We start from the raw sequence: 277375 nt of genomic DNA on the forward strand, positions 1-277375 counted from the left end.
CTCAGGCCATCCAAGACGTAACCTAACTGACTTTTTTCTTTAGTAGAACAGTAAAGACTACTTTTAGCTAAAACTCTGGTCCTTGGTGAGTCAGCAGCTGCCTGTTAATAACCATGGCTCCTGACCATACATGAAGTGAAATAATTGGAAATGTTAATGTTTTAGATTAGAGATCACACGGGCACAATAATTAAATTAATGATGTGCATTGAAAAATTCAATTTCAAGTTTATTAGTATAGTGCTTTTCACAATACTTGTTTCAAAGCTGCTTCACAGAAAATGCATGTTTCAGTGTTACAATCATGACGTATGCTGTTATCAGCCAGAGATGAGTATATAAAAGTAATGTCCATACGGTAGTACTATACAGCTATAAGATAATACGTTATATATGGTCAGTAAACATCATGTGGATTCCATTAAACTGACATAATAAATATTAGGCAATGATTACAAAGATAATATTCGACAGTGGTATGTAAATCCAAAGTTGAGGTTATTTGAAGTCTTATCAAGTGATCAAGTCAACATAAATCATTTATAATAGTTTTTATAAAAGTTTTCCATTCTGATCTTATGGTGACTTTAAACGTACAAAGCCATATAAATAGTAACAATTCCCAGTAGGTTTGTGTGAACCAGTCATTTGAAAGTTACTGGTTGTGTTTTTTATTAGGCTAAGACTTCCACAAGCACAAATACTTTCAACATAAATTTCAAAAGTTCTTTTACCAAATTTAGATGCTGCCTTTATGATCTCACACAAAGTCTCTGTATCTTTTTAGACACTGCTTCAGGACTTGAAATCACAGAGTAGGCTAATCCTGTGGTTTGCTTAAGCTCTTATTAAAGTTCTATGCAAAGCAATTGGGTAAATACAGGTCATTGTGGTCACCACAAGTTCCTTATATCTACTGAAGGAATTGAATATAATTAACTCTGTCCAGCTGGGCTGAATATGAAGAGTTTAATGTTAAGTTTATAATGCATAGATAATCGCAATCGCACTGACAATCTAATGTTCTGCCCTCCCAGACAAACTGAAGCCCATTTAGTATGATATAACACAGTTCATCTCATCAGACAGATCCTCCTCAAAGCGTCCGATCGGTTGTCCTGGCCTTCCTCGACTTAGAAGATCAGTTGCAGCGCTCTCCATTTCATCAATAGTCATGTGACAGGCGTCTGCGATTTCCCGCTTTGCAAAGTCAACAAACTTGGGGTCTCTGGCATATAGACCCAAACCTTCAGAGATCAAGATCTAAAAAAATAAAAGTAGAATGAAGTTATGGACACTGGGTAAGATGGTTATTTGATACACCAATCTAAAAGCGTATTTACCGACTCCACGAGGCTATCAGCGCTTCCCTTCTCTATGTATCCGGGGCTGTTTTGGGAGGGCACTCTGAGAGTGGTGTACGCCCGAGGCTGCTGGGCCACGCCTGCCATTCCACTGCCAATCCACCCGGGTCGGGCCGATGCCGGCAGGCTGGCGCTGCCATTGGTGTCGCCCCACATTGCCTGAGTGCCCCCCACCTCGTTCACCAGGATGAGGGGGGCGTAGAGGAGACGGCCTCGCCTGGCCTGGTTGTTTGCCCAAGAGGCTGAAGAAACCCCAGATGAAATGCTGCTCCGCCGTGAGTCATAGCTGTTGTTTGTCTGTTGAAGCAGGTGCATACATTATATATTATTTTACCTTTTGTGAGGAAAATTTAATCTAAAATGTCATTTAATTTAATATACATATATTTTTGCACAATGTTGATTTTGTATTTATAGTAACCCTAGTTTAAAAAAAAACCTATGCAATAACTTATTTAAAATACATTAATTTCATACTAAGTGTACTTTAAATCCATTAACATTTATGCCTTAAGATTTACTACTATGAAATTATAATTAAATTTTATTTGGTGTCTTTCTTTATTGCACAATGCACATTTCTTAAAGGAGAAGTTCACTTCCAGAACAACAATTTACAAATAATTTACTCACCCCCTTGTCATGCAAGATGTTCATGTCTTTCTGTCTTCAGTCGTGAAGAAATTATTTTTTTGAGGAAAGGATTTCAGCATTTTTCTCCATAAAATGGACTTCACTGGTGCCCAAAATGTAGTTTAAATGCAGCTTCAAAGGGCTCTAAATGATCCCAGCTGAGGATGAAGGCTCTTATCTAGTGAAACGATCTGTCTTTTTTTTTTAAAAATAAAAATTTATATGCTTTTTAAGCACAAAAGCTCATGTAGCGCTAGCTCTGGGATGCACGTCCACGACACTACGAATCACATGTAGGTTCATCATCTGTGTACTGAGTATGGCGAAAAACTCCATCTCATTTTCTCCTACAACTTCAGAATCGTCCGATATCGTTGTACCTTTTTGTTTGTAATCAGCATTTGACTTACTTGCACTTTCTTAGTCTTTGCGCGTTCGCTTTGTAAACACTGGGTCTGTAGTTCTGCCTACGTTTCCTGTGACCTTTCGACATGACGTTGTGGACACACAAGCCAGAGGTAGTGCTACATGAGCTTTTGTGCTTAAAAAGTAAACAAATGTTTATTTTCCTAAAAAAATGTTTGATTGTTTCGCTAGATAAGACGCTTCTTCCTCGGTTGGGATCGTCTAGAGCCCTTTGAAGCTGCATTTAAACTATATTTTGGAAGTTCAAAATCAGGTCACCAATGAAGTCCATTATATGGAGAAAAATCCTGAAATGTTTTCCTCAAAAAACATAATTTCTTCACGACTGAAGAAAGAAAGACATGAACATCTTGGATGACAAGGGGGTGAGTAAATTATTTGTAAATTGTTGTTCTGAAAGTGGACCACATTTAGGTAAATTTTACAGGAATGCTAAGAGGGTTAATAATGATTGTATGATCTCTGTATAATATCAGTCTTTAAATGCAAGATATTTAAAGTGTACTAGTGTAAAGTGTAAATGTAAAGTGTATTAATTACGTTTAATTTTCTGTATTTTGTTTAACTGAACAGATTGAACCTTTATATGTGTTTATTATTTTAAAAATTCCAAATATATTTATAGTAATTTATAGTAATTTATTGACAACAGTGTTTTTTTTTCCATTTACAATCTATGAAACCTATTTTGCTATGCGTTTTAAGTGTCATCAGTGACAAGATAAGTATATTGCAAATATATATGTAAAAATGTTTATTAAATGTAATCTAAATTATATTAACATGAATAATAATCATAATAATGTAAATTAAAATTAATTTGTAGCAACAATATCATTTTAGCAAAAATTCAGTAATCAAGAAGTTAGAGCAGGCTGCATTTATAAATAAATAATGTATATATAAATATACATAAAATCTGTATCATAATATATAAAAGCTCCTACTCAAATATCAAGTTTTGTATATAATTCAATATAATTAATTTAAAATAATGAATAAATGATTTTTAGTATGGCAGGCGTAATATATCACGAAACTAATTACAATGATGACAAATAAATATAAGGCAAATGCCTGCTATATATATTTATACAACAGGCCTTTCTGGTCCTCGAATATGATTGGCTGACAAGAGCACAATATTGTAGTGATATCAGAGCTCCATAACCGTTTAACTGTTTGTATCACTCAGCTTGCAGTTTTTTGCACAGCAAGTGTTATGGCGAACGCCCAATTCCACCATCATTTAAAAAAAAAAATGTTTATGTCACAGAATATAGCTTTAAGAGTTTCTTAGATGAGAATGTACTTGTTTAGACTTGAAATATGGGGTTTGTTAATAAATTTGCTTATTTGAAAATTTGCTTCAATGTTTTCGGAGATGTGAGCTCCAGGGTTCAGTGCTCATGAACCCGCCAAGAGCAGCCTTACCTCAGCCAGATCTTCTGGAATTTGCAGCTGGCCCTGATGTCTCTATAGTGGTTAAACATGAGATATAATTTGTTTTGGGTAAATCTAACATTTTATTGTGAATATGAGTTTGATCTGAAGAATGATTGCTTTATCAGATGCAGGTAATGACACTCGCTCAGTCCATCTCTCTCTCTCATAATACTCGACTCTGTGTAATACAGTGAGCTTTTACTACAGTAATACAATAAGCTTTCATAAAGCAACTCAACGTTCCTTCGTTACTAGTTCTAAAGCAACGTTTTCGAATTAGTAACAGAGGCTTGGGCTCAGCTGTTCAAAACTGAGATTTGAATCTGTGGCAAAAGGAAGTATTTCTGCACAAAAGAGGGTTTTTAAACACACTCCTTTGTTGTTTCTTATGCATTTTTGTATAAACACAATGTCACACTCATACCATGCATTAGGGCTGTATATTGGCACGCTATGATCACCTACGGCCAAATCACAGCCGTGCCGATATACAGCGATAACGCACTGCTACTCATGTGATATTGCTCATGTCTACAGTATATTCAGCGTTTTTTAATTTAAATATTTTTAAATATTAAGTATAACTTGCTTAAATCCACAAAATATTCATTTTGAAATATCAAGTTCTTCTTACTATTCTTTCAAATCAGCAAAGATTACTCTATAAAAAGATGCATTTTTAAATAATTTTTTTGTCATTTTATATATTAAATGTCCTTCTGCTTCCTGAAGTTCATATATAATCTGTCAGGAGACAGAAGACAGGTAGATTATCTACAAAAGAGGTTGGATGTTGTTGGAGGATGTGTACCTGTGCTCGTGCCCTGCAGGGTGGGGAGTTTTGATGGTAAGTGCCTGGAATGGGCAGATCTTCATTACTGGTCTGCCTTCTCAAACACTGGATATTAAAGTTGGGCTTTCGGCCTGACACATACAGAAAAAGAAGAATATTAGCTTACTGAAAAGCTGAACATGTTATATTTTGTGCAGTGGAGAAATGGTTCAGTGGTGCAGTGGTTTTACCTAAGGGAGTCGGGGGAAGCATGCGCCGTCGTGCAGAGAACCCATTGCCATTGTATTCATTACCGTTGTATCCATTACTTTGGTAACCATTACCACTGTATCCATTGCTGCTGTAGCCGTTACTGGAATAACGGTTGCCTGGATAACCAGTCCCATTGGTAACATTGACACTGTAGCCATTTACAGGGTATCCATTGCCCTGGTAGCCACCAGCATCTTGGCTGTTGCCTTGATAACTGTTGTTGTTGATGTTATTGGGCTGAACTGGCGCCACACTTTCACTGCTCCCATTAAGTGCTGGTGTTTGTGCTGGAGGAACTTCAGGAAACCACTGTCTGTTGAAACAACAAAACAAACTCAGATTCATTTGTGAGCAAAGGAAACGGTACCACTGATGAGGAGCTTCAGTAGAACATCAATGAACTGCGGTCAGATGGGATGTTGCCTGATTATATATCAGTAAAAATGAATCTTCCTGTCTTGTACCCATCTATACTGTACTAGTAGTGAGTGCACACACAAATATGGTAGCGTGCTGTATTAGGCTATAGCCTATTAAAGCTGTATCATATTAAAACCAAAATAAAACTACGAATACATGTAAGTGTTTATTATTTAAGAGTCACATTTAAAGCAGTGTCAGATCCGCTTCAAGTTCAGCAGCTGCAGCTTTTAAAGTAACAGCGGCCAAAATATCCTAATAACCAGCTGCTGTGATGTCTGTTAATCAAAGAACAAAATTATAAACTATAAATTATAAAGAGGAAATCAATAACTTCTGTAGTTGTAAGCTTTATCTTTTATTTAATTTCGATTTTAGTGTTTGATAACTTTATTAAATTTGGTTATATTTTCTTGCTAAAGGGTACAGGTAGCTATGTTATTATAATGGGTTTATGTGTGATTGTTTTAAGTTCACTTAAATTACAAGTCTAATAAATGTTAAATGGAAAGCTCTCAATTACACTGTATTGAATGGCTATAGTCAATGGTTAAATATTAGGAAAAATTCATAGAGACATCAGTTGGTATCAGTGATACTTGCCTTCAGTCATAAAAAGATTGCATTAAACAAATATAAAAAATACACTTCCTTTTTTTTTTTTAATCGATTGACACCACTAATACATATCAATGCATGACAGTGCTTGTTTTGATGCATTATGGGTAGCCAAACAGTCGTCCTCACCTATCATTTGAGACAACACTCGGAGGCTCCTCCTTGCTGACACTGCTTTGCTCTGTAGGATACGGCATATCTGTGACTCCTCCTCCTACTGTCACTCCTTCACTTCCTGTTGTGACTTCTCCTGTCACTGCTCCTCCATCTCCTCCTGGAGTGATCACAACTCCTTCGGTGACTCCACCATTTTGCATTCCTCCATCCGGGGATGGGGAAGGAATATAGTCACAAGGCCTGGTTGTGTCAGTCCTGAATATGAAAATACATTAAGATTATATACAAAAAAACCTTGAGTTCAACCTGTCAATTTACAGAATTTCCTTAAATTTCTTCAAATGCCTTTTGAAAGTATGAGTAGATAAACAAATGAGAGAACATTCCTGTCACCTAACTGCAATAAGGCAAATTTACAATAGGTACATTTAGGTAAACAGGCTCCGGTTCAGGACAGTTAGGGTATGTCGAAAAACTCCCATCTCATGTTCTCCCTCAACTTCGAAACTGTCCTATATCACTGTTTTACCTTTTTTGTTAAGGGTGTTTGATCTTCTTTGCATGTTCACGTTGCAAAGACTGTGTCGGTACTTCTGCAGTGATGTAGGATGATTTTGAAAGGATTTTTGAAGTTGAGGAAGAAAATACATTTGGAGATTTTCAACATACCCTAACTGCCTTGAACCAGAATACACAGAGTTCAGGGAGAGAAAGGAAAGACGAGCATTTGATATTAAAAAGTATTTAGATTGGATTTTTTAAAATGAAAATAGCCGATCGTTTCACTAGATAAGACCCTTCTTCCTCGGCTGGGATCGTTTACAACCGCATTTGGGATCGTTTGAAGCCGCATTTAAACTGCATTTTGGAAGTTCAAAATCAGGGCACCATATCAGTCCATTATATGGAGAAAAATGCAGAAATGTTTTCCTTAAAAAAAATATAATTTCTTGACAAGGGGGTGAGTACATTATCTGTGAATCTTTTTTTGGAAGTGGACTTCTCCTTTAACTATGTGTCAATGGCAGACTATATAGCAGAGTTTTAGCCTCTGAGTTAAAGGGAGCATAAAAAAACACTAGAAGTCATCAAAGCTTAAAAAAAAAAAATTGACAAAATGACTGACAAATTGGGAGTGTGTTTTACTTCCATTATGGCATTCCATGAGAATGAACACATCAGTTTTATTGTTACTTTGCTGCTTTGCTCTTGGTGTGAATAGGCCTTAAAGTGACAGTTCACCCATAAATGAAAAATTCTTTCATTATTTACTCATACCTAATGACGTTCCAAATCTAAGATTTTCAAATAATTTACATTATCGTTCAATAGTTTTGGGGTTGGTGCTTTCTGTTTGAATATATTTTAAAATGTAATTTATTTCTTGTGATGTTAAAGCTGAATTTGTAGTATTATTACTCCAGTTTTCAGTGTCACATGATTCTTCAGAAATCATTCCAATATGATGATTTGCTGTTCAAGAAACATTTCTCATTATCAATGTTGAAAACATTTGTTTTGGTTAAAAAACGCTGAGATGTTTTTCACAATATTTTTCTTTCCCAAAATTTATTTTGTGTAGAAAGTACCATACTGGATGGATGGACATTTTTGGGTGATAAATCCCTTTAAAGAGCAGGTCATATGGGTTTTTGAGAAATATCTTTTTTGCAGTTTGTAATGTAGCTATCCTTCAATGTGAACAGTCTGCAAAGTTGTTAATATAAAAAGTACATTATACATAAAAATATTGTCTCTCAAAAAAGAGTCGATCTACGTCATTTAGTAACACATTAGAATAATCCCAGTCTGCCCGCAAAATATGAACATGACCTGACCAGCTGTTAGTTAGTGTGTTTACATCATGTCGAGAAGATGCTATATTCTGCACTGTGAAAGCTTGTTTTGTTTTCATTGGCAAAAGATGACAGTATAAAGAATCTGGGGTTAAAATTCATTTTTTTCCATGATACCACAGCAATACAATTTCAACCTTTTGTTGTGTGCTCATATTTTACAGAGGACTGCTTCTCTACAATTTTATCTTCTTTGGCTTCTAATCTTCTTTATTTGGATCAAAAAGCATTTCCAAAACACAACCTTTAAGTATGATTGATAAGTTATGTGTACATTTTTATGTGAGTGCTCACAATATCTGTTTTTTGTGCTATTATATGATGTATACCTAGTGCAGCTTTAGGTTTCAAATCACAATATTACTGTCATACTGAAATACTTCTAATAATTCACTGTGAACCCACTATTTCCTAAGATTGTGTTGATTAATGCAGACTTTTGTTGTTCTAATTACTTTGTGTAATAATAAAGAATGTAACAAACTTTGGTTTACAATCAGTGTTGTTTCATCACTTAGTCACATGAGCACTTGGCTAATGTATCCACCATTAGCTGTGGGCATGATTTGCTTGCAAAATGTTTTTATGTCATTATTTTAAGAACGGATTGGAGCACTATATTATTGTTTTACGTAAAGGTGCATGCTAGGGTTGCCAGGTTTTCACAACAAAACACGCCCAATTGCTACTCAGAACTAGCCCAATCGCATTCCGGGGTGTAAATTACACACTTTCTGTTGGGGTTTCCCTGGAAAATTTGCATTCCAGGGGGTAAATATGGCGATTGGGGTATTCGCTTCAACACACAGACATGAAAAACAACTGCAGACTTGGCAGCACTCGCTAACTTGCTCAAGTACTCCTCTCTGTACCAATCACAACAGACTTGGCCAGCTGACCAATCAGAGCAGAGTAGGCTTATAGAAGGGAGGGGTTTACAGACATTTCGCTCAGAACTGCTTGAATGAACCATTTTAAATTATTGACAAATGTATATTCTGAGAAAATTACAGTGTTTTCTGACCATAGATGCATTTCAATCTGTTGTAGGGGACTCCAACATCCAACAATATTAGGACAAATACTTTAAAAAAAACATATGACCTGCTCTTTAAGATGTTACTTGTTTGTGATACTTCATAGTGCCAGGGTTTTCAACCAGGGGTCCCTTTAGGGTTAAATGAATTTAGTGTTAAATTCTCTAATTTGGCATTAGCCTCTGTTTATGCGGGTATGCTTCTATTCTTTTGTCTCTTATCTTAGTGTGCTCCTTACCTTTGGTTGCTATTCATTATCCACAATGGGGTGAGTTTGTTGTGACCGGAGGTCCACCTGCTGGGCAGGGGAGACAACCTCTGAGGCTGTTCACTTATCACTGTGTTTTCGGATAGCACGGAGGCAGGGCGGGAGTCCACCAGCGCCTCTTCCAGCATAAAGCTCCCACTGGATACTCGAGGAGGAAGCTCAATGTTTACTGTGGTCTCGTCCAAATGGGGCGGCATAGGGGTGCTTCTGGGAGTCGACATGGCCGGTGTGTGAGTAGCATCACTGAAGACACTGTCACTCTGCCGTTAAAGGAAACCCAATTAACTGTGGTTGCAGTGAGACTGATTACAAATGTCACATGGTAACACTTTAACTAAAGGTGTGATTTTTACAGTAAAATTAGTATTAAGTAATACTAATTAATACCATGTACTTACTATAGGGATAGGATTAGGGTTTAGTTGCATGAAATTATGCACAATTTAATTTTAATAGGTAAGTGCACTACTTGTCAAAAGTTTGGTATAATATACTAACAGTCAAAAGTTTTTAAATGTTTTTTAAAGAAATCTCTTCTGCTTACCAAGCCAGTATTTAATTGATCCAAAATACAGCAAAAGCAGTAACATTTTGAAATATTTTTACTATTCAAAATAACCATTTTCTATTTGAATATATTTTAAAAAGTAATTTATTCCTGTGATTTCAAAGCTGAATTTAAGCATCATTACTCCAGTCACATGATCCTTCAGAAATCATTCTAATATTCTGATTTGCTGCTCAAAAACATTTATTATTATTATGTAGAAAACAGCTGAGTAGAAGAAGAGTAGGATCAAAGTAGAACATAAGTAGAATTTTTTCAGATTTCTTTGATAAATAGAAAGTTATATATATACTGACTTCAAGCTTTTGAATGATATAGTGTATAATGTTACAAAAGCTTTTTATTTCAGATAAACGCTGATTTTTGGATCTTTCTATTCATCAAAGAATCTGAAAAACAATTACTCAACCGTTGATGATAATAATAATAATAATAATAAATGAACAGCAAGTCAGCATATTAGAATGATTTCTGAATGATCATGTGACACTGAAGACTGGAGTAACGATGCTGAAAATTCAGCTTTGAAATTACAGGAATAAATTACATTTTCAAATATATTCAAAGAGAAAACAGTTATTTTAAATAATAAAAATATTTTACAATATTACTGCTTTTGCTGCATTTTGGATGAAATACATACAGTATTGGTGAGCAGAAGATACTTCTTTAAAGAAACATAAAAAAAACTTACTGTTCAAAACCTTTTGGCTGGTAGTGTATATATTTATGTTTTTGACTTACCAAGCCTCACCAAGGATACTTTTGGTCGAAAATAAGTAAAAATAGTAATACTGTGAAATACTTTTATAATTTAAATTGTTTTCAATTTTAATGTATTTTAAAATCTAAATTATTCCTGTGATGCAAAGCTGATCATTTAGAAATCATTATAAGATGCTGATTAGCTACTCAAGAAACATTTCTTATTATTATCAACAATTATAGAGTTTTTTCTTCTTAATATTATTCAATTTAATATTAATATATCAAAAGTGACAGTAAATACATTTATAATTTAAAAGAAAATCTTTCATATAAATACTGTTCATTTGAACTCTAAAAACAGCAAAAACTGTTTAAATTTATTAATAATAAGAAATATTTCTTGAGGAGCAAATCAGCATATTAGAATGACTTCTGAAGCATCATGTGACACTGAAGACTGGAGTAATGATGCTGAAAATTCAGCTTTGCTTTATAGGAATAAATTACTTTTTTAATATTTAATTAGAAAACAACTGTTAATTGTAATAATCTTTTCCAATTTTACTGTATTTTTGATCAAATAAACACAGTACTGAAAATACCTCATGAATTTTTTTATTTATTTTTTTTTTACATTTTTGGCCCACAGTGTACATGTAACAAGGACACTAAAAATACAATTTTTGCATTTGATATACACAATATAAGTTACAATATGAGTTGGGTTTTTTTGATACTGTCGGTTATCTTACAGCACACTGATTTTACTATTCCTACTGGATTTTTAATGTTAGATACTGGGTGTTCTTACCCTGAAGAACTCCTCTTCTTCCATCATCTCCCCCTCCAGCCCTTCCTCATCCTCCATCGCAATAGCCAGACGCATCTCTGGGGCCAGATCCTGTAGTGTGCGTAACCCGGCCTGGACCACACGAGATGAGAGTTTGTTTAGAAGATGTGTTGTGTGTTTTTGTTGAGTATCATATTTGACACATCAGGTTTTAATGGCTCAAACAGTATGATATAGACACAATATGGAGCTCATGAGGAGGAAAAAACATGCAAATCTGTGCAGTTGCTGATTTTTATATAGGCAAAAACAATGGAATTTTGATAGATTGTAATGTAAATCAAAGACATTTTTATAGCATAAAATAGCATTATTTGCATAAAATGCATGTAAGCATCAGCTGGCACTCTAAAGTAAAATGATAAGACATGCACATCATTGTAACATGTAAGTAACATACCAAGCTTGAGTTACACTGAAGAAAAAAATGCACTTGAAACCTTATCCTCCCCAATTCAACTCTCTGTCCTAATTAATTTCACTGTTATTTTCTTGCTCCAATATATTGTTTTTCATCTGAAATTGTTAATTCTAATGCATGCAAAAATGGCCATTTGAATGGCAAAACAACACACTCAGACAACTGTCATATTTCTTTACCTGGAGAGAGGCTGATTTGTCCTTGCCTTTCTTCTTCCTCTCTTTCTCCTTACGTTTGCGAAACTTTTTAAAGTAGTCCTGAATCAGGAAGCTGGCATAGAACTTTCCTGCAGTCACTTCATTCCCTAAAACGCAGAGAGATGATTCTTAGAAAATGCTTAAAAACAAAGAAGGAGTAAAGTTTTATATGTCATTGGTAGTCCATATTAAGCACATAAAGCCTATGAGAAGATCTCATAACATACTGTACCTGAAGGCGGAGGTATAACTTCCTCTAGAAGCTTGGGTTTGGTGCGTTTCCAGATCTTCTTAATGATAGCTCTCAGCTCCTCGTTCTGCTGATCAATGGGGCCTGTGTTGAATGGAAAGGTTCTGCATTACTGTATTTAAGATAGACAGACACTTCAGTTTTTGCTGTAGAGTGTGTCAAATAACAGAGTCTTGAATTCTACAGTTGAAGTCAAATGTTTACATACACCTTGCAGAATCTGTTAAATATTATTTTACCCAAATAAGAGGGATCATGCAAAATGCATGTTATTTTTTATTTACTACTGACCTGAATAAGATATTTCACATTAAAGATGTTTACATATAGTCCAACAGAGAAAATAAGGCCTAATAGTTGAATTTATAAAAATGACCCCATACAAAAGTTTATATATGCTTGATTCTTAATATTATGTTGTTACCTGAATGATCCACAGCTGTGTTTATTTTTTAAGTGATGGTTGTTCATGAGTCCCTTGTTTGTCCTAAACAGTTAAAATTCTTTGGTTTTCCAGCATTTTTGTGTTTTTGAACCTTTTCCAACAATGACTGTTTGATTTTGAGATCCATCTTTTCACACTGAGGACAACTGAGGGACTCAGTTGCAACTATTACAGAGGCTTCAAACACTCACTGATGCTTCAGAAGGAAAAACAATGCATTAAGAGCAGAGGGTGTAAACTTTTGAACAGAATCCAGATGTGTACATTTTTCTTATTTTTACATTTTTTTCACTTAGTACTGCCCTTCAGAAGCTACAAAAGATACTGACATGTTTCCCAGAAGACAAAATAAGTATGCATCTTAATGCATTGTTTTTCCTTCTGGAGCATCAGTGAGTGTTTGAATCTTCTATAATAGTTGCATATGAGTCCCTCAGTTGTCCTCAAAATCATACAGCCATTATTGGAAAGGGTTCAAAAACACAAAAATGCTGGAAAACCAAAGAATTTGTGGGGCCTGAAGGATTTTTCTCAAGAACAGCAGGCAGTTGAACTATTCAGGACAAACAAGGGACTCATGAACAACCATCACTAAACAAAAAAGATCAGCTGTGAATCATTCAGCTAACAACACAGCATTAAGAATCAAGTGCATGTAAACTTTTGAATAGGGTCATTTTTATAAATTCAACTATTATTTTCTCTTGTTGACTATATGTAAACATCTTTTCTGTGAAATATCTTATTCAGGTCAGTACTAAATAAAAAATAACATGCATTTTGTATGAGCCCTCTTATTTTGGTAAAATTATTAACATTTTGCAGATTCTGCAAGGTCTATGTAAACTTTTGACCTCAACTGTATAAGTATCATTCTTTTCATATAGAAGTTTACTTATAAAAATAATCGCTAACATGCTCACTTGTAAACATCAGAAGTAAGTGTATTAATAGTGTGTATGCTAGTGAGTGTGTGTAGAATTTTAACCGTCTGTTTTAATCTTGAGTGATGTTCTGACGAGAGCAAACAAAGTGGCGTTAAAGGACACGGTGCCGTCAGGATGGAGAGGCACATTCATGGCAACCAGTCTCTGCCGATGAAAAAGACAGAGACAAACAGGAAGATGTAGACATTAGTGGCTGTAAGGATATTGCTATGTGGAGCATGTTAAAATGAGGCTGCTTGCGTTGTTTACAGGGCCTCACAGGACTCTGATATTTTGGTCTATTTTAAAATAAATGTATACTTTTATACAGTAACAACATATTAAATTGATCAAAAGTGACAGTAAAGACATTTATAATGTTACTACAGCTTTCTATTTCAAATAAATGCTTTTCAAAAATGTTTGAACAATAGTCTATGGCTCATGTTCCTCTTAAATGTTAGTGTTACAGTTTTTTCACCCATTTCTTAGTCAGCCAGTGACTGCGAAAAACCAAATCATGCTTACCCTACAGGCTACTCGATGTGGACAGAGCTTCCCAAAGCCCAGTGGAGGCTGTATTCTGCGCAACAGGGTGACTACATCTAGATGTTTAATCCTTCCCCTAATGCAAAAACATACAATATTAGTTATGCTCTCATAAGACACAAAGCATACTGTTTGTGGATGTGTGATGATATCACTTACGTGGCCTCTGGGTCGTAATCGGACCAGACTCGTTTAAACTCATCCAGGTGATGAGTGCCCAACACAGTCCAGTCTCTGGTCAGATACTCAAAGTTATCCATGATGACAGCAATGAACAAGTTAATGATCTGAGAAAACAAAGATTGTTTTAATTTGATTTGATTATTATTTTCAGAGATGGGTTTTTGAAAGTTTGCATTTTCCCGCAAAAGCACTGAAATTTAGTTTTTCCTCCTACCTCATGATTTCCATTATCAGTATTGCATTCACTCTCAACATAAAAACATTTGTGAGAACAACACATTTTGTGAAAAAACTGAAAACTTTTTCCAAAAGTTTTGTGAGAGGAATGCAAACGTTTCTCAGAGGAGTGCAATTTGTCTGTGAGTTGATGAAAAACTTAAAGGAACAAAAATTTTTAAGATAAAATGCAACATTTTTGTAAGTAGAACTCAAGACTTTTGCAAGGGAACACAGCATTTATCAGAAAAGGCACAAGTCTGGTGAACGGAAAAACAGTCATAAGGGTCATTTTTTTTAAATTGAGATGTATACATCATCTGAAAGCTGAATAAATAATGCATTGTTGTTTGTTAGGATAGGACAATATTTGGCAGAGATACAACTATTTGAAAATCTGTAATCTGAGGGTAAAAAAAAATCAAAATATTGAGAAAATTGGCTGTAAAGTCGTCCAAATGAAGTTCTTAGCAATGCATATTACTAAAATCAAATTAATCAAATTACGTAATATTGTGATGATTTTTGGCATAAAAGAACAATTCTGACCCATACAATGGCCATTTCGGCCATTGCTACAAATATACCAGTGCTACTTAAGACTGGTTTTGTGAGTGAACACAAAATTTTTGAGAATGCAAAAGCTTGTGCAAGAAAATGGATAATGTTTGTGAATGGAATGCAAAGTTTCTCAGGAACGCAAATTTTTGGTGAGTTATGTAAAACTTAAACTTATAAGTCAACTTAAAACCAGAACACACAGTTTCTTGCGGTAATGCAACTGTTTTTCAAGCGAATGTTGCATATGTTATCTCTTACCAGGAAGGCACAGAGTGCAAAGAAACTGATGAAATAGAGGTACGCCAGGTTGCTTCCACAGCTGTACTCCTCTCCTGGCTCATAATCAGACTCTGGGTCACATCGACGTCCTGGCAGTGCCGCAAGCATGATCTGCTGCCACTGTTCACCTGTTGCACACCTGGGTTTGAAGTAGAACAAAAATAAAAGATTAAGACATGCTATAAACCTATATGTAAAAACCATTTACTAACCAGACAATAGCAAATCTTAATCCAAACTCAAGTCAAAGATTAACCAGATGGCTAACGCTGGTGTACGCCCACCTGAAGAGCAACAGTACAGCCATGAAAAAGGTTTGGAAATTGTTGTTTCGATTGAGCTCTGTGCTGTCATCTATAGCTATTTTCCCAAATGTCTGGGAAAAAAACAGAAAAGAGAGTTCAAATTTCCCAATCTGTAAAGTTCCTCATGTAAGGAGAGAGAGGAACACAGACAAATGAATAAAGATGAACTCACCTGCATCCCAATTACACCATAGATGAAAAAGATCATGGCAATGAGTAGGCCAACATATGGCAATGCCTGAAGGTAGGCAGAGAGACAGGAAGAAATGATGTGAATAAGGGAATTTAGAATTACAGAGTTTACTGATAATGTTTGGTTCCTAAATTACTCACCTGTAGAGATTTGACAAAGGTCCAAAGGAGGGTTCGAATGCCTTCACCCTTACTGAGCAGCTTGACCAATCGCATCACTCGGAAAAGACGGAAGAAAGTGATGGACACTTTGGCACTCTCCCCTTCTTTCCCCTTTTGAATTGGAAAAACAGACCAAATATTAAAGGGGACCATTTATGCAAAAATCACTTTTATAACTTGTTTGAATCCAGTTGTGTGGCCGCAGTGTGTGAAAACAACCAGCCTATAATAGTAAAAATCCACCCACTCATTTTTTATAATCCCAGTAAAGCATAAACAGTCTCTCTGAAAACACGATTCCAGATTTCTCCCTACGATGACGTCAACATAGGAAGAAATCCCGCCAATTTGTGACAATCTCTACCATGACACTTTCAGTGCATTTTGGTTCATACTCTAAAAGTGGCCATTTTAACAAGATATAAAAAAATGATCTGTCTGGTATTTTTAGCTAAAATTTACATACACACTCTGGGGACATCAAGACTTATTTTATATCTTGTAAAAAGGGGCATAATAATCACCTTTAATGTCCAGTTAACAAAGAGTTAGAGTTACACAACATGAACTGTTTTGTGAAGCCTTCACAATATAATGCAGGTCTGCTAAGAAAGTCTCAGTGAAAACTACATTAGACTTGACAGCAAACCTGCAACCTGTTAAAATCAAAAAGAGGTCATTTAAAGGTCCAGTAGGAAAAAATGTAAGGGTCAAAAATGTGCAAAATAGCCAAGAAAAATTTAAAACAATAAAATGGTTAAACTATTTTAACCTTCTATTTGTCGTCACATAAACAAAGTTTCTTTCTGCAGCCTGCTGGAGTGATAAAACACTACAGTGTCCTAAGGGAAAATCAATCAAAATGTTCACAGATTGTCTTATTTAGGGGTGTGTTAATTAAAAATTATGGAAGCAAATTGGCAATGAAGACTTAATTATTAAGGTTTTACTCATAATTAAGGTTTCTTTGAATTTTGCATACAGTTCAGCATGTATTGTGTGTACTATTGATGACCAATAGCTATAAGCTCGCAAGATATAAATACTTATTTAGCTGACTTATGAGGTGACAAAACTGCATTTCTTTCATTCATACTGTTCTCTGTGGCATATTCTTACCTCACCGTGGCCTCCTCCACCCTAAGCAAGTGACAGGACCATCCAAATGCACACAGAAGAGCAGGAAACAAAATAGATGATAGAAACTGATAAGTGTGTGTGTCTAAGATAAAAGATATAGTACTTTAATCACTGTAGACTTGGATATGCATGGGAATTTCTCATAGATCAGATATGGTTACATACACTGAACTCTGCAATCATGATGTCCACCAAACTGCCCACCACTATCAGCGCATCGAAAGAGTTCCAGGCATCTATAAAATAGTGCTGTGTAGTCCAAAACACAAAGAGAAAGAGAAGAAAAGGCACAAACGTAAAGGCACTAACACGTATGGATCAAGACTGCATATCAAACCACTGGAGCAAAGTAATAAGTGAAAGAGGCAAGAAAGTGTGCAGCAGGTCTCACGTAAGGTCTCAGAGCCATGAGTTTGATGATCATCTCAACAGTAAAGAGCGTAGTGAAGATCATGTTTAAGATGTCCATCACAAAGTTGAAGAGTTTGGACTGCTCATAGTGCTGTGGATCACAGTAATATACAGTAATCTCATCAGTGCTCTACAATACACCTGACTAACTACACATTTAAGAAAAACTTCACCCAGATAAGCAATAACTTTACACTGAAATATGATGCACTGCCGGATCTCTTAGTTTTTCCTTTTCTAATAATACATATAAATAATATTTCAGTGTTACAAAGGTCATCAGAAGTCTGTATTACCAATGTGTTGTTTAAATTAGTTCAAAATTTGATCCTTTGATTTTTTAATAATTTGAATCTTAATACTGTGTTGTTACCTGAATGATCCACAGCGTGGATCCACAGTGTTTTTTTGTTTAGTGATAGTTGTTCAAAAGTCCCTTATTTGTCCTAAACAGTTAAACTGCCCGCTGTTCCTCAGAAAAATCCTTCAGGTCCCACAAATTTTAGTTTTTTCAGTATTTCTGGGTATTTGAACCTTTTCCAACAATGACTGTATGATTTTGAGATCCATCTTTTCACACTGAGGACAACTGAGGGACTCATATGCAACTATTACAGAAGATTCAAATACTCACTGATGCTCCAGAAGGAAAAACAATGCATTAAGAGGTGGGGGGTGAAAACTTTTTAAATTTGAAGATCAGGGTAAATTTAACTTATTTTGTCTTCTGGAAAACATGCAAGTATCTTATTTTGCTTCTGAAGGGCAGTGCTAAATGAAAAAAATATGGTATATAGGCAAAATAAGATAATGCACACATCTTAATTCTGTTCAAAAGTTTACACCCCCCGGCATTAGTGAGCATTTGAACCTTCTGTAATAGTTGCATATGAGTTCCTCAGTTGTCCTCAGTGTGAAAAGATGCATCTCAAAATCATATGGTCATTGTTAGAAAGGGTTCAAATACACAACAATGTTGAAAAGCCAAAGAATCTGTGGAGATTTTTCTCAAGAACAGCAGGCAGTTTAACTATTCAGGACAAACAAGGGACTCATGAACAACTATCACTAAACAAAAAATCATTCCGGTATCAACACAGTATTAAGAATCAAGTGTATGTAAACTTTTGAATGGGGTTAATTTTATAAATTCAACTATTAGTTGATTTTATGTAAACCATTTATGTAAATGTTATTTATGTTAAATATTATTCAGGTCAGCACTAAATAACATGCATTTTGTATGATCCCTCTTATTTTGGTAAAATAATTAACATTTAGCAGATTATGCAAGGGGTATGTAAACTTTTGACTTCAACCGTAGGTACGCTTACAGTATAACTAGCTGTATATAAAAACAATAAAGGTCTATGGAATGTCTCCATTTAGATATCTACGTGAACTTGTGCATGCATTTGTATCGGTGTACCTGTACGGCCAGTGTGAGCGTGTTGAGCAGAATGAGCAAAAACATGATGTACTCAAACTGAGAGGAGTTGATGATTCTCCAGAATTTGAGTTGAGATGGGTTTTTGGGGATGTAAATCTTTATGGGCTGTGCTTTCAATGCATAATACACGCACTGCCGCTGTGAGCAAAGGAGAGAGACACCTCAGACAGGCAAAAAAAAGCAACAAAAGAATCAACTGATGACCAAAAATGTATACTAACCTGATTCTTATTTAGTTCACAGTTTTTAAACTCAGCCTCTCCTTGCTCACGGAAGGTGATGATGACAAAACCCACGAAGATGTTCATCATAAAGAAGGCGATGATGATGATGTAGATGACAAAGAAGATGGAAATTTCAACGCGGTAGTTATAAATGGGTCCTCTGTTCTCTGCATTAGCATCGATGGCTTTGTACAACAGCCTGTGGAAATACAAGAAAGACAATGAAAGTCTGGAGGTTTCAATATCTGTGTTGTAGTTGAGTGATTGTCTCACTCACTGTGGCCAGCCCTCAAATGTAGAGACGGTGAAGAGCGCCAGCATCCCCATCAGCACGTTGTCGAAGTTAAAGTCACTGTTCTCCCAAACTCTCTCCCTCACCATTGGATGGTTCATATCACCATCTTTGAACACCACAAACGTGCCCCTGAAACAATCACACACACGTCTCAGAAAACAACCCAGTGAGTCACTGTGAGTGCAAATTGAACGACTAATGTATGACCAAACAACATACTTGCACTCTTCAGGTGTATGCTTCGCCTCATCCGTGCATCTGTAGAACCGGCCCTGCAAGAGGGATGTTAATCAGCATTAAAATACTGGTCAAACTAATGAAAAATAGCTGTTTAGCTACTAGTTAACAATAACTAGTAGTTGCACAGCATAGGTGATGTCAACCTAAAAGGAATGTCCTCTCAGAAGTGCATTAAGTTATTTACATTTTGATGCATTAAGAAATGGCATCATTTTTTATTTCAGGTTAACTTTATGTACCTTGAATAGCTGCACACCAATACAAGCGAACATGAACTGGAGGAGAGTGGTGACGATGAGGATGTTGCCAATAGTCCGGATGGCCACGAACACACACTGAATCACACTCTGAAGACACAAACAGCAACATCACTGAAGGTTATGAATGAATGAACATAACTGGAAATAATGAATATAATGGTATTAAAAAAACTGATATTGCAATATTTTCTTTTTCTGCTACACATATACTGTGATATGAAAATATATTTTAATAATTTGTAAATAAATAAATCTAGAATGACTGGGCTGATCTTGTAAGGGGAGTAAGATAACTTCTAATTTATATAAAATATTTTTTAAATAATTTAATTATAAAATCATTAAATTCTACAATTATAAAATAATGTTAAAAATATTTAGCAAAATGAGAAATACTGTAAAATAAAAAGGCAAAAGAAGCTTATTTCATAGTACAACTGTAAAATTACAATACTAATATTTATGTCCTAATTTCTTAATTTTCAAGTGTTAAACCATCAAGCTTTTATTTTGTCATAAAGATGTTTGCCAGTTTTCATGTACATGTGTGCAACTCATAATGACCAATAAAAATAATAATGATTTGAATTTTGATTATCATTAAGTAAAAATATAAAACAAAAGTATATTTATTGTAATATTATTATTATACTGTAAAATTAAAAATGAGTTATGAAAAATGTATTTTTTATTTTATAGTAAAACTGTCCTAACTGTCCTACACACGCTAATTTATTTATTTTCAAATGTTAAAGCTTTTATTTTGGCAGATAACACTTGACTGTGCCTTTTACATGTGTGTAGCTCGGTTCACACTACCGTAGCGCATATATACACTACCAGTCTAACGTTTTTGCAACGTTTTTAAAGAAGTCTCTTCTGCTCACCAAGCCTGCATTTATTTGATCCAAAGTACAGCAAAAACAGCAAAATACTGAAATATCTTTGCTATTTTAAATAACAGTTTTCTACTGGAGTATATTTTAAAATGTAATTTATTCTTGTGATTTCAAAGCTGAATTTTTAGCATCGTTACTCTAGTCACATGATGCTTCAGAAAATCATTCTAATATTCTAAGTTGTTACTTAAAAAACATTTATTATTATTATGTTGAAAACAGTTGAGTAGAATTTTTTCAGGTTTCTTTGATGAATAGAAAGTTCAGAAAAACAGCATCTGAAACATTATAAATGTTTTTATCATTACTTTTAATCAATTATTTTAAAGCATCCGTGCTAAATAAAAGTATTTTCTATAATTACTTTCCAAGCTTTTAAATGGTATAGTGTATAATGTTACAAAAGCTTTTTATTTCAGATAAATCTTTAAATCTCTCTATTCATCAATGAATCTTGAAAAAATGTACTGTTTTAAATATTGATGATAATAATAAATGTTTCTTGAACAGCAAATCAGAATATTAGAATGATTTCTGAAGGATCAAGTGACACTAAAGACTGGAGTAATGATGCTGAAAATTCAGCTTTGATCACAGGAATAAATCACATTTTAAAATATATTCAAATACAAAGCAGTTATTTTAAACAGTTAAAATATTTCACAATATTACTGCTTTTGCTGTGTTTTAGATCAAATAGATGCAGGTTTGGTGAGCTGAAGAGAATTCTTTAAAAACAAAAAACTTTTGACTGGTAGTGTATATAGTACATTAAATCATAGAATTTTGATTTAATAATCGCAGTAATGCCATATTGCAATATCAATTTTAATATATCACACAGGTCTAGTGGTATAGGATGATGTATCAGTAAATCTGCTGGAGACTGTGGATGTTAGCATGGAGAAATGCATCGTGATCTTGTACCTTAAGTCCCTTTGCTCTGTTGATGGCTCGAAGAGGCCTGAGCACTCGCAATACTCGAAGAATCTTCACCACAGAAATGGCACTCGAACTAAATGCAGAAATGACAACAAATAAGTGAATGAATCAACGAATATTTAAAATCAGAGATAGATGGACACTTACTGCAAGAAGAAAGAGGTGAGGGACACGCTGACGACCAGAAGGTCCAGAAGGTTGAAGGCGTTTCTGCAGAAGGAACCTTGATGCAGGAAAGCTCCATACACAGTCATCTGAGCAACACACCGCCACACATTTTCATTAATATACACATTCAAAAACTCAATGTTCACAAACATCTGATAATTTTGCACATGACCATTCCCTTGTCAGAGCTCAAAAGTGAAGTGTTACTTCAGTATATTTTTATGCTATTAAAGTTTTATCGATATTGTATTTTGAATTAGCTAATTTTCAGCTTTCTTTTTCAATTTAGTTTAATTTTTAGTCTTTTTTTTTTTCATTTTAGTTTTAGCTAGCAATTTTTAACCTAAACTAACTTTGGTTAGCTGCCAACACAACACAACATTTCTACTTTCTTGTTTATTGTAAGTTTTCCATATAATAATTTTATTTCATTTAACTTTTTTCAATTTACAAAAAATGTTATTAAATAATTTTTGCTTTTAGTTTTAGTTAACGATAATAACGCTTCCCTTTAGTAGACATGAAAAAAAATCAGTTTGAAGCTTAAGACCGACTTTTTTGTTGTGTGCAGGTGGATCACATTTACCTTCAGCATGATCTCAATAGTGAAGACGGTGGTAAAGACATAATCAGCATAGCCAAGCATCTATCATAAGACATAAAGACCGCAATTAAGAGTACAGTCATTACAACAAGAGTACAGCACCTGGTCAGTCTCATGATTTTAATTTCATATTTCACCCCCCAAAAATAAAATACTTTGTATGAAAAAAAAACTATTTTTAGGATCATTAAGATGAAAAATACATATTATTTAAATTAAAATTTAAAAATACAATTGTAAACATACAGTCATGGCCGAAGTTACTGGCACCCTTGCAATTCTGTCAGAAAATGCAACCCTCAGAAAACTGTTGCAGTTGCAAATGTTTTGGTACTCACATGTTTATTTTTTTTGTTAAATCTGATACAATTCCACACAGAACCCAAAAATGCACTGGAGAAAATGATTGGCACCTTTAACTTAATATTTGCACCCCCTTCGGAAAAAATAACTGAAATTAGTTGCTTCCTGTAACCATGAATGATTTTCTTACACCTCTCTACTGGAATTTTAGACCACTCTTCTTTTGCAAACTGCTCCAGGTCATTCAGATTTGAAGATCTTCTCCCAACTGCTGTTTTGTGGTCTCTCCACAGGTGTTCTGTGGGATTCAGATCTGGACTCATTGCTGGCGGTTTCAGAGCTCTCCAGCGCTTTGTTTGTAACCATTTCTTGCTTTTTGAAGTGTGTTTCGGGTCATTGTCCTGCTGGAAGACCCATGACCTCTGGTGGAGATGCAGCTTTCTGCAGTCAAGGCATCCAGTGCCAGAAGCAGCAAAGCAACCCCAAAACATCTTTGAACCTCCACCATGTTTGACTGTAGGGACTGTGTTCTCTTCTTTGAAGGCCTCATTTCTTTTTCTGTAAACAGTGCCATGATGTCCTTCACCCAAAAGCTCTACTTTTGTCTCATCTGTCCACAGTACGTTCTCCCAGAAGGATTGTGGTTTTGTCACAAACTCCATTCTTGCTTTTTTATGCCTTTGTGTCCTCCTGGGTCTTCTACCATAGCGCCCCTTTTCATCAGATGGCGATGGATAGTGTGAGCTGACACTGTTGTACCCTGTGTCTGCAGATCAGCTTGAATTCCTTTGGAAGTTAATCTGGGTTCTTTATCCATCATTCGAACAATCCTTCGTTGTAATTTTTTAATTAATTTTGCTCTTCCGTCCACGTCCAGGGAGGTCAGCTACAGTGCCATGGACTGTAAACCTCTTGATGATATTGCGCACAGTGGACACAGAAACATTAAGATCTCTGGAGATGGACTTGTAGCCTTAAGATTGTCCATGTTTTTCCACAATTTTTTCTCTCAAATCCAGACAACTCTTTATACTTCTTTCTTTTCTCCATGCTCAGGAGAAAACACAAAGGTTGAGTCAACTTTTCTCCATTTTAACTGGTTGCAAGTGTGATTACTATATTGCCCACACCTACTACTTGCCACAGATGTGTCTAAATACAAATTACAGGAGCATCACATGCTTGAAAAGCAATTATTTCTTACAATTTAGACAAGGTGCCAACCTTTGTCCAGTCCATTTTTGAGTTCTGTGTGAAATTTTATCAAGTTTGACTTTTCTTCTCTGTTTTTTTTTTGTGTTGTTGCAATGCAAACAAAAACAATAAGCATGTGAATACCAAAAAAATGCAATTGGAACAATTTTCTGAGAGAAGTGTTGCAAGGGTGCCGATATTTTTGGCCATGACTGTACTTCATGATAATATTTGCTGAAGAAAATACAGCTATTAAGTTGAATATTTAAATTATATGCTGTTATTATGTTAAAAAATGATTTTGCATTAAAGTAATAAATGGGAATAATAAATTTGTGCTGAGATACATTAATATAATCTCACAATGTAAAAAAGAAAAAAAAAAACCATTTTCTTAATGTAAAATATAACTGACTTTGGCGTGAAATATGAAAGTCTTCATGGGATTCAAACACATCTCTGGTTGTAGCCTTTTTTAAACTAGAAATTGTACTTTAAGACTAATCTCTATGGGGCATAAGGGATGGAGTTTGGGAATCATGGGAACCACGGTCCTGTTGAGAAAAATCATTCACCAGGGACATCTATCACTATTTTGAGACCATCAAATGCTAATTTTGCAGGGCCAGTTAGTGTGCCTAACCACAGTTTGTTCACATATTTTTTAACCATGTAAAAACTGAAAGATCTGCACACAGATTGGCCCTCAAGCACTCTGGGTCTAGTCCTTTATTCTAGAGGTGTGTGAACTTACAACATTCCTGACAGAATGAGTTTTGATTGGGTCTTCAGCTGCCAATGAAAAACTACTGAATATGATGAAGATGAGGATGAAGTTGGTGAAGTATTGATGATGAATGAGGTTGTGGCAGGCAACTCTGAGACTAAGTGAACATTGGCACGGTCAGTTTCAGGTTGAAAAAATTAAAAAACATTATCAACCATCATTTGTACCATTTTTAAACATACCAGTTTTTCTTTCCAAGGATGAAAAAGGAACTTCCATCAGGAATAGGCACAATTTTCTCTTTGGGTTGAAAACTTTCGACTTTCATGGGAGTGCCTATACCTTTAAACAACATGAAAACAGTTCTTAAATAAATTCACATAGATTTATAATGAATGTGAATATAAATAGTCGGACTGGAGAGAATTTACCCTCAAGTCCTTCAATTGCTCTCAACTCTTCATTCTCTTCCCAATCGTCCATATCATTCTAAAGAAATTAAGAACAAGAAAAACATAAAAAATAATATGACAAGAAGAATCATAGAAATTCTACAAGTTGATAATTGAAATAAATTATAATCAACAGATAATATAGAAACCTTCAGTCAAATGGAAATTGTTCAATAAAGGTATTTGATCATTAATGTTAAATCAAAAATATATTTGATATATAAAACCATAATTTTTCATTTATCAAAATGTGAAAACTTTTCTTTTTTCCACTGCAAAAAAAATAAAATAAAAATTAATATTAACCAATGAAATACTGACAGGTAAACTCGAATGTTGCTCCACATTATTTCCTGCTAAATAGTCTGTTATACTTTGAAAAACATCACATTTTTAAGGTTAAAGGCATAGTTCATCCCAAAATTGAAAATTTACTGAAACATTCAAGATGTAGATAGTTTGTTTTTTCACCAGAATGGATTTGGAGAAATTCAGCATTACATCACCAATGGTTCCTCTGCAGCAACAGGTGCCGTCAGAATGAGTGTCCAAACAGCTGATAAAAGCATCACGATAATCCACAAGTAATCCACACCACCTCCAGTAGTGTGGAAAAAAGCTGACAAAAAGCTGTCGTTGTAAGAAACAAACTCATCATCAAGATATTTTTACCTTCAAAGATAAAGCACTGTTTAATAAGCAAAAACAGTCCAAAACAATTCTGAACAAACATATCAGTGGATTTTGATGTGTGCAGACAACAGAAGATGGATTTTTTCACTTAAGTAAGCATTATTATGGATTATAGACTAATATTTTGGCCAGAAGTGACACTTCAAAATTAAAATGCCTTAATCCTTAAAGACCTAGAACATTTTCAGGGTACCTGACATGCCTGCACTTTTCTTTGCTTTTTCCGACCTATTCTAGCAGTCAACATCAAGTGCTATATATCACTGTAAACAGGAGAACTTGAAGTTTCAGTCTAGCTAATTTAAAGTCCCAATTTTTTCTTTTGTCTTCTCTAAGAATTAATGTTTTTCCAAAATTTTAAGAAAATCGCGAGCAACAATTGGAGATTTCTTTTACTGTGTACTCAAACAGAAACAGGATTTTTTGAAGAAAGTTGTATATGGGTGTTTTACACGTCCAAATAAAATTTTGTCAACATATAACTCCATGCTTTTCAGTGAAAAATAGGTATATTTAGTTTACTGACAATATAGACGTGTTCAAAAATGTTTAGGAAGTAAATGGAAACAGTGTTATAATAGTAACAAAACAGTTTTTTTCTGAGAAATATAATTTTCAATCAGAGTATGAACAACAAACACAAACACGGCAGCAAGTAGTGAAAACAACTGCACACAAACTACACACAAACTACACACAAAACGAGAGAAAAATATACAGAGTGCAACAAAAAAATAGTGCAAATGATCTTTATAAACTATATAAGAATAATTCACATAATTGCTGTATTCCGTGTTTTACTGGGACAGCACGTAGTCACGTGAAAACATAAATTCCAGTGCTTTATCCGATATGTACCACTGTTTCATCCTTGTTTTTGGTTTGTTTTATGTCAAAGTGCTCTGTCGTGTGGTTTTCTGTGCTTTTTCATGCAAACGTATTATTTTGTGTTTGTTTTCATGCACACACAACGCATTTTACCTTCACTTCGAGTTTGTTCGAATTTTCAAAGAAACATGCTAATTGGTGATTCAAAAGTCCAAAACCTATGTTAACTGGTTGAATAGATAGACAATCTGGGCACGGGGGTGGGACTAAGCGTCAACAATCGTTCCTGTTTGCCTCAGAGGAACGAAATGCATTGGTTTCTTCTGAGGAATCAATGAGATCAAAACGTGATGATGTAATCACGTTCACTACGGAGCCTCTGAATATCAAAACAAGACAAAAGTGATATGAAAAAAGCAGAGAATCTCTACTTTTCAAAGCATTCAGATTGGTTCAGAAGTTTGAAAAAATATTTAAGAACAATAGTTCTTTTTAGCTGCGGGCAGCTGTCTCGGTCTTTGAGGGTTAATAATGGGATTTTTTTTTACGAACATGCAGCTTTTCACTTCACAAGACATTAATTGATGGACTGGTGTTCTGTGAATTACTTTACTGTGATGTTTTTATCAGCAGTTTGGACTTTCATTCTGACGCCACCTATTCACTGCAGAGGATCCATTGATGAGCAAGTGATGTAATGCTACATTTCTCCAAATCTGTGCTGATAAATAAACAAACTCATCTACATCTTGCATGGCCTGGTGGAAGTACATTTTCATTTTTGGTTGAACTATTTCTTTCAATGTGTCTCAAATGCCTTTAGCAGACAGAAAGAAAGAGCAGGGTTCTTACTCCAGCTTCGTCTTCCTCTCTTTCTTCATCATCCTCCCATTCCTCCTCCTCTTCTTTTTTCTCTCTTTAAAACAGAACAAATAGATTGAGCTCTGTGCCTGTGAATGCATGACAATAACAAGGATGTTCACATTTTGCTTCTGTCCTGTGTGTGTGTGTGTGTGTTGCCTACTCTTTTTTCTTTTTGCCACCGTCTCCAGCTAAGTTGTCCACAGCGATAGCCAAGAAGACATTCAGCAAGATGTCTGGATGACAAAGTCAAGGGCCAGAAGCAAGACTCCAGATGCAAGAATAGCCATTTGGAAAGGTTAATATGAAAATATGTAGCTTATAGATTGAATGTATACATATTTCACACTGAAAAGATACAGTTACCACAGACGAAAAGAATGACAAAGTAAATAGAGACAATCATGTTGGGAAACACTGGTCCACCATAAGCCATGATGCCATCATACATGACAGAGTTCCAGTCCTCTCCTGTTAGGATCTACATAAGAAAGAGCTTCAGTTTACATCTCCCAATTCAGTGCAGAAACTACTTCTGAATCTTTTCTCAATCTAATATAATTTGTATAGTAATAAAGACATATAATTAAAGTAATTGCTAATAAAACAATCATTGTCTTGGTACGATGACACAAAAGCTACTTCCTACACATTCTGTAGATGCACAAAAGCCTATATTCCCTTGGGAGTGAATATTATATATATGTACACCTTTATTTTCCACAACTTTTAGGAGGTTAGATGAGGATGTCATTTACAAAAACACTGTTACAAAAATGACTGCTTAGTAACAAAGGCAAGTTACCTGGAAACAGGTGAGCAGTGCAGATGGAAAAGAGTCAAAGGTGCTTCTTTTCATTTGAGTCTCATCAAAGTTGAACTTTCCACCAAAGAGCTGCATGCCCAGGAGAGCGAAGATGATGAGGAAAAGGAAAAGCAGCAGCAGCAGGGAGCAAATGGCCTTCATAGAGTTCAGCAAAGAGCTCACCAAGTCTGACAAGGCAGACCAGTGTCTGAAGAGAGATGTCAACAAATATAACGTATTCAAAGTCAAAGTTCAATGACTCCTAAAAATCAGCAAATCACTTACTGAGTCTTATTAACTTATTAATTTAATAATAATTTTGTAGGTTTTTTTTTTTTATAAAATCTAAAATGCATTACAGGGTAACTATAGTTAAAGGAGAAGTTCACTTCCAGAACAAAAATTTGCATATAATGTACTCACCCCCTTGTCATCCAAGATGTTCATGTCTTTCTTTCTTCAGTCGTCAAAAAATTATGTTTTTTGAGGAAAACATTTCAGGATTTTTCTCCATATAATGGACTGATGTGGTGCCTCCGAGTTTGAACTTCCAAAATGCAGTTTAAATGCGGCTTCAAATGATCCCAAATGCAATCCCAGCTGAGGAAGAAGGGTCTTATCTAGCAAAAAGGTCGGTTATTTTCATAAAAATAATACAATTTATATACTTTTTAATGTCAAATGCTCGTCTTGTCTTGCTCTGCCTGAACTCTGTGTATTCTGGCTCAAGACAGTTAGGTATGTCGAAAAATTCTGATCGTATTTCTCCCTCAACTTCAAAAATCATTTCAAAATCATCCTACATCGCTGCAGAAGTTCTGACACAGTCTTTGCAAAGTGAACATGCAAAGAAGATCAAACACTCTTAACCAAAAAGGTAAAACAGCGATATAGGACAATTTTGAAGTTGAGGGAGAACATGAGATGGGAGTTTTTCGACATACCCTAACTGTCATGAACCGGAAAAAAACAGTCCAGGTAGAGTAAGAAAAGACAAGTGTTTGACATCAAAAAGTATATAAATTGTATTATTTTTATGAAAATAACCAATCGTTACGCTAGACAAGACCCTTCTTTCTCTGCCACATTTGTGATCGTTTGAATCTGCATTTAAACTGCATTTTGGAAGTTCAAACTCGGGGCATCATATCAGTCCATTATATGGAGAAAAATCCTGAAATGTTTTCCTCAAAAAATATAATTTCTTTACAACCGAAGAAATAAAAACATGAACATCTTGGATGACAAGGGGGTGAGTTCATTATATGTAAAATTTTGTTTTGGAAGTGGACTTCTCCTTTAAATTCAAATGATACAGCCAAATCATTCATTTCACAATGAACATTTCACAATGAGCTGGAAACACTTATGAGCCGAATCACCTTGTGACTTTGAAGATACGGAGCAGACGGACGCAGCGCAGCACAGAGATCCCGATGGGTGGGATCACGTCCATTTCCACCAGCACCGTCTCCAGGATCCCACCACACACCACAAAACAATCGAAACGGTTGAAGAGCGCCATGAAGTAGATCTGAAAGCCGAAGCTGTAGATCTTCATCAGCATCTCCAGTGTAAACAGGGCTAGAAGGATCTTGTTTGCTCGTTCTGGGACGTTAAAGAGAGTGTATTTAAGACAGGGTCAGTTCATATCATTAAAGGCAAACTTTGGCAACATTTTACTTCGCTCAAACACCTTGTATGTCGGTGAGCCACTGCGGTTGGCTGTAGTGCTCAGAGGCGCTGGCAGCCGTGTTGAGAAACACCAGCAGCAGCACCAGCCAGTAGAAATTGGTGGATTTGACAGCCACACGGCAGTTCTTTCTGATGACCAGATTCAAGTGGTACAGCTGCTCACTGAGAAAAAGAAGAACCAGCAAATATTAAAGGAGTCCAGTTCCAGAACAAAAATTTACAGATAATGTACTCACCCCCTTGTCATCCAAGATGTTCATGTCTTTCTTTCTTCAGTTGTAAAGAAATTGTGTTTTTTGAGGAAAACATTTCAGGATTTTTCTCCATATAATGGACTGAAATGGTGCCCCGATATTGAACTTCCAAAATGCAGTTTAAATGTGGCTTCAAACGATCCCAAATGCGGTTGTAAACGATCCCAGCTGAGGACGGAGGGTCTTATCTAGCAAAACGATTGGTTATTTTCATTTAAAAAGTACAATTTAAACACTTTTTAATCTCAAATGCTCGTCTTGTCTCGCTCTCCCTGAACTCTGATTCTGGTTCAAGACAGTTAGGGTATGTTGAAAAACCCCAATCGTATTTTCTCCCTCAACTTCAAAAATCATTTCAAAATCATCCTACATCACTGCAGAAGTTACGACCCAGTCTTTGCAAAGTGAACATGCAAAGAAGATCAAACACCCTTAACAAAAAAGGTAAAACAGCGATATACGGCGATTTTGAAGTTGAGGGAGAACATAAGATGGGAATTTTTCGACATACCCTAACTGTCATGAAACGGAAAAAAAGTTCAGGCAGAGTAAGACAAGATGAGCGTTTGGCATTAAAAAGTATATAAATTGTATTATTTGTATGAAAATATCCAATCATTTTGCTAGATAAGACCCTTCTTCCTCGGCTGGGGTCATTTACAACTGCATTTGGGATCATTTGAAGACGCATTTAAACTGCATTTTGGAAGTTCAAACTCGGGGCACCATTTCAGTCCATTATATGGAGAAAAATCCTGAAATGTTTTCCTCAAATAACATAATTTCTTTACGACTGAAGAAAGAAAGACATGAGTACATTATCTTCTCCTTTAATGAACTTTAAATATGAATCACTTTTTAAAAAAGCAAAATATGTCAGAAAAGAAGTGAAGAAATGTTGGGGTTCTGGTAAACATTATTCAACAAATAAACACCTACCAGAAACTTATAGCCATCAGTCGTGCCCTAAGGAAAATGAGAGAATTTAGATTAATCAAAGTTTTGGTGTTTAATATACTATGATAGATGGGAGCAGCAATATAAATTGTTATACTTACTGTATAGATGCACAGCAGCCGTTGTCGTCATCCAGGAATGCTTCAAACTCAGAGTCTGAATCTGATTCTGTATAAAAGCAAAAAGGGCTGAATGTGCAATTCAAAAATAAAATCAGATGTCTGTTATGTAGTTCTGTAGGTTAATATGCAATACATTTCAAAATCTGAGTGAAACTGTGCTCAGTACCTCCATCTTCACTGTGTTTGTACCAGCCATATTTCTTCATCATCTTTTTCTTAGCCACCACAGCACCTGCCATTTACACCACAACCAATCAAAATGTTCACATAAAAATGTTCTTCACTGACTGAAAAAAAAGTGCTGTAAGTGTACTTATAGAGAGTCACTTTTTTAGTACTTATTAAGTAAACATTTGAAAATTAAAAGTTTGAGCAAAGCATGCTGTTCTGTCATTGGCTGCACAGATGAGCACACAACACTGTTTAGAGTCCCAGCCTCAGAGGAGACAAGAGAGTTGTGGATTTATTGATTTACTGTATATTACACTGCTGCCACACAGATCTAATATAAACCTTCACAGATATAACTGACTGTTTTTGTAACTCATGAGTGTTTGTAACAAACTTGTGTGTATTTGACAGTTTAAGCACAATAAGACATAAAAGAGAACTTAGTTTAGTACTCACATGCCGTGTGACAGTGTGTGCTTCGGATGTGTGCACTCAGAAAACCCTATGTCAGAAGTTTAAACTAATATATCTCTAATATATCTAACATTAACTAATACTAATATAAGCTAATATATCAGCAGCTCATTTGCATTTAAAGAGACATGCATGAAAACAATGTGTTTCTGCTTACACTCAAAATGGGCATTTTTTAAAAAAAATAAATAAATCTGTGGGGCATTTTGAGCCATTCACAGACACATTCTGAGGACACCTAAGATATATGCCTATACACCTAAGACTATGTTTCCATCACCCTGTTTTAATGAGCATTTTTAAGTATTGCATCAGAAACGATGGATGGAAACGCAAAAATGTTTTTACGCTCGCTTGAGGTGGTTTTTGACTTGTGCAAAAAAGGGTTAATGTGAATAATGGAAGATGGAAATGTATTTGCTGAATAAATTTCTCTATCCACATCAAAAAAGTCATGTGACTTTGCGCTATGGAACGGCAAAAACCTGACTAACCAGAAGACCGATCTCATTCCACAGAATCTGAAATATTGTTATGGTCATTCTGAAATGCCCGAGCAAAGTCTGTAATCAAAGTATTTCTGTATAATTGTCTCCCAGAACTGTCTTATATGACTACATTCCCAAATAGCACACATTCACTTCAGAAAGCAATGACTGCATTTATTTTGTTTTGTCTGCTTGCTCTGAGGCACAAGTAATGTATTAGATATAAAAATGACTATATTCAGTGTCTTCTCCTACTTTTTTTAGTGATTTCGTGCCAGGTTATCAGGAAGTGACGATTTTGTTGTCTTTGACTCGTTGGATGAAAACAGCGCTTGTTCGCAAATGTTTTATGCGATATTCCAATTTTCCGAATAAGTTAAATTCGCAACTTTGGATGGAAACCTGGTTACACAATTAGACTTTACATCTTGTAAAAAAGGGCTCTTTAAAAGTATGCAAAAAATGTACCATTTTTTCGCAAGAGTTGGCAATTAATCATCAATCATATGACATTCTGTCATTTTCATTGGGTAGTTTATTGTTTATTTGTAATTTCTGTGCTGCTCACTGACTGTTTTCATAGTGTGATTATAATATTTATTTAGTTGGCTACTAAATAAAGCATGTATTACGTTTATTTCCGTCCTCATCCATGTCCTCTGCTTCAATAAGCCAGTCCATGTAGCCAATCATGTCCTCCTCCATCTGCTGTTTCTCCTGAGCCTTCTGCAGCTCACCACGACACACGGCCTTCTCTCTCTCTTTAGAGAACTCACTGAGATGTGAAAGAGACACACATTACAGTTTAAACAATAAATGTCATCACAAAGTCTGCTTTACCTCATTTTATGCCTTATTTATTTACATATGCAGTAGAGGGTGGGGCTTTTCTTTTTTACAATTAGTCTACATTAAAAACAATTTACCATACTACACTAGACTATTATAAAGACATTCATATATATGAGTTCAAAGGCTTAGCGATCAATGGCTAGAGTCACTTACCCGCTCAACACACCCAACACAAGATTGAGGACAAAGAAAGATCCAAAAATGACCAGAGACACAAAATAAATCCAAGGCAGCTCGAACCCAATGGAATCATTCATCTGAGAGAAACAATGCAGATAAGAGACAGAGAGAGAGGGGGGTTATAAAGCTGCATATATGTCACCAAGTGTTTTTTGAATGGCATAGGTTGGATATATACATATATATATAACTATATACAGTCAAGGTTAGTAATAATTCTATGTAATGTTGTTATTGTTACCTAAAACTAAAATCTGGAATACAAAATCAGAATTACAGTAAAATAACATAAATATTAAAATTAGTCGACAAAAAATGGAATTGAAAAATGCTGCTTTGGCAACTAACTGATATAACATTTATTTAAGAAGTACTACAATGATAAAAAATGAAACTGAAATAAAAACAAAGCTAAATCGAAATATGAAAAAATGAATGAAAAAAAATGAATGAAATAATATATCACATAACAAATTACTATAACTTTATCCTAAAATTAAATAAAAACTGAAAAAAAAATTAAAAGCTAATTAAAAATATTATTAAATTTAATACAATTATAATTAAGACAAATTGTATAAAAATAGTAAAACAACAACGATTGTATCACATCAATTATAATTAAGATAAATTGTATAAAAATAGTAAAACAACAACGATTGTATCACATTAGTCATATGTTAACGTATATTATACTTAACAAGTATAATATTTCAATACGTAGGCTATAAACAGTACAAAACATTTTCTATTTTCTGCTTTCTGTCAATTTTTTAGCTGATTTATTATCACATACGTTTTCAATGGGAACACTGCATTTTTTAAATGCCAGGATCACGACGAAGCACTGACCCCTTTTTTTTTTTTTTTTTTTTTTTTTTTGCGCCAAGAGTTGAAGAATATTCAACTTTGGGTAAAATGCAGCACTCATCACTGTCACCTTTTACCCAGCCGTCCAATCACAGACGAGGAGGGGCGGGATTAATACCACACTGACCAACCGTAACAACTGCTTGTACGACTGAACAACAATGGAGAAGTTAACATTGCTTGTCTTCAAGTATTCATTTCTTTACCGGATGAAAAATTAACATTCCTTAAATGAACATTCCTTAACCCTTGTGCGTCAATAAAAAAAAGTTACAAATTGGTCCTTAATGGACAAAAATGTCCATGTCCAAAAAACGTCATAAAACGTGGTTGGATTTTTATTTTGCAGTAGAATTTTTCTCTCAGTAGAATTTTTCTCTCTCAAATATTACAAGCACACATTTTTTTTATGACACACAAACCACACTCTGATATCCATACCAACACACCAACACAACTATAGCTGCATTATTTATCCAATTGGCTCTATAATACACAGAAACAGAAAACAGAAATAAAGCGAATATTTGCTTTATTGGCCATATCTGAAAAAATGGCACCATCTGGTAAAAAAATGGTAAAAAAAATAATTTTGAAGCCTTGCCAACAGAATGAAAGTCTATTAACAAAAACTACTTAATTTTACAGTTGCCATTTTAAATGGCACTGTGATTAAAAATAGCAGTTTTAATGGGTTTCAGTGGGGATATTTTTGTCCTTAAGGTCCTGAGAGGAACATTTAATTGTACCTAGTGCAAAACAGATTTATTAAAGGAAATGGGAGTGAAATAGTAAAATTCCATTAAAAATACACACCTGTGCCAAAATGTATGCAGCTGGCAATAACACAGGCACAATGATCAAAAAAACTAAACTGAAAAGGATAAAAATGTCCAAAAGGTCGCACAAGGGTTAAACTCACATATTTAACTTAGAAAGAAGGAACATCTCAAACGCTCTTCTATTTTAATTCCAATAATTTATCCCATTTGTGTAACATTAGTAACTATAGCTTAAAAAAATCAAGGGTGAAATATGAAGGACAGGTCATACCCAGTAGAGCACATCAGTCCAGCCCTCCATAGTAATGCACTGGAACACAGTCAGCATGGCGAAGAAGATGTTGTCAAAGTTGGTGATGCCTCCATTTGGTCCCTCCCATCCTCCCCGACACAAGGTGTTGTTCCCCACACAGAAACGACCATTACCAGCAAAAGCACATGGTGTTGGATCATCGTCCACCATTAGCTCTTTTCACATGAAAACAAACACGATTTAGTATGCTTTACACTATTAACAATGAACAACACATTTAAAGGGACAATTCACCCTCATGTTTGGATTTCTCACCTGTTCCTACATAGTAGCAGGTTTTGTGCATCCTGCCTATGAAGAGCTCCAGTCCAATGATGGCGTAAATGATGATGACAAACATGACCAGTAGACCAATGTGGAGCAGAGGCACCATAGCCTTCATGATGGAGTTCAACACGATCTGCAGACCTGCACACATCACAGTCCCAATCACAATCAAGACGTAGGAATTTGACTGTGTGTACAAATGTCCGAAGAACACGTGCACACACACACACTTACTCGGCACACCGGACACCAGGCGCAGGGGTCGCAGAACTCTGAAAGCTCTCAGGGCTTTGACATCCAGACCACCTGGTTTACCTGCTGCATGATGGGCCTCTCCTGGTTTGTGCTCTCCCATCTCAGCTATCACACTGAAAAGACTGCAAATGGAGCACATAAATCTGGTGAGATACCTTCTGCCGTTTGAAACAGTGTGTATTGTGAAAAGCACTATACAAATAAATTTAACCTGACTTGAATCTGAAAGCAGATTTTACATGAAATCCTAACACATACCCGACAATCACAATGACAAAATCCAGCAAGTTCCAGCCGCTGCGGATGTAGGCGCTGGGATGCATGACCAGACCATATGCGAGAATCTTCGTGAATGTTTCAATAGTAAAAATGACCAGAAACACATACTCCACTTGTTCCTAGGAACAGTTAAGAAACAGAATATCTAACTGTGCTGAAATCAACAGTTTTACTACTTTTTAACTGACTTAAACTTAAATTTCTTTAAACTGCTATATACCGTTGGGGTCAAAAGTTTACATCCCCCTTTTAGAATCTGCAAAATGTTAATTATTTTACCAAAATAAGAGGGATCATACAAAATGCATTGTTTATTTAGTATTGACCTGAATTAAGATATTTCACATTAAAAATGTTTACATTTAGTCCACGATAGAAAATAATCGTTGAATTTATAAAAATGACCCTGTTCAAAAGTTTACATACACTTGACTCTTAATACTGTGTTTTTACCTGAATGATTCACAGCTGATCTTTTTTGTTTAGTGATGGTTGTTCATGAGTCCCTTGTTTGTCCTGAACAGTTAAACTGTCTGCTGTTCTTCAGGAAAATCCTTCAGGTCCCACAAATTCTTTGGTTTTCCAGCATTTTTGTGTATTTGAACTCTTTCCAACAATGACTGTATGATTTTGAGATCCAGTTTTTCACACTGAGGACAACTGAGGGACTCATATGCAACTATTACAGAAGGTTCAAAGACTCACTGATGGTCCAGACGAAAAACCCATGCATTAAGAGGAAGGGGGTGAAAACTTTTTGAATTTAAAGATCAGGGTAAATTTAACTTATTTTGTCTTCTGGGAAACATGTAAGTATCTTCTGTAGCCTCTGAGGGGAAGTACTAAATGAAAAAATATGATATTTAGGCAAAATAAGAAAAATGTACATATCTCCTTTCTGTTCTAAAGTTTTCACCCCCCCCAGCTCTTAATGCAACAATTACATGCATTTTGTATGATCCCTCTTATTCCTAAAGAAATTCTTAAAATCATATATATATCCACGCACACGTTTGTTTTTGTGAATTGTGGGGACTTTCCATTTGTGTGGACTTTTATTGTTTTTATACTGTACAAACCATATTTTCTATCGCCCTACACCAACCCTACACCTAAACCTAGCCTCACAGGAATCTGAATGTCCTCATAATTCACCTTCTCCTTGTAATACCTATGTCATACCCATGTCATTATACAAATTTGTGTCCTGATATGTCACAAAAACACGCACACACCTGCACACATTATGTGACTCTGAACCACAAAACCAGTCATAAGTAGCAAGGGTATATTTGTACCAATAGCCAACAATACATTGTATTGTTCAAAATGATAGATTTTTCTTTTATACCAAAAATCATTAGGATATTAAGTAAAGATCATGTTCCATGAAGATATTTTGTAAATTTTCTACCATAAATATATCAAAACTTTTTGATTATTTTTGATTAGTAATATGCATTGCTAGGAACGTCATTTGGATGTCTTTAAAGGCTTTAAAGGTTTTTTGCACCCTCATTTCCAGATTTAGTTGTTGTTACTCAAATAGTTGTATCTTGGCCAAATATTGTCCTATCCTAACATACCATACATCAATGCTTATTTATTCAGCTTTCAGATGATGTATGAATCTTATTTTTTTAAAAATGTACCGTTATGGCTAGTTTTGTGGTCCAGGGTCACATATATGCTTATATATCAGATAAACACACACACATACGCACACACAATCACTCTCCCTTTCACGTGCTTTCCCTTAACACACTTTGCTGAGCTCATTAGCTTTCTGCCCTCTTGACCCACTCAGCTAAGCTAAAGCTAAAGGCTGAAGGTGCTCTAGGTATCCCACACATTAACGCCAGCTAATCATCCATACTCTGCAGACACTACTGACTCAACGGACATCAATGCAACGCCATAGTTAACCTGGAAATGACAGTATGAGCAAACTGTAAGAGTTCTACATAGAGCGTAGCTTAAATTCAGACAGATGGTGTGATGATAGAAAAATAACAAACAGACAGAAAAAAGAGAAACAGAAGATCGCAAGCAATCTAAAAACAACAAGGTTCACGATTTGTTGGAATCATTCATTTCTATTTTAAATATGCAGTCTGAGAGTAGATAACATGTAAGGACAATGGGCGAGCAGCCATAGAGAGAGAACAGATGGTCAACACTCTTATCCTGTTTGGCATTCAGAGCTGTCAGTCAAACTTCAAGCCTAATGCAATTATGGTGTTGCACTGAACACTGCAGCCCTAAAGAACTTCTTTTTATTGAATGCCCTCAGTTTCACAGGCAGACCATTAAAATAAAACTATCACAGCCATGTTGTTCAGCCAGGGTTCAGATATAAACCTGTAAGTACTTTTCATAACAACACTGTGACAACCACTGGACAACAAGCAGTTATGTGGAGCAAAATTATGAACCAATGAGATTTCACAGTGGGAGCGAGTAACTAGCAAGACAAAGCAGTAGTCGAAACCAAGTACTCAATAAAATGTCCTGTCTCTAGTCATGGTTTAAGCCTTTGTGTTAAAGTTACCATATGCACAAATGGCAGAATTGGTGTACATGCAAAACATTACATATTAAAGGAGAAGTCCATTTCCAGAACAACAATTTACAGATAATGTAATGAAAGTCGTAATGAAATTATGTTTTTTGAGGAAACCATTTCAGGATTTTTCTCCATATAATGGACTGATATGGTGCCCCGAGTTTGAACTTCCAAAATGCAGTTTAAATGTGGCTTCAAACGATCCCAAATGTGGTTGTAAATGATCCCAGCCAAAGAAGAAGGGTCTTATCTAGCGAAACGGTTATTTTCATAAAAATAATAAAATGTATATACTTTTTAATGTCAAACGCTCATCTTGTCTTGCTCTCCCCAACCTGTATTTTTGCAGTTCATGACAGTTAGGGTATGTCGAAAAACTCCTATCTCATGTTCTCCCTCAACTTCAAAATCGTCCTATATCACTATATTTCCAACTGTTTTGAGCCAGAATACACAGAGTTCAGAGAGAGCAAGACAAGACGAGCGTTTGAGATTAAAAAGTATTTAAATTGTATTTTTTTTTTTTTTTTTTAGTGAAAATAACCGATCGTTTTGCTAGATAAGACCCTTCTTCCTCGACTGGGATCGTTTGAAGCTGCATTTAAACTGCATTTTGGAAGTTCAAACTCGGGGCACCATATCAGTCCATTATATGGAGAAAAATCCTGAAATGTTCCTCAAAAAACAATTTCTTTATGAATGAAGATTGAAAAACATGAACACTGGACCACAAAACCAGTCATAAGGGTCAATTTTTTGAAATTCTGAAAGCTGAATAAATAAGCTTTTCATTAATGTCTGGTTTGTTAGGATATTTGGTCGAGATACAAATATTTGAAAATGTGGGATCTAAGGGGTGCAAAAAAATCTAAATACTGAGAAAATCATCTTTAATGTTGTCCAAATGAAGTTCTTAGCAATGCACATTACAAATCAAAAATCAAATCAAAGTTTTGATTACGGTAAGGATATTGACAAAATATCTTTACGCAACATTATCTTTGCTTAATATCCTAATGATTTTTGGCATAACAGAAAAATCGGTCACTTTGACCCACACAATGTATTGTTGGCTATTGCTACAAATATACCCGTGCAACTTATGACTGATTTTGTGGTCCAGGGTCACATATATAATGTATTTCAATGCTATGGCTGAATTTAGGCATTACAACATCGATCATATAAATCCAAATATATTTTCTCTCAATATTATTCTCTTCTCTCTTTCCCTCTCTATCTATGTCAATAGCTGAATGTGCTTGGGTGGAGCACAGAGTTATATTACATGGTTTGATGTATTTTTGCTGAAGCAATCAGTTTTCACTCACTGTGGCAGATCATGGTAATGTTGGCAATGCACACTCACCAGATTGTGGTTGGTGGCATTGGAATCGTCTTCAGGAAATGGTTTGGACACACCAAGGGCCACACAGTTGGCAAAGATGGCCAGCAAAATGAATATATCAAAGGGCTTAAAGCTCTAAGGTCAAGGAAACAACTGTCTAGACAAACAAGAGAATGCACAAGGTTTGCATATACACACACACTGGGCAAAAGGATATTTCCACTCCACTAGAGCCAGTGCTGCCATGCGTATGGGGTTGCTGAGAGTGAGGCAGCACAGTGCTCTAGGTGCACGAAGGGCTGATTTGTTAGCTTGTGTGTGCTTCTTGGCTCCTCCAGCTCTCCTTTGTCCTGCAGAACCTGTGGAGTTCAGTGTGTCCGTCTTGCTGGGGTCAGCCAGACCGGCCCCATCTGAAATAGAGAGGTTTCCAATTAAAACGATGTGTTGAACAAATGATCTAAGAAAATCTCTCATGTCATTCCAAACCCACATGACTTTCTGTCTTCTGTAGAGCAAAAAATATCCTCACTATAAACAAAGCATTTACGTAATAATCCACAGAAAATGGCTCGTTTTGTGATGTTACCCAGTCGTTTGCATAAACACTGCCTCCAGAGAAAAGATATCGTCTTCTCCTCACCAAAGGCCTTGCCTACTGCCGTTTAGTCAATTAATGACTGACATTTTGATTACACTGAATGCAAGTACCAGGTCGCATCAAAAGCAAATATAAAATGTAGCTGCAAGCACCAATTACCGGGGTTCAATCGCTTTAAGGTATGTAAGCACATATAAAAAAAAGCATTACATAGTATTTAGCAAGCCTGTAATCACCTAAATCAATGATTTAAAAAAAAAAAAAAATTGGCAAATACAGGTAATTTGCCATAGAAATATAATGTTTTTTTAACATTTATGACTGTTATAGTGACAACTGTGGTCCAACGTCCCTAAAACTTTTTTAGTTTTCGTTTAGGCTTTATAGGCTTTTGGGTATATTTGGACAGGCCCCTTTTCTAAACAACCCTATTATAGCTTCCTAAAGGGTAAAGTTCAACATTTTTTGATAATTATTGACCTAGAGAGTTCAGAGAATTGTGTGAATGAGAACTGAGATTGAGCGAAAAACCTAGTTCGCAGTGGTTCTTGAGGCAAAGTCAGTCAGAATGAGGAGGTCTATAACATGATACAAATATTGTGTGTATGTGTGAAAAACCGTGCCATATACAATTGTTTATGGCCTTAAAAAATGCAATATCGCCCCCAGTGGCTGATTTCTTTCAAATTTCTCACAGAACTTTAGGGTCGTGAGTCAAACAGGTCTATTGGACTACAGCAACCATGTTTTTTGAGATATGAAAATGACCTTATTGCCAATTGTGGCACGTTGGACAAAGACTATGCATACCGATTTTCATGTCGATAGGACAAACAGTTGTGTAGTTTGGCCGTTTTTATGGTTTTTTTCCTTTTATAGCACCACCAAGTGGCCAAGCTCCATGATTTTTTCATGTGACCTCAGATTCAGATTCGCTCTTACATAAGCGTGGCAAGTTTGGTGAAGATATCACATTCCATTCAAGAGTTATATCTATTTTAGTAAAGGCAGCCCTGCCCCTTTCAAACGTCTTGGCATCCCTTTGCGACAGAGGTCAAAAGTTTACATTTTTTGATAATTATAGATATTCACTCTCCAGAAAATCTTCCTGCACTGGTTTGGTTCCGATCGGGCGAAAAACCTAGGACTAGTTCACAAAAGTAGGTTTTTCAAAATACAGTATACAGATGTGAGTTCACTTTCAGACACAGTCCACGCACTTGAGTCTGTCTTCAATAGGACAAATGGAGTGAAAGAACGTTAGCTTTGATGCATTTGGTTCTTGTCGGAGCATTTTGTTTTGCTGAAGCGATACTAGGTCTGACTGCAGCTGCTTCACAAACGGTAAGTAAATGATTTCATAAAGTTTTGTGTGGAAATGAGCGTTTTTTCTTGATCATGTTTTCTAAACACTCACATGCAATAGTGAGGGGGCGGGGCATTAATACTGTTGATAACAGTAGCCAATTACTGACAAGCCTTAAAGGGCACGCCCCTTAAAAACGGGTCGTTTTAGACAGAGGGTCAGAATGAGGGTTGAAAATAATCATTTTCCCACATATTTATTTATTGCGCAAAAAAACATTAATAACATTGTAAGTAAACCTCAAGGAACATATTAAAACAATACAAAAATCCATGTCATGAGTCTTCTGGCAAACTCTTTAAAACCAGTAAGTTGCATTTGACCCATATCGCATACTAGTTACTCATACGAGTCTTAAAGGAGAAGTTCACTTCCAGAACAAAGATTTACAGATAATTTACTCACATTCTTGTCATCCATGATGTTTGTGTCTTTCTTTCTTTAGTCATAAAGAAATTATGTTTCTTGAGGAAAACATTTCAGGAATGTTCTCTATATAGTGGGCTTCTATGGTGCCTGTGAATTTGAACTTCCAAAATACAGTTTAAATGCAGCTTCAAAGGGCTCTAAATGATCCCAGTTGAGGAATAAGGGACTTAGCAAAACAACAGGTTATTTTTTAAAAAAGCACAATTTATATACTTTTAACCTTTAAATTCTCGTCTTGTCTAGCTCTGAGATGCGCATGTGAATTCTGTGTAATCCGGGTCAATACAGTTAGAGTATGTCGAAAAAATCCCATCTCATTTTCTCCTCCAACTTCAGAATTGTCCTACATAGCTGTTTTACCTATTTTTTGTAAAGCTTTGAAGCTGCATTTAATCTGCATTTTGGAAGTTCAAACTCACAGGCATTATAGAAGTCTACTATATGGAGAGAAATATTGAGATGTTTTCCTCAGGAAACATAATCTTGGATGACAAGGGGGAGAGCAAATTATCTGTAAATTTTTGTTCTGGAAGTGAACTTCTCCTTTAAATCTAACATTCCCTATTCAGCAGAACCTTATAAAAACGTTTAAAGTAAAATAAAGAGGACAGATGTGGCAAACAGACACTGAAGTACTTATAAGAAGCCTTATAAGGGATCGGACAGAAGTGACCTAGTTCTAAGAGAAAAGAACAGCTAGTATTTGACACTACAAGAACACAATGATAAACACCTTACATTTGCAATATTATTAAAACATATATAGGTTATTTAGCTAGCTAGCTTTGTATCTAGCTATCTATTGCAAGTGTAAAAAGTGTAAAAACATTTTATTGTCTACTGTACTGAGTGTTTTAGTGCAGGTGTTTGTCAGCTCACTCACCTTTCGGTACCGCATCCATGTCCACGACTTCTTCAGCACCGTCAGCTGCTTATTCCCACGAACTCACATGAAATAATAACTTATAACACTCTTTATATCCACCTGCTTTATCTACCGGTTTGAACCGCGTCGTGAGCAAACAGGTGAAACAGGTGTCCCGCGCATCTGAAACAGCTCAAGCGCGCGGCACTGAGGTCACGCAACTCCAAAGACCTAATTTAAAAGCTACCTCCAAAAACCAAAACATTTTTTGAATATATTTACATTGATAAAAACACGGGGATAGTTTGATATGTAACACTCATTAAAGAAAACAAAAGTATAATGTATCCTCGTGTTACCGAAGGGCCCGGGTGTAGTAAGCCGTGAATTCAGGATTAACTCATGTGAGCCGGTTAACGGGGATGATGGTGCTGAAACCTTTCAAAAGGGAGGTGGAGACACGAGGAAAATTCTGGAGGCCTTTAAGCATTATAAACAAATATTTCTAAAGTTACTTTAAGTAACCTACAACTCATTTTAATCGGAGGAAAAGAAAAAATGAAACGAAACTTTGTTACAAGTCACATCGCTATATTATACATTCATTTTAACGATCATAGCGCCTCTATGCGGTACAAGAAGAAAAAACAAGGACTGCACATTTATGAAAGTTTATTTATTATAACCACTGCAATGGACGAGCATTTCCTGAAAATACAAGAAGGCAGCTGATGTTGTAAACATTAGGTATGCAGGAAATAATGACTTTATTTTTTAAAAGAATGAACACTTGACCTTTAAATCATATTAAATGAATGTGCATATGTAGTATTACATTTCTCAGAAAGTTTAATCACCCAAATCTATGATATATCCCTGTTTATTAGAACATTTCTGTCTATGGCTACAGTTTGTATCTCTCCTTAAAATGAGATCAGACATTTTCTGCAACAATGCCAATTTGTGATGCAAATGGAAACATAATGAATATTCTTGGTCGCTATTTTATGTTGCAATAACTGAGAAGTATTTACCTTGGCACTTGTGCAAACACAGCTTATGGCATAGCACAACTTCGTTGTAAATAAATCAGAACAATCAGTAAAAATAATATTTGGTCATGTAACGAATAGGCAAATAAGACACTCTCTTCAGATATCCTTCAAACACAATTCACAAAATGAAGCGTTCCTCACAGAAAACACATTTAGGGATGGAATAAAAGTGCAGGCACAATTAAATGGAGTAATAATGGACTGTTACTCAAATAAAAAAGTCAACTGAATAACACTACATCCTATTTACAAAGCATTATATTGCTGTTTTTATATTTGGACACCTAATAGTTATACACACCTGATTCTGTAATCTCTCTTTTTACTTCGGCAATCTTTCATATACTGCATTGTAAAATTTTATCCTGTCCACTGTGCCCTTCCTGCATTTTTGAAAGGCTTTAGCAATATGCCATACATGTTTTGCCAATATCTGTTTTCATATACATTTTAGACATGTAAGAAGCTCCTAGAATAGAAGGGGTGAGCGACAGCACAGTTAGGCAATAGTAAACACAGCTATGATCCAGCCTCTTGTTCCTGTCCCAGTGCTTCCAGCAGCAGGCCCATAGGAGTCCTCTTCAATCCTATACTCTCCAACTTATTCTCCAGTTTATTCTTAAGGCTTCGGAGTCTCACTGAAGCATGGATAAGGATCACTGCGAGAAGAAAGAGTCAGGACTGTTATAGCCTTTTAATAAACATTGCTTAAGTTATCAGTTAATTTATGTGTGCAGTACATGCAAAATAGTATCAAAACAACAAAGACACATGAGAAAGAATACTAACTTAAAATGGGGAAGGCAATGCCAAAGAGGAAAACAGCTACCCCTCCTAAAACAGACAGAAGAAGGTAGCTGGAGCCCAAAATTGCAGCCAGGGAGAGCGATGGATGGTTCCTCCGGAATCGTCGGATTACGGCCTTGTTTTCAGCCGCCCAGACAAACCCAAAAAACAGCAGGATCACAACTGTTGCCCCAAGGATCAGCTGGAGCGGTTGGAAATACCTATGACACATTTACACACACACAAAAAAAAATAGAAGTAAAATAAAGAAATGCATGACAATCAGCATAATCACAAGAAAAAAATAAAATGTACAATAATTAAAAACAATTTATACAAAAATTAAAACAATTATATAGTTTTTATTAATATTTCATTAATGGTTTAATCATTTTTGTGTGTTTTAAATTGTGTATAAGCAAAGATAAATTACATATATATAAACATATATATAATATATGATTACCAACAAAACAACGTCTTTTTTATACCTATCAAAGCCATTTAAATACATTACACTATCACTGCATTATCACTTAACACCGAAAGTCAAAACTATGTTTGTAATGCAACAATGGCCTAAATATTTTTCCCCATTAAGCCACATTATAAATTATTTCTGAGGCCATTTAAAACTGAATGAAATACCGAGAACAAAACAAATGTTGTTACCCGTCTGGTTAACAGAAGAACAGTGATTTGGTCTGAATGAACGAACACGTCACTGGTGTTTCCTTACCCGACTATAACCAGAAATGCCACGGCGGAGGCAAAATAGTTCGACTGGTAATACAGCAGGTTGTTAATGATCCGGTTATTCCACCGATCTAAGTTACGGACATCAGGCACTGAGAATCGGGCCGAACCCAGAAGAAAATCGTCCAGGGTTCGGAAAGGCGGAGGCTGAACATCCACCATTTTTGACGCTTCTGGTGACTACATTTACCAGCATGCATTGCGAAACCACGGCACTGAAAATAATGGAAAAGCAGTCAAATACAAAACGCCTGGAATAATCAACTTATGAAATAAAGACATAAACAGATATAATTTTCTTAACGTGGCTGTTTGTGATTAAGGAGCCATGTAACGTTTTTGACTTCTATAAATATTTTTAAAACGATACAAATGATGATAATAATAATAATAATAACAACATAAAGAAAAGTCCAATAATAACAATAATAATAAACTCATAAAAACATCTTATGTGATCATGAGATACACTACCAGTCAAAAGTTTTTGAACAGTAAGATTGTTAATGTTTCTGCACACCAAGCTTGCTTCTTCTTCTTTCTTTTTTTTTAATTCCAAATAGTGCAAAAGCAGTAATATTGTGAAATACTTTTACTATTTCAAATAAGTGTTTTCTATTTTAATGTACTTTAAAATGTAATTTATACCTGTGATCAAAGCTACATTTTCAGCATCATTACTCCAGTCTTCAGTGTCACATGATCCTTCAGAAATCATTCTAATATGCTGATTTGCTGTTCAGGAAACATTTATTATTATTATCATTATTATTATTATGATCAACATTTAAAACAGTTGAGTAAACTTTTTCAGGATTCTTTGATAAACAGAAAGATCACAATATCAGCATTTATCTGAAATGAAAAGCTTTTGTAACATTATACACTATATTCAAAATTGATCAAAAGTGATGATGAAGACATTTATAATGTTACAAAAAATCTATTTCAGATAAATAAACTTTTAATTCATCAAAGAAACCTGAAAAAAATATTCCCAGCTATTTAAAACATAATAATAATAATAATAATAATAATAATAATAATAAATGTTTGTTTTTTTTGAGCAGCAAATCAGAATATTAGAATGATTTCTGAAGCATCATGTGACTGGAGTAATGATTCTAAAAATTCAGCTTTGAAATCACAGAAATAAATTACATTTTAAAATATATTCAAATAGAAAACAGTTATTTTAAATAATACACATATTTCAAAATGTTACTGTTTTTGCTGTACTTTGGATCAAATAAATGCAGGGTTAGTGAGCAGAAGAGACTTAAAAACATTAAAAATCTTTTGGCTGGTATATATATATAAAATCACACATTTCATAATATTTTAAAACAAAACACCACATATAAAATGCGTATACCTTATTGTTCCTGGCCATTTAAAATGGGTGCATTAAATTATCAAAATATTACTGTTTTTGCTGTATTTTGCATCAAATAAAGGCAGGCTTGGTGAGCAAAAAAGGCTTCTTTAAAATCTTAAAATATCTTACTGTTCATAAACTTTTGACTGGCAGCGTACAATACATAGTGTACATTTAAATTTAGTTGAACTGCATGTCATTAAATGTCAGTACCAAGTGAGTATGTATGTATCATTTGCAGCATGCATTTAAAAGGACTTTTTATATATTTTTTATTTCTATAGTAAATAAATGTGGCCTTCTAACCTTTAAAACTGTGTTTTTGTACGAAGGGTTGTGTTTAAACTCTAGTAAGCAATAATTTGTAGAACTGAAACTACAAATAAGTACCAGGAATTTCCTTTCACCAATTTCTTTATGCAATTATTAAAACCATCATGAGTTATGAAGTAAAATGCAAACCTACATATTATAGTACAACCTAGTGTCTAAAGAGTTTGTGGGGTGCCTGAGTGGTGGGGCATTTGGGAGTATACCACCAAATTTGGGACTTTCAGACATTTTTAGTGCATAATAAACTGATACAAATACAACAGAGTTGCAGCCCAATTATTAATACAGAATAACATCTCTAAAGCAATATACATCTAAGCATCAACCATAAAATACTTTATTGAGACAGGCTACTTATACATACATATCCTCTTATTGTCTCTATAGTGCTCCAAAAATAAATAATCCATCAAAAAAAAAAAAAAAAAAAAAAACACCTACAAGACATTACACAAAGATTCTGATAAAGAAAGAGTAGGAAAATAATCAGTACCAAACTGGCGAGATTGAAAATATGGAGAGAATGAATGACTTTTGTAATGCATTTACTTGTAATTTTCTTTGGCAGAGAAACATTAAAGTTGAATATTATCTTCAACAATGGTGTCTCTCCTGAAATTAATTTGATTTTCTCAGTAAAAAATGGAAGACAAGCTACGTAGCTTGAATGGAAACGATCCAAAGTCTCTGAAAGATCTCAATTATAATAATTTAAGAAGACCTAAATCAAAATCTAAAATAGATCAGTCAGGTTTAGGTCATGTATTAGATTAAGATAAACTTTATATAAAAAGTACTGCAGGTTTGCATTGCTCATTTTCATAACACTGCATCAGTGATGTAAAAATCAAAATTAGAACTATTTTTAAAATGAACTTTCATAGGAATCATTATTCATGTCTTGTTGAAAGTAATTACATACTCAGAATATCTCTGCATGATCTAGTTAATTATACAGTATGTTTGTTTTAATATGAGGTGTTCAAATAGGCCTGTATGAACTATAAAAATATGTAGATTGAGTTCTGCCTTAGTATGCTTGATGAAAATCTTTGGATGACAATATTCCCTTCTCAACAGGACAAAATACAAGTGTATATTGCAATTCATACATAACACAAATGACATACTGCTTGCCCCTGAGTGGCCATCTAATAGAGGACGAGAAGTTCAGGACGTTCCCATGTCTATAAGGGGGACTGTAAACTATAATGAGGGTCCTAAACTTCTAACAATCCTCTCTTTTTTCACAGTCTATAATACTGCAGTCACCACTGCAACAGTGATTTTATTGATACTGTCCATAACCGCGTGTCTCTTGGCCTTCTTTTGGGGGAAGCTGACTCGGGTCCTCCACAAAAGGATTCGCTGTAGAGGAAGACAAGATGCAGGTAGTGAACACCACTGAAGCAGCGTCAACAAAACAAACAAGTGCAAAAGAAAACAATGTTCAAGACAGTGTTTTAAACTACTATTTATTGTCACAGTGTACTAATTCATTTTCTTGTTTTAGGCGAATTGTAAACTTAGATGTGTTGTACTTAATTGTTTTCTCGTTTTTGCTAAACTGTTACCACATTGTACTAACTCATTTTTTCATTTTTTGTAAATTGTTGCCACACTGTACTAATTAGTTTTCTCATTTTCGGTAAATTTTTCCCATACTGTAGTAATTTGTTTTCTTGTTTTTGGTAATTCATGGCCAAATTGTACTAACTTGTTTTTCGTTTTAGGTAAATCCTGACTATGTTATACCAATTAGTGTTCTTATTTTAGTTAAGCTGTAAACTTGCCCACATTGTACTGGTTTGTTTTCTTATTTTTGGTAATTGTTGCCACAGTACACTAATTAATTTTCTTGTTTTAGATAAACTGTAAACTTGGCCATGCTGTACTTAATTGTTTTCTTGTTTTCCGTAAATTGTTGCCAGATTGTATTCATTCATATTTTCTTTTTTGGTAAACTGTTGCCACATTGTACTAATTTGTTTTCTCATTTTTGGCAAATTGTTGACACATTGTGCTAATTAATTTTCTCATTTTTGGTAAATTGTTGCGATACTGTACTAATTTGTTTTCTTGTTTTAGATAAATTGTTGCTACATTGTACTTTGTTATTTTTTCTTTTTAGGTAAATTGTTGACACATTGTACTCATTAATTTTTCTTTTTTTGGTAAACTGTTGCCACATTGCACTTATTTGTTTTCTCATTTCTGGTAAATTGATGCCATACTGTACTAATTTGTTTCCTCATTAGATGAATGGACCTTTATCTCACTTCCTATATCCGGTAAGCGAAGCAGTGTATCCCCACTTCCGGTCCCATTGCAACGGGAGAATCCTCTCTTTCCTTTCATTCGCCGGTGTTACTGCAGTGTACCTGGCTGCTTTTATTCTAAACAATGACACACTGCCTCAGTTTTCATGATTTCCTGACACAACACGGATAAGATGCGTGGGATGAATTAAGGTCCTTCTAAAATATTACGCGGGAGCACGTTCGCGTGGAGTATGCATTTCAAAACTGAGGATGTTTAGGCCTACATCTCATATCACCTGCTGAAATGCTTCCATTAATATATTTCTCTTCCAAATGTGCATTCTGAATAATAAATAAATTTAACCTGCTGCAGTCAATTTCGTCTTCTCATTAACAATGTCTTTCTCATCATATTTTATACCTGTTTACATTAAAATACATTTTAAATAAACACCCTTACAAAATTAACCATGGATTTACTATAGTAAATGTAGTAACCATGTTATATTTTATTTTTTCCGCGGACTGATTTCCAATTGTATTGCCATAGTTTTACTACACATACCATGGTTAATTTTCGAAAGAGCGGTATTAAAATAGATGAATGAATGCGCGGGCGTTGCCTTAAAGAAATAACAATGTTGAACATTTTAGCTACTTAATCCAGACAATGTAACGCGTTGACAGCGTGATTTGAGTATTATTTAAGAATTTTGGCATAAACGTGAATTACATACAGTGAAATGACTGTGAATGAAAAATGACAGAATAAAGACTAAAATTTAATACAAATAAATGAATAAATATGTTGATTCTGATCTTATTCATCAGGTCTCACACACACTGCAGCACTGACTCAGTGTGGTGAAATCACGCATGTTTATGAGCCATGGGTTTCTCAGATCGGTACGTTGGATTAAAACTACAAGTTCCATTCGGTTTGGAAAATTATGTGCACAGTAATCATCAGAACTCTTCGCCTGTCTCTGAAAATGTCCGGATTTTGAAATCAACCTGCAGATGCTCATTTTAACAGGCTTTTATTCAACTAGTGATTACAGCATATTGAAAAATATACATAACCGGAAGAATTGATACACTGCTTCGACAAGCGCTTCCACTGTTCAATTCCGATGCGATAAAGGTCCATTGGTTTCACATTGGACTCATTAATTTTTTTCTTTTTTGGTAAACTGTTGCCACATTGTACTAATTAGTTTTCTCAGTTTTGGTAAATTGTTGCCACATTGTATTGTTCTCTCGTTTTTGGTCATTTGTTTTCTTGTATTTGGTGAATTGTTGCCACATTGGACTTATTCATTTTTTTTTTTTTTTTTTTTTTTTTGGTAAACCGTTGTCGCATTGTACTACTTAGTTTTTGCATTTTTGGTAAATTGTTGCCACATTGAATTTTTCTCTCGTTTTTGGTGAATTGTTGGCACACTGAACCTATTCATTTTTTCTTTTTTGTTAAACTGCTGCCAGATTGTACTAATTAATTTTCTCATTTTGGTAAATTGTTGCGATACTGTACTAATTTGTTTTCTTGTTTTAGATAAATTGTTTCTACATTGTATTTTTTTTGTTTTTTGCTAAACTGTTGCCACATTGTACTAATTAGTTTTAATTAATTTTTTGGTAAATTGCTGCAACACTGTACTAATTTGTTTTCTCTTTTTTGGTAAATTGTTGCCACATTGAACTTATTCGTTTTCTTGTTTTTTGTTAAACTGTTGCCACATTGTACTAATTTGTTTTCTCATTTTTGGTAAATTGTTGCCACATTGTACTTATTTATTTTTTCTTTTTTGGTAAACTGTTGCTATGTTGTACTAATTCATTTTCTTGGCTTTGGTAAATTGTTGCCACACTGTATTAATTAATCTTCTCTTTTTTGGTAAACTGTTGCCACATTGTACTAATTTGTTCTCTCAATTTTGGTAAACTGTTGCCATACTATACTATGTTTATATGTACTATACTATGTTTTCTAATTTCTGGTAAACTGTTGGCACACTGTACCACTTTGTTTTTTTAATTTCTGGTAAACTGTTGCCACACTGTACTAATTTGTTTTATTGTTTTTGGTAAACTGTTGCCACACTCTACTAATTTGTGTTCTCTCGCTCTCTTTTTTTTTTTTTTGGTGAATTATTGCCACATTGTACTAATTCATTTTCTAGTTTTAAACCACATTGTATTTATTTTCTGGATTTTGGCAAATTGGCAAGATGACTGTATGTTTAATATTATGGAATAATACTGATAAAAGAAAAACAACTATCATGCTAAACGTACTGCGTGCTGCCAGTATAGCTCCAGTCATGGCTCCACTGGTGATTGTCATGCTGTAATAATTATTTTCCTTGTTTTATGTAAATCATGGCCACGTTGTACTAGTTAATTCACGGCCACAACATCTATTTATTCTTCTGCATGTCATTCGTAGCTAGTTCACTCAAAAGTAAAAACATCTTTTTATATTGTTTGAAACTTAAGAAATTAAATCATTTTTGTCAAAGAAAACAGTAATGAGTTTTAGACATACTTTGTATTTCTTAAAAAAGAAAATTTGAAACAAAACAAACTTGCATTGTTGTGTGAACAGTTTCTTTGAAGTTAATAAACTCTCTGAATCATCCAAACCTATTGTGACAAGTATAACTCACGATTCTGAAACTGCTGTGCTGTGTATCTTGTAAGAAGTATCCCGAATCCCTCGATTAGGGCAAGCAGAATCCCGCCCATCATTGCAGAGCCCACCATGGCTAGCGGTCCACCTGAAATACAAGCAAACACACTTCCAGAGGTCATTTCAAGACAAGAGATTAATGCTGTATGTATATACTATTGCATAACACTACAGATCATCAGATGACTACTTCCAGTAGGTTGTTTTATCTTCAGTTTCTGAAGAATGGAATACACTACATGTACTTTTCATAAATTTTTGGCCCAATTTGTAGTCTGGACAAGTCAATGCTACAGTAGCTGCTGAAAGTCATACTGCAGATTTTCAGAAGGGAATAGACAACATTTTTTTAGTTTAGGCTATGATTTTATCCAGCTGGAGAACATCAAATATGTTTAATATTCTGAGACGATTTTGGAACGCATTGCATATTGTTTCACATGTTTCTGCTTGAGTTTGTTGTGAAATTCTGTTATAGTGTGTAATCTTTTTTCTCTGTAACTATTTACAAAGTCGACAAGATGACTGTATGTTTAATATTATGGAATAATACTGACAGAAGAAAAACAACTATCATGCTAAACGTACTGCGTGCTGCCAGTATAGCTCCAGTCATGGCTCCACTGGTGATGGAGTTCCAAGGATCTTCCTTACCCCGCAAACGCACAAGACCACAGTCTATGGTGGAAAAGAGTCCACCCCATACAGCAAAACTACCTGCAGGAGAAACAGACCCATGCCACATACATACAAAATGCTAAAACTACTCATGTATGGCAACTTTACAGCACATGATACATAAAAACAAAAAAAGATTCTGCAATATCACCTCCAATTTGTGGTGCTCTTACTCTCACAGCATTTGCGCTCCCTCTTAGCCTGTGTCGAACACCCTGTAGTAACAAAGTGTGTTTATTAATAGTAAACATATAGTAATGTGTATTAGTAGTAGTAATAAATCAGTTGTTTTGTTGGTGACAGCGAAGCTTACCACAGGTGCGTTTCGAAAGCCTTTAACAGATTGGAAAACCCCCCCTCCAATGGCCCCCATGGTAAATGCACCGCCGCAGTCATCAATTATCCTCCACGGACTAAAAAAATATGAAATAAAAGAGTTTCAGTTAAGGTCAATAGTTTACATACACCTTGCAGAATCTGCAAAATGTGAATTATTTTACCAAAATAAGAGTGATCATGCAAAATGCATGTTAATTTTTATTTAGTACTGACCTGAAAAAGATATTTCACTTTGAAAACATTTACATATAGTCCACAAAGAAAATAATAATTGAATTTATTAAAATGACTGTTCAAAAGTTTACACTTGAAAAGTTTAAACTTGATTCTAAATACTGTGTTGTTACCTGAATGATCCACAGCTGTGTTTTTTTGTTTAGTGATAGTTGTTCATGAGTCCCTTGTTTGTCCTGAACAGTTAAACTGCCTGCTGTACTTCAGAAAAATCCTTCAGTTCCCACAAATTATTTGTTTTTTCAGCATTTCTGTGTTTGAACCCTTTCCAACGATGACTGTATGATTTTGAGATCCATCTTTTCACACTGAGGACAACTGAGGGACTCATATGCAACTATTACAGAAGGTTCAAATGCTCACTGATGCTTCAGAAGGAAAAAACGATGCATTAAAAGCCAGGGGGTGTAAACTTTTGAACAGAATGAAGATGTGTTCATTTTTTTTATTTTACCTAAATATCACATTTTTATCATTTAGCACTGCCCTTCAGAAGATACTTACATGTTTCACAGAAGATAAAATAAGTGTAATTTACCCTGATATTACATATGAGTTCCTCAGTTGTCCTCAGTGTGAAAAAATGGATCTTAAAATCATACAGTCGTTGTTGGAAAGGGTTCAAACACATAAACATGTTGAAAAACCAAAGAATTTGTGAGCCCTGAAGAATTTTTCTTAAGAACAGTGGACAGTTTACCTGTTCACGTCAAACAAGAACAACTATAACAAAAAAAAACCCACACAGATGTGGATCATTCAGGAAACAACACAGTATTAAAAATCAAGTGTATGTAAACTTTTGAATGGGCTCATTTTTTTTTTTTATAAATTCAACTATTATTTATTGTCTATATGTACATATTTTTATGTGAAATATCTTATTCAGATCAATACTATATAATAAAAAATAACATGCATTTTGTATGATCCCTCTTATTTTGGTAAATTAATTCATATTTTGCAGATTCTACAAGGTATGTACACTTTTGACCACACCTGTATATGTTTAAGGTTTAAGTCATTATCCTTGTATAGCCTATCATATCTGATGTATTGCTTCTAAATTATCAAAATGATCAAAACTTTGCTAAAAAAAATTGTTGTACACAATCTATTACATGTCTTTTACATGCCTTATTACTAAAAGTTCATACTGACTTTGCAAGTAACAGGCCTTTTACTTTTTACTTTTAATACAATTTTACAATTTACTTGTAAAAACATCCACCATTTGATCATGGTTCACATGTGTTTTTGTAGTGAAACACAAAAATAACTTAAATAATAGCAACAAATAAATAATAACAAGATAAACACTTACCGGACTTAGGTTTACTTGATTACTTAATTATTCTTACAAAATCATGTCACAATTTATCTAGTAAATCTGATCCATCTGGCTTTTGAATTAAATTTCAATTAAATTAAATTAATTTTCAATTAAAACTACATATATATATATACACATTTGCAGACATTTTTAAAGATTGTCTTTTATATTTCCTCTAATTGTACAATAAACCGTTTTATTTAAAAAAAACAAACAAACAAAAAAGTATGTTTTTCAGACTATTATGTCATATGTCAAGCTTTACTGGGAAAATTCTTTTAAACCTGTCAACCTGATACTAAACAAGCAGTTAAAGCTGCCAGTGAAGTGAAACAGCAAGTTTATTATGCCCCTTCACGTCTAAGCACTGAAACGAGACGAGATCCCACATGATAACATGTTTATCAAACGCAGTGTAAAATGTCAACAGTGAGTGAACTGTGACAGCAGCTACTTTAGAGAGTGACAGCGGAGAAATACATCGACAACAACACCAAAGCAAACGACAACAAAAACTGCTTCAAACAGCAGCTGTCTGCTGTCATGACCTGAAGTGCGGAGCGGTCAGAAGTGAAGAGAGCTTGTACTTTACCAGGGTTCACGGGCATATTCCTCCATGATAACCTGCTGACGTCAGAGCGCTTACGCAATTTTTCCGTGACAGGAAGTAGAGTTTACAACCAATTAGCTGAAGTTGAGTGGTTTTGTTTTGCTGGATACATTTGTCTTAAAAGATATATTTGTTGCAAAGATGAAAGCCACTTTCTCGCAATTAGATAAAAAATATGTCCGATTTCAGTCGGATTTTTTTTTTTTCTTTTTTACAGAAATCTGTTATGTTTTCGATCAGTTTTTAAACAGTAAGATTGTTAATATTTTTAAGGAATTCTCTTCTGCCGACTAAGCCTGCATTTATTTAAAATACAGCAAAGGCTGTAATATTGTTAAATATTTTTACTATTTAAAATAACTGCTTTCTATCTATATTTTAAAATGTAATTTATTTTTGTGATCAAATGTCAAAAATCTGTTTATTATTATTATTATTACCAATATGTAAAAGAGCTAAGTACATTTTAAAGGATTCTTTAATAAATAAAGGGTCCAAAGATCAGCATTTATCTGAAATAAAAAGCTTTTGTAACATTATACACTACTTTTTATTTATTTATTTATTTACATTTTTGGGTGGATGTGGGTAGAAAATAATACTCTTAGCAAGATGCTAAGAGTAATGATAAAGACATTTATAATGTTATAAAAGATTTCTATTTCAGATAAATACCGCTCTTCTGAACTCTCTATTCATCAAAGAAACCTGAAAAAATTCTACTCAGCCGTTTTCAACATAATAATAATAATAATAATAATGGTTTTTGAAATCACGGGAACAACAAACAGAACACCGTTATTTATATATATTTACACACACATAATCACACATTTCATAATATTTACAAACGAAACACCACATATAAATGCATACACCTTTTTTTCCTGTCCAATTACAATGGGTGCATTAAATGACAAGTTAATAATTTCATAGACCCGCTATATCGAAGTTGAAAAGTCATGTATTGGCAGTCGCTTAGCGATGACGTTGCGAACGTCCAAATAGGCCGACAGATGGCAATGTTTATTTGTTTTATTTGGTCCGTTGGACCACTCTACATTTGAACTGATGAACAACGGTTAATAAATAAATTAGACATAGAAGTTATCGTTGCATGTTACAAATGTTTTTATGTATAAATATTGTATAGCTATACATTAAATTTTCTTTATTTTGCGCCTTGCGCACTAAGGTGCAAGTCATTCAGGGGCAAAATAAGCTAGTAGCTGTAGTTGTCAATGTTATCCGAGCGAGGGCGAAGGTGTACGACCCGTGTTATAACTTGTCAAGAAAGTTTTGGTCGCCCTTGTAGCGCATAATGTTGGGGAGATCCTGTTCTTCAGCTGTCAGTTGAATTCTCCGGGATTATTTGCGTAAAATCATGCTGTGCGTCTTGACCAGAACTGCGGTAAGTGATGATTATCATACTGTACAATACTGACAGTAACGCAAACGCAGTGACTTTATCAGTTAATTAAACGCCTGCCTAGTTATATGAACCAATAGTAACCGTAACGCCCCATGAATAGCTTTTGATGTCCTGATAGTTTTTTTCATTCTTTGCTACCTGATCTGAAACATTGTGTTTGTTGTGCATCTTTTCTGTCTAAAAACAACGATTGAATTATGACGTGCTGACATGACCCACATTAGAGGACAAACCAGCAACAAACATGTCTAAAAACACGGATGCCACTGTGTTCAACTTTGACAACAAGACAGATCGCTGATCGATATTAACATGTCGTGCAACAGACCAAACAAGTTCAGTTAAAAGTTTGAAAACAGTGCTGGAAGGTCGTAGAGAAAGATCACAGGTTTCAGAAACACAGCAAAAAGAAGCAAATTTGTACCTACAATGTTAGAAAAAAAAATATTTTATTATATATGACCGGAGGATATTTACATATAAAACGCACCGTGCATTTATATAAGATAATTAAACTGAATTAGTAAATTGAATAAATTACTTTACTATTTGTAATTACTATACTATTGAAATAAATTATTATAACATATTTTGGACACATGACACCAAGCCTGCAGATTATTAAAAACTATACCTAGATTATTATTGCTGTTGTTATTATGTAAAATAATAATCTTTTTTTTTTAATCTGTTTCATTTTCATATATATATAGGATCGGCTAGGTTATTATATTCCATGTCCTGTAATAATAAATGTTTATAAACTGTTCTCTGTATTCTTAGACAAGGACGGGCCTGGTGAAGCCCTGCCGTCTTTTGAGTCCATTGCCGGTTGTCCAAATTTCTGAGCGGCCGCTGGTCCATCAGGAGAGTCTGCCAAAGCTGCCCGTTCCGCCGCTGAAGCAGACATGCGCACGCTATTTGGCCTCGCTCGAACCGCTGATCAGCGAGGAGGAGATGACGCACACACGCGAGCTCATGGACGAATTCCTGCGGCCCGGTGGCGTTGGAGAGAGACTGCAGAAGAGCCTTGAGCGCCGGGCACGCAAAACCGAAAACTGGGTGCGTAAGAAGCGCTGTGTGTGAGGGCAAGGGGTGTCAGCGGTTTCCTGTTCTTGTGCCATAAATCATTGTATTTCATCACTTTTATTTTAACCATTCACTACTAAAATGTACTTTTACAAACTTTTGAATTATATTTTAAAAACACGCACAAAATAGCCCTACTTTCCGATTGATATAACTGAAATAAGTGTGTTGAAAGATCACAGGCAACTAAAATCTGTAAACAACAAAAGAAAAAAAATCACCGTGCCTACACATGCTAGCCAATCAGATAACGCAGAGGCGTGTCAATCATTTTGCATGTAATGTCTGTGGAGGCGGGGCTTTGGAGAGAGGACTTGTGGTAAAAATGGGATGCTGTACCAATTCCAATTTTTTTTTTAACTACACAGTACTTTGTTTTGCATGTGTATTACACTTGTAACTACTCCAAGTATTTCAATTGTGTGATGCAGCTGTCTGACTGGTGGATGCAGTCGGCCTACTTGGACTCTCGAATGCCTGTGGCGATGTACACAAGCCCAGGGGTCGTTTTACCCAAAATGCACTTCCAAGACTGTCAGGGACAAATGAGGTGGGTGACAGTGGTTTCTTTTACTTTGGCAATAAGATATAACTGAACTAATTTAAGTGTTAAAGACAATGTGTGTGTGAAATATGTAACTGTTTAAATGTGTTTTAAATACACTACCGTTGTACACAAGTTAGTCAGTGAAATAAGAATAAATTAATACTTAATTCAGCAATGATACATTAAACTGATCAAATATGGTAGTACAGAATTTAACAATGTACCATAAAATTTATATTTCAAATAAATTCTGTTCTTTTGAACTTTCTATTCATCATAAGTCCTGAAAAATGTATTACAGTTTCTACAAAAAATGTTAAGCACCACATTTTCAATGTTGATAAAAATGTTTTTTAAAGGGGTGATTGGATGCAAACTTCACTTTTTTATGTTGTTTGAACATTAATGTGTGTTGGCAGTGTATGTACAAATCTACCCTATAATGATAAAAATCCATGCGGTGGTTTTTAATTAATCTGTAAAAATAATACTCCCTTTTTCAAATCGAGCCGTTCTCAGATGCCTGTCGGTGTTGCGTCACACCCACAGAGGCCGCTCCCATGATAGTTGATTGACATGAACGTCTTACCTCAGACCCGCCTTAAATCAGCAGGAACAGTCCAACCTCTATTGTTTCGATGCCGGGATGTAATTTAGACAAGAATTGAGCGACTGAGGTGTTGTGTTGCTGGATGTAATAATGAACATAGTGGTCGTCATTTACTCCCGACATCTGAGCCGCTGAAGATGCACTGAATTACGTTTGTTTGTGAAGGGAATGTACCTCCCGATCTACATATATCCATCTATGTTCACACGAATCATCAATCATGATCGCACAAATCATGATCCAGCTTCACCTACAGCAGAAGTGAGTTAGGGTTTTTTTTATAAATCTTTGCGATCGCCTTTCCTAATAATGTGCTAGTTAGCAAGTTTAGCGGCTAAACACAGCTAAATGTGGCTAAAGTAAACAGGCTCATCACTCTACAGAGAGAAGAGAGGGGCGGGGCGAGCAGAGCTCATTAACATTTAAAGCAACATTAACCAGAACAGGCTGATTTTTGCAGAGCTGATTTTGACAAGGTAAAAAAGGTGTTTTTTACACTACTATTGAGAAATTTTAACCAAAGCATGTTATAGACTTTTCATTAAGACCCTAAAGAATCATATCAACTTGTGGAAAATGGAGAGGGGTATTTAACTGCAGCCTGGAGATCTCCTGATGGGGGCGGGAACTCCAAAATGGGGTGGGTGCTCCAAAATAGGGCGTGGCTTTCTCCCTTTGACAGATAGGGACATGACACGCATGCGCAATTTTTCCCCCCAATCCGCTTAAACGCAAACTCCGCCCCACAGCTGATTTGAAAGATTTTAGGGATTGGATGTGTCAATCACAGTGTTGATTTTCTACACTATACTACACAAATGCTAACCCCTAAACCTAACCCACACCTTACCCTAACCTTAACCAGTGAAATTTACTGCACGGCAGGATTGGCACTGAATACCGTGGTGGATAAACAGTTGATAAGATTATGCAATATGAGATTGCTGGGCCATTCTGTAACTGGACCTCACCAGAAAAATTGACCTTTTTAGTTACATCCAACGTCACTACCCCCTCCTACCCTGCGAATTTCAAGCCCTGTGATGCCCCCGTTGCTTAAAACAAAGCCATAGAGTAAAATCTTTCCCCTGCGCTTCGTGGGAGAGCTCGTGGGTGATTCCCGTTTATATCATTAACCACTGCCCACAAGCTTTGGGGCTCTGCTCTCACTGAGCATATTTATTTATATAAATAGTTTATTTAGCATAGTTTATTTTATTTGAGATCAACTACAAACAATGTTTAATTTATAATGTTTAGTTTTGAAATGTAAGTCAATAACAATAGGCTGAAGCCAGAGCCAATAGGAGGAGTCTTTGTGCGACCAGACCCCGCCCCATTTTGGAGGTTCTGCCCACTTTTGGAGTTCCCACCCCATTTTGGAGATCTTCGGTCTGCAGTTATATATACTTGGGAAAATGGGCATCCAATGACCCCTTTAAAAGAACTGTTTGCAAGCATACAATATACCTGAAACATATTAATCACTGCAATAATGATTCAGTCCTAGAGTCTTAAGTATTTGCTTATTTTTAATCCATTTTTTTTATTTGGCCAGGCAGTGCATGTTTGTGGCTTTATTCTTGAAAAGCAAAGAGTATTGACTTATTTCCAGACTCATTTTGGAGAGGTCTTCAGATTAGGAGTTTTAAGTTTCACATCGACCTTTACACAGAGTTCTCACTTTGCTTGGCTATTTTTGGCCTATGTGTTAGTCATGGCATTGCACTGTTTTTTCAAAGGGATGTGCGCTTGAGATTCGGCCCTGTTTTTAGATTTGCCCTTATCAACACCTGTAGTTTATCTGCTGATACATAGAGATTTCTTGTCTAGTTAGATACATTATTATGTAGTATGTTTACTACATACATAGGGTGGTATTACCACCAACCACCATGAAATATAGACATTTATATGTTTACATATTCATGTTGTTCTCTGCTACTTGATATCTATAGTCTGCCCTTTTCAGCCACAGGTTACCAGTATTTTTATCGCTGACAGTCCTTAGTGTGAATGAAAACAATTGTTATATAAAATGACTCAGAAATCTTTTTTTTTTCAACCTGTGTGCTTATTTTTCCACCAGTGACATAATATGTTTTCATAGGCTGTTCAGATTTAGCATTCCCAGCATTCTCTTGATTATAGGTTTGCTGCTAAACTCATTGCTGGGGTTTTGGATTTCAAAAGAATGATTGATAGGTGAGTTATTTTATAGTTTTCCGAAGCATTTGGAAAGTATACAGATGTATCAGTTTGTTTTAATGGACTTTCTTTACTGTGGTATAGTGGAACATTGCCTGTGGAATATCTGGGTGGCAAGCCTTTGTGCATGGACCAGTATTACCAGGTGCTGACTTCATGTCGGATCCCTGGACCCAAAAGAGACGCTGTGCTGAACTACGCGATTGGAATGACCCCTTCTACACACATCACAGTGGTCCACAACTTTCAGGTGCTTCTTGTAATAATATTTCACAATATTACTGTTTTGCTGAAAATGTTTGCATGATAAGCATAAGAGACTTTTAAAAATATTACAAAAATCTCATGACCCCAAAACTGTATGGCCTGGTTTCACCTTCAGGGCTTAGACTAAGCCAGGATTAGTCCATAGTTCAATTAGGACATTTTACAAACAATACAGGTGTGCATTTTGAGACAAAACAAAAGCACTGACATTTTAAAGGGGTCATCGGATGCAAAGTTCACTTTTTCATGTTGTTTGAACATGAATGTGTGTTGGCAGTGTATGTACAAATCTACCCTATAATCATAAAAATCCATGCAGTGGTTTTTAATTCATCTGTAAAAATAATTTCCCCTTTTTCAAATCGAGCCATTCTCAGATGCCTGTAGGTGTGGTGTCACACCAACAGAGGCCGCTTCCAAGTTGATTGGCATGAGCGTCTTACCTCAGACCAGCTGTCACAGTCTAGTAACCTCCATGGTTTCGATGCTGGAGCAGGGATGTAAGTTAGACAAGAATATCTCCGATTGAGCAATTGAAGTGTTGTGTTGCTGGATGTAATAATGAACATAGTGGTCGTCATTTACTCCCGACATCTGAGCTGCTGAAGATGCAGTGGATTACATATGTTTGTGAAGGGAATGCGGTTCCCGATCTACATTTATCTGTCTATGTTCGCGCAAATCATTCGTGATCCAGCTTCACTTACAGCAGAAGTGAGTATAAGGGTTTTTTAATGAATCTTTGCGATCGCCTTTCCTTATAACATGGTAGTTAAGAAGTTTAGCGGCTAAACATGGCTAAATGTGGCTAAAGTAAACAGGCTCGTCACTCCACAGAGAGAAGACAGGGGTGGGGCAAACAGAGCCTGTTTGCATTTAAAGGAACAACCCCTTAGAATGAGATGATTTTTGCAGAGCTGATTTTGGCAAGGTAAAAAGGGTGTAGTTTTACACAACCATTGAGAATTTTTAACCAAAGTGTTTATAGACTTTTCATTAGGACCCTAAAGAATCATATCAACTTGTGGAAAATGGGCATCCGATGATCCCTTTAAGATCAGTCAGTGCAAGTTTCTTTCAGTTAAAACAGCTCAACGTTTTCGGTTTTGACAGTTTAATCAGTTTTTAAATGACTATTACAGTATCTACTTTATTTTGAAAAGCTGTTTTCTATGAATGTGTAAGAATTCCAATTCATTAGCAGCTGTAGGTGAAGAACTAAAGGAATAGCAGTGCAGTAAACAGTAAAACTATTTGCACTGCAAGCTAGTGTGTTTATAATTAGGACAATACATTTAAAATAATATCAGGCAAAATATGAGATGTTTTGTGACCCAGCTTTTGCATTAAAAGATGGATATATTTGAGATTTGGGTTTGATGCTTTAGTATTTGCCAGTGCTGAAGTTGATTTTTTTAGTTGGTGATGTGCAGTAAGATAAAATGAATAAAGATGAATATATACAGTAAATACCTGTTTTCTCTCTGTATTCCTCAGTTCTTTGTTCTGGATGTGTTCAACAGCGATGGTTCACCACTGACTGTAGATCAGATCTATGTTCAGCTGGAGAAGATCTGGAACTCTTCCCTTCAGACCAATAAAGAGCCGGTTGGCATCTTGACCTCCAACCACCGTAACACCTGGGGCAAGGCCTATAACAACCTTATCAAGGGTGAGTTGACTGAAAAATAGTATGCTGTGGGTTTGATCAAGTCAACAGAATCAGAATAGGCAGAAGACACATATTTCTTAGGCCTTATTCAGACTCTTTGTCCAATTAAATTATTTGTGTGTCTGATTGGAATCTGGTTTAAATGATTTCATTCACATTTGAATGTAGCTTGAAACGTTTTTGTAGAAATTGGATTTTATGTAATTTTTTTTTTAATGTGATATATATATATTAAATATAAAAAATGATACTTTAAGTCCTTTAATCGAGCTCCTTTCTCTGGAGTAAAGGTCTAAGTCAAAGATTCATATTTGGTGACTTTTTGTGTGATATAAATAATATTTTGACTGAAATATGTAAATTTGTGATTCATAAAAAAAAAAAAAATGGATGAAGTTTGGGTGTCATCCAGTGGTATTTGGCTATTGCCTAAACAATATGGATATTACAAATTTGGATCATAGGTTAATTAGACATATGGCTTTTATTTTATAGCAATTTTATTTTATTTGTTTATTTTCAATGAACTTCTGTAACTTTACTTTTACTTTTTTTATATATATACATATATTTAATCTTAAAGGGATAGTTCACCCAAAAAGGAAATTCTGTCATAAATTACTCAGCCTCAAATCGTTCCAAACCCGTTAGACCTTTGTTCATCTTTGGAACACAAATTAAGATATTTTTGATGAAATCCGAGAGCTTTCTGACCCTGCGTAGACAGCAGCACAACTACAATGTGATATAATCTGATATTTATTTGAACATATATACATATTTTCAAATTTGCATAAATTGCATAATTTCAAATTCTGATAAAGGATTGTGCAGCTCTGCATAACCTATGAACCCTGCTTAACTTTTCCACTCTAGAGCTTGCATGAATTATTCAGTACTGGGCATTGTGTTGGTGGACATGGTGTTTATTTTCCTTTGCATGCCTGTGCTATTCATCTTTATGCTGTTCCAGACAAGACAAATAAGGAGTCGGTGAGGGCAATCCAGAAGAGCATCTTCACAGTGTGTCTTGACGCACCAATGCCACGCGTGTCAGATGAGATGTACTTTAACAAGGTGGCTGCTCAAATGCTCCATGGCGGAGGCAGTCGCTGGAACAGTGGGAACCGATGGTTTGACAAAACACTGCAGGTTATTATCATGCATTTATAGACGTACATATATGATCATTGAATCCAGCGTATGTTCACAGGGTGGATAGGAATCCAGATATGTAGAGATATTCCATTTCTGTATCTCACAGTTCATAGTTGGGGAGGACGGATCTTGTGGACTCACTTATGAACATGCTCCAGCTGAGGGACCTCCCATTGTTTTCCTGGTGGATCATGTTGTTGACTATATGTAAGGATATGACAGTTTAATTCTTAATGAAATTTTTATAAGGAATTTTCAGCCAAAATAAAAAAGTGCACATTAAAATTTTTGGAATGGTAAGATTTTTTAATGTTTTGTCTCTTATGCTCACCAAGGTTAAAATTATTTGATCAAAAATACAGTAAAACAGCAATATTATGAAATATTATTACAATAAAGAACTGTTTTCTATTTTAATATATTTTAATATGTAATTTGATCCTATGATGCAATTTTTAGCATCATTACTCCAGTCTTCAGTGTTTCTTGCAGCTCAAGAAACATTTATTATTAGTATCAATGTTAAAAACAGTTGTGCTAATTAATATTTTTGAGGAAACCATTTCTTCAGGATTCTTTGATAAATAAAACATTTTTGTAACATTTTAAATGTCTTTACTGCCAATTTTTTGATCAATTTAATTTTTGATTTAAAAAAAACAGAAATTTAGATTTTCCAAAAATTGGTAAACAGTAGTATAAATGTATTCATTTACAGGTATGAACCGATACTGATAAGCCGATAATCATTTTTGTCATGGCATATGACAGATAAATGTATGGTATTTAAATTTTGCACTGTTTTGTCTAAATGCATTAGTAAAAACTCAAAAATAAAAAAGAACTCAAAAATAAAGTTAATTGTCTTAAATGCTTTTAAATGCTAGTTTTAATGGTATCATAACATTGTAACAGTATTAAAATGGATATTCATTTTGAGATTTGCTGAAGATTTAACAGTGTTATGAAATTGTTTTTCTTAAAAATTAACTTTATGTGACGTTATGTGATGGTAATCTAAATCTAAATAATCTGAATGCACAATCAAACACCAAACCATAAATTTAAACGAAAACGATATGATACTGATATAATGTGGCTCCCTAAACACAAGGCCCCGAATAGGTTTGATAATGTAAAGTTTTGCTTTTTTGTGAAAGTATTGTTGTTTAGAAAGCTTATAGATAATATATTATGCAACATGTTTGCAATAGGAAGAGAACTGAGATGGTACGAACTCCCATGATTCCACTTCCTATGCCGCAAAAGCTTCGATTCAACATCACGCCGGAAATCAAGAAGGACATTGAGAAAGCCAAGCAGAACATGAACATGTAAGCACATTTCAAACTGTTATAATTGTGTTTATTCACCTGCAATAGATGAATATTTCATTATGCACAGGTACTTGTAATCTTCTTATATGTGTAGAATGGTGCATGAACTGGACGTTCGAGTGCTCAACTTCACACACTATGGAAGAAAATTCCCAAAGTCTCATAAAATGAGTCCAGACGCATTTATCCAGATGGCTATTCAGTTGGCATACTACAGGTAAGTTTGACGTCCTAGTGCTGAAAAAGGCACTAAAATCTCTAATCATCTCTGCCTCTAAAATCCCTAGTCCTTCAGATAGCATGTTTTCATATCCCAACGGCTTCTCTCACTTCGTTTCCTAGGTTGCATGCATGCCATTTATGCCACATTTCTTCTTGTCAACATCTTTAAAGGTCAAGTATGTAATTTTTATGTTAAAATACTTTTTCTGACTTAGCGAAGAGTGATATAAGTAAGCCATTCGTACATTGACTTTCTCAAAGAGTATAAATACTGTAGCTCTGTTTGTTTGAGTAGTGCAACAAATCATATTCTGGCTCAACCAGTGACGTGAATCTGGGGCAGCACTATTTGCATAGGTAACTACATAGCCAAAGAAGGTTTGAAAACAGTTCTGTTTAGTAAAATCAATTCAGTTTAGAGCCACTAGTGGTGTAAAAATTACATACTTCACCTTTAAAACATGTAATTCATTCAGGAAGTGGAGAATTGCAGAACATTGTCAAAGGTGATACAAAATAAGGTTTCCAAGTGGTGGTTTTTACTAACATTACTGATCTGTCTAATTACTAGTAGATTACTAATTGTCAGAAAGTAGAAAAGTTGCATGTGGACAAAATAAAATACTCGTAATTAGCAAACTTGTATTATGTACATGTTTTTAATTAAAGTGTGGCAAGGTATGGGTCTTTTTTGTCATTGTGCTCTTCAGTACTCACAGATTGTTATGTGTTTACATACTTATATGTATCTATAACCATCCCAGTCCACTTACGATTGGTCTTGTTCCGGTTTTAGGATGTATCAGACGTGCTGTCCGACCTACGAAAGCGCCTCTTTACGCATGTTTAAACTGGGCAGAACTGAAGCCATTCGATCCACCACCACAGAATCGCTCCAGTTCACACAAGCCATGGATGATCCATCAAAACAAGTACAAGTTTATAATTTTAGTTAAGCAAACCTGTTTGAGTAAGTTTTGTGAATTTTCCATGTTATTTATTCCCAAATTGTTTTAATTTCACATTTACAGAATAGTGAGAAAGCAGCACTTCTCGAAAAGGCCACCAAAGTCCACAGAGAGCACACACACATGGTGAGCATTAAATGTGACCCTGGACCACAAAACCAGTCTTAAGTTGCTGGGGTGTATTTGTAGCAATAGCCAAAAATACATTGTATGGGTCAAAATTATTGATTTTTTTTTTATGCCAAAAAACATGGCATAAATGATCATGTTCCATGGAGATATTTAGTAAAATTCCTACTGTAAATATATCAAAACTTAATTTTTGATTACTAATATACATTGCTAAGAACTTCATTTGGAAACTTTAAAGGTGATTTTCTCAGTATTTAGATTTTTTTGCACCATCAAATTCCATTTATTCAAATAGTTGTATCTCAGCCAAATATTGTCCTATTGTCAAGAGTAGTTCACTTCCAGAACAAATATTTACAGATAATGTACTCACCCCCTTGTCATCCAAGATGTTTATGTCATTCTTTCTTCAGTTGTTTTTTGAGGAAAACATTTCAGGATTTCTCTCCAAATAATGGATATGTATGGTGCCCCTGAGTTTGAACTTCCAACTTACGATTGTAAGATGCAGTTTAACTGCGGCTTCAAAGAGCTCTAAATGACCCCAGCTGGGGAAGAATGGTCTTATCTAGCAAAATAATCGGTTATTTTCTAAAAAAACAAACATTTTGTACTTTATAACTGCAAACAGTCATCTTGTTTATGACAGTTAGGGTATGTCAAAAAACTACAATCTTAATTTCTCCTCCAACTTCAAAATCGTCCTACATCGCTGCAGAAATACTGACTGTGTTTACAAAGTGAACATGCAAAGAAGATCAAATACCCTTTACAAAAAAAGGTAAAACAGCAGTGTAGGGAGATTTTGAAGTTGGAGATGAAAAGAGATGGGAGTTTTTCGACATTCCTTAACTGGCATAAACAGGAATACACACAGTTCACACAGAGCTAGACCAAAGTCCTACCAAAGAGTTTTGATTCTTATCACCTGATGTCTGCGATTTGTCTTGCATCAATTCTGACGGGACTAACGTGCATTGCGTATAGTCAGATTGATTACACATAGTATAAACACAGTTTTACTACAAATACCATGGTGAATCTGTATGGCTAGTATAGCAAAAAAGTGGTTAATGTGTGGTTACTTTAGTTTAACTATTTTATTTATTTTTATTTATTTGTAGTAAAACAATGTTTAATTTATAATATTCATAAATGTACATATGTAATTAAAACATTATGTAACATTAATGAGTGCAGAAATGAATGTGAGTGATTTTACCTGACGCTGATATTACAGTAGTTAATGTGATCTGGCTCTTGATTTTATTATTGTTATTTTTTATTTCTTTGCTGGGAGGCAAACATATCAAAAATGCACACGTTAAGAGTATCTATGGTAATTCACGTTGGCCAAAACGCAAAAGGAAACGTGTTGTGAAAAAAATATCATCTGCAATCACAGACATTCGCATTCGGACGGGATTAGTTTTCTCAGAGGGTCACTGAGTTTGCCGAAAAACAGTAGGTAGTTTCCTCTGGAATTATTACAGAGGTTGTGTGAGAAAAACACAGACGTGGCAGATGCGGACAGGATTAAAATCTTTGAAACACAAATTTCTGTAACAACCACCTGTAAAACTAGTCCTGTCCAAATAGTGCTCAAGAGGAGCGTTTGCATTTAAAAAGTATATAAATTGTCTTTTTTTTTTTTTTTTTTTTTTTTAAATAACTGAGGCTGGAATCACTCAGAGCCCTTTGAATCTGCATTTAAACAGCATTTTAGATGTTCAAACTCGGGGGCACCATACATATCCATTATATGGAGACAAATCCTGAAATGTTCCTTAAAAAAACATAATTTCTTTACAACTCCACAAAGAAAGACATGAACATCTTGGATGACAAGGGGGGGAGTAAATTATATGTAAATTTTTGTTCTGAAAGTGAACTTTAATTTTAAAGGGGACATCGGATGCCTATTTTTCACAAATTGGTACGATTCTTTAGGGTGTTCATGAAATGTCTGAAAAATTGATTCCTCAATGGTTGTGTAATAAAACACCCTTTTTACCTTGTCAAAAACAGCTCTGTTCACAGCAACTCATTTCAGTGCATGTCTCTTTAAATGATAATGAGCTACTGCTCACTCCACCCCTTTCAGCAGTCATGGGCGGGGCTTGTGCAGTGTGACGTCATACTGCTCAAAAAATCAAAACGGCTTGATAATTGAGACCGTTTAGTTTTTTTGGGGATTAAAAAAATAAGTGACTGGATTTTTATCATTGTAGGGTGGTTGTGTCCACACTGCTAAGACACACTCATATGCATACACCATGTAAAAGTGAATTTTTCATCCGATGTCCCCTTTATTTTATGGATCCTGTGTCTTTTTGCCTCCTCCTGATCTTAGTTTTTGTTTCCTTGTAATCAGGCCATCCATGGACAAGGTGTAGAGAGGCACATGCTGGGGCTAAAGATGATAGCCATTGAGGATCTGACTTCTTTACCTGAGATCTTCATGGACACCTCGTTCGCTGTGGCTTCACATTTTAATCTCTACACAAGTCAGGTTTGTAAACTCGGTTCTCGATGGCTTCTTAAGGCCACGAACACACCATATTTAAATACGGTTGCTGCTTCCTTCTGGGCGCTTAATAAATATAAACAGAACATGGTAATTCTTGGAAATTAGCTGGTATTGATTCACTCTAATGCCATCTTATATTGGACTTTCTTCTGCTTTTTAAATAATAATGAATATAATGAAAGTGAGTGGGCACTGGGTTTGTCAAGCTCAAAAATGACAAAAAAAAACATCATGAAGTAACCATAAGATCACTTACATCAATAGTTAAGGTTGCTTTCTCCAAAAACAGTTTTACAAGGCCATGTCCACCAGTCAAAGTGCCCCTATTATGGATTTTTGAAAATTACCTTTCATGCAGTGTGTAAAACAGCTCTAAACATCCTGCAAAGTTTTAAATCTGAAAGTGCACCATGTATAAAGGTATTGCCTCCCAGAAGAAAGTGTCGTTTCGGAATCATTTAAACAAGTTGTTTTTAAAACGAATCCCAAGCTGTTTCATGTTGATGTCAGCTTGAAACATTAGCATATTGCCCGCCCACTTGTTTCGCGCACAGACCCGGGATAACTTGAAAAATCAAACACCATAGTGGATTCCTGTGGGTGGCATCATGTGGAGAAGATGCTGTGCTCTGCACTGTGAGGTTAAATCTGTTAGGGGACAGTTACGGTATGTCAAAAAACTCCCATCTCATTTTCTTCTTCAACTTCAGAATCATCCTACATTGCTGCAGAAGTACCGACCCAGTGTTTACAAAGTGAACATGCAACGAGGGTCAAACACCCTTTACAAAAAAAGTTAAAACAGCGATGTAGTGCGATTTTAAAGTTGGAGGAGAAAATGAGATGGGAGTTTTTTGACATACCCTAACTGTCTTGAACAGGAGTACACAGAGTATGCATGCGAATTGCAGAGCTAGACAAGATGAGCATTTGTGGTTAAAGAGTGTATTAATATTTTTTTAAGAAAATGACCAATTGTTTTGCTAGATAAGACCCTTATTTCTCAGCTGGCATTGTTTAGAGCCCTTTGAAGCTGCATTGAAACTACTTTTTTAACTTTTTTAAGTTCTATGGAGAAAAATCCTTGTATGTTTTCCTCAAAAACATGAATATCTTGGATGACATGGGGGTGAGTTAATTATCAGCAATTTTTTATTCTGAAAGTGGAGTAATCTTTTAAAAATTGTTGCTCTCATGTACTCTGTAGCATGCAAAATATGTATTTAGTTGTGTGTTGTGTTCGCTCCGCGCAGCTTGTAGGTCTCTGGCTAACCGGCTAACAGCAATATCCATTCGCTCGCAATTGTCTAGAAATGTGTCGATGAGTAATGAATGTTTGTCGTTGTTATTACTTGGAGTTCTGATAACGAATAGAGCAATATGTTGGTGTACAAACTACAGTGCTTTATCAATTTATTTCTGCATTGGGCTAACACATATACCATGGCTGTTTTGGTGTTTAACGTAATGGTGATGGGCGTTGCACGCAGTAGACCAATCATAACAGACTGGGTTATGTGTGGTGTGTGGTGTGTATCTTTAGGCATAAAAAAGGTCTACAAAGTTACAAATCTCAAAGTCCACTCCAAAAGAATATATTTTTGTTTTTAAAAAATCCCTTTTCAAGAACTACAACGAACGGCTCCTTTGGACTACAGCGTTTGTTTTCCGCATACAATGATGTCACAACATGGCCCATTAGAATATCATTAAAATAAATCCCGCCCACAGAAATTCACATTGTTGGAGGGAGGGTAGGGAGGAGGTGGGGGATTAGCCTAACTTTAGCGATGCAGCGCAGAGAACCGCTTAAACGAGCCGCAGCGTGGCAGGTATAAACACAAGCATTGACTAGAGTGGCCGCTTCAGAGCTGTAACGCACCGCAGATATGTGCAGTACAGGGGGTCGAAACACGTGCCGAAGCCGCAATCTACTCCGGTTGCCGCATTGGAGCCGTAACACGCCGCAGACGTGTGCAGTGTGTGGTAAGAGATTTATATTCTTTGATAATGTTAAGCTATGACTTCCTTCTTTCAGACAAATGCAATCGGAGTTATATTAATATTTAACCTGGCCCTCCCAAGCCCTCCGGGTTGTTAATAAAGGCCTCCTGTAGCGCATCAATGCGTTTTTGTAAGAAAAATATCCATATTTAAAACGTAACAATCACTTTAATCTAGCTTGCGCTAACAGTTGTACACGGAACTAGCTTCTTTGACAAGAGGCGTGGCAGTACTGAAACACTGTCTAAGCTGTTCGCCAGTTGCAATGCAGTGGGACAGCTAACCAATCACAACACATTTTGTTTTTATATATAAGGCGGGCCATCATTAAACCCGGAACTAATCAAGCCTTATGTGCCAGGCTGGGAGAGATGTACTGTAATGTAAATTATGTTAAGCATGAAAGCATTTTATAGTACACCCCAAAACAAAATAAAAACTTTGTAAAAGAGCACAATAAACCTGTTTTGCATTTTCGCTACTGTACCTGTAAGACGTCTACATGTAAATGACCTCTGTTATTATTAGCTAGGCTCTCTGCATGTGAAATGAGTTGTAGTGCTTTCTTACATCTTGTGGGTTTGCATAGTTGGCCTGCTTTGCATTGTGTCAGGTTCACCAAACAAATGCTCAAACGGTTTAGGCTGAAGTGATGAGATAAGGGACCTTGCTACAAATAGACTTAAGCTGCTCATAACATTGAGATCCTTCAGAAAGGTTATTGTGCACTAGCATAACAGCTAACCCTCAGCCAATAACAGCACAATGTTTGCTAGAATCTCAAAATCAAGATACAAACAAATAATAGTACCTTCTAGTACATCTATCCTAATTAGGCGTTGATAATGAGGTTTGTCCTGGTGGTTACGATTGATCTTGAGTGTCTCACTGACATGTAATACTTTCCAAGTCATACTGCCCTTTGATATACTTTACACTACAAATACATAAACAGCAGTGCAACCGACATGTTCAAGGCCCAGAAAGGTAAAAGGACATCGATAAAATAGTCCATGTGACATCAGTGGTTCAACCCTAATTTTAAGAACCTATGAGAATATTTTTCAAAGACAACAAAACTTACAAGCAGAGGAATGCTCATGCATGTGTCATGTACTCTTGTGAACGTGCATCTAAGACTGACATGGAAGATAAAAATGCAGCACTTTTATGTAAGCTCTTTGTTTTCAGGTTGGATCAAAGACAGACTGTGTTATGTGTTTCGGACCCATGGTTCCTGATGGTTACGGTGTCTGCTACAACCCCATGGATGACCATATCAACTTTGCTGTGACCGCCTTCAATAGCTGCGAAGAAACAAACGCCACAAAACTGTCACAGTTTTTAGAGAACTCGCTTCTGGACATGAAGACTCTCCTGGAGCAGGTGTCTAAGACCCAATGAGTGATGAAACCTCATGAATAGCAAAAGAAACTCTCACAGAAGCCCTGAAATCCTTTCAGACTGGAGGCTTTTACCACTTTGTGTGTCATTATCCTGACATATTGGTTTTCTATCGGTATTCCATATCTTAACGCTGACGTGTGATTTTTTTTTTTTTTTTTTTTTTTTTTTTTTCTTTTTTTTCTTTCATTGTGCAGAGACTACAGTTGAGTTCAAAAGTTTATATCCTCCTTTTTAGAATTATTAAAAATATTAATTATTTTACCAAAATAAGAGGGATCATACAAAATGCATGTTATTGTTTAATTTAGTACTGACCTGAATAAGATATTTCACATAAAAAATGTTTACATATAGTCCACAAGAGAAAATAATTGTTGAATTTATAAAAAATGACCCGGTTCAAAAGTTTACATAGGCTTGATTCTTAATACTGTGTTGTTACCTGAATGACCCACAGCTGTGTTTTCTCCTGCGAGTCCCTTGTTTGTCCTGAACAGTTAAACTGCCTGCTGTTCTTCAGAAAAATCCTTCAGGTCCCACAAATTCTTTGGTTTTCCAGCATTTTTGTGTATTTGAACCATTTTCAGTAATGACTGTATGATGTTGAGATCCATCTTTGCACACTGAAGACAACTGTGGGACTCATATGCAACTATTACAGAAGGTTCAAACACTCACTGATGCTCCAGAATGAAACACAATGCATTAAGAGCTGGGGATGAAAAGTTTTGGAATTTGAATATTAGGGTATATTTAACTTATTTTGTATTTTGGGAAACATGTGACTGTCTTCTGTAGCCTCTGAAGGGCAGTACTAAATGAAAAAAAAAATATGATATTTGGTCAAAATAAGAAAAATTCCCTTCTCCATTCTGTTCAAAAGTTTTCACCCCCAGCTCTTAACACATGGTTTTCCCTTCTGAAGCATCAGTGAGCATTTGAACTTTCTGTAATAGTTGCATATGAGTCCCTCAGTTGTCCTCAGTGTGAAAAGATGCATCTCAAAATCATACAGTCATTATTGGAAAGCGTTCAAATACACAAAAATGCTGGAAAACCAAAGAATTTGTGGGACCTTTTTGTGGGAATTTTATAAATTCAACTATTATTTTCTCTTGTGGACTATATGTAAACATCTATTATGTGAAACCTTTTTATTCAGGTCAGTACTAAATAAACAATAACATGCATTTTGTGTGATCCCTCTAATTTTGGTAAAATAATTAACATTTTTAATGATTCTGAAAGGGGGATGCAGACTTTTGACCTCAACACCATTCTTAGGTTGATTCCCTTGCAAAGTGTAAACATTGTGACTATGTGGTGCTTTTAAAACCTATTTGTTTGTTTGAGCAACCTGACAAGCCTGACACAGTGACTCAATAGCGCAAGTTTATGCCTGGACTATTTCCAACCACTGAACAACAGAAAACCAGTTTAAAAACAGTCATTATTTTCACACTGGATTTAGTGGCACAAAAATTACACACTTCACCTTTCAGGAAAGTGACTATGGGCTAAGAGGCTGCTACAGACATAAACTAGGACAGGCAGAAACACTCATTCTGTTCTTAGTTTCAACTGTACAAATGGTAAGTGTGAGAAGGCTCTTGATATTACTCGGTGCCATATCATGTTAAACCCAAAGTGTACTTCAGTTTTTTACGGATATGCTATGCATACAGAGTTTGAAAGTCTGTCGATAACGTATGCGTAAAAATGAAGTATACTTATTTGAGTTTCACAAATGGTAAATAGGACTGTTATGTTAAACTCAGAGCCATACTGACTTTTTCTAAATCACTCTGTAAAATATAAGAAAACAAATTATGATTGTTATTTATTTTGTGCTGATAGCTTAGCAGTAGACTTGACACACATTATTGTCAGTTTACATAGATTAACTTATATTCATTACAATAAATATACAGAAGCACTTATATATAAACAGCAAATTGTATGATTTATGAACTATATGAACAAAAATATATGATTATATGATATATTTGATATAAAGTTAATAAAACCTATCTTCAGTTGTGATTCTGTCGTGCTAAACTGGCTAAATTATACCTAGGATGATTTTTAAATGCTCCATGGCTCTTTGTGGACTCGAAGCTCTTTTACAGACTACACTGGTTGTTCTTCAGAAGGGTTTATGTATGAATACTCAGCCCTGAACATGCCTTTGATTTGCTGATACTCCCCATGGAATTCCACTTCAGCCCTGTTTCCTGAGGAGCTCCAGAGGAAGAGCTGAGACCCTCTGAAAATGGTCGTCTTCAAGGCATCCACATCCCGAATCTGGGTAGGGGAAAGAAAACATTAGAGATTCACAACATAAACATGTGTTTATGTTTAACCCATGGGGCATCATTTACAACCACAATGTGTACCAAATTTAGCACTTGCACAATTGCTTATTTTTACTAGATGCTTGCTGAATTTCTACCTAATGCAAATGACTCTCAGAAAATCATCTTACTGACCCCAAACTTTTGAACGATAGTGTTTGTTTATATAAAGGATGAATAGTGACTTACCAGTATGTATGTGAAGTTTGTATCAGTGTTGTTGAGCACAGAAAGCGCTCTGATCTGAATCCTGAAAGCAGGTGGAGCATCGATGAACACGCGACAGTTCTGAGTGTTGGAGGCGGCTGCGCTCTTGATTGGATTCTCAATGACTCCAGAAGGAGAGAACAGCTGAACGTCACATTCTTGGAGAAAGATATATGCTGTGTTACATACTTTTAGATGATTATTTCACTTTGGCTAACTGCACCCTATAATGAAAACCCTTGTCATCATTTGCTCACCTATGGGTCTTGTCAAACCCATATGACTTTCTTTGTTCTGTTGAAGAACTTTTGTTTTATATAAAAGAGCAACTTGAAGATTCTACCAGATAAACTATCGGTCGATTTTAGAAAGTCTTCTGCTCACCAAGGCTGCATTTATTTGATCAAAAATACAGTAAAAACAGTAATATTGCGAAATATTATTATAATTCAAAATAACTGATTTCTAATTTAAAGGAGAAGTCCACTTCCAAAACAAAAATTTACAGATAATGTACTCACCCCCTTGTCATCTAAGATGTTCATGTCTTTCTTTCTTCTGTCGTGGTTTAAGACAGTTAGGGTATGTCAAAAAACTCTGACCGTATTTTCTCCCTCAACTTCAAAAATCATTTCAAAATCATCCTACATTGCTGCAGAAGTACTGACACAGTCTTGGCAAAGTGAACATGCAAAGAAGATCAAACACCCTTAACAAAAGGTAAAACAGCGATATAGGACGATTTTGAAGTTGAGGGAGAACATGAGATGGGAGTTTTTTGACATACCCTAACTGTCATGAACCGGAACAAAAACAGTCCAGGCAGCAAGACAAGATACACGTTTGGCATTATATAAATATAAATTATTATTAAAATAACTGATCGTTTTGCTAGATAAGACCCTTCTTTCTCAGCTGGGATTGTTTGAAGCCGCATTTAAACTGCATTTTGGAAGTTCAAAAAAGGGGCACCATATCGGTCCATTATATGGAGAAAAATGCTAAAAAGTTTTCCTCAAAAAACAATGTCTTTACAACTGAAGAAAGAAAGACATGAATATCGTGGATGACAAGGGGGTGAGTAAATTATTTGTAAATTGTTGTTTTGGAAGTGGACTTCTCCTTTAATATATTTTAAAATGTAATTAAATTCATGTGATGTAAAGCTGAATTTTCAGCATCATTACTCCAGTCTTCAGTGTCACATGATCCTTCAGAAATCATTCTAATATGCTGATCTGCTGCTCATTTCTTATCATTATCAATTTTGAAAACAACCATTCATAGATTTTTACTGTCAATTTTAATTGGTTTAATGAGTCCTTGCTGAATAAAAGTATTACTTTCTATATATAAAAGTGTACTGCATTTGTGTGCCACACAGGAAAGAAAGTCAGGTTTGGTATGACATAAAGGTGAGTAAATTATACAATTTATAGATTTTTGGATGAACTATCCCTTTACAATACAATCTATATTACCCTGGATGAAGTATGCAATATAGAGGTCATCGGATGCCAATTTTCCACAAGTTGATATGATTCTTTAGGGTTTTAATGAAAAGTCTATAACCTACTTTGGTTAAAAATTCTCAGTGGTAGTGTAAAACAACACCCTTTTTATCTTGTCAAAAACAGCTCTTTTCACAGCAACCTGTTTCAGTGCATGTCTCTTTAAATGCTAATGAGCTCTGCTCAGCCCTCTTCTGTGGGGTGACGAGTCGTACTTTGAGGCTATAAACTTTAGCCGCAGAACTTGCTAACTAGCACATTATTAGGAAAAGGCAATTTGCAAAGATTAATAAAAACCCTTATAATAACTACTTCTATAGTTGTTTCTTGTAGGTGAAGCTGGATCATGAATGATTCATGAGAACATAGATGCATTTATGTAGATTGGGAGGCGCATTCCCTTCAAAAACGACTGCTATGTTCATTATTACATTGAACAATAGAACACCTCAGTCGCTTAGGAGCCATTCTTGTCTCCTCCAGCATCAAAACAATGCCAGACTGTTTACAGTTCACTCAGGGCGGGTCTAAGGTAAAACGCCAGTGTCAATCAACAATCATGGGAAGGGCCTTGGTCTGTGTGACATCACACAACCAAGAATCAGAGAATGGCCTTTATAGGCATTTAAAATCCACTGGGTGTATTTTTATTATTATAGGGTGGATGTGTACACACACTGCCATCACACATTTCTGTTCAAACATGTAAAAGTGAATTTTGCATCCGATGACCTCTTTAAAAGGGGGTATGTTTAATGCCGTGTTTGTCATAACACACCTCCATGATGGCTTTTTTTGTTCTTCGTGCTCTGATAAAACAGCAGCACTCCGTTGCCGGGGGTCAGGAGGCTCTGACGCACCAGTAGGACATTTGATCGAGATTTTAGTGTTTTACCCGTCATCCTCTCACAGAGACGCATCAGGATGCGTCTGTCGTACAAGGCGATGTTCTCCTCTGAAGATTACACACAATTCACCATGTTAGTACTGCATCAGATTCCTGTCTGTCAGAAATGTAAGCTTAGTACTTACTCTGCTGGCATTTAAGAGTGCTGGATATGATTTTGATCTGAATAACCTCATCAAGAGGTCGACCGATAGCAAATATACACCTCATCTGAGTCACGTTACGCAGATCAATAGTTCCTGAGTCTTGAAGCAGGAGTTGCCCACAGATACCTGAAACCAGAGTGGATTACTTATTCCTCACAGCTTTTTTCCATTTATCCCTTTATTCATCCATCTAGTCATAGAATAGAAATGAAATACTATGTTTATAGAAGTTATATATAATATAAATGATGGTAACTGTAAGAAAATATATAAATATATTTGGAAGACTGTTTCTGCCACTAAATTAAAAAAGGTAAATGCGACTTTTTATCTCACAATTTTTATCTCACATTTTTTTTGGTGCAATTGTGAGTTTCTTTCTTTTTTATCTTGCAGTTCTTTTATTCTCTAAATTTTGTGATACAAACTAGCAGTTCTGACTTTTTTTTCTCAGAATTGTGATAGAAACTAGATAGGAAAAAAAAAGTCACAATTGCGAGACAAAAACAATTCTGAAAAATAAAGTCGTAATCTTGAGAAATAAAGTCAGAATTATGATATAAACTCACAATTCTTTTTTCTCAGAATTGCAAGTCTATATCTCTTAATTGCAACCTTTTTTTTAAATTGCAACTTGTGACATTTTTACTCAGAATTGTGAGTTTATATTAATTCTGACTTCATTACATGCAATTGCGAGATATAAACTCGCAATTATGAGATATGAGCCTCATATGCAACTGTTACATAAGATTTAAACATTCACTGATGCTCCAGAAGGAAACACAATGTATTAAGAGCCAGGGGGTAAAAACTTTTGGAATTTAAAAATCAGGGTAAATTTAGCTTATTTTGTCTTCTGGGAAACATGTAAATATCTTCTATAGACTCTGAAGGGCAGTACTAAATGAAAAAATATTATATTTAGGCAAAATAACAAAAATGAACTACTATCACTAAACAAACAAACAAAAAAAAAAAAAAACAGCTGTGGATCATTCAAGTAACAACAGAGTATTAAGAATCAAGGGGATGTAAACTTTTGAATGGGGTAATTTTTATATTTTTTTTATATTTTATATTTTATAATTTATATTTTTATATTTATATACTATTTTCTCTTGTGAACTATATAGAAACATCTTTTATGTGAAATATCTTATTCAGGTCAGTACTAAATAAAAAATAAAATGCATTTTGTATGATCCCTCTTATTTTGGTATGAGGGGGATGTAAACTTTTGACCTCAACTGTATATTCACAATTTTAACCTGGGTTAATACAGTTAACCAAGACTAAAACCATTAGAAATATTATTTAAAATCTTAAAACTGAAATAAAACATAAAAACACTGGTTCTATATGTATCTGTATCAGATTCGTATCTATATATTTAGAATTATAACTATATATTTATATTTATATGTATATAAATAACATTTTGTATGATACTTTTCAGTTTGGTTCTTCATAATGTTAATAATAATAATAATAATATCTTTACTAAAATATATAAACTTTCGTAAAATATATAAATTATGCTGACATTTTTTTACACGTAACACTTTCCAGATTAAAGGGATTTCAGAATAAAATGCTACAAAATTGTAGAATATGCCCTCTCAAAAAATGTTATTAAGGCTGACAGTCTTATATGGAGCTAGCAGACACTTGCCACCTAACTGGTCTGTGGTGGTTCTTTTGTCGTAGTACTAATGGTGCTTTTTATCACATCTGCTGTAGGCGCAATGGCTGAGAAACTCTTCCACATCTTCATTCTGACAGCTGGAGCTGGAGCTGGTGTGGTCCTCTGTGTTCCCTCTCCCCTCCGGGGCTCTGACTGGATGTGAGTGCTCTTGGGCTCTGGTGTGGAGGTCTGAGCTGAGGAACAGTCAGGACTATAGCAGGCCTGGATGGTGATGGGTTTTGGTAAGTGGAGGCAAAGAAAGGGACTGACAGGAAGAGGGCTGGACGGGCCCATGCAGGACACAGTCCGAGACTGGATCCCATCACCACATGAGACTGAACACTATGTTAGAGAACATAGAGACAATGAGGAATGGAAAAGTATTGACTTCCTGGAATATATACCCATAAAATGGTTGTTTGGGATATGTTGTTAGCATATGTAGTTTGGATCATGGATGTGTTGGCACATTACCTCACTCCACTCATGCACGTCCCAGTGGAAAGAACACACGTGTGTGAAACATGGTGCTGTGATGGGAGGCTTGTTTACTGGGTCACACCTGTCCTCCTCCACGACCCTCTCTATACCTCCCTCATACTGAACACACTGCACACTCCTCACAGTTACACCCATCCCGCATGACACCGAACAGTCGCCCAGCTCTCCAGCCTGCCACCTACACAATCATTTCATCAGTTTAGACACCCTTACTCTAATAATGTAATATAACATGTTACAATATAAATCAATTGGTTTTGGTTCAAGACAATATGCATTAAAGGGATAGTTCACCCAGAAATGAAAATTCTGTCATTACTCACCCTCATGTCATTCCAAACCTGTAAGACATTCATTCATAAGACATTCTCCAGAACACAAATTAAGATATTTTTGATGAAATCCGAGAGCTTTCTAACCCTGCATAGACAGCAACGCAACTGACACATTCAAGGCCCAGAAAGGTAGTAAGGACATCATTAAAATAGTCCATGTAACATCAGTGGATCAACCATAATTTTATGAAGGTACGAGAATACTTTTTTGTGCAAAGAAAACTAAAATAACTTTATTCAACAACAACTTCTCTTCTGCGTCAGTCTCCGCACTGTTCACAAAAGTATCACAACGTGTAGTTGCGTTGCTGTCTATGCAGGGTCAAAAAGGTCTCAGATTTCATCAAAATATCTTAATTTGTGTTCGGAAAATGTACGAAAGTCCTATGGGTTTGGAGCAACATGAGGGTGAGTAATTAATGACAGAATTTTCATTTTTAGGTGAACTATCCCTTTAAAGTGGCATTGGACATTAAGTGGTGACCCAACCAGGGGTGCGTTTCTCATACAACGACGTAACTCGCTGATTAACCTCCATAGTACGATGCATTGTTGTGGAAACAAACTAGCTAGTCACGACGGTTTCCAGAACACGGTCGCATCTCCGTTGTTTGAACCACATTAGTTCAACAATGTAGGGCCGTTGTGACGTCACTTATGTTATTTAACTTATTAGAGATCTCTAAAATGCAACTATATTGAACATGGCACCTGATGACTAATTTACTATTTTTTGTTCCCTGTCATTTCGCTTTATTTGATGTTTGATTCATCACGGGTTCTCTTACGTCATACTCTGGGGTGTCCTTCATTTATGTGCATGTGCACTATTCAAAAACTGAGCTTACAGAGCAAGCTTGAAAATACATAGATTAAAATGCATTTATAATTAGATCGAGAGAAAGATGTAGATTGTACTGCATGTTAGCTTGCTTATTGTGCCCAAGAGCATAATCTATTGAGCCCATATGTCTTACTAACAAGGAACTATGCTTCTAACCACAGGTCGAGAGCTGTAGTTCCAACCACGTAAGTTTGTGAGGCTGTTTGCGAATGTTCGTTTGAACTATGGTTTCGGGAAACACCGAATCGTTGAACTATGTTGGTAACGATGGAACTTGCGACCATAGTTGGCTAATGATGCTTTTGGGTATTATTGTTAACTAAAACTAAAATGTTAAATAATAATAATAATAATAATAATAATTACTTAAAATAAACATTAGGCTTATTTTATTTCAGCTAGTTTCTACTTTCATTTCTCATTTTCGTTTGGTTTGAATTAAGGTACTGAAATAACTAGAACTTAATAAAAACTATACAGACATATTAAAAAAAAAAAAACTAAGAAAAATGACAATAGCAATAAAATTACTAAGTAGTAAAACTACTTTTAAGTACAATTAAAATGAAAACTAAAGCGAAAAAAATCTAAAAATAGTAACAAAAACTATAACAGTATTCACATTATATTAAAAATAACACTGGGCCAAACATAATAGTAAATAGCTTTACTGTACAAAATTGTCATAAATGAACAAAACGGGACATTAAACAACTTCCTAAACACTGAATTTTACTAGTGGTTCTCAACCACACTTTCATGGGACTTTAAGATGACTTCAAATTATTTAAAATAAGAAAAATGCAGTGAAAATCTTATTTAAGCTCGGAAAAGTCATAGAAATTAACAACAACAAAAATCCTAAGAAATAACAAAAGTCTCTATCCACCTTGTTTTTCAACACGGAAGTAAGCTTATGGACGAGACTTCCGGTTCATTTGCCACTGTAAGGAAATAACGAGAAGAATAACAACGTGCAGTAAACGGTAAAACTGTTTGCACTACAAACCAGTGTGTTCATAATTAAGATAATACATTAAAATAATACGGTAAGACACTAATTTGCAATATCAAGCAGCAAAACAAGCTGTTTTGAGCAGCTAAAGCTGGACGCGGATGAGCCCGGAAGCTAGACCCATAAAATGTACAAATGGATGCGCAAACTCTTACGGCAAGAAAAGGTGGATAGTGAACGTAATTCAGTGGAGCTCTAAATAAAAAAAAAGGATATTTTGAAAATTACTGTATGCACGATTATTGTTGTGTAGTTTATGGTTAGTTGCACTCTATTACAAATTCTTCCAAGTAGGGTCGTGATGATAAATCGATGCATCATGAATCGAGAAATGATTCTGCAAAAATTCTGATATTTTCCAAATGCATCGTGATTCTGTCTTGAATCGATTCTGAGCTTAGTTTTTAACAGCAGATGGCACTACATGCTTTACAAACAGCCGTACTCTACTTGCTTCCAATTCCTTACACACATTTTTTATTTTATTTTATTTTTTATCACATTTTACATTAATCTTGTGTCATTAAAGCATTCTGAGTCGAGGTGCAATTACATGAATTAAGTGATACTCTTCAGTAAGCATTTGAGTGTGTATTTAAAGGAGAAGTCCTACATTCACATAATGTACGGTGAGTACATTGTCATCCAAGATGCTTGTGTCTTTCTTTCTATAGTCGTAAAGAAATTATGTTTTTTTGAGGAAAACATTTCAGGATTTTTCTCCATACAATGGACTGATATGGTCCCCCGAGTTTGAACTTCCAAAATGCAGTTTAAATGCGGCTTCAAACGATCCCAAATGTGGTTGTAAATGTTCCCAGCCAAGGAAGAAGGTTCTTATCTAGTGAAACGATCTATTATTTTCATTTTAAAAATTTTGAATACTTTTTAATCTCAAACTCTCGTCTTGTCTTGCTCTCCCTGAACTCTGTGTATTCTGGCTCAAGACAGTTAGGGTATGTCAAAAAAACTCCAATCATATTTTCTCCCTCAACTTCAACAATTATTTCAAAATCATCCTACACTGCTGCAGAAGTACCGACACAGTCTTTGCAAAGTGAACATGCAAAGAAGATTAAACATGCTTAACAAAAAAGGTAAAACAGTGATATAGGACATTTTCGAAGTTGAGGGAGAACATGAGATGGGAGTTTTCCGTCATACCCTAACTGTCATGAACCGGAACAAAAACAGTCCAGGCAGAGTAAGACAAGACGAGCATTTGACATTAAAAAGGATATAAACTGCATTATTTTTATGAAAATAACAGATTGTTTCAGTAGATGAGACTCATCTTTTTTGGCTGGGATCGTTTACAATCAAATATGGGATCGTTTGAAGGCTCATTTAAACTGCATTTTGGAAGTTCAAAGTCGGGGCACCATATCAGTCCATTATATGGAGAAAAATGCTGAAATGTTTTCCTCAAAACCATAATTTTTTACGACTGAAAAAAGAAAGACATTAACATCTTGGATGACAAGGGGGTGAGTACATTATATGTGAATCTTTGTTTTGGAGGTGAACTTCTCCTTTAAAAACTAGATTACAGCGCCACCTGCTGTTAAAATAAGCCCAGAATCGATTCCAGAGAGAATTGCGATGCATTTGGAAAATCTCAAAAATGATCCTCGAATCACGATGCATTGATTTATCATCGTAACCCTACCCAAGTGTAACGGTGAGTAATTGGATCATATTTTCAGCCTTCCAAGCAGCCTAGTTAAATGTGTGCAACACTGTGACTTATTCTGAACTAAGATATAATAAAGACACTACAAAATTTTCACGATAGAAGGCTAAAATGTACTCTGAAATGACTGACAGCTTTACCTGGCTGGACAGGCTTCAGTATTACACTCCACTACCTCTGCAGGTCTGGCCACAGACTGACAAGCAGATTCTCCCACCACCAGATCCCTGTTTCCGTCTCCTCCCTCCATCCTCTGGGAACAGTACAGGACTCTCTTCGCTACACCACCTCCACAAGACACACTGCATGGGCCCTGTATGTAACGCCACCTGATAAGAATTACACCATGCTCATCATCATGTAAATGTGTAGAAGCATGTCTAGAAATCGAAAACGAGTTTAAAGAGTTTAAGTAATGCTTACGTAACAGGACATATTGATAGGCTGCAGGGCTGGGTGTACATTTCTGGTTTACTGGTACGATCACAAAGGAACTCTGGCACTTCTAGATGTGACTGGTGATCCACACAGGAGAACCAAACCTGTTGAGATCCTGTGAGAAAGTGTAAGCATGTAAAATGTTGCACACGCACTCAGAAAATGAATGTAAATGCATGTGCATTCGGTTCTCATTTACCGTTCCCACAGGTCTTGGAGCACTGGCCAATCACAGGACTCCAAACATAAACCGAAACCATTCTGGAGCGGGGCATTACATGCAGGCCTGTATGGATCACCTGGATATTGAGAAGACATTTTAAAAGAGATCACATATAACTGGATTATAGAACGATATACAGCATACTACCATTCGAAACATTAAAACACGGTCACCAAGGCTGCATTTATTTAATCAAAATACAGTAAAAACAGTAATATTGTGAAATATTTTTACAATTTAAAATAACCATTTTATGTTGTAAAATAGTAAAAATGTAATTTATTTCTGAGATGCAAAGCTGAATTTTCAGGTTGACATGCAACGATGCTGTGGCTTCTTTTGATACAATTTTAGTTGGCAAAGAATAATATGCAAACTTTCTGCCCATTTTTAAACCTAAATTACTTTATATTGACTTATCAATTTACAATATCGACAATATTACCTGTTATATTAAATATATGTTGTAATCTTCCAATTGTGCGCTGACATTCAGTTCAGCAGCATTCTTATTTGTGTGACATTGCTTGATGTCAATAAAATTGCTGAACTCATTTTGTAACACAGTACCTTACTTTGGGAATCCCAGCCGACAGGACAAACGTCCACCACACAGGGAATGTGTTCTGGGGGTTTGGGTTCAGAGCACAAGTTTTGGTCAACCTCAGAATCAGATCCGTGATGGGAGCGGACACACGACACTGTTCTCTGAGCCTCTCCAGGTCCACACACAGCCGAACACTCACCAGGCTCAGACACCTGCCATCTACAACCCTCACACACACACATACACACATGAATACACACACACACAACTACAAGAATGAACATTAAATCTAAACTGACCTAATATCAATGTTTTTTTAGTACTACTGATGTCTGATACTGTCTTGGTACATTTTTACAGTCTCATAGTGATGGATTCATCAGTGCATTAAAGGAATAGTTCACCCAAAAATGAAAATTACCCCATTATTTACTCAGCCTCAAGTCATCCTAGGTGTACATGACTTTCTACTTGGTACACCTATGTCCTATGTCATTTGCTGGAATGCGAATGTATGTCAGTTAGTGGAAGCTAGCGATTACTGTTCATAAAGTTTTAAAATGGTCATCAAATGCCCATTTTCCACAAGAATGAGAAGTCTATAATATACTTTGGTTCAAATTTCTCAGTGGTAGTGTAAAACAACACACTTTTTACCTTGTCGAAATCAGCTCTGTACAGAACGAGCTGTTCTATTGCACGTTCCTTTGAATGCTAATGAGCTCTGCTCACCCCGCCCCTCTCTTTTGTGGGGTGATAAGTCGCTCTGTTTACTTTAGCCGTGAAACTTGCTAGGTAGCAAAGGCTAAGAAAGGTGATTTATGCAAAGATGCATAAAAACCCTTATACTCATTTCTGCTGTAGGTGAAGCTGCACCATGAATGATTTGCACGAACATAGATGCATTTATGTAAATCACCGGGCGCATTTCCTTCTGTTTCTTTTTTTGCTAAACATTTAGTTGCAGCTGAATACCATGAACAAAAATCAACAGGCTACGTAAAAACAAGAATCACTTAAGAGCTGTTTGCAAAATAGATTCTGGATAAATTGTTGTTGTTGTTGTTGTTTTAAATGGAAGTTGATTCTCTTACAATTCTGAAGAAAAAAAAAAACATTAGACAACTAAACAAAATCACATGTAGGCCTAATTTATAGGTGAATGATCCAGTGATTCACTCAAGATTTACTTGGTTCATTACAGGATGAATTAGTGTTTTTGAATGAATAATTAAAGACAAATACATTATTAACAGCCCACTTTCGCCACCTACTTTAAGATTATTTGGAATGCCAAATTAACTTTCAAAAGGATGATTTACTCTATATTGATCTCTACCGTACATATCAGAGGTCATTTCCGGACTATGAACTTTTATCCCAGTACTTCTGTGATTATTGAATGTTTGTAACACAGAAATAATGAACTGTGTGGTTGAAAAGACTGTGTTTCATTCATATACATGACAGTGGCTCTCTTTAGGTCAGCGGCAGCAGATCTGAATGTTCAAATCACACTAGTATGACGGAAGAAAGTTTGAGGAATCAAACAGATGAATCATTGTAATTTAGCAATAGAATCACGTTGGTAAATGAATCGTGTTTGCGATCTGTAACGACCTGTTAAATTAAAATGCTTTGTCATATTGGTGGTGACACCTCTATTGCAACATGTTTAGCTTATCACAAATATACTTTGACTTCTGATCACAAGTGTGGCCATACTTTCGCTTAGATTAGCGAGCAAGGTCTGGCAGATCGCTAGGTCGGGTCCTCAGATGAGAAAAAAAAAAAAAAGAAAGAACCGCACATAGGAATCGATAGGCGGAATCAAAATTTTTGTTTCACAAGAAGTATCCGATTCTGGAATCAGATACCCAACCCTAATCATTATTACATCCAACAACAGAACATCTCAACTGCTCAATCAAAGACATTCCTGTCTTCCCCTGCACTGGAATAGATTCAATGGCGGTTGGAGTCGAACTATTCACAGCTTAGTCAGGGCGGGACTATGGTAAGACAGTCATGTCAATCAACTATCGTAGGAGCGGCCGTTGTTGGTGTGACATCACACGTCAAGAAGCTGAAAATGGCTTGATTTGAAAATGGGGATATTACTTATAGAGATTACAAAAAAAAATAAAAATAAGGGTGGATTTTTATCATAATGGGGTGGTTGTGTACACGCACCGCCAACACACACTTATGTTGAAACAACATGTAAAAGTGAGTTTTGCATCCGATGACCCTATTAAATATGGACATTTTTCTGACAAAACTGCTTTTAATGATGGATGGATGCTCTTTATTGGACTTCTGTTGGACTATTGAATATTAACACCCATTTACTGCCTTTATAAGCTTGGAAGAGCCAGGACATTTTAATATAACTCCAACTTTGTCTGAAAGAAGACAGTCATATTCACCTAAGACGGTTTGAGGGTGAGCAAATCATGGGGTAATTTCATTTTTGGGTGAACTATCTCTTTAAAAATTAGAATCTTTGTAATCCTGCCTAACTTGCTAATTCGTTTAATTCCCACACACTTTTGCACGTTACCTGGCAGGACAAATTTGAGGGTTGCAGCTCTCAGTGGTTTGGGGTTTAGAGTCAAGCGTACAGTCCGATGCAGGCAGCTTTACCTTCACCGTACCCTGCTTCTGAACACATGTGACAGAGCGCACTCGCTCTCCCACACCACAGGGGGCGCTGCAGGCTCCAAACTCACCGACCTCCCAGCTACAACACACATACATAATAAGCAAAGCTCCTGTCTAAAATACACATTCAGTCCCTGCAGTTGTCCACACTTAAGTGTCATAATGTTATTTAAATGTTGACTGGGTAATAACGCAACAATAAGTACACATTTGAAACATAAAAGTGTCTCATTGATCAAGTGGACAGGGCCAGAGTAGTTTCCTATTTGGCTGTACTTAAGAAAAAAGCTATTAATTTGATTTTTTGGTAAATTATGAATTGTTCTGGCATGTTTGAAAGGCCAATGATTCCTCTGAGGCACAACTATGAATCTGAGACTCTGAAAGGCACCTGGGTGGGCAGTCGGGCTGGAAGCAGGGCTGCAGCTGATCTGCTGTTTGAGGGGATGAACTGCAGAGCTCATCTTCCAGACGATCACTTGTGAGCACATCCACACAATGCTGACTGATTTTCTGGATGCCTACAATAGAAAGAGCAACCAGAGAATAGGGGTATGCGATATTGACAAAAAAGTAATATTATGATATTTTCTGGGATTTACTGATAATGATAATTAGACAATATTTTCCTGAGTGTGTTGATGTGCTGGTATCTTAAGGACTATCATTGACAGCTGTCTTCTAATTTTTTTGGTATTGACACTGATAGAAATTAATCTTTTCCAAAAAGTTTAAATTGATTTTTACCTTTTATGAGTATTTTAACCTTTAAAAAGCCATTTTTTTCTAAAAGTGTGCATTATCTTTTGAGTCAAATTCTTACATTTGGGCTGTTACCAAGCAAATAAATCAGTATCAACAAAATTCGTCTTTGCAATGCAGAGGAAATACAAAAGCTGCATCTGAAGTGGCATTTAGATATATTTACACACTGTTTAATGCAGGTCATGAATGCATTTAACCTGCAGTTACAAATGCATAAATAATGTTTTGATATTTAAAACATAAAACGTTAAATACTGATATTTGAAATGATTTTTAAATAATAAAAAGATACTTTAAATGTGGAATTAAAACCGCCAGTAGCTGCCAGTAAGTCACAGTTAATAAGTGAGTCATTGCGATTAAACCGAATTATTTAAACGAGCAAAAACAGGCAATATGGTGTCCTAAACGTAAGTATCTTAATTCTTGTCTCTTGAACTGTTGTAAAATTTGTAAAATGTCAAATTAAACATTGTTAAAACATCAATTACGATATTATCGCAGACGATATATATCGCACAACCCTATCAGAGAACAACCAAACTCAAACTGATAAATAGTTAATGAAGCTTATGTAGTGTTTTATGTATCCAGAATGTAACTGCTTCTGTGTTACCTGTGCCACAGGTCACTGAGCATGCAGATATGACAGTGGACCATCTGCCCTCAGCAGCTCTCTTCACTGAAACAGCTTCGGATGAGTAGTACTGGTATGAGATGTTTGGGGTGGTAAGGTCTCCATATTCTTGCCCGTATTTCCGAAACACCTAAAAATATGAATTAAGCAAATAAACATTTCATTAACATCGATGAAGTCACAAATAACAAAGCTCCAGTAACAAAGAAAGACGCTGCAGACCTGTATGTGGATTTTGTCTGTGACTGGTCCAGAGATAGTGAGCTCTTCAGTTTGAGGCAGGTGGTCAGGTGTAAGGTACAGGTTATAGATTATGGGGCTTTTCTCCAGAGGTGAAGGGTATTTGATGCTCAGACCTGGGTTTCCATCTCCAGACACCACGTATTTATCATTTAATAACACCGCTGCAGGAAAAACAGGGATGTTTCATTGTCTTGATTATTTCTTAGGAGATACTGTACTCAGATATCACATGAATGTCAAAAAAGCCAGTCAATCCAGAAGATGCATTAAATGTATAAAAAGCGACAGTAAAGATAACTACAAAGTTAGAATAGATTTCTATTTCAAATAAATTACGTTCTTTTGAACTCTGTATTAATCAAAAAAACAAAACGTATGGGAGTCTCTACTTTAAAATGGTTTCTGAAGGTAATGGAGTAATGAAGCTGAAAATTCAGCAAAAATAGTTATTTAAATTGTAATAATATTATTAATATTTCCGATTTATCAAATAAATGCAGCCATGGTATTTAGTATTTGGTTCTTCTAACAGATTGACAACTGTATTCTGCTGAACGTAGCTGCACTCACCAAGATGTGTAAAAACCGGCTTTGTGTTAATCACATGAACCTGAGAGGCGTTCAGAGGAAGGTTGAGGAATGTGACATACTCTTGAAAAAATGAAACAGACAGAAAGATGTTATTATTCATATTTCAAAGCAAATAACTAGACAAATGATGAATATGTCTGAGAATGACCTCTTCTCACCTCCGGCTTCTCCGCCTGAATAGGTGCTTGAGATGAACTGACAGGTGGAGCCATTGCCCCCACACACTCCACACACATCCTCCACCTTCCCAGAATGCATTACTCCATCACAGCCAAACAGCTAAGCCGGGAAGTAAACAGTATGGAGAAATTATATGTGTTAAATATTTATACTGTGCACAATTTTACTCAAAAGGTGGGCAAATACATACTTGAGTTTAGTACATAACAACCTGCTGGATGTACAGATGTATACACTTGTCACACATCTACTTGCCACATTTGTAAATAAATAGACACAACATATTGATTTGAGATTAAGTATTTTAAAAGCTCAAAGCTTCCAAACAAATAAAATAGAATAAAATAAAGTCTAGGAAGTGACTTAAAAAAGTTTTAAGGGATATTGTACAAAAACGGATTTTTGGACATGAAATACTTATTTGAGTTTAAACTGTTTTAAAATATTATCTGTTTATGTTACAATCTGTTACAGTATACAAAGCAGTCATCTTGGCAACATAACAAACACCACAACAACATTACAGTACTATTAATACTGAGGTCCTCTAAATTTTCAATAGGCTACAGTCCATACGCAAGACTCAAGATTGTACCAGTTGTGTTTGTATATCTCACAAATCTAACTTAATTCTTGAAATTATGAGTTTATCTCTATTTTTATTATGAGTTTTTCTTGCAATTGAGATATAAACTCAAATTGGGGAAAAAAGTTGCAATTTTTTTTTAATACAATGGTGGAAACTAAAAATAAAAGAATTCTGAAAATTTTCTTAGATGTAATCAGAATTGCAAGATGTAAACTCAGCATTCAGATAAAAAAGTCAGAATTGCGAAATGTAGACTCAGAATTCAAATAAATAAATTCTAAATTGAAAGATGTAAACTTAAAAAGTCAGAATTGCGAGATGTAAACTTAGAATACAAAGAAGTAAATTCTAAATTGTGGAATGTAAATTCATAGAAATAAATTCTAAATTGCGGGATGTAAATACATAGAAATAGATTCTAATTTGCTAAATGTAAATTCAGAGTTCAAAGAAAAAAATCAGAATTGCGAGACAAACTCAGAATTCATAGAAATAAATTCTAAATTGCGGGATGTAAATTTAGAATTCAAAGGAAAATGTCAGAATTGTGAGACACAAACTCAGAATTCAAAGAAATAAATTGTAAATTGTGGGATGTAAATTCATAGAAATATATTTAAAATTGCAGGATGTAAATTCATAGAAATATATTTTAAATTGCAGGATGTAAATTCATAGAAATAAATTCTAAATTGCGGGATGTAAATTAATAAAAATAAATTCTAAATTGTGGGATTTAAATTCATATAAATAAATTTTAAATTGCAGGATGTAAATTTAAAGAAATAAATTCTAAATTGCTGGATGTAAATTCATAGAAATAAATTCTAATTTGTGGGATGTAAATTCAGACTTTCAAGAAAAAAGTTAGATTTGCGAGACGTAAACTCAGTATTCAAAAAAATAAATTCTAAATTGTGGGATGTAAATTCAGAATTCAAAGAAAAATGTCAGAATTGTGAGACGTAAACTCGGAATTCAAAGAAATAAATTGTAAATTGTGGGATGTAAATTCATAGAAATTAATTTTAAATTGCTGGATGTAAATTCATAGAAATAAATTCTAAATTGTGGGATGCAAATTAATAAAATTAAATTCTAAATTGCGGGATGTAAATTAAGTGAAATTAATTCTAATTTGCGGGATGTAAATTTAGAGAAATAAATTCTAAATTTATGAAAGTAAATACAGAATTCAAAGAAAAAAGTCAGAATTGCGAGATGTAAATTCATAATTCAGAGCAATAAATTCTAAATGGCTGAATGTAAACTCAAAAATCTAAGAAAAAAGAATGTCAAAAATTCAAAATTCAAAGAAATATATTCTAAATTGTGGGAAGTAAATTCAGAGAAATAAATTCTAAATTGCTGAATGTAAAAATCTTAAAAAGTCAGAATTGCAAAAAGTACACTCAGAATTCAGTCAGAACTGTGAGATATAAACCTCACAATTAAAAAAAAAAAAAAAAAAAAAAAAAAAAAAAAAAACAATTACCTTTTATAATTTTATTACATGGCAGAAATAAGCTTCCATGCATAAGTAAGCAGTGTGATACGAGAGACGCATTAGTTTCCCAGAGGAGCGATTTGTTAGTCTTCGTTGTTATTGACAACGTCCATTATTGGTGAATAACAGACCTCGAAATGTCATGACTCCTCTAAAAAAGGCTGTGTATTAAATAAGAAGTAAACTTAGTTCGCATTTTGCTTGTTGCTTTACCTGGCACTTTCCACCCAAACAGGCAGAAATGGCACCACGTGGTATAGTATGACCAGCTTCACACCGCGTCCCCTCGATGAACTGAGACCCACGACTCACCATGAAGTCCTGCTCACGTGACCGACACATCAGTTTACACTGAGCATCACCTGGAAGGGAAAAAGAGATGTAAGAGCAGATAAAACAACAAAACACAAATTGAAAAAGAAGATTTTCGTGAGTGCACCTGAGCTGTAGCCGACAGCAGGGATCCAGGTGTAGACTGAGCCGGAGTCTGGAGACACTGACAGAGGCTGCTGGTCTGTGGCTGAGCACTGCTGAGACATGAACTCCAGCTGAGTCGACTCACAGGGCTGGAACAAACAACGACAAGACGTGCGTGTCACTTTAAGCCATCAATTCATCTGCTTTTATATCAGTTTATAGAAAGTAATGTCATTTAAAATTTAGTTTTCTAGTTTTCTTGATTTAAACAGCAATCAGTTTTACATCACAACACAACATTTTAACCATCTCTCTGACCATTAAACAGGCTGTTTTTGCTACTGTACCTTTAACAGCTGTATATGCAAATGACCATTGTTATTACTCTAGTTTAGGGTTTCCAAAACTGGGCTTTGTTTCAGGGAGTTGATGAAAAGCTAATACTGAATGAAATCCTAAGAATGTTCAAATAAAAATAAAAACAAATTACAAAAGTTAGCGCCTACTTGAATAGAGAGGAAAATTTTAATTTGTTTACTGCATTTTGTGTTTACTTCCTCAGAAAACTTTGAACATCCAAATTTGTTGTTGAATTATTGAAATATTAACTTAAGGTCTCAGGACATACTTCAAGCACGTATTTTAAGACCAAGGAATTCAGCTGACAAAAAAACCCTCTAAATGATTGTTAATTTATAATAAATTTAACCATTGTTTATTGTTAATTCATGTTTGTTTATAATGCATTGACTAATACGAATTTTTTTGCAAAAATTAAAATACTCTTCCATTTAAATGTCTGGGATCTGTTAGAGTTTTTAAATGTTTTTGAAAGAAGTCTCATATGATTATCAAGGCTGCAGTTATTTGATGAACAATACAGTGAAGGATTTTTCTCCATATAATGGACTTCATTGGTGCCCCGATTTTGAAATTCCAAAATGTAATTTAAATGCAGCTTCAAAGGGCTCTAAACGATCCAAGCCAAGGAAGAAGGGTCTTATCTAGCAAAACGGGTCATTTTTTTTCAGAAAATAAAAATTTGTACACTTTTTAAGCACAAAAGCTCATAGCACAGTCTCTGGGATGCGCGTTCATGGCACTACGTACTATTGGATCATGTCGAAAGGTCAAACAACAGACCCGAGTGTTTACAAAGCGAACGCGCAAAGACTAAGAAAGTGCAAGCAAGGCAAACATTTTTATTTTTGGAAAAAAATGACAGATCGTTTCGCTAGATAAGGCCCTTCTTCCTCGGCTGGGATCGTTTAGAGCCCTTTGAAGCTGCATTTAAACTACATTTTGGAAGTTCAAAATCGGGGCACCAATGAAGTCCATTATATGGAGAAAAATCCTGAAATGTTTTCCTCAAGAAACATAATTTCTTCACGACTTAGGACAGAAAGACATGAACGTCTTGGATGACAAGGGTGAGTAAATTATTTGTAAATTGTTGTTCTGGAAGTGCTCCTTTAAAATAACTGTTTTCTATTTGAATATATTTTACAATTTTATTTTATTCCTGTGATGCAAAGCTAAAGTTTCAGCATTATTACTCCAGTTTTCAATGTCCCATGATCCTTCAGAAATCATTTAAATGTGCTGATTTGCTGCTCCAGAAACATTTATTATCAATGTTGAAAACAATATATTTTTGAAAATGGTGAAAAAAAATGTTTTTGATTAATAGAAATTTCAAAATAACATCATTTTTAGTGAAATCCCTTATTGAAAAAAATATAACAAATGAAAAGTCTTCACTTTTGATCAATTTAATCTGTCCTTGCAAAATAAAAGTTGAATTAAATAAAGTTGAATTTCTTTCAAAAAAATGTACTGACCTCAAACCTTTTGAATTGTAATGCAATTCTAGTTCAATTTTGTAAAAAACTGTTCATTGCTTGTACGTGATACCTATTGCTTTAACTGATTTTGACAGTTTAAACTCAATTGTAAAGTGTTACAAAATTAATGTCAAATAATAGGATCTACATTGAAAAAATAAATACTGTTTAGCAATGAATTAAATAAGAAAGATGAAAAAAGACCAGCATACATATCACTGCAACCTCATGGCTGCAACCCTTCATTTGACTAACATGACCTACTGAGGCCCAAAGTAAACATGCCTGACGTTCATTACCTGCTGATTACAAAGTTCAGCTTCTGTGTCCTGTCCTTTACAGACGTTACCGCCAAAGGCTGGCCTGAAACGCAGAAACATCACTATAAATATATCCATTTTTTTCTTCGCGTAAGAGCGGCGCAGCCATTTATAAATGTTATGGGTGTAGCTTCTGGTCTCATCCACGTCCAGCTATTTTTAGCTGTACAGAACGGCTTGATATTGCAAATGGCTGTTTCTTACCATGTTATTTTAATGTAATATCTTAATTATAAACACACTGGTTTGTAGTGCAAACAGTTTTACCGTTTACTGCACGTTGTTATTTTTCTCGTTATTTCCGCGTTTAAGAATAAGGTGGATATATCTGTATTGCATCTAATGTACAGCCAATAGTTTCTCAGCAGAAACTGATGCTGGATACTGCATACTAGTACAAACCAAATTTGTAATACAAACACAAAAAGTACAAACACCAAATTTCGGTCTTGGTACATTGAAAAATGTTATTATATATCAGCAGTTATGCAGTGCATATTGTCACTCTCGCACCTGGGGTTGTTGCACTGTCTTTTGCGGTAAGTGATTCCTCCTCCACATGTTCGTGAGCAGGGAGAGAATTCAGACCATGAAGACCAAGAGCCGTGAACCATCACAGAGGAACCCAAAGTAGAAGGAGACACACAGCGGCCCTTCAAACACCACTACAGCAACACCAAAACAGAATGAAAAATAAATTTTTAAGCCTCTATGTAATAGCCCTACTCCTAATGATTGAAAACATAATGGTGAATTTCATTTTAATAATCTCACACATATTCCATAAAAAGCAAGAATATAATGAAGATGCATATGAATATTCATTCGTAAGGATTCAGTGTTAAAGGGGTCACTGGATGCCAAATTCACTTGTACGTGTTGTTTGAACATTAATGTGTGTTGGCAGTGTATGTACAAATCTACCCTATAATGATAAAAATCCAAGCAGCGGTTTTTAATTAATCTGTAAAAATAATATCCTCTTTTTAAAATCAAGCCATTCTCAGAATCTTGTCTGTGTGGCGTCACACCGACTGAGGCCACTCCCACGATAGTTGATTGACATGAGCGTTTTACCTCAGTTCAGCTGTCACAGTCAGACCTCCATTATTTTGATACTGGAGCAGGGATGTAAGTTAGACAAGAATATCTCAGATTGAGCGACTGAGGTGTTGTGTTGCTGGATGTAATAATGAACATAGTGATCGTCATTTACTCCCGGACATCTGAGCCACTGAAGATGCAGTGGATTACGTTTGTTTGTGAAGGAAATGCACCTCCCGATCTACATAAATGCGTCTATGTTTGTGCAAATCATTTGTGATCCAGCTTCACTTACAGCAGAAGTATAAGGTTTTTTTTTATGAATCTCTGCAATCACTTTCCTAATAATGTGCTAGTTAGCATATTTTAGTGGCTAAATGCAGTTAAAGTAAACAGGCTCGCCACTCCGCAGGGAGAAGAGAGGGGCGGGTAAGCAGAGCTCATTTGCATTTAAAGGAACAATCCCTCAGAATAGGATTTTTGCAGAGCTCATTCTGACAAGGTAAAAAGGGTGTTGTTTTACACAACCATTAAGACTTTTTAACCAAAGTATATTATAGACTTTTCATTAAGACCCTAAAGAATCATATCAACTTGTGGAAAATGGGCATCCGATGACCCCTTTAATAAATGTTGGTCAATAGCAGTCTGTCACCTGACTGGGCCCACACTCCGTCCCATCCAAGAGTGGAACAAGGAGACGAGTGCATGAGCTACGGTCATGAGGGTTGATATGACAGGACAAAACACGACAGGTTGCCTTGATGACAAAAGAGAGAAAACATCACTTTTTAACCTCAATGGAATATCTAAGTGAGGTATTTATTTGCCAGATAAAAATGTGATCCATTTTTAACCTTATTATTATTATTTAATGTAAACGTACCATTGGAAAAGTGTACATGCATTTAAAATATATAGTATTCCATCAAAACAGAGTCAGACTATAAATATCAGTGACTCAGAGTTTAGAGAACTGCATTGGTCAAGTGATTTCAAGTCTTTAAAGTGCTAGCATGGCAGTAAGCTCTTTGATGATTTACTCTAATAAATGTCTCACCATATCGCCATTAGTGAAAGAGCAAGCAGTAGCTGAGCTGCCAAATGCTATACGACACTGATCGTCCACTCCATAGAAGAGACCAGGCCTCCAGTCCTGCACTGAACCACCCAGAACCGGCACATCCTTCACACACTCTGCCTTACCAGAACTGCACAGACAATCAACACACTGCCATCTTATAGAGAACATCCTCATGATGAAGAATACTGAGCATTTTCAGTCAGCTTTTGAAAGTCTCTTATATTCACCAAGGCTGCATTTATTTGATCAAAAATACAGCAAAAACAGTAAAGTTGTGACAAATCATTGTAATTCAAAATAACTGTTTTCTATTTCAGAATTTATTTTTGTGAATCGATTTTTGGCATCATTACTCCAGTCTTCAGTGTCACGTGATCCTTCAGAAATCACAATATGCTGATTTGCAGTTCAAGAAACAAACTGTCACTGATGCTCCAGAAGGAAAAACCATGCATTAAGAGCAAGGGGTGAAAACTTTTTGATTTTAAAGTTAGTTTTTTGGTAAGATTAACTTATTTTGTCTTCTGGGAAACATGTAAGTATCTTCTGTAGCCTCTGAAGGCCAGTACTAAATGGAAAAATATGATATTTAGGCAGAGTAAGAAACATGTACACATCTCCATTCTGTTCAAAAGTTTTCACCCCCTGACTCCTAATGTATCATTTTTCCTTCTGGAGCATCAGTGAGTGTTTAAACCTTCTGTAATAGTTACATATGAGTCCCTCAGTTGTCATCAGTGCGAAAAAGATCTCAAAATCATGCAGTCATTGTTGGAAAGAGTTCAAATACACAAAAATGCTGGAAAACCAAGGAATTTGTGAGACCTGAAGGATTTTTCTGAAGAACAGCAAGAAAGTTTAACTGTTCAGGACAAACAAGGAACTCATAAACAACTAAATTTGTATAAATTCAACTATATATATATATATATATATATATAACGTCTTTTATGTGAAATATCCTATTCAAGTCAGTACTAAATAAACAATAACATGCATGTTGTATGATCTCTCTTTTATTTTAGTAAAATAATTAACATTTTGCAGATTCTGAAAGGGGGATGTAAACTTTTGACCTCAACTGTATTCACAAAGTTTTTGTTATTGTTGTTTTTATTTCAATTAGAATTTCATGACATTTTTAATTAAAAACTTGATTAAATTTAATTTAAAAATGGTTAAATTGATTATAATTTGCAACTGAATAAAAAATACACAACAGCAGCTTTTTAAATAGTGGTCTTATGATTTTGGAGGCTGATGTATATGTCTGTGATGTAAGTGAGCGACACCTGAAGAAGTTGTGGAGCTGAGCTCTGCTGCACTGGGACCATGTGAGATCGACACTGTTATAACCTCCATCAGATGCCATCATAAAACCACTGGAGCTGCATGTGTTGCCTAGTCCATCATGATTTATGCCAAAACTGGAAAAATAATAAAGCAAGACTTTTAGCATGGTCAGTTTCACCTCACATTTTAGCATGGTAGTATTTTGACTCTCATCTGAGCTTTATTGGAAATACATAATGTTGTCAAGCTCACCTGTGGCCAATCTCATGAGCAATGGTGATGCCAAGATCAAAGCCGGTATCCTCTGTAATCACACAGTTCCACTGAGAAGAACAGACTCCGCCCAGCTGGGTCACACCTCTCACAAGTTTATTCCCATTGGGTAACACCAGATCAAACCTTCATGGTGTCAAAGAGAATCAGTAAAATGCAGGTATTTTTGGGACTGATAGTTCAAACATGTTTGAGACATCTAACAGCTTTTTTTTCCAAAAAATAAATTGCACTTCAATTCAGTATATAATACAAAATAACATAATTATACTATAATTAACTAAGTAATTGTACATTTTTCTATAATTATATCAAAAACATGGAAAATTAGATAAATTAAGAAATAATCCTTTAATTAAGAGTGCTCACAATCCACACCTGGTAATATATAACAGCAGATCTGCATGTAAAGGGTCAGTGTCAGCATCAGGGTTGACCTTCTGACCCCACTCACAAACACTTTTTAGAGAAGAAGTGATGTTTTCGGAGATCTGAATGTCTGGCTGTGGATTAAAACAAACTATATTATTCTTGTGGATTAATATAATGGTTGTTGTGTACATAATGTATACGTCACATGTGTCATTGTTACCTTTGGCTCAGTGAGAATGACCATACGAACAAGGTGAACTCTTATATTGGCACCGAGAGTAACATCTCTCAGAAGCTCAGAGGCCTGCAAAGTAGAAAAGATTTTTAAACAACACAAAGTGTCTTTGGTAGGCACTGATCCTATTCCATATGTTGTACATTTCCATTTTTACGTATGGATGCAAATACAATGAAACTGTAGATTAAACACACACATACAATGTTGAGGTTGGTTAGGATGTATCTCTCAGTGTCTTGCCTATGAAAATCATAGACATCAGGACCCACCACCACTGCGAGCTCCAGATGTGTGACCTCTGACCCCAGAGGTGTCCTCCGTAACCTAAACTGACCTAAGGCAGATCACACAGTTGACACTTAATATAATTATTGTTACTTCTGTAGTTATTATTTTTGGTGTGAATAGGCATTGATTCCTTCCAAAATTGGGTAATGCATTTTAGAAAACTGTAGTATGATCAAAATAGCACTTTGTATAGTCTATTTACTGAACTTGATAGTGAACTTGATTCAGCTGTAGGCACAATTTCAGCTATACTGATGTTAAGACAAACAGCTTGATTGTGAGTGTGATATTTCCTCTATTTAAAAGTGAAATAAATACGAAGCAACTTTCGGTGTTGATGGTTATGTTGTCTGTTTTTGCTTCTCTAGCACTGCAGAATTATTGCGTCTTTCTAAGTAACAAACAATTTAGCTCCTAAAAGAATCAGTGTTTTGATCACATTGGTTAAGTGAATGATTCAGTGACTTGCTTACAAAGACTTGTTTTGTTCCCAAATGAATCCATGTTTTGATTAAATTTGATGATTGAATCATTTAATGACTTGCTCACAAAGACGTGTTTTGCTCCTGAAAGTATCCGTGTTTTGATCAAATTTGTTTATTGAATGATTCAGTGACTTGCTCACAAAGACTTGTTTTGTTTACGAATGAATCCATGTTTTGATCAGATTTGTTGATTTAATGATTCAATGAATTGCTCACAAAGACTTGTTTTGTTCCCAAATGAATCCATGTTTTGATTAAATTTGTTGATTGAATCATTTAATGACTTGCTCACAAAGACATGTTTTGCTCCTGAAAGTATCCATGTTTTGATCAGATTTGTTGAGTGAATGATTCAATGAATTGCTCACAAAGACTTGTTTTGTTCCCAAATGATTCCATGTTTTGATTAAATTTGATGATTGAATCATTTAATGACTTGCTCACAAAGACGTTTTGCTCCTGAAAGTATCCGTGTTTTGATCAGATTTGTTGAGTGAATGATTCAGTGACTTGCTCACAAAGACTTGTTTTGTTCTTGAACGAATCCATGTTTTGATCAGACTTGTTTGGTGAATGATTCAATGACTTGATCACAAAGACTTGTTTTGTTCCAGAACAAATTTATATTTTGATCAAATTTGTTTAGTGAATGATTCATTTACTTGCTCAAAAAGACTTGTTTGTTCTTGAGCAAATCCATGTTTTGATCGGATTTGTTTAGTGAATGATTCAATGACTTGCTCAAAAAGACTTGTTTTGTTCCCGAATGAATCAGTTTTGATCAGATTTGTTGAGTGAATGATTCAATGACTTGCTTACAAAGACTTGTTGTGTTCCCGAATGAATCCTTGCTGTGTTCCCAAATTTGTTTATTGAATGATTCAGTGACTTGCTCAGAAAGACTTGTTTTGCTCCCGAATGAATCAATGTTTTGATCGGATTTGTTGAGTGAATGATTCAATGACTTGCTCACAAAGACTTGTTGTATTCCCGAATTTGTTTATTGAATGATTCAGTGACTTGCTCAGAAAGACTTGTTTTGTTCCCGAATAAATCCATGTTTTGATCAAAGTTGTTGAGTGAATGATTCAGTGATTTGCTCACAAAGGCTTGTTTTGTTCCTGAATGAATCCATGTTTTTATCAGATTTGTTGAGTAAATGTTTCAATGACTTTGATTTGAAACAATGAAAATTTGATTTGAAATGACTGATTTGAAACAATCTTTATAGTATAAAGCTATATATATTAGGTTGACTTGACTTGAAGAGCACATTGAACAAATGGGCAAGCTCAATTGCAAAATGTTTTGCTGTGGACTTCAGGCCTTCAGTGCTGTACATTGTCTACGTTTAACCAGTACAATGTTCACTCACTCTTAGGCTGTTTAAGACGTGTCCTCACTGGTAATGTGTGGGTTAATAGCAGGTGAGGTACACCAGAAGGTAAATCCGTACTAAGCTCTTTCAGATGGTCTGTGTGTTTTTGAAGCATTGGGCGAATATACAGCCTCCTCTCCCCTGACTGAATCAGACCTTGCTGAGGACAAATGCAGATTTGAATTAGAAATTTGTCTCTATTTAGTACTACACGGACAAGCATAAAACACAGTAAAAAACATATTCTTACTAATTGGCCATGGCAGATAGGGAGAAGCGTTCTTGTATGTGCTGGTCTCAGTAACTTCAGCTGCTCGCAGCACATATCCTCCCGTTTCTTCACCACGCTGACTGTCAAGTTGATCACCATCTCCAGACTTGTGGGACAGGACACGGGTTGTTCATCTCTGTGTTGGCCCAGCTCAAAACTCTCTCCTTCACTCTGAAATAAGCACCTCCATAGCCCTCTGAAAGACTCATTTCTTGAGCAATTCACCCACACCAGCTCAAAGTGAGGCACTGAAGAGAACAAACTACTAATGTCAAGGTGTTTACATGTTTAGTTTAGACATATTGACTTTTGCAAGTCTTTTAAAACCTCTAATTTGTGTTTATGAACCTAAGATCTATCTGTGAACCTTTTGACTCCATATTCATGACTAGTATTTCTCAATATCTGTGAAACAGACTCACCTGATTTCATGGAAATAGTATCAAAGTAATAAAATAAATCTTGAGGTTTCAGTGAATCTAAAAAATCCTGGGGGGAAAAAGATTTCATTGTTTAATACAAAGGTTATATTGTACATAAATATTCCATCATAACAGGCAAAGTTCTTGCATTTATTAAATTACTGTATATACACACACTTCTGTTCAGTTCAGTTTCAGTAAAAAAAAAAGAAAAAAGAAAGAAATAATAAATAAAGAAAAATGAAATGTATTAAGTTACACTGAGCAAGAATGATTATTTTTTCTTTTTTATTATACATTTTTATTTATGTTTTTTTTATTATTGTTCTTTTCAACTTTCTATTCATATTCTGAAAAACATATTACATTTTCCACAGAAATATTAAGCAGCTCAACTGTTTTCAACACTAATAATAATAAGAAATGTCAACTGAACAGCAATAGTAAGAAATCATAAATCATATAAAAAAGGAAATATTTAAAATGTAAAAATTGCAAACAAAATATTAAATATTAAAAATAATAGTTTTGACATCACAGGAATGAATTATGTTTTAAAATCTCTTAAAATAATAAAACAGTTATTTTAAATTGCAACAATATGTTACAATATTACTGTTTTACCATATTTTTGATCAAATAAAAGAAGCATTTTTGTTTTATTATTTTTATTATATATTCTTATAGTTATGTTTATGTTGAAACCAAGTGAAAGTCCTTGTACATTTGGATTTAAAAGATTCTAATATCTGTAAACATTCTAAAATAGGTCATAAATCGGCCTTTTTCCAAGCTTAAAAGAACTTACCCTCTGCAAAGTGCATTGTGAAATCAGTAGACCTGTTGTTTTTAACAAACATGGAACCAGAAAGAGCCAGATCAGAGCTGTTCTCCTGTTTGACCACATCTTGAAGCAGCGGATTAATTAAATGTAGCTGGACATGCCAGGACTAAGAGTAATCAGCCTGTCGTACCACTGCAGTTCTGACTGATGAATGTGTGAAGTTGGTTGAAAGTGTCCTGTGCATAGACCGATGTCTAACACTCTGCTTGTTTAGAAAGATCAACATGAAAGGTTATTGATCAGCAGGAATGGGCAAACCCCGCTGAAACATTGAGTTGATGAATGACAGGCAATAGTTGTTGACACAACATGATCTGTGTGGAAGGTAACAAGCTGTGCTGTGGTTGGCTCTCCGTTGATGTCTGTTTTATTGATTTCTGACATTGCTGGACAACTAGAAGAGAATGCACATGTATGAACGAACTCCAAATCACAGGAACATGATGTTAAACTACCTATGGGGGCACAACATTAAATAAATAGGTCTTAGGAATAACCAACAGTCAATTTATGAGCTTACGCAATGAATTTATCTGTTTAGACTTTCTGAGACAGTGATTATAATGGTTTGGTACAGACTATTAACTTTAAATTGTATTTATTAATGATATTTGGTGGGTCAAAAAGTATAAGACCACATTTAAAATCTGGGATTATGTCAAGTCCACTCGTTTCTGCGAATCGGTTCTTTCAGTTCAATGAACTGGTTAAAAATGATTCGGTGATTCTATTGAGTCATCACGTTGACAGTAAAGCTGTATGCACACATTGGTGTTTATATTATATAACAGCCTATTAATAAGGCTGTTAATAGTAACTTTTCCAGTCGCAGTTCCCTGCATAGTCAGTTCGTTTTTTCAGCCACAATTCAGCTGATAAAAACACAACATTATTTAGAATCTATATATAATACGCTTTTTTTTTTTTTTACAAAAACCTATTTGAAATGTTGGCTGAAAAATTGTCAAACAATCAAGTTATTTGGCAATTAAAGTTATGTATTTTCGGTCCACACATTTGAAAAAAGTCTTTGGCTTGTGAAAGAAATGTTTTAAAATGTCTATCAGACCGTGAACTGGTTCTTGAAAAAATGACTCTAACTAACAACTCAGACATCTATGGAAGCCCTTTTCCACCACTGAATAAAAAAAAAATTGTAAGTTCTAAAATAAACTTGCAATTTCGAGATATAAAGTCCCAATTCTAACATTTTTTCTTAGAACTGCGTAATATAAACTCACATTTGTGAGAAATAAAGTCAGAATTGTGAGATAAAAACTCGCAATTCTGACTTTTTTTTCTGGCAAAAAAGTTTGGCAGTTTGTATCTCCCATTTTTGGCTTTTTTCTCACGGTTTTCTCACGAGTTTTTTTTTTATCACAATTCCAACATTTTTCTTAGAATTGCATGATATAAACTCACAATTGAGAGAAACAAAGTCAGAATTGCAAGATAAAAACTTTTTTCTTGCAAATGCAAGTTTGTATCTCACAGTTCCGACTTTTTTTTCTCACAGTTGCAAGTTTATCGCAATTCAGACTTTTTTTCTCAGAACTGGGAGATAAACACTTTTTCTCCCAAATGCGAGTTTATTTCTCACAATTCTAACATTTATTTATATTTTCAGTTCTGACTTTTTTCTCAGAATTGCATGATACAAACTCACAATTCTAACTTTTTCCCAGAATTGTGAGATATAAACTAGGGCTGGCAAATGATTCACGATTAATCGCATACAAAATGAAAGTTTAAGTGTGCCAAATATATGTGTGTGTACTGTGTGTAATTATTATGTATATATAAATACAAGCACATTCATGTATATATTTAAGAAATATTTACAAGTATATGTATTTATTATCATTTTTATAGAATTTATATTACATATATATATATATATAAATAAAAATATTTTGTATGCGAGTACACTGTAAAGAAACAATTTGTTGAGTCCACTTAAAATAATTTGTAACCTGGCTGCCTTAAAATCTTAAGTTCAGTCAACTCAAAAAAAGTTTATTCAACTTGAAATGTTAAATTATACTAAGTGACAACTTAGATATTTGAGTTGAATCAACTTAAAATTTTAAGGCAGCTGGGTTACTTACCCATCTGTTAAGTTTAGCAAACACAAATAGTTAGTACAACTTAACATTTTGAGTTGACTAAACTTATTTAATTGACTGAACTTAAAATTTTAAGGCAGCAGGGTAACAAATTATTTTAAGCTGACTCAACAAATTGTGTTTTTTATTTTTTACAGTATACTAGCGATTAATCATTTGGCAGCCCTAGTATAAACACAACTGCGAGAACTAAAGTCAGAATTGCAAGAAAAAAATTAAAATTCTGATTTTTTCTCGCAGATGTAAGTTTGTATCGTGCAATTACGACTTTTTCTGGCAAATTTCAGTTTATTTCTTTCAATTCAGATTTTGTTCTGAGATATGTGAGATATAAACTCGCAATTCTGACTTTTTTGTTCAGAACTGCATGACATGAATTCGCATTTGTAAATTATAAAGTCAGAATAGCGTGATATAGTTTATTTCTCAAAAATTAGACTTTTTTTCGCAAGTCTGACTTTTTTCTCGCAAATGCAAGTTTGTATCTTGCATTTCCGACTTTTTTTTCTTGCGATTCTGGCTTTTTTCTTGCAGTTCACACTTTTTTTCTCACAATTGCAAGTTTATTTCTCGCAAATCTGTCTTTTTTCCTCGCAATTGTGAATTTATTTATCACAATTCCATCTCTATTCTACTCACAATTCCAATTTTTTTTCTTGCAAATGCAAGTTTGTATCTCGCAATTCCGACTTTTTTCTTGCAATTCCGACTTTTTTCTTGCAATTCCGACTTTTTTCTTGCAATTCTGACTTTTTTCCTCCCAGTTCCGACTTTTTTCTCACAATTACAAGCTTATTTCTCACAATTTCATCTTTTTTCTCGCAACTGTGAATTTATTTATCGCAATTCCAACTCTATTTCTCACAACTCTGACTTTTTTCTTGCAAATGCAAGTTTGTATCTCGCAATTCCAACTTTTTTTCTTGCAATTCTGACTTTTTTCCTCCCAGTTCCGACTTTTTTCTCACAATTACAAGCTTATTTCTCACAATTTCATCTTTTTTCTCGCAACTGTGAATTTATTTATCGCAATTCCAACTCTATTTCTCACAACTCTGACTTTTTTCTTGCAAATGCAAGTTTGTATCTCGCAATTCCAACTTTTTTTCTTGCAATTCTGACTTTTTTTCAGAATTGCATGATAAAAAAACTCACAATTCAGACTTTTTTCTCAAAATTGTGAGATATAAACTTGCAATTCTGACTTTTTTTTCTCAGAATCGTATACTCGCGGTTGTAAGTTCTAACGTCAGAATTACATAATATAAACTTGTCACAATTCTGACATTTTTTCTTAGAACTGCATAATATAAACTCACATTTGTGAGAAATAAAGTCAGAATTGTGAGATAAAAACTTGCAATTCTGACTTTTTTCTGGCAAATGTGAGTTTGTATCTCCCAATTTCGGCTTTTTTCTCACGATTGTGAATTTTTTTTTATCACAATTCCAACATTTTTTTTTTGCCTAATATGTGTGTGTGTACTGTGTGTCATTATTATGTATATATAAATTTAAACACATTCATGTATATATTTAAGAAATATTTACAAGTATATGTATTTATTATAATTTTTATAGAATTTATATTATATATAAATAAAAAATATTTTGTACATAAATAACATATTTCTCTTAAATATATACATTCATTTGTGTGTATTTATATATACATAATAATTACATTAATCATTTGCCAGCCCTAATATAAACACAATTGCGAGAAATAAAGGCAGAATTGCAAGATAAAAACTTGAAATTCTGATTTTTTTTTCTTGCAAATCCAAGTCTTGCAATTACGACTTTTTTCTCGCAATTGCAAGTTTATTTCTTTCAATTCAGACTTTGTTCTGTTCTCACAATTCTGACTCCCAATTGCATGTTATAAAGTCAGAATTGTGAGATATAAACAGACAGAAAAAGTCAGAATTGCGAGTTTATACCTCGCAATGGTGAGTGTATATCTCACAATTTTAAGAAAGAAAGCCAAGAAAAAAAAAATAATTATTCAGTGGCGGAAACGGCCTTCCATATAAAAGTGTAAACATTTCAAAGTCTTAACACAAGGAAATGTTAGGCATTAAAAATTCTATACAGTACATAGTTAGGATTCTAGACAGGTCAGATGTTCAAACAAAGCTTGTTGTGATCATGTAATTTTTAATAAAAATATTAAATGAGAGAAATTAAAAACGGAAATATGATCTAAAATGTTGGTACCTACTCTATATCTAGTTTACGTTTATCCATATAGCCTAGTAGTGGATACTATGCGAAAAGGGTCGGGACTTTTATTTTAGTAATGTCGTCTGGGCTTCTATTTTGAAAAACGGCTTGTTTCTTGTCGCGGGCTTCGCGCTGCTGTATGAGGGAAGCGTGTGCGGTCAGTGGGCAGGTAAAAACACACAGCGTTGAGGGAGCGGAGAGGGTACGTCTGTGATGCTCAGACACCGAAAACAAAGCCATTATCGTCGACTTGTAAAAAGAGCTTATGTTTCTATCTGGTCAACGATTAAATGTCTACTTTAATCGATTTCGGCACATTATTAGCGCAGATGAGCTGAAGTCTGTTGACGGTTGTTCGTAGCATTAGCAGTGGCGCGGCGTGGTGCAGACCAAACAGTTAGCCGAGCGTGTTAGCATCTGCTTGTTTTTACTCTCCCGTCGAATCCAACTTTATACAAAACTGGCTGTAGATACATAGATATGACGCAATTATGTATTTACACTTGCGTTAAAACGATAAAACAATGATATAATCACTTGCACGAGTTTATGTGTCTGTTGCTAAGGGCCATTTCACGGTTCTGTGTGTTTTTAGTCCGTCACGAATATTGCTACGTTACATTATGCTCGCAGCAAATTCAAACGGTTACCGCGATTATTTTTAGTCGGCGTTCAGCTGAGATATTTCCGTTGCTCAAAACGCACCGAGCCCCCTACCTAGACAGCGTTTTTGGCCGAACTGCTCGTTCGGAAAACACATTTATGCGATCTAAGTAGGCGACTCCGTAGGTTTTGAGACGCGGTCCTTAAAGCCATAGATCTAAAAATGTGATTTATTACCTTAATATCGTTTCCTGCTTTTATTGCGTCTTTTATTTTTTGTTGAACTGTCCCTTTAAGACTGATGTGCTGTTTATATGTTGTTGCAGGCGTGTTTTATTTTTTCAGGAGTGGGTTTGGGTGGGTGTGTAAGTGGACACCGGTCCAGACTATGTTTGCTTGGCTATATTTAAGCGCTGGACAGATTGGGGGGGTGATAGTCTTACATGAGAAGTACAGTGCTGCGAGTTAAACTAGCCCCAGGCCCGCTGCACCTGTCACCAACCCATTTGTACACAGATGTCTTGGGAATATGTTTTTATAGTCTTGTGTGTGTAATCATTTCTGTTTTCTCTTCTTCTTCAGATTTTCTATTTTGTACATACATTATTTTGTATATACTGTTTATGATGACTTCAGTGGTCACTGATGCTGCCAGGGGCAATCGGGACAGAGCCCTACCACAAACCACACACACCTCACAGAAACAGATACAGGTGAGTTGTGCGCACACGTTTCGTCAGTTAGGTGTACATGCAGGCCTGAGGACCAACGTATGACTGTGTGTTCTGTTGTGAAACTGTGTCATCTGTCTCTAGGCCACAGCCGAACAGATGCGACTCGCCCAGGTGATTTATGACAAAAATGATGCTGATTTTGAGGGCAAAGTCCAGCAGGTGAGCAACACCAAAATCTATAGAAGTCAGGAACATTGTGGCCAGAATGGTTTATGTCTGTATTCCAAAACAGAGGACAAAATCTGATATGTAGTACTGAGGATGGAATTGCAGAATGGAGTCATAAAAATAGAATTTACTGTATAATACGCAGTGTCAATTTGGCAAAATTTGAAAGAGTAAGTTAAAAGTAGTTGTAATCAAATTGCAATATTATATTTTTAATGTACTTCAAAATATCTACTTTGAATATAAAGTACACGTGTCTCTATGAATATGTGTAGATAACTAAAAGTTTATGCATTTATTTGATTACCACCATTTTTGATAATTTTGTTAAATCATGAAACACAATCTACTTAAATTAAAACAGACCACACAGAATTTCTGGAAAAAAAAAAAGTAAATAAATATAAATCTGTACAGCACTTTTTGAATAAATTTGTTGAAAAAAGTATTAATGAAAGCAGGCAACAGAATTTCTGGGGAAAAAATCCATAGGACACTTGTTAAATTGAATAATCTATTAAATTGTTGGTATTACTAAATTCATTATTTAGGCATCCTTTTTGATTTATACATAAACTGTTGAAACAGAATCTAGAATTGCTGAATGTGCACAGCAACAGCTGTAATTAGTGTAGTCTGATTTTAAATAACTCTTTTAAGCCAGTTTCCTTTAATGAATCAGCAAAAATATTTAAGAATCTGTCTGGACCCTCTTGCCTTATTTTGAATCAGTCTAATGACTCTCAATGAATCAATCAGAGTGGTTCTTCATTTGCTGCAGTTCCTTTCATATTTCCAACTCTCAAAAAAAAATCAAGATGTTAGTTTTTGTTTACTTTACTTTAGGTTCAGACGTATCGGTATAATTTCTGTCTGGTAGATAAAAGATTCAAGAATCAGTCAAATGACTCTCTCAATGAATCAGTCAGAGTGGTTTTTCAGTCACAGCAGTTGCTTTCAAATTTCCAACTTAAAATGAATCAAGATGTGTTGCTTTTTTTACTTTAGGTTCAGATGAATCAATATAATTTCTGTCTGGTAGATAAACAAAGATTCAAAAAATTGGTAAATCAGTCTAATGACTCTCTCAATGAATCAGTCAGAGTGGTTCTTTATTCACAGCAGTTACTATCGTAATTCCAAAACAAAATAAATCAAGATGTGTTACTTTTATTTACTTCAGGTTTAGACGTATCTGTATAATTTCTCTCTGGTAGGTAAACGATTCAAGAATCAGTGAATCAGTCTACTGACTCTCTCAATGAATCAGTTGGAGTGATTATTCATCCACAGCAGTTGCTTTCACATTTCTAACTCAACGAATCAAGATTTATTGCTTTTTGTTTACTTTAGGATCAGACGAATTGGTATAATTTCTGTTTGGAAGATAAAAACAGATTTAGAAATGAGTGAATCAGTCTAATGACTCTCTCAATGAATCAGTCAGAGTGGTTCTTCATTCACAGCAGTTCCTTTTACATGTCCAACTGTTTACTTTAGGTTCAGATGAATTAATATAATTGCTATCTGGTAAGTTAAAAAAGATTCAAGAATCAGTCTTGAACTTTTACCTTTTAGTTTTAGTTTTAATGACTCGTTATCTCAATAAATCAGAGTGGTTCTTGATTCACTGAACTGCAGTTACTTTCAGACACCTTATTCAGTGAAGCAAGGTTTTTTTTTTTGTCTTGTATACCTCATTCAGCTGAATCAGTGTATTTTCTGGCTGATAGATACGCATTTAGAACAGAGTTTTGTATTAAATTGTAGGCTTCTTTAATTAAATCAAAATATTGACAGATTATATTGAGTTTGAAAATACTGAGTTTGATTGCATTTGTTTGTGTTTGTTTCCTAGCTCATGGAGGTTACAGGCAAAAATCAGGATGAGTGCATGGTGGCCCTTCACGACTGCAATGGGGATGTCAACAGGGCTATCAACTTCCTGCTGGAAGAGGCCACTGTCAAGGTGTGTGCTTGCTACGGTTGATCCTGTTTAACTCGTTTCTGAATCAGTGTCTTGTAATTGCGTTAATTACAGCAGAAAAACTATACTGACTTGATATATCATGGAGCTTTTCAAACTTTACCAGCCTGCCATACAAGTTCCTAAGCTGCTATAGGCCTCGGAGCTTAATAAACCCACGTTTCTGATTCTGTGTAGTAAAAAAAAAAAAAAACATATTTTTATCATGCTATGTGCCACTTTGTCTGCACAGGACTCATGGGAGACCGTTGGCAAGAAGAAAAGTGTTGGAAAAGAAGGGACAGCTCCAGAGAACAGGGAGAAAAGAGGAGAAAGGGAAGGCAGAGGCCGCGGGGGTCCAAATAGACGTGGCCGAGGGGCCAGCCACAACCAGGAAGGTGTGTCTTACTGTGCGTTTAGTGTGTACATGTCCTAACTTGCATGTATGGATTGTGTTTTTGCATGAAGTGAGGTGTCTAATGACGCTGTATAATAATGTTGTCATGGTGATTGGAAATCAAGTGTATAGGCATTCACTATTCTCGGACTTTGTTTTTTAGGGCGGTCGGAAGAGAACGGGTTTGATTCAGCTCCAGGAGAGAAAGGAGGAGACCGCGGACGCAGAGGAAGAGGGAGAGGTCAGTGCATTATATGCACTACAAGACATTAGTGCTCACTAATACAGTGCTGCCCCCAGAAGTGTTTTTTTAAAGAGATTGTTAACCCCAGAATGAAAAATCTGTCATTAGTTACTCACCCTTATGTCGTTCCAAACCCATAAGACCTTCGTTCATCTTCAGATCACAAATTAAGATATTTTTGATGAAATCCAAGAGCTATCTGACCCTGCTTAGACAGCAACACAACTGACACGTTCAAGACCCAGAAAGGTAGTAAGGACATCAATAAAATAGTCCTTATGGCATCTGTGGTTCAACTGTAATTTTATGAAGCTACGAGAATACATTTTGTGTGCAAAGAAAACCAAAATAACAAATTCAAAGAAATTGTGGAATGTTTATTGTAAAGAACTGTTCACTGAAATGTTCTTTAGTGAACCCGAAAGAATTCTTGTATTGCATTCTAATGGTTCTTCTTTGGAACCCTTGTGCTTGATGCAAGTTCTGCTATCTCAGACTGGGCAGGATGGGGCCTGTTCCTGTGTTGCTATTTGTGTAACTCTGAGCAACGTTTGTAGGGCACTAAATATGACGAATGCGTTGTTTAAAGCTGCTGCAACTTGAGAGGGGAAAATGGTGAGTGAGGCAGCAAGAAGGGGACAGAAAAGAGCCATCAGAAGGGTCTGTCATCCGTCTTATGTCTTTTAAAGGTGACCTATTATGCCACTTTTTGCAAGATAAGTCTCTGATGTCCCCAGAGTGTGTCTTAGCTCAACATACCCAACATGTAATATTTTTTTTTTAATAGTAATATTTTTTAATAATAATAATAATACATTGTTTTGTAGTAGGAGTATTTTTTGTGTGTGTGTGTGTGTTTGGCACTTTAAATGCAGATGAGCTGGTGCTCCCAGCCCCCTTTTCAGAAGAGAGCGGAGCTTGAAGAGCCGGCAAAAACAAAAGACAATCTCATGCACTTAAAATGTCAAACTCACAGTAGTGGTCCACTGGTGATTATGAGCTCAACAAATTCAAGCGGTCAACTTCACATTGCTTTTTATGTGCAATCTTTAACTACCACGTTTCTATTTACGATCGTTCTGGTAGCATCAGTGAAAACGGGCAGAGACAATGGTAGCTTTAGCTACATTAGCCATAGAGAGTGCCAAGCAGCTCTTTTTGAGAAAGGCAATTTGGAAAACAAATGTGATACTTACTTTTTGTGGAGCTGATGTTCACACACCAAGCTTTGGTATCGATTCCTAAACATATAGGGGACTTTACCAATATTTTTATTTATTTTTTTTCTGGTACATTTCCTTTGTAAATGAAATTTAACCACAGTGTACTCAGCCGCTCAGATGGGGAAGTCTATGGAGACTCCTGTGTTCATTGGTTCATCCCAAAACACATCACAATTGTAATGCCTCTTTGGCGCTGACATTGTGTATCTCCAAACTGCTGTTGCTCACTCAGGGCTGTGTCTATGCTAATAGGGAAGAGATCATCACAAATGGATGAGACATTTGACCTGTGATGATGTGTACGTAGGGAGAAATCTGGAATTCCATGTTCAGGCTGTTTATAATTTATTAGGATTATTTAAAAATGAGTGCATGGGTTTTTACCATTATAGGCTGGTTGTTTTCACACACTGCTGTCAAACACCTTATAAAAGTGATTTTTGCATAATGCATGTTACTCCAAGTTTTTAAATGAAAGTTTAGTATATTACATCTACATTTCATATTCAAGAAGATTAGCTAATCATAAAGGTACAGGAGAAGAAGTTCAGGGAAAGGTTAAATTGTCAAACGTTGCATGTCAAGATTATGAAATGTACAAAAAACAGTGGCGTCATAATATTGATTTGAAGTGAGTTTTTGGCCAAATTTTTCCTTTATATTTTCACTTGTTCTAATTGGTATTTATGCTGGTGTGTCGTCTCAGGTGTAGGAAGCCGAGGAAGAGGCAGAGGAGCTGGAATGAGCAGGTTCTCTCAGGGAATGGGGTAAGTGTTCACTCTTTCCAAACCCATCACACACTCCTCCAGTGAGAAACATTTCTGTGCCCATTCCAAAAAAAAATAAAAAACGTTTTGTGGTCGTTATTCTCACTCTCCCTTCATTTTCTTCTCTTTGACCAGTAGGACGTTTAACCCTGCTGACTACACCGGCCCTGCTGAGGCAGGGGAGGCTGGAAATGAGACTACTGAAGGAGCAGGTGAGTGCCCTTTATTGATCCGCGTCCTGAATGCTGTTTCGTTAATAGAGCCGAAGTTGGTTCTCTAATACTTTATTCACTTAATCATATCTGAAGCCATTTTTAGTGTAGTATCGATGTCAGATGAGCTGATTTTGAGTAGTATTGATTTTGTACAGCAGGCTCTGTATAGATGGGAACTGTGAATCCTCATCTTTGATCTGATTAATGTAGTGCAAGTCATTCTCAAACCAAAAAATCCAATTGGTGGTGTAAATGAGCATAATAACCAGTGTTTATGATTTTGACCCTCTGTAAAACCGTTTTTTTAATCTTTACCTCACCTGTGCCTTTAGGAGCCTGGAAGGACAGTATGGAAGATTGGGCGGCCGAAGACTGGAATGAAGATGTGAGTGATTTCATGAATGTTAAAATCAAACTGGAAAACTTGATGAAGAGATGTCAGGTTGTAACGCACACTTTTCCGTTTATCAGCTATCTGAGACCAAAGTGTTCACTGCTTCTTATGCGCTTGGCTCCAAGAACCACGTGCAGCCTGGACAGGGGTGAGTGCTTTCTGTGCGTTATCAGTTTCCAGAATAGAAATCTGATGTATAGATGACTAGGAGTGCCACTTTAAAAAAAAAAAAAAAAAAAAAAAAAAAAAAAGCCTCTGTTTCACCTTCTCAACATCCATTTTTGCATCTTTCTCATGCTAATCGAAACGCGTCACATGACCACTCATTTACCGCGCAAGCAGGAGCGCAAGCCCGTGCCCGGCCCGAGCCCGTGTAAAATGATATAAATTAAGCCCGAACCCGACGGGACCGACGAGTTCGGGCAAAGATCTTCAGCTCTAACATCTAGTAGCGTTTTTGCTAACTTTAGGGCCCTGTGATTTCCGCGATACAGGAAACACGGGCGGAATCACAGAATCCAGTCATAAAAATGGAATTTACTGTAAAACACGGAATATCATGGAATTTGCCCAATTTGGGATGAATAAATCAAAAGTAGGTCAGCACACTTGAATCAAAATGTGATATGGACTAGTGTCTGTGATTATTGAGCCAGGAAAATATTTAAACATGAATCCTGCATGTCTTTGTGTGAATGAATGGCACAGGTGTGCGATTTAATTTATTACACATAATGAAGTGCACGTGACATTGCCTCAATGTGAGTATATGAACACAAACAATCTCTAGAACTGCTCAGAGTCACTTGAGCATTTTACGGTTTCTTTTGAGTAAATCCTTTGTCATATATACAAACAAATTTAAAGGTCTTTACAGTAACCTGTCAAAATAAAAGTTTGACTTGATGAAACTGTGAGAGAAATATTACTCAATGTAATACTAGTGCTACTACTACTAATAAAAATATTAAAACAATATTTAAGGAATATTTACCAGAAAATTGTTCTGTATAAAATCAAATTAATCTTTATAAATTAATTAGACATGCTTTTGATTATTAAAATTTAATGAAACAATTAAAATGGAATCCAGAAAACTAATGGAAAACACATTCTGAATTTGAGAAATAATAAATTGTATTTTATAGAGCCTTTAAAATGTTATTTTGGTAAACTTTAGGTAAAGTTGGGTAAGCTTTATTATTTCAGTTATGTTAGATATGCTTTTTGATATATATATTTTTTAATGTAACCATTAAAATAGAGACTAGAAAAAGAGTCTAGAAAAATTAATACTGAAAAAAAGGAATTTGGGGAAAAAATAAAAATAAAAAATAATAATAAAAAAAAATAATAATAAAAAGTGTGTTGTAATTTTAAATGGGTAAAAAGGATCATTTAAAAAAATGTATATCTTTTTTTATTTTATTATTACTTAATTTCTCATAGGTTTATATATTTAACTGCAGTTACTGCATTTAATTATAACTTGGCAAAATAAATCTGCTTATCAGTTTAAAAGTCATTTATTTACATGTTGAAGTAGTACATTGATAGTGGTATTGTTTTTTTTTTAAGTGGCACACCTAGGATTACAATTAAATTACTTATCATTCTGTGAGCCATTGTTAGTTATTACTTGTACAACTTGTTTATACTATTGTTGGCTTTTATGTGAATTTCGTTTGAAGAGTTGCAAATAACTGATGACTCAACTCCTGACTAAAGATGTTTTGATTTGATTTGATTTGCCTTGACCACTACATTTGTACATGGTAAAGAGCCTGGCTTGGCTAGTTCACACTAATAGAAAGGAAAGTAACAGAATCAATGATGCAAACGTAACCAAATATGAGAACTGCTATTAAGTGGCTGTAAAAGGCAATAGTCCTATTCAACTTAACAGTGTTGGTTTAGTTTGGTTACTGTGTACAGTTCATTAACTATGACACAAGTTTGATGTGCTGTATCCAGCTCTAGAGAAGGCAATAGTGCTGTCATTCAGCTCAAGTCAGTTCATTTGTTGCTTCATTCATTGAATTATGAACAAATACGATTCAGCTGCAAAGCAGCTCTACAGTAGACAAAAGTGTCATTCAGCTCAATTCAGTAGTGTAAGCTAGTGCTTCAACTGCATTGTATTACATCTTCAACAAGCAGTTAAAAAACAAGTTTAGACGCATCAGTCTACCTGAGTGCTCCAAAATATTTGGCAAGCATTCAGGTATGATTCCCCTCCCTGTCTCGTTAATATGACTAATGTTTAGCAATTGAGGACAAAAAACAAAACAGCCTTACAAGCAGAAACAGATTAGCAGGCATATGTAAGTGCATTCCTGAAACAGCCTCACTTCCTGCTTTCTGTGTTGTGGAAGCAATAGGGCAGAACCCCATCAGAAATTGGTGTGATGTTTTGCATCCCAGAGCAGTGGCCTCTTTTGTAGTTGTCTGAAAGTGTTTCTCTGCTCCTCAGGATGGATATCGGCTCTCTGTTGCCTAAGGTGGCTGAGGGCGACTCTGAGCTGGCCGGATTGGAGCTGTCATCCCCAGACACTCTCACCCAGAGCTTGGTGTTCACCAACTCTCAGCAGCACGCCACCCGAACACACACACACAGCTATGCTTCTGCTGCTGCTGGCACTTATGCACATGCCGCATCGGTGAGAAAATACACACATATGAGACCACTGAAATTAAGATTTATACATGTCTAAGATGAATGAATAAGATTTCCATTGATGTATGGTTTGTTAGGATTGGACAATATTTGGCCAGCTATTTAAAAAAATGGGTAGTCTGATGATGCAAAAAAATCAAAATATTGAAATCACCTTTAAAGTTGGTCAAATGAATGTCTTAGAAATGCATATTACTAATCAAAAATTATGTTTTGAGATATTTACGGTAGAAATGTACAAAATATCTTCATGGAACGTGATCTTTACTTATCTAATATCCTAATATAATATAATATCTAGTATTTACTTACTAATATCCTTAATATCCTATTGATAAGCATAAAAGAAAAATCGATCGTTTTGATCCATACAATGTATTATTGGCTATTGCTACAAATATACCCATGCTACTCACGACTAGTTTTGTGGTCCAGTGTCACATATAGGCACTGAGCACCACAGGGCTTGACTCCGCACCTTTGGTTTTTCTTATAAGAAATGTCAAAAGTACCTGCACTTTAGTACCAAGATGGCACTTAAGTCTCAAACTTGATAAAATAGTGTTGAATGGCATAATTGTTTTTCCTGTGATATTCAAATTGGTTTTACTAACACTTGTTGAGTACTAATATTTTGATGATATGATGACCCTTCTGCTGCTTTTTTTTCTAGTCCATGTTGGGATCCAGGCTTCCCCAGAATGATGTACAGAAAATGGAGCCAATCAGCACACCCCGAATCGCCCCTCTGTCCAATCAGATTTCAGGGGCCCTGAGCAATAGCGCTGCATCTGTTGAATCCACTGCTCCAGTGCCTCTCGAAACTGCCCCCGTGACCCTGAATGAACCCAAGGAGATCCCTGTTACAGCAAGTCAACGTAAGTACTGTGCATGCACACTAGGGTTGCCCACTCTGTACTCTGTACACATGCAACTGGAGGTCATTGGCTGTTGCATCATGTTGCACATTTTTGAACACACATTCTCTGCCAAAGTTTGACTATTTATTTATTTATTTTTGTCTTGTTTTTAGTGGACTTAAAGGCCCAACCCGAACCGTCCCCCATCCTCGGTCGTCTGACCCAGCATCAAAATGCAGCACTCCAGTCGGACCTGCCGGCTCAGGCCCGAGACCCCGCCCCACTTCCCCCACACGATGGGCCTTCTCCGACACTGAAACCCCACTGTGAGGCTGTCGTCACCACGCCAGAGCCGCCACAACCCAGAAACGTCAGACCACAGAGACGGAGAGCGCCACCTCCCTCTAAGGTAAGTCCCTTGTGCACCTTTTTTCTTTTTGTTTATGTGTGAGTTCAGTTGTAAAATTTATTAGCAATGTGATTTGGCAGCCATAGAAGTAGTTATTAAATGTGTCATGAAATGGAGAATCAAAATATTCTTGATATTTACACACGAGTTTAGTCTAAAATTAAAACATACATCAATTTTTAAAACTCAAAACTAACTCCCCAGTTTAAAATGACTTTTTGTCTACCAATCTGAAATGGCTTGATTTATAATTGGGGAAATCACAGTTCTTCTCAGTAAAGGTCATTGCGCACTGAGTCCGATATTTTTTTATTTTTATTTATTTATTTATTTTTCCGTATTCGTCAGTCTAAAAATTCGTCACGCACAATCCTTGGACGCTGAGTCCAATGCGTAAGAATTATCTGTTGCAAAAAAATTTGCAAAACAATTGATGTTTTTGTTGTCTACTCTCTTCTTAAAAGAGAACAAGAAAGGACATGTTGGGTCCATCCAATTATACAATATAGAGAGGAAGAATAGAATACTTTTTGGACGCTCCTCCTTAAGAAGCTGCGGGATTATCCTGGGCGATTCAAAGTTTACTTTAGGATGTCGGTAAACTTTGATGCTTTGCTAACGTTACTGGAGCCACGTACTCTAGAAGAACCACTCATTTCTGTAAACTCTGTTCAAGGACCTTTACAGTGCTTGAAGTGGATGAACTTATCAAAGTGTATTAACTTGTCAAACGCAGTTCTGGATTTTTGGCGTTTGCTTTTACGGTGGCTCTGATTTGTTAAAACACCTCTCAAAATGCGAATTGCTACGTATGCGAAAAATGCAGAAAATCAGACGCGATCTGAATTTTTTTTATGACCGACGAAAGTTTTGGAGGCAATGTGTAAACGTGATTGACGAATGAAAATTTCGAACTCTGTGTGCCTTAACTTGTGTCATCGTCGCAAGTGAAGGAGTTTTGAACAAATTGTCTATCAAAAGATCTTTTTTTTTGGTGAAAATTTTTTTTGCAGACTTTATAAACTGACCTTAAGAAACAATATAAAAAATCTGAAAAGAGCATCATGACCTGATGGGTGTAACCTATCTTCAACAGTATTTCACCATTCATTTAATAAAGCTATAATTAGATATGCACAAACTCAAAGGTCTTTGGTTTGACTTCAAGAAGTTATTTAAAATATAACTGTAGCGCTATTACTATAACGCATGATATAACACAATTTGTCGATGTTTTAATTTAAACAGTAAACTGCTGTTGTGTACTTTGTTTGCCAAAAAATGTAAGTTTCATTTAAGAATTGAATTATCCGCTGTTTTGGTCATTTTGATTTAAATCATAAAACACAAAATCCAGAAAAATGAAACCTGACAACATAGAAATGTTAAATTATTAAATTGAGGTTTTATTAAAGTAATTGTTTGGACACCCTTTTTGATTAAAATTTAAGTAGACTCCTAAAAAAACAGATTCCAGAATTAAAAAGGAAAACTGTGAGAAATAAATTAATGCATATTTTGCCATTTACTGAATGACTCTAATGGCCTTTTCATCTTAATGAGCACATGATTGTGTTTTGTTTGCCAGATCCCATCTTCAGCAGTAGAGATGCCAGGCTCTGCTGATGTGTCTGGGCTGAACGTGCAGTTTGGTGCACTGGATTTTGGATCTGAGTCCACTGTGGAGAGTCTCAACCAATCAGGAAGTAGCTGTCAGGAACCTGTGGCCACTCCTCAAACACAGAGCAGCCTGTACTCCAAACCCACCGCCATCAGGTCTGTCTGTCCACTTGTGTCTTTCGTGTATCCATGTGTACTAGATCCGAGATGGAAATTTACAAAATATCTTCATGGAACACTATCTTTACTTACTATCCTAATGATTTTTGCCATAAAGGAAAGATTGATCATTTTGACCCATACAATGTATTTTTGCCTATTGCTACAAATGATACCCGTTCTACTTAAGACTGGATTTGTGGTCCAGGGTCCCATTTCACCCAAAAGCGATTACTCTGGTTAAATCCATCAGTTTATTTGGGTTGCAGTGAAACTTGAACGTTGTGTTGAAATGGCTTCCAGTGGAGGCACTGAAATCTCTCTCATTTTATTTTGTGTATTGAAAATCAATGGATTTGGAACGACATGAGGGAGAGCAAATGATGATAGAATTCCTGAAGGAATATATTCATTAATGTTGTGTAAATATGGTAGATTCGCTTACATCATTTGTTTGAAATCAACATTGGCACAAATACTGTTGATAAAACCCAGAACATTCCACAAACAAATGGCTAATGCATTTCTAATCAGTTTTTCTTGTTTTAGTGAGTCTCTAGGTGGCTTGCCTCCAACAGTAATGGAGTCCAGTTATCCATCAGTGTCTCTTGGTTTACCAAGCACTACTGCCCCTCCTGTCTTGGCTCCATCTTCAGCTAGCAGAGTGGAATCATCCGCCACCACCCCTCTCAGTGTATGGCTAAAATTCATAATTTACAATCTCGCATCCAAAATTTTTCTACTGGAATCCTCACAGTCAGTTACTTGTGCAGATTTTGTTTGTGTTTAAGTTTGTAACTTTGGCCAGCAGAAAGCTGCTTGCTTTGAAAGTGATTTCGTTTTGGAGGATGCTTCATGCATAGCAAAGCTCTTAACATTGACCCTTTTTGCCTGCACCTTACTTAGATTAGCTTGGTCCAGACCACCAAGAATCCAGAGCTGAATTGATTTTGTTTAGGGTTCCTATGTTTATGGAAGATACCTGGAAAAAAAAAAACAAGAAATGCGATACTTCTCGCATGTGGGTTTTACCTGCAAGGAAAAGCAATAGTGATGTAGTAACTTTTTTTTTTTTTTTTTTTTTTTTTTTTTAAATATTAAAAAAAATAATAATGTTTTTTATTTTTAAATTAGCTTTTTGTTAATAGGATTACTATAGTAAACTAAAACAAACATGCAATATATAATTTATATATTTTTATTTCACCTGGTTGATAAGGCAACATTTGAGTTTAATTTAATACCCAAAAACTGATATAAAAAAATAATGAAAGCTAAAAAAAAAACCCACTAAAATGACATATAAATAAAAACAGATTCAAAATATTACTAAAATTGTTAGTTAAAAGAGGCTGAACTGATTTTGTTCAGGGTTCCTGTGTTTATATAAGATGCCTTGAAATATCAGGAATTTGATATTTCTTGTTTTTGGGTTTTCCATGCCAGGAAAAGTAATGGTGTAAAAATAGATTTTTATTTTTAAAATGAAATTAGTTTGTTTGTTTTTTTATTTATTTTTTATTATTTTTAATATGTGTATATATAATGTGTATATATAAAATTATATATATGTGTATATATATAAAATTAAAATGAAAGCTGAAATTATAAAATAAAAACTGATTCAACATTTTAATAAAACTGTTAGTTAAGCCGAAAAAAGGTTCTAAGTGATTCATTAGTAAATGACTCTGAATTTGATGGATTTAAAGTCTTTAACCAGTCATCAAAAACATACAATTCATATTGCTTCTCTGGTCAAACCAATTGTACCATTGTTGAATCCAACAGATTCAGATCTCATTTTTCGGTGAAACTTTTAATTTTCACCTCTGTAAATTCTTTTCTTGCATGAAGGTAAAATATAAGTTTGGCTAATAACAATCTAATTATTGTTTCCCCACAGAATGGATTCAGTGAAATGAGGACGTCCAGCGCACAGGAAGGTAATTGAGTTCTGTATTAACAGCCATTTTTACCTCTGCTTTCTTTATTAGGTGACTTTGTAGCATAGGCCACATTTCACATTTTTGACCTGATCTCTGTGCAGCTGCTCCATCCAGCACCCCTCAGCCTGTATCCACCACTCTGCCCACAGAGAACGGTTTGTCGTCTTCATCCCTCTCATCTTCCTCCTCTTCAACAGCAGCGCCTGCACTCAGCACAGCTCTTCCATCACTTAGCAGGTACGACTGACCATCCCATTTGAATTTCTGTTTCATTAAGAGAAGATGCCATTCATGAGAAGCAATCAATCTCCTTATCTCCTTTTCCTTTTCTCAGTCACGTGAGCAGCATTAACTCTCCTGGATCTTCTGCGCCCACCAGCTCTTCCCTGAGCGTAAGTGTCTCGTGAGGCTCCTCCCATTTACAGTTTCCCTTGTTAGCTTTTTCACTATTTCCCTGAGCGTCTTTCCATTACTTGTCCTGATTTCAGCTTAACTTGTGTTATTTGAGGGGTTTGTATTGTGGATAAATGTGATTGTATCAGTGTTAAATTGAATTGTAATGCTTCCTTCAGACGCAGATGAGCACTGACATGAATGTGAGCCTGTCCACGTACTCTGGCTCTGTGTCAAGCGTGTCCAGCTCGGCCGTCAGCTCCAACGGCCTGAGCGCTGGAACCCAGAGCCTCACCGCTAATGGCGCATCCGCTCCCTCTGCTGTCCGTTCTGCACCGCTGCAGACCAACATCACACCCTCCAACACCTCTGGTAAGTCACAAAAACATCTACTGCATGATTACAGTGATGCAGTAGCATAGGCAATATATTGGACAATTATTATTTTTAAAGAGTAAATGTGTAAACTAAATATTGTCCATTTGTAAGTGTTTTTTTTTTTTTTTTTTTCTTTTCTTTTTTTTTTTTTTTCCCCCCTCTTTATCTTCAGGTAAAGCTCCTCCTAACCTGGCTCAAGGAGTACCGCCGCTGCTGGCCAGTCAGTATATCATGGGTCCTGGTGGCCTCCTTCCTGCTTACCCGGTTAGTGTATGGCTAATCTGCTCTCAGATGGAGGAAGCCAATTTTTTTATGTGACCTTGAACCATAAGAGTCAATTTTTTTTTTTTTTTTTTTTTTTTTTTTTTTTTTTTTTTTTTTTTTGTTGTTGTAGAGATTTTTAAATCTTCTGAAAGCTATATAAATAAGCTTTCTGTTGATGTATGTTTTGTTATGGACAATATTTGGCCAAGATACAACTATTTAAAAATCTGGAATCTGAGGGTGCAGAAAAATCAAAATATTCAGAAAATCACCTTTAAAGTTGTCCAGATGAAGTTCTTAGCCATGCGTATTACTAATCAAAAATTAAGTTTTGATATATTTACAGTAGGAAATTTACAAAATATCTTCATGGAACTTGATCTTTACTTAATATCCTAATGATTTTTGGCATAAAAGAAAAATCTAAAATTTTGTCCTATACAATGTGTTGTTAGCTACTGCTATAAAAATACTTGTGCTACTTAAGACTGGTATATAGATACGCCCTCACACACTTTATTATTTTGATTGTGTTGACCTGTCTTGTACATGTTTCTGATCTTTCTGTGCTTTTTCATCCCGTAAAGCCAATCTATGGATATGAGGACCTACAGATGATGCAGTCCCGCCTGCCCATGGTAATCATTTCATAGTCAAGTGCCTGATTTCACACTCTTTTGACAATGCATTTCCTTCTATTAGTAGAATAAGTAGAATAAGTTACCCAAAAATAAATTCTATTTGGTAAAGCTGCACAGTTTGGAGCGTAAAAGCAATCTTAATACCCAATGTGCATATATACATAACATATCTAGGCTATTATATGTATGTAGGCTAGTGTAGTTGTCTATAGCTCCATATCATGCTTAGATTTGGTCTATATTTGCACTTTGAATATTGAGGGGGTTGCCTAGCGTAGTTTGATTTATGGCTACACTAATTGTTTGCACTTATTACGACAATTTTTTTGTTGTTGTTTAGACCATTTTTATTTATACTGTTTTAATTTATATTTGTAAGAAGATCTTCAGTTAGGAGGTCAAACATTCTTAAAGCTCATAATTCATGTACAGTTCTAACTTCTATGGTCTGAAGAGACTCATGTGAAATCATACAGGAGAGAAGCCAGTCAGTTGAGTTTGTAATGCATGTAAATGCAGGAAATGGGGTTCAAACTGAAAATATTTTTGCCCCATTTGTGCCCCCCCCCACTTCTCAAACCAAAGTTTACACCCTTGCATTTTTATAACCTAAACTCAAGCACACACACAGATGAGTTCATGTGGAAGAGCTTTTGTGTGTTATGATAAATTGACTAAATGATGTCAGTCTCTATATTTGGATGATCTTTCCTTTAATTCATTTCTTGCATATGAATTTCATTTTTCGGTCACTTTTCTGTGCAGGATTATTATGGCATGACTTTCCCTGGTACAGCGCTAGCTGGCAGAGATGGAGGATTAGCAAACAATCCCTACTCAGGTACATGATCGTTGTTGTTTTTAAAACCCACAAAGATTGTTTCACTAGTTATTACAAACCAGCACTTGTTCAGTCTAAAAGACTGTTCCGTCTGGTCTTGCTTGCACAGGTGAGCCTACCAAATTTGGCCGCAGCGACTCAAACTCCCCAGCCCCCGCCACTAGTCTCTCTTCAGTGCCCCCCTCACAGTCTCAACAGAGCGCGGTCCCCCCTCAAAATCAGGGGCCGCAGAACCCAGGTCAAGCCCAACAGGGTCAGACCCAGGCTTTCCTCAACCCCGCTCTGCCTCCAGGTTACGGCTATACCAGCCTGCCCTACTACCCCGGGGTCCCGGGAGTGCCCAGTGCCTTCCAGTACGGCCCCACTGTCTTCATGCCTCCAGCATCCACAAAGCAGCACAGCATGGGCCCATCCAGCCAGTACCAACACCAGGCCGGATACAGCCAGCACACGTATGGCCCAGGTAAATGGCTGCTTATGAAGTCTGACATTAAATAACACACTGCTTGCGTTAAATGCTTATAAATGTCAGGTGTCATTCTGTATCTCCCAATAATATTTAAGATTTTTAAATGCTACATTTTTATGAGCCAGGCTTTGGTTTTATTGCTCAATGATGATTGAGAGATGAGCAAATAAATGTTCCTCAAAAGTTTAATGGCTCATATTTGATACATTTCTAATTTGATTTTTCTTTAAAGTAATACATTGATAATCAAGTAGACATTTCAGCATTTTCAGTTTTAGTGCAGAAAATGTTCATCTTGAAATATTTCAAACAGTATGAAAAGTGAGAATAAAAGAAAAGTGTATCACAACCTGAAGGTGGTCTTTTTTAAAATTATACTATAAGGATTTTTACTTGCTAAACTAAGTATAAACTAGACAGAAGTGTAATTAAATGACAGAAGGCATGAAGTATATGATACTGTAGGGGCTGTAAAATGGACTTACTTATTTGAAATCTTTTTTCTTCTAAGGTTTTGATGAGCTGTCCCAGGCTCATGGTGGAGATTATGGGAAAGGAGGATATGGAGGAAGCTCCCAGTCCCAGGCCAAATCAGTGAGCAACAGCTCAGGAAAAGGTAGATTTTGCACACTCTGCTGTTGCATTGTCATGTGGATGGCCAAAGTGTTTTTTGGGGGGGGTTACAGATTAGTTTTTTTTTTTTTTTTTTTTTTTTTAACATTAAATTATTATTATTATTATTGATGTTATTATTGTTGTTGTTGTTGTTGTTGTTATTATTATTATTATTATTATTATTGTTATTATTATTATTATTATTATTATTATTATTGGCGAAGAAAAAGTTTTAAAAATAACGTTACTAAACCTAGGGTTTCCGTGGGTCTTAAAGTCTGTTAATTAAGGCCTTGAAAAGGTCTTAAATCAGAGCAGCGAGTCTTAAATTCATATGATCATGGCATTAATTTTCGTGAGGGATTGTTTCCTTGTGTGTTTCATTTTAAATTGAAGTGCAAGCATAATTTCTGTGCTACATGGTTTAGGTCGCTCAATGTTCATTAAACAATACACGGTAGAACTTTTTTTTTTTTTTTTTTTTTTTTTTTTTTTTTTTTTTTTTTATAAATAAAGTAATAAAAAATCATTTAGTTCAGTTAGAGAACAGACAATACAATTAAAGGTTCATGAAACCCCAGACTACTTTTTCTGAGATTTGAGCAGAGGTGTTTGTGTTGCACATCATAGATGACAATGATAGCATCCATTAATTTTAATTGTTGGAGAAAACTGGTTAATTTTTAGCTTTTTTTTTGTGCTATTTTCATCATCTGGTTTAAAATCTACATTGTGTTGACGTTGGACTATAGTACTTTGACGCGTTGGTGTCTAATAATTATTCTTGAGGCTGCGTGTTCTTATCCTATGAGAAGACGTTTCACCTCATTATTCACGATAGTGTGTGTGGATTTGCTATGACAGACGCTTCAGACTGAGATTGCGTATATGAGAGAAGCGTTTATGGATCGAAGGAGAGTGTTTGTTTTTGTTTGCTTTGTAAGAGTTCGGCACAAATGCGATTCATTCATAGAGTGAGTGTAATAGCGGTTTTTACAACTCCTTGATGCAACCCATCAAAAGGATTATAAACGCTGCAAAATAAGCCTTAAAAGTTAATAGAGGTGCAACAGCGCGTTCTCATATGTTTTTGATGCAGAGTGCAAATGGCTGTGCATTTATTTGTGTTGTTAACTAAATGGGAATGAAATGAAACTGTCTGAACTTGAAGTTGACTCTCTTCCCCCTCCGTTCCTCAGCACACCGTGGCCACTTTTGCAGCATTTTATTTTAAAACTGGTGAGAACTAACCAGTGCTAAAACGGGGGTTTCATGACCCTTTAAAACTGAATGCGGATGCTCAATGCATTGTACCAAACAACGGTCGCATCACAGATTAGATTACATTTATCACGTGAGGAGAGAGAGTCGAGCTGACTGACAAGAGAAAGACAATACCATGGCAGAATTGTTTCAAAATGAAATGCAGAAGCACAAATATTTTGGATATTAAAAAGCCTGTTGACTTCTGCCATTTGTCAAAGGTGATGGTGGACGATTATTTATTTGGTTATACAGTGTTTACTGATTTTCAGTTTTGTATACCTATTTAAACTTTGTGTAAGTTATTATTTTATATTAGGCATATAACATGGTGTTATTATTTGTTTTGTTAATAAACGTTTGTTACGTAACATTAATGCCGTTAATTTGAAAGTGAAAGTAAAATGTGCACGGCACTTTTAACGAAAGAGAGGAAAAGAGGGAAACTTGAACTAAAAACAATTGCTAGATGCTGAATTGCTGCTAATTTGAAGATGAAAATAAAACTCAAACTTTTTTTTTTTTTCCCCCTTTAGTTGGTCTTAAAAAGGTCATAAAGTCTTACATATACCCTCATAAAATCTGCTAAACCGTTTTTTTTTTTTTTTTTTTTTTTTTTTTTTTAAATCAACTGGTTTCGGAACTGTAATAATACAGATGAATGCAGAAACGTTTATTACTAATTCTGTTTTTTTTTTCTCTTGTTTTTAAGTGCTGCTTTATGCAATTGACCAGTATTGGAATCTGTCAATAGTTGTTTAAAAATCCTATCGGTGCATCCCTAGACTTTTGCCTTTGTAGGGCAATGCAGTCCACTGGAAATCTTGCTAAGCAGACTATAGACCATTTCGCTAGATGTAAACAACACTGGTCCAGAAGCGCTTCCTGTTTTTTTTATTTATTTTAATTCACATATACAAATACATCTTAAAGGTACTAATATAACATTTTCATCCAGTCAAATGTTATGTTGGTTGTATTTTTTTTTTTTTGTGATGTTTGTGTAAAGTTAAAAAAAAAAGAAACAGGAAGTGTATCGGGACCAGTATGTTTACATCTTGTGAAATGGTCTATAACAACATTACAAAGCTTGCAGATATCTTGAATAGTCATATTTAAGATGATTTCAATTGAACATGTAAAATCTTTTCTTAGCACCAGGTCTGTCTGGATCTGCAAGTTCAGAGCTTGCTGGAGCAGTGTACAGCAAGTCCCAGGTGAGCTTTGCGTTTATGTTTGTTTCCTACTTGTTTACCTTTCTGGTTTGCTTTATCCTTCTTGCACCAAAACAGTCATTTTCAGTGGAGGGTTTCCTGTGTTAGTGTAACTGTGTAGAGCCATCATAATCACATTGAAAGTGTGAAAGTATCACAACTGCCACTAGAGGGCAAATTGCATCAGTCATTTCCAGAGGTCACAAACAGCTTATTTCTTAGACTTGCTCACTGGGGTTTACAAACATTAGGAAAAAACAATTGGCTTAAATGGTCATTGTTCCTCCTTAACTTTGATCCCAGCTTTTGAACTGACAGTATTATTTAGGCTACAAATTTATTATTAAACAATTCATGTTTTTTTTTTTTTTTTTTTGTTTGTTTTTTTTCTTAAGTTAAAATTTGAAAATGTAAAACACAACCATTTTTTTTCCAGGACCATTAATCTAATTTCCCTTCTCTGACCCTTCTAGTCATATGACAAGCAGGGTTTCCCCACAGCAGCTGGTCCCGCATTCAGCCTGCCCTCAGCTCTGGGAGGAACCGGCCCGCTTAACCCCACAGGTGCCCCTGGATACGCCCCCGCACCCTTCCTTCATATACTGCCCCATCAGCAGCCCCCCTCACAGTTACTGCACCACCACATGGCTCAAGACACACAGGTACATCACGTCTACATGTATTCAGAATCAAATGCTTTAACAATACAACATTGTTGCATTACATTATAAAACTCAGAAGGAATGTAGTAGATTGTATGCAACAGGTTTCTCAGCCAAATGTTTGATAATGTTGGATATTAATTATAATCCAGCAGGCTTTATGGTGTTAATATGGATTGTTTTTGTCATCTGCAGGGCCAACGTGGTCAGTCCAACAGCATGCAGAAGAGTCAGGGCAAGTCCAACTACAGCAGCTCTCCATACTGGGCTAACTGAACGCGCCGTTTATACTGTTACCCACGTAAACGCCCAAATCTGTGTGTCCGCACTGTCCTGCCTCTAACATGAAATGCACACTCGCACAAACACGCGCTGTTATCAGTTCTCCCCCGTCCCCCTCCTCCAACGTTCTCCTCTGCTTTTTTCCATTTTTGTTTTTTTTGCTTCTCTGAATTAGGTTTTTCATGTAAGATATTTATGTAAGTATTTATATACACTGTAAATGTTAAGAAGCTGAACATGAGATGTGGATGCTCCATTTTATTTTTTTGAAGGACTTTTTTGTTTCGTTTTGTTTACTTTTTAAAAACTGCAGAGATGTAGCAAAAAATTAAAAGGAAAAGCATTTTGAGGAAAACTCCAGAGACACTGCAATGAGAACTAGAGCACTGATGGCGGAGGAGGGTGAACTGTGGGGTTTTCATCTATTCAGACATCTTGAGGGGCTTCACAAGCATCAAGAGCGCACCACTCTTGACTCTTTTCCTCTATGGATTGTTCTCCCGTACAATGGTTCTGAAATTAATTTCTGTCGCCTGAAAGAAAGGAAAAACAGCCCATAAATTTTATATTTTACTCTTGTTGCCCTCTGAATAAAGGTTCTGAGCTATTCACCATGTTGTGTTTGTCTTTTATTTGCATGGTGCTGTTTTTGATTATTCCTTTTGGGGTGGATCTTTAAGTTGTTACAGTAAAGTTAGAATTGCTTGGTTTTACCAAAATTCCATTTTAATTTGCATTTTAACACTTTCTGTAATTTTATACAACAATATATGGTTTTTACATTTGTAAACATTAACATGAAGTATGTTGTTTGATTTCTAAGTTTACTTGTATTTCTACAAAAAAGACAATTCTACATGTTTGCTAATTTATCATAAGCTGCTATGGTGTCAAAAGTTTACGTACACCTTGCAGGATCTGCAAAATGTTAATTATAGTACCAAAATAAGAGGGATCATACAAAATGCATAAGTTGTTTTTTTTTTTTTTTTTTTTTTTTTTTTAATACTGACCTGAATAAGATATTTCACATAAATGTTTACATATAGTCCACAAGAGAAAATAATAGATGAATTAATAAAAATGGCCCTGTTCAAAAGTTTACATACACTTGATTCTCAATACTGCTTGTTACCTGAATGATCCACAGCTGTGTTTTTTGTTGAGTGATAGTTGTTCATGAACAACTGCCTGCTGTTCTTCAGAAAAATCTTTTAGGTCCCACACATTCTTTGGCTTTTCAGCATTTTTGTTTTACTTGAACCCTTTCCAACAATGACTGTATGATTTTGAAATGCATCTGTTCACACTGAGGACAACTGAGGGACTCATGCAACTCTTACAGATGGTTCAAATGCTCACTGATGCTTCAGAAGAGGGCTGGGGGTGAAAACTTTTGAACATAATGAAAATGTGTACCTTTTTTTTTTTATATATATATTTCTGATTTAGAACCACCCTTCAGAAGATACTTGGATGTTTCCCAGAAGACAAAAGAAGTTAAATGTACCCTTTTTTTTTATTTCAAAAGTTTTCACGCCCTGGATTTTAGTGTATTGTTTCCTGCTGAAGCATCAGTGAGCATTTGAACCTTCTGTAAAAGTTGCACATGAGTCCCTCAGTTGTCCTCAGTGTGAAAAGATGGATCTCAAGACGACACAGTCATTGTTGTAAATGGTTCAAATACACAAAAATGCTGAAAAAGCTGTGGATCATTCAGGTAACAACACAGTATTAAGAAAGAAGCGTATGTGAACTTGTGAACAGGGTAATTTTTATAAATTCAGCTATTATTTTCTCTTGTGGACTATATGTAAACGACTTTTATGTGAAATATCTTATTCAATATCTTAACATACATTTTGTATGATCCCTCTTACTTTTGGTAAAATAATTAACATTTTGCACATTCTGCAAGGTGTATGTAAACTTTTGACCTCAACTGTATTTATACAGTGTTTAATATAGAACCATTCAATTTTCACATAATTTTTACACACACTCACACATCTGAGTTGTGAAAACATAAAACAGCCATCAAGGTTAAAGTGAATTAGTGCATTAGTGCCTCTCACCATTATCTCCTCAATAGATTTACAAGGTGAAGACTCTTCAGACTTGAATTAGCTGTTTAGGTACTTTATCTCATCTAAGCCGGTTCTCTTCAAGGAGTTTAAAAGGTGGTGTGTCACGTTCTCAGACGCTGTCTCTAGTAATTCTACATTGCATCTGAACATCATGACATGAAGACCAAAAGCATTCAGGTTCTCAACCTTGTTGACTTTAAATCCCTACAATGTCCATCACAATATTAGAGGCAAATTATAAATATATATTTCGTTACTTTTGCCATTTTTTCTGTAATTATGACTATTTATTAAAAAGCACTTTAATCAACAAATGATGACCGTGGAGTGCTGTTAGTGTGTCACCGCTTAGCATATGGTTATGAACACTAGAGGGCGCCAGCATTAGTGTTATGAAGCAGTAAGACGTAACCTAGTTTTTAACTGCTAAATATTACTGTCAGAGTGTAGGAAATTGCAACACAGTAGTTCACTGCATTATTAGTACACTTTGTATAGCTGTGTAAACCTAATAAGTTCAGAAAAGTTCAGTAAGGACACAATTAAGCGATTAAGGTTTTGCTTTATTAGTTACGCTATACTACGGCTGTCGTTGGGCCCGATGTGCAGCGGACTATATTAATTAAAAATACAGCACAGCCTAAGGCGCCTTATTGTTTTTACGTTACATTTACTACTTAAAAATATCAAGAACACAAATGATCATTTATTTTTAAGGAAATTAATTACATGGCATCCTTCCAACTGAAGATACAATCCCTGAGGTAACAGAACGTTTCTAAGAATTAAACATCACAGTGATAGATGTTACTTTATTGGAACGCTGAAACCAGGAATGGAACTATTTTGTAACATCCTACATTACTTTTTAGAACCTCTCTCTTTTTCCTCCGTATAGTCTTTTACTTATGAGAAAACATGATAACAATATGGTAAAAACATTTACTTATTTTGTATGGACGGAAAAGGGAGGAAATAAGAACAAACAAGTTTGAAATGGCCTGAGGGTGAGTAAATGATCACTAAATTTAAATTTTAGGGTAAACTGTCCCTTTAAATTCTATAGCGGTGTTAAAACAGTACTATAATGAATTGTTGTTCTTCATTGTATCATACTTCTCCTATGACCTGAAGATGATGCCGTCTTCATGGCACTCACTATTGTGTGTTTTCATTCATGCCAACATATATAGGGTAGGTCTGCAGTGTTAATTACTCTAATGCATTGAGGCTTTGCATTAATTGAGGCAGTGTTTGCATTAATTTACTTTGCTATAGCATAAGATTGTCTGTCCGCTGAATAGCTGGCTGGCTCCGAATAATGTAGCCTCTGTGTGTGTGTGTGTGCATATAGAGGGAAAATGTTTCTAAGAATGAAGTTGTGTGTCATCCATGCTCTGATTTGCTGAGAATAACAATGATCTCCTGCCAGTGAGACCAGTGAGGGGCTCCCACATTGCCGTCAGGGCCACAGAGCCCTTTTTGTGTCGCTGCTGTGTGTTTTCTGGCTGCCTGTCCCTCTCGCATATGCAGGTCAATGGGCCCAGCCTGTGTGATGTTTGACTACTGTCTCTTTCATTTCCATCGGCGTTCAGCACGTAAAATCCTCCCTGCGAAAAATTCAATTTAGAGAAGCTATCAAGTAATATAGTTTTGACTGCATCAACCGGTCAAATCGTTTTACATGCTGCTGCCCTACTTCTCTTATTGCATTTGGTGAGCAAGTGCACAAATGAATAAATGGATTTTATGCATTAGCCACAGAACTTGTTAGCTGGACCGAGGAGTTATGTGGGCTCTGACCATGTGAGAATTGTTCGGTGACATTAATAGTCTATAAGAAGAATAAAATATGTAATCAATTTTGTTTGTAAGTTTTTGATGAGGTTTGTGTGGGACAATAAAGGGATAGTTCATCCAAAATAAGAATTCTGAATGACATGAGGGTGAGTAGCTGATGATTTTTTTTTGTTTTTGGGTGGACTATCTCTTTAAAGGCATCATGTACTATAAAAAATGTTTTTGCGATATATTTGTATTGTGTCAATCTATAGTGATAATAATGACAGTAGTTGCATCCCAAATGACACTCTATACACTATGCACTAAATGCATGAACTATCCAACATTCCAAACTTAGGCTGTGTCCAAAAACATATTCCACAGGTACTTTTTAAAAGGCAGTGCGACTGCAAAAAGAGTATGTTCTATCACATACTGTTTTTTTTTGCCTATACTGTAGGGAAATATGCGATTTTGCCAATACTTCATTTTCTTGATTAATTAAGTGCATCTGGCTATATCTTGGTAAAGTGTATTTATTTATTTCAATTTTCAATGGGAACGCACTACTTGCACTATTTATGCTACAAAACGACATAGAATAGTGCTTAATTATACAAATTGGGACGTATTGTATAAATATCGAGCATGTTAGATGTTCTGGACTGAAGCTAAAAAAAAATCAGTCTGTGTCCATCAATCTCTATGCGATTTTCTGTGAAATCTGTCAACTGAAATCTGCACACTGGTGCACAGAAAAATCGGTGCAGAAGCCGTAAAGGGATAGTTCAGCCAAAAATGAAAATTACAAACCCTTAAAATTTACTGACCCTCAAGCCATCGTAGATGTATATGACTTTCTCCTTTTAGACCAATACAGTCAGAGTTAAATTAAACAATGTCCTGGCTCTTCCAAGCTTTATGATGGTACTGAAAGGGTGTTGAGATTTTGAAGTCCAATAAAGTGCATCCATCCATCATAAAAAGAGCTCCACATAGCTTGAGGGTTAATAAAAGCCTTCTAAAGTGTATCTCTCTCATGAACATGCGACGGCAGTTAGCATTGATTTACTTCAGGAGGGCTTTATTCACCCTGCTGAGCTGCGTGGAGTACTTTTTATGATGGATGGATGCACTTTATTGGACTTCGAAATCTCAACAGCCGTTCACTGGCATTATAAAGCTTGGAAGAGCCAGGACATTTTTAATACAGCTCCGATTGTATTTGTCTGAAATAAGAAATTTTGCACCTAGGATAGCTTGAGGGTGAGTAGATCATGGGGTAGTTTTTATTTTTGGGGTGAACTATCCCTTCAACTTCACTAACTTTGTGTTTTACCGCAATATTTGCAAATGCAGCTGAAACGTATTTGAATAAATAAATAAATAACAATGCATTTTTCAGTCTTCTTAGACCCCCCATTCTTTTATTTTGACTGGCTTTTTGGGTTCAAGCCTTAATTAGGGGGGTCAGACCCCCCAAACCCCCATAATTCGCACCCTGGGATAATAATTATCCAGTGATTTCCGCACATTACGTTTGTTTACTCAGCTCTGAAGAGGTGATAAATAAAGGCTTAATTGCAGCAGAAGGAATGCACGCTGGTAACTGTTCTCAGAGAAAGACACTTGAAGGGGGGCGACTCGGGCTCGCAGGGTAATGGCTGTCAAGCGGAATTTGCGCCCCCCGGTAGAGAAGCGACGCGCTGAATGGGGTTGCCCGCTACCTCCGTGAGCTGGGTACTTGATTCCGCTCTAAAATCTCCGCATGTTCCCGTCTTTTCTCCTCCTCCCTCGGTGCTTTAAATTGCAATCCTGCTCTCGCGCTCAATGGCGTGTTCACGGGGTGTTTTCGTCCCCTTTCATCTCGTTTATAAGGACCGTGAGATATTCTTGTCCCTCGTCTGTTGTCGGATTTGACAGCGGCTCCATTCACGGAGAAATTGGCCGTAATTAGTGCAATTATGCTGATTCGCACTTGTACTGCAAACGGAACAGAGCGCGGAGGGATAACCAAAACAAAGATCAATCAATCATGACGTGAATGAGAGCGACGCGTAACGCTCGCCACATAATGATGCCATCAAAAGTATGTCTGGTGACGAGCGGATGCGACTGTGAGAAGAATAATTATAAGCAGCCCACCTCCTTAGATCTACAAGTCACAAGTTTATGGACCGAATGTTATGGACTCCAAGTAAACAACAAGGCACTCAGGGTGTTTATTCAAGAGCAAGTTAGTATACCAATGTACAGAAGAACACTTTTCATTTTTTATAGGCAGTCATGCTGATATTCTGTAAATATGTTGCTGCTTTTTAATTTAAAAAAAAAAAAAAAAAAAAAAAGTTTATGCAAAGTATTTAATATTTCAGGTCAAAATCATGGGCAGTTTGTATAGTGTTTTCCGCCAACAAAAATAGTTCCCGAATAAGCCAAAGCATCAAGTGCTACATGTTACTAAGCTTACATGAACTGGAACAGACCAGCCTATAACTACAACAACAACTACAGTATATATTATATTATAATGTAATATGCTGCTTTAAATGGGCGGATTACGACTGGCTGTCATCCTAAAATTCCAGTCATACCATTCCTTTGTGTCATTAGCGTTAAAGCTGTGGTGTGACCTTCCCTATTCTCGTAGAATTAGAACAATTATTACAATTTTATAGTTATCAGTTATCTTTGCCCTGATAGCACATGTATGTCACGGAGGCGTCTGTTTGACGTCTGCATTTGCATCTGCAAGATGTCATTTTTAAAGTGTTTGCTCATATGTAAAACTTACATCTTATAGATGTTTGTACACAGTAGATGCTTTCCAGGTGAAGACATCTTGCAGACCTACATGTGCTGTCTGGGTGGTACCTGTAAGGATAACTATTAGCATAAATAAATGTTATTTTTAAGTGCATACTGGAGTTATGTCTTTTTCCATTTTGAATGTTTTAGATCTTTAAAGTCAGCTAGCTGGAAAAAAATATCATCCTAAAACGTGATTCCAAGCATATTGTTCCTCTGTATCATAGAAGCTTGTTTTCACTAAGGGATAAAAAAAAAAAAAAGTTAGTTGTGACTTTTTATTTCTGAGAACAATGTCAGAATAGCGAGATACGAACTGAAAGTTTGCACCTTACAATTCTGTTGTTTTTCTATGAATTACGAGTTTACATCTCACAAATTCTGACTTTTTTTCTCTGAATTATGACTTTACATCTCACAGTCCTGACTTTTTTCTTTGAATTAGGAGTTCTGTTTTTTTTTTAGAATTAAGAATCTCACAATTCTATTTTTTCCAGAAATATACATTTCACAATTATGGCTTTTTACTTTGAATTACGAGTACATCTCGCAGTTTTATTTTTTTCCAGAATTATGAGTTTACATTTCATCATTTTGACTTTTTTTTTTAATTATGAGTTTACAGCTCACAATTCTACTTTTTTTAAATTATAAGTTTACATCTCACAATTCAGACTTTTTTTTTTTTTTAAATTGAGTTTACATTTCATAATTCTGACTTTTTTTTTTTTAATTATGAGTTTACAGCTCACAATTCTACTTTTTTTAAATTATAAGTTTACATCTCACAATTCAGACTTTTTTTTAATTGAGTTTACATCTTATAATTCTGACTTTTTTTAATTATGAGTTTACAGCTCACAATTCTACTTTTTTTTAAATTATAAGTTTACATCTCACAATTCAGACTTTTTTTAAATTGAGTTTACATCTCATAATTCTGACTTTTTTTTATTATGAGTTTACAGCTCATGATTCTACTTTTTTTTAATTATAAGTTTACATCTCACAATTCAGACTTTTTTTTTTAAATTGAGTTTACATCTCATAATTCTGACTTTTTTATTTTTAATTATGAGTTTACAGCTCACAATTCTACTTTTTTTCCACGATTATAAATTTACATCTCACAATTCTGACTTTTTACTTTAATAATGAGTATATCTCACAGTTCTATTTTTTTTCCCCGAATTATGAGTTTACATATTACAATTCTGTTTTTTCCAGAATTATACATCTCACCATTTTGACTTTTTTCTTTGAATTACGAGTGCATCTCACAATTCTCTTTTTTCCAGAACTGAGTTTACATCTCACAATTCTGTTTTTTCCCAGAATTATGAGTTTACATTTTACATATCTATTTTTTCCAGAATTATACATCTTATAATTTTGACTTTTTTACTTTGTTTTTCTTTGAATTATGAGTACATCCCGCAGTTTTATTTTATTTTTTTCAGAATTAATTTTCATCTCAGAATTCTATTTTTTCCAGAATTATACATCTCACAATTCTGACTTTTTACTTTAATAATGAGTGTATCTTACAGTTCTATTTTTTCCAGAATTATGAGTTTACATATTACAATTCTGTTTTTCCAGAATTATACATCTAACATTTTGAATTTTTTCTTTGAATTACGAGTGCATCTCACAGTTCTCTTTTTTTTTCAGAACTGAGTTTACATCTCACAATTCTATTTTGAGACTATGAGTTTACATTTTACATATCTATTTTTTCCAGAATTATACATCTTATAATTTTGACTTTTTTTGAGTACATCTTACAGTTCTATTTTTTTTTTCAGAATTATAAGTTTACATCTCACAATTCTTTTTTTCCACCAGAATTATACATCTCACAATTCTGACATTTTTTGTCTTTGAAATACAAGTATGTCTCACAGTTCTGTTTTTTCCAGAATTCGTTTTCATCTCACAATTCTATTTTATTTCCAGAATTCTGAGTTTATATCTCAAAATTCTGACTTTTTTTAAATACATGTCACAGTTCTATTAGTTTGCAATTAAATGTTTCCGCCCAGGATTATGAGTTTACATCTCACAATTCTGACTCTTTTTTTTCGAAATTCATTGTTGGTGTGGATAAAACATCCAGTGCCATTGTATTAAATTTAAGCACTCCATGACCAATCAAATTTGACGACCAGAAAAAAACTGCTGTTAATACTTGACTGGCCACCGCTGTTAACGCTGACGTGATTCTCTATAAATATACAAGTTACCCAATGTAATACTTTGTAAGCATCACTCTCAAAAGAAGACTCCGGGAATCTCATGGCTTTGATAAATGTGACAACGCAGCCGGATCTTTCCTGACGGAACGCGGTGTGTCTTTAAGACCCTGCGGAGCCCCGGTAACCCCACACGGCTCGTTGTCCGTACTCTCTCGACTCTCTCTGTAGTTATTTGAGGGAGGCGCTAGAGCCATATCTCCACTTTACAAAAAAAGGCAGAAGTAACGGCACTGTCTTGAGAGAACAAATCAAGCCAAAGCTGTGCAAACAGACTCTTGCGTCTCTCTGTCCGTGGCGTCGGAGTGTGTGCGGCCGATGCGCTGCAGGCTGAAGCGTTCGGAGGCTCGTATCCAGTTTAAATCCTGCGCTCACCCTCTGCTGAGTATATGTGGAGCTCAAGCGACACTTCTATGAGAATCCCCGCTGAACGGCGAGACGAAGTTTGGTTGTTTTCCTAAACCGGGGGTGCTGGGGAGAGTCGAGGCGAGAGAGAGAGGGCGAAAGATGGTTTTGAACAGCCTCCCGTGCGTCCTGGTTTCGCTGTGCTTGGTTTTTTTCTCGTCTTCTCCGTGCAAAGCTCGGATTTACACCAACCACTGGGCTGTTCGGATAGCCGGCGGACCTGAGCAAGCGGACCATATCGCCAATAAATATGGGTATAGAAACCTGGGCCAGGTACGTAAGTCCTGCACAAACATGTTTTCAAGCGTTTCACGTGTGTTATTCCATCGCATTTGCTGTCCAGGGCTCTTTCCCCTCAGTTCAACTGTGTTATCACTTTGATTGAAGTTCAAACGTCAAAGCTGAAAGCTTTACACGTAAGTTTCACAGAGTTGTCTTGTGATAGTTCAGACTGCTAAATTCACGTTCTCAAGACTTCAATCTTCATTAACCTGTCTGAAGACTCGTTTTTAGCTCAAGAATACCCAGTTCTCAGAGTAAAAGCCAGTGAACAAACAGCTCTCTGCTGACTCCCAACAACAACAGGTGTTTTTGAAACTTTACTGCGTGTTAGTGAATATATCTGCTATTTTTTATCTGCAAATAATTTTTAGGTGCGCTCTTGTATTATAAAATAATAACTTAGAAACGAAAGTCTTGGCTTCGGCAGAATTTATGACATGTAACATTTACTGTAACATGCTGAAATTGTTACATTTTTAACGTTTCATATGTTCTAATTAAGTTCTTAGAACGCTTAGAACACTTCATATTAAAAATGACATATAACGCACCCGTTTGCCATTGAGTCAAGCCAAGTTTTGTATAACTGAAGAGCTGCATTATGTTTGGTCTCAGAGTCCTCATAATAATTTAGTTTAATCATATGTTTCTCTGTCCAGTTAGTGCTTTGGTGGTAAAAATTATGCTGGTGCATTTAAACAAATAACAGGTTAATGTAAGTTTATGGTGGAGCATTAAACTTCGCTCTGTGCTTCAGCAATCCTGTGTGTCAGACCTCAGATCTGCCATGCGGTTAGAGATTTCACTGCGACCGTGTTCCGTCTCTGATTTCACAAATGCTATCTTATCGCTCATCTGTCCTTATTGTGCCAGCAAAGAGGTCCTTCCTCAACCGCAAGCTTGTCACGTCCAGAGTCCTCCTGTACTTTGCAACTCATCAGACTCGTGTCCTCCTGTGGGAATCTGCTATAGGATCCAGGAATGTGAGATTGCCTTAGGAGCCAGTTGTAGAGCTCGTGAGCAAAAAGAAAGTATGAGATGCTCTTCATGAGCCCAGAAGTTTCCTACATCGTCTTATAAGCACCATTTGATTGATTGTAAACTGGCAAAGCTTATCACTGACTTCAAACGTCATTGTTTTTAATGGCAGACTTCTGTATCCCTATGGAGTACAGTAGTCTGTGGAGAATGTGTCATGGCTGCCTGGTGTTATTGCACTTGTCGGATGAATCTGTTCAGTGGAAAGTGATACAGCCTCTTAAGAATCCAATCTTCCAGTCAATGACATGCTAAATAATTAATGATGCACGCCGGTTCCAGCGTGCCTGTGGTGAACGTTGCTATAGCTCTTTCCTATTTATTCATACCAATATTGTTACATATTAGACGTCCATGCCCTGATATGCTTTTTATGGTTGCGTGCTATGACAACATGTTTGGGTTCTCGTTTTGCAACCTGTTATTTTGCGATGTGCTTATATAATGTAGAAATGTTGATGTTGCAATGGCTTAAATGACAGCTCTGTGTGTCGTTCCCATAGATTGGTGATCTGAAGGACTACTACCATTTCTTCCACAGCCGGACGATAAAAAGGTCGACGCTTTTCAGCAGAGGCACACACAGCTTCATCTCCATGGAGCCAAAGGTCAGGCTGTCACTATGACAACCCCACACCTGTGTGTTCTATGGTCTATATGGACTCCTGATCTTGCTCATCGATGACTAGAACTCGCAGTGTATTCAAAACAACTGTTGCGCAACGCAAAGCAAGTAAACTGTTCTGTTCGTGAACAACGCTTTGTGTATTCGTCAATAATCTTGAAAAGGAGGTTGGGTTAACATGGTGCAAACCTCAAGGTGTTGTTCTGTGTTGTGTTTTGTTTAGCCAAAAAATTAAAATGATGTCATCTTTTAATCACTGTGTCATTCATAACACATTTGATTGTCATTCTTCGGTGGAACAAAAAAGAAAATACTTAGCAGAATGCTCACGCTGCTCTATTCCTTTCAGCTAAATGACAAAAAGCACCTTTAAACCACCTTTAGCTTTGAAATCGCATTCACACTGGTATATTTAGAAATCTGGCATCTCAAGAAGTGACTTTTTAAGTTTGTCATCAGTGACGCCGAAAATCACTGGCGTCTCATAACCGTTTGCATTTTTTATTTGGAGGAGGACAGAAAAACACAGATTTGAAAAGACATGAGGGTTAATAAATAATAATTATTCCAATTATTCATTTATTCCGACGATTAATCAAGTAATCGGATAATTATAATTATTTTTTTTAGTAATAAAAATAGACCTAAGTGAACAATTGCCTTTAAAATGACTTAAAATACATATATAATTGCAATGAGGCAATAATAATTAGTTCAAATAAAGTATCAAAAGCAAGTAATAATATGGTTTTATTGAACAAAACTGTTAAAATACATAATGCATTATAAACAATAGAGCTAATGTACATTCTTCATTATAACAAATTACTACAGAGGGGCCAACGGCCCTACGATTGTTTTTAAACTTTACAGCGCGATCTAATCCTTGTTTAATATTGACTCAACAACATTTAATTCAAATGTCTGCTTAATCTTTAATATTTGGCCGTTTATTTATAATACAGCCACTAAAAGCTAAAGCCACTGTAATTTCTCGAATATGTGGACATCAAAACGTGTAAACTCAGAGTCAGAGTTTAAACTTTTATTTTGAAAACTCGATATCGCACGTTGCGTTCCCAGATGAACATTATAATAAACTCAAACTCACAACAGCATGCAGAAATGGAGTTTGAGACGCTCCACACATGTAAATAATAACAGTTTGTGTAGCAGCGTTTACTGTGAATGGACTTCCACGCATTTATTATTTAAAGCACATATATTAAATCTGCATCGCATATATTAATTTAATTGAATCATGGCATTTTTGAATTCTTAATAGCATTATGCTTTATAAATTTTAAAAAAGGGTTTAATATGTGGAACGCGCCACTTTCGGTATTTTGCTGATTACTCGACAGGATTGTTAAAAGTTAAATACTCGAATAGAATCGAGGAATCGTTGCAGCCCTAAAATGAAATGATAAATTCATGATTTTTTTTTTTTTTTTTTTTTAGCCATATAATTTAAGTCAAGCATGTTTGCGAACTACATGAATGAAGCCTGTCTATACATGTGTATTTCACAACGTTAAAAAGAAAATATTAAGGTGTGATACTGTGCCTGAGGAAAGTTAGCAATATATATTATTACAAAATTTTGCATTGTGACAGGACTTTCTTCATAATTAAGCATACTTCTCAAAAATTCCCAAGAAATTCATTGGCATCATTCTCATTATTGTATAACTAAGGGAAAGATACTTAAAGGGACAGTTCACCTAAAATGAAAATTTTGTTATTAATTACTCACACTGATGTGCTTCCAAACATGTAAGATCTTTGTTCATCTTCAGAACACAAATTAAGTTTAAATTACGTTTTTTGATGAAATCCAAGAGCTTTCTGACCCTGCATAGACAGCAACACAACTACCATGTTTAAGGCCCAGAACGGAAGTAAGGACATTGTTAAATAGTCCATGTGACGTCAACCTTAATTTTATGAAGCTACAAAGATTTTTATTTTTCATTATGTTTCTTTTCTTCGCACACAAAAAGTAATTTTGTAGCTTCATGAAATTACGGATGAACCACTGATGTCACATGGACTGTTTTAACAATGTCCTTACTACCTTTCTGGGCCTTGAACGTTTCAGTTGTGTTGCTGTCTGTACAGGGTCAGAAAGCTCTCAGATTTCATAAAAGAATCATAATTTGTGTGCCACAGGTGAATGAAGGTCTTACGGGTTTGGAAAGTGCACAGTCTGTTTACATCATAGTGTTTATGCCTTTAATTCATGCTGATTTTTATAAATAAAAAATGAGCCATCATTCATTTAAACAGACGAATGTTAAAGAAAATGAATGTCATGAAAAGATGTTGGTGTTTGCCAGTTCCTAAAGGATCTCTTCTCATTCTGTCTCAGGTGGAGTGGGTGCAACAGCAGGTCGTGAAGAGGAGAACAAAGCGAGATTATATTATTAAACCCTCATATCCTGGTCCTGTACAGTCCAGTATGGCCCAGTCCAGTTCCATTTACTTCAATGATGCTAAATGGAGCAGTATGTGGTACATAGTGAGTATTCATAGTTACCATGCTGTGCATTATTCTTGTGAGTTTCTATCATTAAAAATGGTTTACGTCATTCTCTACTTTACTGCAAAAAAAAAATGGGGCGTTATAGAGTTGTTCAACTCTTGAGTCCTTAACCAAGGTCTAACAGTGAATGAATCATCAAGCACATCTTATTCTGAAACTAAAAAGTCATGTTTGTATTCTGTCATCAAAATGTATTTACTTTCTCAGAAACAACTTTTTTTGCTAATGTTAGAAAAAGCACATAGACAATGGAGAATTGTTTTGTTCAATTTATTTGTAAACCATTTTTCACAGTGCATATTATCCTTTGCCCCTTATCAATCCTACAGTGATCAATGGAAAGGTGATATCAGCAAGGAAGAAACTTTGAGATATGATGATATTATTATTCAATGACATCATAGACTAACCTCAGATTCAAATAAAATCAAGTCACGTCACATGTTATTTGCAGCTGAATATTCTCTTTAAGTCAGCAGTACAGCCCATAATTGAGTTGAAGTGCATTGCGAATGCATTCATTAAAGACAGTGCATCATGTTGTGTTAGTTAAATGTAAAACCAAGCCAATTTCCTGCTTTTCAAAACGTCTTTACACTAAAACGCAATGGCAGCTAGTAAAACTTTGGTGTTTTTAACTTAAACCAATTTGTCAGTTTAAATTTCGCTCAAAGGAAACGCTGCCTGTCACTCTAGATTAGCCGAGTTTCTACATGTGAAAACCACCCAGAGAGATGCGTTGAACTTTTGTAGGCTCTAACATAACGACATTTTCTGTGAGGTAATTGTACAAACAGGCTCTTGTTTTCATAGCTGTCATGTTCCTCGGCTCACGAGAGTCTATGGTGTGGTACATCAGCACGTAGGGAATGTGAAGACATCCTTGCGCTTTTTTTTTTTTTTACGTGGTAAACAGCTATTCAGATTTGCCCGAAAGGTTGCACTTTGGCTGCGGCTGAAACCTTGAGTCATAGCACACATAGCAATTGTTGTCATCACTTTCTGTCTACGGCCGTATTTATAGCTTCGCCGAAACGGCGAGAGTGAACTAAGCGCTTGTTCTCTAATGGGTTGTTACAGCTCTGTCAATGGTTAATATGGCTCAGATAACATTAATACTTTGACCTGAATGCGTCCATTTGGCTCAGGTTTCTCTTGTTGACCTGCGAGTTGTACTTTGGGAGCAAATAAACTTGACTTTCCAGGATGGGGTCTAATTCCAACTCTAGGCCCAGTGAAACTGTACATTTGGTTCCGTGTGACACATGTAATAACAGTGTTTGAGATGCATGAGGAAAGATGCAGTCATTTACAAAGATATGTTCTAAAAATAATGTTAGCTTGTCACCATGTGCTTGGGAGTTTAAAGCACCAAAAATAGGCAGATTTTACTATGGCTGTGGCCTTGGGTTTAGCGTGCATGTTGCAGACACATTGCGCTGTGGTAAACGTGGGAGATGTGGGATCGAATCCACCCTTTTCTCTATCTGAGTCATTTTTTTATATAATAACCAGAAGACCCAAATTTTCTTTGCATTTGCAAACCAAAAAATGCTTCCATGTACATTTCCGTTCAAAGGTTTGGGGGTTTTGAAAGAAGTCTCTTATGTTCACCAAAGCTGTATTTATTTGATCAAAAATGTAGTAAAATTGTGAAATATTTTTGTAATTTAAAAGAAGTGTTTTATATTTGAATGTTTTCTTAAAAATGTAATTTATTTCTGTGATTCTGTGAAATTATTCTAATATGCTGATTTGTTGCTCAAGAAACATTTATTATCATTATCAGTATTGAAAATGGCTTTTTCAGGATCATTTGTTGACTATAGAGTTTAAAAGAACTGCATTTCTTTGCATTTTAAATATTTTGTAACACTATTAATGTCTTTGCTCTTACTTTTGAACAATTTAATTCGTCCTTGCTCAATAAAAGTGTTAGTTTGCAACAGCAGCAACTTTTGAACAGAAATGTGAGCATTACAGTATGTTACTCTTCACCTAAATAGATTTTCATGCCCTCTTTTGTCTCTGTCTTTGCAGCACTGTAATGATAATATCCATAACTGTCAGTCAGACATGAATATCGTGGGCGCGTGGAAGAGAGGCTATACGGGGAAGGATGTGGTGGTTACCATTCTGGATGACGGCATCGAGAGGAACCACCCAGATCTCATACAGAACTATGTAAGTGTGTCTCTGTGTATGACTGTTTTTTTAGAATGTAATTCTTGCATACTGCAAACTTTGCATTAAATACTTAATAGTAGTTACATTTTTCAAAAATTTGTCAAAAATTACATGTCAAAATTTGTGTAAAACTTAGGATTGGATGATATGACCTTAAATCAAAATCTTGATTAATTGAACATTTTACCACGATTACAATTAATGAATGATTATTTATTTTATTTTATTTTATTTTATTTTGTTTTTTGCTCTCATAGTTATAGATGTCAGTCTGACGCACACTAGCTGTTGCATGTGATCTGCCTCTCAGCGATCTTGTCTTGTCACTCTATATGCTCAAATATTTCCTCTAGGGTCATACTGGCCATTCACACAGAACACGTAATCAGGAATGTTTTTTAAAAAAGCGCAGCACAGAATGTCTACTCCGCCATGTTGCCTTCAAATACAAAAGTTGCCATGCCAACCTGCTACTTTAAACAAAAACCGACTCCGTGGTAGTCTCATTGGTCCACTGTTTTGGAACTGACATTGATATGTTTAAATTTTTAAATTCTTGACATAGCATCTAAATGCGCCATTCACGAGATGCTGCAAAAGATGTGAGCACAAAGGTCGCACATGTCTGACTACACTTGTAGTGGGAAAGTATTAACAGGATTAAAAAAATGAAATAACCGACATGGAAAAAATACGTCAGTTAGAGGTTCTGAATTTCGCTTTCAGTTTACTTGTCGATTAAAGCCCTAGTAAAACTCTACATTCTAAAATATAAAAAAAATTGTTGCAATAGAAATGGTAGGTCGGGTTGAGCACATTGCATTGTTTTTCAAAAAAAAATGTTTTTGTAGTCCAATGCACTGCTTTACAATTGCATTTCTACGACACAGTTTTAGTGCTACATTAAAAAATAACAAAAAAATGTAAGATTACAAGATTAAATTCATAATATTTTGAGAATAAAGTCGAAATGCTATGAGAATGAAGTCAAAATATTTTAAGAATAAAGTAAAAATTATGAGAATAAAGTCTAAAATTGTGCGAAGGTTGGAAAGTCGAAGTGTTTTGAGAATAAAGTTGAAATTCCAAAAATTCATAGCAATTACAGGATTAAAGTTATAATATTTTGACAGTATATTGTAGCCTATTGCACACGCAGATGGCCTGGTTTGGGAGCACTGAGAGATATTTCAAAGCCTCATTTTACAATATCTGTCAGTTTTATAGCAAAATCAAACAATGTTTTACAGTAATGTGTTTTTCACATTTTCTTTTATGTGGTGTGACTGTATTTGCTTCGTTTAAGTGGCATGTAAGTCAATCATCTGTCTGATTACAATAATGAGACATTCGTTTCATTAAATTAGGCTGTACTGTTTTTTTTTTTTTTTTTTTTTTTTTTTCATGCCTTCTGATGTTCCTCCACTTTTATATCTTGCTGTAAACTTGAAATAAACACATTTATAATTTGTGTTTTGTGATAGAATTGACAGAATTTAAAAGCTGAGCTGGGTTACATTAAAAGCAACAAAACACAAAATTATTGCGATTATGAAGAAAACAGTAAAATTTAATGAACTGATTCACATGAATACAGCAATCTGTCACGTCACATTAGCTTGAGCTTGAAAAACATATTATTGTAAGACACATAGTTTGTATTTTGCTATAAAAATGCTGTTGAAAGCTGAGACTTTGTTTTATATTTAAAGTACCAAAAGCACAAAGTTTATTGCTATTGGGGGGGCTGGCGCACTACAAATAACGAATGCAGTTGAAGTATAACACATGGTATGATTTCTGCTAATAATCTCACATATATTTGTGGTAATAAAAAGGGTTAAATAAGAGAGCTACGGCACCCCCCGAAGGAATGTCGATTGAGTGTGTGAGCTGATGTTAAGAAAAAAAGTTGTTCCTGTTCAGTCTGTTAATAAATATCATATTCTTGATAGTAAGCTGTTTCCGTGAGTGCTTAAAATTGACTCTTCCTCATCCCAGTAAGATGATGCGGCCGCTCAGATGTAGCGATATCCAAATAAATTCCGGTGGCCCGTCAACTTCTCCCGGTGCTCCCAATCTGGGCCATATGCATGCGCAATATAGGCTATACTCTTAAAATATTGTAACTTTAATTTCTACAATTTAATTTTTGAAACATTTCAACTTTTTTCTTGAATTATTTAAACTTTATTCTTGTAGTATTTCAACTTTATTCTCATAATATTTCAACTTTATTCTCGTTATTTAGACTTTATTCTCGAAATATTACAACTTTAATCTTGTAATCTTAGTTTTGGGGGGTTTTTTTGGCACTAAGACACCATTGTACGTTTCTTAGGTGATTTAAAAAAAAACATACATTTACTATACTTTGTGTTTTATTATCTTCTTAAATTTAAGAAAAGTAATGCTTCTGGTCTCTTTTGCTGTTCGTAAAGATGGGAATGTAAAAATTATATTTAATGTAGTTTTCATTGACCACAAAAAAGGTTTAACCTACTATGAAGACTTCTGAGATCCTTAGAAATGAAAAGGACATCCATTGAGTTAGTATTAACATGATGCTAAGATGATGTCACATTACTCTAAAGCATAAAAACACATATTGCATACTGAATTATTCTGAGTATTTTCTCTCGTCTCATCTGAAATCTTGAATTTTTCCTCATTGAGCTTGATGCAGTGTATTCTGCAATATATGTGATACTGCCTTAGAGCTTGGCTAAAACAAGTTATCAGTATGATCAAAGCTGCATTAAGGCAAGCTTCCAAGGAGGTTAGCAAAAAAAAAAAAAAAAAAAAAAAAAAAAAAAAGAGCGTAACGCTCTAGTACACAGGGAAGGAGATCAGAGGCTGATTTTCTTGAATGAATGTCAGTGGAGGTGACGCTTCACTACGCTGAATAAACTACTTTTGTGGGAAAACAGCTTATCTTTTAATGAATGAAGAGAATATCAGCTAATTTTCCACATGTTTGGCATCAAACATTCATTTTGGATTCATTTATTTTTGGAGTTTGCACCTGTTTTATAGGAGAAGTCACAGGCAATTTATGGGGCCCTATGAAATCCGTTTTATTTTTTCCCAAATTCCATTTTATTTTTTTCCAAATTCCTTTTTTTCCGTTTTAATTTTTCTGTATTCCGTTTTTTCCCGTTTTAATTTTTTTCAACTCCTTTTTAATGGTTAAATTTAAATTTTATTAATCAAAGAGCATGTCTAATTAATTAAAATCATGAAACTTATACAATTTCACATCAGTTTAATAAAGGATTAACAAAAATGACATGTTTAGGGCCCTATGAAATGTTTTATTTTTTCTAACCATATGTTTTTTTGTTATCAAATTCTGTGTTTTAGCATGTCTGATTATTTGAATATTTGAATTTGAATACTTCATATATTCAAATTTATTCTTAAATGAAAGTTTTTTTTTTTTTTTTTTTTTTTTTGTTTTTTTTTTTTTTTGTTTGTTTAAAATGTTCTGGTTATCATTTGAAACATTAATGTCATTTATCTTTTAATTATTGAAAATTAAGCTTTTTTTGGCAAACAAAGGGGAATTTACTATTAAAATTAAAACATGGAAGAAATGTTGTGTGATTATACCCTAAAAAATAATGTTTGATTAATTTTAGTAGTAGTAGTAATAATAGTAATATATATCTGGCACTATGCCTTCAAGTTAAACCAGACTTTTATTTTGACAGGTCGCCGTGTCTACCTTTATTTCTGTGTGTGTGATATAACGCTGGTTTTCCTAAAATGGAACGGTCAAATGCTAATGAAGTGACTCTCAGCAGATACGTTCATGTATTTATGTCTTCATTTAGTGAGACGACAGACGCTGAAATCACCGCGAGCGTCACGCGCTTCAGTGTGTGTAGTAAACAAAACCGCTCGCCTGCTCCATTCATTAAAACAGAGACATGCAGAACATGCAGGATTCACATTTAAATGGTATTTTTGCGGCATAATATTTACAGATACTAGTCCATATTGCGGTTTGATTAAAGTGTAATGACCTACTTAATTCATTTAAACTTTGACAAATTCCGTGACATTCCGCAATAATAAGTAAATTCCGTTTTTATGACTGGATTCCGTGATTCTGTCTGTTTTTTCCGCATCAATAGGAAAATCATAGGGCAAGTAGGATATAGTTTACACCCTTGTCATTCATTTTAATGGAATCCACAAACAGCTGACAGCAATGAACTCTGACAAAAATTCAATGACGTTAATATTGGTGTCTTCCAATAATAAGACCACCTTTGGTACCTTTTATAATATTTGAGCACACCCATGTTGCCTTAATAAACTAAAACTAGGTCTTGGATCAAAGCAAGTGAACAAAACCAGAGCACCAGGGCTGAGGCTGTTTGTATATTGGCTGATGTTTTTGTGTTTATATAAGCTCTGTCCTGAAATTACATTTCCCCTTTACTCCAAATTCAACTGTTCACAAGTCCAAAAGATGAATACAATCAGAGTTCTATTAAAAAATGTCCTGGCTCTTCCAAGCTTTATAATGGCAGTGAATGGCTGTTGAGATTTTGAAGCCTAAGAAACTGCCCTTTATCAATCATAAAAAGTACTTCACACAGCTCCAGGGTGTTAATAAAGCACTTCTGAAGCAAATGAATGTGTTTGTGTAAAAAAAGCTTCTGTTTTGTTCTTGTTTTGTAAGCTTCTGTAAGAATATGCTAGTCTCGTGAGAACCAAGTTTTGTTTACAGTGAAGGAAAACCAGTATCCTCTAGGCCTTATATTAAAATCCTCTGACGTTTTTCTTTACAAATCCTTGTTTTATACTTCTAATTTATGACTTGTGTTTTGTTTTGCTCTCTTCTCTGTGCTTCCGCGTTCGCCTACGTCCAGTGTCATTCACTGGAACACAACTCTCTTGTGAATGTTCATATAACAGTTAGCGGAAGCTGGAGATTATGGTTTATAAAGTTTTTAATATGGATAGTTTTCTTCTATTCAATTCAGAAGGCCTTTATCAACCTCACAGAGGTGTGTAGAGCACTTTTATGATGCATAGATGCACTTTATTGGACTTCGTAATCTCAACAGCTATTTACTGGCATTATAAAGCTTGGAAGAGCCAGGACATTTTTTAATATGACTCAGATTGTATTGTACTGAAAGAAGAAAGTCATATACACCTAGAAGGGCTCTACAGCACGACCATTTCAGTCGCATTTGTGACTGAAAACTACTACGTGCGACTATGAAAAAAAAAATATTTAGGAGCACCAGTGCGACTGACCCAATCAGCATATTTGTGTTTGCGCTAAGGGGAGATTTCGAAGAACTAAGATGAGTGACAGATTGTAATAATTTTTAAGGGAGTTTGTAAATGTGACAATGATTTAATACAACGGTTCAATTAACAATAAGTTAATATTAAGTGACTTACATTGTCTGACTATAACACTATTGCCTGATTTTGCTCTGTTTCATTCTCAAAAATAGTCTGAAACAAGTCACAACTGAGCCGCTGCACATCCCCATTCGAACACAGCGCTGTTTCGTTTGAATGAACGTGCATTTTTAAACAAATCTAGTGAGTCAATGATTCAATTTCACATTCATTAAGACAGTCACTTGCTTTATTCCTGAATGAATCAGCCATTCGAACGAATCAAATGAATGAATGATTCAGTAATTAAATCAGTGACTTGCCACCACCTACTGGCAGTTTTAGTTTAATTTTTAAAGTATCTTTTCAGTTAATTAAATTTTCTGTTTTCAAAATCTCAACATGAATTTATGAATTTGATTGCACTCATGCCACCTCTGAGCCTCATTAAACATATGAAAATACACCTACAAGCCACTTTTGAGTTCTTCCATGCCACCTCTGTAGTACAAATTAATTTTATTAATTAACTAATTCTTATTCTACCTGTTTTTAATCTGTTGTTTTAATTAGACATTTAAGCTTAAATATAATAATAAAAAAATTTACTTGAAAGATGACATACTTTTAATAAAGTTTGAAAAATGCCATTACAAAGGTAAAAACAAAATTCCCCTGTAAATCACCTTACGGAGTCAAATATCATCTTGTAATGGGAAGGCTCATTTTTGATTAGATTTTTTGATTATTGATTAGAAGGTGCTTCTACAATTTTGACTGTGCTCCTAAAAAGAAAAGTAAGCGTAGAGCTCTGGCTAGGATGGCTTGAGGGTGATTAAATCATGGGGTAATTTTCATTTTTGGGTGAACTCTCCCTTTAAGCGTCCTAACTGGCACATTCACGTAATGGACGGACAAATCCACATGTGACCACGATCTCATGTGTCTGTTTCTTCCTTTTGATCTGTTTGCAGGATAACGAGGCCAGTTATGATGTGAACGGTAATGACATGGATCCCATGCCTCGATATGATGCCAGTAATGAGAACAAGTAAGAGTGAAGTTCATTACGCACGCACACGCTCAATTCTTCGAGCATATCAGGTCATTAAAAACCTGGAAAGGCTTTGTTTATACAGTCCTCTCTGTGGTGTGTGTGAATGTGGGTATTTGGCTTGTGATCTGTGCGCTAGTAAGAGTATTTGGCATGTTTGTTTGGTGAATGTGGGTTTTTGGAGTTTGCTTTCTGTGCATTTGAGGGTTTCTTAGGTGTGTGAGTAAATATGAAGCTTGGCTCGTGATCGGCGTGTGTAGAAGTAAGTGTATTTGGCGTGTTTGTGTGCCAAAAAGAGATTTTTGGAATTAGCTTTCTGTGAGAGATTATGTTGGCACGAAATCAGTATGTATTTGGAAACGTTTGGTGAATGTTGATATTTGGTTTGTTGTGTGTATATATGGGTGTGTTTGGTGAGTGGGTGGAAGCCCCCATGTGTTTTTGTGGCTGCCACTCTGCCAGTGTGTGTGAGCCTGTGCCAGATGGCTCTGCAGCTTTCTTGGACCGTTCAGACTGAAAGCTTGGCCCGGGCTCTGATCCTCTGCCGTGGCCGTTTCTTCTTGGAGCTCCAGAGCAATGCAATTCTGCAACTGATGAGTGAAAACTGAACCTCATCTGCTCTCTTCATGGAGTATTGCAACCCAAAATGACCTAAAATGACCCAATCGTTTACTCATGCTCATGCCATTCCAGATGTTTATGATTTTCTTTCTTTCGTGGAACGCAAAAGGAGAAATTTTCAAGAATCTTCACAAAGCTGTCTGCTGCAACGGATAGCTTTCAAAATATGAGAAGACAAAAAGCAGCACACAATTATTGTAAAATCTTGGCTGATGTGCTATATTTTAAAGTGAGTTTTCATAAACTGGTCACATTTTATCCTCAAATCAAAACAAAGGAATTATGTATTGCATATGCGTAATGTTATTTATAAACTATTATAGTTTCTGTTAATATTTTGATTTTTATATTTCAGTTAGTTAAAATGATAAATCTTTTTCATCTAATATTAATATTTTATTTTAGTTTTTGAATGCAGATTTTCATTGTTTTAGTTTTAAGTAATTGCCTTTAAATTTTATTTTATTTTATTTTATTTTATAATTTAATTTCAGCTTTTAAATTAAGCCTTTTTGATAATTTTAGTTTTAAGTAATTGCCATTTTTATTGAGTTTTGTTTTGAAAAATTGCTATTACGGTTTAATTTTTCTTGTAGGTTTGGTTCAGTTTTAGTTAATTTCAGTTTGTTTTAACTTCAGCGTATATTATATTATATTATATTATTTATTTAATTTTATTTAATTTAATTTAATTTAATTTAATTTAATTTAATTTAATTTCCCCTTTTAAATTCAGTCTTTCTTATTTTTTGATAATCTTAGTTTTAAGTAATTACCATTCTTATTTGAGTTTTGATAATTTGTCTTGTAAGTTTAGTTTAGGTTTGGTTATTTTTAGTTAGTTTTAGCTTCGACTTATGTAGGCTAGGTGCAGAGGTAACATTTCTCATTTTTGTTCATTATATAAGTTTCATCTAATATTAATTTAATTTAATTTAATTTAATTTCATTTCACCTTTTGAATTCAGCCTTTTGAATTGCTGATTTTATTTGAGTTTCGTTTTTAAATATAGCTATTACGGTTTATTGCAGAGGCAACATTTCTCATTTAATTTCATTTTAAATGTTTCATTTAATTATTTAATTTACATTTTTAGCTTTTAAATTCAGCCTTTTATTTTCTGATAATTTTAGTTTCAAGTAATTTCCATTTTTATTTGAGTTTTGATATGAGGTTTAATTTGCCTTGTAAGTTTGGTTTAGGTTTAGTTATTTTCAGTTAGTTAGCTTCAACTTATTTAGGCTAGTTGCAGAGGCAACATTTCTCATTTCTCTCATTTTATGTTTCATCTAATAATTTAATTGAATTTAATTCAGCTTTTAAATTCAGCCTTTTATTTTTTGATAATTTTAGTTTTAGTTAACAATATTAACCCTGTTTTTGTGTAAATAAAATGTTACTTTATTTAGGACCCTTTTTATGACAAAAAGGCATCTACCAATTCTCATTATCATACTGTAAAGAAATCACTTTTTTAATTAAATGGTAAAATCTCTGTCCTTTTTCCATTGTCTATAAGATTTTCCCCACTGTATTATTATTTTACAATAGTGGTAGCACACCTCTCCTCAATCTGCACGATTTGAGGTATGATTCATGTCTGTAGCTTGAATGGTGCGGGAGTTAAGTGCAGAAAACGTAATCCTTATCGTTAAGAATGAGCAATAGTATTAGTGATTCTTGCCTTGCCTGTACCAGACGCCTCTAAATGCTCCACAAACCCCCTTTGAGTGAGTGCACGTACGCATGGCATTTTGCTGTCGTGAGCACTGTTTCCCCCTCTTAATTTACACTTTCAGGAGCCCCATTAGAAGTATTTCCGTGGCCCGAGGAAAAGGGGAGTGTTTGACGCTGTCACTGTTTTCAGGAGGAAGTGTGCGGTGGAGACGGAGAGGGAGGTTTAGGTCTGCATGTATAGACACGCTGTATAGAATACCATCCTCCTCCTGTCCTGGCTTCTTCTGTCTCTGTGAGGCTTGAGAGCAGAAAGTTCAAAAGTTCTCACCCCATAAAGGAAGTATAGACAACTATGTGGCAGTTAACACCTTTAAATTGGGCATATCCTACTTTTTTGTAGCATATAATTTCCTGCTCATAATTCTCGATTCAGGTCAAGGAACTGGGATGGCCATTGCAGAAGCTTTTGATTTATTTATTTGTTTTTTTAATCTGTTGCTGTTTGCTAGATGTCCAGGACCTCCAGTGGGATGCAAGATACAGCAATGTATTTAAAGGAAAAGTTCACTTCCAGAAAATTTTTTACAGATAATTTAGTCTCCCCCTTGTCATCCAAGATGTTCATGTCTGTCTTTCTTCAGTTGATAACAAATTGTGTTTCCTGAGGAAAACTTTCAGGAATTATCTCAATATAGTGGACTTTAATGGTGCCTCCAAGTTTAAACTTCCAAAATGCAGTTTAAATGCAGCTTCAAACTGCTCTAAACAATCCCAGCGATGTAGCATTTTGAATTTGGAGAAGAAAGCAAGACGCAAGTTTGTTGACATACACTAACTGTGTTGACCCGGATTACACAGACTGTGCATGCGCTTCGCAGAGCTAGACAAGATGAGTGTTTGAGATTAAAAAGTATATAAATTGTTGATTTGTTTTGAAAATAACAGATCGTTTCGCTAGATAAGACCCTTTTTCCTCGGCTGGGATTGTTTAGAGCCTTTTGAAGCTGCATTTAACTACATTTTGGAAGTTTAAACTTTGGGGCACCATTGAAGTCCACTATATGGAGAACATTACTAAAATGTTTTCCTCAAGAAATAGGGCTGGTCGATATGGGCAAAAAAAATTTCACAGTAATTTTTTTCATATCAGTCGATATCAATAATTATCACCATGAATGTCAAATCTTTTTCTTTCAAGTTTAAAGACAGATTTTTCTCCAAAGTGGAAGTTGTAGAAACCAGACCATTAATTTTCCTTAACAAAATAATTATCTGAAATAGAAAAATTAATTTCTGCATGTTTCTAATGAGTTATATTGTTTTAAATCAAGAAACAAGTTTGGGTTGTCTGATAATGCTAATGATAATAATAATAATATCTATTTTTTTTGTCTCTGAGCAGATGCGGAGGTAAATTTTTGTTCATTATCAATCAGTAACAGCTGTAAAAATTGTAGCAACCTCAGTTTTATATGGTTACATTTATTCTGACCCATTTTTTTTTTTTTTAATTAAGCATTGGTCTCCCATAGTAGCAAGCATACATTTAAAACCACATATAAATAAAAAAATATAACTACATGGTTTTATAGATAGCGTATTTGTATGAAAAACAGTAGTCTAAAAACATTCAGTATAAATACACACATGCTATAGCTTGATCACAAATACACACATACTATAATTATATACCATTACTTCTGTAATAAAATTCAATGTGAATATCCCACATTGCTGCCACAATACCATGGTGCAGTGAGTGTTACTACAGTAAATCCATGGTAAATGATGGCGATGTGTAGATTGAAAAGCCTTCTGACTGTCTCGTTGCACACAGCTTTTAACTAGTTTGAATCACAGAGTCTTTTGTGTTCATTGCTGAATTCAAGTGTTTCACACTGGATCTCACAGCGCTGCTTAGTACTCGCGTGACGGAGCCATTCGCATATCGCGTCTTTTGCGCGCTCAAGTTCGTTATTTCAAATGTAGGCGTGCGGCAGCTGAACATGCTAGGTTTGAGTGCGTTTTGAACTTTGGTCCGAGTGGTTAAACTGTCCGTGAGGCGCGATTCAAATGAGCACTGTTTAGTTCCGCTTTTGGCACATAAAAATTATATTGAACATTTATCGAACTCTTCATATCGTTTTATCGAGGAAAATTATATCGCGATAATTATCGTTATCGAATTATCGCTCAGCCCTATGAAGAAACATTATTTCTTTATGACTGAAGAAACACAGACATGAACATCTTGAATGACAAAGGGGTGAGTACATTATCTGTAAATTTTTGTTCTGGAAGTGAACTACATTAATGCCTTTCAGCCCATCACATGTATGCCAAAAAGCTCACTTTTTTTAGTTTCATCTGGCTATAGAATTCAGTCCTTTTTGAATGAGAGCAGAGGATTTTTTTGAAACCCTCCCAAAAACGTGTGGTGATGTAGTTTGATAACTTTTCTGAGGCTCTCTGACTCCAAGATTCAGTTAATTTCTGCAGTTCTCCAGCTGTGATCCTTAGAGAGTATTTGGCCACTAAAACACTCCTCCTCATTGTGCATTAGGACAGTACAGACACATGTCCTCTTCCAGGCAGATTTGTAACATTTCCTGTTGAATCAAACTTCTTAAACAGACAGTACACCCAAAAATGAAAATTACCCCATGATTTACTCATCCTCAAGCCATCCTAGGTGTATATGACTTTCTTCTTTCAGACAAATACAGTCAGAGTTATATTAAAAAATGTCCCGGCTCTTTCAAGCTTTATAATGGCAGTGAATGGGTGTTGAGAGTTTGAAGTCCAGTAAAGGGCATCCATCCATCATAAAAAGTGCTCCACACAGCTTCCGGAAGTTAATAAAGGCCTTCTGAAGTGAATCAATGCATTTGTGTAAGACAAATATCCATATTTAAAACTCTATAAACTCTAATTTCTAGCTTCCTCTGTCTTATGTGCATTCACAAGAGAGTGGCGTTCCAGCAGATGACATAGGACGTAAGTGTAATTTCTGATGAAAAGTGGTGAAGTGGAAGTGCAGAAAGCAAAACAAAACACTAGGGTGCGTTGATCAGTGTTAACTCAGTGGTAGAGGGACACTGCACTTATTCACAATCACAGAAGTACGTTTTTCCTTTAAAGTCCTCCAGTTAAACATTTCATGTGCGTGCTGTTCCAGTGTGAGTACACCTGAAGTGTGTGCACATTAAAATCCTGTCAAATAGCTCCTAGTTACTGAACTAAAGTATGTATGATGTCTGATAATACTGTCAAAACACACAAGGTTTGCATATAAACACAGTTGCTTATGTCTAAAGTGAAAGTAAACAATTGAGAGAAAAACGGATGCGTGCCTGTTTATTAGATGCGTGCAGTTCTTAAAGCGACAGTACTAAACATGCTGCCGCTTTTCATTAAAGGGATAGTTCTCCCCAAAATGATAATTCTGTCATTATTTATTCACGTACATGTTGTTCTAAACCTATATTAATTTCTTTTTTTGTGCTAAACACAAAATAAGATCGTTGACAGCCCTAGTATAAAAATAAAACACTATGACAGAATTGACCGATGACCAAATGTTTTATTTTCGGGTGAACTATTCTTTTAATTTTAATAAAACAACAAAACAAAAAGAGAAAAATCATCCACTGCTCTTGACTGAAGAACTTTAATCACTGCAACTGGAGCGGCTTGCCATGCCCAGGCCGGGTTGTATGGAGGTACTAGACGGTGCTAAATACCCTCAAACGAAAGCAAAAGCAACTGAAGGTCTGATAAACTATACAATGTGTTTATGCAACGTGTTTTTGCAGCACTGAGGAATGCAGACATATCTGCTGATTTCTTGAACGCAATGGCCAATGAGAAGCGTTTTAGTTTGTCAGAATTCACTCACCTCTGGAAGCGCCAGATCATTTTTTTTTTCTAGTGCACTTTTGCGCTCGTGAATCATCTCAGGACTAACTAAGCGCATAACACAACTCGTGAGATCGCGATGAACTGAGATGAGAAAAAAAAAGGAAAGGAAAGGAAAAGTTCACTTCCAGAAAAATTTTTTACAGATAATTTAGTCTGCCCCTTGTCATCCAAGATGTTCATGTCTGTCTTTCTTCAGTTGATAACAAATTGTGTTTCCTGAGGAAAAAATTCAGGAATTATCTCAATATAGTGGACTTTAATGGTGCCTCCAAGTTTAAACTTCCAAAATGCAGTTTAAATGCAGCTTCAAACTGCTCTAAACAATCCCAGCGATGTAGCATTTTGAATTTGGAGAAGAAAGCAAGACGCAAGTTTGTTGACATACACTAACTGTGTTGACCTGGATTACACAGACTATGCATGCGCTTCGCAGAGCTAGACAAGATGAGTGTTTGAGATTAAAAAGTATATAAATTGTTGATTTGTTTTGAAAATAACAGATCGTTTCGCTAGATAAGACCCTTTTTCCTCGGCTGGGATTGTTTAGAGCCTTTTGAAGCTGCATTTAACTACATTTTGGAAGTTTAAACTTTGGGGCACCATTGAAGTCCACTATATGGAGAACATTACTAAAATGTTTTCCTCAAGAAATAGGGCTGGTCGATATGGGCAAAAAAAATTTCACAGTAATTTTTTTCATATCAGTCGATATCGATGAGTATTATTACGTCATAATAAAGTGAGTGAGCTTTGCGCACTTACTAAGCTATAATCCGTTCAGAATTTGTATGAAATGTTCGTTTTATACGGTGCAATGTTTCGGGATGACATCTGCATATTTATGATGGATTATATGCTGAAAGTGGCCAGTGGAAGACTGATCATAGTTTGTTGGATCAATTTTGCCTTCTCAAATCATCACGACTTGCCTAAAATAAAATAACTATAGATATAAAACAGTTAAAGTATAAAACAATGTTAGTTTAAACGTTAAACCTAGATAAATGTGTGCTATTAAGCGCATTTCCAGTCATTTGTGCGGAGAGTGCAAGCTAAAGCCGCTTTGCAGAGTATGGAGGCGCCAGCGCGATCACTTGCATTTTTTTTTTCAGTGGAAACCGTTTTAAATATTCTGTCATTTTTGCAGATAAAAGTAAGAATAATGCATCATTCCAAACTGTAAAGGGTCTACTTTTATTTGTGTACGCTCACAATATCAACACAAAAATGAACCAAAACTCAGCGAATACATACCTCACAGATATGATACATATATACTATAACTTAACGAAATAAAGCAAAATCGAAAACATAAACTCTTTCATTATGTAATCTGTAAAGATGCATTTCTCTCTAAAGGCGCATCCCAAAGAGGAGATGGTGAGTCAGGATCGGCAACTTCATCCTTGCGACACTGACTCAGAAAACACTAGTTTATTAATGAATAATTAAAAAATCTCCTTACTATTTCCCCCTGACACATTCATGTAATAACTTTTGCCAGTGCTTTGCGGCAAGCTTTAGCCTATTGCGTGCGCTTGAATGGAACTGTTCCAGCTGCGCTGAAGGCACGCTCGCTGACGGAGACACTAAACGCCTTTCGAGCCGGTCTTGAAAGTGAAAGCAAAGGTAAAGTCTGGTGTTGTTTCCACCAGTGTGGATTTTTCCATCACCATATTTGGTGGATGTCTAAAAAATAAAAATAAGAAGCAGCGTAAAACAGGCCCAAAGACCGTCCCGGGTCTGAACTATGATGTGCAAATTGGCCCGAACACCACCCTCCCCCCCCTTTTTTTTTTTTCTTGCCCCCCCGAATCAAGAGTCAAATGCCGCCCATGTGTATAAGTATATAGTGTTTTACTTTTTATGTTAGTTAATTCAATTTCTTAAATGCTACTGCTTAAATACACCATCTGTACCTGAAAAATAAAGCACTGTTTGTTTTATTTGTGTTTTGTTTTTTAAAGATTTTTATCTTCATTCATTTTGTCCTAAATATCTGCCATTCTTTTTTTTTATTTTATACTTTGTTACCTTGAAAGGACTTGTTTTTAAAAAAGGGAAATTAGTATGGCTGTACTGCTCAGACAACTTGCAAAATAGTAAAACCAACAAAGAATCCTGATAAAATCGTGAAGCGATCACTTCTGAATTATCCACTAACGTAGTTTACGAAAGTATTTTTGTCATGGATTATGATTATGTATTTGTTTGTTATTTTTTTTTATAATGAAGTTGTCTATGTTCATTAGAGTGATCAGGTCAACACACCTTGAAGTATTGAAATTGTACAATAATAATAAAAAAAAAAAGAAACTGTGTTGGTGTTGGATTGGTATCAATATTGGCCAAGAAAAATGTCGGAGGATTTCAATATAAGTCAAGACGAGACAAAAATTGGTTCTTGCGTGCATATTCTTTAGTTTTAAATATGGAATATTTTTCTTCAGAAGGCCTTTATTAACCCCTTGGAACTGTGTGGAATGCTTTTTATGATGGATGGATGCACTTTATTGGACTTCAAAGTCTCAACACCCATTCACTGCCATTATAAAGCTTGGAAGAGCCAGGACATTTGTTAATATAACTCTGTATTCGTCTGAAAGAAGAAAGTCATATACACCTAGAATGGCTTGAGGGTGAGCAAATCATGGGGTAATTTTAATTTTTGGGTGAACTGTCCCTTTAATTACTGCCCTGATGGTGAAAATTGAATTTTCAAAGCTTTAGTTCTTTTCTTACAGCTACTTTCTAATTTGTGAAGCTTAGCAATGTTTGACTGCACATCTTTGTGTTACCTTAAGTAATGCCAAGACAGTTTCACATTCATTGTCACCGTGATGTGCTAAAAAAAATGGAAATTTTACTCTTAATAATGTGAATTGGAGAAAAACATTTATTTCATGTGGGGTTTTTTGCTTCACTTCTGATTGTTTGGCTTCAATTAAAGGTTTTTGTGAAGTTTTTGAGTGAAAGATCAAAAGTATAAACCATGCAGATTTGTTTTCACAGCCTTGTTAGCTCATATTTACCAAGGGTGCTAATAATTCTGACCACAACTTTTTTTGGGTTTGTTTCAGTGATTCAGTAAAGTCTCCCCTGTCGTTTGGCGACTGTCCTACACAAGCTGTCGATCTTTTATGTGCTGGAATGTTTTGTGTTGGTTCCACCACTGATAGTTTGTGTAATGTGAGTCTTTATTTCCCTGCGGTGGGTTTTGACCATGAGCTTCACCGCCGGGGGTCGTTCTGAGTGACCGAGCGGCTGTACTGTAAATATTGGAAGTTCATATATCTCCCAGATGAACATGGGCTTTGCACTAGACTTTCAGTAGAAATGCAGTTTATTGACCCAGTCTGACCTTTAAGCTGTATGTCAAATGTGCAGCACAACATCATGAGTTTGTGACTGTGGATGGTGTTTGTTCTGTATGCTGTATGGGTTTGTTGTTCCATATAATGTGATTATCAGTTTTGTTTTTTTTAGACGTAGGAGTCATTTCAGTGTCTTGTGCGGTTCTGGAAATGCTGAAATGCTGGAATGTTCTGTTCAGGTGTGGTTTATGTTTCTGGTTTTCTCATTGACCTGTATTCTGCTAGCAGATGTGACTTAGTCTCACATAGCAGGGTTGAGACTATTGGCATATAGTCAGGTAGACAGGAAAAGACTGTCTGAATGACTTCTAAAATGACCAGCCACTTGTTTTTAGCCCTAAACCATTCTCTACGCAAGTATGTGAAAGCTAATGTTACCAGCTCTGCAAGATCTATTTCATAAGTTGTTGCAGTCTGACATGACAACACTAATTGCATTTTTAAAAGCGATTGAATAATTGATGTCAGCTTTATTTTTCAGGTCTTAGTGAAGCAAAAATTGCCTTGTACCATCTGCATATTACATAGTGACTGTCAAGAGGAAATACTTCCCATATGTACATCATGGAAGAACTCGTTGTCTGTCAAACATATTGTATTGGATTAATATTTTTACTTCTCTGAGAAAATGATTTTATTCCATTTATACCCTTGAATTTGTTTAATTGAGTTAATTAAAAACTATTTTCTCTTAAATATCTTAGTTTCTGTTTTAAATTTAATAACTTGAGTGTGGTTTTCACCATGGGAAATAGCCAAAGAAGCTGCAGAGGCATTAAAATACAAACAGGCACCAAAAAAACAAGCACTAGTTTTAGTTGAATATTTAGGTGGTATATAAGAGGACATAATAACATAAAAAATTACAGTGGCTTCCACAGTGGGTACAACTGTTTTAATTTTATATTTTGCACATTAAAACTGCTTGTTCATAATTAGTTTTTCTTTTTCGTTTTCTTTTTTTGCTTTATTTTACATGACCAAGTCAGTTTAATCACTGTTCTATTATAATGCACTGCTTTCAGTGATGCGCAAACACACAGATAATTTTCAATAGGAATTGTAAATTGTATTTTCAATTGTGTTTTTCATATATGGACACAAATTGAAACACAAACCAAACACAATAGCAAATCTTGCCGTTTGCGTTTTCCCTTTCGCAAAGGCACAGTGATTGCCAAATTTCAAGTGGAAAAACAGTTATGAGCCTGTCATATTTCAATAGCAATTTTAATTAATAATATTAATTATCTGCTTTTTAACTCTGTCTGCTTTGTGCATGAACCCGCAATTACTTTAGCATTTGAATTTTTAGATGCCATAGAAACCTGTCGATCATTGTCAGGGGTGGGACTATACAATGTGGCGTTTGTATTGGAAGGTGACGTCACTCACAAGCCACATGCTTTGAACAGTGGAGATAAGCGGTAAAGGATGCGTGTGAACGAACAGACAGTTCAACCGGGTCTCCTTATATTCTTGGTTGGCACCTTAAAGTTCACTTTCAGAACCAAATTTACAGATAATATACTCACCCCCTTGTCATTCAAGATGTTCATGTCTTTCTTTTTTCTATCGTAAAAACATTTCAGGAATGTTCTCCATATAGTGGACTTCAATGGTGCCTGTAAGTTTGAACTTCCAAAATGCAGTTTAAATGCACCTTAAAAAGTGCACAAGAGAAAATAATGACCCTGTTGAAAAGTTTACATACGTTTAATTCTTAAAACTATGTTGTAACTTGTTTTTTTGTTTAGTGATAGTTGTTCATAAGTCCCTTGTTTGTCCTAAACAGTTAAACTGCCCGCTTTTCTACAGAAAAATCCTTCACGTCCCACAAATTCTTTGGTTTTCCAGCATTTTTGTGTATTTAAATCCTTTCCAACAATGACTGTATGATTTTGAGATCCATATTTTTACACTGAGGACAACTGAGGGACTCGTATGCAACTATTACAGAAGGTTCAAACACTTACTGATGCTTCAGAAGGAAACATGATGCATTAAGAGCAAGAGGTGAAAACTTTTTGAAACCGAAGATCAGGGTAAATTTAACTTATTTTGTCTTCTGGGAAACATGTCAGTATCCTCTGTAGCTTCTTAAAGGCGGTACTAAATAAAAAATATATATATTTAGGCAAAATAAGAATGTACACATTTTCATTGTTCAAAAGTTTTCACCCCCGGCGCTTAATGCGTCGAGTTTCCTTCTGAAGCATCAGTGAACCTCCTCTAAAACTGTTTTTCAACATTGATGATGATGATGATAAATGTTACTTACAGAGATTAAATAGAAAACAGTTACTTGTTTAAAAAAAGAATAGACGTCTTACCAACCCCAAATTTTGAACAGTAATGTTGACTTGAAGTGGTCAGCCTCTTGGATTTTATGGTACGTTCATTTTCTATGAACTGTTTCAGTTTTGGATAATCATTGGAATAGTTTTAGTCTGGAGTCATTGCATTGGCATTGGGATCGGGTCCACGGACCACCTGGGAGTTCCTCTGGCCTTTTGACCTTTTGACCTTGTAAATGTTTATGGTTGCGATGGCGACCGAACCCTGCTCTCATCCCGGAATCTGTTGCTGCTGTGGATCTTTACAATCTTTGTCTCTTTTTCTTTTTGTTTTCTTTTTTTAAATGGCTTAGATTGGAGATGGTGGTTACCATGGTAGCATGAGTTTTTCTATGCAGCTGTTCACTGCTGGAGGTTCCACAGCCGAATCTCTCTCCATCTGTCTGTCTTTGTCTTGAGTGAGCGTTTTAGTGCGTTTTTTGCGGATGATTTGTATTAGATTTATGTGGGTTTAGTTTGGGTCAGGAATGTATCCACGTTGCGTCTGAAGCGGAGGAACCGCTCAAATGTTTTCCTTCAATATCTCAAATATTTAGCCGCTGTGTTTTAGCTCTGCTGGCTGTGGAAGCACATGTTTAGTTTCAGCCCAGCTGTTTCTCTCTCTCTCTCTGTCTGTGTTTCCTGTCCACTTCTGCGTTCCTTCTGTAGCAAGTGTGTGTAATAGGTCAGCGGCAGTGTCTGTGCTTGCGTAAGGGTCTCCAGTCTTTGTGTATGCAGTCAGTGAATGTGTGTGTGTGTGTGTTTAAGTACTAACTATCGTCTGATGTGTTGTGTTCAGGCATGGCACGAGGTGCGCTGGTGAAGTAGCGGCGTCTGCCAACAACTCTCACTGCACGGTGGGCATCGCTTACAACGCCAAGATTGGGGGTGAGTGTGACTGACGGTCACTGTCTGATTTAAACCCACTACTGTATCTGGGAATTCTGCCATAGGTTGGTACTCGTGCATATACGTGTGAATACAGTATGGCCCAATAGTAGAGTCACTGAAACTGCTAAATAACACAAATTAGTATGTGAATTTTGATGACTGAAAATGTTACAGTAGATAAATTGGATTTTATACAGTATTTGAGTTCTTAAAAGTCGCTACCCGTCGACAAGATTACAGCTCTGCATGCTGTGCAAGTCATAGTAAAATATGGTAAAATAAGGAACTAAAGCTTTTAATGAATTATATTTACTATTTAATTACATTATTTAACATTTTTAAGATGCCATTAAAAAAAAATTACAGATTTTATGAAAGTGTCACTCTTTTCTTTTTTCTATATTTTGAAGTTTCTTTTGCTCACCATGGCTTCATTTACATTCAAAGATACAGTAAAACAAAATACTGTGAAATATTACAATTTAAGCCTATTTTCAGGATCATTACTCCAGTCTTCAGTATCACATGATCCTTCAGAAATCATTGTAATATGCTGAGTTTCTGCTCAAGATACAATTTCTATTATTATCATTGTTGAAAAAAGCTGTGCCTAATATTTTTGTAAAAACCGTGATGCATTTTTTTCAGGATACTTTGAATGGAAAGTTCAAAAGAGTGTTTGTTTGAAACAGAATCCTTTTGTAATGTTAGAAAGGCTTTACTTTTGATTGTTTTAATGCTCCTTGCTGAAGGACAATATTTAGTTATGTATTTATTAAGAAAAAGTGTATATATGCTCTCCTCTCATATGTCAAAACCTGATTATTATGAAATCCATTTTATTTGTTCCCAAATTAGGTTTTCTTTCCCCCAAATTCTTTTATTTTTTTTAATTCTTTTTTTTTTTTTTTTTCCTGTTTTAATTTTTCTGGATTAAGTGTTTTCCTTCTTTTCTCAATTCTGTTTTAATGGTTAAAATTATAAACATTTTATTAATCAAAATATATGTATAATGAATGGAAATCATGACACTTAAACAGTTTAATAGCAATTTATTAAAAAGTTTAACAAAAAAATCAGTTTTTAAGTCCCTGTGAAATGTTTTATTTATTTTTCTAAAATTCTAAAGTTTTGTCATTTTTATTTTTTTCTAAAATCTAAAGTTTTATTTTTACCAAATTCTGTGATTTCCGTTCATTTTCTGTATAAAATTTTAATGGTTTCATTAAATTTTATTAATTAAAAGCATCTTTAATTTAATTGATTTTTTTTTTTTTTTTAATCATTATTTTATTTATTTATTTATTTATTTTTCAGAAATATTGTGTTGTGTATTTACATTTTTCTGCTAGATGAACTCTGGTAAATATTTTTTTCTAGTAAATATTCCTTCAAAAAAAATAATGCTTTAATAATAATTTTATTAGTAGTAGTAGTACTATCATTACAATAAGTAATATATTTCTGTCACAATTTCTTCAAGTTAAAGCAAACTTTATTTTGACAGGTTGCTGTGAAGACCTTTTAAGTTTCTAATGACGATAGTTTTTTTTTTTTTTTTTTTTTTTTTTTTTTATGGAAAAATGCTCATGTAGTAACTGTCAAAGCAGTTCCAGATATTGTTTATGTGTTCATGTACTCATATATTGAGGCGGCAGAGGCTGAAAACACCACGAGCGTCACATGTGCCTCACAGACACTAGCCCATATCGCGTTTTGAATGAAGTATACTGACCTACTTTTCATAGAGCCCTAGATTACTTAGTGATTCCTTAAAATAGATCAGTTGACTAGTCATTTAGACAACATCCGCCCTGACTAGTTATTTTTGTGAAATGTCTAGCTTTGCTTGTCTGTTGGACGTCATTGGCAGACTGATCTTCAGTGTCTCACATATGTTTTCCCTGCTGAGGTTTTCTTTGGGCTTGTCCTGCAGGTGTCCGCATGTTGGACGGAGATGTGACAGACATGGTAGAAGCCAAATCACTGAGTCTACACCCTCAACACATAGATATTTACAGTGCCAGCTGGGGTCCAGATGATGATGGCAAAACTGTGGATGGGCCGGCTTCCCTCGCCAGACAGGCCTTTGAAAATGGCATCAGACTGGTAAGAACCATCTCAGCATGTATAGAAGTATTTTTCAAGTTCATGTGAAAAGTATGTTGTCCTGCAAGTTCCATATGATGTGGCCTTCACAAGTCAGGAAGTGTAATTTTCAGGTCATCAGTTACATCTCTTCAGCAGTCTGGCCCACCTAGGGTGTTTTCTTTCCTTGTTACACTTCACCACCTGCTACGGCAGTGAACTTTAGAACGTGATTTTAGTTTATCTTCCCTGAGTCATGAGTCGCAGTCAGTAATTGGCATGTATCCTGTGCCAAAGGTGTGTTTGGAGTGGTTTAGGCATGTTTCTGGTATGTGGGACTCATAGACATCAGGTAATTCTGGTCTCCTCTCATAAGAAAAGGCTGGAGGATATTAATGCTTGGAGTTTATACTGTCCTGATGCTATTAGTTCCTGCTTTGAAGTGTTTCAAGTAGGGCTGTCATTCAGTTAAAAAAGTTTTTGTTTGTTTGAAATTGGTTAAAAGGATAGTTCACCCAAAAATGAAAATTACCCAATTTACTCACCCTTAGGCCAGTAGGTGTGTATGACTTACTTTTTTCAGACAAATACAATCACAGTTATATTAAAAAAATGTCCTGACTCTGGCTCTAGCCAGTATGTCACGTCCTATTTATTTATTATAAGCTTTTTTAAATTTCTAATTAAAACAGAATAATTTCAATCAAATGAAATCTGTAATAACAAAATTAATTTGTACTACAGAGGTGGCACAGAAGAACTCAAAAGTGGCTTGTAGGTGTATTTTCATATATCTAATGAGGCTCAGAGGTGGCATGAGTGCAGTCAAATTCAGAAATTCATGTTGGCATTGTTTTAAATATAAAATTTTAAATCTAGAAATAGTAAATGATTTAAATAACTGAAAAGATACTTTAAAAATAAAAACTAAAACTGCCAGTAGACGGTCAAGTCACTGATTTAATTACTGAACCATTCGTTCGAACGGCTGATTCATCCAGGAATAAAGCAAGTTATTAAGCCAGAGTGTCTTTATGAATGGGAAATTGAATCATTGACTCACTAGATTTGTTTAAAAATGCACGTTCATTCATAAACGACACACCGCTGTGTTTGAATGGAGATGCTTAGCGGCTTGTTTCAGACTATGTTTGATGATGAAATAGAGCAAACGTAGGCAATACTGTTCTAGCCAGACAATGTTAGTCACTTAATATTAACCTCTTGTTTATTGAACTGTTGTATTAAATCAGTATTTCATTTACAAGCTCTCTTAAAAACCATTAAAATCTGTCACTCATCTTAGTTCATCGCGATCTCACAAAGTTTGATTATAATCAAAGAAGCTCTCCACACTGCACAATCAATCTTTTATTTACACTCTCTCTACACCTTGTTTATGAAAGGATTTGTGAGATACGTCTGTGATACGTCACTCAACGATGCAAAAACACGTAGAAACCTCTGAAGCTCCTCTCAGCACAAACACAAATATGTTACTCGGGTCAGTCGCACTGGTGCTCCTAAATATTTTTTCATAGTCGCACGCAGTAGTTGCAAATGTGACTGAAATGGTCGCACTGTAGAGCCCTGAAAAGTGTACTGTAAACAGTCGTTTTTAAAAAGCACCTATTTCATGGTAAACACAATTTGTTCACTGACTTTTTTTTTTCCCCACAGGGTAGGAAAGGACGAGGCTCAATCTTTGTGTGGGCGTCAGGAAATGGCGGTCGGAGTCGCGATCACTGTTCATGTGATGGCTACACCAACAGCATCTACACGATATCCATCAGCAGCACGGCAGAGAGCGGCCGCAAGCCCTGGTATCTAGAGGAGTGCGCCTCAACCCTCACCACCACCTACAGCAGCGGAGAGAACTACGACCGCAAAATTGTAAGTTATCAAGCAGATGCTTTAAAGAAACAGTTCACCCAAAAATGAAAATTACCCCATGATTTACTCGGCCTCAAGCCGTCCTAGGTGTATATGACCTTCTTCTTTCAGACGAGTACAATCGGAATTATATTAAAAAATGTCTTAAGCTTTATAATGGCAGTGAATTGCTGTCGAGATTTTTAAGCAAAATAAAGTGCATCAGTCCATCATAAAAAGTGCTCCACACAGCTCCGGATGGTTAATAAGGCCTTCTGAAGTGAATCAATGCGTTTGTGTAAAAAAAACAAAAAAACATGGATATTCTTACACAAGCGCATCAACTCGGAGCACTTTTTATGATGTATGGATGCACTTTATTGGACTTCAAAATCTCACCCAGTCACTGCCATTATAAAACTTGGAAGAACCATGACATTTTTTTTTTTTTTATATAACTATGATTGTGTTTGTCTTAAAGAAGAAAGTCAAATACACCTAGGATGGCCTGAGGGTGAGTAAATCATAGAGTAATTTTCATTTTTTTGGATGAACTATCCCTTTAAAACTTTAAAACATTCCTCAGAATATCTTCTTTTGTGTTTATCAGAAAAAAGCAACTTTAATTTTTGGCTTGTAGCTTGTAGACTAAATGTTTCTTCCCCCAAATGGGCGGAAACTTGATATTAATCTGTGCTTAAAAATGAGCTGAAGCACATTAACTCATTCAAATATTTATAGAAACCTTTTGGAAGTTAAACACCAGTGAACCGCATAATATTCTCAAAAGTAGAGATGCCTCCCACATCATTTTTCCAATTTATTGCCGTATAAATGCTTCATGTATTTCTTTGGCCACACGTGTGTTTGATCTGCTGTTGTTGGTCACTGTGTCATGAGAGCATCCTGGTGTTAACCGCCGCGGTTTACAGCCCACACACAGTTTTACACACTCCTCTGAGAGTTACAGAGCGACGGTTCTTCCCTGTCTCTCAGCTTGTCTCAGAGTGACGTGTGAAATTCCACAATGGCTTTCAAACACCTTTTGCAATACGTGTTTACATTCTGAAGCCCAGTGTTACAGACATTAGCACTTCTCTTTGTTGTGATCTCTGCAGTTTTCAGGTAATTCAGCAGTTCACTGAACTGTGTCCATTTTCTAGATCATTTATATTTACACAAGGTTATCATCAACCAACCAACAGTGAAAATATTTTAGCCAGCTGTACTAAAAATAACGTTTTAAAGGTGAAAAAGATTGATTGTCTATTTATTGTCAATATTATAGAACACAGAAGCACAGCTCACACAGAGGTCAGTTTTACACCAAACCGATTTCTGTTGGTCAACATGGCAAATTCAAGTGATAAACTTGAACTTATTGCAAAATCTGTGTGGGTGAATCTTTCTCTCCTACATGAAAATTCCCGAATGAGTAAATTTGTGTATTGAAAGGCTGGATTACACTGGATAGAAAAATAGTAAATGTGACCACACCTCAATGAAACAATATTACAGAGGAAAAATACTTGAAATTTGTATTTTAAAAACTTATGCAACTTCCTTCATCCCAATGGATGGTGCCATTCACCATACAGAAAGTAGTAATCCTGTGAACAAGTGAGCGATTTCAGCTGCATCTTCAGCGTCTATTTATCGTGTAGGGGGTGGGGCGCTTCGGATTCTAGAGAGCATTTGATTGGACAGAAAATCAAAAATTTGATGAGAAGCTGAAGTACAGGGTGACGTCATTAAAATCGTTGATCGGTGAAAGTTAGAGAATGTAGGACTTAAATGCTTACGTCATCTAAATGCGAATTTTGTCATTGTTTTGGAGCACACAGATGACTAAGGCTAACATATTCATAATAAAAGCCAAAAAACTTCAATTTTGATTTTGTAGGGACTTTGATTTCGACTAGGGGTCATCGGATGCCCATTTTCCACAAGTTGATATGATTCCTTAGGGTCTTAATGTGAAGTCTATAATATACCTTTATGTAATATACATTTATGTAGATCGGGAGGTGCATTCCCTTCACAAACAAACATAATCCACTGCATCTTCAGCGGCTCAGATGTCAGGAGTAAATGATGACCACTATGTTCATTATTACATCCAGCAACACAACACCTCAGTCACTCAGTCTGAGATATTCTTGTCTAACTTACATCCCTGCTCCGGCATCGAAACAATTCAAGACAAAGGGGCAAAAAATGCCCCTGCAAAAATTAAACAATGTATTACAGCTGTCGTGATTCAAATGAAATGTGAAAATAAATGAAAATTGTTAATTTGTGCAGTTATATTTACATTCACTCACACTGCATCAGATTGTTTCATCACGCTGTTTTGTGCAGTGTTGAGCCTTATAACCAATCAAACATGTTTCTGTTGAACTTAGGAATGCAGTGGCCAATCAGAGGCACTTAGATTAGTCAGCGCTGAAGACACTGGAGCTCTTATTGAGTGCGCACGCTTACGAACTCCCTCTTCATAAACAACACAGTGTAGATACGACATAAATAAAAGATTAATTTTGTTGCTTCCGTTATTATAATGGGAGTTTTGCACAACTTGTTAGAACCAAGATACCACTTGGATGCAGTTTTAAACAGTCTGTTGTTATGGACACATGCTTATTGAAGTGGGTAAATTTAAATATTTTATATAAAAATAAACATAGTATTGCTCTCACGAATGTAAAAATGCCCCTGGAAATCAGTTCTGGGGGCAAATATTCCCCCTTAATGGAGAAGTTAATTTCTGACCGTGATGTGATGTTTAGAGCAGAGTAAATCTGAAATCCATCATGCAGATGTCTCACAGCTGAAATTAGAGTCTCATTTAGTTGATCCACATGGGCTTAAACTAAACTCTTGAATGTATTTCAAAGATTTCATTGCATGAATCTCACAAACTTCAAACTGATGCTGACACAGTATCTGAGTGGATCCAGTCCATGCTGCTGAATCGCAAATGCCCCAAAGTGGTGGTAATTTACTGCTAAGTGTAGCTCAATGGCACATTTATAGCACAATTCATTGTCGGTAAGTACTGCAGCATGCTGAAGTGCATTTAACAAATAAAAATTAAACTTTGGCAGTATTTCTTTTTGGATTAAGTGCAGTATGTGTGATTAAAGCAGCAGATGGAACAGTTTGTGGCCCTGCGCGAGACGGGATGAAAATTAATACATTAAATCTAAAACATACTAAAATTGTATATTAAAGCTAAAACTAAACTCAAAGAAGCAATGCAACAAAACTAGAACACACTTGTTAAAATAAACAAAGCTGTCTGTCACACACTCGGAGTGTAGACACAGCATTGTGTATTGCAACAGGAGTGGTCAAGTATTGTTACTTCACATCATGTTGCACATTTGCAGTGTCAATATGTCAGTTAACACGTGAAAACCCCATTCATGTGTTTTTGTCTCTCCTGTTAGATCACGACCGATCTAAGGCAGCGCTGCACAGACAGTCACACTGGAACATCAGCGTCAGCGCCGATGGCTGCAGGGATCATTGCTCTTGCTCTGGAAGCAAAGTAAGTGGAAGCAAACTACTGTATGCTTTAATTTCTTTAACAGCTGTTCAGCGGAAATGTCTGTTGCAGGCCACTTTGGGGGAATTAGTGTATTTAACCACTAATCATGAAGGAGTTAAGCTATATACTCCAGTTACTTTTCACACTCTCAATGACCTTTTGAATTAAAGGGATAGTTCACCCAAAACTGAACATTCTGTTGTCATTTACTCACCCTTCACTTGTTCCAAACCTGTATGAGTTTAATTCAGTTGAACACAGAAGATGATCATTTGAAGAATGTTGGTAACCGAACAGTTGATGGTAGCCCTTGTTTTTTACACTAAGTGAAAATAGCGATAGATAGAAAATAGCATATTCATGGGTTTCAGTCACGTGACTTTATTTTGTTGTGACCACCATATTTAGCCTCTCCTTGGTGATCGGAAACCAAAATAACACTTCATTTATTTACATAATAATCTATCTACAAAACCATGTGAACAGCAGTTTTAAGTGTAGATAAAATATTGAAAAGTCCAAGGATCCAGTAAGTGAAAGCATTGAAACAGTTCAAAACACCGCTAAAGCAGAGAATAGTGACTTGTCACAGATCAAAAATATCTAGATGATTTATAAGCTTTAGGTGGAGCATAATGAAAGTCCTCTAGCAGATCAGCACAAAGTTCCTTTGTGAAAATACTAAAATGTAAAAATGCATCTATGCTTATGAGGAATATTTAATCAAAATGAACCCATACATCCACATCTCTTGGTAAATAATCCATTGTTATTTGCTGTTATCACAGCCCACAGCACAGCACAGCAGATAGACGCAAATGGCGGCCGCACCACTGTGTGACTTTACATGAAATCCGTGAATAGCGGCGTTGCGCTGCATGATCCCGGCTCATGGACCTTTCCCGATCCCACCCCCTTCTCTCTCTCCCATTTCGCTTTTCCAACTATGTTGTCCTATCAAATAAAAGCATAAAAATGCCAAAAATAAATCTTTAAAAAATAAAATAGTGATAGATACTTTTTTAACGGTATAGAAATAGCAGTATTTTCTTTTCTTTACAATAACAACATATTGAGTGTAACTTTTGTTTAAAACTGTTAAATGGATGCCACCCCATACCTACCCTTAAACCTACCCAATAAACAACTGTGAGGCACTTTATTTTCCACTTTTCGATTATTTCATTTTTATTGAAAATAAATGCCTTTCAGATGTGATTTGAAAAGGGAGCAGAACGAGAAGGCGGATTCGAACTTGGGTCAGTTGCGTCAAAAGACGGCTTTATGCGCTTTACCACCTACACCACTGGAGCTGTTATAAAATAGCTGTCTTTTGTAATGTTGTCTAGCCTAATGACATGTTGGTGGGCAGATTTAGTCTAAACATTGTCTGCCAACAAGGCAGGCTCTTTGCACTTAGTGTAAATAGACACTCTGGACATTTAATTAATGCTTTTGATGAGTTTTGACTGTGTCACTTGGTGCATTCAAGTCCTTCTGGGAAATGAGTTGGGAAGTCATAATTATGATGTCAGGTGTGTTTAAGTCACTTTGGTCAGTGCAAGATGGCAGATACTTTTTCTTCAGCAATGTTTTTTTGTGCATTGTGTAATGCATTTTAAATGTATAAGGGTGCTGTAAAATTGCTATGTTCTGTCATAATTGTGTAATACTGTCATATTTTGTACATGCAATTTAGCTATTTTTGGAAATGAAACATTTAACAGAACAAAATTATTTTCATCAACAAAATTCAGTATGTTACTGAAACTCTTTAGCTCCCAGCCGCATGTGTTGCACAGCTAAATACGATTAATATTCAAGCTATATTCATTAAGATATGAAATGACTTTTTTATTTTTTTTAATGATATGGCTATTCCTTAAGGCATAATTTTGATTCTATTTACTTTCTGCATCATTACACACACACAGTACAAGCGTCACACGGAGGACATTTTCTGTCACACCAAAGGACGTTTTAAGTTTGTGTCAATTAATGACCTTGCTGTTCCGAGCTAACCTGTCTTTAGCGGTTAGCAAGACACATTTACGTAATTTTCCATGATTATGTAGTTTACCATATAGTTTTTAATTTAAAAAAATAATTTAGGGGTGTCACACCAATGGACAACAAAGAAAGTCAGAACAATTCTGAGACAAAAATTGACCATGTGCACGTCATGGTCTTAACAGGGGGCTTCAGTAACATGATCATGAATGGGGTCCTTCAACTAATTAAAGTTTTCTCTGTAATTGGCTGATTTAAAATCAGGATATGGTGTCACACCAGAGGACATGGTTTTTAAAGTTTCTACGCTTTCAGAAATATATGGATGGAAAAAAAATAATACTAAAATAAACACTTGTACAATTACACCAGTTTATTAACATGTTTATGCTTTTATTTTTATAAAAGTTGTAATTTATTGAACCATGCTTGAGACAGTCACACCATATTTGAGTTAATTATTAATTATTTTACCTGTTCTTTTTAAAAAATGATTCTGAACACAGTGTAGTAAGCGGAGTGCTTCCCGTGAGTTTCAACTGTGTCTGATTTCGCACAGGATATTGAGGCAAAGCTTGACATATGGCTGCCATGTGACTGTATATTCCCAGCACAATGCAGCGAACCAAACAGAGTTAGATTGTTTCGATATTTCGGGGGGATATTCGGGGACACATGGCATCCATCTCTCTTTGGTTTGATGTTTGATCCCACTGTGCACGGTAAATTATGGGAGCGAATGCTTCAACCAGACATCCCGGCAATGAGACTTACAGCTGAAAACTATGGCCAGTGTGATTGTTTGGATTATAATAATTGGATTAAAAAAAGGGTTTAGAGATATTATTTAGTCACGCAATTGGTCACATAGTTGCAAATGTCCATTACTCTTATTTCCAACTTTCTGTTGCAGTCCTTTCCTGACGTGGCGAGACGTGCAGCACATAATAGTGAAGACATCCCGTGCTGGACATCTCAGCGCTCCTGACTGGAAAACCAATGCTGCTGGTTATAACGGTAACAGGCTTTTTAAACAAATTTTAACTGCCCTGTCCTGTTTTAAAGGGATAGTCCACCCAAAAATGAAAATTCTTTAAATACTCACCCTCATATCGGTCCAAACCCGTAAGACCTTTGTTCATCTTCAGAATACAAATTAAGATATTTTTGATGAAATCCAAGAGTTTGCTAACTATGGCAACTGACATATTGAAGGCCTAGAAAGGTAGTAAGGACATTGTTAAAATACTCCATGTAACATAAGTGTTTCAACTGTAAGTTGATGAAGCTACGAAAATACTTTTTGCGCACAAAGAAAACAAAAATAATTTCTTCTTTTCCGTGTCAGTCTTCGTGGCACGTTCACGAGAGTACCACGATGCATTAAGAGTGTGTGATACGTTTTAACAATGTTCAATTTGAGTATTTTGCAAAAACCATTCAAAACCCCTACAGAGTGCATTGCACGCATTACGTGAAGTCTATGTGCGCATAGGCATTAACAGTGCGTTCTTTCACTGCATGATTCAGTCTATTAAAATACATTTAGAATGACAGAAGTTCAAGACGTGGCGACAGAGAATTTATAGATTTATTCCACTTAATATAGTTAATCAATATCACCCGAAGAGTGCCATTTTCTTCTCCAAAAATTACCATCATTACAAATGTGATATTGATTTTTTTTTTTTTTTTTTTTTTTAACAACAATTCAATAGACAAGAATTAAGAGACTGTTGGACAGAATATTGCCTGTTTTTGCTCTATTTCATGAACAAAAATCATTCCAAACACAGCCACAACACTGTTTAGCGTCTCCAAACGTGATGGTGTTACTGAATGATTCAACCATTTAAATGATTCGGTTCAATCGCAATGACTCACTTATTAACTGTGACTTACTGACACCTATTGGCGGTTTTAATTACACACATTTAAAGTATGTTTCTTATTATTAAAATAATTTCAAATATCAGTATTGACCGTGTTATGTTTAAAATATCAAAACATTATTTATGGATTTGTAACTGCAAGTTAAATGCATTCGTGAGCTGCATTAAACAGTGTGTAAATATACCTGCGATCGAAAGCCTAGTCAGCTGACTAGCTGCCTCGCAGCCTTATCAGGCATTGACTTCAAAGGCTGTGAAGGCAACTCTAAAAAAAAAAAAAATAATAATAATTAAAAGCACTGATGCAAGTAATATTGCAGAAGAGGTCATTGTTATTAGTGGCTGTTTCGTTATTATTGGTAGTATATTGTAAATATTATTCTTATTTACTACTCATTTGAACCCTTTTAACATTTTTTTTATTAAATACTGTTATTAAAAACAATATTATTTATTATGCTTTTTACACTATTACGATTCACGAAGTATATCATGGTCAAGATCTCATCTATTATATAAAGTAACAAGTCAGAATATCTTTATTTATATAGCCTATATGACGCACTCGCACAGGATTGTGGGAAAACGAAGGCAGTGAAGGATACATCTATGCTGCCTTCAAAATTCCATCAGAAGAAGGTACCTCCGGAGACAGGAAGGGAAGCAGAATTTGAATTCGGACGTGCCTTGATGCCTTCCTGCCTTGGAATGCTGCCTCCGAAGGCAGCATTTTAGAGCTTTTGGACGCAGCCCACATCTAAATGCCACTTCAGATGCAGCTTCTGTGTTTCCTTTGCATTGCAAAGATGAATTTTGTTGATACCGATTTCATTGGGTTGGTAACAGCCCAAATGTAAGAACTGGACTCAAGAAGTTAATGCGCACTTTTTGAAAAAGTTGATTTTTTAAAAAAAAGTTAAACTGCCCATAAAATACAAAAATCAATATAAACTTATTGGAAAAGACTTATTTCTGTCAGTGTGAACAGAATATGAAGAATAACAAAAAATGTATGAGTCAGCTGTCCATAGTAGTCCCTAAAACACCAGCACAATAACACACTCGGCAAAATATTATATATAATTATCATCATCGATAAAATCCCCGAATATATTGAGATATTATTTTTTTTGTCAATATTGCACACTCCTACAATGCATGCATGTGACTGTTGATGCAGGAGCCAGTGTCTAAATATGTTTTATCTAGTTGCCAAGGCATTATTTCTCATTTTCATTTAGTTTAATGATGTCCTAAAATAACTAAAACTATAATAATAAAAATTAATAAAATCTATATAGAGAAAAAAAATAGCAAATGACACAAAATGACTAAAAATTTAGCTAATTTAAATTAAATATAAAATCTAATAGTGTCTCTAAAATAATAGTGTCTCCAAAATATCTCTGATCTACATCATGATTGATGGTCATTTTGGTGTTAGTAACTCTAAATCTGTTTGCATATTGTTATTTTTTTGTTGAACAGTTAAGTTGTAAATATTCTTACAGTCAGTCACCTGTATGGCTTTGGGCTGATGGACGCGGAGGCCATGGTGAAAGAAGCAGAGCGCTGGAAACAGGTTCCCCCACAGCACATCTGCGTGGAGAATGCCGACAAACAAATCAGGTACATGCAACAGCTCTTGAACATCCCACAGTAGGTCACAATTATAATGTTATATAAGTCATAGTAAATGTAGATTTGTTTCCCGTAGAACCATCCGTCCAGAGCATGTCGTTCGTTCGGTCTACAAGGCGACCGGGTGCACGGATAACGCAAACCATCATGTTATTTATCTGGAGCATGTGGTTGTGCGTATTACAATTACTCACCCACGGCGAGGAGACCTGTCAATCAACTTAACGTCACCGTCAGGGACAAAGTCACAGCTGCTCGCCAATAGGTACAGTATACAAACGATGCACTAATCTTCAGTAAATGGCTACTTTGATAGATTTACTGTGTATTGTGGTTTGTTCATTCTCCCTGGTGAATTTCAGTGGAAGAATTCCCAGATTTCCGCTGAATTGGTCCAGTATTTTTAAGCACATTTTGTGCTGTGATCTGTAGCTGTAGCATCTGTTTATTGTTACTGCAGGCTGTTTGATCACTCAATGGAGGGCTTTAAGAACTGGGAATTCATGACAACTCACTGCTGGGGAGAGAAAGCTGCTGGAGACTGGATACTAGAGATCTATGACTCTCCTTCCCAACTCAGGAGCCAGAAAGCACCAGGTACTTTCTCCAAGTAGTTTCTCCAAACAAAACACACTACCTGTTACTTCAGCCATTCTTTCACCTTTGAAAACACTACATGGTTTCACACAGAGGTGAGCACAGTACCAATATTTTACACAGTTAGTGGTAGTGTGACCTGAAGAATAAAAAGTTAATTAACTGGTGTGTGAGATCCAAGTTCATCCAAGTTAGTTTTAAAACTGGCGATCGTCTATTGACAGTAATGTAGGAGAAATATTGAAGCTGGATGTGACATCTGTTTTTGTCACGTCACGTACAAAATGTCATTTTAACAATATGATATCTTGTTGTAATGGGAAAAACATACTGCTTTTATGAAAAATATGTTGTTATTACAAGAAAATATATTCTTTTAATGACTCATCTCATTAGTCTTAAAAAATGTTGTTTTAATGTCATAACATCTCTTTATTACAAGAAAATGTCATTTTAATGAGAAAAATATATTGTTTTAATAACAGCATTTCGCTAAGAGGAGAAAATGCCATTTCAGTGAGAATAATATATTGTTTTAATGACAGCATCTCATTATTATGATAGAACCTGTTGTTTAAAAGACATAGCATTTCATTAGTATGACAGAAATGAATAGAAAAACATGTGTATGTATGTGGCATATATACATCAGTGGTGTGTGGTGGTTTTCTGAAATGAGAAAGCAAAGTCCTCTGTTTTTTGGAAATTCATGTCCCAGTCACGTTTTCTTGGTTGAGTAAACATTACTTGCACTATCAGAGAAGGAAATATTTTTACATCAACAGTGTAATCAATATTCAGTTTATTAAAACCAAGTATGAATCTCATCAAGTTAGTGTTTAAGCATTTTACATTTATTCCAAAATAATAATTTAAGGCAGTAACAGTTTAAGCATATTTTATTTGTTAGCGTATGTTCAACCATTCTTTTTAATAGTTAACTTTTAACAGTTTTTGAGTTTTTTGGATCATCAGTCATCAAAGCTCAGTAAATGTTTGTCAGACAGAGATTTACTTTAATTTTCACTAAGCTCGATTACTCACTAAAAATCCTACAGATCAAGTTTTCATGCCATTTTAAGTCTTATTTTGACGTATCAAAGTGGTTATAGCTAAGTGTGTGAGTTGTTTACTTACTTTTTTAAATTAGTCTTCCCATTAAAGGAGAAGACCACTTCCAAAACAAAGATTCACATATAATGTACTCACCCCCTTGTCATCCAAGATGTTCATGTCTGTCGTTCTTCAGTCGTAAAGAAATTGTTTTTTGAGGAAAACATTTCAGCTTTTTTTTTTTCATATAATGGACTGCTATGGTGCCCCGAGTTTGAACTTCCAAAATGCAGTTTAAATGCGGCTTCAAACGATCCAAAATGCAGTTGGAAACGATCCCAGCTAAAAAAAAAGAATGCTTTTATCTGACTTGTGATTCATTCCAGGCAAGCTGAAAGAGTGGTCTCTGATACTTTATGGCACGTCCGTGCATCCGTACTCCTTCCGCAGTGACAAGCCCCGCTCACTGGCGGAGCCTCAGCCTGATGACGAGTACAGTGAGGAATATGTGGGTAAGTACTTGAATTATATTGTGCATTACTGAGTATTGTGGATATTCCATCACTGTGGAAACTGATCAGTTTCTGTTTTTTTCCACATAAGGCTCATGCCACCCTGAGTGTGGCGAGAACGGCTGTGAGGGTCCAGGGCCCCAGCAGTGCATTACTTGCCTCCATTACTTCCTCAAGTTCAAGAATAACACCAGGTCTGGACAGTTTAACTTATAGACACAAATGTTAACAATGCATCTTGTGGTAGAACCAATGTGCAGACATTTTCATGAATCAAAAGTAAAACTTGAAAAAATTAGAGCTGGGCTTTGATAAATGTTCAATATAGTATTTATGCACCAAATGTGGAACGAAACGGCACTTCTCATTTAGAACACACCACACCACACACAAAGTTCAAATGGCAGCGCAGTGCAAGCTTACTAGAGCAGATGCATTTACTCGCTAATGAGTGTCGGTCATGCAAGCACTAAACAGTGCTGTCAGATCAAGTGTAAAGTGCTTGAATTCAGTGAGGAACACAAATGACTCTGACCAGATGAAACAGCGCTGACAAACAGGAGAACACTGTGTGTAACCATACAATTAGAAGGCTTTTTAATCTACAAGTCGCTATCATTTGCCATGGATTTACAATAGTAACACTAACTGCACCATGATATTGTGTCAGATATGTGGGATATTAAAATTAAATTTTACTATGTTATTAATGTAGACATGTATTAAATGTTTTAAAGGAGTAATGGAATATAATAACGGTATTTTTTGTAATTAAGCTATTACATGTATACCAAATTTATTTAGACTACCATTTTTTTTTATGATGTTATCATGTTTTTATTGTGTTAGTTAGCTGTATGTTTTAGTTTTTTTTTTTAACTTTATATCAAAATAACCCAACTGCAGATTTATTGAGATTAATTTAAATGCACAATGAAAAACATGATTTTTGAAAATTGTTAAAAACAGAGTTATCTGTTTTTGCAAATAAACTAATGTTTATAACATTTAAAATGTTACAAAATATTTTTTATATCAAAGAAATGCTGTTCTTTTGAATGATGATGTTGCATTTTTTCACCATTTTCACAAAAGCTATAAAGCAGCACAACTGTTTTCAACATGGATGATGATTTTCAAAAAATCATATCATCAGAAGGAATTCTGAAGGATAAGACTGGAGTAATGATACTGAAAATTCAGGTTTGAATCACATGAATAAATTCCATTTCATTTCAAATAGAAAACACATTTTAAATTGTAATAATATTTCACAATATTACTTTATTTTTTCTCTTATCAAGTAAATGAGAAAAGAGAATTGTACTGACCCTGAACTTATGAACAGCAGTGTATGAAAGCAGCATGAACACTTGAGTTAATTTCTATGAACTTGGCACATTTGCCATTGACTAAAGTCAGTATTAAATGTCCATGTATTCATTTGTCTGGTATGTAGCCTTATAATGTACTGGCTAATGTACAGCCAGTCGATCATTATTGCAAAATAAACTCCCTACAGAGTGATACAAGACCCCAACCTGAAGCATGTGTGTTGCGTAACAATTACAGCTACTAAAGAATTGAGAAACTTTTCAATATGTTTGCAGAAAGGTTCTAAAACTTAAAGTATTCTTTTCTTTTTTTCACTGAAAATGATTTTACTTAAGAGTCAAAGGTTAATTAACTCCTATAAAAACACCAAAGCACATGCTGACAACAGCTGTGTGTCTGCGTGCCCCTGCTAACATCTCACATCTATCCAGACACTGTGTTTGTGTGTGCGTGCACGTGTCAAGATTACATTTATAGATTTTGTGTTCTCCGGCATCCCAAGTTACACAAGCCACGCTCACATCTGGAGCTGATGGCTTTCTCAGACCCTGACTTTTGCCTTTGTTTCCTGGTGAAAGTCTTTCCTCACGGCTGCCAGATGTTGATTTTTCAGGTCTCATGTGGCTCTTCCTGTCTGTGTCTGCTACTCTCCCTTTCTTTTTCCACCTCCGTCTGTCTGTCTCTCTGTCTCTCAGGATGTGCGTACCTGAGTGTCCGACTGGCTTTTTCCGGGATGATAAGAAGCGTTGTAAGAAGTGCTCTCCGCTGTGCGAGTCTTGCGTCGGCAGCCGCAGCGATCAGTGCTCCACCTGTCGTCTGGGTCTGTACCTTGTGGAGGGAGGAAACAACTGCATCAGCTCCTGTCCTGACGGCTACTACCTGGACCTGGGCAAGTCCAATAACACTTCATCTCACTCATGGTGATTCATCAACTCATGGTTGAATTTTAGATCTCATGTGGCTGTTCTTTCGCAGACTCCACCATGTGTCGGAAATGCAGCGAGCATTGCAGGAAATGCACGTCTGCGAACATCTGCACTGAATGCCAAACCGGTCTCAGGTAATTCAGCCCATTGCAACAAATACAGCGTTCAGGGTTCGTACAAGTTGCTTAAAGTGCTTGAAGTACTTGAATTGGACTTGAAATTTAAGGCTTGGAAAACCCTTGAAAATAGCAATATTCCTGAAGAGGTACTTGAAAAGTGCTTGAATTATTGAAAGGCAATGTATCTATGAAATAAGTGTTTAATTTAGTCAACAAGCACACATCTTTTCACACAAAATTCATGCAGTTCAAAAGACATCATACCCTTCTCGCTTATTTCAGTTAATGTCAGAAAACAATTGAGCTAAGCAAATAGTAGTACTGACAGTGTCGTGTAAACATGGCTGAAGAGAGCAACAGATGAACCAAATCAATTGAGTCACTTAGGCTGGAACTGCTCCGATTGATTCAAACTTATGACTTTGATCATTCATTCAAGCGATTCATTAGCAAAAACCAGATCAAATTTTAAAAAGCCATTCATTTTTTAATTTCAACATCGCGTGGAACGATTTAAAAAAGGGTGAAATGGATCTTTTCGAAACTTCAAATCAGGTAAAGCATTGCGTCGTAAAACGATTCACTGTTTCGAAGCGTTGTAATCTGATCATCGCAAATTAGATTGGGACTTCGTGTATTGTGAATCATTTAATTCAGATCAAGACTTCGGAGAGTGTATCGCAACTCATTTGATGTAGATTGTAACTGGTTAGTGAATCACTTTCGCGAATTGAATGATTCAATTCAGTTGGCGATAAACGATTTGAAGTCCTGATCAAAATCAAATGATTTGCGATACACAAAGTTCCAATCCAAGTCAGATGAGTCCTGATCTGAAATGATGGTTCATGGATCATTATTCAGATCAGAATTTCAGAGCGTGTATCGCGGATCATTTAATTTAGGTCGGAGCAGGTTTGTGAATCATTTTGCAAATTGAATGATTAAAATCAAATTTGCGATACACGATTTGAAGTCCCAATCGAAATCAAATGATTCGCGATGCGCATTTTTCTGACCTGGAATGATGGTTTGTGAATCATTATTCAGATCGGGATTTCAGAGTGTGGACTGTGAATCTTTTGTTTTAGATCGGAACTTCGAAGCACAGAGCATGAATCATTTGATTCAGATCGAGACTTTGGTGTGGTTTCGCAAATCATTTCATTCAGATCGAATCTTCGGAGCGTGTATCGCAAATTATTTGATTTAGATCGGAACTTGTTTGTGAATCATTTCGTGAATTGAATGATTCAAATCAAATGATTCACAATACACAATTTGAAGTCCCAATCGAAATCAAATGATTCGCAATGCGCATTTTTCTGGTCTGGAATGATGGTTTGCGAATCATTATTCAGATCGGAGCTTTAGAGTGTGGACTGTGAATCTTTTGTTTTAAAAGCACCTAGCATAAATTATTTGATTCAGATTGAGACTTCGGTATGGTTTCGCAAATCATTTAATTCAGATTGAGTCTTCGGAGCAAATTATTTACTATACAAGATTTGAAGTCCTGATCTAAATCAAATGATTTGCAATACGCAAAGTTTGAATCAAAGTCAGATGATTAAAGATGAGTCCTGATCTGAAATGATGGCTTGTGAATCATTATTCAGATCAAAATTTTAGAGTGTGTATCGTGAATCCTTTGTTTTAGATGGGAATGGTTTGTGAATCATTTTGCGAATTAAATGATTCAAATCAAATGATTCGTGATACGCATTTTTCTGATGTGGAATGATGGTTTGTGAATAATTATTCAGATTTTTTTATTATTACTATATTTTTATCTATTTTTCTTATTTAAAAAAATTTGAAATAAAGGACATTGAGTGATAAGTGACTAAGTCCTTAATAATCAAAAAAGTAGAGCTTGAAAAGTCCTTGGAACCTCTTGGAATTTCATTTTACAGTATCTGTACGAACCCTGAGTATTTCACCTCCTACATGTTGTTTTGGGCCAATATATGAAATACAGTCAAAATCCTGGACTAAAATTAATGATACTTTCCAACGATCTACATTTGAGAGCTGTCAAAATAAAGCCACACTGGCTAAACGCTGAATTATTACTGGAAACATCCTGTTACACACGTTGTAGCTCTTGAATTCAGACGTATGTTGAAATACTTTCTCTAGTGAGCGATTTTGCTTGGGCTTTTCCTACTCTCTGACGTTCGATAAAGAGAGAGAGGGGTGGAAAAACAGAGAGAGAAAAGAAAAACAGGTCATGGCACAGAATCTGGTGTAATGTGCAGCAGCTGTTCTGTGAATGGTTTTGTAATTTTCTCTGAATATACGTAAAGGTTTATTCACCCACTCGTTTGGACTTTGATTGTTTGATCGTTGTTGATCTTTTTAGACTTGTTTAGACTACTGAAGGTATGAAGCTGGATGGCAGGGCTCAATTGCAGATGTGATGAGTTTTTCTGCCCGCAGTTTCTCTCTGTTTAAGGGTGCAATTACAGTCTTTGTAGTTATTCGTATGGCTAGTCATTCATGGTTGTTTTGGGGAAAGTTTATTAGTCTGCTGCATGAGTTTAGATGGTGGGCCTTTACGTAAGAGAAAAAAAAAAACAAGCACAATTTTATAAAAAAAGGTGATTTTTAATAAAGCACCAAAAACCATTTTGAGAGGTATTTCCTCAAAAATTATAAGCGTTATTTTATCAACCATTTATTTTGCAGTGTTGTACAAAGGCATTGTAGTGCCACGTTAAAAAATAAAAAAATCTAAAAAAACGTTTCGAGAATAAAGTCAAAATTACGACAATAAAGTTGACATATTTGGACAAAATCGTAGTGATTCGAGAATAGACTTGCAATTTTTCGAAATATCTAAATATTTTCAGTATAAAGTCAAAATTATGAGAATAAAGTTGAAATTGTGACAAGTTGAAATTACGACAAAATTGAAATTACGGACAATAAAGTCGAAATTCTGACAATAAAGTTGAAATAACAACAATCAAATCTAAATATTTTTGACAAAGTCAAAATGACAAGAATTAAGTCGCAGTGATTCGAGAGTAAAGTCACAATGTTTCAAGAGTAAAGTGACCAGTATTTTGAGAATAAAGTCGAAATTACGACAATAAAGTTGGAATTACGACAATAAAGTCTAAATATTTTTCACAGTCAAAATGACAAGAATAAAGTTGCAATGTTTTGAGAATAGTCACAGTGTTTTGAGAATAAATTGAAAGTATTTTGAGAATAAAGTCAAATTATGACAATAAAGTCTAAATATTTTTCACAATTAAGTCAAAATGACAAGAATAAAGTTGAAGTGATTCGAGAATAAATTTGCAATGTTTCGAGAATAAAGTCAAAATCATGACAGTAAAGTTGGAATTTCAACAAAGTTGAAATTACGACAATACATTCTAAATATTTCAACAATAAAATCAAAATTATGAGAATAAAGTTGAAGTGCTTCGAGAATAAAGTCAAAATATTTTCAGAATAAAGTCAAAATTCCGACAATAAAGTCTAAATATTTCAACAATAAAATAAAAATTTTGCGAATAAAGTTGAAGTACTTTGAGAATAAAGTCAAAATATTTTAAGAATAAAGTCAAAATTACGAGAATTAATTCGTAGCAATTACGAGATTAAAATTATTTTGAAAGTACATTTTAGCCTTTTGCGCGTGCAAGTGGCCCGGATTGGGAGCACCGAGAGATATTCCAAAGTCTCATCTTTTAAAATCTGTCAGTTTTATAGCAAAGTACTATTACAGTAATGTCTGTTACAATAATATGTTTTTCACACTCTTTAATGTGGTGTGACAGATTGCTGCATTTGTCTCAGTTTAAGTGACATGCAAATCAGTCATTTTTCTGATTACAGTGAGACATTTGTTTTGTTAAATTAGGCTGTACTGTTTTTTTAATTCCTTCTGATGTTCCTTCACGTTTATATCATGCTATAAACTTGAAATTAAGAGGAAAAACACGTTTATAAATTGTATTTCACGATAAAAGCTGAGCTGTGTTATATTGAAAGTAACAAAGCACAAAGCTTATTGCTATTATTAGGTGGCTGGCACACTACAAATAGGCCTAATGAATGCAATCGAAGACGTGAAATATTATTTCCAAGCATACTGACCCTGCAAGTATAACATATGGTATAATTTCTGCTAATAATAGCACATATAAATAAATTCCGGTGGCCTGGCAACTTCTCCCGGGGCTCCAAATCTGGGCAATTTGCATGCGCAAGCTATACTCTCAAAATATTATAACTTGCCTCGACTCGACTGCCTCGATTGAATTCTCATAATTTCGACATTATTCTCGAAATATCTTGACTATATTCTCAAATTATTACGAGTTTAATCTTGTAATTTTACATTTTTTAATGTGGGACTAAAATGCAGTTGTAGTGTTGTAACAGGTGATTGAATATATTCATTTAGTCCAATTAATAAAAATAAAAAATATTTTCTTCAGGGTTTACATTTTTACACCAACTAAATTCTATGACTGTTCTAGTCATTTGTGATTTAAAGTTTTTTCTTTTTTTAAATTCTACTCACAAATACAAGTTTCAACCAAATAAAATATTTTAGAGCTTGACATAATTGGAAAAATTACTTTAATTAATTAGTTTATTAAACTCAAATGTCCTCATATATCCAGATTTTCCAAGACCTGTGTTTTGAAATGACAGTTTATGATGAAATCAGAAATATGATGCCAGGTTACAGTCGTTGATATTTTTATTTATTTATTTTTTTGGTTTTAGCTTATTTTATTGCTTGTTTTGTCTTATTTTAAATCATTTTAAATCATCTTGTGGCCCTCTTGGAAGTTTGCTGAGGCCCCCTAGTGGACCCTGGGCCCCTGGATGAGAACCTCAATGCCTAAATGTTTTGCGTTTTTAGCCCAACTGCGGTCGTCATAATTATTATTTTGCACAGCAACAATAATAATATTAATTTTTCATGAGCGTTTACTTCTTTACTCTCCTTTTTTTTCCTGATGTACTCTGGCGCCCCCTTGGAGACTCATCTCAACGTTTTAAAACAAAAGTGTACAAAATAACTTTTTTAATAAGTCTCAGCGTTGAACCCCTTTGAATAATTGCCTCTTCCATTCTGTCTCTCCCTCTTTTTCTGTGCTTCTGTTTGTCTTTTCCTGCTAGTCTACAGGGAAATAAGTGTCAGCTGAGCTGTGAACCTGGCACCTATTATAATGGGCACCGAAGAGCATGTGAAAAGTGCCACTCGACTTGTGCCACCTGTGCAGGTAAACACTTTACCTGTTTTTGTAGTGCTTCATTTTTCATTCAGGTTTGCAGTAGGCTTTGATTATGATCTTTTCCTTAAAAGTAATCCTATAAAATACAACTTCCAGTAGTCGTTTTCTATATTCTTTTGGAGAGAACATTGATTGGCTAAATCATCCTGGTATGTAATCATCCTGGGCACAAAAAAGATGCACAGTATGATGTCATTTTGAAGTTGTAGACTTAACAAGACTGTGAAGTGCCTGCTGAGACTATTACGTCAACGCTGTTCTCTCCAGTGTCCAGAAATTGCAGTTAATTACTAAGGCTTTGCAGAACAACCAGTGCTTAGTTTCTGAATATAGTCTATCCAGCACAATTACTGTTGCTTTCTTAAATTCTGACCCAGATTTTAACAACAGTTGATGTATGTACACGTGTACACTTACAATGATGATCACATCTGTTTAAACTATTTTTTTTTTGCAATGACTCGCTACTAATTCTCAAAGAATTACTACTCGCAAAAGGCTTTTCTGGTTCAAGTCACTAGGGTGAATTAAAGTTCTTCTGGGATGGTAATTAAAGTAATAAACACGGTTGTAAAGGACCTTTTGAGTCGACCCCTAATCCAATGAAGCACATTTTTACCACATAAGAAAAAAGATCATGCTTTTGTAAATTATTATGCTTTTTATGATATAAAAAGTCAAAATTATGAGGTAGTAAGTCATAAATATGAGACAATATCCATATTATGAGATAAAACAGCTGAAATATGAGACAAAAAGTCAAAATGGACATACTAAAGTGATAATGAGACATTGAAATGGACATACAGTGTCATTGAGTTAAAAAGTCTAAATTAAGATATTTTGACAATGTCATTATTATTAATCTCATGATTATGACAGCGTTATGATTTTTACTTAATTTTTTTAATCTTTTATGGGTTTTTGTCAATTTTAACTTCAGATTCAACTATCTTGATTTTGACTCATAGTTTTTGGTCATAATTTTCTCAGTTTGTCTCATACGTATCTCAACTTTATCTCATAAATGACTTAGTAGGTCATAATTTTTAGTTATAATATAGTTTTTATGTCATAATTTGGACTTTTAAATTTTATCTCATAATTATGAGTTTGTCATAATTTTGACATGTCAGTTTTTGTCATAACTTTGACTTGTCAATTGCAACTTTGTCCCATAATTGACTTGTCATAATTTCGACTTGTCAATTTAAACTTTATCTCGAAATTGACTTTAGTTTTTTCATAAAGTTGGAATTATGACAAAAACCTACGTAAGTCAAAATTATGACATACTAAGTCAGTTAAGAGATAAAGTTGAAACTGACAAGTCAAATTGATGACAAACTGATGTAAAAATTGTGACAAGTCAATTGTTAGATAACATTGAAATTGAGAAGTTGAAATTATCTCGTGATTGATTTAGTAGTCATAATTTTGACATCAGTTTTTGTCAATTTCAACTTGTCAATTTCAGCTTTTTGTAATTGACTTAGTTTTTTTTTTGTAAAGTTGACATTATGACAAAAACTGACGCAAGTCAAAATTATGACATACTAAGTCATAATTATGAAAAAGTTCAAATTGACGTCAAAATTATGACTTGCAATGACTTTGTATGTCATAGTTTTGACGTCATTTTTTTTGTCATAATTATGACTTCTCAGTTTTAACTTTATTATAATTATGATAATTATGATCTATTTTAATGTTATGACAAAAACTGACTTTCTAAATCAATTACGATAAAGTTGAAATTCACAAGTCGAAATATGGCAAAAACTGACATGTCAAAATTGTGACAAGTCAATTATTAGATAACTTCAACTTTTCAATTTCAACGTTATCTCATCATTTTGACTTAGTATGTCGTAATTTTGACGTAGGCCAGTTTTTGTCAATTTTGACTTGTTAATTTCAACTGTCTCGTAATTGACTTAGTATGTTGTAATTTTGACGTCAATTTAAGTTTTTGTCCATTTTGAATTGTCAATTTCAACTTTGTCCTGTAATTATGACTCAGTTTTTGTCCATTTTTGATGTCAATTTCAGTTTTTGTCCATTTTGACTTGTTAATTTCAACTTTGTCCAGTAATTGACTTTTTGTCCATTTTGACATGTCAATTTCAACTTTGTCTCATAATTATGACTCAGTATGTCACAATTTTAACGTATGCTAGTTTTTGTCAATTTTGAATTGTAAATTTCAGCTCTATCTTGTAATTGACTTAGTATGTCATAATTTTGACGTCAATTTCATCTTTATCTCACAATTAGGACTTAGTATGTCTCAATTTTGACGTATGCCAGTTTTTGTTAATTTCAAATTGTCAATATCAGCTTTGTCTCGTAATTGACTTAGTATGTCATAATTTTGACATGTCAATTTCAACTTTGTCTCATAATTATGACTCAGTATATGTCACAATTTTGACATATGCTAGTTTTTGTCAATTTCGAATTGTAAATTTCAGCTCTATCTTGTAATTGACTTAGTATGTCAAAATTTTGATGTCAATTTCATCTTTATCTCACAATTATGACTTAGTATGTCTCAATTTTGACGTATGCCAGTTTTTGTTAATTTCGAATTGTCAATATCAGCTGTCTCGTAATTGACTTAGTATGATGTAATTTTGACGTCAATTTCAACTCATAATTGACGTATGTCGAAATTTTGACGTAAATTTTATCTCATAATTATGACTCATAATTTTGACGTGTTAGTTTTTGTCATCATTTTCACTTCTCGGTTTTAACGTTATAATTATGACTTAGCATGTCATCATTTTGACTATAAATTTCAACTTTATTTCATAATTCAAAATTAGTATCTCATACTGTTTATGTTTGTATATGGCAGAAATGGGCTTCCATACAGTTTTCAACAGCTCAGAGAATGAATTCTTGATATGCCTTTTAAGATCGGCTTCCCTACAAACAAGAAGATATTTGTGTTTTTCGTAACTAATATACTACTGTCAGTGGCTTCCAAGGATTCTCAGAGGAAACCCTTTCAGGAAGAATGTTTCTAAGTGTGTACATTCCAAAGTGTATTCCAAATTATTTGCGGTCTGGCTTTTTGGGAACATGACGGTATTCCCTGTGCTCAGGAACTGGCATGGAAGCGTGTAATGAGTGCGCTCCGGGCTATTACTTTGAGGAGTGGCGCTGCGTCTCCAGCTGCAATGTGGGATATTACTTGGCAGAACAAACAACAGACAACGGAGATGTCCAGAAGTCCTGTCAAAAGTCAGTATTTTACTGCTAAACGTGACATCTGATAAAGTGTTTACTTTTCAAGCGGTAACGATGCATCACGGCTTTGATTGTCCCTGCAGGTGTGATCCTACCTGCTACGCCTGCGCAGGGCCTGGGGAGAGGAACTGTAGCATCTGCGTGAGCGGCTATAATCTGGAAAACGGTGTGTGTGTCGTCAGCACCATCTGCAAAGATGGTGAGTACTGCAGATTCATCCATGCTAGCTTTTGGGTAGCTCCTTAATTTTGAGGTTTCTTTCCTCCAGATTGTGATCTGAATCTTTTGTGCAACAAAATATTTTGTTTTTTTTTGCATGGGGTTGAAATCATGGTCTGTTTATTTTGTTTTTCTGATGTTGGAAAGATGTGCCGGGTTACATTTCACCCCAAAGTAAAAAGAAAATTATATTTTGCAACTACTTTTATTTTTATTTTTTTTCCCCAAAAGCAAGCACATTTACTGCCAAATTCTTATTCTGGGCTGCATGTGAATGTTTTACTTGGTTCACCTGAGGTTTGGGGTCAGTACAAATTGTTTTCAATTATGCCCAACAAGGCTGCATATATTTGATGATAAATATAGTAACATTAATATTGTAACATAGAATTATAATTTAAAAACATAATTACAATTTAAAAGAACTGTTTTCTATTTGAATATATTTTAAAATATAATTTATTCCTGAGATGCAAAGCCCAATTTTCAGTAGCCATTACTCCAGTCTTCAGTGACATTATGCTTCAGAAATGCTGATTTGCCAACTTCTGAAAGATTTATCAATGTTGTAAACTATGAAAGCTCATTTAAAAAAAAAAAAAAAAAAAAATTCTTCTTTTTAATTTTTTAATTCTTTTTTTTTATTCTCACAATTCTAAGTTTACGTCTCAAAATTTGTTTTTATTGTTTCTGAATTAAATTTAATTTGTGTGTGTGTGTGTGTGCAAATGTAAGTTTTTATCTCCCATTTCTAAGTTTTTAATTTTTGCATTTCTAATTTTATATCTTGGAATTCTGCAAAATTTTAGAATTTTGAGATAAAACCTTGAAATTGGAAGAAAGGCTTGTGAGATAAAAGGTCACAATTAACTTATTTAATTATATATATATTTTTTTTATTTATTTTAAATCTTTAAAGCAGCAGCAACAAATATCTACAGAAAACAGTTGTAATGCCTAAAATTTTTATGGTTATCATGAATTTTTTTCAGCATACTTTAATGAGTAGAATGTTCAAAAGCATTTATTTCAAATATAATTTTTGTAGTAATATAAAATATAAAAGTCTACTCTAGTACTAGTTTAATCAATTTCATGCATCCTTGATGAATGAATCTTAGTAACCCCAAATTTTCAAAAATGTAATTTCCATGATTCTCAATAGTGGTTCTGATTAGATCCTGTTTATTATAATCTTTTTATAATAAAATATTTTTTAAAAGTCATACCACCATTAAATAAATTTCTATTAAAATTATCCAAATAATATTTAAAAATACTATGCAAAATATAATTTTTTGATATCTTTCTTTTGATTTTGTGGTGAGATGTGCCCAAACATTTTAGGCCAATTTATTCTCAAAAACTGCTAGTGAATTTGGGGAACCTTGAGTTCAATATGGGCTACATTTTTGCACTGGAGTGTAATGTCTGTTCTTTTTTCTGTCAACCTGTGACACTGTAAATATGATTTTTAAGCACTTTCTAAATGTTTATTCTCCTTTTCTTCCCAATGATCTTTCTTTCAAATCTTTCCATCCTGGATCCCAATCACACCTGGATATCCTCCTCCGTCGCACAATCAACTGGATTATAAAACAAAAATAAATAAACCCACCAAAACAACATTTGCCCGTCACCGTGACCCGCTACGCATCATTTCCTGTCCGCCGCCCAATCGCGTGCTGTCTCTCTGCTCCTATCTCCTCTTCCTGCTCTCTGGAAAGCAAATGAAGAATCGTGGGCTGAGGGAAGTTTCTGTGTGCTAGTGAAAAAGAACAATCTGTGCCAGAGGAAGGTTCTGCAGCAGCTGTGCTGTAGAACATGTTCTCTAAAGGGCTGAAGGAACTTTTCCGGCCCCACTTACCGCTCACGTTCCGCTAATTTATATTCCAGTCGGGGACCTCGAATATGGGACTACATCGTGAGGTTCTCCCGATGCCAGAACTACAACAAACCTACCTTTATCTCTGTGTGTCTGTGTATGTGTGTGTGTGCGCGTATGTGCGAGAGTGTGGCGACAGAAGCTGTCAGGGTGGTGCGACTGGGATCAGTAATAAACAGCAAATCATACATGTCAGTATTTTGTGACCAAAGCATGGATGCCAAATTTTTGTACCTTTTTCTTCGTTTGGGGTCCAAGAGAAGAATTTGGAGCGACATGCTGAGCGTTGACGCGGCGGTTCTTTATTTTTCCACGGTTTGACGTATGATGATGACAACAATGATCAAAGCCAGTTTGTGCATATTCTGAATAAAGCGCACTCAGAGAACCTCTACGAGTTTCAGCAAGACCTCTGTGAGCAAAGGGACGCGTAAACCATAGCACAGGTTCATCCACTGACCTTCACGACTGCAGTCAAATCGATAGCTGGAGGTACAAGGTACAAGAAGTACTTTCCGAAGCGACGAGTATTGTACTAACACTAACGACCTGCCGTTTAGTCAGGTGGTCTCACTGTTCAGAAATTCTTCACCTCAGGCTCATATCTCATATCTGTTTTTGTGTGCGTGCGTGTGTGTTTGTGTTTCATCATCGTTGCATAAGTGGGAAAATAGGTTTTCGTGAAACCTAAACGTAAGTTAGTGCGCCCTGGAGAACGGTTGACTGGGCTGAAGTACAGGTTTTAGGTCGTTGTAGCTGAAATGAGGTTTGAAACACTTTTAATTCATTTTATCTTATCCCTAAACTTGCATTTTTATATCTCGCCATTTCAAAAAAATGCATTTCACGTCGCATGTCCGGGTAGTTCAGGGTCAACGGCCTGAAATAAATGCGTTTAGTGTACTATTTATATTTTATTGATTCACCACGCAAAAGTTAATCAACTTTGGCCACCTAAAATGGTTTATTATCCCAGGTCTGTGATTCACTTACGTAACTGGTGCTATTGACATAATGGATTTGTTAGAGAATGTTTTTGAATTCGCATTTGGGTCCAACAAGTATTTTCATCGGCCATATTTACTGTATGTCCACATTGCAGTATTTTGGGAAACGGAAAAAAACTAAATACTTGAGGGGAGTATATTACGTTTTAATAAAGGTCAGAAACGAGGTGAAATGTTTAGTTATACTAAAAGTACTACACAACACAAATTAGACTTCTACATTCATTAAGGACATCTTTGACCAATCCACTTTTGCTCAATGTTAAGGGGATTTCTATGTCTTTTATTTATGAATGATGTGGTTTAAGATGACGTAGCCTTTTATTTATGGAAAAGATTTATAAATGGTCATAGTTCAAATGTGTTTTGTGCATGGGATTGTCCAGCCACCTCATGCTAATTGTGTATTCATGACACGGGAAAAAAAAAAGTTGTAGTATGATTGTACGTTTTCTGCGAACTCAATACATGCAACGTTACATAACTAATGTTATATAGGAGAATCAGTCTATGTTCAAATGTGTTACATTTACTCTGTTCTGGCGACGTTTTTTCTTAATGTATATATGTATTTTTATCACTATTAACCTTAAATATATTTTGCACCCACGTTCAATTGAAATAAGGGGGAAATGGATGATCGAGTTTTCTAAAATTATTTTATATTTCTGTTTTTAGCCAACTGCCATGAACAGTTAGTCTAGATGAAGATGTGTTGTAGTCAGGGCCAAGAAAAATGTTTTATCATGTAGAGAAGACTGGACGAAACAAATGGTTTACTGATCTTTTTATTAATGAACTTTAAAATAAAAACAAGACTCAGAGATTAAACGGGGCTACTTTTGTTTCCTCATTTCGATGAAATCTAGTGTTATCAAACCGCTTGTTTAGTTTGACTTCAAGAAATTCAGTGTTGAATTCTTGCGGTGAACTGGTGTGAGAGTGATTCTACCTCTCCTTGTTTTCTTTACAAAAGACTCTTTTTGTTTTGAAGAGAACAATTCGGCATTTGACCGAGAGAAAGTCAACTCAAATGCGCAGTGGTCACAATGACTTTAAAAGAGACAATATATGCACAGCCCCTTGTTCTGACCTGTGGCCCGTTTCCTTTAGAACAAACATTTCTAAAATATTTGCTTCTCCCACACAACCATTGTGACTCTGCTGTGGGGAATACCATGATAAAGCCATTACTAGTGACACATGCTGTTTTAAATCTTACAAACCTTAGTGATTCTTGAGTATTTTTGCAGTTTAATGCAAGCATTTTGAGTGAGAGAACTTATTTAACTGACATTGGCTTTGGAGTGATTCTTCTTTAGGTCTGGTGATTGACAACTCAATTACGGTCGTGTAGGGTCATGAGCGGTTGCTTCGGGACTGTCAGAATTGAGTGAATAGAGTGTATCAGAGCGTAAGCCTGAGGTCGCCTGAAGGGTCAGTCGGCCATAGACGTCAAGCTCACTCTAAAGGAAATCTCACAAATACATTGCTTAGCTTGGGGTTAAAGGTTAACTCAATGTATTTAGTTTTTCTCACATTCCCATAACATCACTTTTGGATAGTTTTGATCCATTCTGACACCTAGAGAGTGAAAAATGTGTTTTGGTTATACTAACAAAGCTATCACTTCTTTTAATGTGGTTAGTTTTTTAAATTCAGCTTTCAGGTATTTTTAAGTTTCAGTTTCTAAGACCTGCTGATTGTATTAGAGCATTCTTCATGAGCTTTCTTGCTTCCTTTGAGAGTGTTCTGATTTATGAATCCTGCATGTGCATGGGCTTTGAATTGTCTGCAATCATAAACGTCAGCTGGTCAATCGTTCAACAAGAAGCCTTTCTTATTAATGCTAAAGATCAGAACAGGTGAGCATCTTGGTTTCCTTCTCTCTCTTTTTTGTATGTATATACTTATTAGTTTTTATTTGTTCTTGTTTGTTTTGTTTGCTTGTATTTTTGTGTACTTTTGTTTGCGTTATGTATTTGTTTTTGTTTTGTTTGCTTGTTTCATTTTCTTGCTTATTTGCATGTATTTGTTTCATTAGCTTATTTCATTTGCTTATTTTTTGCTTGTTTGTATGTTTAATCTGCTTGTTTTGTTTGCTTGTTTCTGTATTTGTTGTTTGCTTCTTTTTTTGTCTTTTGTAAATTTGTTTTTCATTTGCTTCTCATTTTCTTGTTTGTTTGCATGTATTTGTTTTTTGTTAGCTTGTTTTATTTGCTAATTTCTTTTTTGCTTGTTTGTAGTTGAATCTATTTTTTTCTTGTTTCGTTTGCCTTGTATGCATTTGTTTTTGTTTGATTTTCTTGTTTTTTTTTTTTGTTGGCTTGTTTTATTTGTGTGTTTTCTTTCATTTGCATGTTTTTTTAATCTGTTTAATTTGTTTTGTTTACTACTTTTATTTTCTTTTACTTGTTTGTGTGCATTTCAGTCTGCTTATTTTGGGTTTCAGTTGTTCGATTTCCTCTTTAATTTGTGTGCTTGTTTGTTTTGTTAGCTTATTTGTATTTATTTAATCAGCATGGTTCTTTTGTTTGTTTTGTCTAAGCTGCTTGCTTGTTTGTATTTGTTTTGTTTTCTTGTTTGTTTGCATGCAAATGTTTTTGTTTCATTTGTTTAATTTTGTTGTTTGCATGTATTTCTGTTTCGTTAGCTTGTTTCATTTGCTTGTTTGCATGTGTTTGTTAAATCTGCTTGCTGTTTTGTTTGGTTTGTTTGCTTGTTTAATTCATTTTTGTTTTTTTGCTTTGTTTGCTTGTTTAATTTTCTGGTTTGTTTACTTGTTTTATATGTATTTGTTTAGTCGGCTTATTTTGCGTTTCATTTGCTTGTTTTCCTGTTTCGTTTGTGTGCTTGTTTTGTTTAAACTGCTTATTTTCTTTTCTTTTTCAGTTGCTTGCTTGTTTGTATGTATCCGTTTTGTTTGCTTGTTTGTTTGCATGCATTTGTTTTTGTTTGCTTTGTTTTTAATTTTCTTGATTGTTTGCATGTGTTTGTTTCGTTAGCTTGTTTCATTTGCATGTGTTTGTTTAATCTGCTTGTTTTTTGTTTGCTTGTTTAATTCACTTGTTTGTCTGTATTTGTCTTTTGTTTTGTTTGCATGTTTAATTTTCTTGTTTGTTTACTTGTTTGTATGTATTTGTTTAATATGCTTATTTTGGGTTTAATTTGCTTTTGTTTTCATGTTTCGTTTGTGTGCTTGTTTGTTTATTTGTATTTATTTAATTAGCTTATTAATTTTTTTGTTTGCTTGTTTTGTTTCTGTTTTCCTACTCTTTTAAACATGGCTTCAGGGAATTTTTTGTTATTGTTATTTGTAATGCTACATACGTAATAAGCAACATGAACAAAGCATGAAACGACTGCTAATTAAAATTTTAGTGTCTACGTACACTAGATAAAGTAGGATGTTCTATTTATGGATCTTTATGTGGCTGATGTTTTGTCTGTATTTTTTGTCAGGGGAGTATTTAAACAAGCATGATACATGTGAACTGTGTTCCTCATCCTGCTCAAAGTGCACTGGACCTGAGAGTACAGACTGCATCAGCTGCCCAATCACCAGGTATGGTCACAAATCACTCATTTCTCACAAAACCACAGTCAAATAAAGCCACAGTGAGACACGATGTGCGCTGTGTGGGGAGAGATTTCACTTTTTATTCATTGCCAGGCTTTTTGATAATGGGACATGTGTACTCTCCTGTGGTTCTGGGAAGTTTGAAAGGGATGGACAGTGTCATCATTGCCACCACACATGCCTCGAATGTACAGACACGGGACCTGACAAATGTAGTTGCTGTAGCAAAGGTAAACTGAGTCACGACTGCCTCACATAGCAGAGACAAATGCAAACTCTTAACATTGATTTTATTCTCTTTGTTTTCACACAGATAGGTTCGGAGTGGAGCGGTACCTCTTTGAAGGGGAGTGTCGTGAAAGCTGTCCAGAGGGCTATTCCCATTCCTCAAAGGGAACATGTGATCCCTGCCCTCTAAATTGCACTGTGTGTACTTCAACAGGCCACTGTCTCCACTGCACCCCCTTCTACTACCCCAAAGACGGGACATGTTCCAAACTAAAGTGTGGATTGGGTCAGTTGCATCATAAATCTTCTAGAATGTTCTCGATTGCTTGCTTGGCTGTTCCATGTTTCTTTTTTGCGATGTTAACATTCTGGTTACTCTTTTTTTTGGAATGTGTGAGGTTTGAAAATTCTTCCGAAAATTTAATTAGCGGATGAGCTGTAGGCCCAGTGTAAAAAACACACTGTCATTGCCAAAATGTTTTTGTGTTTGCTTTTTTGCCAGCATTTCTCAACATAATGTTCCCAATGGGAATCTCACAAAACCTGTCAAGAAATTATCATATCGTATTTCTGATATATGATAATGTATAATGTGTTTATACATCAAGTTAGTATTTGTTGTACTGCTTTTTTGGAAAAGCTTGGGGGTGGTAAGGTTTTTAAAATCTTTTTGAAAAAATATTCTCTGTTCATCAAGGCATCAAAAATGCATCAAAAACATAAAGAAAATAGTCAAAATTACAGCTATTTTTTAAAAAAATGTAATTTATTCCTGTGATGCAAAGCTGAATTTTCAGCTTCATTACTCTAGTCTTAAGTGTCACATTTATTATTATTAGCAATGTTAAAAACAGTTGTGCAGATTAAAATTTTTGAATTTTTTCAGCGTTTTTATGATGAACAGAACATTTCTAAGAACAGCATTGTTGTTTTAAATGGAGTTTTGTATTTTCAGGAGTCTTTACTCTACTTTTCATAAATTTAATGAATGCTTGCTGAATTAAAGTATTCATTTTGCTATAAAAGTAGTAATGTATGGAAGCCCGTTTCCACCAATGAATAATAATAAAAAAAACATAAAGGTAATTGCAACTTTTTATCTCACAATTCTGACTTTTTTTTTCTTGCAACTGCAACATCTCGCATTTCAGACTTAGTTATACAAAGTTATAAAGTCAGAATTACAGACTGAAGTCTGTACAGTTATGAAGTCAGATTTGCGAGACAATTCTGAGAAATAAACTTGCAATTCTGTTTATTTCTCGCAATTCAGAATTCTGAGAAATAAAAACAATTTCTACTTTTTTTCCCCCTCAGAATTGCAAGTTTATATCTCACAATTCTAAGAAAAGTCAGATTTGTGAGTTGATATCTTGCAATTCTGACTTTATAACTCCCAGTTGCGAGTTTATAATTATGCTATTCTGAGAAAAAGTCAAAATTGCAAGTTTATATCTCACAATTCTGACTTTTTTTCCCCTCAGAATTCTGAGAAATAGTACATTTTTACTGTTTTTTTTTTTTTAAAAAGACTTTAAAAGGTGTAAAGTGTAAGAGAGACATAAATCTGCAGTTTTGAGGAAAAAAAAATTTACACCTTTTTAAGCCTTTTTAATTTTTTGTTCAGTTGTGGAAATGGGCTTCCATGGTAATTGTATACTGTGAAGCAAAAAAAATGCAATTATGCTTTAATCTATTAAATTATGAATCTATTAAGTCATCATTAGATGACTTAATAGATAAAACTTCAAAAGGGGGATACTGTACTAATTGTCATGAAACCAGTGTGATAAAATGCTAACGGACCTTAAAAATAGAAAAAAATTAACTTTTATCTTTTGATTTTGCAATGCAGTTTGACAAGGATGTTTTCATGAGATTCACCACATTAGACAGAAGTTCTTCTCTCTCATTTTGCTGTTAAATTGCTTTAGCCTACATATATCTGTAAATCTAACTCTATGGATGTTGTTTGGCTTCTCACGACACCCACCGCTGTTTATCTAATCTGCTTCACAAATTGTTATCTCAGTCAAAGATGAGCTGAGCATGAGGGAAGAGCTTGTCTGCAGACTGAAATAGCAGCAGAAATGAGACAGTGGGGGATCAGAAATTCTTATCATTAGTGGCAGACATGTATAAACGGGTCCTGCGCTCTGGCCTCCAGGGCTCCCACACACCACTGTGTGCACACATGCAGTGCCATTTCCATCCTTTTAAACTCACACACTCTTTTTTTCTCTCTTATTATAAATGCTAATACAGACATTATCTGGGTTATTTGTACATCTGGATCATGCATTTTCTTTTCCATGTTAGCGACACTAATTTGAAAGTGCTGACTCCTGGTATGATGCTTGTTCTTGTATAGGTGAAGTAGCCAACCCTAATTATGAAGACTGTGTACCCTGTGAGGAGGGCTGTCTGGAATGCCTCTCTGGTCAGTATTCAATTATTTGCACGTATACACGACAATCATCACGTCTTCAGCAAAAAAAAAAATCCTCAGCATGATGTCTTGAAAATGCCTGATTTAATATTCTGTTTAATATTAGTAGGGGCTAAGCTTGTAATTAAACCTGGAAATAGTTTTAGCATTTTTAAAATGAAATTTCTATGCACTATTTTCCATTTTTGTTTCATTAATTCTTTAAAGCATACTGTATTAAATTTTGAAACGCAAGGCCTGTAAAAGATCAACATGATCAAAACTTGGATGAAAAACCTGTTGTACATAATCCACTAGGCTGATAGTTTATACTTTTTTAGGCATTTCAATATCATTTTAAAAACATTTCCCTTTTTAGGTTGTGGTTCATGTGTCTTTTTGTAGTGAAATCCTTAATTGAAATTATTTTAAATGGTCAGTAATATTAAAAAACTAACACTTACTGCACTTAAACAACTTGGGTTTACTTGATTATATCTAATTTTTAGAAAAGTCATGTTTAAATGTCAAGTATTATACATCAGGTTTTTAGGAACGTATATTTGTACATCTATCAATCATTGAATTGCGTCGCATTCTAATTTTTGACCTCATAATAAAATCTACAGAGCATTGAAAATATAACAAAGCATTTTTAGCATTTACTAACATTTACTGATGGATATGGTGTGACAATTGATATTTATATGCATTTTCAGTAGTTTTTTTTTTTTGTTATAAGTTATATTTTTTGGGCTTTTTGTTACTTTATTATTCAGATAGGACAGTGGAGAGATGACAGGAAAGTATTAGGTAGAGCAAGGGGAGCGGGATCAGCAAAGGACCTCGAGATGGGAATCGAACTCGGGTCGCCGTGCACACAGTTGCGCTGTATATGTTGACGCACTAACCACAAGGCTCTCCGCGCCGACGCGGAGTAGTTTATGCTGTTATAAAGATCGCACTCATTTACATTACAAGCTATCAGAATTTCATCTTACTTTCTGGCCATATGAATAGAGGGTTTGCACTTACATGACAATTTGGTCAGTTACCCAGATGCGTGGCCATACTGGTGTTACATGGATGTAAACAACGGCATGGATTGCAAGGTTAATGTACTAATGAATAAGTTGTTCTGCTAATTTATGCTGTGTAGACCACAGAAACCATGTGTGGAAGCTGCTAAATCATATAGAGAATGATTTAGTTAGCAGGAAAGGGTGCATTCTGACAAACTAAAGTTAACAGGTGGTAAAGATGCGTACAAGCAGTATTAAGATATTATACTAATATTTCACCTACCTGACTGGAAATAAGAACAAACACGGATGTTGTCAAGATTCTTGCTTGGAAATCCTGGTTTAGTTTGGCCAACCACAAACGGCTTTTCTTTCGTCAGACAGTTTTTTTTCGTCAGACTCGTGATTTGTTATAACTTTTGGCAGTCTATAGTACTTTACATGTTTTTCCAGGTCTGAAAGATTAGCACAGCCCAAAACATGACAATAATTCACCATTTTCAGCAGCAATAATCAGCAAGATATGCGAGTTTTGTTCAGTTCAGTGGCGTTGTTTACGTTCACTGCGGCCAATATGGCCGACTGATGACGTGTTGTGAAAACACCATACGTGTCAGGCTTTACAGAGGTAATTCTTAATTTTTTTAAAAAACACTTTTCCTCAGATTATTAGGCTAATAGTTTATAAATACTGTTAAATATTTGTTCTAATTTACAGAATAATACAAAATAGACTTTCACTAATGGTTTAAGATTTTTAACCAGCTTTTGCTCTTCACCCACTAGTGATTCATGCGTGTGTAGTGCACAAATGATAGGGGTTGTGTGTGTCTCACCACAGTTTCCAGTATCTCTCCTTCATCTGTTTTATTTCTTAAAATTAGAGCATGCCTGGTCTGTATCTCAAAATGTGGCAGGCTGCCTGCATAGGCTGCACTTCAAGGCAGCATAATATGGCATCATGGCTCAAAAAAGTCGTGTCCGAAATGATGTTTAGGTAGGCTGCTCACCAGCAAAGTCAGTGTCGAGATGAAAGCGGTAAAGACACAGATAAGTGTCTAACATCAGCCCGCAGCTTTTCGGCCCATTTATATAGGATAAACCGATAAAGTATAAGAGAAACTTAACATCTCATGTTTTGGAAATCTCAACATTTGGAAAATCTCCTGTCACTAGAAAAACAAAAATCCCGCGATCTTCCCTCAGATCATATTCGGTGTGTTCATCGCTGTCGCCCTCTGCTGGTCAGTACTGCAGGAATAATGTCGTATTCGAACTGAGGAACACTAAAAAAGATGTTTAAAGCTTAAAAACTGCATTTTTTCACTCATATCATCTCGTCATTTGTGCCTGTGCATATTAATTTATTTCTATGCAGCAGTTCAGGTAGATACCCTGGTGAAAAAATCAGCATATGCTGGTAGCTGGTATGTTTTGTGCAGCAAAGGACCAGCTTAAACCAGCACCAAAACATGCCTAACCAGCATCCCAGCATCAAAACATAGCTACCAGCATATGCTGGTTTTTTCACCAGGGTAATGTTTTGGCGGAAACCTAAACGGTTTTATTTTTTAATGAAGGGGTGAAAGGCATTTATAGACGCAACTTAAAGTAGTTGTTTGCATAATATCATAAGACAATTTAGTAATATTAGTTGTTGTTTTTTTTTTTTTTTTTTTTTTTTTTTTTTTTTTTGCATTATGACCTCCAGTAAACCAGAATTTGAAATGCAGCAATGTCATCCTCTGTTGGTTACCATAATATTGCCGAAAAAAAAAAAATCAGCTTTTCCAAAGTTTCTGAATTAGTCATTTGAATGAGTGTATTATGGTAATAAGAAGGGTGTAGATATTAACCAGTGTTGGGAAGGTTACTTTGGAAATGTAATAGGTTACAGATTACAAGTTACTCTGTTTAAAATGTAATAAGTAGTGGAACTTTTCAGTTACTTTATTAAAGTAATGCAACTTATTACTTTTGATTACTTTTCTAAATGTCCAATATTTTCAACAGTTAATCATTTGTGACCCTGGACCACAAAACCAGTCTTAAGTCACTGAGGTATATTTGTAGCAATAGCCAAAAATACATTGTATGGGTAAAAATTATTGATTTTTCTTTTATGCCAAAAATCATTAGGAAATTAAGTAAAGATCATTAAGATATTTTGTAATTTTTTTGTAAAATACAATAGTAGTAATATTCATTTTTAAGAACTATAATGGAATTTCCAAAAATCAATGAAAAGCTTATTTATTCAGCTTTCAGATGATGCATAAATCTCAATTTTTAAAAATTGACCCTTATGACTTTTTTTTTTGGTCCTGGGTCACATTTTACAACCAGGCAGAGTTAACCTTACAGTAGCACTCAACACTGATTACTGTCAGACTTTACCACTTTAATCTTATAATTAAGATTATAATAAGTAAGGGATAATACACATCTTTATTTTGCAATAACAACTGGCTGGATGTACATTATCCCACTTATTACACAGCTGCTTGCCACAAAAGTAGATAATTAGACACAAAACACTGATCTGTTTTGAAATATTTGAACACAAAACTTCCATGAAGAAATCAGTTGCTAGCAAGTGGCAGGTTGAGAAAATTAAGAAATTGTACACATAATATTGAATTGAGCTTTAATACTTTATTAGCTAAAAAACGCAAAGCTTCCACCAAGAAAAACCATCATGCATATAGCACCGGCTTATGACTGACCAATCAGAATCAAGCATTCCACAGAGCTGTGTAATAATTTAATTTAAAGCACAGCCACACAAATTCAGACTTAACACCTCTTATTTACTTCATACTGTAAACTAATACTTATTTACTATCATACTGAGGTCAGATATAGATTTGAAATCATAACAATAAATAGTTTAATAGCTATGATACTGGTTTTGAAATCAAATGTTTGCATAATTATGACAGGAAACACTGCCATCTGACAATGGCTTGGAAAAAAACAAATAATCTTAAAAAATAAAGTATATGCATAAACTCAAATAGGATATAAATCAGTTGAGAATAAGCATTTATTCTGTGTCCTAAACTCCTGAAACATTGGTGTCTCATTTTAGAGCAGTCAATGCAATTTTGGAAAGAAGTCAATGAAATCTGTATGTGGGTGTGTGTGAAAAAAAAAAAAAAACCTTAACATTTTCAAATGTAACTGTAATTTAATTACTCATTTTTTTCTCAGTAACTGTAACTAATTACAGTTACATTTATTTTATAATTGAATTACGTAATTCCGTTACATGTAACTAGTTACTCCCCAACACTGATATTAACAGTATGTCTTTTTCCCTTAGTGAATCCAGAGCATTGCATGGCCTGTTTACCAGACTATTATCGGTAAGTCTGTCTCTTGTTTTTGACTTTGTGTCTTCATGAGTAGTTATAATCAATGTTATAATCGAGATGTTGTATTTCTGCAGGCTGAAATCGAGCTGTCACAAGATCTGCCCTGAGAGAATGTTTCAGGACAAGTTGTCAATGGTTTGTGCTCGATGTGATGATCACTGTGAGACCTGTGATGCCTCCGAATGTTACCTGTGTGACGAAGGCTACTTCCTGTCAGGTGAGATGAGGCGTAACACATATCTCAAATGCCATTCTGTATCAGCATTCAGGTTTTGTGCCTTAACTGTATGAGCAACGTGCCCTTAAGGGAGACTCTGGGGAAACATTTTGATGTACTTACTGTATATCAGGAGAGACAGACATGCTGTTGCCAGTCCTGGTATTTGCTTTGCTTTCCTTTACTGTCTCAGTTGATGTAGAAAAACACACGACTAGTTGTCACACTCCTGTAAATATTTCTCAGGGTGGGTTTGTGTTTTAAAGGCAGTTTTTGTATGAATGCTTAATTTAAAGTCTTGTGTGCAGAAAAAAAAAACTTCCATATCAGAATATTTCCACCATTACTACACAGGAAAAAATGTAAATGTTCAATGAATGTACATTGAGCATTGGTGCAACATGCCCCAGTTATGTATACAACATGTAATCTGATGTTTGCTTTTAAGGAGACTTACACATGTGCACACATTGCATATAGAGTATTTGTAAGTTAGTATGGTTTAATTTAATTTTTGTTTCTGTCTTATTTTATTTAGTTCATTTTTATTTTTAATTATTTTTTGATCATTTTCAGTATATTATTCATAGTTTTTTTCATAAGTTAAGGTTCTATTTTCATAAGTTAATGGGCAAACATGTTTTATCATAGACTGTTAAAACTTAGCCACTAGTTTTTATTTTTCAGTAAATGAAAATGTTCGAAGTTGTTTACTTTTGGTTTTCTTTTTCATTATCATGTTGCTATTTTGTTTTGTTTTTGTGTTTTTTGTTTTGTTTGTTTCAGTTTTCAGTTATATTTATGTATGTATATGTGTATGTATTAATCCAAAGTACAGAAAAAATAGCTAAATAATTATACGATCATCTTTTTGAGAAAGAAATTACAGGAATATAATTGATCAAAAGTGATGATAAAGACATTTATAATGTTACAAAAGATTTATATTTCAGATAAATGTTGATCTTCTGAACTTTCTATTCATCAAAGAAACCTGAAAAAAAAATCTGCTCAGCTGTTTTCAACATAATATTAATAATAATAATAATAGTAATAATAGTTATTTGAGCAGTAAATCAGAAGCAAATGCTAATGGAGTAATGATGCTAAAAATTCAGCTTTGAAATCACAGGAATAAATTATATTTTAAAATACACTTAAATAGAAAAAGTTGTTTTAAGTTGAAAAAACATTCTAAAATGTTACTGATCGTGCTGTACGTTGGATCAAAGAAATGCAGGCTTGGTGAGCAGAAGAGACTTTAAAAAACATTTAATAATTTTATTGTTCAAAAACTTTTCATTGGTAGTATATATGCATATATGGTAGTGTATATTTCAGGGCTACCAAAGTTGAGCAAGCAGATATAAAAAATGTTTAAAATCATTTATCTGTGTTAAATTTTGGATTATCGCTGTCTTGTGACATTTTTATGTTTTATGCAGCCAGATAGTAAAGTTTTATAACACTCCGTCAAAACTCACAATCTGTGTTTTAAAGTCATTTAATAACAGCAGCTTGAATCCATGCATTAGCCCAGTAGTGAAATTTTAAATCTTGATTTATGCCTTTACCTGCGCAAATACTGTCTGTGTACTGAAATCATGTGTTTCTGCAGATGGCACATGTGTAGAAACCTGTAAGGAGGGTTTTTATGGTGACATGAAGCAGGAGTGCGAGCCGTGTCACCACACGTGTCGATCATGTGGCGGTCCGGACCATAACGACTGTGATTCCTGTGAAGATGACATGTTTCTGGACAAGGGTCAATGCATCAGCATAAGCAAGATCAGTTGTCCCGATGGAAAATTCCTAAACAGTACAAAATGTTTATATTCTGAAATTCATTTAATAATTTAGTTATATTATATTGATTTTAAAGGCACTGTGAATCTTTTAAAATGAGTGTTATTTTGTGTGTGTGTGCAGGTCAGTCTGACTGTGAGCAGTGTGATTCCTCCTGTTGGACTTGTTCAGGGAATGGAAAAGAGCAGTGTGATTCCTGTCAGGACGGTAAGTGAACTTCAGTAGTGTCTTCAGTCTACATATTTGTCAGTATGTATGTGCAGAAGGACATTATGAATGTACTAAGTAATCTCTATGTTGACAGCTGGAATCTACATGCATGTTTGTGTGTCTACACAGGCATGTTTCTCACCAACAGCCAGATGTGTGTGTCCATTTGTCCACATGAAACTCACCCAAACCAAACGAGTGGGCGATGTGAAGACTGTTCAGCAGGCTGTTTGACGTGTCGGGATGCTCATCATTGTCTGAAATGCAAAGATGGTGGTTCGCTCTACCTGCTGGATGGCAAATGTGTTGCTGAGTGTAAAAGGTGAAAAATGTTCTTTCAGAACACATAGAATGCTACATGTTCATTCGCATGGTCTCATGCACAAACAGGCTGCGTCCTTTTTAAAGGAGTCTCTTCTGCACACCAAGCCTGCATTTATTTGATCCAAAGTACAGCAAAAACAGTAAAATTTTGAAATATTTTTACTATTTAAATAACTGCTTTCTTTGAATATATTTTAAAATGTCATTTATTTCTGTGATCAAAGCTAAATTTTCAGCATCATTACTCTAGTCTTCAGTGTCACATGATCCTTCAGAAATCATTCTAATATGCTGATTTGTGTAAAAAAAAATAAAAAAATGATTATTATTATTATTATCAATATTTAAAACAGCTGAATACATTTTTTCAGGATTGTTTGATGAATAGAAAGATCCAACGATCTGCATTTATCTGAAATAAAAATCTGTTGTAACATTATGTACTATAGCGTTCAAAAGTGTGCGTGTGTGTGTGTATGTATATGTATATATGTATATATGTGTATATATATATATATATATATATATATATATATATGTATGTGTATATGTATATATATATATGTGTGTGTGTATATATATTCATATATATATATATATATATATATATATAAATAAATATATGTGTATATATGTGTGTGTGTGTGTGTATATGTGTGTGTGTGTGTGTGTGTGTGTATATATATATATATATATATATATATATATATATATTCTCATCAAAAATTCTCATCAGCTGTTTTCAGAATAATAATTAATAATGTTTTTGAGCAGCAAATATGAATATTAGAATTATTTCTGAAGGATCATGTGACTGGAGTGATGATACTAAAAATTCAGCTTTGAAATCACAGAAATAAATTACATTTTAAAATATATTCCAATAGAATACGGTTATTTTAAATAGTGAAAATATTTAAAAATATTTTACTGTTTTTGTTGTAATTTGGATCAAATGAATGCAGGTTTGGTGAGCAGAAGAGACTTAAAAAAAAAAAAAAACTTAAAATCTTACTGTTCAAAAACTATTGACTGTTACTGTATGTTTTGTTTTATTTTAGTTTTTTTTTAATATTTCAGTTTAGTTATAGAGAACATGCAGTTTTTTTATATTATATAATTTAACATTGTCAACATTTTTATCTGTTTTATTTATTTTATTTTAATTTAATTTAATTATTTTTATTTTTATTTAATTATTTATTTTATTGTTTTTTTTTTTGTTTTCTTTTCCTTTCTCACATTTTGTGTTCTGTTGGGTTTTGTTTTTGTTGTTAAAATTTTAAAGTAATGACAGTACAGGACAAATGGTTCTGCAGATCAGACTTTTATTGTGCAGTACTATATCACCCATATATTAATTTATAATACTTAATACTATTTTAGTAAGGAAAGAAAATATTTTATTTTTTATAACATCTTTGGCCTATTTAGTTGTATTTTAACAGTCAACATTTTAGTTGCAGAGAAAATGCAGTTTTTTACTTTAATTACATTTCATTTTATTTGTTTTTTTGTTTTGTTTAGTTTTTTTGTGTTCTGTTATATTTTTTAATTTCTAAAAATTATGTAATGAGTCATTTTAAAGTGCATGACGCATGGTTCTGCGGATCAAGACTGTTATTGTGTAGCAAACTCAAACTCAAAAATATGTACCATCACCAGCGAGTTACCAGCTTTTAGTTGAAGTATGTGAACTAGAACACAGCCATACATTACCATGCATCATATAACATGTGTCATTGTCGCAGGGGTTACCCAGAGGCCGGTGAGTGTCACAGCTGTGCTGAGGGATGTGCTTCATGTGAGGGAGAAGTCAATTATTGTCTGAAGTGTGAAGAAGGCTATGTGCGCTTCAAACACACCTGTGTGCATCACTGCCCTTCAGGCCACTTTATTAAGGATGAAGTATGTGAGAGTTGTCCAAACGGATGTGCCGAATGTGACCAAATGGACAAATGCAGTGGTGAGGCTCTTAACATTATTCATCACTGACTGACATTTTATAATAATAACCTCTAAACTGTGTAATTTACCGTTGTCCCAGGCAAGTGATTTTCTACACACCTACACTACTGGTCAAAAATGAAATATTAAACATTAAATAATAACTAAATATTTTTGAAAGAAGTCTATTATGCTCACCAAGGCTGCATTTATTTGATCAAAAGTAAAACAGATATCAGATCACAATTTAAAATAACTGCTTTGTATTTTAATTTATTTTAAAATGGGTCATTCCGTGTCAACTCAACCATTCTTTGTTGCATTATATGCCAATGGTGACCGTTCAAAAATGGGGAAACGGCACTTTTTAAAGTTTTTCCTCCAAAGTTTGCAAGTCTGCAAGTATGGAAGGTGTTTTAATGCCCTTTTAGATATTGGGTCAACAAACTTTGCTTTTGGCATCTTCATTTTTAAGGCCCTGCATGGTTCGGTTCCAGAGATGTTGGAATTTCATTATGACTCCAGGGGTAAATCGTTAAATTGTACACATTTTCAGTGGTCAAAAACCAAATGTGGGTCAGTTTGCAAAAATATGAGACCTATTTTCTTTTTAAAGAGGAATGTCTGAAGAACAAATAATGTTGAAACTAGAGATGTATCTCATTTTCTTCTGTCAAAACAACTGCATTGAACATACCATGAGTGCCATATTATGAGTGCCATAAAGTTTGTGTGCCTATAACTCGAGAAGTATTAAAGATTTCCCAATATGATTTTAGATTCTAGTTTCTTTTGGAATCTTCATTTTCAAGACCCTACATCATTCAGTCCTAGAGATATGGGGATCTCAATGAGGCTCCATGTCTAGATTGTTGAATTTTACCAATATTCAGTGTTTGAAAATCAAATGTTAGTCACTTTGTATACCGCTGATACTTATTTTATTTCCTCTGACATTCCTTTTTATTCCTCAGACGTGGTTTTTGACCATTGAAAATGTGTACAATTTAACGATTTACTCCTGCAGCCATATTGAAATTCCAATATGTCTGGAACCAAACCATGTAAGGCCTTAAAAATTAAGATGCCAAAAGGAAAGTTAGTTAAAACCCAATATCTAAAAAGACATTAAGATATCTTACATACATCTTGAGTTACAGGCATGCAAACTTTGGAGTAAAAACTTGAAAAGTGCCGTTTCCCCATTTTTGAATGGTCACCATTGGCACATAATGTAACAAAGATTGCTAAAACAGACAGATTTTACTAATAGAACTACCAATCTCTGTGTAAAAGTAACATTATTATGCTGCCATAATAATGCATTATTATGCTATCTTTCTTAAGTCATTTTACCCCATTCTAATTTGGCTCTGAATCTGAAAAAATTGCCATTTTGACCCCCCTCCACAAAATAGTGGATTATTCACTAAATATTCATCCATGACATTTAATATTTAAGCTTTCATCGCTGTACATGTTTATCTTATAAAAATCAAAAATTTGAGCCAAATGTAATTTATTCCTGTGGTGCAAAATCATATAAATAAATTATATTTTCTAACATATTCAAATAGAAAACAGTTAAATTGTAATAATATTTTATAATATTACTGTTTTTACTGTTTGGTTCGAATAAATGCATCCTTCGTAATCATATTTATCAGATTCCTTTTTCTTCTCTCTACAGTGAAGTTTGGCATTACCTCTCTGAAACTTTGTGCTTTATTTTTCTCCTGCTTTCTCAGCGTGTGATGAGTACCACTTCCTGCATGAGGATGAATGTCTCGATGACTGTCCCAAGGGGTACTTCACAGACGTAGCGCAGAAGAAGTGTACGTCGTGCAACACTGCCTGTGCAGAGTGTGATGGACCTGATGAAGATGACTGCACCTCCTGTGGTTTTGGATATGTACATAACAATGGACAGTGCCTGTTCTGGAGCTGCCCTCCAGAAACATACCTGGATGGAAAAGAGTGTCGAGGTGCGATACATATTCTCCTTCATTAATGGCTGTATTCCCTCAGATTGACAAGATAGTGTTGGACAAGGTGGTGATCCATGTGATTTCCAACACTGCTGTTCATAATTTTGAATAATTAAGAATGATAGAATGTTACAAAAGAGATTCTATTTCAAATAAATTCTGTTCATTTAACTTTATTTAAAAAAAAGAGATGGTTTCCACAAAAAGTACTGATAATAAATAAAGCACCAAAGTAGAATAATCAAACACTGATTAGGATATTAGCATGATTTTATGAAGTAACCTGTTTGCTGACACCAAATATGTCTGTTTTTTTAGATTGTGACAAGTCCTGCCTGACGTGCTCAGGTCCTCATCCGTCTTCCTGCCTCACCTGCAGAGACAACATGAGGAAGGATGTGAACGGGCACTGTGAGTTCTTCCGTGACTGCTCTGTGCACACGTTCACCGATAAAGACGGACATTGCAAGCCTTGTCACAAGAGCTGTCTCCAGTGCTCGGGCGCAGGAAAAAATCAGTGCATCAGCTGCAACCCCAAACACTTCCTGCTCAGTAAGAGCCCACCTTATTTCATTTCCCCATGAAACAGATTTTTCTAACTTTTATTATAAAGCATTATACCATGGTCTGTCTGAACACTCAAGTCTGATTGGCTGGCAGGTATGCATTAAAACCGTTTAAAGGAGAAGTTTACTTCTTGAACAGAAATGTAAAATAATTTACTCACCCCCTTGTCATCTAAGATGTTCATGTCTTTCTAAATGTAAAGAAATTATGTTTCTGGAGGAAAACATTTCAGGAATGTTCTCCATATAGTGGACTTCTATGCTGCCTGTGAGTTTGAACTTCTAAAATGCAGTTTAATGCAGTAAAATGTAGCATCCCAGCCAAGGAAGAAGGATCTTATCTAGCGAAACGGTTGGTTATTTTCAGAAGAAATCGTCAATTTTTATACTTTTTAATTTCAAACACTTGTCTCGTCTAGCTCTGTGATGCGCATGCAAACTCTGTGTAATCCGGGTCAGTACAGTTAGGATATGTTGAAAAACTGCCATCTCATTTTCTCCTCCAACTTCAAAATCACCCTACGTTGCTGCAGAAGTACCGACCCAGTGTTTACAAAATGAATGTGCAAGGAGGGTGAAACACCCTTTACATAAAAAGATAAAATGGCGATGTAGAACAATTTTAAAGTTGGAGAAAATAAGATGGGAGTTTTTTGACCTATCCTAACTGTATTGACCCGGATTACACAGAATACGCATGCACATTGCACAGCTAGACAAGGCGAGCATTTGAGGTTAAAAAGTATATAAATTGTAATTTTTTCAGAAAATAATCAATTATTTTGCTAGATAAGACCCTTCTTCCTTGGCTGGGATCGTTTAAAGCCCATTGAAGCTGCATTTAAACTACATTTTAGAAGTTCAAACTCGTGATCTGTGATCTTACCGCATTTGTTTTGAAACTGACAGAATGCTAGTGCTAACGAGCTGTAACTAATGAAAATAACCATCGTTTTTACCTGTCTAGTCAAATATTGTGCTGCAAACAGCATTAACAGCTTTACCTTGTCAATGCTAGCAAATGACCATGGTATGCACTTTGCGTCTGGTGCTTCTTGGCCTCCAAGTCACGCGTGATCCTTACATATAGCTTTTAATATGTTAAATAATTGCAAAACAATGGCATAACTGAAAAATACTAATGGAAATGTAATGTTGTACATTAGTCATACATGCATAATGTAATGGCTTGCACTATTTTGGTCTTTTATCAGATCAGACGTGTGTGTCCACATGTCCGGGTGGTTACTATGTAGACGAGGACAAGCAGGAGTGTGTTCAGTGCCACGTGAACTGTGAGTCATGCAGTGGACATCACAGTAATGATTGTATAACCTGTAAACCAGGCCTGTTTCTGCTTGGACACAGCTGCTTCACTACCTGTCTACCAAGGTATCTGTTACTTATTTGCTGTATTTGTTGTGTATTTGTATATATTTATTTATTTACTTAATTTTTTAAAATAATTTTCATTTTATATTTCATTTTATTTCATTTTATTTTCATCAAATTTCATTTATTTCAATTTAGTTTATTTGCAGTTATTGCTAAATTAAGAGATTAAGATTTATGTCTTTTAACTCTTTCACCTCTAGTGTGTAGCACAAATACATTTATTTATTTATTTATTTTTCTACTGTGCTTGAGTGAGATTTATTCCAAAATACAGCACAAAGCTATGGAAACCAATTTCTGCCTCTGAATAAAAAAATTAAAAATGTAATTACAACTATTTATCTCACAATTCTAAAAACTTTTTCGCGCTAAAAGTTGTCTCGGAATTGCTTGATACAAACTCGCGATTCCGACTTTCTCAGAATTGAAGGATATAAACTTTGCAAGTTCTAAAGTCAGAATGGCAAGATATAAACTGAATTGCGAGTTTGAATCTCACAATTCAGACTTTTTTCTTGCAGTTACAAGTTTTATCTTGCAATTTTTTTTTTCGCAGTTCTGACTTTTCTCAGTATTGTGAGATATAAACTTGCAGTTGTGGGTTATAAAGTTAAATTCTCAGTTCAAAACTGATATGTTCTCAGAATCGAAAATTTATATCTTAAACTTGCATGTTATGAAGTCGGAATTGCGAGATATAAACTAGCAATTCTGAGAAAAAAGTGCGTGTTATGAAGTCAAGGCGTTATTTCTCAGAATTGCGAGAAATAAGTTAATCTTGCAGTTCTGAAAAAAAGTCACAATTGTGAGATTATATCTCACAATTCTGAAAATTTTTCTCAGAATTGCACCTTTATTTCTCAGAATTGTGACTTTATTTCATTAAAGAAATTTGCAGTTCTGAATTTTTTATCTTGTAGTTCTGCAATAATGGCTTTGTAAAAAAGTTTGTCATGCAATTTTGAGAAAAAGTCAGATTACTACTCACAATTCTGAAAAATTTGATATTTTTTTTTCTCCCAATTGCTTTCCCAAGTTTATATCATGCAACACTGATTTATAACTCTCAAATGCAAGTTCATATCATGCAATTGCTTTCCCAAGTTTATATCATGCAAACTGATTTATAACTCTCAAATGCAAGTATATATCTTGCAAATTTGAGGAAAAAAAGTCTGAATTGTTAGTTTTTATCTCACAATTCTGGCATTATTTCTCAGAATTGCGACTTTATTTCTCAGAACATTTTTATTGTAAGAAAAAAAGGCACAATTGCGAAATACTGTATATACTTGCAACTTTGAGAAAAGTTCAGAATTGTGTCTCAACTCTTTTTTTTTTTTATTTCTCAAAATTTGTGACTTTTTTTTTTCAGAAGTCAAGGTTTATATTTTGCCATTCTGATTCTGTGTTGTAATTCTGAGTTTTTTTCCTTGCAGTTGTGAGTTTATACTGTGCCATACTGGACTATATAACTCGCAACTGAGTATATATCAAGCAATTTTGTGAAAAAAATCAGAATTGTGAAATGAAAACTCGTAACAGAATTGTTTGAAATAAAAACTTGCAATTACCTTTTTTTTTAAACAATTTTTTTATTAGTGCTGTGCAACGATTAATCGCGATTAATCCAATATAAATTTTTTTTTTTTTTTGCAGATCACATGACATTCTGACATTTTTAAATGTGATTTAAGTGTCCAAATACTACTGCAAACACCAGCTAATAGTGCTACTAATGGCACTATTTTGTTCTCTATCATCATTCTGCTAAAATTTGTGAAGAATTTTGCCCACAAAAAGATCCATAAGTTTTAAATACATTCCTTAGTGTTTATAATCTTGGGAAATAGCACAAAAGCAACCATGTGGTCGAGGAGCTGCTGTACAGTCCTGCACTCTTGCCATTGTGCACATTAGTAAGGCATGTAATCTGTGTTTGCTGCGGAGAACTGCATCTCTTAATTAGTATGCTGTATGTCACTTTGGGTGAAAAGCTCCGGCTAAATGCCAAGTTGCTGACATTCCTTCCAATTATGAGTTTAAGTACTTCAAGAGGTTTAATGGGCTAGTCCAGAAAGTCTTTTTGTAATTGGATAGTTTGACCTGAAATTTGACACCGTCACCTTCATTTATTCTTCTTTATCACTTATGTCTAATTTATTCAGTATTTATTTATAAATGAATTCTATTCAACAAGGATGTGTTCAATTGATCATGAGTGAGAGAAAAAACATTTATAATGTTACAAAAGATTTCTGTTGCACATACATGTTGTTCTTTTAAACTTTCTATTCATCAAAGAATCCTGAAAAAACAAATCAGTATGATCACACAGCATTTTCAGTTTCAGTTTCTCATGTATGCAGTGCTGTGGGGGTTTCCCAGTGTCATAAGACTGTCACACTGACTTTATCACTATGACTGCTCACCAGAGATAACTGAAACAAATAATTTACTATTTCAGTTTGCTGGAATATTTTTCTTTAAGGCCACAAAATATGGACTATGGCCTGTATGGCCACAAAATGCTGCGGCAAGATATTCAATAATTGCCAGAGAGGTTTTTCTGCTCCACCTTTTTATAATTCATGCTGCTTGAGGAGGTTTTCTGATTTTTGTCCTCCAGTTACATCTTTTAAACAGTCAGCTAACTGCTTTCATTTGCGACAATTACCTTTTCTATCATGCATTCACAGGAGAAGAGATAAACCATAGAGTCATACGAGAAACGTGAAAGTAGCACAATGTTGCCATGGGCAAAGGTCAAATATATAGTTTAGCAGTAATTATACATAAACGTTTTCCTCAATTGACCAGTCAGAATCATGCGTTTCAGAGTGCCATCTAATAATACTAATGCTGACTTGGTTTTGATGCAACTAAATCGTACTAAAAAATGATGCTTCCCAAAATGACAAAGCATTGTAACACATGTCTGTATTTCCCCTGCAGTTACTTTGTGAATGCCACCAGCAGAGCATGTCAGAAGTGTGACCACACATGTGAGGAATGTTTAGAAAGCAGCAGATTCTGTCACAGCTGTAGAAATGGATACTTCCTGTTGAAAAAGTCTGGACAGTGTCTGCGTACATGCCCATCAGACCACTTCCCTCAAACTTTAGACAGAGAATGCCAAAGATGCCACTCCACCTGTAAAACATGCAAGGGTAAGACTCATCACATGCCAAAAAGACCAAAAATATACTTTATTTATTTACTGAGAAACATGATCCAGTGTTAAATATTTGCGAGTTGAAAAAGTATGTGAATCTTTGCTTTCGGTATCTGATGTGAACCCTTTTTGAAGCAATAACCGCAGGTAACGTATTTTGTTAACTGCTGATCAGTCCTGCACACCAGCTTGTAGGAGTTTTAGCCCATTCTTTAATACAGAAACACTTGAACTAATTTGGTGTTTGTCTTAATGTGTATTGAATCAGCAATATTCCTTTAAGCCACACTTATGCGTATCTAAAATGACTTTTAGTTGAAACATGAAGTTTATCACATTATGAGCATTAATGTTTGACAAAAAAGTGTCTAAATACTAATGCAATGACATTTTATTAACTTTTAAATGTTTAAAAATTACACCAGATCATTTTTTTTAATCATCTTACTTTAATCTTTCAGAAATTTGTCTTTCATCCTGCATTTTAAATCCATCTTAGACAGTTTTTAATACAATCAGAGTGCAAATGATATGATTTGTGTACCTCAATGTGATTGAACTAGTCTGTTATGTAATCGACAGACTCTGGTGCAATCTCCTGTACGTCATGTTATGACGGTTTCAAAATGTTAGGAGGAATTTGCTCATCCGATTGTCTATTTGGGGAATATCCCATTCCTGAGGTAAATGTTTTTTAATACCATTTTATTAAATCAGTAATGTGCTAACTGTATTGTAGTGTTTTAATGTCGCCAACACCAACTAAATTTAATTTTCCCTCTTAACCCTACATTTTTTTTGTATATCAGTAACATTGACGACATGAACAAACAATGAACAATACATTTATTACACTATTTATTCATCTTTATTGTTAATTAATAAAAATATGATTATTCATTATTTGTTCATGTTAGTTCACAGTGCATTAACTAATGTTAACCTGTGATTTTAATAATGCATTAGTAAATGCTGAAATGAACATAACTAAGATTAATAAATGCTGTAGAACTATTGAACACCCCGCTTCGCAGATTAGTGTAGACGAAGTTCTAACTTTAGACAAAGTTCTTTCTAACATGTCATGTGTTTTGCACAGAATAACACATGTGCGACATGTGACTCATCCTGTAATGAATGTAAAGGTCCGGGACCCTACAGGTGCACCTCGTGCCCTGTTCTACAGCGCCTCACAGAGGATGGGAGGTGTCTTCCTTGCTGTGGAGAAAACACACCTGTGGATTCCTCAAAATTCCACTCGGAATGCTGCCAGTGCCACAACCTGAATGGTACAAGCTTTAAATTCATTCATTCTGTAAATAAACAAACAAAAAAACTGTAAAACAGTTTTAATCACAAAGAAATGACATGTAACTAGGGCTGTCAAACGATTAATCGCAATTAATCGCATACAGTTTTTGAGTTTCGCATATGAGTTTACCTAATATATGTGTGTTTACTGTGTGTAATTATGTATATAAACACATTTATGTATATATTTAAGAAATATTTACAAGCATATGTATTTATTATAATTTTTATAGAATTTATATTATATATAAATAAAACTATTTTGTACATAAACAACATATTTCTCTTAAATATATACATTAATTTGTGTGCGTTTATATATACATAATAATTCCACACAGTGCACACAAATTTATTAGGAAAACTCAAACTTTTATTTTGTATACGATTAATCACGATTAATCGTTTGACAGTACAAGTAACACAAGACTGAAATAGTATTTTCTTCTGAAATGTACTCCTAGTACTCCAATAATCTGTTTTATGTACTTATTTGGGAAAAATTTTACAACGTAAAAGATGTGCCTGACAGAAAATGTAGTTTTAACTATTGTTTTTAAAGACAATTGATACTTATGAGTCTTTAAAATTGCAAATAAGTCTTTTCAAATATTTGTTAAATAAATATTATATAAATTATTGATATATTTCAATGTTTTTCATATTATTAATGTACTATTATAGTATTTATTCAATTTTAAATTAGTTTTATTTCTGTTTCTTAGTTTTGATTTTAATTTTAGTTTTAATAATCGTATGTGCTTTTGTTATTTTAAATAGTTTTAAATAGTTAATATTACTATTTTTGATACTCCAATAATCTTTGTTTTATTTACATTTTCTTGACAAAAAATTTTACAGTGTAAATGATGTTTTAAAATTTAGTTTTAACTGTCATTTATAAAGACAATTGACGTTTATAAGTCTTTAAAATAGCAAGTCTTTACAAATAATTATTTTAAAAATGTTATATAAATTATTTACATATTTCAATGTTATTTTCATATTACCATAGGATTATACCTTTATATCTTTATTTCCATTTTTAGCTCATTATTCAGTTTAAGTTTAGTAATTTTATGTGCTTTTGTTATTTTAATAGTTTTATATAGATATTTCTATTTTACTTTAATTTATTTCCATTTTAGATTTATTAATTTTGGTAATTCCGCTTATTTTGTTTCAGGTAGTTGCCAAGGCTACATTTCAAATTTTTGACTAATTATATTTTATTTCAGCCTTATTTCAATTAACATTTTTAACAGTTTTATTTTTTGTAAAAAAAAAAAAAAAAAATGTATTTATTAAATTTGTTATTTCGTTATATAAATTATTTATATTAATATAGTCAAATGATTAATCCCGATTAATCGCATCAAACATAAAAGTTTTTGTTTACATAAAATGTGTGTACTGTGTATATTTATTATGTATATATAAATACACAAACATAGGGTATGTATTTTAATAAATAATTGCATGCATTTACATGTATATATTTATTATCCATATAATTGATATTGCATATAAATATTTTTAATATAAACATGAATTTTTTTTCTTAAATGTATACATGTATGTGTGTATTTATATATACATAATAAATTAATTTTAGATGCGATTAATCGTGATTAATCATTTGATGGCACTAATGTATATACTGAATAATTCATGTAAATGACAAGCACATACTTCTGCTCAACACTCTTAAGTCAAATCTTGCATTTTTTTTTTTTATTTAAAAAAAAAAAAAAATTTTACTTTTTCAGATGAATGCATTGTCATGCTGAGCTACAACCTCTTCAACAACGATCCAGTGACTTTCGTTCATCCCGGCCTTTTTGTTTCCACTGTCATATTTGTGCTGGTGGGCTTGTGGCTTGCCATTTTCCTCTTCCTGCAATTTCGTCAAAAGATCACCTCAAAACCCATCATGGAGTCAAACGGCTACAGCAAAATCTCAGACGGCCCTTTCACCTCTGCGACCCTCAGTGACAGCATGCAGGCGGAGTATTGCGATAAAGAAGCAGGCCAAGAGAATGACGAGGAGGAGGACGAGGACATTGTTTACATGGGGAGGGATGGGATAGTGTATCGAAAGTTTAAATACAGCCTGTTGGAGGGGGAAGAGGAAGTGGAGGAGGTGGAGCTGGAATATGATGATATGTATACTCTCACATAAAACACAAAAAGCCTGTTTTCTTTGATATGTGCATATCATTAGCTTATTTATTGACGTTTTGACATGCAGAAATACACTAAGCTTTACCAATCAACCAATAATAAAGTAGTTCATCCAAATATCATGATTCTGTCATCATTTACTCTCTATGATAAACCCATAAGAACCCATATTTCTTCTGTGGAACACAAAAGAAGATATTTGGCAGAATGTGCAAGCTACTCTTTTGCATACAATAAATGGCGACCAAAATTTTTCATTAAATTTCGACTTAAATATGCACTCAAAAAGCTTAAAATAAAGTGTAGGCTATTGTTTGTATGCCTTTTTTTATTTTTCTTGTCAGACCCTGGTCTCTATCCACTTCTACTGAATGGAAAAGAGCTGCATGCATGGGGCAAATGCAAACAAAATGCTCTTTTGGTAAGTAGCTAAATATTAAATATTAGGGATGTGACGAGATCCGATGTGTCTCGCGAGACACATGTCATTGAATCATTCATTCAGGAGATTTCAATGGTCGAACGAGTCTTAATGAAGTGAGACACTGACTCCATCATTGAATGTTTTTTTTATTTTGTTTAAATTAATATATGTTTTTAAGCATATATTAATTAATATAAAAGTCTTAAGCAATGAACAGTTTGTCAGAACCACTAGTAAATTACATTATTTTGTTTAGTTTTCTAATCTTTTTTTCTCCAGAATCGTGAGAGAATCATGGTCTCCAATTTATTAAAAACAACTGGGATTCTCAATTTATCCAGAATCATAAAGCTCTTGTTTAAATGTTGTTTATTACTGCATATAATTCATTAAAAAGGTTTGTTTAATTTTATAAAGTTGAAAATGTACCTACATTTTTTTTTTTTTGCATTTTGTCTTTTTCAGTTGAATAAAAGACTGTTTTCCCTATGTATTTCATAATTGAGAATTTCTTAAGAAAGGTTTAAAAATCTGGTCTCGTCTCTCGTCTTGTCTCGTGGTATAAGCGTCTCGTCACACCCCTATTAAATATCATGGTGGTATTATCAGTATTCATGTTTATGTCATGCCTGTTTTATGTTTGTAATTAAAGGAATATGTTAATCAGAAATGATAATGTTCTCACTCTCAGGCCATCCAAAATGTAGATGACTTTGTTCATTTGAACAGATTTGGAGATTTGGATCAATTGCTCACCAGTGGATCCTCTGCAGTGAATGGGTGCTGTCAGAATGACAGTCCAGTCCAAATCTGCTTATTATGAACATCTGTTTGGACTCTCATTCTCATGGCACCCATTCACTGCAGAGAATCCACTGGTGAGCAAGTGATGTAATGCTACATTTCTTCAGAACTGTTTTGATAAAATAACAAACTCATCTACATCTTGGATGGTCTGAGGGCGAGTACTTCAGCAAATTGGGTGAACTATTCCTTTAAGACATTTAAATGATTTATACAGTGTATTGACAGTCCTTTTCAAATTTTTGCTAATTGGTCATTATGGCTCTTTGTTGTGGGTTCATCTTTAAGTTTGATTACTTGATTACATTAACACATAATGCTGAAAACATCAGATGTGTGTAGAAACCGATCTTCAGAAACTGCTGTTGGAAACCAGAACATAAAGAGAATTATGTAGTACAGCTTAAGCTTAAACCATAAACTGATCTTTTTTTTTTTTTTTTTTTAATACACTATGAGGCAAAAGTTTTTGAACATTATTTTTTTTTTAAAGAAATCTTTTCTGCTCACAAAGCCTGCATTTAATTGATCCAAAGTACAGCAAAAACAATTAAATGAACAATAAAACTTAAAAAATGTAAAATATTTTTACTATTTGAAATAACTGCTTTCTATTTGAATATATTTTAAAGTATAATTTATTCCTGTGATTTTCAAAGCTGAATTTGTAGCATCATTACTCCAGTCACATGATCCTTCAGAAATCATTCTAATATGCTGATTTGCTGCTCAAAAAAACTATTATTATTGTTGTTGTTGTTGTTGAAACAGCTGAGTAGATTTTTTTCAGGTTTCTTTTAGCATTTATCTGAAATAGAAATCTTTTGTAACATTATAAATGTCTATATCATTTTTTATACATTTTAAGCATCTTTGCTAAATAAAGGTATTAATTTCTATCATTTCAATAATTGAAAAAATATATATACTGAAGCTTTTGAATGGTATAATGTGTAACGTTAGAAAAGCTTTTTATTTCAGATAAATGCTGATCTTTGCATCTTTCTATTCATCAAAGAATCTTGAAAAAAATGTACTCAACTGTTTTAAATATTAATGATAATAATAATAATAATAATGATAATGTTTATTGAACAGCAAATCAGCATATTATAATCATTTCTGAAGGATCATGTGACTGGAGTAATGATGCTGAAAATGTAGATTTGATCACAGGAATAAATTACATTTTAAAATATATTCAAATAGAAGGCAGATATTTTACATGGTACAAATATTTCACAATATTTCTGCTTTTGCTGTATTTTTGATCAAATAAATGTAGGCTTGGTGGACAGAATAGACTCCTTTAACAAAAAAACCTTTAAAATATTGTAACACTTCACGCTATTACTGTAATTTTGCACAGCAAAAGCACAACTTTCTTTTTAAAACCTAAAGAACATTTTTCTGACCCGAAATGTTTGAATGGTAGTGTACATGTGACCAAGGATTATCTGCAGACAAGTAACAGATTTCCATTAGATCAAATGCAGATTAGCCGTTTGATTGCATGGGAAACCCTCACTGAAATGTCGGCTGATCTTAGGCATTGCATGACCAGTAGCGCACAAAATGAAATAAGTGCCGGTTCACTTAGACTCGAGGGTGTCCGTTTTCAGGACATAATCTTTACAGCAGCCTCTCATCCATACGAGCTGACCAAATATTTAGATGCACTTATTTTCTTAACGTTAAGATCGTGGGACATCACCTCGCAGACATAGGAAAGAAAACAGCTGTGAACACTTTCCGTCAGATAATTCAAATGTTCATTTAACAAAACAATATACTATTATAATTCCACAGTTTAGTTTCTAAATATTATTAATTAGCTTAAGATTTTATTTTCATTTTAGTTTAGGTTTTATATTTTGTTATGCGCTTTGTCATTTTAGTACTTAAACTGGAAGGAATAGTCCAAAAAAAAAAAAAAAAAAAAAAAAAAACGAATTTTCTCACCTTACATCATTCCAAACCTGTCTTCAAACATGTTTCCAAACCTGACATTTTCTGTTTTACATAAAAGAACATATTTTAAAGAATGAATGCTGGAAACCAAACAGCTTTAGGTTCCATTGAATTCCATAGTATTTTTTTCATTGGAAACTGAAACTCTTTAGATAATAACATTCTTGCAAAATTTTTGGGTAAGTCCCTTAAAGGAGAAGTCCACTTCCAAAGCAAAGATTCACATATAATGTACTCACCCCCTTATCATCCAAGATGTTCATGTCTTTCTTTCTTCAGTCGTATAGAAATTGTTTTTTGAGGGAAACATTTCTGCATATAATGAACTTCTATGGTGCCCCAATTTTAAACTTCCAAAAGGCAGTTTAAATGTGGCTTCAAACGATCCCATATACGGTTGTAAACCATCCAGGCTGAGAAAGAAGGGTCTTATCTAGCAAAACGATCGGTTATTTTCATTTAAAAAAATACAGTTTAAATACTTTTTAATCTCAAACGCTCATCTTTCCTTTCTCTCCATGAACTCTGTGTATTCTGGTTCAAGACAGTTAGGGTATGTCGAAAAACTCCAATGGTATTTTCTCCCTCAACTTCAAAAATCATTTCAAAATCATCCTACATTGCTGCAGAAGTACCGACCCAGTCTTTGCAACGTGAGCATGCAAAGAAGATCAAACACCCTTAACAAAAAAGGTAAAACAGCGATGCAAGGCGATTTTGAAGTTGAGGGAGAACATGAGATGGGAGTTTCTCGACATACCCTAACTGTCATGAACCGGAACAAAAACAGTCCAGGCAGAATAAGACGAGCGTTTGGCATTAAAAAAGTATATAAATTGTATTCTTTTTATTAAAATAACCGATCGTTGCGCTACATAAGACCTTTCTTCCTCGGCTGGGATCATTTACAGCCGCATTTGGGATCATTTGAAGCCGCATTTAAACTGCAAGTTCAAAATCTGGGCACCATATCAGTCCATTATATGGAGAAAAAAAATCCTGAAATGTTTTCCTCAAAAAACATAATTTCTTTACGACTGAAGAAAGATTTGAACATCACTGGATGACAAGGGGGTGGGTACAATATATGTGAATCTTTGTTTTGGAAGTGGACTTCTCCTTTAACACTCAGTGTTCTGTTAGGTGCTGTTTTGATATACATTTTATTTTATCCAGTTTTAATAGTTATAGTCAAAAGATTTTGTTTGTTGAAGTAAAGCTACTAGATGACCAGTGGTTCACTAGATTATTTATAATGAACAGCATTTATTACCACCTATTCTGAACTAGATGATTTATTTCCGGTTCTCATTTCCCTTTTTAATTAGACTATGACATCACGAAAGCATTACAGACGTTTTCACAAAAAAGACAGTAAAACACCACATAAGGCATTTTTGTTTAATGCTTACAAGCAGGTGTCAACATTTAAGGAATGCTTGGTTGTGCACTGTATATTAATATGCTTCATTTCACATATTTAAGGCACTGCCCTGACCTACAAAAAGAAAGAAAAAATGGCGGAATAGAACTAAACAGAAAACGTAAGCACACAGTACCAAACATACAGAAGTAGCGGTTCAACAAATAAAGGCCCACATGAGTGAGTGTCTGAACATTTACAGATTGTGAACATAACAGCATTAACAGGTTTTAAAGAGTATCGCATTTCTATTCCTACATTAAGGTGCGGTCACGTTTACCGTTCTTCAGCGAACTTTCGCGGGCAAAATCGAATTTCACGTGATCAGGAAATTCGCGTGAGAGCGAACGTTTTCCCACACACAGAATTCGCCGCTTTGACCAACAGAATGTGGCTAAAATTTGGTTTAAAACCGATTTCTGTGTTAGCTTCATACATCGCTACCGATAACGAATCAACATGTTTTATTTTTGCCCGTGAAATTCCACTTAGACCGTGACCGTGCCCGTACAGAGGACTGCTGCAGTCTGACGCTACACAGCCCGTGTTTTCAAGCATCAGTTCAACAGGAACACAACATGGAGAAACAAGTAAGTCAGAAGGACATTTGTAAACCTACATGACTCTTGAGTGCCTTTACAAATGTAAAACTCTTCTAAATGTATAACCACAGTAAAAGAAAGGGGAAAAATAGTATTTAGGTTAAGGTTTAGCGATGCATATGTACACAGTAGCAAGTGTTTGCTATACAGAGCGTCTGTACACACTTAAATATCTAAAATACCATTTAGATTAATTCATTTTGTCTTCAGTCACTGTTTTTTTCTCCTTCTGCCCAGTTTTACACTCATATTATAAACAACCTGGGATTTTACTCTTTTTATCTCAACCTTGGACTTCCACCTCTGTGCACGGTTCTCCGAGAACCATAAAAAGCATTTGTTTTATCTCAAAGAGGAGGAACGCTAATTCTGACTATGGTTAAAGTGTTTTATGTAACGAGAGTCGTCCTTAAATATTACATTAACATGAAGGTAGATGAAGAACTATCCATTTAAATAGGAAATTCATCAGAAAGAAGAGATTTTGACACTCCCTGACTTTCACATAGTATCATCTGTGGTAATGTTTACCCTGTGACCATTCACCAGTGAGTAACCTGAATCCTCCTTTTTGCGATAAATACAGAAACACAAGGGCTACGAGATGATACATAAATACATGTAGTGCCTGCACTTGACCGAAGCACCACGTGGGGACAGAAATCTTTTTAACATAAAAAAACAACAACAAACTGCATATGTAATAAACAGGCTTTAAATAGAGGTGAAAGTGAATGTTACAGACGATGACCGTTCAAGATCTGATTGGCTGTTGACGTCTTGAAGAAATGATGTTCTTTCAGTTTCAAGTGCTCTGGCAGGTCCAGCTTTGTCTTTGCCTCTTCAATGTCACTATGAATCGCTGCTATCAACTCATCTGTGGATAAGACGTAACCGTGAGTTAACATAATTGAATGAATGTGTTTGGGTGGGTGAAGCGGGTGTTGTGGCTTCAGTGAGATCGTATGATGTGGGAGTGAGTTAAAGAAATCGGCTCAATGTCTTACCAAGTGATTTGAATCCTCTCTCAGGGCGAATGTAGCCAACCATGGCCACACTCAATATTTTACCGTAGAAATCTTCCTTAAACTTGTGGATCACATGTGTTTCCTGTTACACAGGGAGATAGATACATGAGATGTACTATTTATCTACTCCGCTATTAAAGGAGAAGTCCGACTCCAGAACAACAATTTACAGATAATGTATTCACCCCCTTGTCATCCAAGATGTTTGTGTCTTTTTTTTTCTTCAGTCGTAAAGAAATTGTTTTGTGAGAAAAAACATTTCAGGATTTTTCTCCATATAATGGACTGCTATGGCACCCAGAGTCTGAACTTCCAAAATGCAGTTTAAATGCAGCTCAAACGATCCCAAATGTGGTTGTAAACAATCCCAGCCAAGGAAGAAGGGTCTTATCTAGCAAAACGATCGGTTATTTGCATTAAAAAAAAAAAAACAAGTTAAATACTTGTTAATCTCAAATGCTCGTCTTGTCTTGCTCTGCCTGAACTCTGTGCATTCTGATCCAAGACAGTTAGGGTATGTCGAAAAACTCCATTCATATTTTATCTTTAAACTGCATTTTGGAAGTTCAAACTCGGGGCACCATATCAGTCCATTATATGGAGAAAAATCCTGAAATGCTTTCCTCAAAAAACAATTTCTTTACGACTAAAGAAAGAAAGACATGAACATCTTGGATGACAAGGGGGTGAGTACATTATCTGTAAATTGTTGTTCTGGAAGTGGACTACGTGTCTTTAGTTTGTAGATATTTTACACTGGAAAACTGATATGTACATACCATGGACTTCTTTGTGTTTTTGTAGTAAGGGTTCCAGCCGATGCTCATCACCATCTTGTGAATGTCTCCGTTATCTACGCGTGCCCATCCGTAGTAGATTCCTGTGCTGATGTCAGCCGGGAGATTGTCCACAACCGACTCTGGAAAGTTTGCTGAAAAGGGAATGGAAAGAAAACATTAGATCTAGAAAGACTAAATACCGGCTTCATTTTACTTTCTTTTATCAGGGTGTATGTGTTTACATTTGAAACATATCTTCAAAGTTACAGATGTACAGAAACCTGACAAGTAAGGGATAATATACATCCATTTATTATCGGAGAATACTTTTCTACTTACTAAATAAAAACACATGGACATGAAATCATACTTTTGCCATATTTTTCAAATTATTTCCACAACACCATTTTCAACTAAACCTTTTGAAGAAAACTAAAAATTTGCGATTCAAAATGCAATGCATTATTGTCTCCATGCAATCTACAAAAATGTAAATTGTGAAAATTGTTCACGAATGCCTGTATCAGCAGAACCTTTCAGGTATTACTAGTATAAAACAAAACAAAAGTAGTGTTGCCACAGGCAATGGTAAAAATAGTGTTGTGGTGGTAAGAGTACAGCAGTCGGGTTCCTGAAGTAAAAATCCCAATAATTTTCTCAATCGTGGAATTGATTTTGATCAATAGTAATACCATTCAAGACAGACAATGGCTATGTTTCCTTCCAAAGATTTGAAATAAACTTATGCGCAAAACTGGAATATCGCATAAAACATTTGCGAATAAAGCACCATTTCCATTCAACCAGTCAAAGAGAACAAAATCGTCTTCCTGATAAACTGGCACTAAGAAAACTAGGAGAATCCACTGAATATCATATATTATGCATTATATTATGTATCATATCATATTTTCATATAAATTACTTGCGCCTCAGAGTCAGCAGACGAAACACAATAAATTGCTGTCATTGCTTTCAGAGGTGGATTCCTGCTGTTTGGGAATGCAGTCATGTAAGACAATTATACAGAAATACTCTGAAGACAGACTATCCTCAGGCATTTCAAAATGAGCATAGCATTTCAGATGCTGTGAAAGAGATCAGTCTGTTGGTTAATCAAGTTATCCCATGTCATAGCAAAAAGTCACATGACTTCGATGCACATGGTGGAATTTATTCATTAAATGTGGTTCCATCGTAGTTTAAGCGCTTTTTTCTTATCAGGTAAAAAGTTTGATCACACTGCAAACAAGACAAAACTATAATGCTATAAGAAACAGAGAAGATTAATTCATTGTTTACCTGGGTCTTTAATCTATGATTAGGTCACCTCGCCTCTTATCTGACAAATTTTCGGGCTTGAGTCTTTCTTTCATCACACGACAGCCCCATAAGCTTAACCTATGCAGTCTGAGCCGGAAAGAGAATTGATTAGTTCATCTCTCGAGTCTTCGGGTTCGAGTCATTCGTTCATCACGTGACAGCCCCATTAGGTGAACGAATGACTCCAAAAACCCTAAGACTCAAATCAGGTGAACTAATTCCAGTACAGAACCTAATAGGATGTTGCGCATAATCATTCCCGAGTCTGATTAAAGATTCGTTCAGAATGAACGAATTGTTCAAGAACGACCCATCACCAGTGAATAATTAATGACAGAATTTTCATTTTTGGGTGAACTATCCCTTTATATGTTTGTACAGTCAGTATGCATATTTTACAGTAAACTTACAAAATATTGTTTCTCTCTCTTTAGAAAATCTGCATTTTTAAATCAAAAGTTTTATGTCCCTCCATTTTTAAATGGAATGTCATTTGGAATGCTTCATGGGATTGTAGATCTTTCCCTCAAAGCTTTCCCTTAAAGGTTTTTTCCAAGTTTGATTTTTAAGTACTTTTTGCTTAAAGTCAAAGTTTGTAACATTGTAATTCACCTCGTATGTGGTTAGTTTGGTTCACTTCTTCTAACACTTTAAGACTTCTATAAAATCCCTATGGGAAAAATCAATGGGAGAACCAAGGCCACTGAAAATGGGCGGGGCCTGTTCCAGTCACTGCTATGTCTGGCCAATCAGAATCGAACATTTTACAAAAGCGTGTTGTAAGACCTATAACCTGTAAGTGAAGTTACATAATAATTTGGCCAGAATTTTTGCTGAACGATAACATTCCTTACGTGAGTAAACTTACTGGTGTGATAAGTGAATATTACATTGTAGCAGTTTTATTTTAAGATTTAAACACTTTATTATTAACTGATCTCCTACTAAGTGTAAAGAAAGTCAAATAATTAACAGCCTGTTTTTAATACTACTTTAATGATCAGTTAATTCATTCATCGTTCATCTCAGTCACTGTACAATTTAACTGTATATTTTCATTCAACAGAAGTGAATGGTTACTGACACATTGTCATGTCGCCTAACATTTCCCATTTCTCTGACAGAAGAAAGTGAGGTAGATCTAAACAACATAACTATCAGTAAATTCGGACAGTATACGTATCTTCAGATTAGCCATTTCTTTGCGTGTTCATCTCACCTGTTGGGATGCCCAAGTCTTTGCTTCCCCGTCCGAATCCGCGGACAACCTGTCCCCGACAGAAATACGGCAGACTCCTCATGTCGACGCGTTTACAGTGATCCAGTGATCCAGAGGTCCGGTCCGTTTGGGGACCAGTGCTGGTGCGGACAGTGACCCTACTGATTCTAGACTCTTCTTTCTTATCTAATGTGCCCGGTTTACCCAGGAAATACCAGTTTTATAACTGCCTTTATGTTTCGATCCCAGCTGGTCTGAATCTTGAGATGAAATGAATAAGTGATATCCTCTGTAATACAACCGGCCGGTATGTTGATTACTACCGTAATGTAACCGGTTGGTCAACTGTGAATCTCACACTCATCATCATCATACAGCAGTTTCTCCCCCATAACGACCTTCGCTGACGCATTTCCTGTGGCGTACATTCAAAATAAAAGTCCAACAATTTTTACTAAATTAAATGGAAAAGTAAATCTAACTTTATCGCTAGTATTTTGTGTACAATTAAATAATTCAGCTCGTACGATTTAAGTGAATAGACAAACATAATAAGACAAACATAATTGTACGTTCATAAATGATGCCAGGAATAATAAAGCACAACCGTACAGACATTCCCAACTCATGCTGCCTGACATCATGTGACAAAATGCGTATAAAAGGTCATGGTTTTTCAATACCTTAAGTTATATTCACGTTCTGTTACATTCTATAAAATATTATAAATAGCTTCAGCTTGAGTTTAAATGATGAAATAATTTTATGTAAACGTTTATTTATTCATATGTATATACTGTTTGATAAATTGTTATGCAAAATCACTATTTACATTCTCAAATAACAAATAATGGTTTTTTTTTTTTTTTTTGCAATTTCTCAATAAGTTGCAAATATCCGATCTGGATGGATTTAGGTTTAATCCCATCCACAAAACATCGTTTTCTATGGGAAGGTCATCAGTGACCAGAAGGTGTCGCCATTTATCTGGAGGTGTAGAGAGCCCTGTGACGTCAATCATCCTTGAGTCAATGTTGCGTCTGTAACACCAGATCTCTCGCACACTCTTTTATATAACAGCTTTTCCTTGCATTATTTTTTAAATGAAATTGATCAGTTTATTTATTATTTTCATTTAAAACATTTTAATCTCAAAATATTTGGCTCTGGAGATGCACAAAAACCTGTTATACATATTTATATATTTTAATGAATAAGTCAGTTAAATGCAAAAATGCAGTTGTAGTCCATTTAGCTGCTTGTTCCAGAGTCCTTAGTCCAATTTTAACACTAATAATGTTGTTGCCAAATTTTGTAAAAAGAAAAAAAAATTATCCTTTCAGGTCACCTTTTCAGGATTCAGGAAATTCTTACTGTGTAAATTATAATTTAACAGATTAAAACTAAAAAACAATTCACATGTACACATCTTTACTGCAATATTAGGCATATCTCTTATTTTTGTTACACATCTTGGATATAACCATATTTTTTTTCAAGCTTTAATTAAACAAAAACATATTTTCCTCACAATGAACATCATGTGAATGATGTAAGCAAGCCTAAATAACCATGCATACATAACAATAATGATCCAGTACAACAATGGTTTATGACATAATTAAAAAAAAAAAAAAAGTTATACTTGATGCTGATTGATTATATATAAAGAGCTAAATGAAAGAGGACTGAAAAGAGAGGAAGAGATGTTACATTAAAGCCATATACAGTGATGCCTAAATAATCTATAGAAAAAGTAACTTATAAATGCACAGAAATCGATTTTGTAATTTAGGCTAGGTGATATTACGTTTTGCAATAATGATCAGCTGGCTGTACATTATCCATTACATAGTAAGTAGATGATGTCTCTCTCTCTGTCTTTTTTTTGTTTGTTTTGTTTTTGTTTGGCTGAAAGCATGAAATTTAATTTTTACTGTTGTAGAAAAGTAATGTGCATTACTTATTGCTGATTTTAAAAAGTAGCCCATAATTCCAGTCAAAACAGGCACACGTTGTATACCAGTCAAAAGATTTTCAATGTTTTTTTTTTAAAGAAGTCTCTTCAGCTCACCAAGCCTGCATTTATTTGATCCAAAATACAGCAAAATCAGAAATATTGTGAAATATTTTTAATATTTAAAATAACTGCTCTCTAGTTGAATATATTTTAAAATGTAATTTATTCCTGTGATCAAATCTACATTTTTAGCATTATTACTCCAGTCTTTAGTGCCACATGATCCTTCTAATATGCTGATTTGCTGCTCAAGAAACATTTATTATTATTATTATTATTATTATCATCAATATAAAACAGTTGAGTACATTTTTTCAGGATTCTTTGATGAATAGAAAGATCTAAAGATCAGCATTTATCTGAAATAAAAAGCTTTTGTAACATACACTATACCATTCAAAAGCCTGGAGTTAGTATTTTTTATTTTTTTTATTTCTTTAATTTAGCGAGGATACTTTAAATTGATCAAAATTGAAAATGAATGAAATTATTAATTAATGATTAATGAAACCTGAAAAAAATTCTACTCAGCTGTTTTCAACATAATAATAATAATAATAATAATAATAATAATAAAACATGCTTTTTGAGCAGCAAATCAGAATATTATAAAATAAACCGGTTTATAAAATAAACCATAAATGTTGGTGTAAGAGCTCATGAAGTGGAGATTTCTGGCTCAGTGCAGGAGAAATAAACTCATTTTGTGAAAATTACTAAAAGATATGAATTGTAATTAAAATCTACACATTCTGGGTCCAGTACCTAAAAAAAAACACTGGTTTTCCTATATTGTCTTGCCTTAAAAACTGAAACATATATATGGATGTATCATTCATAATAAGCGCTATACATTACATTTACAAAATAGATAGGGTGAATTTTTATTTCATGCAGCTATAAGGTGATGTTTAAAACAAATGTGTTTTTAAGTTTTTTTTTTTTGTTTTGTTTTTTTGGAAGGGATATCAATGTACATGTATGTGTACATACACATTTAAGGTCATACTTTTTAATGACTTTACCTTGTAAAGAATTGTATATAACATGATAAAACAATAGGGCATTATTATATTTTTCTTTAATGTGGAAGTAAGCCTATGGGTGAGACTCAGTTCATTATCCGCTATAGGCAAATAGCAAGATGCATAACAACGTGTAGTAAATGGTAAAACTGTTTGGACAAACCAGTGCATTCATAATTAAGATAATACATTAAAATAATATGGCAAGACACATCCATTTGCAACATCAAGCTGCAGAACAAGTTGTTTTGCACAGATAAAAATAGCTGGACTCAGATGAGACCGGAAGCCATACTCATAAAATTTCCAAATGGCTGTGCCCACTCTTACGGTAAGACAAATTTAGATATGACATCATCTGGCCACCCCTGATGAAAATATACAACTTTTTCCACAACCCAGTGAAACGTCTCATAGCCGCAACTCACTGTTTTACCCAAAAATTACAATTCTGTCACTATTCACCCAGCCTCATATCACCCCCATCACTGCGCAATTAAAACTAAAGCAAGTTGCTCCAAAAAAGATCATACACCGTCAAGACGCAAGCGTCCTGTTTGGGCCGGGTCAGTCTGTGAGAGCGATGAACTTCCACACACCCACACTCAAGAGTGTGAGACTCACTGGCTGTGGCTGCAACACAGCAGTAATGAAGCAGGTAATGCATGCTTAATGAAGCATAAACACATTTAAACACAGCTACACAGGAGAGATTAACAGCTTGTATACTCACATTATACACCCACTCCAACATTATTACAACAGCAGTGCCCCCCCATCTCTCTAGCTCTCTCTTAGTTTCCCCTCATACACGCGTGCTGACTCCTCAAACACACCTGTGAATAAACCTTCAACTGCTATGATAGTCTCTCGCCATCTGTTCGTCTCTGCCCCGCTCGCCTCTTACCGCAGCTACTGCGCGGCTCATAGACGATTGATCGCGCTGATAATAGACAGGGCAAACGTTCTCGGTAGATTTGTTTAATGTTTCGACTGCATCTTCTTTGGGCTTTTGCCTTTTTTATTACACGGAGATAATGGAGAGAGAAGGGGAATCGGATTGGGACAGGTTGCAAGCCAGATTCGAACCTGCATCACCTATGTGAGCACAAATGCGCAACACTTCTAAACAGAATGCAATGCGAGCTTGTGGGTTTAAACAAGTCGTTTTTATCCATACGAGATCATAAAAGGTGAACAGAGCATTTTTTAAGGAATAGATATGATCGTACTTTCCCCAGCTGATTGATCGCAGCAAATTAAGACAATTGTTTTGTATTGCAAGTTTAAATATGCAAATGAGGTATTATATTTGCATACTTATGTCTTCATTTGCATACATCTCCAGAACAGAAATCTGAACGTTGGATAAAGCCAGGTTCAAAATTGTTTCATTTTGTGGACACATTAGAGTTTAAGGTTTTTTGGATATCTCTGTTGATGAATATGAAAAGACTTTTTTTTATCAAAAGTTATAAAATGTTATATAAATTGCACATGATTGTCCTCAGCTGATCTGTTTAATGGGTAACACTTTTTATGTTTTGGGACCAATTCTCACTATTAACTAATTGCTTATTAATGTGTGACTGTTTATTAGTACTTATAAAGCACATACACTACCAGTGAAAAGTTTTTGAACAGTAAGATTTTTAATGTTTTTCAAAAAAGTGTCTTCTGCTCACCAAGCCTGCATTTATTTGATCCAAAGTACAGCAAAAACTGTACAATTTTGAAATATTTTTACTATTTAAAATAACTGTTTTCTGTTTGAATATATTTTAAAATGTAATTTATTCCTGTGATTTGTAGCATCATTACTCCAGTCACATGATCCTTCAGAAATCATTCTAATATTCTGATTTGTTGCTCAAAAATAGTATCATTATGTTGACAAAAGCTGAGTAGATTTTTTTTCAGGTTTCTTTGTTGAATAGAAAGTTCAGAAAAACAGCATTTATCTGAATATAGAAATCTTTTGTAACATTATAAATGTCTTTATAAGCACTTTTGATCAATTTAAAGCATCCTTGCTAAATAAAATTATTAATTCTTATAATTAGAAATCTTGAACAGCAAATCAGCATATCAGAATGATTTCTGAAGGATCATGTGACATCGAAGACTGAGTAATGATGCTGAAAATTTAGCTAAAATTGCATTTTAAAATATATTCAAATAGAAAGCAGTAATTTTAAATAGTAAAAATGGTTCACATTATTACTGTTTTTGCTGTCTTTTGGATCAAATAAATGCAGGCTGGGTGAGCAGAAGAGACTGAATTAAAAAAAAAAACATTAAAAATCTTACTGTTCAAAAACTTTTGACTGGTAAATGTATTAATGCATAATTCTGCACGATCATATTTCAGATCCCTTAATACACCCCATACCTAAACGTAACAACTACCAACTAACTATTAATAAGCAGCAAATTATGAGTTTACTGAAGCAAATGTCACAGTTAATTGTGAGAATTGGTCCCCAAACTAAAGTGTGACCGTTTAATGTTTTTGACTATATATTTTATATTAAACAGAGATCATGAAGAATGAAAGGAGATTGGAGCAAGACAGGTTGCAGGCCAGAATCGAACCTGTGTCACCCATGTGAGCACCACATCTCAACATATCTGACAAGATCACGGCTTTAATAGTACCATTCTGAAAAAAACAGCCCAGATGCCACACGATTTAAGAAATGTAAGTTGTGTGTTTCATTTTACTTGCGTCATCTGTACATCACGGGTGGTAAATACTGACATTCTGTTCAAAAATATATCCATTTGTGAATATATAATGAAATGAAGAGAACATACAAAACTCTCATGTTGAAATACTGTAGGTATTCATGAATATTACCAGCATCCTTTAAGTACACACGTGAAGAAGTGCATTAAAAGTTCCCCCCCTCTCTGTGCAAAGTGTGCAAAGTGTACAAAGTGCGCTAGATGAAAAAGTACAAGTGCCACAGCACAGAGGGGGTACAGAAAGCCAGACTTTTTGATTAATACTCCTCTAAATTAACTGTTTACTCTACAGACTCTTAACATTCCCAGATTATGATAATTTTGTGACAGGCAGAGAGATTGATGTTTGAGAGCTTGTTTTAATTAATGGTTTTGTTTGTCTCTGGAGAATGGATTTTTTTTTTGTTGTTCTTCTTCATGGTTGCTTTTGAACACTTTTTTTAAAGAAGCTTTACAGCGAAGTAATGGGACCCCCATGTGTGTTTTGAATAGAAGTGAAAAAGTGTCTACAACGATTATTTCGTGTTTGAAGGAGAGGCTAATCACACATGCCGTCATGTTTGCTTTTTTTACTTTAATGCAAGAGTGTTTATCGCATTTTTATGACTTTTGAAATGATCAAAAACAAAATTTGATTGTTTTTGAGCGTGTGTGCGAAGCGCAATTGTTAAAACCTCTTATTTATGTGTTTATCGTCGAATGTACCGTATTCCCTCAAAGTTTTAAGTAACTTTGTTTGAAATGCACTTAAAGTAACATTATTTCAGATCTTGTTTATGTTCACATAATCATAATGAAGGCTTGTTTTGTCATTTCCCTAATTAAAAATGCACTTATAGGTGTTTATTTTTTAATCTACCTGTTAGCCTTTAAGACATCACCTCTGATTTTATAATTTTTATTTTATATTAATATATAGAGTCTTAATAGCACCGATTCTGTATTTTACAACACTTTCGTTTCGATGTTATCAATCCAGTTTTTTCAGATGTAGTTTTTGTGAAAATTTTGTGAGTTTATGTACTTCAGAAGCTCAACTAAACAACAAAAATACTAGCATTCAATGATTATGAAGTGACACGAAGGACAAAGATGTTGTCACCTACAGTAAATATCTGGAAGAAAACATTTTTAGTAAGAGTCAAGATGGTTGAAGTTGCATTTTGTGGTGAACGACACAAAAAAATGGCAAATTTTATACTCAGAAGCCACAAAAACGGCATATTATGTTACTGAGAGATGTTGAGGAAGCTGTTTTGTTTGTATATTCAGTTTCATGTCCTTGTAGGTCATTCCACAGGAAGTACTGACAGACACAGATAAATGGAGAGGTTGGTAGGAAGGCAGGGAGTGAGGAAGAGAGTGTGTAAAAAAAAGTAAATCTGACAGGAAAACTGTGTGCATCCATTGCGTTATTACCATCTCTAGGACAGGGTCGTTTTTCACTACAGATACCCTGATGAGAGCTCTGACAATATCTAGTCTTAATACCCCTCTTAGTAACACACTTCCAAACACGTTACGTGAGTCTCTCTGCGAGTTTTTTAGTAATGATGACACCGTCGTCGGGCAGACATGGTGGCCCACTATGGTATTCGTTGGGCCTGAGGGTGAGAGGGGCTACCCTTAAAACAATTTAAATGATAAATCTTTATTATCCAGCGAGACTTGTGTTTTTGCAAGAGCAAAATATTTTTATTCTGCCTTATAACCTTTCTAAATATGTAATGTTTTGTTTTGTTGCGGTTGTGCGCTCGCTCTCCGCAGGCCCTCCGCAGGTAACGGCTGTTAAACAGTGAATTTCGGCTTCTCCGACCTGCCATCATTATGTAGAATCGCCTAAGGTCCAAACTCCTGCTCGATAACTCATGCCCCGTGCAAATTCCCATGCAAACACAGTCAATGCAAAACACATTTCCTGCTGTCAACAACATCGCTGGCGAGAATCAATCAACCGTTCATCCATTTACACTCTTTGCATACCCTTATGTCAAAGAAAAAAGCGCTCCGAGACTCCGCAGCTCTTCTGAGGCGATCGTTCCATCGTTCTGAAGAATCCATCAAGCCGCGTTTGATTGATAAGTCTGTCTGCGCGCACAGCAGTACAGCTACAGCAAATGGGGTGGCAAAGCGCGAGCTGACATAATGCAAGTCTGCGCAAGTTTGGGAGACAGACTGAGCGCGTCCGTGGGGGGTAAAAGTTTGATGCGACATGCTACAAGACACACACAGCACTCGTGATGGCACACACAAGCTGCCCCCCTGTCCAACCCCTCCGCCAAGACGGAGTTCAGCATGTCTTTGGAAAAGTATTTTAGAGCTTGACACCATTGTGGGTTTTGCGCCGAGATTTATTTTCAGATTTAACGGCGTGTGTTTATCAGTTGTGGCGCAGTTGTTTTTCGAATAAACTTTTGATACATCCAGCTTGTCAAATACTTAAAACATGGATAATTGCAAAAATAAGGCAGGGTGGTTACTGCAGTGCCCCCTTCCATTTTTAGAGTTGGCCACGGCAAAAAAGGAGATGTTTTTACATATTGCGCAAACAATAGTCTATAAAGGCCCATTTAAATCAAGGGCGATAACTATAACGTTAACTATATAAACTGTAACGATTAATACATTTTAATTCTTAAAGAATAACTATTTTCTGCACTGGATTAAAAAAAACAAATTGTGACTTTTCCTCTTGCAATTCTGAGTTCATATCTCCCAGTTTATTTTTCTTGCAGTTCTAAGAAAAAGGTCTCAGAATTGACTCTTCACAAAGACCTGCCTCCCTTTATTACTGTTGCTATGTCCGACAACCCACGGCACTCTTACGCTACACATTATATTCTCACAAAGTGAAAAATACATTACAGAGCAAAGAGGGGACCCACTTTATATTAAGTGGCCTTAACTACTATGTACTTGCATCAAAAAATAAGTACAATGTACTTAATGTTGTCATTATTGTATTACAGAACACTTTTGCTGCTATTGAGTTGGGATATGGGTAAGGTTAGGGAGAGGTTTGGTGGTAGGGGTTGGTTTAAGGGTGGGTTAATGTGTAAGGGATGGGTCAACAGTGTAATTATAAATGTAATTACAGAAATGAATTACTGATGTAATTACATGCGGGTATTTTTTAAATCTGAGTACAATGTAAATACATGTATGTACACAAAAGGTGCATTGTATCAAATTATTAATTTCAGTGTAAGTACACAGTAGTTAAGGCCACTTAATATAAAGTGGGACCATCTTTTTTTTTAAGAAATCCAATCAGTAAATATCATTTTGTGGCTCTTTAATGTCTCGTGACAGATCACTGTAGGGCCTCAGTTCAAGCGACACATGAACCGATCATCTCTTACTTTTTACTAGTTATTGCACTTACTATAGCACTTTACTCATTTTTTCAGGTGTGCTGAGTTTCAGATGATTGACTACTAGTTATAGCACAAAATAAACGTGAATGAACATCAGAAGGTATCTTGTTTCAGTCACCGAAAGACATCAGTACACACCATTTCTTAAGGTTAAGTCCATCAACGTTAATCTACTCTTCTGTCTGGTTTGTTTTTTGGCAGATTCGGTGTTATAATTGGTCAGATCATCTGTTAATCAAGCTCCTGGCGAAGGGTCAGTTGCAAGTTACGAACAGTATTGCCATTTGTGCTACTTTTATGCTGCTGCCATGGTTTTTTAGTCTGTGGGTTATAGCAAAACCCTCTGCCCTCCCTGAATGCAATTGCAACTGAAGTGGAAGCCCCTTGAAGGAGATTTTGACCCCCTGGAATGCAAATTTTCCCTGGAATTCAGTTTGGCTAATTTTGGCAACCCAGGCTCATTAGAAATACATGCCTCTACATAGCAGCCGTGCTATTTCCTTATGCAGATTCGAACTGTTTTGTCAAATTGTGGTTTCACAGGGTTCGTATTGGAACTCTTTATCACTCATGTAGAAAGCCGTATCGCGTGAGCTACCTCGCAAACCTACTGAATTAGAAAAGTCATGCATATGAAGCTGCATGTGACGACAACGTTCAAAAGTATCAGTTTTCATGGATGTTAAAATTGTTTTGAATCCATAATCAAATATTCTGTAAGTAATTTTGTGAAAATTAGGCTTTATTAATCAAAACTCTGTGTGTAAATCATACTTTATGTGAAAAAGAATAAAAGTTTTACTGCATTTTGCATTGAAGATTTTCACTGCCTCTAGTGTTCACTTCAACTGGAAACTGCAGTGATTCGTACATATAGGTATGTTTTTTCAGTTTTGCAGAAATGTATATAGCCTACATTTTGGCCAAGATTGGGTTACCTTTGAGTACCAGTTGGGCTGGTTTTCTTACGTAGACTTGGCAACCCTGGTTATAAACTTGCAATTGCAAGTTATCATGTTGCAGTTCTGAATTTTTTGCGAGTTTGTACTTCACTATTTTTAGTTTCTATCTCAAAGTTGAGTTTATAGCCTTCTTGCAATTCTAAGAAAAAGTTTTATATCTCTGAATTTTCAGTTTATAAAAAAGTAAGAATTTACTTGCAATTGCAAGAAAAAAAAGTTACAACAAAAAGTATAACAGTAACAACAAAGAGCACCGATGTCGTTGGAATCACTATCACAACAATTTTTTTTCTACATGATAAACGCTAAAATATTAAGAATATTCAGAATCCACCTGACTTTTTAAAAACGTAAGCATTTACACCAACAGACGACAATACTGTAGTGAACACATATATAAACAGAATGTTATTCTCAGTTGCTAATATAATTATCATTATAGTTATCTTATTATTTTCTAAATGCATAACGTTATTTGCACGTTATGCTCAAATTAAAGAACGCAACATCTCATTTACATATTGACCAATGCAACATACCAAGCGCAGCGCAAATTACCATAGTCGCAAATAAAGAATAAAGAAATAAAGAAACCACAGTAAATTGAAAAAGAGGCCACAAAATGAAGGTTTGCTAGAAGTTTTGATAGATCTGGTATCGCGTGACTCCTAGTTGAGGGTTCCAAGTTGTGTTTTATTTCCTGAAGCAAATAAAAAAAATAACATGGCTTGGCAAACAAATAATGTGTTATTCTGGCATTCCAAATAAATGAATACATGTGAAAAAAATCCTCTCACTTCTACCACGGGCTCTCTGTTCTCTGCAGTGCCTCCTCCTATCAACAATAATTGCAGCCATTTCAAGCGCAAAATAGATTAAAACATGCTTTTTTGGGGTGTTAAATAATGGTGCAAATGCCAGTAATTTGATGAGCGCAAACGTTAGTAAAATGTGTTCCGTGATTCATTTGAATACTCTCCTCCCATAAATTTTGCATCTGAAAGGAAACTCCTACAAATGCATATTCAGTGAGATCAGCGACAATTCTTCACTGCGCATCTTTAGTAAAACCAGACAGTATAGTTTTAACTAGGGATGCACAATATTATTGGACTGATATCGGAATTTGCTAATAATGGCTTTAGATGTAAATATCGGCATTGAGTTTTAATTCCATAGGTGGCACTGTACTTCTGATAAGATGAAAGTAAAATACACAGATAACATTTAGACTGTGTTTCTGATTAAATAAAGCAGTAATTGATGTCAAAAATCATAAGTATGTTTTAAAGGTCGAAAGCTGTAGCTTACATGAAAAAAAGTCATGATACTTCTAAGTTTAATAATTTGATATATACTGATTTATTCATTAATGTGTAATGTAATATTTTTAAACAATTTATGAGCTCTAAAAGAGTTTTAGATTTTTTTAACTCTTTTGCTTTAGACCATCTACAAGTATGAAAACATAACAAAAAATGTTAAGGTTACTAATGCATTTTTCTGCCAAAAAAAAGCAGTTTGCAATTCAGCAAAGCTTTAGTGTAGTGTCATTATAAAAGAACTTCATTATTGTTTATTTAATTCTAACAAATCATTTTTTGCTAAAAACTGATCAAAATTAAAAATAATTCGCTTAGAATTTCCGCAAAGGGGAGACTTGGTGTTGATATAAAGGAAATATATCATCGGCTATCAGCCAAAATGAGTTGAAAAATATCAGCATTTCGGATATCTGCAAAATATCGTGCATCCCTAATTTTAACGACAAAAAATGGTTTGCATCGGCGCAAGCTGTGAGCAAAACTGGTCCTTTATGTGAAAGAGCTTAAACCCAATTACTGAAATGAATGAGCCAGTACTTTTAATAAATAGTCTGAATTAGTCTGAAACACTGCCCTGTATAATTTACAGCATTAACAGAGAGAGAATTAACACCCAAAGTACACCCAAATGAATCATAATCCGTATTGAATCGGAATGTAATCGAATCAAATCGTTCATCCCCTGGGAACATAACAGGAGTTTTAATCAAAATGTCAAAGCTGTTTGTATTTTGTATTATACTATATTGATGGCAGGCAGTCAAGTTCAATTGCATGGTTCCCCTGACTGTCACCAGAAAGTCTGGATCCGACGACATTCATCCGGTGAATTTCAGCACTTTATTTTGATTTCTATCAGCAAGACACGTCTTAATGACAAAGGTCCTTAAAAACAAGGCGATCTTAAGGCCAGCGTAATGGATCTCACACTAGGGGCCAGCTGCACACAATGTAACGCCCCCCGTGCGGAGAACCGCCCCCCCTGCGTAAAACACATTATTCTTCGGGGGGTATGTCGAAGCGACACGACCCATTCGCCTGTGGGACCCGAGGGAGGAATATGGGCCCCCTCTTCAATCTGAGTCCCTAGGAGGGCCACCCAGCACCTGCTAACCCAGGGCAGTACTCATCAGAAAAGCATTTAGCGCGCTTGCTAACTCCAGGCCATAATTAGGGTGGGTAATTATTTACAGGCAGCACTGGGCAGAACTGGCCTAGCATAAACAAACAGGCGGCTTGGAGACACACGACAAACATCGTTAGCTCTTCGCTCATTTTCGCCCAAACGGCAAAAACACTAGCAGCATGTAGACTCACTCCCGGGGAAAAAAAAATACCCAAAAACTTCTGGTCTGAAAAGCAATCGTTTCCCAAATAGCTAGCACATTTGAGACACACAAGTAGGCTTATTGTAACATCTGTAATGTGCTACGCACACACACACACACACACAGACACAGATACACACCCAGACTCACACGCTCATGAATATGATAACGTGTGAAATGACAGATTTATTTGTGTGTGGCTCCAGGGTTTTATCTCTAGCACAGTTCATCAACTCCTCAGCACGAGGACTGCTAACCAACGCAGCGCCTGCACATGCTAATTACTGGACCATGGTTAGCTTCAAACCTCAGATCTGCTCCCATCATAATATGTGCCCTGCTTTTTGCTTTTATGAGATTTTTATCTATCTGTAAGAATGAAAAAAGAGTAAAGGTTTAAAAGTTTAAATTACTGAGACTTTCTATAGCCTGGAGTGCGTGCTACAATTCTAATGAGCTAATCACATTGTCACCAAGCTCTTTTTGTACACACAAATGTATTGCTATTACCAGATTAAAATGAACTTTAATGTTCATAAAGGTGAATATTTCTCTTTTTTTTTATATTGTAATGACTACATTAATCTATTGATTCAAGCCAACATGCTGTAAACATTTTCCTCACACAGGAAGGATGACTGTGTACCGGAAAAAAACAAATTGTTGGTTAATCACCCCATAACGCACTGACGCAATAATCATTTCAAGGACCGTAATAGTTATCAATTACAGTAGCTAGTCCTAAATTACGCAGTGTGTGCTGTGTACATAGTGATAGTTTGACTGTAACTAATAAGCTACATTGTTTTACTAGGCCTGCATGGTTGTTTCAGAAACGCTGGCTAATTCTATTTGAAAGCGCAACCCTATTCTCCAAGCCGTTTCTCTTGTGCATATTTAATTTCACAGGCAGTAAGATGGAGAGAAACGAGAGGGGCTGCGAGTGCTCCAGATGGCTCCAACGCTCCGCAGAGAACTAGGCCTCATTGTTTGATTTTTTTTTTTTTTTTTTCTTAAGTTTTAATTAGCTGCAAGAACAAGAAAGGAAAAACTTGTAGGTTTTCTTTAAAGAGTGGGTGACTGACTGTTGTCAAGTGGGATTTGCGTCATTCCCCACTACTGAGTGAAAAGTTAATAAAGCAACAGACAGCGAAGATGATACTGATTATGTCTGAATGCACGATAGTTGATCAGTAATTGTACATGCTCATTTACCCTATTTTTACATGTAGATTCCCTTACTGTCATGTAACGCTTATTTTAAGTTAATTTACTCACGCTAACATTGTTTTAAATCCATTTTCTGTCCGTCAATGTCTGTGTAAAGGCAATTCAGAAAATAGTTTCTAAACTAGGGCTGTCAGTTTGATGCGTCAACTTAATTAATTAGTAACGAAAAAACAACATGATTTAAATATTTTAATGCAGTTAATGTGCTGGCCCCGCCCCCCAGACCTGTACGTCATCTTATATTTCATATAGTCGATTGTTGACAAATATGATGTAGGGACACATCTCCATAAATGCAGTTATGCCCTATTCAAGATATTGGTGCAAAAATGTCCCTGTTTTCTCATATTTATATATATCACATATCGCATGATATCACACGGTAGCAAGACCAATATGACATCAGTGCTGATTTTGTTCCTATCTATCATGAGCTAAAATAGATTTTATACAATGGTTCAGTAAATATGAAGTTGATATTATGTTATATTTTAAACACAAAATGATGTGTTTTTGCTCAATTATCCAGATTGAGTTACCTTTGAAGCCATAGCAGAATTGTTGTGCGTCTCAGAGCAACACAGCGGTGTTTAGTTTCTGAATGAATCTGCGTTTTGAACAAATCATGTTAACTACGATTCAAAGGCCCATTTATAAAAAGAGCAATTTACTTAATTCCTGAATGAATCAGCTGTTTGAACGAATCGAATGAATAAATTAATGTAGATAAAAGCACGTTTGCACTGCTGGCAGGTTTAGTTTCTTATTTAGAGCATCATTTCATAAAAAAAAGAAGAAGAAGAAAATAATAATAATAAAAAAAAACGTTAAAGAGATAGCTCACAAAAAAAATTAATTCTGTCATCATTTATTCACCTTCATATTGTTTCAAACTTTTCTTTTGTGGGACATGAAAGAAGGTATTTTAAAGACTGTTGGTAACAAAGCTGTTTTGGTTACCAATGACTCATCGAATGAACAAAAAATACTGAGATGTTTCTCACATTGTCTTCTTTTATGTTCCATAGTTTACGTTAGGCTATTGCAGCCTGAATGTTTATGTGTAAAAAATTCTATGTTGAATCAAATTAAATATTTCTTTCTAAAGCAATTAGTAATGTCTATTTGATACTTTTTCATTTACCAAAAAATGGACGCATTAGCATCAGTGGTTCGCCCGCTCAATCACGAGTTACTGTCATAATCATTAGTTACTACTGCCTAAGGTTTGCTAGCCAGCTAAGCCTTGGTCATGTAAATGCATATTACCTGGTTGTGATAATTTACAAAATAGCTCGGCCCCTTATTTAAATTTTTTTCTATCTGACAGTTGAGAGAGATGGCAGCTTTCCCGTGAGTGGGCGTGGTTTCAGCGCTGATAGCTCACAATAATGTTTAAAAGCAGAAAATACTGCTTATTTTTTAATCGTTCAAATTTGGCTGGGTGGTTAATAACACATTTTTCTGTAGTGTGACAAACTCAGAACACATATTTAATATTGTTTTACACAGAGTTTAAACTGTTGGTTCATCCTAAAAATGAAAATCTATCTTCATGTTGTTTCAAACCCATTTTTTGTCAATCCATTGAAAGCTAACAATTTCAAGCTTCACATGCACATTTGCACTACTGCTTACTATATTCAATGTGCTCTGGGTATGTGTGCAATGAGCAATGTTTATATATGAATAAACTAAATCTGTTCACAAGGCAGTCATGAAGACTTTTAAAACTTTAAACTTTTAAACTGCTTAAATCATAAGGATAAGGACTTTTACAAACTTGGTAATAGACTTTCAATGGAGAGTATTAAAATATTTATTTGTGTTCCAAAATGGGGGGAAAAAGTCTTACGTGTTTGGAACGATGTCAGTGAAAAAATAATTTTCATTTTTGGCTGCACTATCCCTTTAATCTATAAAAACACTAATAATTTAAATAAGAAATAACTGATGACGGGCCACTGAATTATTAGAAAATAATGCACATTATGTTTTATATGTGTATTTTTTACGAATAATTCAATGGACCAAAGTCAATTATTCTGCTTATACTACATTTACCACACCACAAGACATCGATCAGATGATATATTTCAAGGCATTTGACCGTTTTTTGTATTTAAGTTCACTTCCAGAACAAAAATGTACAGAATTTACTCACCCCCTTGTCATCCAAGAAGTTCATGTCTTTCTTTCTTCAGTTGTAAAAGAAACTATGTTTCTTGAGGAAAACATTCCAGAATTTTTCTCCATATAGTGGACTTCTATGGTGGCAAGTTTGAACTTCCAAAATGCAGTTTAAATGCAGCTTCAAAGGGCTTGAAGGGTTTTATCTAGTGAAACGATCTGTTATTTTCTAAAAAAAAATGTCTTATCTCATTTTCTCCTCCAACTTCAAAATTGTTCTACATCGCTGCAGAAGTACTGACCCAGTGTTTACAAACTGAACGTGCAAAGGAGGTTCAAACACCATTTACAAAAAAAGGTAAAACAGTGATGTAGGGCGATTTTGACACTGGAGGAGAAAATGAGATGGGAGTTTTTCGACATAACTGTCTTGACCTGGATTACACAGACTATGTACATGCAGCACAAAGCTAGACAAGACAAAGATTTGAGATTAAAAAGTATATAAATTGTACATTTTTTTTAAGAAAATAACCGATCGTTTTGCTAGATAAGACCCTTCTTTATGCTAGGCCCGTTCTTCTTTAGGCCATTTGAAGCTGTATTTAAACTACAGTTTGGAAGTTCAAACTCACAGGCACCATAGAAGTCCACTATATGGAGAATATTCATGAAAAGTTTTCTTCAAGAAACATAATTTCTTTACGATTGAAAAAAGAAAGACATGAACATCTTGGATGACAAGGGGGTGAGTAAATTATCTGTAAATTTTTGTTTTGGAAGTGAACTTGCTATTGTGAGTAGGATGAATTTCTTATGCATCTCATCCAACGCCTCTGTTGCTAATTCTAAAATGTCATTTTAGACCTAGTAACAGGGCTTGAGCCATTGATCGCAGACTAATACAGTTAATATTTAATTATCAGACAGAAAGAGAAAAGAGAGAGAGCGAGAGAGAGAGAGAGAGAGAGAGAGAGAGAGAGAGCTTAAGCATGTGAATTACCTCTCTGAGTCTGTGTGTCTCTCAACAGTGTTCGACAGCAGCGTCTCTACTAATAGTGAAACTAAAGGAGAAGTTCACTTCCAGAACAAAAATTTACAGATAATGTTTTCAGTCATATCCAAGATATTCATGTCTTTCTTTCTTGATTTTGAAGTTGGGGAAGAAAACGAGATGGGAGTTTTTCATCATATCCTAACTGTCTTGAACAACAGTGTACAAAAAAACAGTGTTCATGCAGACATAGACAAGACAAAAGTTTGAGGTTAAAAAGTATATAAATTGTCAGTTTGTTTTTGCTAGATAAGACCTTTCTTCCTCTGCTAGAATCGTTTAGAGCCCTTTGAAGCTGCATTTAAACTGAATTTTTAAAGTTCAAACTTGGGAGCACCACTGAAGTCCCTTATATGGAGATAATTCCTGAAATATTTTCCTCAAGAAACATAATTTCTTACCGACTGAAGAAAGAAAGTCACAAACATCTTGGATGACAAGGGGGTGAGTAAATTCTAAAATTTTTGTTCTGGAAGTGAACTACTCCTTTAAGTTAATTTTCTTAGAGAACAGCGCCATTGTTACCTCACTTGTGAGAAATATCATCAGCTTTAAAGTTGCTAATCTTTCCTGATAAAACCATCAAAGCAGCGACAACAACATTAGTGTGTATGTTTCTGTGTGTGCAAACTGTATGTGTGTGGGTCTGTAATAAAGAGAGAGAGTGGGAGAAACAGAGTATGTGCTTTCCGTACATAATAAAACATAATTTTGTGCCAAAAACATAGAAATAATCTGTTGTTTTTAACCCATTGTTTACTATATTTATATGCTTGGCAAGTGTCGTTGTGAGTTTTAGTTATTTTGCTGTTTTAGGCTATAAGGACCATTGAAATAACTAAAATCATTTGGCGAAGTGATATGGTCATGTAATGCAAGAGCCACCTGGAACTACGCTCCCCATGTGTTTCACTAAAAATAACTAAACGTTCATCAGCCAATCAGATTCAAGCATTTAATTGCCCAGTAGTATAATGTTAAATGAATCGTCAGCAAATCTCAGTATGAATATCCATTTTTCATACTATATTAGAATAATGCTGTGATACCCAAATTCAGTTGATTACAATGATTGGTTTTAATTTTTAGTTTATTTAGACAAAATATCGACTATATATTGATTATGGAATTTTTTGATAATGTCATTGATAATATCCTTTGAAAACCATTTTAAAATCAGACATTGCATTACCATGGAAAATGTATATCAAAATCATATTACAAAATAATTTTGTTCATGAATTATAAAAACGTAAGTTTGGATAGTGCATTTTCATGTCTATGTTTGAGAATGCACTTCCAGAAAGTTTGTACGTTGGTACAGAAATACTGTCTTAGCTTAGCGTGTTTTAAGGCTTTCTGAGGCACTGCGATATTCCAAGGTTATTGTCACACTTGACTGAATAAGTGTCATTCTGTCATTTGCACAAACACATACAGTGAACACACACACACGCACACACACACACACACACTTTAAAGCGCTAATCAAAGCAAGCTTATTTAGTCTTTTGTAAAGCATTTACAGCCTGATCCTAAATGCTGCGCTCGTGGCTTTGTTCTCTTCTCAAACACAATTAGAAGATAATATATAAATATATACATACTGCAAATGACATGCATATGACGGCTTCATTTGAAGCCCGCTCAGGTCATTAGTAACCCAACAGGGCGCTACAGAGCCGCCGGTCCCTTTCTGCCAGTCGACCAGTGGAGATTTATTTGATATTAACTCCCTAATGGCCTAGCTCCTTTTCTGGTAAAATATGCACAAAAGTCCAACACGAACACTGCCATTCAGTTGAATGCTTATTTATTCACTAAACGAGGATCTAATGTTCAATGTTCCCTGGACGCTAAGGTAGTTCTGGGGGAGGAAGGCTTCCCCCTACAGCTATATACATCATTTATTTTACACATATCCCGGTATCACACACTGGGCAGCGAGGGGAGAACAACGACTTTATGAAAATCAGAACAGTGAGTGTTACGGGGGACATTAAGAGTTGGAGGGGGAGAGCTGTGAATGGAAGCGAAAGAGGGGCGAGCGACAGCATCGTCGCTGGAGAGAGACGATGGCTCTCGCCCGCCACCCACAAGCATAGCGGGCTGCGCTCGACACCCCTCTGCTAGGAAGCGGGCTTTCGCTTACCGCATCTCTTGAACTCCGAGGCCCTCGCAGCCCCGACAAATGGTCGTTATCGCACAGTTCTCTTTCCACATCAACTTCTTGAACGCATTAAGAAGGATGTCTGTCGTGCGCGCTGTTAAACACACTGTTAATTTAGTCGTAGCGCTCGTGCTCGTGAGGCTGAGCTGACATTGTGTTAAGTTGGCCCTGGTTTTTACTCAAGTCTTGTAAGATTCAGCATGAATCCTAATGACCTGGAGGTCACTGAAATTAAAAACTCACATTAACTCTCACCTGTTCCTTACTATCTACACCTAATACACCACTTTTCATCTAGGAATTGATCTTTATCCATATAAAATCCAAGACATATTTATGTTTTACCTTACTTTTCTCAAATGATACCTTAAAATAATACCACTTTTCCAAAACTTTGCTGCTTAAAATATGCCCCATGTCATCAATTGAAGCTCCACAAAAGCTTCAAATACTAGTATTGCTATTACTAATATTTATCTATATAATATAATAATTATTATTAATAATAATAATAATAAAAAGGTTCTGATTCACTACATCACATACATCCTTACATAATACAACCAAATTACAACCATAATACTACCACAAATAATACTGGTCACTTTTCCCTCTGTCACTCATTAAAGCTTCAAAAACTACACTAGTAATACTAGTATTGCTTCTAATAGTAGTAATAAAAGTAATACTACCATTACTAAAATTAATATAATATATATTAACTTTTATTATAGTATATTACAATACAATATACTATAATTCATAAGAAATTAAGAATATATGAATATATTTATTATTTAAAAAAATAATATTTGGATTTTGTATAATTCTATGTTTAAGAACCAAATATATATATATTTTTTTTTTCAATTTCAATTACTACTACTAATACTACTTTTCCAAAGCCTAGTATTTTATTATTAATATTATATTATATTATATTATAATAGTTTAAATACTTTTGTAATATTATTACTGATATTAACTTTTATTATAATATTCCTATTATTTATTTATTATTTAAATAATATATTGTTTTTATTTTTTAACTATTATAACTTCAAATCCTAGCATTCCTTTAATACAATATAACTGATATTAAACAATAAATTTTTAATCATTATTCAAATTGGAAAGATAGATTTTATTATTTTTTTCAATAATATAATGTAATATGATATAATATAATGTAATAAATAGCACATTAGTATTATTTAAAATAATTTATTGTTTTTCACATGCTATACCTTTAAATACTGCTATTATTACTAATATTAACTTTTATTATATGATATAATATATATTTTTATTATTTGCTTATTTATTATTTAAATGATATATAGTTTTTAATATATATTTTTATATATAGCAATATTTATATAATACGATATAATTAATATTAACTTTTTTTAGCATTATTAAAATAGAAAAAAGATAGATAGGTAGTTCGTATTACTAACACTAACATATGCTATAATATATTTTTTATTTGCTATAGCTTCAAATAATTTATATAACATGATATAATATATTAATTATATTTTTTGTTTATTATTTAAATAATGTTTTTATTTTTTATCTGCTATCTAAAATTAGATAGTAATAGATAGATAGATATCAAGGGCTTCACTACATTTCACACAAACTTACATAAAACATCCAATAGTTTAGTGCAAATCCTAGGACATTTTGAGTTTGGAGAAAAGTCTAGTAGTGACATATAGTGACTGATTATCAGACGGTGTGGAAGCCAAAGGTTCACTACAGTGTGTTTAGCTTATAAAGACTAAAATGGATTTTCAAAGGTCTGTTGGGAATGAATTACAGCGTGTCTGAAAATAGCAGGAATATGTTGATGTAGGTGCGAAATAAGCATAGTTAATGAATTGTGGCAGGTAAAGGAATAAGAAATGGATTGCAGAAGGTGAGGAGTAACTGTAGGGAAAGGCTTGTGGTAGGTAAGGGCCACTGACTGTGGGCCCCTGGGTGTGCGTGTGGCGGGGGAGACAGACTCTGCCAACTGCACGATTCACTAAGCTCTCACCAGGGGAGAGAGATAGATAGTTTTAATGCGTATGTGTGAGTGAGAGAGAAGCGAGCGAAAGAGAGGGGGAAAAAAAATACAAATACAGAAAACCAAAATGTATATTCCATATTAAGTACGAGAATGGCTTTTATACTCAATTGTGTATGTCGGCATGATCTGCAGGTAGGAAGACAAATGAGTTTGCCTGCATAAATATATAGACCAGAGGCAATGGGAAGAAAGGACAATTATATAAATCTACCTCAAGTGCGCCATCTTAAAGATATCATCGAAGTGAGTACGTTTATGGATGGGTAAAGCGTAATCTTAAAACTTTGCTTTAGGGTTGAGGCTTGAAATATCTCTTATGGAGTTTGAGCACTCAGCATATGCCCTGATACAATTGATTCAGGATTCATAAACTTTAAAACGGAGCATTAAAGCGATCACCTAAACTTATGGGAGGACTTCCGCGTCACACTTAAAGCGATCATATGTTAATCGGCATCCATAAATCATTCGGTGGCCGTGAAGTCCTCTCGCTGGTGCCAAAGTCCCATTTCCCAACAGGACCACTCTAATTGATTTAAATGCTTCGTCCTTGCGGCAACGCGACTATGCTCGCTTAGTAAGGGGTCTTTAACGTTATTATTATTACTACCGTGATTGCGGGTTTCTCCATTTCCTATTGTACGACGAGAGTCAAAATCTCTCGCCCAAAGCTGAACAAAATAATTATTAGCATCTTGGAACAAACAGACGAACCCCCCCACCCTCGCCTCGCGGCCCAGAGCCGACCCCCTCCTCGCGCGCTCATCTCCCCGTCTCCGCTTTTGCCACGTTCAGCCCTTAATTTATGCAAAATTAATTGATATATCTTTTATAATTGATGTGCTGTAAAATTAATGAGTAATTTATGTAATTAGTCAATTAAGGCTAATTCCAGCATATGTTCAATATGCCCAGAAGGTGCACTTTACAAGTTGTTATTTGTCCAGGAGTTGAATGCAGCGAAAACCCTCTAATTAATTTCTTATGCATATCAGCGTGTTGTCTACTTAACACCGCGCTTTGTGGGAGCAGGTTTAATATTGATCTAAACAACACGGTGAGGAGGAACGCGCGCGCTCCCGCGGCAGCCTCATAGGGGCCTTCCGGGGCCAAGCGCGCCGCATGATTTGCGTGTCAAAAGCCTCTTTCACACAGTAATATCAGTAAATTGCCGTAAAATTACCAAAACACCTATACCGGTAAATACAACCGGTAAATACAAAGTTCAGTCTTTTTACCGGTATCCACCTGTTTCCTTAACATGGAAGTATGCCTATGGGTGAGACTTCCAGTTCATTATACGCTATAGGGAAATAACGAGAAGAATAACAACGTGCAGTAAACAGTAAAACTGCGTGTTCATAATTACGATAATACGTTAAAATAATATGGTAAGACACACCAATTTGCAATATCAAGCAGCAAAACAAACTGTTTTGTACAGCTAAAAATAGCTGGAGGCCTATGAGACCGGAAGCCACACCCATATAATTTACAAATGGCCACGCCCACTTTTGCGAATAAAAAAGTGGATAGCACCACTCACACATTGGTTTCAAATTACTGGTAAATTTGTGACATCATTAATCAGAAATGACCTCTAACACCTTGTGCTAACTACATGGGTCAGGACAGAATCCAGCTATTAGCAATCTGGCTGTCCACATTAGACGTGACCTAAAGTGACTCACTCAAATATCACAGCCATTCAGATGTGCAGAGGCACACTACGTTTCCAACAAAATGGACAAGTTTATAATCTAATTCATAAATATTAAACTACATACTGAGTGACTGATGCCATCTTTGTCAGGGAAAACACTTGTTGGTTCACGTTGAGTTCACAGTTTTAACGTAAATGTTTGCTGTCATTTTCAAGATCTGAGGTAAATTATCTATTATTGATTTCAGTATGGCTATAAACGTCACGTAATATTTAAACTCACATTAGACACTTTTAGCACTGAATAAAGCACATAATCAGTACCTTAGATTATAATTGCCATAGTTTGTATGTTGTTGCTCCAGCCGCGACGTTGCAGAAATAGAAACCGTTTCTAAAATAGAAATTTTGTGTCGCCATGGCAGCTAGTTAGGACAAAAACTCTAATTAAAAAGATACCTTTTATCGCGTGCCGTGGCGTAGCGTGTAGTTAGGACACGGTGTAAACGGCTGCGACTACTGGAGTTGTGTTTGTAAAAACAGGGGGGTTTATGAGGTAAGTGTTTTTGTTGTTGTTTTCATTTTTGTGTCAAACGGAACTACACAGCGCGGACTAAATGCGTTATCTGCGTCAGAGTCCACAACCGTTAAATTTTGAATTTTAGCGACTCTTGATTGGCCCAGAGTGGACGTTTTTCGTCAGCGCGTTCTGAACTGGCACGTGCTCACACGTTATCTTTATTATGCCACACAGAGCAGATTACCGCTAATTTACTGGTAATGTTAAAACTTTTCATACCAGTAAATTGCCGAAACTAGTTTACCAGTATTTTTGAAAAGGTCCTTTTAACACATGATCTATTAATGTACCGATAATTTACCAGTAAAGACTGTATGAATGTGTGAAAGGGACTAAAGGCGCTTCTAAACACGTTATTCGTCGGCGGTCCAGCGTTCAAGTTGCATTTCAAAAGACATTAAGCGCGGGACATAATGGCGCGGGGTGTGAAATATGCATGCGACTCGTTCGCCGGTGACCCTTTAAACTAGAGAAACACCGGAGCTCTTCAGGAACATAATGAGAAAGATCTGTTGGCTAATTAATTGACACCGTTTTGAAGATTCATCGCTAATATAACCACTACGCCTTTAATTATATTGTTGGACATCTCTCTCAGGAAGGTAAATCACTGAAGGCTTAATTAATGTAATGTATTCGCGACCCGCCGGGAACCCGAGTAAGAAGGCGCCTGGTGGGACCGTGCCGTGACACCTGGCCGCACAAGAGCGGCGCGGCGCTTTTGTTGTTCTGTTTACCGGAGTACCTGTTCTCGGGGGTTGTGGGGAAGTGTTTATCCTTGTGAAATACGAGCAAAGTGCAAACAGCTTGACAGGTTGATTCTGACTCCGCTCAGCGCCGGTGAAAAACGGGCGCGCTCTTGGTGCGTGCGCGCAGACGCGAGCGCTTTCAGCTTGTCACAAATATTTCACCTGAAATTACTCAAGAGAAAGGAGTTGTGAAGTAGTAGGCTATGTAATTATGGAAGCAACGAGTTTATCTATTAATCGGGTCAAGTTTTGACACAAGGTGACATTATCGAGTTTATGATTGATCATATTCAGAGAGGAAAAATTACGAGCAGATACTTTTATCCTTTTTTGTGAATATGTAGCTGTCCTGGTGTTTCACCCCTCTCTTTCTCCGCTGTCTCTCCGCATATTTCACAATGATCTTTTTCACTGGTTTTATTTTTAACGCCATTTATTTTTAGCTCCAGGGATGAACGAAACTACTAAGAAATCGTAATGTTTTAAGGGTTTTAAGGATGCCTAGAAGACAATGTTGTGGTTCATCAAACTAACAGTTAAATAAACAAAGTCACATTTATTTCTGAAGCTACTCATAATATTCTGTATATTACTATTATGAATATCATAAGTGTTATTTCAGCTTATAATTACAAAAATTAACAGACTGTTAATGGATTTAATTTAACAAATAGAAGTTTGTGCAATTATAAGATATAGCCTACTGGAGAAGACAATACAAAGAAATAATTTCCCCCCAAATGTTTATTCCTGTTGTCTGTTTCACTTTTATTTAAAACATATTTTAAAAAATAACGAGAGAACCTCAGAGTAAATGTTTTGTCTCCTATGCTAACAGAAAAAAAAATTATAGAATTGTATGACTATATTTCATAATTCATAATGTATGTCATTAAAATAATGTGAACATACCAATCTTTATAAAATTCAGTGGTGGTATAATGGAATTCCATATATGATAAAGTTTATCATCACCTCTTCAGCAACTGTGGTGTAATGAGACAGAGCACTTTTTTTGTTTTACTCAAACACAAATCACCATAAGGGGATCACACATACACTGAAATAATGCTGTAAGCTGTAACTAAACGGCATAAAAAGGAAACACTCCAATGAATATAACTGATCAAAAAACTTTTCATAGTATAAATATGAATAAATGCTGTTTTGCACAGCAAAAAAAAAAAAAAAAAAAAAAAAAAAAAATTTATTGCCTTTTTTATTTATGCCTTTTCTTATAAAACGGCTTTATTTACAATATTTTAATTTTTTAACAGTGTACTGACAGTGAAAATAAAACCACTGTGAACAATGTGAAAGACAAATATGAACTGCATTCTTGTTTAAATAACGTCCAAACTTCAAAAAAGTTCGATTTTCTAAAATTCGAGACGTTTCAAACAATTCCAGTGCACTACAAAACAGTACATGGATCATTCACATTCACGTCATTAGTCGTGCAGTGTGTGTTATCATTATCAGACTCATTAGTGAGCGCGCTGCTCTTTGCCTCTGATTGGTACAGATGAGTAGGACTAAACGCATATGAAGTCAGACCCTCCCCCTATTTACGCCTTATTCGTCCTAAAGTCAGTGTCATCATAATAAAACGCAACTAGCAGGGGGTCTGGACCTCTGCCATTCTTACAAAAGCGTCGCGGATCCTCTGCGAGTCAAAGCCGAGAGCGCTCATCCTCCGAGAGAACTTCCCGCGCTCTGACAGGACGCAGGTGTCACGCGCGCGTGTGAGGAGTACCGTTAGTGAGGTAACTTTTCAAACGGTCCGTTTTCTTTTACATACTTGTGGATTGTGACTTTGTGAGATGTTTTGGTGACTAGCGTCTTATAAAACAACTGTGTAAACAGTTGAAGTCAAAACAAGGCTATAGTGCGCTTTTTTATGACTTTTTATTTCAACGGACGTTATGCTGGCTTGCTGACTGATACTGAACAGATTTACCAAAATGCCTCGGCCAGGCAAGAACTCCTACAGTGATCAGAAACCTCCGTACTCTTATATCTCGCTAACCGCCATGGCCATTCAAAGCTCCTCTGAGAAGATGCTCCCCCTCAGCGACATCTACAAATTCATCATGGACCGTTTTCCGTATTACCGCGAGAACACTCAACGCTGGCAAAACTCACTCCGCCACAATCTTTCCTTCAACGACTGCTTCATCAAGATCCCCCGGCGTCCTGACCAGCCAGGAAAGGGAAGCTTCTGGGCCCTGCACCCGGACTGTGGAGACATGTTTGAAAACGGCAGCTTCCTGCGTCGCCGCAAGCGCTTTAAGCTCCTACGGGTGGAGCATTCGGCTTGCAAGAGCAACCCGGTCTTGCACTCCTACCACTCACATGCCCAGCATGCCTTGCATCCATCCCACCACCATTCGGGCAAGCTGGGCGTGGGTCATCCGGAGTACTTGGGCACCATGGGCCGGCTCTCACACTTCCAGAGCTACACGCTTGGTGGTGGACAGAGCGGCAGCTTCAAGCACCCATTCGCCATTGAGAGCCTGATTGGCAGAGACTATAAAGGAGTGATGGCCAGTGGGTTGCCCATCGCCTCGGTCATGCATCACCTCGGGTATCCCGTGCCTGCTCAGCTGGGCAGCATGGTCAACTCCGTGTGGCCACATGTGGGCATGCTGTCCGAGCCGGTGTCTTCAGACTACCCACCGTTCAACGTGGCGGTCAAGGGGCTGTACCATCACCACCCGGGAAGCCAGAGCATGCCTGCTGTGCCCATGCCCATCAAACCCACACCAACCCTAGGCGCAGTCCCGTCCTTGACAGGCATGACGCCGGGAGTAACGCAGCTGTGCCCGAGAACGGCAGCGCTGATGGAGAGAGACGCAACAGCTCTGGTTGAGGAGAAAAGCGGGTCTCTCCATCCTGCTCTCCTGCAGTCCTGAACCAAACGCTGAAGATTCAAACGTGAGGGTACGTAGAGCATGTTTTGGAGACGGCTGTGGACTGATTTGAGATGCCAGCCTTTTCCAGAAGATCATTTAAGACTTTCTTGGCTGTGTATTATATTCTGCAGAGTGCAGATTGTTCAGATTTAGCAGTTTTCTGCTTTATGTGTACATGTTTTAGCTTCAGTGTACTGTACACAGGACTGTATAAAATCGAAAAACAATGATGTACATTTTTTTTAAACCCTTATGCGTTAAGCCTTATAAAAACAACACAGACTGTGTATAATGAATTAAAAATGATGAGTTGCATGCTTGTACGCCACTGTTAAAACAGTGGATTGCTGTGCGTCTGGGAGAGAGAGAGTAATGAAATATGAAATATCCCAAAGTGAATTTTGCTAAATTATTGTATTCATGTAAAATAGAAAATACCTTTATGTTATATATTATCATAAATGTTACACATGTAAATATGTGTAGAATATCATCACTTACAGCATTTGAATTGCACTTGTGGTATTTACTAACATGACGTTGAAATATTTTATGAAGATGAAACAATCAAATAGACAATTATAGTGAATAAAAAGCAGGCCTGGTTTAAGTGTGCTGTTTTAAAGTGGCATGTGAGTTTCAAAAATTGTATAAGATTTGTAAATTAAGTATTTTTAGAGTAAAATCACATTCCAGTTTATGTGCAGTGGAATGTCTTTCTTTCTTACTGTCTTTTTCTCACTGACTTGTTTATTTGTTTATAGCAGAGTAACATTATATGTGACCTGGACCAAAAAAAAAAAAAAAAACAGTCATAAGGGTCTTTTTTTTGGAATAAATAAGCTTTCCATTGACATATGGTTTGTTAAGATAGGATGATATTTGTTCGAGATATTTGAAAATCTGTAATCTGAGGGTGTAAAAAAATCGAAATATTGAGAAAATCGCCTTTAAAGTTGTCCAAATGAAGTTTGTGGCAATGCATATTACTAATCAAAAATTAAGTTCTGATATATTTATGGTATGATATTATCATGGAACATGATCTTTACTTAATATCCTAATGATTTTCGGCATTAAAGAAAAATAGATCATTTTGACCCCACACAATGTATTTTTGGCTTATTGCTACAAATATACCCATGCTACTTAAGACTGGTTTTGTGGTCCAGGGCCACATATGCATATAGCTGGGCTATATACTATGCATGTATGTGTAAAATTATACACAGCGATATGAGACATTTATTTAAGCTCTCTCTCTACATAATGTTTAATACAAAATAGCACTTTTATGATAGGAAATAGTTGTGCTTTTACTGAATGGTTACTCTATTGCGTTCCACTTTGTGAATTTTTTCAGCAAATCCACATTTCGAACTGTTTCCTGACAAGCAGTGAGTGAACATCCACAAGCATAAATAGCTTAATAGTAATGGTTTCGCTTCTTCACCATTTATGAACATTAAGACAATTGTTGCTTCAAGGCATAGAGACGAAAGACTGCGCCTATTTGCCAAACTACAGAAAAAAATGGCGCTGTCCAGCAAAAGAGCATTGACCTAATAATCCAGCCTGGTGTTGAGTGCTGCTTTATAGTTTACTGCTTGACAAAATTAATTTTCAGCCACCAGTATTTTATGCAACTTTCTAATATGACCAGAAATAATGAATGCATACCTAACTTGATTTTAATAATACAGCAAATGCAAAAAAACACCCTTGCATATGAATATCTGGACTGTTTAAGGAAGCTTTTGGTCTTCCATTATATGTGTGCCTGAACCACAAAACCAGTCATAAGTAGCATGGGTGCATTTGTAGCAATAGCCAAAAAAAAAAAAAAAAACACTGTATGGGTCAAAATGATCGATTTTTCTTTTATGCCAAAAATCATTAGGAGATTAAGTAAAGATCATGTTACATGAAGATATTTAGTACATTTCCTACTGTAAATATATCAAAATGTAATTTCTGATTAGTAATATGCATTGCTAAGAACTTAATTTGGACAACTTTAAAGGTGGGTCAACCTGGTGGCCTGTTTTTTTTTTTTTTGTTTTTTTTTTGTCCATTTTCTTTTTTGATTCCTTGGTAAAAGTGACACTTTCATAACATTTTCTGCTGATACAACATATAAGATCAATGTGAAAGCAAGTCTAAAAAAATCAACAGATTTTCTTTGCCGAAAGGTTACTCGTGTATGTGTGTGTGTGTTTGTCTGGGATGCTGTGCTTCACGTAAAGCGCCGGTCGAGACGGCCTCATGACTTCAAAAGCAGCCGTCTGATAAAGTTGTTTTGTCCAGCTCGTCTTGACATAAATTTCACCTTTGAAGTTGAGAAGCTGGTCCTCTTCACAGCACAAAAGCCGCCAGTTGGGAGGCCATTTAGAGTGTCACTGTTTAGCATGGCAAAGGCTCTCTTGTACGTCTTGATTTGCGCGCTGCAGCACACGCTCACACCGGGAGTGAGGCGAACCTGCCCTCTGAACAAATAAGATGCACAAGTGGCTGCCTGATGTGAAAACTACACCCACATCGCATCTAGTCAATGAAAATGATCCGTCTCTCTTTCTTCATTACTCTCCGGATTCATTACCGTCTGACGGTAGCAATCTCAATTTCTTGGCATCTGAAACGACATAAAATTAGTCTTTTACCATAAGCAGCCACAGTGTAAATGTCAAACAAAATGTGACATTTTGCATATGTAAGTGACTGTTGAAAACGAAACATAACGGCTAAAAAGCAAATATGTGACCATTTCTTATTGCAATTATGACTTTTCAATCAGAAGGATATGCTGATTTTTCCAACCCTTGAGTCTTTTAAATATGGATTATCAGGAAAGTATGATGAATAGGAATGAGGTCATCGTGAAGTTGCCGGTCTGCGGCTTGTTGAGGGGCAGAATTTGATATGAGATATTATTGTTAATTACTCTGACTTCAGCAGGGGTGGAGGTGACACATTCGTGCCCATCTTAATGACTGCAAAGACCTCGTCTTCATAATGAAATGCTTAAATTATGAAGCTTCTTGCCACCGTGAGCCCCGGCAACAGCACAGCAACTTAGTGCAGTTGTATAATTCTTTATAAATGTTATAATTATGGCCACTAATTAAGTGTGGATTGGTGATATTGGTAATATTATCTTAATTCCTCATAATGCATAATTGAACTGATAGATTCACTGTTTAATCTGTCTCTTGAAATCTTAAAATCTGGATTTTTTTGTGTGTTAAGCAAGACTGTTTGTTCATATTTAGGTATGATGATGGAGAACGTACTCCCTCAACAACAGCAAACTCACACAATTTTAGGTTTACACTACTGTTCAAATTTTGGGGACCAGAATTAGTAATTAATTAATTAATTAATTAATTTAAAAATACTTTTATTCAGCAAGGATGCATTAAAATGGTCAATGGTTACAGTAAAGAGGTTTCTATTTCAAATTAAAGCTGTTCATTAAATAATCATCAAAAAATGCATCACAGTTTTCACAAATATATGAAACAGCACATTTGTTTTTAACGTTAATTGTTATGAGAAATGTTTCTTGAGCAGCAAATCTGAATTTTAGAATGATTTCTGAAGGATCATGTGACACTGAAGACTGGAGTAATGATGCTGAAAATTCAGCTTTGATCACAGGAATAAATTACATTTTAAAACATTAAAAAAGTTATTTTAAATGGTAATAATATTACTGTTTTTTTCTGTATTATTGATTTAATAAATGCAGCTATAGTGAGTATGACATACTTCTTTCAACAACTTTTGATAGTGGAAGTTACAAAAAAAAAAAAAAACAATACTAGTGTACTACTGTAATTATTTATTTATTTCATTTTGCAATATTTATTTTGCTGAAGTACACACTTTTGTGATATCAGATATTTTTAAATACAATGAGAGGAAACTGTCATGGCCAAATTGCCAATGTTTTGTATCTCTGAAAACCATCATGTGACTTCACTTTAACATGAATTATTATAAGAAATGTTTCTTGAGTTTTAGAATTTTAGAATGATTTTTGAAGGATCATGTGACACTGAAAACTGGAGTAATGATGCTAAAAATTCAGCTGTGATCACATGAATAAATTACATTTTAAAACATATTCAAATAGAAAAGAGTTATTTTTAAATTGTAATAATATTACTGTTTTTTCTGTTTATTTGATTCAATAAATGCTGTTATAGTAAGTATAACATACTTCTTTAAACAACTTTTGATAGTGGAAGTTACAAAATAAAACAATACTAGTGTACTACTGTAACATTTATTTATTTATTTATTTTTGGCAAAATTGTTATTTTGCTAAAGTACACATTTTTGTGAGAGAAAATTGTCATGGCTAAATTGCCAATGTTTTGTATCTCTGAAAATGTTACTTTAACATGAATTATTATTAGAAATGTTTCTTAAGCAGCAAATCTGAATTTTAAAATGATTTCTGAAGGATCATGTGACACTGAAAACTGGAGTAATGATGCTGTAATAAATTAAATCTTAAAATAGATTCAAAAAGAAAACATTTTAAATTGTAAAAATATTTTATAATATTACTCTTTTACTGTAATAACTTTTTGTAATCACATAAATGCAGTCTTAATGAGCATAACAGAACAGTCCTTTTTCTATAACATTAAAAATATCTTACTGCTCCCAAACTTTTGAACGGTACTTGTGCATTTTTCAGGGGTTTTTAATTTTGTTCAATCTTACAATTTAAAAAAAGAAACTGCTACTTTTCAGATGTGTTTAAGTATAGATTTTCTTGTTATTTTTAATTTATTTAAATGTTTATTGTTTTTTCAAAATTATTTTATCATAAAAACATACTTTTTCATTTTTAAAACTCAAAACCTATAAATGAATAAACTATTTTAGTATTAGTTGTGCATTATTTTCTCCCTCAAATATTAACTGTCCCTTACTTTGAACCATAATTTTCACTGCAACCAACAATTTTAACACTAATTAAAATTTTAACAGAAGTGCTTGTAGATGCAAACGATATACAGACATGCTGACTGTAGAAATTACATGTTCCGATTCAGAAACGATGGCAGAACAATATATTTCCCCAGCGATGGATGAACATTGTTGATAGACAAATTAAAGCTGAGGGCTGCATTCAAGTCTATATCCTCACAAAGCTGATGTGTGTGTGATGTTAAAGGACATCATACAGTAGTTTCTTGCTCTGGCAGTTGTGATTCATGTGTGGCAGCTCTCAGGTGTTGGAGTTCAGTGGAAGCGCATTGATTTGTTCTTTCAGGGCTGAGCTTCATTACTTGGCGTGTGCCTTCTGCCTTTCCCCTTCAACACACCTCCAGCCATAAGTCAGCGGCTCATAATAAAAAGCTCATCTGCCATGCATTAACAAAAGATGAGTAGAGGTCACCAGAGCCGTAGTGCTGATCACTAAATCTCTCTTTCTCAGTGATTCACTAAGAATAGACAGGCGCGTTCGGACTGCCCCGCGGGCTAATTGAAATGGTTGGAGGTTGTCCTTTTAACAAGGATTGTTAGATGCAGCCAAGTCCAGTGTTAATGGTGCTCAATATAGCAGATTGTCTGCTACTTCCTCTGATTACCTCCATGAATTCTCAAGGTGTAGTGTCAGGGTTTCTAAGACCTTTATGAAGTTTGCAAAGTTTTTCAGTTTTTTATAACTTTCAGCTGTCCTAAAAAAAACAGTAGGGAAGAACGGGCATAGCAGACATACTATACTCCAGTGAAAACTTAAGGTGGGTTAACTTTTTAATTTTTATTTTATTTATTTAATCTAAACAAAAAGAAAATTGAAAATGCATTTTTTGCAACAACATGCCCTGCAGTATTTGTCACACTGCAACCGAACCTATGCTGGGTTAAAAACAACTCATTGCTGCATGGGTGAAATATGGACAAACCCAACGAAATGTTAAATGTTTTAACCCATGTATTTAACCCAGCATTTTTTAATCTTAAACATTTATGAAACACAAAACAATTTATAAAGTAGCAATCAATCAATCAATCAATCAATCGATAAATATTGTTGCAATACTGTTATAATTTAATAATAAACTGAATGGTAAAATTATATATTATTAATAAAGTACAGTTAAAATAAATAAAATAGTTTTTAAAGGGGTCATCGGATGCCCATTTTCAATTGATTCTTTAGGGTCTTAATGAAAAGTCTATAACATGCTTTGGTTAAAGCTTCTCAATGGTAGTGTAAATAACACCTTTTTTACTTTGGCAAAATCAGCTCTGCAAAAATCATCCTGTTCTGGTCGAGGTTGCTTTAAATGTTAATGAGCTCTGCTCGCCCCGCCCCTCTCTTCTCTCTGTGGAGTGGCGAGCCTGTTTACTTTAGCTGCATTTAGCAGCTAAACTTGCTAACTAGCATGTTCTTAGGAAAGGCGATCACAAAGATTCATAAAAAAAACCTTATACTCACTTCTGCTGTAGGTGAAGCTGGATCATGAATGATTCACGTGAACATAGACTGATATATATATATATATAGACTGGGAGACGCATTCCATTCACAAACAAATGTAATCCACTGCATCTTCAGCAGCTCAGATGTCGGGAGTAAATAACGACCACTATGTTCATTATTACATCCAGCAACACAACACTTCAATCGCTCAATTGGAGATATTCTTGTCTAACTTACATCCCTGCTCTGGCATCGAAACAGGTCGGACTGTTACAGCTGATTTAAGGTAAGACGCTCATGTCAATCAGCTATAGTGGGAGCGGCATCTGTAACGCCACATCTGAGAATGGCTCGATTTGAAAAAGGTAATATTATTTTTACAGATGAATTAAAAACCACTGCATGGATTTTTATCATTATAGGGAAGATTTGTACATACACTGCCAACACACATTAATGTTCAAACAACATGTAAAAGTGAACTGTGCATCCGATGACCCCTTTAAGGGGATGTTGTTAAATGAAATATTTAATTGATATTATTAAATATTAATTACATGTACTTTGGGGTTAAGGTTAGGGTGTAGTTTAGGTTTACTTATAATTATGCATAATTTAATTGTTTATACTACATACATGTAACATGTAACTATGCCACATTAGATTAAAGTTAAAGTTACCATGAATATTTTGTTAAAAAATTCCTGAGCTAATATACGAAAAATATCTTTAAGTTAAAATCTGCCATCATTTTCTTTTCTTTTTTTTCCTGACTATATTTGAATGTGGTTTTACTGTTTTGTTTAATCAACAACTAGCAAAAAAAATGATGATATTGTAATTTTTGTATTAAAAAAAGGTTTTAACTAAATATTTGAAGAAGAAAAAACATCAAATCCATGGCTAGAAAACATGCGTTTGATTTAAGTAATTAGACCTTTGTCTCAAATCCTCATAATTCCTGAAATTATAGCATTTGTCACAACTTGCCCTAGTTGCAGTGTGTGTTTAATGAAATGTATGAGTGTGTGTGTACCTCCTTAGCCATATTTTGTGAAGACATTTGTACACAGAAGGGAGAAGAACCTGACAAAACCTCCTTTATGGAGGGTGTCCTAAAAAGAAAAGAAAAGAAAGAAATATATATAAAGTATATATTTTTAATTGTAAAAATAGTTTTCTGTTCTTCAGGATTAGGTTGCAGTGCATTATATAATGAGCTGTATGCAGCATAAAAACAATAGAAGTCTGTGGCATGTCTCTATTTAGATGGCTATGTGTACTTGTCTATACTTGCGAGGACCAAATGTCCCTATTTATACTGTGAAATACTTTGACAACCCACTAGGACCAAGGCCAAAACCATATCTTGAACACTGGGGGGACCAACTATATATAGGCTATAATATTTAATGTTTACTTAGGTATCTAAATGGAGACATTACATAAATTCTATTGTTACACATATATACAAATACAGATAGATTTATAGATTTGATTGCTAATCCATGCAGGGGCTTGACTGGTGTTCAACAAGCCCAAAAGGGCCCACGTCACACTCTCTTTATCTTCCTGCACTGGCTGCCGGTTGCAGCTCGCATCAAGTTCAAGACACTGATGCTTGCATATAGAACAGCCACAGACTCAGCACCCGCCTACTTCCACTCACTTTTACGAATCTACTTTCCCTCCAGAAGTCTGAGATCCACTAGTGAGCGACGCCTCGTGGTACCATCACAGAGAGGCACAAAATCACTTTCCAGAACATTTTTGTCCACCACTCCTGGCTGGTGGAATGATCTTCCAACCCCTCTCCAGAATGCTGCTTCCCTGACAATTTTCAAGCAACAGCTGAAAATTCATCTCTTTCATCACTATTTGACTTCATCCTAAAAAGAAAACTAAACAAAAACTTTTTCCCTTTTCTTTAATTTTTCCCTGTCTAGCTTGTGCTTATTTGAACAATGCTTGAGACTTGGTATTACGAGCACTTCTATTTGCCTCTTTAAGATGAATCACCTTACGTATCCCCCAAGTTGCTTTGCTTCTCCTAAATGAATAAATGTAAATTTTATCCTAACCAACACTGTAACCCTACCCCTCAGAGAAAACTTTCTGCATCTTTACAATTTAAAGACATCGTGTACTTTATTTTTATACCAGTTCTACAAATGTGGACGTCCCCAAAGAGAGTTTTTTGGAGATTTTGTCAAGTTTAGCTCACTTTTGGGTTAAAGGGTTTTCATTTTGTCCCAAAATGAACATTTTTACATTAATCACTTACCCCCATGTCATTCCAAACACTTAAAAGCATTGTTTGTCTTCGGAACACATAAACGTACAAACAATTAAATTATGCATAATTGTAAGTAAACCTAAACTACACGCTAACCTTAACCCCAAAGTACATGTAATTAAAATTTAATAATATCAATTAAATATTTCATTTAACAACATCCCCTTAAAGGGGTCATCGGATGCTAAGTTCACTTTTTCATGTTGTTTGAACATTAATGTGTGTTGGCAGTGTATGTACAAATCTACCCTATAATGATAAAAATCCATGCAGTGGTTTTTAATTAATCTGTAAAAATAATATCCCCTTTTTCAAATTGAGCCATTCTCAGATTCCTGTCGTTGTTGCGTCACACCTACAGAGGCCACTCCCACAATAGTTGATTGACATGAGCGTCTTACCTCAGATCAGTTGTAATAGTCCAACCTCCATGTTTTGATGCCAGAGCAGGGATGTAAGTTAGACAAGAGCTCATTTGCATTTAAAGCAGCCTCGACCAGAATGAGATGATTTTTGCAGAGCTCATTTTGGCAAGGTAAAAAGGGTGTTGTTCTAAACTACCATTGAGAATTTTAACCAAAGTATATTAGAGACTTTTCATTAAGACCCTAAAGAATCATATCAACTTGTGGAAAATGGGCATCCGATGACCCCTTTAAGATATTTTTGCTGCATTCTGACAGCTCTCTGACCCATCCATAGACAGCAGTGTAATTAACACGATTAACGTCCAGAAACATAGCAAGGAGATCGGTAAAATAATCCATGTGACATCAATTGATCATTGATCATTGATTTGAATGAATACAACGTATATGTGTTGGGAGTGCGACTGACACAGAACAGCATATGCTGTTTGCGTTCAGGTGATGCGGAGGAGACGAATTGTTGAATAAAGTCGTTATTTTTTTTTCTTTGCATACAAAAAGTATTCTCATAGCTTCGTAAAACTACGATTAAACCCCTGATGTCACATCAATCATTTTACCGATGTCCTTGCTACGTTTCTGGACGTTAATCGTGTTAATTACATGTCTATTGGAGAGAGTTTTGTGGTAAACTCACAGCTTCACTGTTTCTAGAGAGATCTATTGTTAAAATGGCCATATTTGAGGAAAAAGCCAAAGAGTTTGCATCACTAGATATAGCTCCATCATTAAACATTTATATTGCAAAACAGTTGACTAATATTAAATGATTTGAAACTTCCATCTTACCTCGCTTTCTTTTAGCGTTGAACTAACGCTTTGTGCTGGAATTCACGCTCTGCTTCTGTGAACAGTAAACCCAGCCTACTTTGATTTGATTAGCCAAGCCAATGATTTTGACAAGGATGAGCGCTATTAGAGCGCAGAGGCAGACCAGACTGAAAATGTAACTTTTAGACCATTTTGTCCTCCAAAAACCAGAGCACGGAGGCCCTGGTGAGGACATTTGTCTGGTCCTCACTAGTTAAAAAGGCTTATAAATCAGCAAAAGGATGTTTGTTTTTTTTAATGTGGTTTTGTGCACATGTTTTTGTGAGGTGGATAAGTTTAAAGGTAGGGGTTGGGTTAGGTGATAGAAAATATCATTAACCTGATAGAAAATCAGGCTGTCATGGAAGGCTATGCAGTGTCCTCACTGAGACAGTGAAACAAACGTGTGTGTGTGTCCATGCATGCAAACTCATTTTTTAAGCGAGTGTCTGATGAATGTTGAGAGATGCACACACTGCTCATTTCGAGTTAATTGGCTGTTGACAGCAGTTAAAGGAAAGGTCCTGCGCTGCCTCCCTGCACATTTATCTTGCTATTAGAGCAGGCACTTGGGTTTTTATTGGACTAATTAGCACTCTCTTTCTGTCTGCTTAACATTGGCCTTACAGCATGTGCACTTTTGCAATATGTGTGTTTGTGAAAGAGTTCATACACTGCACATCTCTGTAATGATTATCTCAATTAGGCAAACACTTTGGCCTCTGTAAACGGGCCTTCATTCTCATTGCTGTAAAGGTCTCAGAGTGCTTGAGAAAGTCAAAGCTGAGACCGGATAGAGGAAACTCACGCTCGCCCTCTTGTGTTCAGAGATTGTATTTAGGTAATGAAGGAAGACGAGCTGTCAAACTGATTTTAGGCCAGTTTGTTACATGTCTTTTATACAGTTCATTTATTACAATTTCTTTTCTCCAAAAGAATAATTTGCTATTTCGTATAGTACCCTTAATGTTACTGTTTGATTAGTAATTGTTTGTGCTTCGACATTTGTTTTACTGTGTCGTTTTAACCTGAAAGCCATTAAATAACAGATTTTAAATATGGATGCTTTTTTGGTTTGTAATTCAGCATTTTTCTTCTCCTCAAATCAGTGTCAAACAGGTTCCATATGACTTACTCACCCCACAGTGTGTGACAACATGCCCCATCAGGGTAATTTAGACTTTTTGTTTGTTAATATTGTCAAATCAGAATAGAGTGTGACAAGAAGCTTGCAATCATTCATACAGAGAGTGAATCTATGAATATGACAGACATGTAATGAATAAACAAGTGCTGTTATTGTTAACTAAAACGATTACAAACAGTATTGAAATAAATAAAAAATAAATATTGGATGAAAAAACTATCTGAAAAAAAAAAAAAAAAAAAAAAAAAAAAAGAGTTTAGGCTGAAGTATTAAAATTACCTAAACTAAAACTGAAATAAAAATGAATGAAAAGTACATATCAATATAAAAAATAGAAAAAAGGCAAAAACAAATAAACAAACAAAAAATAAAATCAAAATATTAATAAATACTATATTAGTATATAAATAATACTAAAATAGACCAAAATAACGCTAAGAATTAACAAAACAGTTTCACATATTGGAAAATCACCTGTGTTTAGATCTTTATTAATCCAACTATTATAACAACTATTTGTTTTGTAATCAAAACAGACAACCTATTTTAAATTTTGCATTTAGAGTTTTATATTATTTCTGTACTTTAATGAATCTTGTTTTCTTGTTATCTTTTAAATCCACATCCAGTAATATCTACACTTTTATAATGTTTATTTAAAAGTGTCATAAATGTGAGGCACATACAGTAAATACATAGCACAACAGTACAAAACAACACAACAATAAAAAAATTACATTCATTTATTTATGGCTGGATGTATTTTTATGTTTAGATTGTATAAAAATTGATTACTGTCAAGCATACAGCTCAAAACATACTAGCAAGTAACTAGCATGTTGTTTTCTAGCACCAATAATAAATAAAAAATAATAAAAAATTAAACTAAATATAGCTGCAAGCAGCGATTACTGGGGTTCAAGCACTTTAAAGCATTAAAAAACATATGAAAAAAGACATTATACATTATTTATCAAGCCTGTAACAACCTAAATCAATGATAAAAAAGCTAATTCAGGCCATTTACCATAGAGATATGATGTTTTACAAAATTCCCAACATTGATCTCCCTAAAACTTTGCATGCTTGTGCTCACCAGGTGATTTGTGAAGTTTTGAGTTTTTGTTTAGGCTGGGTATATTTTGACAGGCCCCTTTGCTAAAAAAAAACCCTGTTATAGCTTCCCAAAGGGTAAATTTTTTTTAAAACTTTTTTTGTACTTCAGTGTTTTTTGTTTCTAGATTGAGCAAAAAATCTAGGCAAAAATCATCCTGTTCTGGTTGAGGTTGCTTTAAATGTTAATGAGCTCTGCTCGCCCCGCCCCTCTCTTCTCTCTGTGGAGTGACAAGCCTGTTTACTTTAGCCGCATTTAGCCATGAAACTTACTAACTAGCACGTTATTAGGAATGCTTATTGCACAGATTCATGAAGCTGGATCACGAATGATTTCCATTCACAAACAAACCAAATATACTGCATCTTCAGCAGCTCAGATGTCGGGAGTAAATGACGACCACTATGTTCATTATTACATCAAACAACAGAACATGTCAATTGCTTAGGAGCCATTCTTGTATACATCCCTGTTCCGTCATTGACAATGGTGATCAGACTGTTACAACTCATCAGGGCGGGTCTAAGGTAAGATGCCAATGTCAATCAACTATCGTGAGAGCGGCCTCTGACGGTGTGACGTCACACAGACAAGATGCTGAGAATGGCTTGATTTGAAAAAGAGGAAATTATTTTTACAGATTAAATAAAAAACACTGGGTGGATTTTTGTCATAATAGGGTGGATGTGTACATAAACTGCCAACACACGTTAACGAATGCTAATTTTTTAAAGTTTTGCAAACAAATGTTTCTGGGGGCAATGCAAAACTTGTGATGAAACACAACAGTTTTCAGGGAGACACAAAAGTGTTGTGAGGAAATGCGAAGTTTCTTGGCGGGGAAATGTAAAAGTTTTTTTTTTTTGAACAAAGAAAGTTTCTTGCAAGAATCCAAAAGTTGAACACAAAGTTGAAGTTTTTCAAAAAATTTGTGAGGGAATGCTTTTTTAATAGAAGAACTCCAATTGTGAGCAAATGTTTCTTTTTTTGTGAAGGAACTCAGAGTTTCTTGGGGGAAACACAAAACTTTCTCCTAGCAATGCAAAACTTTCTTTTCCATCACCATGTCCCCTTAGGGTTGCTCCGCGTTGAACAACGATCTTTACTGAATCATTATTAAACATGTTTGCAACCTCAACAAACCAGATTTTTTTGGATAATAACGTCAGTATGGCATGGGACCTTTTATGGCTCAATAACACTAACTCTTGCTAATTTAGACTATCAAAACAAGCTCTATCACAGTCAAAATGACACACAAAACACTACAAATGGAGCACATTTCCATGTGTGTTCACATCACAGTGGCAGTAGCTGACAGAGAGGTTTGATGACAATTCCCAGCACCACTCCTCGGCCCAGTCCTGAGGCCTTATCCAGCACCTTCAGTCTGAGCGCCAGATCTCTCAAATTACCCTGCTGCTCTTCAGGTTCCTGGAAGAAGAAATCTTCATTGAACACAGGGTTACGGCAGTTCCTGATGATGGCGCTGTGTTGCCGCTGCAGCTTGCCTGGAGTGAGGCTTAGGGTCAAGCTGCAGGTCAGAGGTCGAAGGTCACTGATATCTCTCAAACCTTCCACAGAGATCACACGGATGCGAATTGTCGTAGAGCACCCGGCTGCGCTGGTCCTGAAGGCAGAGACGCGCACCCGTCCTCTCTGAGGAAGAGGAAGCACGTGCTCCTGATGGAAGCGTTCCTGGCAGTGCAGCATGTCCAGTGGGAACTGGATAGGCGGGGCTAGTTTGGTGCAGCGGGACGTTTGAATAACTTTAGCACGGTGAGGGACTTCTGAGATGAATTTTTTGTCTGGAGTGGAGTGAACTTTGTTTTTCTCCTTTCTAAAGGCATCTAGCTGAATCGGCTCTTCAGAGATTGGCTGTTCACTGGTGAAATCCTCCCTTCTGATTGGAGGAGGTGTTGAGTAAGGGGAGGAGTCTGCCGAAGGCGTGTCACTCTCAGTGCTGGCCGTCTTCAGCACTGCTCTGCAGGACAGTTTGGGTGTTTTGATGGTCATTCGCTCTAGTGTATAACTGGTAAGTGCCGAATGGAACAAAGACTCTTTGCGACGCGTGTTCGGACTTTCGAATAAACCAGATTCGTAGCATTTCAGTGAATATGGGATGGGTTTGAGTTTGTTTAAAGCCGCTGTAGATTTGTTTAGACTCGCTCTCAGTGGCTGAGCGGTGCCAGGTCTTGACAGTGATGTTTTTGCAAAGTTGGGAACTTTTTTTTCTTTGTTCAAACACTGTGAGATTTTTTCAGCGTCTGCCATGAGGCAGCGCTTGGTCAGTTTGGGCGGCAGGAAAAAGTCAGGGATTTTATCAGGTGTGAGGACGTTGCTGTGCAGTTTATTGAAGATGCTGGTCTTGGCTGAAATCTCTTCTTTGTTTTTGCTGATGAGGTGATTGATCTGCACCGGCAGACTTTCTGCTCCCGCCTGCACTTTCTGTAGGATCCACATTGTGGCTGATAACGCAGATCAACTCTGCAAAGAAAGAAAAGATTCAAAGGATAATTCACTCAAAAATTAAAGTTGTCACCATTTACTCCCCCTCATGTCATTCCAAGCATGTTTGACTTATTTTCATCTGCAGAACACAGAAAAGATATTTTGAAGAATACAAACTGAAACCCATTGACTTTCATGAGACTGGCAAATACTGTAACACTGAGACATTTCTCAAAATGTTTCATGCTCCACAGAAGAAAGAAAATCATACTGGTTTTGGAATTACATGATGACACAATTTTCATTTTTAGAACATATATCTTTTTAATATTAAATTAATACTATTTTAAACAGTTATGAGACATAAGCTGGGACCGTAGTAATGAACTACAGTCAAAGCAAAAATTATTCAGACACCATATATAATTTGTGATATTTTTTACTAGTGTGTGCAGAGTGCTATAGTTCATTTATGTAATTGAGGATAGCAAAATAAAGTAAACTGTGACATTATACCCAAAAGTTCTTCATACACTTCATACACTTTGACCACCAATCCATTACATACACTTCTAGCAAAGTTATCTGACTTTATCAAGATACATTTGGTCTGACACAGTTTAACAGAGTTCTTGTCATATTTTATTACCATTTTCTAAACTATGATGAATAAACGGTGATAATGTGAGAAATGTTGAAAGGGTGTCTGAATAAATTTTAGTTTGACTGTATACACTATAAACATAATCTATGCACTAGCTCTAATGTCTAGTGCAGTATTGGGGGTAACGCATTACAAGTAACGCAAGTTACGTAAAATTATCACTTTTCCCAAGTAACTAGTAAAGTAACGCATTACTTTTTAATGGACAATAAAATATCTGAGTTACTTTTTTCAAATAAGTAATGCCAGTTACTTTTCTTCCATTTATTGATTAAAAGCTCTCCTGTCCCCATGTTGAGAGAAATCGGGAGTAAGATGTTAGTTCCAGAATAAATGTGAACATGCATTAATTCATCTCACTCACAAAAAACAGATTCAGTATTTCTCAAAATGAATAAAAACAGTGAAATTCAATTGAGAATATGACACAACCCTGCAATAATTAAATATGTTAAATAATACAAATATCCTTTATGCATTTAATCCCATTTTATTAACCGATGTCTTTGCTGCCGACCTTTGATGATCCAATTCAACCATAATAATAAGCAAAAATTTCTCAAGATAATCTAACATTTGTTTTCTTTTTTTTTATTGCTGATAAGTTGACATTTTTTTCTTCTGCGGTCTACTGTACAGACGTGAATTTACTGTTGTCAAAGCCTGAGGCTTTTGCTGTGAAAAGGCTTTTATATTTTCCAAAATATAACTTTTTATATTGAAAACAAACAAGCAAGTCCTGCCCAAATTTAAAAAGTAACACAAAAGTAAAGTAACACATTACTTTCTGTAATAAAGTAACTAAGTAACGTAATTAGTTACTTTTTTAGGGAGTAACTCAATATTGCAATGCATTACTTTTAAAAATAACTTTCCCCAACACTGGTCTAGTGTATGAAGTTTTAAAAAGCAGTTTGTGATCCAGATTTAGAGTCTAATAGCCCATATTTTTCTGTCCAACAATCCACTTTTTTTTTTCTGTTAAACAAGCGTTTCACCTTCTTCTTGTTGGAATTTTCAGTGTTAACTTAGTACACACACTATACACTTTAAACTACAAAATGGCACAGAACAGTGCATAAATACACAAATTGAATCACACCTATACTACCTGTTAATAGTTTTTTAACAGTGAGATTTTTTATGTTTTTTAAAGAAGTCTCTTCTGCTCACCAAGCCTGCATTTATTTGATCCAAAATACAAAACAGTAAAATTTAGAAATATTTTTTACTATTTTTATATTTGAATATATTTTAAAATATAATTCCTGTGATTTCAAAGCTGAATTTTCAGCATCATTACTCCAGTTTTCAGTGTTACATGATCCTTCAGAAATCACTCTAATATGCTGATTTGCTGCTCAAAAAACATTTATTATTATGTTGAAACAGCTAAGTAGAATTTTTTCAGGTTACTTTGATGAATAGAAAGATTCAGAAGAACAGCATTTATCTAAAACAGAAATAGTTTTTTTAACATTATAAATGTCTTTATCATCACTTTTGATCAGTTTAAAGCATCCTTGCTAAATCCTTGCCCCCCAAAAATCTTTCTATTCATCAAAGAATCCTCAAAAAATTACTCAATTGTTTTAAATATTGATTAAAAAAATGTTTCTTGAAGAGCAAATCAGCATATTAGAATGATTTCTGAATCATGTGACACTGAAGACTGATGATGCTGAAACTGAACTAGCTTTGATCACAAGAATAAATTACATTTTAAAATATATTCAAATAGAAAACAGTTATTTTAAATAGTAAAAATATTTCACAATATTACTGCTTTTGCTGTACTTCGGATCAAATAAATGCAGACTTTGTGAGGAGAAGAGAATTCTTTAAAAAGATTAAAAATCTTACTGTTCAAAAAATGTTTAACTGGTCATGTATAATACAATTAATTAATTAAAAATTAAAAAAATATATTACTATGACATTTGTTTAAATAAACATTATTGTGTATAAATAAAAGTTAAATATAGGGGTTTTTATTTATTTATTTACTTATTTTTAAATTTTCTTTCATTAGTAAGACATATTACAAATGTACCTGCTACATCACATGGTATAAGAAACGTTTATATGTGCCAACACTAATATTACCATTAATGTATCTACATTAAGAAATGCCAGATATTTATATTAAATGTACTAGTGTTACAGTTGCCCCATTACAGGAGTAACTGGTTAGTGGTAACTGTAACTCTAGAAAAAAAAAATTTTTACTTTATCTCAAATGAAAATAAAATGAAAGTGTTGGAATAATACTAAGTCTCAGGAAGAGAAAATGTTAAACAACTGATAATTCAAGAACAATTTTATACTTTTCTAATTTAATAATATTCATTACATGTTTAAAAGAATCAAAAGTCATACAGTTCTTTTTAAAATAACTAATAACATCAACACAGAGTAATGAATGTAAAAGTATTGTTTATTGTTAGTTCATTATGTCTAATGATGATTTTGTCCTTACCTGTTTGGATGATCTGCAATGGAGATCTGTGAGTTACTTCTTAGTGGTCAGTGTGTAGGTTTGAAAGTTTAGTTCAGCTCTGTCCATCATTTATTTCAATACACAGTGACCAATCACAGCAGACTTTCTGTATAGGCCACCTCTCTCTTTCCTCTGTATGTTGCCTAGAATAGTTTCCTTATCAACTACCCTTGAAACTGGTTTCAGAAATGCTCCCACAATCAGTAACCTGTAAAACATTCATATCACAGAGAGCCACACTGTTCTCAGATCAGATGCATATTTTTTTCTTTTTCTCACATTTAAAGGTCAGCAGTGACATCACTGGTGTCACTTCAAAGAGAAACCTTTGCTTAGAAAACAGTTTGGTCAAGCTCTGTTCTCCGGTTTAGCCTTCATGTTGTGGGTCAGAAGTCCCGCTGAGTCTGCTGTCTCGATTAAAGGTTGGCATCAGGTTTTTGATGGGTGGAATTATTCACAAAACTGTGCTCACCTCCTTCTCCAGGTATGTCTTTTGTTGTGTATCTGTTTGTTTGGAATGTAGGTTTAATGATTTTTGTATGTATTATTTATAGGCAAATCATTTTGAGGAGATATTGTTTACGTAAGGGCATTTTTTTTTTTTATTGGCTCACACTATATGGGACTTTTTTTAAAAAAAAAAAACATCACACAATGCAGATATGGGCCAGAATTGGTGTCCCACAACCAAAAAAGCATTTTAATATTTAAATCTTAGATGTTTACTAAATCTTAGATGTTTACTAAGATATATATATATATATATATATATATATACAATATAAAATCATCATTTAGTGGGTACTTGCATTTGGGAGGTGGCTGTTCCAAACTCTAACCCCTAAATTTTTGCAGTTTATTCCATTGTTGTTTTTTAAATGATCTTTTTTTGTTTGTTTTTGTTTTTTAAATGTGAAGTTCAACTTTTTTTTATATATATTTTCTTTGTAAAATATGAAACTTTGTCAAAAAATGTCCTGCATTTTCATGTCACTCCCGAAACAGTGTATGTTTTAGTCCATTGGCTGAGACTGATTTTATTAACTACAACCCTGTACACACTATATGGAACTTTTTTTTTTAAAAAAACATCACACAATGCAGATATGGACTAGAATTGGTGTCCCACAACCAAAAAAGCATTTTAATATTTAAATCTTAGATGTTTACTAAGATCATTTTATTATGTTTTATCATTTTATTAAATTACATTATTATGTCCTGCATTTTCATGTCACTCCCGAAACAGTGTACATTTTAGTCCATTGGCTGAGACTGATTTTATTAACTACAACCCTACATTTATGATCACGAAATATTGTGTCCCACTCTCTCATAGCTACATGGTGAGTAGATAGGTCCCATCATTTTGAGGCAAATGTGTTAAAAAGTACACTTTTTTGGGTGTTATTCCATAACATTTAGATTTTTTACATGCGTACAACTGTTCAGAACTGTGCAAGCTAACCGTGTGCTGATTAACATCTTTAAGCTAGCTTCAAAAGTATCTAAAATTGTCACTACCAATGTGACATCTTTGTTTTTTTGGGTGTTATTCCATAAAATTGTCTCTACCATAACAATCACAATCGAAACATTTCATCATTTTGGTAGTGACAAAATGGAACACAATCCTTTATTTGGAGGAAATAAACAACATTTTTAATACGCTTATGCAAATTGTATGTTCCTTTTCCTAATGTTTTAGGAATGTTTTTCCTTCCTTTTCTAATGTTTAAGTAGTGTTTTAGTATGCAGGTTAAAATTCTGAGATGAGATGTGGTCGCTACCAAAACATTACTGTCACTACCGAAAATGTGCAGTCATTACCGAAACATGATTGTTTAGGCAAAAAGTATATTGAATTATCAACTAAGATGATAGTGTTTGGTTCAATGCATATTCAAACTAATAAATCCTTATGTTAAAAATAAGTATGATCAACTTTTTGCTTCTTACAAAGAAAAAATTGACTCAAAATACAACAAATCTCATAAATCACATTGTAAATGCTGTTAAAAAATGTAATTGCTATTGTTTTACCTCTGAAAACTTTAAATAAAATAGAAATAAAAATATTTAAAAGAAAGATGTAAGCAAAATCTTAATAGGTCAATATAACCCTTTTTATTAAATTTTATATTACTGTGTTTCTATAGTGACAAATTTAGGGAGAGGAAAAATATTCCAAAACGTTTTGAAAATACAACATGAGAATTAACTGCACAATTACTAGAAATGTATACCTTGGATATCATGCAATTTGCATACATTTTGAACCAGTTCTTTAGAATGACCCATACATGTTTATAAGCACATGCAATATTGTTATTCATTAGGAAGTGGTTAAATCTACCTTAAACATTATGAGACTAGTTATGTATTCACAATAAACTGAAATCCTTTTTTTTTTTTTTTTTTTTTTTTTTACAGTTTTAGCTTTGCTTTTAGTGTGTAGTTTTACACAATGTAGCTTTTTGGACCGTATAATTGTTTCTGAGGCAAAAAATATAATTGCCATTGACATTAAATACAGTGCTGCAGCACCACCTGGTGGATTTTTAGTTCTTATGCTTTTTGAAATCAGTTATTTTAGCTTTTTAGGATTTAAAAGTTATTTTTTCGGTATCTTGGCCAGGTACGCTACATAAAGACTATAAGTTGTTGGTCTCTAAAAAGCGGTTTTGACTCGCTGATATGTCATCAGAGCTGTC

General features: G+C 35.0%; 10 protein-coding genes across 15 annotated transcripts; 4 read left to right on the forward strand and 6 right to left on the reverse strand.

The window, feature by feature from the left end:
• Nucleotides 1-236: 236 nt before the first annotated feature.
• cacna1fa (calcium channel, voltage-dependent, L type, alpha 1F subunit a) lies at nt 237-40534 on the reverse strand. Its single transcript, XM_051116899.1, has 46 exons — nt 40433-40534; nt 36477-36616; nt 36198-36340; nt 35952-36104; nt 35655-35851; nt 33705-33808; nt 33332-33474; nt 31733-31798; nt 31546-31612; nt 31427-31453; nt 30235-30395; nt 29921-30146; nt 28539-28746; nt 28094-28214; nt 27897-27969; nt 27725-27788; nt 25331-25388; nt 25142-25241; nt 24927-25056; nt 22658-22717; nt 22051-22157; nt 21889-21976; nt 20042-20149; nt 19782-19834; nt 19545-19691; nt 19265-19466; nt 19023-19181; nt 17574-17684; nt 17348-17431; nt 17162-17182; nt 16022-16153; nt 15861-15926; nt 15668-15759; nt 15363-15522; nt 14304-14431; nt 14124-14220; nt 13658-13760; nt 12207-12308; nt 11957-12081; nt 11318-11428; nt 9201-9490; nt 6082-6324; nt 4893-5227; nt 4681-4793; nt 1344-1661; nt 237-1263 (listed from the first exon to the last, which is right to left on the reverse strand). The coding sequence occupies exons 2-46, from the start codon at nt 36539-36541 to the stop codon at nt 1054-1056; spliced, it is 5871 nt and encodes a 1956-aa protein (XP_050972856.1). The 5' UTR covers nt 36542-36616; nt 40433-40534; the 3' UTR covers nt 237-1053.
• A 4014-nt stretch (nt 40535-44548) lies between these two features.
• praf2 (PRA1 domain family, member 2) lies at nt 44549-46460 on the reverse strand. Its single transcript, XM_051116901.1, has 3 exons — nt 46250-46460; nt 45514-45731; nt 44549-45383 (listed from the first exon to the last, which is right to left on the reverse strand). Exons 1-3 carry the CDS (start codon nt 46426-46428, stop codon nt 45244-45246), a joined length of 537 nt encoding a protein of 178 aa, XP_050972858.1. The 5' UTR covers nt 46429-46460; the 3' UTR covers nt 44549-45243.
• A 1826-nt stretch (nt 46461-48286) lies between these two features.
• timm17b (translocase of inner mitochondrial membrane 17 homolog B (yeast)) lies at nt 48287-56159 on the reverse strand. Its single transcript, XM_051116810.1, has 6 exons — nt 56107-56159; nt 53922-54021; nt 53760-53823; nt 53519-53647; nt 52908-53018; nt 48287-49345 (listed from the first exon to the last, which is right to left on the reverse strand). Exons 1-6 carry the CDS (start codon nt 56130-56132, stop codon nt 49266-49268), a joined length of 510 nt encoding a protein of 169 aa, XP_050972767.1. The 5' UTR covers nt 56133-56159; the 3' UTR covers nt 48287-49265.
• Nucleotides 56160-57122: 963 nt separating this feature from the next.
• zgc:154046 (Carnitine O-acetyltransferase-like) lies at nt 57123-73929 on the forward strand. Its single transcript, XM_051116809.1, has 14 exons — nt 57123-57535; nt 58340-58618; nt 59077-59195; nt 61954-62007; nt 62095-62260; nt 63775-63949; nt 64923-65101; nt 65214-65314; nt 66322-66441; nt 66539-66661; nt 67463-67598; nt 67698-67760; nt 70141-70278; nt 73492-73929. The coding sequence occupies exons 1-14, from the start codon at nt 57509-57511 to the stop codon at nt 73702-73704; spliced, it is 1893 nt and encodes a 630-aa protein (XP_050972766.1). The 5' UTR covers nt 57123-57508; the 3' UTR covers nt 73705-73929.
• Nucleotides 73930-74422: 493 nt separating this feature from the next.
• adamts13 (ADAM metallopeptidase with thrombospondin type 1 motif, 13) lies at nt 74423-104097 on the reverse strand. Of its 2 annotated transcripts, XM_051116807.1 has the most exons (31): nt 103829-104095; nt 103021-103087; nt 102578-102846; nt 102325-102487; nt 100377-100510; nt 100159-100242; nt 99945-100069; nt 99546-99692; nt 99293-99427; nt 97977-98127; nt 97572-97676; nt 96386-96537; nt 95852-95915; nt 93731-93857; nt 93505-93653; nt 91174-91294; nt 90995-91075; nt 90404-90585; nt 90161-90311; nt 89171-89300; nt 88679-88858; nt 86139-86334; nt 85545-85644; nt 85331-85460; nt 85048-85236; nt 80994-81198; nt 80516-80861; nt 78812-78958; nt 78558-78734; nt 76251-76426; nt 74423-76011 (listed from the first exon to the last, which is right to left on the reverse strand). In XM_051116807.1, exons 1-31 carry the CDS (start codon nt 103925-103927, stop codon nt 75838-75840), a joined length of 4656 nt encoding a protein of 1551 aa, XP_050972764.1. In that variant the 5' UTR covers nt 103928-104095; the 3' UTR covers nt 74423-75837. The 2 variants fall into 2 exon arrangements, with proteins under 2 accessions (XP_050972764.1, XP_050972765.1); XM_051116808.1 differs by lacking the exons at nt 74423-76011; nt 76251-76426; nt 78558-78734 and having other exon boundaries at nt 78816-78958; nt 80508-80861; nt 103829-104097.
• Nucleotides 104098-108279: 4182 nt separating this feature from the next.
• ubap2b (ubiquitin associated protein 2b) lies at nt 108280-130234 on the forward strand. 3 transcript variants are annotated; one of them, XM_051117350.1, is made up of 27 exons: nt 108280-108385; nt 109402-109532; nt 109635-109712; nt 111580-111690; nt 111941-112085; nt 112248-112325; nt 114258-114318; nt 114454-114530; nt 114866-114918; nt 115005-115075; nt 117401-117587; nt 118278-118482; nt 118638-118873; nt 120462-120649; nt 121202-121346; nt 122559-122598; nt 122703-122838; nt 122936-122993; nt 123174-123366; nt 123545-123636; nt 124224-124274; nt 125043-125118; nt 125228-125581; nt 126099-126203; nt 128621-128682; nt 129153-129341; nt 129537-130234. In XM_051117350.1, the coding sequence occupies exons 2-27, from the start codon at nt 109443-109445 to the stop codon at nt 129615-129617; spliced, it is 3162 nt and encodes a 1053-aa protein (XP_050973307.1). In that variant the 5' UTR covers nt 108280-108385; nt 109402-109442; the 3' UTR covers nt 129618-130234. The 3 variants fall into 3 exon arrangements, with proteins under 3 accessions (XP_050973307.1, XP_050973306.1, XP_050973308.1); XM_051117349.1 differs by having other exon boundaries at nt 108286-108418; XM_051117351.1 differs by having other exon boundaries at nt 108286-108418; nt 114457-114530.
• An 8340-nt stretch (nt 130235-138574) lies between these two features.
• On the forward strand, nt 138575-219999 carry pcsk5b (proprotein convertase subtilisin/kexin type 5b). 3 transcript variants are annotated; one of them, XM_051117069.1, is made up of 37 exons: nt 138575-139233; nt 140784-140888; nt 143277-143426; nt 145491-145634; nt 151982-152058; nt 164791-164879; nt 166819-166991; nt 168651-168863; nt 172295-172395; nt 175319-175422; nt 177809-177926; nt 178015-178203; nt 178399-178535; nt 179975-180100; nt 180192-180294; nt 182131-182324; nt 182411-182495; nt 187635-187738; nt 190864-191002; nt 191092-191207; nt 197582-197684; nt 197793-197929; nt 198013-198213; nt 200299-200367; nt 204703-204745; nt 204829-204971; nt 206590-206790; nt 206901-206984; nt 207117-207309; nt 209063-209277; nt 211007-211243; nt 211565-211798; nt 213027-213204; nt 216163-216377; nt 216965-217065; nt 217482-217671; nt 219463-219999. In XM_051117069.1, exons 1-37 carry the CDS (start codon nt 139063-139065, stop codon nt 219873-219875), a joined length of 5595 nt encoding a protein of 1864 aa, XP_050973026.1. In that variant the 5' UTR covers nt 138575-139062; the 3' UTR covers nt 219876-219999. The 3 variants fall into 3 exon arrangements, with proteins under 3 accessions (XP_050973026.1, XP_050973028.1, XP_050973027.1); XM_051117071.1 differs by lacking the exons at nt 197582-197684; nt 197793-197929; nt 198013-198213; ... (12 more) ...; nt 217482-217671; nt 219463-219999 and adding an exon at nt 192964-194950 and having other exon boundaries at nt 138581-139233; XM_051117070.1 differs by lacking the exons at nt 197582-197684; nt 197793-197929; nt 198013-198213; ... (12 more) ...; nt 217482-217671; nt 219463-219999 and adding an exon at nt 192955-194950 and having other exon boundaries at nt 138582-139233.
• A 4464-nt stretch (nt 220000-224463) lies between these two features.
• On the reverse strand, nt 224464-229862 carry rfk (riboflavin kinase). Its single transcript, XM_051117090.1, has 4 exons — nt 229451-229862; nt 226909-227060; nt 226109-226211; nt 224464-225978 (listed from the first exon to the last, which is right to left on the reverse strand). Exons 1-4 carry the CDS (start codon nt 229530-229532, stop codon nt 225839-225841), a joined length of 477 nt encoding a protein of 158 aa, XP_050973047.1. The 5' UTR covers nt 229533-229862; the 3' UTR covers nt 224464-225838.
• Nucleotides 229863-255519: 25657 nt separating this feature from the next.
• On the forward strand, nt 255520-257501 carry foxb2 (forkhead box B2). Its single transcript, XM_051117087.1, has one exon. It carries the CDS (start codon nt 255853-255855, stop codon nt 256801-256803), a length of 951 nt encoding a protein of 316 aa, XP_050973044.1. The 5' UTR covers nt 255520-255852; the 3' UTR covers nt 256804-257501.
• An 11101-nt stretch (nt 257502-268602) lies between these two features.
• On the reverse strand, nt 268603-275236 carry LOC127169590 (C2 calcium-dependent domain-containing protein 4C). The gene is made up of 2 exons (XM_051117086.1): nt 274641-275236; nt 268603-271533 (listed from the first exon to the last, which is right to left on the reverse strand). The coding sequence occupies exon 2, from the start codon at nt 271507-271509 to the stop codon at nt 270346-270348; it is 1164 nt and encodes a 387-aa protein (XP_050973043.1). The 5' UTR covers nt 271510-271533; nt 274641-275236; the 3' UTR covers nt 268603-270345.
• Between the last annotated feature and the right edge of the window lie 2139 nt (nt 275237-277375).

Source organism: Labeo rohita, chromosome 8, assembly GCF_022985175.1.
Source record: "Labeo rohita strain BAU-BD-2019 chromosome 8, IGBB_LRoh.1.0, whole genome shotgun sequence".
In the NCBI taxonomy this organism is placed as follows: domain Eukaryota; kingdom Metazoa; phylum Chordata; class Actinopteri; order Cypriniformes; family Cyprinidae; genus Labeo; species Labeo rohita.

Excerpts from the sequence above, each read along its gene's own strand:
- rfk (XM_051117090.1), bottom strand. The coding sequence starts at position 229,532 with ATGAGGAGTCTGCCGTATTTCTGTCGGGGACAGGTTGTCCGCGGATTC. Across the intron at positions 226,212-226,908 it reads AAAACACAAAGAAGTCCATG|GAAACACATGTGATCCACAA; the intron begins GTATGTACATAT and ends CCTGTGTAACAG. Across the intron at positions 225,979-226,108 it reads GAGAGGATTCAAATCACTTG|ATGAGTTGATAGCAGCGATT; the intron begins GTAAGACATTGA and ends TCTTATCCACAG.
- cacna1fa (XM_051116899.1), bottom strand. The coding sequence starts at position 36,541 with ATGCATCCCAGCGCCTACATCCGCAGCGGCTGGAACTTGCTGGATTTT. Across the intron at positions 25,242-25,330 it reads AGCAATTGAAGGACTTGAGG|GTATAGGCACTCCCATGAAA; the intron begins GTAAATTCTCTC and ends TGTTGTTTAAAG. Across the intron at positions 19,182-19,264 it reads GTGAACTAAATAAGAATCAG|CGGCAGTGCGTGTATTATGC; the intron begins GTTAGTATACAT and ends CTTTGCTCACAG.
- timm17b (XM_051116810.1), bottom strand. The coding sequence starts at position 56,132 with ATGGAGGAATATGCCCGTGAACCCTG. Across the intron at positions 54,022-56,106 it reads GAATATGCCCGTGAACCCTG|TCCGTGGAGGATAATTGATG; the intron begins GTAAAGTACAAG and ends ATATTTTTTTAG. Across the intron at positions 49,346-52,907 it reads AGCACAGCAGTTTCAGAATC|CGAATCCTTTTGTGGAGGAC; the intron begins GTGAGTTATACT and ends CTTCCTCTACAG.
- ubap2b (XM_051117350.1), top strand. The coding sequence starts at position 109,443 with ATGATGACTTCAGTGGTCACTGATGCTGCCAGGGGCAATCGGGACAGA. Across the intron at positions 117,588-118,277 it reads CTTATGCACATGCCGCATCG|TCCATGTTGGGATCCAGGCT; the intron begins GTGAGAAAATAC and ends TTTTTTTTCTAG. Across the intron at positions 126,204-128,620 it reads GAGCAACAGCTCAGGAAAAG|CACCAGGTCTGTCTGGATCT; the intron begins GTAGATTTTGCA and ends ATCTTTTCTTAG.
- praf2 (XM_051116901.1), bottom strand. The coding sequence starts at position 46,428 with ATGGTGGATGTTCAGCCTCCGCCTTTCCGAACCCTGGACGATTTTCTT. Across the intron at positions 45,732-46,249 it reads GCATTTCTGGTTATAGTCGG|GTATTTCCAACCGCTCCAGC; the intron begins GTAAGGAAACAC and ends AATGTGTCATAG. Across the intron at positions 45,384-45,513 it reads CATTGCCTTCCCCATTTTAA|TGATCCTTATCCATGCTTCA; the intron begins GTTAGTATTCTT and ends TTCTTCTCGCAG.
- LOC127169590 (XM_051117086.1), bottom strand. The coding sequence starts at position 271,509 with ATGTGGATCCTACAGAAAGTGCAGGCGGGAGCAGAAAGTCTGCCGGTG.
- zgc:154046 (XM_051116809.1), top strand. The coding sequence starts at position 57,509 with ATGCTGTGCGTCTTGACCAGAACTGCG. Across the intron at positions 58,619-59,076 it reads CACGCAAAACCGAAAACTGG|CTGTCTGACTGGTGGATGCA; the intron begins GTGCGTAAGAAG and ends TGTGTGATGCAG. Across the intron at positions 66,662-67,462 it reads ATTCAGTTGGCATACTACAG|GATGTATCAGACGTGCTGTC; the intron begins GTAAGTTTGACG and ends TTCCGGTTTTAG.
- foxb2 (XM_051117087.1), top strand. The coding sequence starts at position 255,853 with ATGCCTCGGCCAGGCAAGAACTCCTACAGTGATCAGAAACCTCCGTAC.
- pcsk5b (XM_051117069.1), top strand. The coding sequence starts at position 139,063 with ATGGTTTTGAACAGCCTCCCGTGCGTCCTGGTTTCGCTGTGCTTGGTT. Across the intron at positions 175,423-177,808 it reads CAATGCTGCTGGTTATAACG|TCAGTCACCTGTATGGCTTT; the intron begins GTAACAGGCTTT and ends ATATTCTTACAG. Across the intron at positions 178,536-179,974 it reads CAGGAGCCAGAAAGCACCAG|GCAAGCTGAAAGAGTGGTCT; the intron begins GTACTTTCTCCA and ends GATTCATTCCAG.
- adamts13 (XM_051116807.1), bottom strand. The coding sequence starts at position 103,927 with ATGTGGTCAAACAGGAGAACAGCTCTGATCTGGCTCTTTCTGGTTCCA. Across the intron at positions 100,243-100,376 it reads TCCTAACCAACCTCAACATT|GCCTCTGAGCTTCTGAGAGA; the intron begins GTATGTGTGTGT and ends TCTACTTTGCAG. Across the intron at positions 99,693-99,944 it reads CTGCTGTTATATATTACCAG|GTTTGATCTGGTGTTACCCA; the intron begins GTGTGGATTGTG and ends GACACCATGAAG.